A 288,358-nucleotide genomic window follows, 5' to 3' on the forward strand; every position below is an offset into this window, starting at 1 on the left:
TCCGGGCAGAGCTAGAACAATTCGGACGCCCTGGCGATCATGGCGTGGAATGAGCCAATCTCGTCGGGCGGCGAGCCCGTGCAACGGGAGACAGGAGACCCGTTTCGTCGCCGTCGCCCTCAGAACCTGTCGTCGAGCCCAACGCACCATCATCTCCCGACTCGGAGGATGAGGAGGGAACTGTAGGCCTTACGGGGGCGAGCGGAGGAGAGGGTTGGGTCCTCTATCGTTTGTCCTGAGGACTTCCCGACGGGCCAGGTTGCGGGTCCTCCGGCCTGGGCCGTGGGAATCTTGTCCTTATCTCGGAGCATAAGGACTGGATCGCAGACAAATGGCTGCCGAGCCATCCTGAGGCCTAGGATCCGGCTGCGCCGGAATGGAAGGCCGCTCTTCCTTACCATCGTCGTCTTCCTCGGTTATCTCCCGAGGATCTTCCTGACGGGATCAAACCTTCTCGAATTGGACTTCGAGGTTCCTCACGGCCTCGGTCAGTTCCTCCTCCGAGGCTGACTCCGAGCTCGAGGAGGGCACCGTGCCCCCCCCTCGCTTCTTCCATCATGGCGGCCACGACGATGGGCTGAAAAGAGGATTCCCTCCTTGGCAGCAGGGAAACTCTAGTCCCGGAGGCAGTCTCCGCTGGCGGTCTCTCTGCCGGCTTGGCAAGAGTCGCCGCGATAGCCTCGATAGAGGCCTTCGCCTGCTGGGTAGAGGCCTTCACCACCTTAGGTGCGTCCCGGGCCTTCTCCTTCGGGGGAGGGGCGACGCCTCGCTCCCCCTCTTCCGAGATCGGACGGGGCTTCTCCCGAAGCTTACCCGGGGTCTCGGACTTTCTCTTCCCCGAACCGGAGCGTTGGCTCGTGGTTGACGGTGCCAGGGAAGGTGCGCCCTACCTGGCGACCCAAGAGCCCGACCTTTCGGCGCTCCCGGAGCCAGCAGACTCGCGGCGCTTGGCCTGGTGTTGGGCCCCCGTCGCCGGGGCGCCCGCACAGGACTTAGAAGCCCGCTCAGACCCTTTCTTCTTCTCACCCGTCGAGCACTTCTCCAACCAGCTTGCGAGACGGGATCGACGGTCCCTCATGGTCCGCTCCGACAAGTTCTTGCAGAACTGGCAGTCCTTCTCTACATGAGCGTTGTCCCCATGAAGACAGAGGCATCGCGAATGTTCGTCTTCCTTAAACACATTCTGCAGCCCGCATCCAGGGCAGCTGCGAAACAGCTTGGGTCCGGGCGACGAACTCGCATCCTGGGCTATCTCGAAGTAGGCCGCGAATCTTCTGGAATCCTCCAAGAAGTTGATTCGACGAAATCTTCACCCTTGAGGGGTGTAGGAAAATCCTGCAACGGGTAGCCGTTAACGGGAGTAGAAACGGTGGAGCTTGAGGCTCGATTAACCGAAAAAATGTGAAAATTCACCTGAAAAAGCATGAAACACGCAGTAAAAGCTCAAGAGCTAAGCACGAGGACTCCCAAAACTTGAACGTGCGGTAAAAATCTGAAGATGGCTGCCAGAGGCGGGGCTTAGGTAGAGGGCAGTCATTGGCTGTGGTCAGTATGACGCAGAGATCAGTGATTGGTTACTACTACGAAAGACAGATCAGAAACGAAACTGATACTGGTTTTTCTTTACCGAGGATTCCGAGCCTGACGGGGCATATTCATGAGCATGTGAATCCATGCCAGACCCCATGCTGGAGAACTGAAGTGTTGCCCTCCCAGGGAGAACCGCAGATATATCCAATGCGGCCTCCATATCAGGATGTGCATGCAAGCATCCTGAAGGTCCACAACACTAAGCCAGTCGCCCTTTCGAAGAGAGGACTTTATTTGGGAAGCTGTGATCATCTTCAGTTTCTCTTGGGGAAGAGAAAGAATGACCTGGGAAAGATTGAGGATCGTGCGCAGGTCAGCCTGGTTGGGCTTGGGCACTGAACAGACCTGAGTAGAAGCCCTCCCCTTGCCTCTGGAGGGGAACAGGCTCCACCGCTCTGAGGTCTAGAAGTTTATGTACCTCAGCTCTGAAGGAGGGTGACCCGATATGTTGAAAGTGAGGGTTGAAGGGTGGGGCAGGGGCAAGCGAAAGCCCGCCCGAGCGATGGACAAAACCCACAGTCTTCGGTGATGGTCTGCCACGCCTCCAGATGAGACGACATTGGTCGTCCCACCAGAGTCTCGTGCTACCGACAAAAAATATAATTTGGATGATTTGTTAGCAGGGAGACTACCTGTTCCTGCAGAAGAGGCTGACGGCCGAGAGAAAAACCGACCACCTTGCCGCTGTCGCTTTCAGTGGGTCCCGCCAAGCAGCGCTTCAGTGCGGCATGCACAGCGATCCTGAAACCCCCTGAACTCAGGACTGAGTCTGGGACCGTGACCTCTGTGTATAGGGGGGCCTTAGCTGGAGCTTGCAACAGGACCGATAAAAGATTTGGTGGTTTGGGAACTCGCCGTCGTGAGTTCCTCGTCTGTAGAAGAATGAAACAATTCCTTGCCATCAAAAGGAAGGTCCAGTACTTGGTCTTGCATTTCCTTTGAGAACTGTCGCGTGGAGCCACACCTGGCGGCAGGAGTCAACCCCAACCGTAAGGCCTCGAGCGGAGGCATCTACATGGTATGCCGCAGCTTCCAGTAGATCCTCAGCCAACACTCTGGCATCCGACAAACCGGCTTTAAAGTCATCTAGCCTATCCGCAGGAATACACTCCTGGAAGTCGGCTAACCATTTCCACAGCCTCAGATTGGCTGCTGCCAGGATGAGCTTGGTGTTCGCTTGATGAAGTTGGAGTGCCAAATTGGCAAAGACTTTGTCAAGGCGTCCAGAAGTATATCCTCCTTGGATAGGTTGTGGGCCGCTGCCGTTGAAGATGTAGAGGCCGGCTTGGACTGAATGGCGGCTGCTGCCACCACAGTTGAGGAAGGGAGCAGACAAGCTGACAAGGCTATCTCCTCAGAGGCATGAGGCTTGTATCAAACGTCAATCCTGAGGTGTAGCCCAGTGTGGCGTTAATCCCAGACCTTACGGGCCTCAGCCAAGACATCCTTCTGGAGGACCAGGCCGGTGCGCTCCTGAGGTGACAGGGCAAAGGCTCCAGAAAGCACCCCCTCCTGAGGAGTGGGAGGCCTCAGGTACTGGAATATCAAGGAGGGCCATCATATCCAGGACCCGGTCATGGAATGCTCTCATCGAGCGGGGCTGCTCAGCACCATCCTGATCCGCTAGAGGCTCATCCAACGAGGCAGTAACAGAAGACTGTTCCACCACGCATCTCGCATCTAAAGTGTTGTCCCGGTCTGCCGGTGTCTTCTCTATACGATACAACATGCGCAGAGGAGGGAGAGATGAGGAGGTCCAGAAGGAAGCAGTGGAGGGAGCGGCACCACTGGAACCTGCATTGGAACGGCTGGGGCAGGAGGAGGGCCAGGAGGTTCAGGGTACATTTCCGTGAAAAGACGTTTGGGAAGTTTCAGATGCTCATGCACTCTGACCCTAAAGCGTATTTCAAAGAACTACTCCTCAGCCGCAGGTTTTGGAGTTGGTACAGGAAGAGGCCGCTCATGAGAGGCAAGCCCCCCCCCCCCCCGCCCAACGAGGAGGATGCAAGGAGCATAGTTGCCAGGAGGGCCCACCACCGGCCAGATCCACATAGATCAGTAGAGCGGAAGCAAGACTGTATGAGGCAGCAGTATCGGAGCAGGCCAGTCAAATGAAGGGCGCAATGGATTTTTGTTGTCCACATAGCATGGAAAATGCTGCTCAGCCCCAAAAGGAATGGTCCCAGGACCAGACAGTGTGAATTTTGGTGTAAGGGAGGTATCCAAAATGGCCGCAGTGGATCACAGGGGGTTGGGCCATCATTTTGTCAGCACCAGAGGAGAACTGCAGCACATGTGGAGATGAGGCAATGGTCTCCAGGAGAATCAGGGGATTAAGTAAAACCTTAGCATGGACTCAAGAATTCTCAGCAGAGCCAGTACCTGGGGGGGAAGATATGGTCTCGGATGCTTACTGGACATCTTAGCAACTGCTCCGAAACTTGCCTCCAGTGGAGGAACCTCGGCAGAGCCAGTAGTGGAGGGAATATGGACCTAGACCACCCTCTTTGCCCCCTCAACAGAACTGGTACCACGAGTGTGAGACGGTTGAAAGATGAACCTCACCGACAAGACCTTCAAATAGGGTCTCGGTTCTGTCGGTGCCGACTTTAGCCCCAAGAAAGGGAAATAACATATATGCTTATGACTTGCCAAGGAACATGGCGCTGGAATGCGATGGCTGTTGCCTTGGCCCTGACTGTGTGGGCCGGAAGCGGCTTGTGCTGGCCCTTGTACGCTTCTTTGATGGCCGCGCCCATCCAGCGGGATATGGACGCCTTGGAGGCCTGATATCCTGGCCTTGAGCCTCCAAAAGTGACAAACAGCGTCCGATTTGCAGAAACCCATGGTCCTGTCCAAGTAAAATTTCAGGGCACGCCTAACAGTGCAGCACTCTGTGCTTGGTCGTTTGGATCGTCAGAAAACGTAGGAAGGACCATTTCTTTGTTCAAGTGGAAAGCAGACGCTACCCTGGGCAGAAATGCTGGGTGTATCCACAGGACTACTTTGTCCTTGTGAAAGTTAGTATATGGTTCTGAGGCGACCAGTGCTACGAGGCAAGGTGGACTAGTAAGGCCATCTTGATGGTGACATGCCCGATGTCGCCCCCCCCCCTGGTAGCCTTGCTCCTAGCGTCCCTGTATGACTTCCAGATTAGCCTGTGAGAGGCTGAGGTGCCGCAGCGTTACCTGCTCAGGTACCACACTGAGGGCTAGTTTCTGTGGCGCGGTATGAATGACTGCCCTCCTGCTGTGCGAGATGATGTGCTGGGCCCGTGGGGAGGTGCATCAGGGGCATCGCCGAAAAGCTAAGCAGCTCCGAAAACCATGGCCTGGCAGGCCACCATGGAGCTATTAGAATGATGTTGAGTTGGCAAGACTCTGATCTTGCAAACTACTCTGTGAATCAGCGGAGTGGGCGGGAAGGCATAAACGTTCATGCTGTTCCACTGAAGCCGAAATGCGTCGCCCAGGGAGACTGGGCCCTGTCCCTGCCAGGAGACAAACTGAGGACACTTCTTGTTGTGCCAGGTGGCAAAGAAATCCACCTGGGGATGGCCCCACCTGTTTAAGATCTGAATAACAAGGTTGTTTAGCTGCCACTCATAATTGTCCTGGCTGAGCCTGTCCTCCAGGTTGGATTCCCCGGGAGGTGGACTGCATTGGAGGTAGGCGTTTTCCAGGGCCCACGCCCACATGCTGATCGCCAGTCTGCACAGAGGATGGCATCTGGTGCCTCCCTGCTTGTTGACATAGTACATGCTGCTCGAAGTGTCTGTCTGGATGAGGACAACCTTGCCCCCAAGAAGTGGTAGGAAGGCCCCGAGCGCTAGCCAGATGGTGTTCAGCTCTAATCAATTGATGTGGTATTCCTGCTCCTGTCAAATCCAGGCGCCATGGACCGAGAGATCGTCCAGAGTGGCTCCACAGCCCTCGAGCGAGGAATCCGGGGTGACTGTGGCCTGCAGAGCAGGCAGCCAAAAGGGCTTGCCCATTCGTAGTTTGCAGTCCCAGGACCACCATGTTAGGTCCAGGTGGAGAGATGGTGGAAAATTGATCATCTCAGATTGAGAGCCCCATTCCTGATTCCATGAGGCTGTGAAATGCAGCTGAATCCTCCTCAATCTAGTGTGCAGAATGGATAATAGGATCGCCGCCAATAGACCCAGGCGATGTTGGTACCACCATGCTGAGGTCATCTCTCTGCTAAGGAAGTGGGCGAGGCCCTCTTGATGGCCGAGATCTTGTCCTCCGACGGAAATACCTTCTCGGAGCACATGTCCCAGATGAGGCCCAAGAATGTCAGAGGCTGCGGTTGCAACTTCTTGAGATTGAGTGAGAAGCCCATATTGTGTAGTGTGTTCATAAGGGCATGGGAAAGTGGTGAACCACTTCCGGAGATGAAGCACTGACGAGGCAGTCTAGGTATGGGTAGATGTGGAGGCCCTGCGCTCTGAGGAAGGCTGCCACTGTATTCATGAGCCTGGCAAAGACCCTAGGGGCTGAGTTGAGGCCAAACAGAAGGAACTTGTATTGAAAAATGGTAGCCCATGATCCTGAACCATACGAAAGGGGGCTGCCAAATCGGGACCTGTAGATCCTTCCGATCCAGTCTCCCTTGCACAATGTCTCAGCTATAAAAGCTGGAGTAACCATCTTAAATTTTTGCAGGGGTAAGGAGAGGTTGAGGGTGGAAAGGTCCAGCACAACTCTCAGGCCCGACCTCGTTCTTCTGGATGGAGAAAATCCTGGAGCAAAAACCCAAGCCTAGCTGGGAGGCTGGGACTTCCTCCACTGCCTGGCTCTCTACGAGTGACCGGATCTCCGCCAGAAGAGTTGCTGTCCCAACCAGTGGTAGTGGAGGATAGGAGGGAGGAGAGGCTGGGATAGGGAGGTGGTACCCCGTGGATACTACGGAGAGGATCCAGGGGTTTGTGAAATTCTGGGGCCAGAAATGCACGTGGAGAGCAAGCCGGCCCCCCCCCTGCCCTCCCACTGGAGACAAGTGGACCCGAAAGGGCACGTCATGCCTCCTTGCCCCTGGAGGCTGTCGGAAGAGGGGGACTGGAAAAAGCCCTTATTCTTCCCCCCACCCCTTTTTGTTGTTTGCGCCGGTTTTGAAATGGCGAACGGTCCAGCTGCCTAGATCTCAGTTCCTGGCTGCTGTAGAACCCTCCATACATACGCCGCCTGTCAGAGCGCTGCTGTGACTGGGTGTATGACTTCGGTGTGGTTTTTGTCAAGATGAATAAAGATTTGGCATTTTTTTTTGCTGTTTTTCTTCTTGTCCAGCTCCTAGTCTGTGGTGGAGTGGAAGAGGTCAACCACCCCCCCTGCTTACACCCCCCCCCCCCAAACTCCTCTTGAACAGTAGATCTAATATGCGTTCCTGGACGTCCAGGTTGAATTTCGTTGCCCAGAGCCAGGCAGTCCTTCTCATGTCCATGGCGATACAGACGGCACAGCCAGAGGTGTGGCCCACAGTGGCTTCTAGGAGGTCCTGCGCCACCAGCTTGGCCTCAGCGAGCCCAGCCTTAAAACACGATTGGCTCTGCATAGGGAGTTCCACGAGGAAGTCTGCGATTTCACGCCATAACCTTTGGTTAGAGGCCGCCAGCATGGCGTCTGCATTGGCCTGACCAAGATGCAAGGACGCGTTAGAATAGTTTCTTGCCCTACACCACCAAGATCTTCTCCTCCTTGCCTAGCAGCGCTGCAGAGGCGGCTGAGGACGACTGAGGCTTGGAGTATAGTGATGCCGCAGTGATCACCGAGGAGTGTGGCTGAGGATGAGCCGAGAGCAAGAGTGCATCCCCTCCATCTGCCTGTACTTTGCGTCCAGGTGTCGATTGATAGGCTGGGCCGAGGGGGGGCTTCAGCCAACCCTCCTTGGCCAGGGAGACATTGGTTTGTAGTGGCAGAGAGGCGTCCCATGAGGACTTCAGTCAGAACCCCCTCTGCCGTAGGCCCAGATACTCGGCCAGTCCTGCAAGACGTTTGTGGAAGGACCTGGCTGAGGATGGCGTATCGGGATCCTCATCGGTATCCTGGAGGATCCTGCGGAGGTGGAGGAGTAGTTGGCGCTGGAGGCTGGGGTACAGGGACCACGGCCGGAGGCTGAGGAGACGGCTGAGGCTGGTACAGAGCTGCCTGAGGAATCGGCTGGAGAGCTGGAGGCAGCGACTGCACTGTGGGCACCAACGGAGGCGCTTGTGGTGCCGCTAGCATAGTCAGGAGGACTTCCCTGATAGCGTCCTGGAGGATGACCCCCCCCCATACGAGGTTACTTCATGAGGCCGAGGAAACTCTCAAAGAACCCCTCTTCACCGGCCGTAGAGGTGGCAGGGGGTACTGACGGGGTAGACGAGAGCTGCTGAGCCACTGCATACCCTGCCCATATGGACGCAGTGAGAAGCTGCCTTGCGCATAAGAGGGAATAGGATGTAGGCAACGTACCTGGTTGAGGCCAGTCCCACCTTGACACTCAGTCTTCGCTGAATTCCTGGAATGGCGTTGGACGGGTGCCTCTGTCTGGCACGGCGGCCATCTTGTTGAGCTTCCTGCCACGTGCCTGTTGGAGGCGGGGGGGGCTGAGGGGGCAGGGGTCGGTAGAGCTGCGTTTAGGCACCCCCCCGGACCTATTGCCAGTACAAGGGCAGAGCCCCTCAGATGACAACCGTACAAGAACCTTCCGGTCCCTAAACACTACCACCGGGAGGATCCCTCTGCCCAAAGGATGGTAGCTGCAGCAGCCTCAGTGCCAGTGCTGGTATGAGGACCTGACCAGTCCCGCCCTGCGCGGTAGAATCATTGGGAAGGAGTCTCCCTTGCGGGATGCGATGTAGACTAGCGGCCCTACCTTGAGCTTGGCTCGAGTTCTTGAGATCCACTGGAGGAGACTTCTGGAAGAGCTCCCTCCTTCTGGCTAGCCTGTTCTTCAGCGGTTTAGAGGGCAGCGAGCCACACGCTGTACAAGTCTGACAACCGTGGTCTGGGCCAAGGCAACATAGGCAGAGGGCGTGGGGGTCTGAAGTTGGGAAGAGCCTGTTGCAGGATGGGCACCTGTGGAAGTCGACATGCACCAAGAAGGAGCGCGACGCTTGAGGACCTATTACCTGAATGATATAAGGACAAAAAGCCAAAGTAGTATCATCTGCGCGTGGAATTAGATGGCGTGGAATTAGATGGCCGAACCCAAACCCAGGAGTGCTGGTGAATTCGGCACGCTCCCGTCGACACAGAAAAGGGGACTGGGGCGTGGCACCGGAGGGCGGAGTCAGGGCAGCGCATGCTCCCTGGGCTGCACCCCGCGCGCATCTAAATTTAAAGGTGAAGGTTTTTTTCCTGGTGAAAAAGGTTCTGTCCCCAGTCCCATGGAAGGGACGCCCCTGCAGTATGGAGGAAAGGGGGACGGGACGTAAGATTACCTAGGGTTTTAACCTGGGACATATAGCTCCCTCAAGAGGGGCCTCGAGCCGTGACTCGTTATGAAAAGCTCCAGAAACGAGACCTCAGTGCGTACCCCGGTATCCAGAGCCACAAACGAACCTTAGCACCTAATTAGTGAATTTTAAAACGGCATCCGGTTTAAGTAGGTCCGCTGCAGGAACCCTCCGAGAACACTGCACCTATTAGGCCCTTCAGGCACCTCAGGGGATTCCCCTGGTGACAGCTACACAAGCTCTTCCTGGAAGACCCTGGGAAGGAGTCCCCTGGCCGGGGCAACCAAAAAAGTAAACTTTCTGGCCGTTTCCTCTTTGTCAATGAAAAGCTGGAAATGAGGAGGAACGCGCTGAAACACTTCCTCCCATCGAAGAAGATGGTGTCCAGACGGAGAGGGAGTCGCAGTAGAAACACGAATCCCAGCGATGTTACGAGCCTAGACACTCCAAGCAAAGTGGGGGGGGGGGAAATCTACCATCGCGAAGCGATGTTCGCATGAAGAACAGGCCACAAATCCCAGACGCTCCAGCATAGATGGAGGACTAGATGACCGAGAAACCGGAGCAGGAAGGATAAAAGGGAATACAAATAAAATTCCCAGTGATTCTAGTGCACCCAGCCCCAACGGCGCTGAAAAAAGGACTGAGGGGTGATGCGGGAGGCAGAGTTCACGAGGGCGGAATTATGGCCACATGTGGTACCCCGAATAAAAATAAAAAGGACAAAAATGTGAAGCTTTTTACAAAAGTGCTCCGGTCCCGTCCCGAAGGACGGAATGTTCCACAAGTATGGAGGAAAGGGGACGTGACGTAGGAGTATAGCTATGCCACTACACATACCTAGACACAACTGAGGCGAACCACTTGCTGGAAGATGGCCAAGAAACAATGCTGGGCATTGTATCCTGGGGATGGAGTGATCAAGTAGCGTGCTGGGCGTTATATAACCAGTATTGTAAAACAGTGTAGAGAGTCCTGAAGATCAGTACTGCCAAAGTTATGCTTTTGAATCTTAAGTTAACCCATCGTGAACCTCTGATATAGTATTCATTATTAATTGCAGAGTGAGCGCCTTAAAACCTATAGGAGTTTCCCCTACCAAAGTCAATAAAGGCTTTGTGGTGTTCAATTAACGATTTCAGATGTATGCATTGTGTTGGTCGGTCATTAATTGAGCCTACTCTGTTGAAAAACACATTGTGCTCTTCCAGGATTGAAATATGGAAATAAGCATCCTTGACACCCAGTAGAGATATCCAGCTGCCCAGCTGCACTGCAACCTAATGCTAAGCAAAAGATAACATGTGGAGTGTCCCAAAGGTAGAACTCGACAGAGCTTAAAATTCCAGCATAGATCAGAGTCCCGATGTTTGCTTCTGAAGATACCAATAGAAATTAACCCAAGAGTAAGGTTTAGCACAAATAATGCGTTACTTGAAGCTAGACGTACAAAGCATGTGGCAAAGTGTGCCAGCACGTAGCAAATCGCATTTTCACCCAGGTTGGGAAAGCGTGAAAGCAGGACGAAAGAAAAAGTATACCCATTTGAAACGGCTTTCTTCTTGCCCACAAGGAATTCATTGTTTCAAGGATTCATGGGCATGGGCCGCTCTGTACACTAAGGAAATACTCATTTTTATGAGATTGAGACCACAGAAGTGACATGCAGAAAAGCGGTTAAAAAAAACATGAAAGTGGTCAATAGAAAATGTCATAAGTGACTGACAAGGCTAAACTGGCTGGGTGAGTGTTCAGAGAACACCATAGAAAAAGAGTGCAGCACTTAATGCTGAACATTCGGCAAGTTTATGATTTTATGATCTAAGCAAAGGGTGGGGGCCTGAAAGGGTAAATGCACTGATGTGTAATACAAAATAAACCCAAATTATAATTATCGTATGCAGAGCAACCACAGAAACTAGTGCAACTAAAGAGAACAGGCACACTAACACTCATTGCAATTATCAAAAGCCAATGAGAAGAAAAAAAAAATACATATTAAAATAATCGACTACAAAACTGGCAGACCTTTCAGCTAAGAGCATCACGACAACATACCAGACATTTGATCCAACAGGCAATCAATTAGAACAGGCCCAACCACAGTCGAATGCATTTGCAAATTAAGTGAGCAAGTTCACTTCCTCAAACAGGCGTAAAGTTGTAAAATGAAGAGTCAATTTATTTAAAATATTTTATTTCAGAATCACTACCATTTGCAACTTGTAAAAAAACATTCAAACACAGAACACATGACCGCAGCAGACCGCATACTTGTAGGTTTCTTACAGACATTTTAACCTCCATCATATAACACACCAGTCCCGTCGTACATCCTAGTGCTTGCTCCCAAAGCACGAGCTATAGTTTGCCTAGCCACGCCTGCCGGCCATGAACAGAAATTTCACCCCATACAGCATTCACAGCAGTAGACATTAAATGAGAAAAATACAAATTAATTCCAAAACACATACAACTACATAGAATAACAAAGCATGGAAATCCATGCAAGTAGTCCAACGGATCTGAGGTCCTCCGAGTTCAGGAAACATTCGTACATTACTTGCTCCACCTGCTCTGTACACTTTCTCACTAAAGCCACAGGATCAAGAGACAATCTTGCCATGTTTAAAAATAAAATTCAAGAACGTGAAACCCGATCTCTTCATGCGCTCTTCAGTTTTTCCCCCTCGCTCATATACCCAGTCCTCTCATTCCTCGGCACTACCATCAATTCCACAAAGTTCAAACAGTCGTCTGGTCCATCTCTCAGCCTTGCGTTTCAAGCGTTGGTATAAATCCATGAAAAAGTGGATAAAACTCAACACCCACCGTTTTAAGACGAAGCATGTGCAGGGAGGATGTCGGATTGCATAGCAAGTTGCTAAAAGTACTAATCAAGGACAGAATATTTATAGTTGTGCTCGTGTGGGGAGAGCATTTTCCAGAACCATGGCAGCAGGACACACTTTCAGGTGATGCTTTCACTGGGTGCTTGCACATGATGGTGAAACTCGTAGAGAAAAATATTAACCACATTTTAAAGTCAATCACGGTCCAAGACCAAATTAAATGGGGTCAAATGCAAGTCCTGTCTAACAGATTCGTCTTTAAATGTAAAGTAACTGACCGCAGAAACGTTAAGCAGTAATCTCGCACGTGTTTGTTCATACTCATTTCAAACACTAACCCTGCTACAATTCAAATTACTCGAACAAAAAGGCATTCAAGGAAAAGCCTTAAACTTATTTACAAAAAATTTAAAATATGCTAAAATGCTTTGTTGTACATGTATTAGACATACTTACCAAAAAAAAAAAAGACCATGGAACCCCTTCCTTCATCTACATGCCCCACCCTGAAGAACCAAAGCCTCCCCTATTAAAGCCACTATTACGCCCCCGGTTGGATGACGAACCCCAACCAACTGGACCAGCATTGGATCCATAGTTACGTGGCATGTTGCCTTGAGACTGGTTATTTCCTGGTGGTCCATCAGCCTGACACTGTTGGCTTGCAAGCATCCCCATCATGCCCCAGCTACTTTGCAAAGCGGCTTGTGCAGCTGCCATCATTACAGGGTTGATACTAAATGCTCCAAAATTCATACCCCCTCTTCCTCCTCCACCACCCCCACTTCCACCGCCTCTCATGTTACCTCCTGGTGGGCCACCATAATTGCCTCCACCACCACCCTGGTTGGGACCAAATCCAACTGGGTTTCCGAAGCCTCCAAAATTATTAACAAATTGGCCACCACCTCCGTCTAACTGCCTATTGTTATTCTGTTTAGGCTCTGCATTAGACACATGTACGCTGACGCCTTTTATGATCAAATCTTCTCCACAAAGAAACTGGGCAACCTACAAAAGTAGAAAGAATTGTAATTAAAATTTATACAATGCGTTACATGTATTAACCAGGTTAGTCCTCAAAATCTGAACTTTACCTCCTCATCAGCAAAGGTAACAAAAGCAAAAGCCCTAAAAGGCTTCGGAATGAAGACATCTAGGACTTCCCCATACTCTGAAAAGAACTGTCTGAGCTCTTCCGCAGATATGTCTTCAGTACAACGACCAACAAACACCTTTCGACTGCGCGTAGAGTCATCTCCACCCTGTTAAAGAATAAACAATCATTAATACATGGGCAACTGGCATGCAGCACAGTATTATTTCTGCCAATCTACTAAAGATGTACAGGATTTAAGATACTGATACAAATTAAAATATCTGCATGAGCCAAGCTATTACATTGAAGTCCCAACTCTCTCCAAATACCAAATGACATACCCCAGGAACTTGGTGGCAAGAATTAAAAGCTGGTGAAAACGAACACTGTGCAACTCAGTACTACACATGGTCATAGTAAACTGGCATGTGGCCGCAGGTACGGCTGAAAAAAGACCACATGAATGTTTGAACTTTGTGGAACTGATGGTAGTACCACATAATGAGTACTTTGAGGGAGAGAATAACTGAAGAGAGAGAAGGGGCTGGGTCTCGCATTCTTGAATCCGAGTTTAAACGTGTCTAGATTGCCTCGCTTCTTATGAAAGGTTGAGATCCCTCTAGCGTTGGCCGTTGGCTGCGCCAATTGAACATGCTTTTGCTTACATCCGAGAGCCTTTTCCTGCTTTTTTGTAGCTAAGTATTTTTACCATTGCAAGAGGTCTTGTGCCATTTTTCATTCACAGAAACTGGCTCCTGAAGTAACTACCTCGTCTTCCAGTGTTAGAATCATATACTTGAGCCCTGCTTGTTGTGGCTCCGAGATGCCCAGTACATTTTAGTCTAAAAACATGCATTTAACCAACTACAGTTCTCCAAGGTTCTCTCCCAGAAATTCACATGGTCAGACTATTGCCCATTTTAAGAACAGAATTTGTCAGCCCCATTTTTCCAACAATACTTGGAAAACAAAAATATGCAACCCCCAGACCAGAGTTTTTTTTTTTAAATGTGCTTTGTTCGATCTATGTAATATAGCATATATATAGCATACTTTACTTTGAAGCTGTGGAGGCCTCCCTCAACTGGCTAAAATGCTTTCAAAGAAAATTCAACAAAATCGATTGATAAAATTAAGATTTGGACTAGGGAGTTTCGAGACCTATCGAATCTGAGAAACGCATCAGTAGATAAATGCTAAATGCACCTTGATGGAAGAGTGTGCTAGCCTAGTTTCTGCCAATGTCAGGAAGTATGAAGACTTGTGCCACAAACATATTACGGATTCAGTTGCTGCGTTCCACACCATATGTTAGTAGCAGGACAACTTTCATGTTGCTTTTGCCCTGGCTAAGATTCTCTTCCATCCTGGGGGTAGCAGAAGGTTTCCAGGCGTCAGGCCATCAAGTTGAGGGATGCTGGGTCGTGGTGACGAACGGGCCCACCATCACCGAAGAGTAGGTCTCGGGGCCAATCTGATGAATGGAGCCAGCGACTGGTGAAGCTGGTCAGGGTACCACATTTGCTGGGGCCACCAAGATCATGATACAGTGGCTCAGTTTGAGTGTACTGAACTCGCGGCAGTAGAGGGAAAGCATAAAGGAAAGGTCCTTTGAATTAGAACGCGTCCCCCATGATCCCCAGTTGGTGAAACAGACTGGGAAACGGATTGCATTTCTTGTTGGTCGCTGTAGCTGAACAGGTTGATTTCCGGCTGACTTGACACAGGTGGAGTTCCCATACGTGGCCAGACCAGAGTTCGCTGCCGAGAGATAATCTGCAATGGTATCGTGGATCCCCAGCAGATGGAAAGGAATATGCGTCATTGCCAATTTTCACAGGGCCTGCGCTTCAGTCAACATATCAGGTCCCACCATGCTTGCGGATATAAAACATGGTGGTGTGCGTGAAGATAGGAACTACCTTCTGTAGCTGCAGCTTGAAGGATTTTAGGGCCCAGAACACTGCCTTTAACTCGAGGACGTTGATGTGTAGGACTTTCTGGGAGCCATAGACCTCGGACGTGGAACTCTCCTGTGTGGGATCCCTGACCAAGGGAGGCATCCGTGGTCACACTGGCTTGATGTCCTGGAAGAAGAAAGGGGGCTCCGCGAGTGATACTGTTCCAGAGACACGTCTTCCCCGGGCCCAGATTGTTGTTGCCAACGGGCCCTAGAACTCATGCAGTGGCCTCATCTGGAGCCTCCAGTGCAGAATTAATGTGATGCAAGAGGACAATCACCCACAGAAGGGACTTAAGGGAGCACACTGATGCGATAGGTAGTCTGGATGGTTGTTGGACCTTGTGCAGCATGGTCTTCACCATCTCCTCTGAAGGCATGATGACACATGCAAGGGTGTTGAGTCGTGAGCGCAAGAAGCGTCTCAAGCAGTAAGCAAGCATGATTGTTGCAAAGTTCACCAAGAACCCTGGTGATGTCAGACACTATATGGTATATGTGATGATTCTGTTAAAGTCATCACTCGTTTCTCAGGGATAGCCTCTCATGGGGCCAGGGACCGGCGGCAGCTACCCAATCCTGACCCCAGGCAGTGACCACACTGAGGGCTGGGAGCAATGCTACCCTCAAGGGTTGGAGAGAAATGATGAGGAGACATCCCTTTTTCTTTTGGCATTTGAGACAACCCCATCGTTGCCCAGGCCTCCCTCCTATGTCCCATCCCCTTTCCTCCATACTGTATGAGCATCCCTCGCTAGAGGGGGAGGGGGAGGGGGGACGGAACATTTTTTCACCAGAAAAATAATCTTCCCCTTAAAATTTAGATGCGTGCAGGGGTGCAGCCCTGGGAGCATGCGCTCCCCCCCCCCCCCCCCCCCCCGACTCCAATCACCATCCCAGTCCTCTTTTCCACATCCACAGGTGGTGGGTGGGGTTTCAGGACCGCATTCACCAGCCTCTGGCCTAGTAATTCCATGTGCTCTTCCACGGAGAAGTATTCTGGTCTTTTTTCCTTTTCAATTAACAGTTACTGCTTTGTCCACAGTGCCATTCTCCTCCCTGGCGCATGTCGACCATGGTGGCGACAGCGTCAGCAGGTGTCCAGCCTGCGAGTGTCCCTTCCAAACATCCAAACCCTCTGCCCAGACCACTGCTGGGATGGCTGTACCGCGTGAGACGTCTTGACAAGTGCACTCAAGAACCGACTAGCCAGGTGGCGAGAGCTCTTCAGAAGATCGCCTCCAGAGGACCTCGAAACATTTGTGAAGCAGAAGACCAGGCCCAAGGTAGGTGCCCTGTTCTCCTCGCACCCCGCAAGGGTGACTCGTTCCCAAGGAAGCACCCAAGCGAGAGGGACCCAACAGGTCCTAAGACCAGCAACAAGACCGAGGAGGGGTCGCCACAGCTGCCTGCACCCAGCACTCCTCCGGCTCCTGGCTGAGTACCTAGGAATCCCACAGCCACAGGTGGAACAATCAGAGGCGGGGGTACTGGTTGAGGTTCTCACGCTACGACCTACTGCTAGAACAGGAATCCCACTTCAGAAGATCGTAGTAGCACTTGCCAAAAAAGGGTGGTTCAAGCCACACTCTACCCATCCTACCAATAGGCGTTTCAATGCTAAATATAGGCAGACACAAGGGGACCCCCCCTGCCCACTGATTGTCGGCACCCCCCCAACCACATTCCTCAATGATCGCAGCTGCCTCACTGTACTCCAAACCACAATCTTCTGCGACTTTGGCCTCGGCACTCCTGGGCAAGGAGGAAATGATATTGAGGCATTCAGCAATAAAATGGATTCTAACGCCACTCTCCACCTGCACCATGCCAACGCAGATGCCATGTTGGCAGCTGCCAACCAGAAGCTATAGCGGGAGATCGCCGATTTACTCCCCGAGCTCCCTACCCACAGTCAAGCCCGCTTCAAGGCTGGGCTGGCTGAGGCAAAAATCGTGGCACAAGATACAACGGTGGCCCACATGGACACTTCGGGCCGGGCCATTTGCATCGCCACCAACATGAGAAGGATGGCTTGGCCAAGGGTGACAAAATCCAACCCAGATGTGCAGGAACGCATACTAGACCTGCCTTTTGGGAAGGGGGTGGGGCCTGTTCCATTCGACAACCGACAAGGAACTCGATAAGAAAGAATAGCTTGCAGGCACCAAAATCTTTATCTATCTTCACCAAGTCTACTCCCAAGACCTACAGCCAAACGCACCAGCGCTCGAACAAGGGTCGGTCCTTCAGAGGCTTTCAAGAAAGATGGTCCAGGCAACCGGACAGATCCCCTAGCCAGCACAGGCGCAAACAGCACAAGTCGGCTAACAAAGGGTCCCGGTCCCCAGCGGGAAAGAAAGGATGACAGGCCGATCTGGATACACGAGTCTCCGGTGGGGGCAGGCATGTCCTTCACACTCACCGCTGGCAGACAAGGTTCACCAACAAGGATACTCTCAGTAGGATCCATGGGCTTCCGGCTCCCCTTTCCTCCTTCCTCCCCTCTGCTCATGCAGATAGATACAGCAACTGTTGGCGGAAATACGCTTGCAGTCCAGCATCAGCCATGGTGGATACACTACCTGGGATTTTCTATCAATCTCAAAAAGTCAGTTGGTGCCCACGCAGAGCCTAACCTTCCTGGGGCTTATCTGGGACACAAGCTCAGAGAGGATCTTCCCCTCGGAGGACAAGATCACAGCCATCAAGAGGGCCACTGGGCATTTTCTCAGCAGAGCAGTGACCTTGGCGTGGTGGTACCAACACCTGTCGGGAGTTATGGCCGCATGTCTTCTTGCAGTGCCACATACGAGGCGCAAAATGAGGTGGCTGAAGCTACATTTCTCTGCCTCCTGGAACCAGGAGAACAGTTTGCAGGCAGAGCAGGTCAGCATACCACAACAGCTCCACCAGGATCTGATCTGGTGAGGTACAGACAACCTGCAGATGGCAGGCCTTTCCGGCAACCATCACCTCAGGTCACCATTACCACAGACTCCTCCCTAGAGGGATGGGGAGCTAGCTACCCTGGACAGCCACAGAGTCCATGGAGTACGGTCCCGGCAGCAGCTGGCGCACATCAACTGGCTCGAGATGATGGCTATCAGACTTACTCTCAAAGCTTTTCTACCCATTATCACTGGCAAGGCGAATCTCAGACAGCACCACCTGCATGTATTACATCAACAAGCAGGTTGGCATCCGGTCCTCTCCCCTCTGCAGACTGGCGGTCGACATTTGGGGGTGGGCTCTGGTGAACAACATACCTGTCAGCAGTCCAACCTAGAAGCGGACAGGCTGAGCAGGCTGGTCATGGACAACTATGAATGCAGGTCCTTCAACAGGTGGGGTAATCTGCAAGTGGATCTCTTTACCACCAGTACCAACAGGAGGTGCCCCACTTGCTTCCTTGCAGGGGCAAGGTAGGGGTTCGCTGGGCGACGCAATGCAGATCCTGTGTAACATGACCGCTTATGCCTTTCCTCCCACTCCCCTGATGCACATGGTCATCTTCGGATTATCCAGAGAGCCCCATGGTGGCCAGCGAGACACAGGTTCTCGGAGCTGCTCAGCCTGTCAGAACAGGCCCCTGTACACCTTCCGCTGGGCCTAGCACACGTACTCTCAGCAAGGGGGCACAGTCATCCACCCCTCCCCGCAAAAGTAAGCCCTTGCAGCGTGGTTCCTGAACAGGTCTCCCTCAAGCATCTGCACCGGTCACAGGCTAACCTGCCCAGTATATAGCGGGCTAGGAGCAACGCCACCAGGAGCCAGTACAAAAGCAAGTGGACCAGGTTTGGTCATTGGGCAGAAGTAAAGGAAATTGATCCTTTGACTTGCAAGTTGGACAACATGCTCTCCTTCTCTGCACACCTCACACACTCTGGCATGCAAGTAGACACATGTTGCACTTATCTGGCAGCTATTGGAGGTTACAAGAACTCTCAGAAGGAGGTATTCTCAAATCCAGTGGTTATGGGGCACTTAGCGGGCCCGACTAGGCTATATCCACCCATCAAGAAGGTGCACTCGGTGTGGGACCTCAATGTGGTCCTGGGCACCCTGGCGCATAAGCCATTCAAGCTGATGGCGTTCACGGACATCAGGCTAGTAAACAATAAGACGGCCCTCTTAGTGGACCTTACCTCAGCACACCGAATCCTTGAGATCCAGGCGCTAGTGACTTCAGCGACACATACTACATTTCATAAGTACATGGTGGTACTCAGAACACATCCTGCATTCTTATTCAAGGTCATCTCTTTTCACCAGATGACGGTTTACAAAAATGACAATGGTTTACAAGATATAAATAGGTGCCTTCCATACGCCCATGTCTTACCCCTCTCACACTTGTATTCCTCACCAGATGTTCTTACCCTTTCTTCTAGTCCCTCCCTGCTCTTCCTCCCCCATTCCTGTCGCCTAAAGTCATCCTCTTCCACGTCCTTGTGGACCTAGTCTGAGGACGAGACCACCATGGCTTGTGCGAAGGCCTGGGAGGGCTGTTTCAGAGCCTCCTTTGCCACACCCCTTATCCCGACCCCCCACACCCCCTCGCTCCCCACCCCACTGTGGGGCTTGACCCATGGCCTGAGTCAGTTGCCCCCCTTACGGAGTGCCAGCAGACTTTGCCAAAGTCACTGCAGCGGTGTCGTGCCTAGGAGTCAAGGATACTTTCTGTGCTGCAGGGGCTACTTCACAGGGTTAGCTCCCTTAGTCGTTAGAGCAACCAACTCCATCATCGACAAAGTCTTAGCATACACCGATTGGGCCTGCTTGGGCAGTTTGGCTTTCTTGTGGCCTCTCAGATTTTTTCCTGCAGATTAGCCGGGGTAGACGATTTCCTTTTTGAGGACCTTGGGGCAGAGGCCTTAGCGTTAAGCCACGTCTCCAGTCTACTGTGCCTGTCCGTCTTCTTGGAGAACCCCAGGCATATCTCACACTCCACCTCTTATGGTACAGGTGCAGGCAGCAGAGGCATTGTAGGTGCTTGGTCTTCCACAAACCCGTTCCGTAGACCGCACTTGGTGCAGGGCTTGAAGAGGGACCTTCGCCGCCCCTCCTCCGTCATGGTTTGAGGGCCCAAAGTAGGCCCGATGGCCTTCTGGAAAATTAGACGATCTTTGGAGAAAAGAGCACAGGTCTTTTGTAACAAAAAAAACCCTTGTTCCATCGAAAACACGAGAAAATAAAAATTTTGCTAGCAGAGCAAATTCGAGGACTGCCAACACTGAATCGTGCTTTAAAATCTGAAGATGGCTTCCAGAGGAGGGGCTTAGGGAGAGGGCGGTCATTGGATGGGGCATTATGACTCAGAGGACAGTGATTGTTTTAAAGGCAAAAAACAAACAGTTGTATGTGAAACAGTTTTCTTTTACCAAGGGGAATATTCATAAGCATTTGGATCCATGCCAGACCCCATGCTGGAGAAAAGACAAAACAGATGGTGTCACAAGAAAATTGGTAAATTCCTCTATACACCAGCTGTAAAATGAGTTCCATTGGCAGCGGTATAGAGATTTAGTTGCTGGCCCTCTGGCCGAAAGCAACACCTCCATGACATCTTCCGGAAGGTCCCAATCTTTATACCTCAACCTCTCAGAAACCATGCTTGAAGGTTGAGGGTCCTGATCTCTGGATGAAGAATGCGACTTGCCTCTTGCGGGAGGAGATCCTCCCTTTGTGAAGACGAATTGGAGGGCAGATGGTAATTTCCAGAAGTTTCTGCAACAACCTCCGGGTCCAGTTTGAGGCAATCGGGATCATGGCTTTCCGAAACGTCCCCAGTCTCTTGAGAACATGAGGCATGACAAACGCGTACAGAACACCTCTGAGGAAATTCCCTTGAGCAGAACAGGTTGCACATCTTGTTGACACTGGCCACAAAGGGATCTACTCAAGTGGTTCCCCAAAGGGCGAAGATCTCTTAAAGGACTTCCCAAGTCAGCTGCCACTTCATCAATGCATCCTTCTCCACCAACTCAGTGCCAACTTCCTTGAAGGAAGCATGGGTCCTACCACTCCTCAAGAAACCCTCCCTCAACCCCTCCATTCGACAAACTACTGCTCCATTACTACGGTATGCTAAGATCTTGGATAGAGTTGCTTATATCCAGGTTCAACAGTATCTTGAAGAAAACATCTTGGGCACTCGCCAATCAGGATTCCGCCCCAGGCACGGAACTGAAACTGTCCTACTGGATTTGAAAATGCCAGCAAAGACAATGGCAAACCTGCCCTCCTGATGCTAGACCTCTCCACAGTATTTGTTTTGGTAGACCAACAAATCCTCTGCTCTCAACAGCAAACTTCTCTTCCTCAGCCACCAATGGGGTTAGGTCCATCCTAGCCGGCAGGTCTTCATCGAAGACTTTTCCGCTGAACCTACACCTGTCGAGTCCCAAGGTGCCCGCCTCCTCCTCCCCCCACCCTCTACAACATTTATACAAACACCCCCCCGCCCACACCCCTGTTCATGTATGATATGCCTAGTAGGTCAAGGTGGTCGAACTACACTGCCGAGATGCAGCTCCTTATCCCACTCTCCAGATCATACACCCAGAACACAGCCACCATAAACTATGCATACAAGGTCATACAAATTGGATGGCTTCCCCCACCTACTCTGCCTCAACGACAAAACCGAAATCCTTATTGTCAGCTCCAACTCCACACTTTGCAACATTGACCCAGCTTATAATTCACTGCATCGCCACCACTGCCAAAACTTAACGTCTACATGGATGCCAACCTCAACCTCTCACTTCAAGTGAGCCATCGCCTCAATGGCGGCCTACACAGCCAAACTGCTTCATGCCAGCAGGCCTTTCCTCTCCACTCCCAATTGCAAGAGCTAATACAGGAGCCAAGCTCGACTACTGCAATGCCCGATTTACTGGCACGTCTGGGCGCAACCTGAACAAACTCCAGATGATTCAGAGCAATGCTCTCCAAACAGCCATTGGTCTCTCCAAATCTGAGCATATCTCCGAAGCCATGAGAGCTGCACACTGGCTGCCCATCCGGGAAAGGTTTAAGTTCAAAACATTGTACCTGGCCCACCAATGTCTCTCCAACACTGCCCCAACCTACCCGTCACGCTGCATGGAGAAACACGCCCCTGCCCGACCTCTTAGATCGTCAAGCTCACTTCCTGAATAGACCCCCCCCTCCAACTTCAACCACCTCTCAAAGGGCAAGAGCTTCCCGGTCGTGGCTGCCAAATGCTGGAATCTTCCACAGGCACTCAGAAAAGAACAGGCTTACTGGACCTTCTGCAGAAACTTGGCTGTTCAACTAATTTAATCCTCGGACTCTTCCATCCCACTACTGCATCTCCCCCCTCCCTGGTCGTTTAACCTTAATGTAACTATCGCCTAGATACCCGAGGGTTTTGTGCGCTGCAACAAATGCAAGAATAAATGTGAAACCCACCCCTCCATAGATGCTGCCACCACCGCCATCAGCTTGGTGAATATCCTTGGGCGAAGGTCAGCCCGAATGGCAGTACTCGAAACAGATAGTGAGAACTGCCAACTGGGACTCTCAGGTATTTTCCGAGCTTCAGATTAATTGGCACATGAAAATAAGCATCATGAAGATCCAAATACACCATCCAAACCTGGAGCTGAAGGGCCTGCTGTGAATGTGACCATCTTGAACTTGTCCTGTCCTTGTTTATTTATAATGCGCATCAGACCCTCAGGTAACCAGGCGCAGCAGAAAAAGAATATGCAAAACTTACAATGTTACAAGAATCTGGGCATTACAATGTTACAAATTTACAATAGTGCAGAGATATCCAATTTACATATTTACACTGATACGGTATAGTCAAGAGCTTAATAGCAATTAATATACAGGTTGCAGAGGTTATATAAAGATCGAACTCTAATTACAAAATATATACAGTTGGTCTAAGGTGCAGAGGGATCCAAGGAGGACTACAAATTTTTAGTGTTGATGTGTTTGATCAAATTCTTCCTAAATTGTGAGAATGGTTGGTCTGCTCTCAGGTTATGCGGTAAGGCATTCCACAGTTTGGCGGCTGTCACAGGGAAACTGATGCCGCCAATTTTGGCAAGTTTAAATCTTGGTACTGCCAGACAGTTGGAATTGACAGTTCAGTTCTTCGGTCTGCTAGATATTTTTCTCTTCATTTTATCCATCAAATAGCTAAGAGCCACGTTATTGAGAGCTTTGTGTGTCAGGGAGATCATTTTTAGATGGATTTTGTCAACAGTAGAAAGCCATTTATGTTGGCGTCTGAATGATATGCTCCCTTTTATTTATGCCACGTGCAGCTCTAAGGGCATTGTTTTGTAGAGTTTGAGGCCTTTGGGTAATTGCTTTGTTGGCACCACAGTAGAGGGCATTAAAGTAGTCGAGTCGGGAAAGTATTAAGGCTCTCGCTAAGATCATACAGCTATCATTAATCATTAGATAGGAAGGGTTTACCTGCTCTTATTAGTTTACAGGTATAGGCTGTGGTTGATGCTAAGGAGTTAACCTGTAGAATCAAGGTAAAAACCAAGCATTTTTACTTCCCTCGAGACCCTAATAACATTGCCATCTATACTAAACTCTACCAGGGCCAAATTTGATGATATTGGCCTGTGTGGCCAGAATGATCAGCTCTGTCTTAACATTCAGACATAGACCGTGAGATGCCATCCACACCTGAATGATGATACACTATATTCACCAACTCCCTGTCCTTACCATGATCCCCAGAAAGCGGGAGGAGAATCTGTGTTTCATCTGCATAGTTAATGTAGGTGATACCTAGATGGTCCAAATCATCGAAAAGGGATTTGGTGAATATATTGTATAGGGTTGGGGAGACACGAGCCCTGGGGGACTCCGCATGTGATCGGTATAGAGTCTGCTGCAGCCGAAGGGGAGAAAACTTGCATAGTTCTCTCACTCAAAAAGGATTCTATCCATCTGATGGCCTGGGTAGAGAAATGAGCAGCAGAGTCCAAATGTCTACAGAGGACCTTGTGGTTCACAAGACCGAACACAGCTGAGAGATCAAGTAAGAGTAGGAGTTCTGTCTTTCCTTGATCTCTCAGTTCATCTATTAAGTCAATGAGGGCTCTGTTTCAGTTCCATGTAATGGACGGAAGCCAGATTGTCTAGCTCCCAGAAGCTTTTGTAGTTCAAGGTGTTTTTGAATTTGTGTGTAGACCACTTTGTCCAGTATCTTCAGTAGAAATGTTACTGTGGTAATAGGCCAGTAATTGGTAGGGATAAGAGGGTCCAGTGTCTGCTTTGTGAGAAGCAGGAGCACCCAGGATTGTTTTAAGCTGGCGGGGATATTACCTGTAGAGAAGGAGGCATTAATGAGTTTGGAAATGAAAGGTGATAATCTCTGGCAGCGTCTTTTATTATCTGTGCTGGGCAGATATCACCTTTACAGTTAGAGGGTTTAAGGGATAGTATGATTTTCTCTATTGTGGTGTTTTTGGTGAAGGAGAATTTGTTAGTTTGTTCGTTGAGGGTAGCATTAGGCAGTGACTGAGTCTGATTGGGAAGGTTTAGAAAGTCTTTTTTTTTTTTAGTAGGATTTTATTTTGGAGGGTGTTTATTTTATTTACTAATGCATGTTGGATATCTGCACACTAGGTCTGATCCTTGGTACAGGTGTCTGGTATGGCAATAGGGGATTCCAGTTCTTTCAGTATGGAAAAAAAAAAAAAAAAAAAAAGAGTTCCTTCATGCTCGAATTAGAATTGGCAATGCGATCATTGTAAGAATTTCGCTTAGCCAGGCAGACTTCTTTTTTTTATAGTGACGAGAAAGAGGTTAATTTAACCTTATTCTCATCAGTTGGGCATAGTTTCCAGGTCGATTCACTTTCTTTTTGTAAGGCGTGAAGCCTGGAGTTCGGGCGTGAACCATTTATTTAAATGGGCCTTAGGTTTGCTTGTTCGCATTTTAAGCGGGGCAATTTTGTCCATAGTATCAATCATGATTTTACTGTATGCCTAAACTAGGGTCTAGGTTGTCTGGTAGTGCATTTACAGTTGGGAGGATAGCAAGAATGATGTGGTCTGCTGTCACATTTTTTTTTTCTGGTAGGGCAGGATGGTACCGTAGGTGAGGCCGAGGTAGATGGTCGGGAGGTTAAGAGGTCAAAGGACACCAGTGAATGGTCAGTCCAGGGTAACAGAGTTGGAAGAAATGGCAGCTGTACAGTTGGAGTCGGCGACCCACTCTAATATTCTGCCCTTCAAATGGCTAGGAGTGTTGACTTTTTGGGATAGTCCTAGTGTGTTGAGTATTAGCAATGGTCGAGGCGTGCATGCCTGCTTGGTCATTAGATCCTAGGTTAAAGTCCCCTAGTACCAGCAGTTGTGAAGTAGGTTTGGCGTTATTGGATAATAAGCTGTGCAGATCCTCCTCAAAGGTCCCAAGCGGGCCCGGTGGTCTGTAAACCAGGTGAATGGCTAGTGATACAACCCTCTGTCCTTTTTCAGGATCAGAAAATAAGGAAAGAACCATCCTTGATTTCTTTCCGCTACAGGTACCCATTCAATTTCTCCAACAGTGTCTGAACTACCTGAAGGAGAAGTGGATCTGGTACTTTCAATGATATGGCTCTTGGGGGACAGTTTGGTGGTCTCCTCAGAAAGGGGAGACACTAGCCATGGGCAACAGTTTGCAGAGCACAAGCATCTGTTGAAATGCTTCGCTATTCCTTCAGATGCTGGGATAATCAGCCTCCCACTGCAGACAAATGCTTCAAGTCAAAGCAGTTTTGTGGTACTGTCCAGAGTGGGAGGCAAGGAGGCAGTAGTACCTCCTCTACCTGACCGTCCACGGCCACCCCGTGGCTGTCTTCTCTGTCCACTTTGTGTAAATTGACCTCTTGCTCTCCCAACAGGTGAGTAGTATCAAAATGATTTCTCCATCACACATTAGAAGACAGAGTTGGTCGACTGTTGGGGCCAACAACTAGAGTCAGATTTTGCAGCTGCCTTAAGAATGCAATTTTTTATTTATTGTTGCATTTAGTTTCAGAAACTTTTACAACAGTTGGCACATCATATCCTAAATACAAATTCAACATATTTATACACGTCACCATCACTTGACACAGATCATGACTCCAATTACATAAAAACAATATCCATTTAAAACATTAAGGTGCTAATGTGTCTAGATATATTAAGTAAAACACACATTACAATTCTTTAAAACAAAATTATATTCACCGCACAATCCTCTTGCTTCTAGTGCAATAAGTGAGAGAAGACGACAAGACCTTATCACAATAAAAATATGCGACTCATTCGTGCAGGCTTTTAAAACCCCATCAAAAAACAACAATCTATTAGCAGGCTGCTTCATATACTAAGAATTGATGAGTTAAATCGGATGTTCGGTTTCAGTGTAGGCCGCAACTTCTTGTTGCTAGTTACCAGAAAGCACTTCTTTTCAATGTCATAATAAAACCCATTGCGAAGTCTGTCCATTTAATCTACCTTACTTCAGAAGTCAGGGACATGAAGGGGAACCCTTTCACATTGTACACGGGTGGCATTTAGTTTAAAAAAAAACCTTTACAACAGATTGTGCATCCTTTCCTAAAAACAAATTCTTCAAATACAAAATGTATGTATACACATTTTTATAGTTTGAAATCATACTCTGGAATACAATGTATTACGATGAAATCAGAGTAAGATTCTAACCCACATTGCACACCAGATTTCAGACTAGACCTTACTACTTTCCAAGAGTTCACTTTGTCTACAAATGCTTCATAATAGTTGGAAAGCAAGTTAATGCAAGGATGAGCGTCGTGTTAATTCCCCACATGCATCTGGCCCATATTGATCATTTGAATACTGCATCCAGCCGACCATGAATTGATCATTGAATATTGCATTTAGCCCACTGTGCCCTGATCACCAGATGATTGTATTAGCACAATGTGTCCTTGTATTCAGCTCGCTGCTTCCTAGCCCACTGTGCCAGATTATTGAATGCTATATCTTTAGCTTACCGCAGCCTGATCACTGAAAACTGCATTTAGCCCACTGTGTCCCTGAATACTGCCCCCCCGCCCCACAATCACTGTGCCCAAATATCACAGTTCACCCACTCACGACTGCACACATCCCTCGGACCAATGCCTCTGACTTTGCCTCACTGGACACTCACGTCTTCATGTCAAGACACTCCTTGCTCAGCTCCATCACCACTTCCACTCAATAGCACTCTCACTAGTCACACTCCTACCACAACGACTACATCCCACAACGACTACGTCCCACATACACCTCTCCCCACACAAGCTCACTAGGCCAGCCAACCCCCACCACCATGAGCAACTTCACCACCCACCTAGGCATCACAGCTTACGATAAAGATAGGCATGCGAGGCTCAGTGCACGCACTGAGCCCTGCCGCACCTCAGCCTCCCTAACTCGACGCAGAGAGAAACCTCAAGCTAGGCTCTCGCACCAAAGCCATTTACACACCCCGCCATTACTCCATGGACAAACACTCATTGCAAGCTAGCACTGGCATGCCAGACCACTCCTCAGCGCCTCCACACACTACCCTCCAACACACCTAGACCCCTCCCCACTAGCTGTACTCGCACCCCCCTCCCCCCAAACACCAAGCACCCACACGCCCTCAAATGTGCCCTTCACGCTGGATCCATCCCAGCCCACGCAATAAACTACCTCATCACCACTCTTGACCTAGACACACTTGCCGTTACGGAAACCTGGCTCAACAAAGCCTCCAGTCCAGCCATCACGCTCGCTCTCGCACAGGGCTATACTCCATCCTCCGTCAGGACAGAAAGCTCTCCAAAGGTGGAGGTGTTGCTCTCATATCCAGGGATAGGTTCCACGTCAGACGAGGCAACCACACTTGGGAAGGCAACACCGACCTCTCTGCCAAACTTGCTCTATCCACAAACTGCACCATAAATATCCAGGTTCTATACAGGTCGCCCGGCACAGCTCCCGACTTCCAAGGGCAACTCCTCCACATCCTTAGCAATTTTTTTTTATTTTTATTTTTTTTAAAAAAGCTACAAACTGTCCAGAATAACACGCTCAGAGCAGCACTTAACATCCCCAAAAAGCGAGCACATCACTCAAGCCAGACGAGATGCACACTGGCTCCCGGTAAAGGAAAGAATCACTTTCAAGACTCTCACAACTGCCTTAGCCTCTCTGCCCCCTCCACCTATCCAAAACCATCAGCAGACATCTGCAATGCCCAGAAGAACGCACCACGCCAACCGACTGCACATCCCTCCAATCAAGAGGGCTAAAGCAGGGAGGGGGGGGGGGGAATAGGCTTCCCACACCTAGCTCCCAAACTATGGAACGCTCTGTCCAATGCCCTTTGAGCTGAAACCTCCCCTACTACTTTCCGTAAGTGTCTCAAAACCACACTATTCAACTGACACTCCCATCACTACCCGCTGATCCTGCACCTGCGGTATTGACTAAGTATGTATAAGCAATCAGACTGTCTTGTAAGTAAGCTCGCTTATTGCCCATTTCTGTAAACTGTTATGCTCCCTGTAACCAGATTTGCTCACTGTAAGAGCGCCCCGATGCCCCAGGGCTGCTGTGCGCTATACAAAATGTTAATAAAATAAGAGTTCCCTTGAAAACAGGGTGTCCAAGATTCGCTTTACTCACCTTCTCACTTCTAACAAGATTAAAATGTTCACCAAATATCACATGTTTTAGGGTTTCTACTTGGGTGGAAGAGGCACAAAATCTACAAGTTTCCACCGAAGTGCCAGATGTTTTGGGGTACCAGTGTTTAGTTATAAGTCCAAAACTGGTTAAGTTTGAATCTCATGTATATTTTACGTGCCTTCTCAGAGGGGGGAAACGCACAGATACAGTTTACGAGGTACTCCAAGTTATAAAAAGCTGCATTTTCTTTAGAACATGCATATTTACTAAGTGTTTCCACAGTGCGACACAAATCCACTTAATGTTTTCTTTTTTGTTTTTACAAATACAGGCCTTAATAACAGATTGTCAAGATTCGAATCTGTTTCTTTTAATGTAGTGTCAATTTTTTAGCCATAGAGACAGGATGTCCTGTTTTAGCATAGTAAAAAGATCCTCTTAAGAGTTCACATTCATTTTTTTCTGTAATTATTCAGCAACCTCCACTTAAATCTAGCGGAAAGCGACACCAGCCCAAGTTCATTGCGTAGAACTGCATTAGGGAGCGATCTTGCCACCCTTAAAGACTGCTTCCAAAATCGACCTTGGAGCTGGTCGAGAAAGGGATCTATATTGACAAGACACATATCAAGACTGTACAAGATGATCACTTCGACTTTTAGTGTGTAGAATTCAAAGAGTGGACTCATCGAAAATGTGCAAAATTTTCTATAAATTTTAGATTTGAGGGCTTCACTTTAACATTTAAGCCATCTCTCCACATGGCTATAGATCTTATGTCGCAGAGATTATAGCCCCGGCAGTGGACCGAATGTGCAAATTGAATCGGAAGTTCATCAATTGACCAGTTAAATGAAGTCACTTTTTTCAAATTATTAAAGATCACAATTCTCGATTGGTTAGCGTTGGAGAGAAGATTTAGGTCGTGTGCATATTGTGAAAAGAGATTTAATTTAACCTGCAACCCAAAAGGGGTTCAGTCAAACAATAATATATCAGCAAAGGCTAACCAATGAAGGTTAAGCTTGCCCAGTCTGTCTGGGAAGCTGACTGACTTTCGGATCCCACAGCTCATTCAAATCACAATAGGTAGATTTTAAACAGGGTATCTGCTAAATTGCACCCCTGCTTAACCCCCACACTAGTTGGAATAGAACCAGTCATGGCACCCTGTTCATTCACTCATGTAACTCATGTTGGTGAGTAATTTCGAGATTAGATAGATTACCTGTGGAGAAAAGCCAAATCTCATGTTAGCCCATTAGATGTTGCGAATGATGCAGTCAAACGCTACAGAGAGATCAAATGATGCCATATAAACTGGGCCAGTGTGTCATTTTTGATCTATGTAAAAAAAAATGGGCAAGCACAGTAGCATTTAACATTGTACCCATTTGCTTGCGGAAAGCAACCTGGTAACGTGATAGCACTTTGTTGTTCTTTATGCACATCTCTAATTGGCTTAATATTAAAATTGAAAAACACCTTTGCTGAAGCATCCAAAAGTGAAATTGGTTGAAAATTGGCCGGATCAGTCGGGTCTCCCTTTTTATAGATAGGGCCAATAATGAGGGGAGGTTGTTTCAGCGATATATATTATCAAATTTAATCTTCAAGATCTCAGCCTACAGACCAGGCTTGGAAATTGCCCATTCAACCTCTGTAAGGGACCACAAACACCTTTTGATGTAACCGAGCGATGTTACTAAAACCAACTTGGCTAAATTTAGAGGGCATCTTAAATTGGTTTGTAATATACAAGGTCCATACATCAACTAGAATAGACATTTCTAAAGACGGCTGCATGGGCGAGGCTACTTTCCTCAGTTCTGCCCAGACAGATCTTTTGTTATTTGCGCATAAGTAGGCTATGATCTTTTCATTATCGCAATTGTGTACGTGGTGTCCGATAGCCAATTATTATAGAAATAAATCCAAAGCCATCTTGTTTCTTTCTGAGGATGTAGGCCTCACTCAGTAGGTCGGCAAGTTTCAGGTCTCTCATCTGCTTGTTTTTTTTTCACGTTTCAAAGCAGCAATTTCTCGATTGTGACCGTGTGAGTGGCGTAGTTTCGTGCTCGTATATTTGTAAAGAAGTTGGTGAAGCGTGGAGTTAATAAGCCGAGTGATACCATCGTCTAAGAATTGCAAGTTATTAACGGTCTCAGTCCTCTTAAAATGACAATTGACTTCCTTCTGGATCATAAAGTTCAGCTTGTTACATAAAGGTAGGATTCCATCTTATCGAAACAGCACGGTGTTCCATTTCTACACCCGCTGCATTAAATGCAGTATGGAGGAGGCAACCATGTGCATTGATTAAAAGGGAAGTGATGAGATAAGACCCGGAGCAATATTAAGTAAAGGTTAACAAAACCTAGTAAGATTTGTGGATAGAGCAAAGAACTCAATATGAGATTTTTTTGGTGCCACGTATATGGGAAATTAGAGTTCTCAAATAAAAAGTACACCCCACTGAGCAAAGAACTCGGACCACTTTTTGCCTCTACATTTAGATAGAGGCTCACTATCAGAGTCATAGGTGTGTACTAAATCCATCAAAGCGGTGCTACAGCGTGACTTAAATTCACCGCCCACAACGATCCTATAGTTGGAATGATGAAGAAATGCCTCTTCCAGAATGGAGTCCAGTGTTGCAAACATTTGCTTCACTTTGCGTCTAACAGGATTCCAATACAACAAAATTACTAAGGTGGCCATATATCCTCTTCAGATAGAGATAATTCGACGAAGATGTCATCAAATGCCTCCACCAATCTGGTCAAACCCTTGAGATGATTATTGATTAGTATGGCAAGACCCCTCCCTCCCCCCCACATATATGGCCTGCCATGAGTTCCCATGTTGGCTGGCACAGAGTAAGAAGTAGTGTAGCCACCAACATGGAATTTATGTATATCCATGGTTTCTTGGCAAAAGAAAATTGAGAAGTCAGTAGTGGCAGTCCTAGATTTGAACCACAATGGCAAATACCTGCAGGAATTCCAAGATATAATTTGTACGTGGAGAATGGCTACGGTACGATTGATTCAGTTTTGCCGGCTAGGCTTTTTACTAAGGGTTCTAGCAAATGCCCAGTCTTTGATGACTTGAGAGCGCTGCAAACTGCACCAAAGTGGATTCATTAAGCATATCAGGATTTGAGTTAGTTTTCAGCAAGGCCAGAGGTGTATCACGGTCTTTCTCCTGATGAGATAAATTCAGAAGCTTCAACAGGTGATAAACAGGTGGGGTGTTAAGCCTAGTTGAATGAAATCCGTGCAATATTCCCAAATCAATTGAGGAATGAAATTGAGAAATCATTCGATAGTTATTTATGGTATTAAGTGTGATCCAATCAATGTCCTCTGAATTCAAAATTCAGAAAGGGATATAATTGAATGCACGCAGAATGAAACGAACGATTAATTCTGCGATTACCATTAACGGCATGATCGCTCACCCATCCGATAATATTCGTAGTTTCAGGAGTACAGTATTTTCTGACATTCTCCACTGAATAAGCTTCATTACCTGTGCTTCCACAAACATTTTGTGGTATTGTGTCAGTGGGAAAGCCATCATTGGTAGCTGGACAATCGGTGTCATGGACATGACGCAATGGAAGCTGTAGGATTATTGATCGCACCACACCTACTTCACTCGCAGGGGGTGGTAATAAGGGCCCAAGATTAGAGTTAGGGGACGCAATCGGTCCACGATTACAGCACACTCTTAGTCATCATGGTCAGAATGAATGGCAATTGCGTTTGCTTAGTGGGAAGAGTAAATTCCAGCCCCGGTGGAGAGCAAAGCTGAGAAGGAGACTTCAGAGAGTTGGAACCCACTCCACAGATATGACGTTCCCGTGCACTTTTTTCAAGTGAAGCACTTTTTTTTCTGGTTTACTTTTAGATCCTCCTCTCACAAGTCAGGAATGCTGGGTGTGGTTTCTTTTAATTGGAGGGCTAGCCTACTTTCCCCATTTAACTGATTTAAGTCCAGGACAGCCTCTTCATTTGACAGATTGCAAACATTTTTAATGTGGGAGTTGAGTGATTTTTAATTTTTTGAAAGCATTTCTTACCTACACTGGGACAGTGGGTCTGTGTTTGAACATGATAGTGAGGGTACAGCAATAGTACACGCTTCACACTTAAGTGATTTGAGAAGTAGGCTCTCAGCCACGTCAAAAGCTGATTGCATGTGCTAATGGAATGTATGGAGTAACAGTTCAGAACTAGTCCTGCGACAACCGCAATCAATGTTGTGTGTATGTGGAAAAAAAAGGTTGTGTTGGTCATAACACCCTCTCCCTTACCAAACACCAGCCAACAACAAAGCAGGAGCGCCTATCCGGAGTGGCAGCGACCACAGAGCATATCAGCACACGCAGTGTATTAATGCAGCACGATCAGCCAGCAAGAGATCACCTTAGCGATCGGCTTCACGATCGGCTCGTGGCATAAACAAATTCGTATCCCGTGGGATTACCTTACCCGCTCACAGGTATATGGATTAATTACGCCCCATTTTCCCGGACAGTTTGAGCATCCAGGGGGGAGAGAGGGCAGCCAGGGTAGAGATGACACATTCACACCGGGCCCCGACTTCGCAAATCGTGGCTTCACAATCGTGACCATTTTTTTGTGCGGCAAGACGCAGCACACCCAAGAATCGAGGGCGTGTCAGGAGGCAACCCAGAAGCTGGAGCAAACGCAGAGGAGACTCGGGAGTTTCAATAACCAGGTAGCAAAGTGGGATACGGAGAGTCCCTCGCGGGGGGAGGAGACACGTGTACAAGTGGTAGTACTCTTGCTACCTAACAAGCGTGGGACTGGGCTATTAGAGTGAATCGCGCTATAGGGTAAGCTTACCCGGGACCAGCCTATCTACATGGAGAAGTGTAGCTGTCGCGAGCCGCCGAGCCAACGAACAGCACACTTTGAGCGCACTTCAGAATGCGCATGCGTGCTGGATGCGCTTGGGAGCCTGCATTTATGGTGCCACCCACTTGTGGACGTGGCTTGAATTCTAAACACGCAAACCCAGTCCAAGAGGTATCCAGACACTGATAAGCTGTCTCCAAGCTTCGAGAAAGATTAGAACTTCAAACAAAAAGCTATAGTAGCAAGATGTGTAGAATCACCATATCATAGCTCTCTTTTTCGTGACAGGAATTTCTCAAGGCCTTCTTCTGCTTTTGGTATAAAAAAAATAAGACCCTTCAAATGGCATATCAGACAGTCTGGAGTGCACGTCAGACAAAAACCTGATTTTCTTAACCAGGCAAAACATCCAAGCACTGTACCAGCAGCCACAGAACAGCCGATACGGACTGCAGTGTCCAGACATGATTGCAAGGCTGACACATAGCATCTGTCCTGAATAATGCTCATTAAACCATCCTTTCTTCACCCTCTGGGATGTTCTCCAATGCCATGGTAATTCCCTCCTACAAAGTGAAGGTAAACTTTGGCAGTGGACAAGTGGCATGGCATTGCCCATCCAGTGCCATATTCCCTTTATCCTCTGTCTGGAGGAATCATGGGGTAGGCTGCTCCCTTCGAAGCAACAGGGCTGCTTGAACAACAAGGCTTCGCGGACTTGGATGTAACTCCGGATCCACTGAGGGCCTGTATTTCTTAATGAAGTCCTTGTGGACAGCAGGAATGGTATCCAGACTTTTCCAGTTCTCAAAGACCCTATTCCTGACTGCAGAATGAAAGGGAATACTGGGTCCTTATGTGGCCCCTTATCCAATACATCAGTCAAATCATCTTTTTCAAACTCAAAGGACCTACCCTAGCCCAGGTATTCTATAACCTTTGCCATTACTGCTCTATAAGAAGCATCAGCATGTCCTGAGCCTTCAGGGGTGCCAAAAAAGCAACTTCTGGGAAAGTATCCGGACCACTGGCATCCTTCAGGATGTCCACAAGGTCCCTCACTCTTGATTCCTGGGATATCAGTTCCTCTGGAACACCAGGAATGCCGTGTTTCTGTCCAAAACCATATATAGGGCTTTGCTCTCCCTCCTCACAAGTAGAGGCCCTTTTGTCTTGTGGTTTGTAAACTTTCAACGGATCCGCAAAGGACAGCAAGGGCCTCGACTCTGATGATGTGCTAAACTTTAAAGCCTTCAACAGTGTTGAGTGGGTCAAAGGAGGGGGTAGCCCTTCGAGACAGAGTTCATGAGAGGTGCAAGAGATGCCTGAAGGATCCTTCAACAACCTACTGTCCGGGCTCTTGGGCGCAGTCAGCAGTCATCACCACCCTGTCGGCCTTCCGCCTAATGGCGCTTTCCCAAACACTTCCAACATCTGCAGGCAGAATCTTTCCAGCTTTGCTTTACTAGACTGCTTCGAAAAGCTTACCAGATTCCCTTCAGGCAAAGAACCCGTAGAGGATGCAGCCTTTTCTTAGATCTCCTCAAAGACGAGCGATAGCGATTTCTCAAACGCTTGGTGCGCTTACTGTACCGCTTGGCCCGGTGTAGAGATCTCTTGAGCTCTTATCTTTGGATGATTTGTGGGGGTTACCGAAGACGACTTTGGGGGGTAGTTTGTCCAAAGCAATCTCCTTTAAAGCTTTTCCAGTCAGACTGGCACGAGGCACAATTGTCGATGTGGCTGGACCCCAGGCCCCAGAGACATACCCGATGAGGGTCAGATATAGACATCTTAGCCGAACACGAGGCACATCTCTTGAATCCAGGTTTCGGGGAAGGAGTCGACATTTTTAGTAACCACACAGTTATCGAACACGACAAGGTGAAGAACCGTCTCAAGCAGCTGTGTGGAACAACATGACAGAGGCACCGGGGCCGGTGTGTGCCTTTTATACCAGCGGCACCATCATACTCAAGGACGACAGAGGCACTCAAAAGGCGCACATGCCCTATGCCAAAAAATGTTTGAGCTACAAGCAGTATACAATACATGGGAGGACACAATTCATTTTGAAACATTGTTTCCCTTAGTCTTTTGACTTATCACTTTTGGTAACTTTATCATTGTGCAATGCATTTGAAAACACAGTGCAATGGGATGCACTTTGTTTTGCCCTAGACTAAGAGTTTCTGGTTACTTTAAGGGACAAGCTGGTGGCAGTTACTTTGTGCTATTTCTTTTATATTCTTTAGCTTTAACACGTTTACAGCGTTTGGCTACCTACCGGTGGCTAATGTCCAAATATGACCGTTTCACAAGGTTTTTTGTTTGTTCAATGCCCATCTTGTAATTAACCCTTCTTCCTGAACTGTGAGGACAGGAAAATCCTTATATGGCCATGCAGTGGAAGGACAGCGGAGGCTTTTCGAAGGCTATTGCAGGACCATGTGGGTTTACTGCCAGGAAGTGGGCTGGGACTGTGGTACCAATCCACAAACTGTCAGAGTGGTATGCATGAGCTGTGCCACCAGTGGACCAGATTGGACCTCTGCTGGGCTATGTGTTTGTGTGGGCCAGATCTTGGATTGGCTAGTTTGAGGTTCGACTTACCTGCCTTGTGGATGAGAGGACCCCCTCCATCCCTTCTAGAGAGCTCCTGAAAGAAACCCGTAGGAACAAAGTATCCTGTCCAGCTGCCAGATGTGTGAGGAGACTGGAGACATATCGGAAGAAGGCCCGGCGACCAACTTCTGCTGCTGTCCCTGAAGAAGCCTGTCTGGCTAGTGCTCACCAGAAGTCCAGCAAAGAAGCTTCGCTCCTTAGGGTGGTGGGAACAATCACCCTCAACGTCAGGTTGGAGTCCAGCGAAGAAGACCCAGTGGAAGTGCCCCTCGATCACCCAGTGGCTGCCAAGTTTGGGCTACCACGTTGCAAACCTCACCGTTCAGCGTTTAGGCCCATACCTTTGGGGATCCACAGCTTGCATCACTGGAGCTGTCCCTGCCAATTTATGCAGTTCGTGTCGAGGGGACCCGAGATAGAAGGCAAGCAAAGTCAACCCGCAACAGTTGTGTGTCCCCCTGCGTCGCAGTGCATCAGTGGCCGTCGTCCAAAAGCTTTCCTGGATCCAGTCCTGTGCCAAGAGGGGCCCTGCATAGAGTGCTTCTGCATTCTCCATCCTGAAGACCTTGCACCAGCATTTGTCACCAACCGGAGAAGAGTTTGAACCTGAAACCCCTGGCCATCAAGGACCAAAGCAGACATTTGGAAAAGCGATCTTGGACCCTCTTTTGAAGCCCTGCCAAGTCCTAAGAAGAATCAGAGGTGAACTGTAACAGTACTTACATGAACCCCATATCTCCCTTTCGAAAGTTTGGTAACTTTCATACTAGTTTGGCTTTGCTATAGCTTGTTCATACAAGCATTCCGAAAGTGGGGGACACTTATTTTGTCCTCTACCCATTGGAACCATTCATTGGCCCCGAGAAGCCCTCCACTAACTTCATCCAGTCTCACAAAACGGTGTGGAACTTGCTGAACATTTGGGCACAAGGCCCCATACATCTTAGGGATGGGCATGTTGCATCTTGGTTGACCTGTAGTGCTGCATACGAATCACTTCCTTTAAAAGGATTTGGTATGTATTTTTCCCTACTCCAGTGATTTAGTTTGTGTGATGATATTACTTGCTAGCAGTCATTTTTCATAGTGTTGTATGGCCATTAATAATTAGAACTGTTAGTCCATGTGCGTTCCTTGACAAATGTGTGTGCTCATCAAGGGCCCCTTGCAGGCTCACCCTTCCCGAGACCTAGCCTCGACCACTAGCCTAGCTGCCATGATTTGGCTACAGCTCCCAGAGTTTCCCCCGTCACTAAAGTAGGTTGGTTTCCTATACATCTGTCCACCAGGCCAGGAGTATAGAAATCCAGTCCTAACAACCCGTATGCCACCTCTACCCACCCCACCTAGCACAGATGAGGACACAACCTATCTCCCCTCCCCACCCAAGACCACCCCCCCCTCGTGCAGCACCCATTTGATCATCCACCCTCTCCCACCTACGTTACCTTTTCTGGTCTTGCCAATCCACCAAAGCCGCCCGACTTTGGACTGCTCCTTGCCCACCAACACAGCTCAGACCCATGCTTTGCATCTCCAGTCTACGTGCAATCCTTGCCACTAACCCCCCCCCACCCCTTTGAGCCGCCCCTCCAACACTTAAACACCCCAGCACCACTAAACATGTAAAGAACAGTCGCAGCCTCCTGCGCATAACCTAGATCTACACCCTCACCTTCTCCACTCCACCCAACCCAGTAAAATCACTCCTCAACCAGCTAAACAGCCCCCCTCCATTCCAGCAACCACTCCTCACACAGTTCTAGAAGACTGTCACTAGAAACCCCCACACGCCTCCTGCAACTGGAAACTAGTCCTTCAGACCCTCTCCACCCCCTATACACCACAGAATCCCCCTCCACTATCCTACCTCACACAAATGACTTTCTCCCCCCCATACACTCACATCCCAGGGAACCACCTCACCCACCTTCATCCAGAGGTCTACCACCTACAGGTCTCCATCTCCCATTGCTCCTCTGGAAACCCTCGACCTTTCAGACCTGCCCCCCTCCCTCAAGACACCTCATCTTCCAACACTTAACAGACAGACAGACCCAGCACCAACTCCCTCCTACCCACACTACAAGCACAATTCATCCACCTGACCTCCCCTAGCAGCTCACCCACCCCTTCATTGCAGCTTTCACTGCATCAGATCAACCACTTCCTTCAGGAGTTTCTGCCTACAGTCCCTCTAAAATCTATAACCACACCCCCGACAGCAAACAGACAACTAAATTGCAGTCTCAAGTGCATTCTGATAAACGCCAGTTCCGTCGCTAAAGAACATCACAATTTACGACCAACTCATCTGAAGGCATCGATATTCTCTATCACCAAAACCCGGTTCTCCCAAGACCTCCGGCCTATGGCACATTAAGCCTTCCCTCCAGGTTACAAACGTATTGTGTGTAACAGGACCAGCCCAGCAGGTGGCATTGCCATCATTTACAAATCCAGCTCACATTTGGAGGAACAAGTCTGCAATACAAACAGTGAATCTCTACTGGTAAAATTCCTGCTCATCCCTTCGCACACTCACAGCTTTCTGCTAATATATAGACCTCTGGGCTACATTAGAAGCTTGGCAGAATCCTAGCAGCCATCATGGTCTCCCACCCCCTTCGCACAATATTAGGGTACTTCAACATCTGAGCAACCTGGAAACCCTACATCTAACAGCTAGTCTCAAGCTCAACCCACTCTGCAGGTCACACCCTAGACGTAAACTTCAGCACCCCAGACTTCATCACCATTCTGCCACCTCTCCCACTCGCCTGGACTGACCACTCAGCAATCCTCTTCACGCTTTCCACTGTGGACCCTCCAGCAGCACGGGGCTTACTTAAACACTCAAGCCTTTGGAAGAAAGGCATAGTAACCCCAGACCTGGCAGGTTCTGTACTCTCCTCCCTGACCTTCACAGCCCTCAGTTCGGGTCAGATGTCTATCTCACAATGTGCCACCTCACCCCCTCCCCACACCCCCCACACCCCCCACCCACCCGATCCTTATAGTAGACAAGGCCGCTCTCCCAGATTGTTCACCTCAGCCCCCTCAAGAAATTCTTAAATACCAGAACCACAAACCTCGTCATCGAACAAATTAGACTGCACCTCCCAGCTCAAATCCTATCATCCAGAAATACTCAAAGCCAAATAAATCCCATTACAGGAATAGAATCACCAACATTCCAAACCCCTTTATTGTCCTCTACAAGCTTATCTGCAAATTCAATGCCCCGGCCCCATGCTGCACCTCCTCCATTCCCATCCACACTCAAACCCTCCGACTCCCCTCTCAGACCACTTCCACAACGTAGCCTAGAAAGAAATACCATCATCCTTTCTACATAGCATCACCATCCTTTCTAAAATAGCATCATTCGCTCCTCCCTCACCCACCCACCCACGACCCTGACCGGTTGTAGTTAAAATCTGGGACACAGTTCTTTCAAGTCCCATGTAGGCGAACAATGTAGCCCATGCAGCGAGGTCCTCAATGGATGGATGTCTTAGTCCGAGAGGTGAGTCACACCCAGTGAGGTCCCACTTACCCAGACCCCTAGGCAGGGTCTTGCAGAGCAGGATTACCTCCCGAGTCTCACAGGGAGTGGCTCCCCTCTGGGGAGAATTGTCCAGATTTGTCACAGTGATAATGATGGCAGTTCACTGAATAATGTATTACGCAGTGGGGTTAGGGGATACTGTGTGGTCATAAGGGAGTAGTTTCTTACCTGTAAGTGTTTCTTCAGCATTGGTATCTTTCATGGATTCACATGCTGTGAACATTATCAGGCTGGGAAACGATTTAGTAACTTTCCTAGGGAAAAAAACGTTGACACCTCGAGTGTCCCATTGACATCGTGGGTGCTTTTTGGCAGCACCAAAGGGACGTCTAGTGTATAGCTCTGCACCAGCAGCTTCCCCAGAGATTGTAACCACTCCAGCTGGAGGATGTCCTTTAAAAAAAAAAAAAAAGAAAAAAAAGAAAGAAAAAGGAGGTTTGCCTGAGGTGGGGGCGCATGTGAATCCACGAAAGATACCAACGCTGGAGAAATCGAGTTACAGGTAAGAAAATACTCCCTTGGTATTCTCCATTGCGCTGGGAGGATTGGTAATTGCACTTGTAGCTCTGAGAATAATATCCTGGTCTACTGTAGCCCTGGCTGTCCCTGGAGCCGGAGTATTTTACGTTACCTGAAACTCCCCAAAAGGACCTCCAGTTTTGCCGGGTAGCGAGCGATCTAGCCGTGTCAGACTTAGCCTTCAAGGGCTTCTTCGATTGTCACTGAATAGATTTTCCCCTTCCCATGGCATATCGATAACTTTGTGCTGTAGTTCTTGGCGAAAGTCTGTGCAGCAAAGCCATGCCTGGCGTCTCAGGACTATCCCATTGCCAGTCTGTTTAAAGACCGTTTCGGCCAGGTCTACAGCTATGATGATGCTGTGATTCGAGGCTTCTTCTCGCACCAACAGCATAGCCTCATTTCTCTGCTGTTCCGGCAGATGTTCCAACAAAAAAAAGGTCCAAACTCTGCCACATCTCTCGATCATATCAAGCGACTATAGCCAGGGTATTGGCTGCTTTTACAGTGGTGAGAACCTCCTTTCTGAAGGCACACATTTTTCTATCGTCGTGTGGAGGAGTGGCACACTATGCTGTGTTCTAGTCTTGCGGCTCCCTGCAGCTGAGACCACCGACTCTGGAGCCGGTGGTGCAGTGAGGCATTTGGGAGTGGAATCTGGAGATCTAAACTTCTTTCCCAATCTTCCCTTCACCACAGACTCCATAAAGGGACGTTTCATGGTACAGAGGCCCTCCTCCCACACAGGATCCAGAATGGGTTTGGAAAAGACTGCTTTCCTTCTTTTACCCATATGATCGAAGAGGAAAATCCTTTTTCTCTTCATCCAGAATTCGGCCAAACTCCTGGCATGCTTTCGACATCATGGAGTGAGAAGCTCAGATATCATCTGGGCATGAAGGCGGAGCCAGGCTAGCTGGGGCATCTTGGTCTGGATCTGTGTCCCATGTGTTGCTCTCCTTGGAGAGTAGGAGCTAGAAGTCGTATCCCTCAGATCAGTGTCCTGGTCCGTATTAACCAATTCACCCTCTTCTTGGTTCCCTTCTTCGTGGGTTAAATGTACATGAGATGGGAGGTCTAGGAGGAGTTTGCATCCTAGATTGTGTGCCCTAGTTTTGAGAGGGTTAAGTTGCATCCCGTAGTTCTCCATAAGGGTCGATAGCTGGAGTTTGAGGAAGAAGTCTGGCAACAAGTTGACCTAATAGAGACTGCAGTTTGAGAGGACCTGCATGGAAAGCAGGGATTGAGGGTTTAAAAAGGGGGTATTGCGTCGGTATACCTCCTATACCTGTCGATGTTGAAGGTAGAGCAGGTGTCCGAGATCTTAAAGGATTCTCCATCACTGTCGTCGGTCCCTGAATGGAGCATCAGATATTCCTTCTTTAGGATCAGATTTAAACTCCCCATGACATTCATATGGTGGATGCTCGAAATCCGATATGATCTCGTGCTGCAAAAAGTCTTCTGGCATGACAAGTGGGTATTCCATTGGGGACATTCCCAGGGAAGCCTGGTTGTGCTGCATCGTGGTCCCAGATGGGGTTTTTAAATATACCCTTAGGGGCAACACTGCCCTCCAATTCTGAAACCTCCAACCTGGTGGTCAACGGATGCATCAGCTTTCCAGCAGGCGTTTTTTTCGTGGTCGTAGAGGTGGTGGTTGACGAGGTAGTCGTTAACTGGAGACGACCCGTAGTCCCTGAAGAAATTCCTGTCGTTTTCGTCATGGTCGGTGCCGTCGTCGATGGTGTTGGAGGCTTTGATGACGATTTGGAAGTTGACTGTTTTGATGACACATGGCCAGAGGAAGATCTCTGCGATTCTGACAAGTGGTGTTTTTTTGCTGCTTGTCGAGGTAGCTTTTTTCAACAACAAGGTTGAGGAGGATGTCGTAGCCGGTTTGCTTTTGTGTTTGGCCCTCGGAGGAGATTTCCGGGATGAGTCCATGTATTGAGGATGGGTACGAGCCCTCGACTTCGATGAAGTGCTCTTGAAGTGGGTTAGACTCTGTATGGGACTTCAGCACTGGCCAGTGGGCTCTGTGCTGGCAAAGAATGGTTGGCCTTATCCTGGCCCAAAGATTATTTTGCCTCACCAGTCTTATGCTTTTTAGCCAATAGCTCCTCAGACCTGGACCTCTGTCAGGACGGAGAACTCTTGTCAGAGGGAGTGCTTACTCTCCCACTCGCAACAATCCAACCTCAGACGCCAGATAGGCCCCTTCATTGAGTCTGCAGATCAGACTTACCTCCTGTCCCCAAGGGTCTTCCGAGAGAACCCTTGGCAGATGTCGCATCCGTCAGCCAAATGGTTCAGGTACAGACAGTAAAGGCACTCAGTGCGCCTGTCCACCTCAAACACTCTAGGCCGCAGGTCTCGCGTGGCATAAATAAGGACTTCGGTCCTGAAGTTTCCATGATGGACCTTTATTAAAAAAAAAAAAAAAAAAAGTATTGCAACGTTAGAAGAACCGAAAAACGAAATTTGAAGAAAAAGATTTTCTTTGAATTTTCTCTCAGAAGAGATGCGAGAAATCCCAACAGCTCGGAAGACGCTTGAAATCTGTGGGGAAGCTGCTGGGGCAGAGCTGTACACGCAACATCTCATTGGTGCTGCCAAAAGCACCCACAACGACGTTGATGGGACACTAAAAGGTGTCAACGTTTTTCCATGGGAAAATTACTAATATCAAAGTTACTGGTGTTTCCCAGCCTGACAACGGGGAATAGTCATAGCATGTGAATCCATTAAAGATCCAATGCAGGACAATGGGGTGTGCATGCTGTGTGTGAAATGAAAACTAACTAGGCATATAGACCCACTTGCCACTTCCCAGAAGCACACACAAATATTGGTGGGTGGAGGGAGAAGAGCTGCTGCGTGCCCACAGGCCAGTGGCTATGCCTCATACCACTGTAGTATATGAAGCCAGAACGTGATCACCCATGTGATACTTACACAAAAATCCCTGCAAATATCAATAGGCTCTTAATGTACAGGCTAAGCTTGGGCCAGTTATTAAAAGGCAAATGTCATTAGTGATTTAATTTCGAGTTTTTATTGCCGACAGGCGTTTCAACCTTGGAAGGTCTTTTTCAAGGCAGGGATTCTTGCATCATGGGTCAGACACAATCTTATGCTGTAACAGGATGCTGCATCCGGCGTGTAGATGGTCCGCATTAGTGGACAGATTTTGTCTGACCAATGAGTCAGCAGAACGCCAGCAGCATTGAGCATCCAACATATTTTGGAAGTTACTTCAAGAACGGCTGCACTTCGCTACTCGGAAAACGACTACAAATTTCCCCAAATAATTACCATATTTACACAGGGATCTTGGAAAATACCAGCCCTGAAAAAGTCCTTCCAAGGTTGTAACACGTGTCAGCAAGAACAGCTCAAGATTAAAATGAATTAAATCACTAATGACATTTGCATTTAATAACTGTCCCAAGCTTCGCTTGTACATGAGGAGGATATTGATATTTACAGGGACTTGGCACAAGCATCAGGCGGCTGATCCCTTTCCGGCTTCATATGTTGTGTGTGGTCTTAATCAGGTGAGTATGTTATGGGGCGAGTGTGTGTAGCCATGATAATTCAATCAACACTATGCAGCCAGCATTATGCATTTCTTTGCACAAGTACGTTTCTAAGGTGTACGCAGTGGGGTGAGCGTGTAGGTTGTGTGTGGTCATAAGGCTGTGGAGATTATGTTGTGTGGGCTCATGATAATGGAGTGAATGTAGTCATAATGGGGGGCAAGTGTGTTATTTGTAGTCATAAGGGGATGAGTATTTTACGGGCTGAATGTTTATGGTCATTATAAAGATGACTGCATACCGTTGCTTGAATTAGGTAGGTCCTTGCACGAGTAGGTTTGTAATGCGTACGCGGCGGAGGTAAGTGTGTGCTAGGTGTGGTTGTAGCTACTGTGCAGATGGGTGGCGTGGTTGTTGCTGAATTATGCATGACCTTGCTTCACTGTATGTTGGAACATCCCCCTCTTCCCACGTTCCAGACATAAAACCGCATTAGAGTGTGGAAAGAGATTAAGATTTTATGCTGTTGCTTAAAGGACATGTTCACAACTTCTATAGTCCCCAGTGAGCCCCACTCAGCTGCATCTGCTCGCCTAGAAGGGCGAGAGGGCTGGAGCCCTCCCCTGCCCCACACGAGCTCACCAGAAGCATCCAGCCGCATATACCACTCGTGCTGCCTGACCTACATGAAGCAGCATCTACGGAATCCACAGCATTGGTGATGTGATATCTTGGCTAACTAGCCTCCTTCACCTTTATTGGGCCTGCCCTCCGAGCCCTGTTGCCAACCAGAGACCCACCTGTGTACCTGCACACATCCTCTGCGACGATCCGCCATTTTGTTTTAATCTTGCGGCCTGACCTCAAAATGGCGGGCGCTGCGCGGCCCGAAAACGAGGCTGCCTTCGGTTGCTAAGCAAAAAGACTTCTCTTCAGCCAATCCCCTACACCGGTAGGCGGAAGCCGGCATCGGGAGAAGGCCCAAGGGAAAAGGCCCTGTTCCTCCCCTGTTCGCCCAGGGTCGCAGCGGTTAGGTGTCGCCACTATACCCGACCTCTGCGCACTCACGTACCAACATTCACACAACTGGCATCATCCCACCCTAGCCATCTTGCAACTCCCTGCGGCACACCTCAGCTTGCCTACCTGGAGCCTCGACGACTCTGCAGGCGCAGTATCCCGTCACGTAGCGAAGCAGGAACTTCCGAACATTTCAAGGTAGGGCCCCCCCCCTGGGTTTGTTAGTTTATTCCTCTAGCTCGCGTATTCCCGCTGGAATTACGCACCAACTCTGCCTTTATTCCTGACCATAACTTCGACAATCCGACTGAAAGTGCCATTTCACTGCAGCATCCAACCGTACACCCTTGCGGCCCCTTAATGTCCAATGTCCATTCTCTCCTAGATGGCCGCCCGCCATGGGCAAATCCCACTTCGAATGATCTGGGTCCTCACAGGCTACTAGCAGCGCGCTCCATCGCCGCTCTGATCTAGTAAGCAGCCACTCCTAACACTCAGCTGTCCATGCCATTGTTGCCTGCTCTATAACTACCCGTCCAGTTAGTCCAATGGCCACGACCTAAACTTGCACATGTCTAAGCTGCTATTAGATCTCAACTTAATAGTGCTTACAATTACCTAGTGTTGTGCCTCATGGTCGAATGTACAAATGTCGCTTTCAGACCACATTTAAAGTGTGTTGCGCCTCATGGTTGCTTTCAGACCACATTTAAATTGTGTTGTACCCTATGGTCGCTTTCAGACCACATTTAAAATGTGTTGTGCCCTATGGTCGCTTTCAGACCACAATTAAAGTGTATTGTGCCCTAAGGTTGCTCCCAGACCACATTGAATTGTGTTGTGACTTAGAGTCACCCAGCTGCGATCCGGCCGGTGCCTCTTGCTGAGCCTAGCCACTCTGATACCTCCGAGTACCTAGGATGCGTTTCAGCCCACTCTGAACCTATCCACTCCTGCCTACCCCAGGCCAGGTTCACCCAATCCGACTCTGTCCTCCTCCACACTCAGCCCCGCCAAGCATACAATCATGCCCATAGCAACCTGCAAGCTCACCGTTGCCACCACCACGTTGCTCACTCTCTTCGCAACACTATCTGCTCTCAAACCCTATACTCCTATCCTTCTCCTCATACCCACACCACTAACTTACCACAAGCATCTCGCTACCACACCAACCATGCCACTTCGCACACCGTGTTGTAACTATGCATAGACTAGAAAGACTTAGAGCCCGCACACAGACCACAGAGCTCAGCACACTACCCCTTGCCACAGAATACAGAAGCTATAGACGGAGTTCCTGCACCACTTCCAAACGCTGCCCCCGCACAGGATACCTTCTCTCCCACAGTCCACCTCCCACTAACCTCGCCACGGCCACACCCCACAATACCACCTCACATAACATATCAGATATGACCACCACTCACTTCCACAAACAAACCACACACCTCACATCAAATGTGCCCTCCTCAACGTCCGATCACTCCCAGCCCATGCATCTGATATTTACAACCTCATAACTAACAATAACATTGACCTATTAGCCACCACTGAAACATGGTTACATGAAGCATCAGGCCCTGCCGTTGCACTTGCACTACCACCTGGCTTCACCATACTCAGACAAGATAGGCCAGATCGAATAGGAGGCGGAGTAGCCCTCATCTACAAAGAAAACCTCCAGCTCCGACCTGTCAGCCATCCCTCGACCAACAACTCTGACCTCTTATCGGCCAAACTCACACTGTCACCCAACAGCACCATCAACATTCACCTACTATACCGCCCCCCAGGCAACACCCCAGACTCCCAGGACAACATCATTCATTTCCTTAGCAAGAATATCAAAAGCTCCACCAAAACCCTTCTACTAGGAGACCTCAATCTCGGATTCAACGATTCTAAGGACAAAACTGCATCCACCCTCACCAAGGAACTCAATGACCTGGGCTTCACCCAAAAAGTAGAAAGCCCTACTCACATCAAAGGCTGCATTCTTGACTGGATTGCAGACCATAACTGCCTCTCCACTATCACCTCTATCGCCTCACTGCCCTGGACTGACCACAACTGCATCGAGTTCTCTATTCCCATCAACAAAAACCACAAAACTCCGACCCCTGCTTACGCTGCACAAGTCAGAAGCTCAAAAAAACTCACGAAGGAGAACCTGCGCCCATACCTCAATACCCCCGAGTTAGCTCCCCCATTCACTAATGACCCCAATGTCCTAGCAGACCTCTATAAAGATGTCATTTCCAAAGCTATCAATGAAATAGCACCACTCGAATGGAAAAAAGAAAAAATCCCTACACATCAACTCTTGGTTTACTGAAGAACTGTACTCAATGCGATCCCACAAAAGAGCAGCACTAAAAAACTGGCAATCTGACCCCTGCACCAATACCAAAAACAAATTCAATTTAATCTCCCACCAATACAAGATAGCTATCACCAATGCCAAAGCCAATGCCTTCAACACACGAATCTCCAATGCCAAATCGCACTCCAAAGAGATCTTCGCAATTTTTAATGAGCTCATCTCTTCCCTAATCAAAGATGAAGCTTGGTGTACCAGCATTCAAGCTGCCATGCTACACACAATTGACCTTCTCCAAAAGAAAATCAAAGACCACTGCAAAGCACTTCCTCATCAGACAGGAACTAAACCTACTAACACCCCACCCACCTCATCCAAGCCCACCATACCTGACATCTCCTTCAGAGATGTCACTGAATCAGAAGTTATTAACCTACAAAAAAATCTCAAACCCTCCCCCTGTAAAGGCGATATTTGCCCACCTAAACTCAAAGACTGCGCAGACTGGCTTGCGCCGCTCTTCACCGCATTCATCAATGCGTCCTTTAAAACAGGCATCATCCCAGCTAACCTCAAAGAGGCCTGGGTCCGGCCCCTCCTAAAAAACCTACTCTCGACCCATCACAACCAAACAACTACAGACCAATAACCACGGTGCCTTTCCTGCTGTAATTACTGGACAAAGCCGCACACTGCCAAATCCAACACTTTCTCGAACCCCACTCCATCCTCGGGACTAGGCAATCAGGCTTCCGGACAGGACATGGCACAGAAACAGCCCTGGTAGATCTGAAGAGTCAGATCACCCAAATCATGGACAAAGGCAAGCCTGCTCTTCTGCCCTTTTTAGATCTCTCAGCCGCTTTCGATCTGGTTGATCACAAGACTCTCACTTCACCAACACTGCCAACTTCTCCAAAGAAGCAGCCCTCTGGATCACTTCCTTCCTAGAGGGAAGAGCCATGAAAGTCTTCTCGGACATCGCCAACGCCACTCCCACGACAATCCACTGCGGGGTCCCTCAAAGATCCTGCACTGCACCCCACACTCTATAACTTGTTCACCAAGCCCCTCTTTGACAAACTTGACTCATACGGCATCACATACACGAACTACGCGGATGACACACAAGTACTTCTACCCCTTTCAGGATCCTACAACGAAGACGCCAAGGCACTCCACAAAATATACTCCATCATTAAGGCATGGATGGCAGTTAATGGCCTCTGCCTCAATGGTGACAAGACTGAAATCATGATATTAGGTCAACAGAACCCCCTAGACAAACTTGACAAACTTTACGCTAACTTCTCCATTGACCACTCCATCATCCCCGTATCCACAGCCGTAAAGACACTGGGAGTATACCTGGACTGTTCACTTTCGATGACCAGACAAGTCAGCGCAATCACTTCCGCATCCGCACACACCACCAAACTCAAACGCCATCAAGCCCTACCTCTCTGAACCCAACTGCCTCTCTATAGCGAGGGCAACCATTGGAGCCAAACTGGACTACTGCAATGCACTCCTAGCAGGCACTTCAGCCAAAAACAAACAGATTACAAGTCACGCAAAACAATGCTCTCCGGGCCACTTTTAGTATCCCAGGAAGAGAGCATATCACTCAGGCCAGGCACTCAGCCCAATGGCTCCCAGTCAAAGACCGGATCACTCAAAATCCTGACCCTCACCCACAAATGCCTCTCTCTCTCCGCCCCGTCCTATCTATCAGAAACCATCCTCAAACCTTCCTCCTCCCATCCCACCAGGACGCAATACTCCAACCCTATCTGCATCCCACGCATCAAAAAAGCCAAAACCGGAGGTCTGAGCTTCCCCTACATTGCAGCCAAAACCTGGAACGCGCTCCCTGCAGATATTAGAGCGAAAAACTCACTCCACATTTTTCGCAGGAAACTAAAAACCTCATTCCTTACAAAATAATTAGGAAACTCTCAGGAATCCATGTAAATATTCTGCATTGCTAATGTATTCATGTCTACTGTAAATTCTGTATTATATGTAATTACTGTATCCTATGTAACGAAGATTTTGTCTGTAACAAGCGCCTCGATGCCCCCGGGCTGAAGTGCGCTCTATAAATCTGAATAAATAAATAATAATAAATAATTCTAATTCGCTACTTTCAACTATTGGCCAATGGCTTCTGGACCCCCTTAATCAAATTTAAAAAAAACCCAAATCGCAGTACTAGTCACATAAAGATGTTATGACAACCTTAGACTGCTCTAGGCCACAAGTAGAAGCATTATCCACAACTGGAGCAAGCACCACAAGCTGAAAGATAAACTAGCCAAAAAAAAAAAAAAAAAAAAAAGTAGATCATGCCTCAATCTGGAAACTAAAAGCCATCTCCTACTCTAGCAGACTCTTTAATGCTGCTACTCCACATAAATCTCTTCAGAATTATTGAATAGTTCATGAAACCTTCTGCCCCTTCATCCTTCATCCCTCCCTCCTAGGAACTTTATAATAGCATTTGCTAATCGTTCTTCTGGAAAAAACGTACACTGGAATAGAGAATCAAGTCAAAATGTACTTCTTTCCACCTCCCCACCCCCCCAAAACCTACCACTGACCACTATAAATGGATACACTCATTCTCAGCTCAATCCCAGGAGCAATTCCAGTCACCAATTACACAGCTTTCTTGCAGACTCCCGCTCTAATCTGCCCTCCAGCCTTCTTCAAACTCTGTCAATGCTCATTCCAATCTGGAGAGGTCCCCCAAAATTCAATGAGGACTGTTGCAAACCTTTACTTTCAAATCCTAATAATTTCCAGGCCGTCACCAACTATAAACGTGTTGCCAAATTAGATGACAAAGTGGCGTACACCCAGTTTAAAAAAAATATATATAAAGCTTTCAGGCCCTGTGCAAAGCTGGCTTCAGACCAGGTAATTGCACATATGTGCTCCCATCAATATGGAATGATTTCAAATCCTCTTGGGGACAAGATAATACAGGTGCCTTGATCCTTCTTGAACATCTGCAGTGTTCGACCTTGACCAGACAGTCTCAACATTTTATTTTTTTCCAACCTTGGAAAAAGAAACCTCATTAATCCCAATGAATATTACATGAATCATTCCTATCAACCTTCAAACGGTGTCTATTCACTGGTCCCTAAAACCTATGCTGTTTAACCTATACTTCTCACCCCTTTGTGCTTTCATGAGAGCCCAAAAGTTTCATTTCACAAGCATGACTTTAAAAAAACTCACAACAAAAGGACGTCTCCCGTTGGCATAGCTCATTGCATTCTAAAAAAAAATGTATGGCTCACAACCACCTGCTGTTACATCCTCTGAAATGTGGAATCAAAAACATTGGGCAAACCTTTGTTCCTAACTTCTCAGCAGACGATTCAAATTGAGACCTTGCACTCTCCTTTTCGCTGCAAATCAAGAATGTAGGCATCCAGATGGATGCAGGCCTTACTCCAGGCCCACAAATCACAGCAGTTTCTCACTCTGACCAAGAACACAGCGAGGACCCGTACAATCTAACATTTGAGGGTTATGAGCAGGCACAGCACAGTGGATCAGCAGAGGGATACCACCAAACCCAATGAGGGCTTGTGCCCATGAACTTGACTTCCCAGGGAAGAACACGGATATTGAAAAATAAGATGAAAATATGCAGTTTAGTGTAGCAAGTCCAGTAGAGCAGGCGTCAAGGAATCCCAAACATAGCGCAGGTAATATTGTCCCCTGGAGATTGCATAGGTATTCAAGTGACCACACACCAGAAGGCTTGTGCTCTGCTCACTGAGGAACTCATGGTGGCAACAGTAAAGACAGACAAGCAATCACAGTTCAACAGTGTTTAATGAACTTATAATGGGCGAGATAAATGCCTAATACAAGCCTAAATTGAAGATGGGAGCAAGCTACGACCATCAAATAGTAATAAGGCAGTCCTGGTGTCAAATAAAAAGGGCTTATACTAAAAATGAAAAGACTGCCAATCCTTACCTCCAAGTTACAAAATAGTGTGGGATAATTTTCACAAGAAAAGAAGTGTTCACCAAATGGTAAGTCAGGATGGTAGGGCTGGGGTCTCTTCTCTGCGTTTTTTAGCACAGGACAAGGCGGGAGTCTTGAGCACAGCACAACCCTGGGCCTCGTCAGCACGAGGTTACAGTTAATTTTCAAAATAACAGGGTTGCCTTTGTCCAAGTCTCTTTCCCACAAAGTCTCTTGCCATAGCAAGTTCCTTCGACAAATTTTCACAGGGCGATTACTCTTCGCCTTCGGATCCCACTGCCAGACTCCGATCATTTGTGCTACGTAGGCTTCCCCCCACCCCCCACCCACCCCCCCCCCCCACATCGGGTTCACTACTGCCTTTCATTCAAAACAACCATTCACTGAGGACAACCCTCAGCCGGGTTCACTCTTGTCAAATACACAGTTCACTTTGCTTCATCACAACACAGGACCAAATCTCGTTAGCTTTCCCCTTGCCATCCCTCTAACAGTTCATGATTCTATCATCAGAATCAGGGTTCCCTTCCCCAAGCTTTCCTCGGCAACGGGTCAGCCTTTCAATTTGTACAAGTGATTTGACGTGCCCCATGTAGGACCACTCCGACACCTCACGCCAGCCTCTTTTAGGGCCTTCTGGTACTTGTAGTTGCAACAAAGGGGCCAGCCAGAGTCCTTCAAATTGGTGCTCCCTCAGCACCTGACCACTCTGCAGCTGGCCCTTCACTGGGCTTTCCCAATAGTTCAAACACACAAGTTCTCTGTTCACAAGTTCCTTGATTTCATAGAATGTTACAATTGCAACCTTCAGCTCAACACAGCCTGGCTTGCTATCAGTTTTCTCTCACTCACCAGCTGAGCTGAACTCTTTAGCGGTTCTTCCCTCTTGAGTCAAGGACAATACCCCGGTAGCAAACAAGTCTCCCTGCCTTGGCTATCAGCCCAGAAGGATCCCGTGGCCTGTTGCCCAACATTTCAGCTGCATCTCCTGGTCTTTGTATTCCTTTCACAGAGGTTTTGTGGGTCTGGTCTAGAAAGGGCAAGGTCAGTTCCCGCCTTGTCGTCCTTTCCAGTCTCACTGCTTCAATTGCCGTCTTGGATTAGCTGCTTCCTCGTGTGGTTGGCCTTGTTCAAAGCGTGCTCTGCCTTTTATCCAGTGGGGAAAAGGGCCATCAGGGGTGTATAGTTGTTAATTGCCTGACTTTGCCCAACTCTTGTATTGGGCCACGTCAGGTAAACAGCTCTGGTGTCAGTCTGTTGTCTTTCAGTGTGTAAAAAAGTGTGTCAGAAAGAGTGATTGGGGGGGGGGGGGGAATTCTAAATATCTTAGGGGTACGATGGGGGCACAAGTGTCATAAGGCAGGGGATACCTTGTCTCATCCTTTGGTGTCCCACTTAGACTACCCGAACACCCACCCCATCCAGGTGATCCACCCCCAGGAACTGGATCCAATAGTGATGGCTGTGTCCTGGCCACCTGGATGACAAATCTCTGGGGACTAGCGGGTGAGACACCTTTAGGTTTCTCACATCACCCCAAGAAGGCACAGATCAGTAAAAGGATCTCCGGCAGTGCCAGCAGCAGCCCTGCTTGCATCCACCATGGACTGCATAATCAAAATGGCAACTGGCCTTCAGGAAGCCTTGTCTGTCTAGAAAGTCCACAGAGGCCAGGTGAAAGAGCTACAAGAAAGACAAACCTTTTCAAACCTACCAAGGTGGTTTCTGAACTAGTAGCCATACACTGCTGGAGGCGTTAAGGCAAAGGCAGTCACCAAGGGGTGGCAACCACTATTTATTTACTTTTTAAATTTAACATGTAAAAATTTAGTTTACATGTAAACTTTTATCACACTTTCTATTCAGTTTCATGAGCATCTTAAAATTCTTTGACCACCATGGTTATTTTTTTTTTCTTTCTCTCCAGTCTTTTTACGTGTTTGCCATAACTGATTTGTTATCCTTCTCTTTCAGGATTTTTTCCAAGAAGTTTATTCCCACGCACGAGAATCTGGGGTTGTCTCCTTGAATAAAGTAGCCCCATTGTTCCTCATCATTTCTTTGTGTCATGTTTGACATGTGCCTTGTTTGCATTTGCTTTCTCACTTTTGATAACGCTTCACAGTTCGTAAGGAGAAGTGCCGGTGTCTCCCGTTGGTCGATGTCCAAACAGAATCTACAGCGTCCTTCATTCGTACCTCTGCCTCCAGTTAAATATATGTATATATGTAGTCGTTGGTCGGGTAAACTCCTAACCAAATTTTCATTAGTAGGGCTCTGTGTGTTTGACGGAAATTTTACCAGGTACTCAGGAAGCGCATTTCTTTTCCTATGTTCCACAGCCATGTTCTTGAACTTCATTTTGGCCTCTTGTTGCTATCCAATCTTGTCTCAGGAGTTTTTCTTCGACTTTGTTAGGGTTTGTCACCAGTTCTTCTGATGATTCCAAGTCCGATAGAATTTGACTCCATTCCCTTTTCCAGTGGTTTAGGTAGGTTGAACTGTTGCCTAGCCCTTTCGTAGCCCTCAGCAGGATTGTTTTCACTAATTTTCCTCAACAGGCCTAATGATTTCCATTTCATGGTGGCTTCAAGCAACTCTAACCCAAGTTGTGCTCTTATGGCTACTATCAGTGTCTTCCTTGGAAGCTTCAAAATAGGTTTTCAGAACCCACTTTCCAACTTGGGTCAGAATTTATGGGAAAGGTTCACTCCAGCTTCACTCCCATAAATTAATGGCGGAAGTACTTTTTGTACGTAGAATATTCTTACTGGCGCCAGGGAGAATTTTCTGTATTTCCCGTTTACGACTCTTCCTTGGGCACTTAAGTTCTTGACTTTTGCGATCAAAATATCTTCCCAGTTCTTTTCCACTATTGAGATGTGGAGTCCAACTCCCAAGTATCTCATCTCCAACGCCCGCTCTAGTGTTTCTCCTATCTCTGAGGTGAATCTTTTCATCGTGGCGTTGTTCTTGACGCTTATAATTATCTTCGAGTTTTCCACGTTCATTGTCAAGTCGTTTATTTGCATATATTTCTGCAAGTTCGCTGTAGTCAGATTCTGGTTTCGTCCAATAAAACGGTCATCAGCATAGAATATTAGTGCCACTTCATGATCATTTATTTTCGGGCTGAAGTGTCTTCTGTTTGATGTCATTTCGGGTAGGTCAGCTTAATACAATGTAAATAGCGTGGCCGCAAGCGGACAGCCTTGTTTCACGCCCTTGTTGATTTTGGGCGTCAGATCACCTTCGTTCAGCCTGATTTGCGTAGTCGTATTTTGATGCAACGCCCTGATAGGGTTCAGCAGCTCTGCTGGACAGGACAACATTTTTAGCTTTTCCCATAGCTTTCTTCCGTTTATGGTGTCAAACGCTTGACTTAGATCGATAAATGCCAAATGCAATTCTCTTTGAATTCTATTGCATTTGTTTTTAGCATTGACAGGATGAAGAAGTTTAAGTCTGTGCCGGTACGCTTCGTAAACCCTGTTTGTCGAGGATCTATGATGTTATTTGTATCTGCCCACCTTGTCAAGTTCTTCTTTAGGTCGGCTGCAAAAATCTTTCCTGTAGTAGCTAGTAGTGAGATCGGCCGATAATTTGTCGGCATATCACATTGACTTTTTTGTAAATTGGCATGGTTATACTGTGTCCAAATTTTAGGGATCTTTCTTTGTGTCACAATTATTTTGAACAATTTGTTTATTATCACTGCCCATGATCTTGGTTCTTTTTTTCAGGTGGATATTAGTTACCCCGTCTGGCCTGGCAGCAGAGGAGTCCTTTAGTTTCCGTATTGCAATGTCGATTTCCACCTCATCCATCATTGCCATCCAGGCATGCTTTGTGATCACATCGGGTAAGTCCACATCTTCTGTTCTAGCAGAAAACACTGTTGTAATGCTTTATCCCCTCCTGCTCAGAAACTCCACCCATTAGCCTGCTTTGTTGACTCAGGGTACAGTTGTTATAGGTCCCATGTTTCTCTGGTGTTGGACTTCTGTAGAGTCTTTAGCATTACTTCCCCTTGTTGTCTTCTGTTTCTAAACTCAGTTACCCAGTTTCTGAATTGGTTTCGACTTGATGTGCCTTTGTCTTTCTGTAACTGAGTCGTTTTTTCTTTTCTTAAATTATCTTATTTCCTTTCTTAGTTGTTTCCTTCTTTCCACTAATTGACAGCTATATTTGTGCTTGTGTATTAGGGCGTCATTTTTAAGCCCAGAGTTCTTAATTGTATAGGCTTCCAGCAGTGTTTCATAGTTGAGATGTCCCGTCAAGTTGTTGTCCGATTCGTTGATAGCCTCTTTCAGCATTAGAATATCTTTGTCAGCCTTATTCGGTTGACCGACGGGTTCAACTCTACTTTGAGGCTTTTCTCTTTGGTCTTCGAGTTTTTAACTCTCCTCCAAGATGCTTTCAAGATGTTATGATCGCTGTCTTTGTTGTATGATTTCAAAACTTTTTATTTTCTGTAATACGGATGTTACCCACATGTAGTCTACTGTCGATGATACTTGACCATTAGACCATGTGTGGGCTCCAGGAATGTCCCCGGATGTTTGACCATTTAGCATGTGCAGGTTGAACCCTTTTGCCATTTGTGTCCATCTGGAGGCATTTGAAGTTCCCATCCTTAATACTTCCAACCGAGAAGTCCTGTTTGTTGCTAGGTATGTCCGACCACTATACGAGTGAGGAGAGGCTTGAGTGAGTGGGTGTTTGGAGAAAGCTAAGAGCATGATGATGTTGGGAGCCCAAAGATAAAACCAAGCCAGAGGAGAAGGGAACAGAGGAAGTAATTACAAAGGGGGAGAAAAAGAGCAAAGACAGCCTCAAAGATCAAAAGCTGGATAAACAAACTACTGGAGAAACAAAATGCACAAGTGAGAGATCGAGAAGAAACAAGCAAACGCACAAAAAAAAAAACCTAAAGTGCGAGTGGAGAAGGGGGCGACTATGAGCATGTGTCGGGCCAGTAAGAAGGTGGATAGTAGAGAGGAAAGGGGAAGAGTTTTGCACAAACAGGAGAAACTCCCTTGGGTACAAGTCTGAGGAGGTAAACCATGACAGTGTAATAACTGTTGCATAAATTGGACTTTTCAGGAATAATACTCTCCCTCTAAACATGCACCGACTGACCTGTTCCAGTAGATGTGTGTGTTGAATGTGAGTGGCCACCTGGAGAACCTCTTCCTCTCCCTAGATAAATGAATCAGGAGGGAATGAGCTCTCCAGGGAAACCCTCTGGGGGGGGGAAAAACCCTGATCGCCTCAGTAGATGTAATCTTCTATGTTGCACTGGAGATGGGGTGAGTTTCCGTTGCGATTCCAGGTGACTGAATGCAAATACAACAAGGAAATAAGAAAGGTAAAGATTATAGAACAATAGGTTCAGGAATAGAAATAGGAGTGAAATGATCTGGATATAGGATAAGGAAATCTTTACCCTATGGAGATAGGAAATGGCAATGAAGTATTCAGAACAGCAAGAATACGGATTCCTTCTGAATGATGGAAATATAGAAGAAAGAAGGTTGAAGATATTGAGTCTCCTAAGTGTCGTAGTATGTTAAATCGGTTGGAAAGGAATCTAAAATACCTGCAAAACAGAATATAATCGTAAAGAAATTACGGGTGATCCTAGTTGTGAGAGTTCTGGAATCGGCTGAGAGCCGGAAGAGATAAGAAGAGATGTGATGAGAAGAAGGCAGTGCTAACTAAGGCGTCAGAGCTAAACTAAGCGTGCAAACAATACCTGGTAAGCAAGTTCCCCTTGTGGGATAAGTCGGAAATGGGTTCGGAGTGAATAGCCGGGTAATGTCCGGAGAGACTGGAGCGATAACGCCGGCTCAATGTGTCCCGACTTGAACGAAGGTAAGTGATCCCGGATGGCTAGCAAAGAATGAGGTCTGAGTCGACAGCTGGCTCGAAGAGAACGGGTGTTAAGTGGCGAAGCCTCAATTCCGGAGGAGCGGGTGGGAAGCTTTGAAAACAGACACAAAATGATAAGAATCGAACAATGAGAGCTATAACAAGTAGTAACGCCTAGGGGCGAACTTACGGAGCGCTGATTGTAAGGCGTAGCAACGCACTCGAGCGTTGTGCCTGTCGGCAGATAACCGGAACTTTGCTGAGGGGGCGGAGCCTCCGTTGCAGGCATCCACTGCAAAGCTGGAATGTCGCAACCTGCCGGAGCCGCCATCTTGGGAGAAACAATGGCTGCCATACGTGCCTGTGACCATCGGTGCCACAAAGACCATCTCCTTCTGTGAGATATGACAGTATGCCCCCTCCAAAGGGCAGACGTACCTGGTTTGCCGGGATGAGAGCGATACAATCGGCGAACCAACTGGGGAGCATGAACTGCAGAAGCCGGTTCCCAAGATCTTGCCGCAGGCGAATAGCCACACCAATCCACCAAGTATTGGAGACGGCCCCGATGAGAACGGGAATCACAAATGCCAGCCACCTCAAACTATGGAACAGGAGGAGGACGAACAGTCAATTGGCGAGAAAAGCGATCCACCACATCTTTGAGTTGTGAAACATGAAACACCGGATGAATCCGAGACCAAGAGGGAGGAAGTTGCAGGCGATAGGCAGCCTCGCCCAATCTTTTAAGCACAGGGAATGGCCCAAAGTACCTTGGAGAGAGTTTTGAAGGTATCAGATGTCTAGGGAGAAATCGGGAAGCCAACCATACCCTGTCACCCGGGTCAAAAACAGGAGCCGGAGTACGGTGCAAATCAGCAAAACGTTTAACCCGTCCCGGAGCGTCTTGAAGAGAAGCCAGTGCCTTCCGATGTCCCAGTTGAATATCCTGTAATAGCCCTGCAACATCCAGAAACGAAGACGCAGATGATATCCCTACAGGAAAGCAGGTAGGATGGAACCCATAAGAGCAGAAAAAAGGACTGGATCTCAGCGAGGCGTGACGGGTATTGTTATACGCGAACTCTGCCAAGGACAACAACACAGTCCAATTGTCTTGAGACGCCGAAATATAGCACCTAAGATAGCCTTCAAGAGTTTGGTTCAAACGCTCAGTTTGGCCATTTGTTTGAGGATGAACCCCCGAACTTAGAGCCCGGGAAATGCCAAGAATCTTGCATAGCTGTTGCCAATACCTGGATGTATACGGAGGACCCCTATCCGAAACAATAGTCTCAGGTAAGCCATGAACAGAAAAAATGTGAGTAATAAAGATCCTTGCCATCTGAGCCGAGGTAGGTACCTTAAGCAGGGCCACAAAGTGAGCCATCTTCGTGAAGTAGTCAATGGTAACCATAATCGTAGTGCATCCGGCAGAATTAGGGAGATCCACCACAAAATCCGTGGAAATAAACTGCCAGGGACGCACCGGAACAGGCATCTTCGTGAGCAGGCCCAAGGGAGGACATCAAGGCGTCTTAGACTGCAAACAGATAGCACAGGCAGCCACATATTCTCGCACATCCTCCACTAGATTAGGCCACCAAAAGTGACGTCGTACCAGTTCCACAGTGTTGCAGACCCCCCCCCGATGGCCGGCCACCATCGAATCGTGACACATTTGAAGAACCATTTTCTGGAGTCCAGCAGTAGGAACAAAGTCTCCGATTCAGATAACCACACCCTTGATTGATCGTGAGACCCAGGGCATGAAAGGCGGTACAATCTGTATTCTGCAATACCAAAGTGGCATCGGCAACGGACTGGAGAAAGTTGGAAAACACATGTACAAAACGAGCCTTAGGAAATAAAGGTTCAGTACGGAATCAAGCCCACTGAGTAGATTCCTTCCTAGATAGGGCGTCAGCCTTTAAGTTACTTCTGCCGGGAATGAAGGTGAACACAATCTCATACAGAAAAAAATGAGCCCAACGGGCTTGTCTGCTATTCCGGGTTTGAGCATACTGAAGGGCCCGAAGGTTGTGATGGTCCGTTCGAACTTCAACAGCATATTGCGCTCCCAACAGTAAATGTCGCCACTCTTCAAACGCTCGTTTGATGGCAAGCAACTCATTTTCAAGGACAGTATAATTTAGCTCCGATGGAGAAAGGGTTTTAGACATAAGCGACTGGACACTCCACTCCCTGTTCATCTTCCTGGAGAAGGATAGCTCCAAGAGCGAAATGGGAGGCATCTGACTCCACAATAAACTTCCTTCCTTGATCCGGAGAACGAAGAATAGATCCTGTCATGAAGCAGTTCTTTAAAGGAGATGAAAGCTTCATCAGCTGCACCGGACCAACTAAAGGGAACTCCTTTTTTGAGAAGAGAAGTCAATGGTAGAGTAATCTCAGAGAACCTGGGAATAAAACGCCGATAAAAATTGGCAAACCCCAGGAAACGCTGGATATCCTTAACACAATTTGGCGGAGACCAATCCGGGATAGCAGAGATCTTCCTGGGGGTCCATAGAGACACCCTGAGCTGAAAGGATATACCCCAAATAGGCTACTCTGTCCTGATGAAATTCACATTTGTCCAGCTTACAGAACAAGTGATTATCACGGAGGCGCTGTAATACCTCAGTAACATGACCAACATGTGCGGTCGGTGTAGAAGAAAAAACCAAGATATCATCTAGATAGACAATTACTGAATGAAGGAGAATGTCAGAAAAAAGATGGTCCATAAAACGCTGGAAGACAGCAGGAGCGTTGGACAACCCAAAGGGCATAACGCGATACTCAGAATGCCCAAAGGGCATCCGAAATGCTGTCTTCCACTCATCTCCTGACTTAATACGGATGAGATGGTAGGCTCCACGTAGGTCCAGTTGGGTGAAAGTCCTTGCACCTTTAATAGCCTCAAGTATGTCAGTGATTAAAGGCATAGGATAGCGGTCAGGGACGGTAATCTTATTCAAACCGCAAAAGTCAATGCAGGGTCGGAGTTCCGCAGTGTCCTTTTTAGGAATAAAAAACAAGGACACCCCAGCAAGGGAAGTGGACTCTGCAATAAGGCTGTTGTGCAAATTCTTACGAAGGTATTCCCTTAGAACCTCCTTCTCCCTTGCGGAGAGCACATGCATGCAACCAAAAGGAACCTCCTTCTCCCTTGCGGAGAGCACATGCATGCGACCAAAAGGAATAGGCTGATCCGGAAGCAACTTGATGGCACAGTCTCGACGATGAGGCGGTAGTTCAGCATGTTCAGCATCAGAGAACACCTCATGAAAGGCTTGATAAGGCTCAGGAATTCCCCGGACCTGATTAAGCACAGCCGTTCCCGACCGTTCACAAGGGTGAGTGGAGGCAGAATGGAAACCAAGATTACCCTGAGTAAAACAATGGGTTTGACAATGAACAGAACCTAGAAAAAATGTCCCCGCCGACCAATTAATATACGGGTTGTGTACCCGGAGCCAAGGTAATCCCAATATGACGGGATAATGTGCAGTGCGGATAATGTCCAAGATGATGACTTCCTTGTGAGAAGCAATGGTCATCTGGAGGGGAGCCGTTTTCAACGGACTTCCATCCACGGATTCTACAGGAATGGAGCTAGCCTTAGCAGTACGAGGAATCCCAGATTTAGCAGCCCAAATTTCATCAACGAAATTCCCCGCAGCCCCGCTATCAACCAGTGCCGGAACTTCAATCATACCCAATGAAGCACAAGAAAGAGAGACTTTAAGAACCAGCATGGGTGCATCAGGGACGTCCGTGATGTGGGGTGAAATGTATGAAGGAGGGGAACCGCTCATTGATTCCCTAACCGTGGTTCCCCCGACGGTCGGGTACGAGCGTTTCCCTGCTTCCGAGAGAGAATGATGGGACAATTTTGAATAGAATGCTCTTTGGAACCGCAGTACATACACAATCCTAAAGTGCAACGTCGGATCCGTTCCTCAGAAGACAAAGGACCCCGAGCCGCACCTATCTGCATGGGTTCGTCAGGGGCAGCGCCCTTGGGGGAGGTAGTAGAATAATCCGGCAGAGTCCTGAAACCTTTGTCGCTTCTTTTCCTGACGCCGCTCCAAAATTCGATAATCCATCTGCATGACCATCGAAATCAACTCCGCCAAATTAGGAGGGCGCGGAACTCTAGAAACTTCGTCCTTCAAGCCTTCATTTAAGCCTTGTCTAAAAAGTGTAATCAAAGCGTCATCTGCCCACGAAGTACCTGCTGCCAATTGCTTGAAGCGAGTAATATAGGTCATGAGAAGAAGGGACCCTTGACGGAAGTCCAACAATTTTTCCTGGGTCGACACCATGATTTCCTGCCTCCCGAACATGGTCTTAAGACTATTAACAAAGGCTGGATAGGAATCAAGAATTGGATTGTTTGACGTGACCAACGGGGTGGCCCAGGCTAGAGCTGGACCCATAAGCTGAGTTATCATGTGACCCACCTTATCCCCATCATTATGAAAAAAGGCAGACTTGAACGTAAATTGTACCGTGCAAGACTCCAGAAACTCCTTTAACTTATGAGGATCTCCATCAAAACGTCCCCCAGGCAGAGGCCCCGGAGGAAGTTCCGAGCAGCTAGGAGCCCTCCCCATGAATTGCCGTAAAACGGCATTCTCCGGTTTGAGTGCCTGAACTTCAGCCGTCAATGACTGTACTGCCACTAACAACTGTTGCTGCTGAGCCGGATCCATGTCAACAGGAGCAAAAAAGAAAGGGGGAGAATACGATTCCAAAAAGAAAAAATACTTTACTGTAAGCCAGTAAACCTTTTGGTTATCTTTGGGCGTTGCTAACTGTAGCATAAATTGGACTTTTCAGGAATAATACTCTCCCTCTAAACATGCACCCACTGACCTGTTCCAGTATATGTGTGTGTTGAATGTGAGTGGCCACCTGGAGAACCTCTTCCTCTCCCTAGATAAATGAATCAGGAGGGAATGAGCTCTCCAGGGAAACCCTCTGGGGGGAAAGAAACCCTGATCGCCTCAGTAGATGTAATCTTCTATGTTGCACTGGATGGGGTGAGTTTCCGTTGAGATTCCAGGTGACTGAATGCAAATACAACAAGGAAATAAGAAAGGTAAAGATTATAGAACAATAGGTTCAGGAATAGAAATAGGAGTGAAATGATCTGGATATAGGATAAGGAAATATTTACCCTATGGAGATAGGAAATGGCAATGAAGTATTCAGAACAGCAATAATACGGATTCCTTCTGAATGATGGAAATATAGAAGTAAGAAGGTTGAAGATATTGAGTCTCCTAAGTGTCGTAGTATGTTAAATCGGTTGGAAAGGAATCTAAAATACCTGCGAAACAGAATATAATCGTAAAGAAATTACGGGTGATCCTAGTTGTGAGAGTTCTGGAATCGGCAGTGAGCCAGAAGAGATGAGAAGAGATGTGATGAGAAGGCAGTTCTAACTAAAGCGTCAGAGCTAAAATAAGCGTGCAAACAATACCTGGTAAGCAAGTTCCCCTTGTGGGATAAGTCGGAAATGGGTTTGGAGTGAATAGCCGGGTAATGTCCGGAGAGACTGGAGCGATAATGCCGACTCAATGTGTCCCGACTTGAACGAAGGTAAGTGATCCCGGATGGCTAGCAAAGAATCAGGTCTGAGTCGACAGCTGGCTCGAAGAGAACGGGTGTTAAGTGGCGAAGCCTCAATTCCGGAGGAGCGGGTGGGAAGCTTTGAAAACACAGAAAATGTTAAGAATCGAACAATGAGAGCTATAGCAAGTAGTAAAGCCTAGGGGCGAACTTACGGAGCGCTGATTGTAAGGAGTAGCAACGCACTTGAGCGTTGTGCCTGTCGGCAGATAACCGGAACTTTGCTGAGGGGGCGGAGCCTCCGTTGCAGGTATCCACTGCAAAGCTGGAATGTCGCAACCTGCCAGAGCTGCTATCTTGGGAGAAACAATGGCTGCCATACGTGCCTGTGACATTTCCTTCTGTGAGATATGACAGAGCGGGTGCTAGGTAGCAGAGAGGGGTCCGCCAAATAGGGCAGAATATGCAAGTCCCCTTGGCAGCCCAGACCTGGCATATGGACATGCAAGTCACCTTGGCAGTATTGGGACCGCCCTGATGCCCAGGTCTGGCATATGGCCGGTGCCGGGCTAAGAGACTCATTAGCAAGTCTCTCCTGACAACCAGACGAGAAAAGACAAGACAGACTGTCACGGAACAAAAGTCAAGTACAGGGACAAAACCCCAATTGACTGCGGCATTTCCGGAACAGGATCCTCAAATCGAGACACTGTTGTATCACATTGGACTCAGAGGATGTCTATTTTGGAATTCTAAGGGGAAGACATCTCTTATTTCTAATTTCTATTGTTTCTTTAAGGCACTAACTCTGAAATCGCACACGTGGGACACAGAAGCACATCTATATTCTATGCTCGTCAAATATTGTTGCTGTGTACAGGAGCAGTCTGAATTGCCATTACAAGTGACAAACTATTTCTCTGGTGCTCGAACATTATACCAAGAATTACACCCATTCTCGTTAGTTAAGAATTTGTGCAGTCAAACTGGTGTGGGACCGCACAAGACTCATCTCTTGATATTAAGGTAACCCACATCTTAATATAGGCCTGTACTACACAAGTATCTTAAGAGGGGTAATATGAGCTGTACAATTAAATCAGTAAATATAAGTATCCAATTAAACACCTACACAGGTAAAGTTATATAATACATTATTTAGACAGGGATATTTAAAGCACTTAAATGCAGCAATTAGCTGTAACATTAATCCCAAATTAGGATTCAATTAAAAAAGTGAATAAAGCAGGTGAGTATAGAGGGCGCTATAGGGCCACTCAAGATAGCTGCCACGACTTGAGCTCCCGCTCTGCCCGGGATTAATCCGTACGAATCCTACTGTTCCCGGCTTGGCTCTACATAACCAAGTGTGGTTCCCGGTTCCTAAGCCTCACGACTCCCCTCGAATCTGGAGGAAAAATCGGCCTTTCTACACCCCAGAAAGAACCCCCTCTTCCCCCCCCCCCCCCCCCCCAAACCCTCCCCCGCCATTTCACGCGCGGCGGCCGTCTTGGTGCACGAGCAGCCCCAGGAGAACATTTTGGGCACGGCACCGTGCCCGCCCCACTTCCCTCCCCCGAACGCCGAGGCTGTTCTACCATCCGCAGCTCAAGCAGAGACGTCTGCGGCTCAAAGTGCAGGGGAAACCAGAAAGTCCCCCCCCCCCCCCCTCCCAGGCACCCACCATGACAGAAACCGGCCGGTGAATCGTCGCCGTGGGGGGGGTGCAGGCCATCGGCACCACACCAGCAAGTCTGCTACTTCGGACCCGGAGACGGGTGGCGTAAGCCGAGCACGGAACGAGCTCCGAGGGAGTCAACACATCGAAGCTCCGACACAGCGGGTACGGGTACGGGTGCGGCCTGGGGGATGGGATTTGACGGTGGAAGCTGTGACAGACCCACGTCGGGACCGCAGACAGAGGTACAGGCGGCAGGGCGCGCGAGTTTGGAAGGGGGAGAGATCGCAAGCATAAGCGCCCACACCAAGCCCTCCCCTTCCCTGGGACGTGCCCCAGCTACCCCCAGCCATAAACCGCGCTGCTTTATGGGGTCCTTGGCAACAGGACTCCACACCTCCGAGTGAGCGGTGCACCACAATCCACCGCTGCAACTAATAAAACCCCCACGGCCTCTGCTCCAGCGAGGCGCTTAAACTACAATTGAAACCCGCTACATAAAGCATCACCCACCGCATGTAACCCTTTAATGTGAAGGGCCTTAGTCGACCTACTCCACGTGAGAATCGAACGATCATCACTCCTAGGTCTCCGGAACGGCCGCAGTGCAAGTTCTCGAATTCCCCAGGGCCGCGGCTGGGTCCTGCCTACGTACGGGAAGCACTCCACCAGAAAGCAGTCACAACAATCCAAACCCTCTCCTTTCGCCAGCATTTGCCAACCCCAGCCCCTGCAAAGGACACTGCAAGTCCCCCGTTCGGTGGTAAACCTACACTAGAAACCTCATACATTCAGCAAAGCAAGATGGGGAAAACAGATAAACTGCAGAGGAAGCGGACTTTTGAAAATGGTACGACTCCGAAAGCCCCCACCTACAAGACGAGAGTGAACCCACGCCTGGCGGCTCACTTCAGGCAGCATCAGGGACCAATCCGTCTGAAATAAAAGAACTCCTCTTAGAGCTAAAAGTGGGCATCGGCAGTAAACAGTAAAATGGACAGCCTGTCCTCTAAAGTAGACCTAATGCAACACCGCATCGATACCCACACGGAGCGACTAACTGAGGTTGAACAGTAGGTCTCCGACCTGGACGACGGCCTTATCGAGCAAGGTAGCCAGACTTGAAAGCCAATTGACCACAGCCATGGCCAAATGCGAGGACCTAGAAGGCCGCTCTAGGCGGAACAATATCCAAATCATTGGAGTAAGAGAACATGAACCCCAGTCGAAGATGGAAGATTATGTTGAATCACTTTGCATCTCTCTTTGGCCGAGAAGCATTCTCAACTCTTTATGATAGAGAGAGCGCACAGGACTCCGTCCACCAGACCAGCCCCTGGTGCCCCGCCCCATCATTGCGAGATTACTAAGTTACAGAGACCGGGACGCCATTCTCCGCCTGGCCAGAGAGAAGGGAGAACTGCTCCACGACAGGGACAAAATCCACCTCTACCCCGACTTCTCGGCCGCTGTCCAAGCACAGAGAAGAGCTTTCACCAATGTCAAGCAAAGACTTCGAGACAACCAGCTGGTCTACTCAATGCTGTTCCCGGCACGGCTCAGAGTACAACACAACAGGAGAGTCCACTTCTTCCAGTCCCCGGAAGAAGCCCACGTTCCTAGACCAGAACGGTTGCCCGGATCACCATCCTCGTCAGCTCCGTCCCCAGAGAGAAAGAAACCCCCAAGAATCCTCCTCAAGGAAACTGCACCCAACAATCACCCCAGTTAGTCACAAGGAGCCAACCGGAACAAGCGCAATATAGTAAACACGGCAGGGCAGAGACGTCGGGGAAGCCCCAAGCACCCCTGGCACAGCATTTGTTCCCACGTTTAAATTGGGGGGGGGGGGGATCCCGACGGACAAGTAGGGGGTTGTCCGCGCTATAGGAAAAGTTTTAAAGTTAGTTTGGACAGGCGCCATTTGTTCATGCCCGATCCCGACCCACGCCCCTCTGCCCTGACAAGCCCACTACCTCTACAGAGCCTTCCCCAGCGAAGCCGCCGCATCATTCAGCAACAGACCCAGTGCACAACAAGTAAAAGCACGAGACCCGGGCTGGACTCATTGCTGCCGGCTAAAACGAACATAACGAGACGTAATCCACTTTTTGACCCGCTTCATTCAAGGTTTTAACATGGAACATAAGAGGGGGTAACATCCCGATCAAAACCAGAAAAATCCTGCAATACTTGAAGGCACAAGATCGATGTAGCCATGCTTCAAGAAACATCTACCCTCTGGGAAGGAGCACCTCTGGGCCAGAAGCTGGGGTTGCCACAGGTACTTCTCATATTCGTCGTACTCCAGAGTCGCCGCTATCCTTATCCATAGGAGAACAAACTTCCGGCTAATCCACTCCGTAAAGGACAACGAAGGCAGAGCCATTCTAGCGAGTGGCACAGTAGCTGGCCAAAGTATAACCCTTGTCAACTCCTACGCTCCGAACACAGACGGCCCCGACAATTTTGGTTAGGTACTAACACAGATCTCCGCCCAGGCTCAGTCAACCATAATTTGGGGAGGCGATATGAACACAGTGCTCAACCCGGCGAAAGACAGATTGAGAACTATGCCACAGCCCATGTTCAAAGCCTGTTTTCAAATAAAATAAATGTACAGGGCATTTGATCTGAAGGACGCATGGAGAGCAGCTAATGGGAAGCAGCAAGAGTACACCTTTCACTCGGCAGTACATAACACGAGCTCCAGGATCGACTACTTTTTCATCTCTGCATGGGGTCCGCTGGTGAGCGATTCTTGCTGTATCCTCCCAAGAACGCTATCCGATCACTCCCCGATAAGCCTCAATCTCAATACAGCCAACTCTAAATCCCTATTACAGCGCTGGCGTTTCAAAAACAGATCCATGCGAGAGGAGGTATTTGCAGCCGAGCTGAGAGAAGAAATCGCCACGTTTAGTTAACACAGGGTCGGTCTCCTCCCCCGGCGTCGTCTGGGAAACGCTGAAATGTTTCACTAGGGGAATTTGCCTCGCTAAGGAGAATGGTATTCTTAAGCTTATTAGGCGTGAGCTGGCAACCAGCGAAAAGCGCCTTAAGGACCTGGAACGACAAATCACAAGCACAGGCGACCCCAAAATAAAAGCGGGCCTGAAAGAGGAACTTCTGATCTTTAATACCACAGCGGAACGAGAATTAAAATTTCTAGCCCGCAACACCCAAATCAGACAGTATGGTGAAGGCCAAAAACCTGGTGCCCTTCTGGCAAACCTGATAAGGGCAGATAACAAGTTACCGCCTATAGAAGGCATACGCTCCAAACAAGGTAAGATGATCCACACAGACGAAGGAATGGCAGAAGAATTCAGGCTTTTCTACCAAGACCTTTACAGCACAAAGCATAACAGTGACTCAAATTCTCTACTGGAGTATCTTGAAGACACAGAACTGTACTGGGTCGAGAGTCATCTGCGGGAACCGCTCAATGAAATGATCACGCCAGAGGAGATCATAGAATCCATAAAGACCCTTCCGAACTCCAAAGCACCTGGACTGGATGGCCTAACGGGGGAATTTTACAAAGCACTCGATAATACCCTTGCCCCCCTCCTAGCAGCAGTATACGAGGAGGCACTAGAAAAGAAGACCCTTCCCCCAATCCCTCTGTGCCGCTAACATTATCCTTTTACACAAACCCGGCAAGCCTCCAGAGGACTGCGCATCCTACCGTCCCATCTCCTTGCTTAACCTTGACAATAACATTTTAGCAAAGATACTTGCAAACAGATTGATGCCACTAATGCCCGCCTTGGTCCTGGCAGATCAGGCAGGGTTCATTCCAGGCAGCAACACGTCCTTTGGAATCAGAAGAATGTTCGGCGTTATCGCAGCACTGGATCCCCCTCAGCAGGCAGTCGCGGTTCTTCTAGATGCCGAGAAGGCATTTGATTCAGTGGAGTGGCCCTTCCTGTTCTCAGTGCTCACCAGGATGGGACTAGGTGCCCGATTCATCAAAATAGCGTCCCTGCTCTACACCAATCCACAGGCTAACATAATTGTGGGAACAGCGAACTCGGCCCCCGTGGAATTAAAACGTGGAACTAAACAGGGTTGCCCACTTTCGGCGCTAATTTTTGCCCTAATAATGGAGCCCTTGGCGTCCAACCTTAGGGAATTGAGGCAACAAAGAGGACTTAACATAGGACCACACAAGCTCATCACTCACATCCCTATACGCAGATGACGTAGCGCTGTTCGTGCACAACCCCGAAGAAAATCTGAATCCAGTAATGAGAGAAGTCTTTAAATTCGGAGCAGCCTCAGGCTTAAAAATCAGTCAAAATCCATCATATTCCCATTGACCCCATCGACCAGGACGTTTGCAGACGACTTTCAGTTCACATGGAAAAGATCCAAGGTCCGGTACCTAGGGATTCAGTTGGCACTGACTCATCAAGAGGTGTTCCGAGACAATTACAAAGAAGTCACCAAATCCTTGCAAGAAAAAGTGGTACGATGGAAGTCCCTGCCATTGACTCTCTGGGGAAGAGCCTCCCTAGTCAAGATGGTGATACTACCGAAACTACTGTACTTATTCACTAACATTCCCATACTACTGCCACAATCTTACCTAAAAAGATTGAAAAGCTTGGTTCTTGAATTAATATGGGCGGGCAAAATAGCCAGAGTGGTGCACTCAACGCTATGTCTTCCGGTGACTAGCGGGGTACCAGCCCTTCCAGATCTGGAGAAATAATTCTGGGCGGCACAAGCACAGTTCCTCAGTCATTGGTACGCCACACAACCAGTCAGACCCCATGTGCAAGTGGAACGGGCCCTGGTGACACCCAACCTGTTGAGTGCCGTTATACTCGGCCATACCCCAGTCCCCAATAACACCATGAATGCGATGCTCTCGACGTACAAGATTTGGAAAACACTCGCCCAAAAATATGGAGTGCAAACGCGGTACTCTCCCCTTCTTCCTGCGAAATTCATACCAGGGGTGCCGCTGACATCCGAGAAAGTTTTCCAATGGATTGAAAAGCTCCACATAAACTCCCTGGGAGATTTCTTCATTGAGGACAGTTTCATAACCCCACAGCAAGCCAGACAGAGGGGCAGCAATACCACACTTGACATTTTCATCTACTTTAGAACTCGATACACTCTGCAAGCAATCTTACCTGGCTTTCCAAAGCAACCACAAACCTGGCAGTTACTCCATAACACAATATAAGCACAGGGAGAAGGCAGACTGGTATCGCAGATCTACAAATCAATTATCACTGACACCAGCAACTCCCGTGCAAAAACCAGATGGGAAAAGTCCCTACGTACATTCATCCCTGAGGAAGGCTTGACCTTCATTCTGAGACAAACGCAGAAGATAGCTCTCAACTCTCGCTTTAAGCTAATCCACTTCAATTTCCTTCACCAAACCTACTACACGCCAGCGAAAGCAAACAATCACTCTGAGGCATCTGCAAAATGTGAAAGATGTGGTTCACCCTCGGGGGACTTGCACACCTCGCATGGGACTGCCCCAAAGTGTCCCTATTCTGGAGCCAAGTTATGGAGACAACAGCCACGATCGTGGGAGAAACCGTGCAGCCCGCCCAGACAGCAGCCCTGCTCGGTATGACGAGGCTCCTGTCAGCACCAATAAGAAAATTGGCTGGCCTGCTGTTGACTCTTGCTCGGAGGCGGATTGCCATGGCCTGGGGTCGCGGTCCTCCCCCACCCTCCACAATCGCCGCTTGGCGCAGGGACATTCTGTATTGCCAAGATGTCGAAACAGAGTTCATTAAACTGTTGCCCCTTCATGCCCGTCCGCCGGTCATCTGGGGCTCCCTGGTAACCTTTCTGATGAACGAAGAGGAGGGCGCCCCGTCCTCCCCAGAAATCGTCAGTTAGAAGAGAAGGCCACGTTCAGCAGTGCATCTGGCTTAGTACCTCCACCTCACTGAGACATTGAACTGGGGCGATGCAATACGCAGCATAATGTGCACTGAACTTCGGAGTGGGACGTCGGGGGGGGGGGGTTGGCGGGACGAGTGGGATTTGGCGCAAGTTAAGTTCACCCTAATGTGGGTTTGTAGTTGTACTATGTTGACATAAAAGTGAAAAAATAAAGGTTTTAAAAACAAACAAAAAAAGCATGCAAGTAATTCATTCATATTTTCCACCCGGAGGCAACTTGAGGACAGTAAAATTGATATTTGTAGCACCCTTGCAGTAGTTATTTAAGGAAGGAAAGGTTTGAGTTAGATCAGAACAGACAGTTACATTCTCCCAAAGGGATGCAGGCAGTCCATTTTCCGAGCATTAAAGTGTCCCAACATTTAAAACCTGTAAAGAACAAGCACTGCCAAAGCCAATAGGTTTAGAAGAACAAGTTACTTACCCTTGGTAACATTCTTTCGATTGAATGCTCCTCCCACGTATTCCTAATCTTATGATAATGATCTCTGCAGCTTCACACTTGCAATTTTTCCAACAGGGGGCACTTTGTACCATTTCGTCGAGTCGATGTCCCTCTGAGTCAGCGTCATCAGTAGCGCTCGCAGCACCCCCTGGCTTCAGTTCTGTTTTTTCCCCCACCCTGAAGAGGAATTATCCGGCTTACCATAGACTCCAAGAAAGCGTAAAGTGTAATAACACAAATTCTACGGCAGAGTAGGCTTGGAGGAACATCCAATCGAAAGAACGTTATCAGGGGTAAGTAACTTGTTCTTCGATTGGTTTGTGTCCTCCCACAGTTTCCTCATCTTACGAGCTCCCAAAAGCAGTAATAATTTGGAAGTACGAATTACATTTTTTTTCTAATCATGGCCCGAGTGAAGGGCTACTTTTGCAAATTGACCTCCCTTACTGGACGGTGAATCCTGGCAGTAATGTCTCCCAAAAGTGTGACCAGATGACCAAGTGGCCGCTGAACAAATGTCATTGATTGGGACACCTCTGAAGAGCAGCAGAGCATGCCATGCCCCTTGTGGAATGTGCCCATCGGCCTTCCGGCAGGTCCTTACCCGCTAATCTGTAACCTTCACCAATAGCCAGGATGATCCATCTGGATATAGTCTGTTTTGTAACAGCTAGACCCAACTTGGGGCCTATATAGCCAATGAACAAATGGGTCATTTTGGCAAAATGTTGCCATTGTAGATGTAAAAACTGCGATCCTTTTTGGGTAGAGTTTATGTAATCTTCCTTCCTCCTTTCACAGATTGGGAGGTGGATAGAAAGTTGGTTAAGTTATTTTCTGCAACAAGTGGAAGTCGGAGACTACCTTAAGTAAAAAAAGAAAGTCTCACCATGAGACCAATCTGGTCTTTATGGAAAATTGTATGTGGAGCTTTACAGGAAAGAGCCTGCAACTTGCTTACCCTGCGGGCCGACGTTATTGCAATAAACAGTTTTGAATGTTAAAAGGCTTAATGGGCATGAGTGTAAAGGCTCAAAATGAATGCATGTAAACCTTGAGATCCCATACAAAGACATTGACTAACTGGTGGAAAAACATTAGTAAGGCCATTTAGGAATTGAACAATTAGAGGGATCTTAAAATATGAATCCTCCTCTGAAGAGCGCTTGAAAATAGATAGCCCCCCCATAACCTTTAACTGTTCTAATCTGGAGCCCCAGATTTGCCAAATGTAACAAAAGGAAAGCACCATAGGTGTGTCACATAAAAAGGGATCCACATTCGTATTCCCTGCACCAGCTGCTGAAACTGGCACAAAGATTTTGTTACTGGCCTTCTGGCCGAAAAAGATCTCCATTACATCATCCGGAAGGTCCCAATCCTTGTACCTCAACCTCTCAGAAACCAAGCGTGAAGGCAGAGTGTCTTGACTTCTGGATAAGAACCACAACCCTCCTCTCGTGAGAAGACCCTTTGTGGAAGACGTATTGGAGGGCAGATGGACAGGTCTAGAAATTCCAGGTACCATGTCCTGCTGGCCCAATCCGGGCAATTAGGATCATGGTTTCCCAAACTTTCTCAACCTCCTCATCACATGAGGAATGATGGGGACTTGAAGTGCATACAGCAGTGTAAACTCCCAGTCCACTACGAACACGTCTCCTAGAGCGCCTCTTGGGGGTGGGGGGGAATTCCCTGGAGCAGAACAGTTTGCACTGGTTGCAAACAGATCCACTTGAGGGGTTGACCAAAGGGGGGGGGGGGGGGACGATCTCTTGAAGGTCTTCCTGAGCTAGATCCCACTCGAGAGACTGTTCTGTCTGCTCAGAGGGTCCGCTGCCGTGTTCTGCTCTCTGGCTAGGTGAACTGCCGAGAGAGAGGGATTCCTTCTTGAATTCCCCAGAACCAGAGCTGCTGCATTGCTTCTCTGCACAGTGGTAGTGACCCTACACCTCTCTTGTTCAGGTAGTACATTGCCACTGTGTTGTCCGTTATCACAACATTCTTTCCCCGTACAGAGGGGAAAAAGGCAGCGCTAGTCTGATTGCCCTAAGCTCCAAAAGGTTGATGTGTAGTTAATAGAGACAACAACCGCTGATTGTCAGATTGTTGGCGTGGGCTCCCCACCCAGTGAGTGAGGCATCCGTCACTACTGTTATCTCCGGCCCGGCCATGGATGCCAAAAAGATTCTCCTTGAGAATGTTGTCCTTGCAAGCCCACCACAGAAGATCCTGTGACACACTGCTCGGGAAATTCTGCCTGAAAACTGGGACCAGCGAGTCCTGAGAACCCATTGAAGGGATCTCATTCTCAGGCAAGCCTCTGGCACCAAGAAAATGCAGGACGCCAAGAGACAGAGCAACCTCAAAATATGAAATTTGGTGAATGCTGGGCACTCTGGAATTTGGTGACGATCTGCAGAATGTGTTAAGCTCTCACCTCGGGTGGCAATGCTTTCCCCGAGGAAACATACAGGACCATTCCAATAAATTGTGAGTCTTTGAGATGGTATCATGAGGGACTTCTTGTAATTGAGGGGGAAGCCCAGTCCATGGAGTGGCAGGTTTACGCTGAGATGTTCCCAGGCTTGTTCGGGTGAACGAGCCCTGATCAGCCAATCATATAGGTAGGGGTAGATGTGAATCCCACTCTGAGCCTTGCTGCAACCACCGCCATCAGCTTGCTGAAAACCCTGAGGGCGAGGTCAGCCCGCATGGCAGAACTTGAACCCCAGGTAATCTGTGCTTGAGATGGATAGGCACATGAAAGTAAGCATCCTGAAGATCCAATGATACCATTCAGTCTTGGAGTTGGAGAGCGTGAAGGATTTGGGAAAGGGTAACCATCTTGAACGTGTCCTTCAAGAGGAACTTGTTCAAGTTTCTTAAGTCCAAGATGAGTCGCAAGCCTCAGTCCTTTTTGGGAATCGAAGTATGGGTAATAGCAACCCCCTTGTTCCTTTCCACTACAGGTACATGTTCTATTGTACCTTTATCTAGCAGGGTCAACATTTCCTGCACAATGAGCAGATGCAGAATTTTTGAAAGTTATTCCCCGGTGGATGATCCCGATGCCTTTCTTGGAACCTTGGACTACAGTTTCCAGTGCCCAAGCATCAAGTAATGCCTCACCATTCGTTCATATGCCGAGTAAGTCTGCCTCCCACCGGGGTCTTGTGAGTCAAGCACTCAAGAGTGGTTTTGAGACCGCGGATGGTAAAATTGCTGCTGCTTGGCACCTCTTCCACCATGAGGAAGTCCTCTGACCTCATTGACCGGTTTGTTCTCTTCCAATTGAAGAGTAGAATCGAAAGGACTTAGCCCTCCAGGAAGATGAGCCATAGTAGGGGTGTTGAGGCTAATGCCTATACACAAGTGTTGTCAAGGCACGACGAGGAAAGGAAGAGGGAACAGAGGGAGGACAGAGACAACGATCCTACTAGGCCAAGTGACATTGAGATTGCGCAAAAAGTGCCAGGGGAAAAGGGGAGGACAGTGCTGTACATGGGATCAAACCAATAACAATAAGTGCGGCCAGCAGGTGGCAGGTGCAAGAGTAAGTGCAGACAGCAGGTGTCCAAAAGTCCAGGCAGGGGGGCTGTAGTGTTACAGACCCAAGTGCAAGGGATGCCAGGAGGCAGTGCGGGTGTGCAACTGGGCAGGCAGGGACCTGGGCCCGGAATCAGAGGGTAGCCAGGTGATCAGTGCAGTATCAGACAGGAAATCAGCAGGGGAGAGGAAGAGAGAAGGCAGAAGCAAAGAGGAAGTTCTTGAGGTGCATCCGGAACCGGAGATGGTTCTCCTTAAGTTTAAGAGAGGCAGGGAGTCTGTTCCAAGAAAGAACCAGCACAAACTAGTTGCTTGGAGAAGAGTTGGAGGTATTGGAGGTCTCAGGCGGCCTTGTGAACAATGCAGAGGGTCTTCGATTGAGGCCAAGGAAAAGTCTCACAGTCCTGTTCTGGATGAGCTGCAGAGGGCGGAGAGTAGAGGCAGGCAGATTTAGAAAGAGGCTGTTGCAGTCGTCCAGCCTAGAGAGAACCAGAGCTCTAGAGACCGCGATCTTCTGGGGGAAGGAGAGGAAAGGAAGAATACCTCTAGTGGCGGTGCAGTTGGTAGTTTGACTTCTTAGAGACGTCAGAGATGTGACGAGAAAAGGAGGAGAGCGTGGAGTCGAAGATTACCCCAAGGTTCTAAGCCTCACAGGTGGGAGCAGGAAGACTGCCAAGGGAGGCCGACCAGAGTGTGACAGGAAAAGAGGGTGCAGGTTGGAGGTATTGAGGGATTTACCTGTCGCCTTTGAGGTCTGCCGCTTTTCCAAACTCTCATCCGCCTTGCTGCCAAACAGCCTCGAGCAGTCGAAGGGCATGTTGAGTAGTGCAAACGCAGACTTACTCAACCACGCAAACCTACGTAACATTGTTAGTTGCCATGGATCTGCTGACACCGTCTGCAACATCCACGACTGGAGCCATTCACCCATTGCCTCCTTACCATCCTTGATTGCCAGGAAGCAGTCGCTTTCCTCTCCTTCTGGGATGTGGTCAGTCGCCATAGCTGTAAGGACTGGAGGGGGCATCTGTACTCTATATGGCAGCATATAAGCACAGAGCACCCCAGCCAAGATTCTCTATATGGTAGAATCTTGAGCAACCAAGGCTTAAGCTCTCAGGAGGTGATGCAGGCTGGCCCTTAAGGACAGTGTAGTCCCCAAGCCCTCCACAAAGGAATGTCCACACACTAGGTTATGTGCTAACAGTTCATCTATTAATAAGGTCCAAGTTATACATTAATTAACACTGTCTGGCAAAATTTAATATGGCAAATATATACAATGTATGTGTTAATTATCAAAAAAACTAGTTGAAAGAGGAAGAAAACATGCTGGGAAATTAACTTTGGCATTTAACTGTTTTTTATTAATCATGATGAAATGTAAAATGAGAACAAAATTGCTACTTGATGTTATGTAAGTATCTTAATATGACTGAAATGTAAAATGTGAACATAAAACTAAACTGATTTATATGCAAGTGTGATAAAGATGCAAGTCATCCAATAACACTATAAATGAAAAAAAAAGAAATATGTATGTGGGACCACATCATTCCAACGTGTGTATTAGCATCGATCATGGGAAGGAAGACAAGTTGGGTTAAACAATGGCAGAATGGTACTTTAGCTGCTAAGACACAGTTCAGTGTGAGAATTTCTCCCCCACACCCCTCAACCTGGGCAACCAGTAATAAGGAACAAGTTACTTACCTGTAACTGTTGTTCTCCAGCATGGGTCTGGCATGGATTCACATGCTCATGAATATTCCCCGTCGTCAGGCCGGGAATCCTCGGTAAAGAAAAAGACCAGTATCAGTTTCGTTTCTGATCTGTCTTTCGTAGTAATAGCCAATCACTGGTCTCTGCGTCATACTGACCACAGCCAATGACTGCCCTCTACCTAAGCACCGCCTCTGGCAGCCATCTTCAGATTTGGAAGCACGTGAAGTGGCAGTATGACCAAGTGAAGAGCCGCAGAGGGGTAGGCGGAAGGGTTCGCATGTGAATCCATGCCAGACCCATGCTGGAGAACAACAGTTACAGGTAAGTAACTTGTTCCTTCTCCAGCATGGGGTCTGGCATGGATTCACATGCTCATGAATAAAGAATACATAGCAGTACACACATGCACAACCACGGGAGGTGGCAAAGGCTCAACATTAAGCATTACATCAAACTCAACATTAAGCATCTTACCTCCTCACCAGGCTCACCTCAGGCGAACAGGTTGCGCAGCACTGCTTGGCCGACCCTGGACTCCTCCCTGGAATCCCGATCGACGCAGTAGAATTTCGTGAAGGTGTGCGTCGACCTCCACGTAGCAGCCCTACATATGTCCAGCAGGGGCACACCAGAAAGGAACGCCGCGGTAGCTGCGATCGCTCTGGTGGAATGGGCCCTCGGACGGCCAGGCAGTGGTCGGTTTGCCAACCGATGAAGGTACATGATACAGCCGGAGAGCCATCTGGAAATGGAAGCCTTCGAGAGAGCCTTCCCCCGATTGACAGGTCCAAAGTTCACAAAGAGTTGTGACGTCTTCCGAAAACACTTCGTGCGGTCCACGTAGAACTTCAGCGCTCTAGCCACATCCAGCGAGTGCAAAGTCCTCTCAGCCGGCGATGAAGGCGACGGGAAGAACACAGGCAACACCAAGGGTTCGTTGAGATGGAAGTCCGACGGTACCTTGGGCATGAAGGAGGGGTGCGTCCTGAGCACTACCCTCGTGTCGTGAAAAGTCAAGTACGGGGCCTTGCAGGAAAGGGCCTGGATTTCTCCCACCCGTCGTGCGGAGGTGATGGCCACAAGAAACGCTGTTTTCCACGACAGAAACTTCAACGGGGCCGAGTGCAGAGGCTCGAACGGAGGTCCCATGAGCTTGGTCAGCACCACGTTGAGCTTCCACGCCGGGGCCGGAGCCTTCACCGGCGGGAACGATCTGAACAGTCCCTTCATGAACTCCTTCACCAGACGATGAGACCACAAGGACGTCCGCCCCGTGGTTCTGGTGTATCGGGAGATCGCAGCAAGATAAATCTTGATGGACGCGTGTGCCAGACCAGCTTTGGCCAGCGTCAGCAGGTACGGCAGTACCTGGGGAGCCGTAATCCGTAGGGGGTTAATCTTCTGTGCGTGGCACCAGACAGAGAACCTCTTCCATTTGTGTCCGTAGCATTTAAGAGTCGAGGACGCCTTTGCAAGAACCTCTCTGCAGTCGGCCGGTATGTCGTATCCTCCAAACGCTAGCGCTGCAGGAGCCAGGCCTTCAAGTTCAGCGATTTCGGGTCGTGGTGGAGGATGGCGCCTCCTTCCCTGGAGAGTAGATCCGCGTCCACCGGCAGCTTGATTGGCGGGGACGCTGACAAGTCCAGAAGGTCCGGCAACCATATCTGCCTCGGCCACGCAGGTGCGACGAGGATCATCCTGCACCGTGACCTCTTGAGCTGGTTGACGAGCCGGATTAGCACTCCCAGGGGAACGAGAAAGCATCGCCCATGCTCCTCGCCTGGGGAAATCTGCTGGCGAACCTCCGGCACTTGGAGTACGTCGCCGTCGCGAACAGGTCGATCTGGGGTGTGCCCCACCGTCGGAAGAGGAGATCCACTAGATCCTGCCGTAGTTCCCACTCGTGGCACGAGCGCAGCTCCCTGCTGAGTGAGTCGGCGATGGTGTTTTTTATCCCTGCCAGATGAAACAGCACCAGAAACATCCTTTGGGCGACGGCCCAATGCCACAGGTCCTGCGCCTCCTTGGACAGTGCTGGGGACCTGGTTCCGCCCGGTTTCCTGATGTAAAACATGGTGGTGGTGTTGTCGGTGAAGATCCTCACCACCTTGCCCTTGAGGGACGGAAGGAAGGACCTGAGGGCCCAGAACACTGCACGGAGCTCCAGGACGTTGATATGGAGGGACTTCTCCGTCGGGAGCCAAAGGCCTCTCGCGTGCAGATTTTCGGTGTGCACTCCCCACCCTTCCAGGGAGGCAGCCGTGGTCACTGTCTCCTGGTGGTCTGGGGTCTGGAAGTCCATGCCTCCCGTCAGATGCGCGCGGGTGCCCCACCACCGGACCGCTCGGCGGAAACTCTCGTCGAGTGTGATCCTCTCCTCGAAGCCGCCCGTCTTTGGATCCAGCGCGCGTCCAGGAACTCCTGCAACGGGCGCATCCGGAGCCTGCACATGGGAATGAGGTAGATGCAAGAAGACATCATTCCGAGGAGGGACTTGATGGACCTCACCTTGGCCGCGTCGGAAACCAACATCCGCTGTACCTTGCCCAGGATGGACCTGGTCCTTTCCTCCGATGGGGAGGCCAGAAGGGACACTGTCAAGCTTCGCTCCCAGAAACAGTGCGTTTTGCGCGGGTACCAGGTGGGACTTGGCGTAGTTCACGGAGAATCCCAGGTCCGTGAGAAGTTGGACGGTCCTTGCCGTGTGCTCCACGGCGAGCTCCCTCGTCTTGGCTCGGATGAGCCAGTCGTCCAGGTAGGGGTAGACGTGGATCCCCTCGCGGCGCAGCTGCGCCGCCACCGGTGCAAGGCACTTGGTGAATACCCTGGGTGCCGACCGTAGTCCGAAGGGGAGGGCTTTGAACTGGTAGTGACGCCCTTGGACCACAAACCTGAGGAATTTTCGGTGCCCCTTTAGGATGGGAATATGGAAGTAGGCATCCACCAAATCCAACGACGACAGGAAGTCTCCTTCCTCCAGCTGACCCAGGACGTGCTGGAGGGTGACCATCCGAAACTTCTGCGCCTTGATGAACTTGTTCAGACGTCGCAGGTCTAGGATGGGGCGCCATCCTCCCGTCTTCTTCTTCACAAGGAAGTATCTCGAGTAAACTCCGGAGCCCCGAAGCCTCTTTGGGACGAGTTCGATGGCGCCCTTCCTGAGCATCGCCCTTACCTCCAGGAGAAGCTGAGGGACGTGAAGCTCTTTCCTGGCCACGGGGGGGACGCGCGGGCACCTTCTTTGAAACTCGAGCACGTGGCCCCGGGCTAAGGCGTCCAGCACCCAACGGTCGGTGGAGATGGACTCCCACACGCTGACTAAGCTCGCCAGCCGGCCTCCCACCGGGGTGCTTCGGTGGGGGCCCGACCCCACGGCCGGTTCAATCCTGTTTCGACGAGGCTTTGCCGCCTTTACCTCCTTGGCGACGACGGCGGGGTCCGCCAGACTTGCCTCGTCCTCTGTAGGCCTCCTGAGACGACGAGCAGGCCGCTTGATGGTAGGTGGAGAAACCGCCGCCGGAACCTTTGGAGGTGCCCTTGCCTCCGCTGCTCCGAAAGGGCGTCCGTCGTTGTTGCAGAACCCCAAGGGCCCGGGCCGTCTCAGTGTCCGCTTTAATGGCCTGAAGGGAATCGTCCACTGTTTTCCCAAACAGGTTGTTCCCATCGAACGGCATGTCCAGGACTCTGGTCTGTACGTCTTGACGGAAGTCCGTAGCCTTGAGCCATCCACGCCGCCTAAGGCACATGCCGTTGCCCAAATGGCGAAACCCAGTGTCGGCGATGTCTGTCGCAATAGTGATGGCGTGGTCCGACGCCACCTCACCTTCCTGTAGGATCTCCAGGGCATCCACCCTCTTGTCGTCCGGTAGGAAGTCCAGCAGGGGAGCCAGTTTGTACCATAGCTCCCTGTCGTAGCGGGCCACGATAGCCAAGGCGTTGGCCGCTTTAATCGTCGTCGCTGCAGACGAGATGACCCTGCGTCCCATAGCGTCCAATTTCTTTCCCTCGCCGTCCGGTGGGGAAGTCGATGTGGAGGCCACCCCCCCCCCCCTGCTTTCTTCCTGGCCGCCGCGGAGACGACGGAGTCCGGGGTAGGCTGCGCCCGGAGGCACAGGGGGGCCGCGTCTGGGACCCGGTACTTCTTCTCGTACCGGTCTCTTCTAGCTGGCGTCGTGGAAGGGTTCTTGAGGAGGGAGAGGCCCTCATCACAAATGTCATCCAGTAGAGGCACCGCAAGGACCGTCTTCCTCTTGGCCTCGCGCCGTTGATAAAGGAATCCTTCCTTTTTCTTCTCCTCAGGGCAGAGTTGGAAAAGCTCGGATGCCCTGGCGATCATGGAGTGGAATGATCCAATCTCGTCGGGCGGAGAAGCCCTGGTGGGAGGTGACGACGGTAGATCCTCGTCGTATACCTCGTCGTCCGCGGGCGTCGTTGGGCGGGGGAACACCAGAAGGTCCCGGTTCAGGATCCCCCGACGGGAGAGGTTCCTCCGTCGGCAACGGTAGTCTCGTCCTCATCTCTGAGCATAAGGACTGTATAGCCAACAAAATGGCCGACGAGTTGTCTTGCGGCGCTGGCAGAGGGGAATCCGACGGGCGATCAGGGGCCCCGTCGGCACCCTCGACGATGTCGTCGTCACCTGCGTCGGGATCCATCCCGACGGGCCGGTCTTCTTCCACGCCAAGGCCCTGGCTCAAGACCTCGATCAGCTCTTCCTCCGAGGTTGAAGCCGAATCTACGACGACGCCCTGCCCCCCCTTTTTCTTCCCCGCCGGGGATTTCACGGGGGTCCTATCGATGGGCACAAAAGAGGACTCCCTCCGAGGTGGCAGGGAGACTGAGCCCCGAGGTCGCCACCACTGGTGTAGCCTCCACAGGCTGAGCCAGGGCCGCCGTGACAGTTTCGATAGAGGGCTTGGCCGGATGGATTAAGGCCTTCACCACCTTCAGTGCGCTCACCGCCTTATCCTTGGGGGCGGGGGAACACTGCCTCGCTCCCCCACCGATGGGGCCTTCGAGCTCGACCGGGGCCTCTCCAGGAGCTTCGCCGGGTGCTCGCCCTTCCTCTTACCCGACCCAGAGCGTTGGCTCGTGGCTGAAGGTGCCGGGGAGGGTGCGCCCTGCCTGGCGCCCGTAGAGCCCGACAGTTCGGCGCTCCCGGTGCCAGCAGACTCGCGGTGCCTGGCCTTGTGTTGGACCCCCGTCGCCGGGGCGTCCTCAAAGGTCTTAGAAGACCGCTCGGATTTCTTCCTCTTCTCGCCTGACGGGCTCTTCCCTTCCAGCCAGTTGGCGAGACGTTGATGGCGGTCCTTCATGGTCCGCTCCGACATATTGCCGCAAAACGCACAGTCCTTCTCCACGTGCGTCTTGTCCTCATGTAAGCAGTAGAGACAAAAGGAGTGTTCGTCCTCCTTAAAGACGTTCTGCAGCTGGCATCCAGGGCAGACCCTGAACAGCTTTCCGGGCGTCGAGCTTCCCTTCTCCTGGGCCATGTCCGGGCCTGAGAAGCTTCTGGAGTCCTCCAAAAGCGTAGCTCGACGAAATCTTCACCCTTGAGGGGCGCAGACGAATCCGACACGGGTCCCCGTTGATCGGATGGAGAGTCGGTGGAGCTTGAGGCTCTTTTGACCGAAAAAAAACGAAGTTTTTGAGAAAAAACGTGAAAAAAAAATAGCACTAACGCTCGAGAGCAATAGCACGAGGATCCCAACAAATGAACGTGCGGTAAAAATCTGAAGATGGCTGCCAGAGGCGGTGCTTAGGTAGAGGGCAGTCATTGGCTGTGGTCAGTATGACGCAGAGACCAGTGATTGGCTATTACTACGAAAGACAGATCAGAAACGAAACTGATACTGGTTTTTTTCTTTACCGAGGATTCCCGGCCTGACGGGGAATATTCATGAGCATGTGAATCCATGCCAGACCCCATGCTGGAGAACGAGTATTAACAAGCCCAGTCCATTAATGTTTAATAGTCTTGTTTCCTGGTTAAAATGTTCCACTACCCCCAATGTACCCAAGTTAGAAGAGTTTCTGCGACTGTTCGTTGACAGATACCTCGAGAGTGAACTCCCTTTAAAGCAGGAGCCACAGGGTGTCGCTATTCCTCGAAGAAATGTGAACACTGGCGTCAAGACTGCACCTTCGATCTTCGCAGTGCTCGTCGATGATCGTTCGAGGACGTCCTGTGAAAATTAAGCGTGCAGTGCACCTCGATGCAAAGTTGTCGGTGCCGCAAAGAAGACTCTGAAGAACAGTCCTGGCAGCGGGCGTCAGCGTTGGCTATCGGGACTCTACCACGGCTGGAGTTTGGACCTTCACTTGTCAGCATCTTTGTGGACTTTGGGTGGCAGGAAACCCACCAGCAGATTCTCCTCGGTCGACTACCACCTTCTCCGGCGGGACAAAGCAGTCGACTGGGATGGTAACTGAGCCCTTTGTTCAAAATGTTCTAAAGGTGGAGCGTTGTGCAACACGGCGGCAAGCTGTCCCTGCTTCTGGGTGACACGACCCAACAGGCTTCCAGCGCTCAAGGAAATCCTCCGAACCCCGGTCGACGGCAATGGACTTAGATGGCCTCGATATCCGGGTGCTTTACTCAGATTCTCGGTAAACCCTTTCGCCGATCAACAGCCTTCAGGACTGGCTTAGAGGGTACCTCGATGATCAGCTTCTGTATGATGTTCCCTCGTAGCTTGGGGAGAGGTCTCCTAGCCAGGTCCCATCAGTCCTCGACAGCTTTTAGATTGGGTCGAAGGAAAGCCGCAGCAATTCTTCCAGCTGGGCTTGAAGGATAAGCAGCTTCGAGATTCAACTTCAGCTTCTTAAATTGGGATGGGAGAGGTCCCCAGATATACACATCTGTCACTCACTCACACTGCTCAGCCAAGCGGCATTCATGCAGGCAGGCAATCAGGCTCAAAGTGCATTTTACACCCAAGACACCCATAACAAGGGATGTGGATTGGGGCAAGCACCCAGCACTTCAGCACACCACACTGCAATCATGTCAGTTTCAGGCAGGGCTGGCTCATTCTTTGTGTCACCCACACAGATACCAGACACCCCCAACATAGAGTGCATATTGGTCAAACTATTCACACAGGTCCCACCACAAGGGTGTACCCACAACATATAGTCACTGGGCAGGCTCCAGCCAGTCTGGCCTGGACTTCCCCACTATACCATATACAGTTCTTCCACCAAACAGCCAGTCAGGGGAAGGGACAGAGTCAGGGCTTCCCAGGACTTGGGGAAACAAGGTAACAGGTAATAGAAACTAAGAGGCCACAGGTGCCATCTTGTATCCCAAAATGGAGGATACTCCGAGCACCTGTCAAATTCAGCATAGAGCTGCCACCAGCCCATTCCCTGCTCTGTAGACGCCACACACAGACACATGCCCAAAAACATACACTAGGTGGTACAGGGTTATACCCCCCCCCACCCATGGGTGACATAAGGGTATCCCAAGGTCTTTGCTCACCACAGTCCCACATAGACTCCTGTGCAGAAAACACACTGACAACAGTAAATTTCTTTCTCGCCCGTGCATCCACTCATCCCCATCAGGAGGGAGGAGGGGTATGCCGACTGCTTGGTAGATGTAGCAGCCTGAACCAAACTTTCAGGTGTTGGAGGTTTAGCCAGATACTCTGGGTCGCTGCTGGAAGTTCTGTTTTTAATAAACTTTTTTTATTCACTGCAGCCGCAGTTTCTGGTGTCTCCCAATTTGCCAAGACCCTTTTTGTAGTGTAGTGGGCAATGGCCAAATTGGATCTTTCTGGGGACCCTGATCGAAGAGGTCATCGTGCTCAAAAGGAGTGGGCCTACTCCAGCCTAAAAACTCTATAACCTTACTCATTAGGCTCCTATATGACGAGTCAGCATGTTCACTAGGATCTGGTTTACCGAATTGTAATTCGGCAAGTATCTAACCCATTGGCTGACTGAAGGTTGTCATATCAGTCTTTTAATCTAGACTTGTCAGAAATCAGTTCATCTGGCACATTAGGGGTGCCAACCTATAACCCAAATGGTGGTGGTGTGTTATCTGTTATCATCCGAAGGTTAATTGTCTTCACAGATGTCTGATAAAGACTCTTTTGGGTAAAGGTTTAAAAACCTTTATTCGGGACTACCACAGGCTTCGACAATTTCGAAGTAATCGTCGACAATGACTTTGAAGTCGGGATCGCCTTTGTCAGCGTCGACTTCAATACTGGTGTCAATGGCTCAAGACAGTGTCAGCGAAGGTGTCGACTTAGGTTTCTTCAAAGGAACCCTCGATGGGCTGGATTCCTGACTGAAAGCCATCAACGATTTCTCATCAGTGCAAGATTGTTCTCGATGCAGAACGGCTTAAGGCTTGGTTTCGAAGACTGTCTTCGACTTCCCTTTGTAGTCTTTTCGCAGATTGGCATGGGCTTACTGCTGGTCCGAGGAGGGGCGGGTCTGTTGGGGGGGGGGGGGGGGGGCGGGGGGGGGCTTTTGGGGAGGACTGGGGCTGAAATCAAGGGTGCATTCTGAAAGAGTTTGAGCATTTCACTACGAAACACATCCCATTATGCTGGGGAGTCAGATTTTGTTGGACACCATTTCCTTAGCTGAGGAATCAAATGGAGGTCGAAGATGACCTACGATGCCATTTCTTGGCCTTCTTCAAAAAAATGGCATGATCGACATTGATCGAGACCATTTAGATTTTTTATGTCGAGAAGAATCCCTCGACTCATCGGTCTCGTTCAACTCTTCGAAGGCAACCTCCCCACCACCAACTTAACGCTCCCCAAAAGCCTTTCCGCTCATCGCCAGGAGCCACAGTCAGGTACGATGTGGTACTAAGACAGCACAGACATATGCAGTGATCAACATCTTCGATACACTCTTAGCACTTATTGAAGCTAGTCTTAGGCGAGCAGACGGGTGGGGGCCGACGACATTTTCTAAACGAAAATCCGTAATTCATTGAAGCTCTAGCTTGTAAAAACGGGACTGAAGCCAAAGGGTGCTGTGTGCGCTACTTATACTGATGACGCCAGTCAAACGGAGGCCCTCGAGGGACAGCAACTCAACGAGACAGCACACAGCGCCTCCCAATGAAAGGAAAATGTAAAGCAGCTGGAGAGATAATTACCATAAGATAAGGACTACGTGGGAGGACACAAGCCATTCTAAAGCAGCCTTTAGGGAGCCAGGACAGCCAAGTCAGTTCTGATGCTCTTCTTAGAAAAAGGTTCTGAAATAGTCAGGGTTCAAAAGAGAAAAATCACAGCAACTCAAGAGGAGTCACCTTTAGCAAGCACAAGCTGTAAGACCAGTGCAGTAAGTTGCTGTCAACTTAGTGTAAGGTTAAATCGCACTCCCAAAGATAGGAAGCACCCCAAATGGCAAAAGGATAAAATACCCCAAGCCCCACAGCACCTTTGCAATGAAGGTTGTTCCAGCTGGATGCAATGCAGCAGACCCGTGTTGCTGGTGCTTGGTCGTGGTGACGAAATGGAGGACTTCTGGTGGGCTCCTGCGGCAGCACTTGAGAGAGGGACTCAGCAGCAATGGAGTTCCGTCGATTGAGCGCCTCTTTGTGGTTTTTGCACCTTTTTCTGAGTGCCAAAGAAGAAATAATAGCTCTGGTTAGAAGTTCCTTGATCCCTCAGTCCTGGGCTCTCGTGAGGGGACTCTGGCTTCTTGCTTCTGTAGGGTCCTCTGGATGCTCATGAAGATTTGGCCAGATTTGCACTTCAGACAATGCACTCACAGGTGGTCTAGGTACCCTGGGTATTGGAAATCTGCAGCCCTGGAAAGTCACAGCAAGTCCGGGGTTGCGCCAAAAGTGAGATGGTCTTGAGGCAAGTTGGTCCCACCAGCCTAAGGGAGGAAGTAGTCTTTTACAAGTCTTCCCTGTCAATTCGAAAACGGGGTCAGCACATCTGCCGGGATTCACCTGGCACTTTGTGGTCCAGGAGTGTGATGCTGGCGTCTTCTGCTTCAGATGTTGCCCTCCAGTGGTCGACTGCTCCTAGTCTCAAAATCCTCACTTTTTATGCAAGGTTGCATTCATTCACAGCCCTAGGCTGTCACATTCACACACACAGCAGGGTGGCTGTCCTCCATGACAGTCAGCCGCCAATTGGAACTGGTTTCACTCAGGCACACCTAGAGACAAAGGACAGGGAAGAGTCGGGACCCTCGCTCACTTCCTGCCTTTCCAGAATCACCAGAGCCTTGGCGGGCTTCATGGTTGAAGCCCGCCAAAGGCAAAAACACACAAAGGACTCAAACCTGATGCAGACAGTAAAAGCCCATAAAAGCCCAGAAGAAACTAACAAGAAATGGCAACAAAAAACAGCAGGGGCCATTTTGTGAAAAATTGTCACCCTTGGGTGCAGCACTGCAGCTGAGGTATCACTAGGTAGTAGAAAGAAACCACTGCCACCAGCCATTCAAGAGTTAGTGTGACAAAATGAGTAATGGGTTGAAGGAGTTACTATGTAACCCTGTCGTGATAAACTGCTAGGCGCTTGCAGTAACATGCATTTGCACTAACCCACTGAGCTATCTTGTGTGTATTAGAGCCTATTCGAAGCGTGGAGGAAAATGCTGACATCAACCAGGACTCTCGAACTGGGTGAGCCTGCATGCTTGCAAGGGGTTAATTGCGAAGGCCTTTTCTGAAGACAAAACATCTAGCATTTGCAAGAGGCTCTATGCAGCCCTTGGGAGCCAGGCACAGCTTTGCTCGTCTTCGCTCTGCGAGTCAGGTGCACTGATAAGGCAAGAATGTCTGATCTTCTCAAAACAGTGCCCGAAGCCTGGGAGCCAAGACTGGCTGTTTCCAGTCTTGTAACTTTCCAAGCAAAAACATGTTTACTGCCGGGAAGAGTGAGCCTAGAAGCTTCTCGAAGAGCTGACACGTCATGATGATTGACGTGCAGCTCCTAATAAGAGAACTATACTTGGACCAGGGAAGAGAGGACTCATCCTGGGCTGTTGGAAAACGCGCGTATCAAGAAGAACAGTGCCTGGACGACCAGCTGTGTACTATCTGGGCCGAGACTCCTAGCATCACATCCCGCTCTGGTGTAGGACTGTGGGGGCTTGGCCAGTCCTCCCCTCCTCTTCTGAGGAGTGCCGGGCACCTGTAGCGGCGAGGGTCCTGGGTGTGATCAGATCGTACCTTCATCTACATTTCATTAGGAGCGCAAGACCAAATAATTGCATATTCATCTGTGATTGATAATTGGCATTATATAGCTTGCACTTTCTATTTCCACATTATTGTAAATTGCTGCTTAGTTCTCATTAGACACTGTAGATAATAAATGCAAGCATCATATATTCTGTGTGATTGGCTTTTTTCCAGACTGAGTTCATCGTGCGTCTTAAACCTTATTTGTGTGGGAAGGTAATTAGGAGTGATTTACTTTGCACAAAGGGCTGGCTCCCAGGGTGCGGGTACTGTTTATCACTACAAACCACCACCCCACTCTCAGCACAGCACATAGAGTGGTGTGTGCTGGACCCATAAAGTAAAAGGTAAGTAAGAGGGGGGTCATCTTACTATTCTTTGGAACAGTAGATTACCCAAGAAAATTTAGTTAAACATTAAGAGAATTACAAGGGACCCCTCAGTGGCACTGCTCAAAATGTACTGTGTGTCACAATGCAAAAGCAAATGCCTATGAGTTTCAGACATAAAACAGTGAGGAACATAAAAAAATCCAGTTAGGAAAACACAAGAGTGAGTAAAAGGTCCCACTCACTCGGGAGCCAAAATTAAAAAAGCCCAGAGTCCAGCAACGGAGCTGGGGTTCTCCAAGGTTAAAAGGGAATTGGCACAGAGATGACAATTCTCCCCAACATTCCCTTTAATAAAATCAAAGCAGTGAGCTCCTTTTACCTTTGAGTTCGGGAACTTGCAGTGACACAACCGTCCATCAATCAAATGCCTCTGAGAAAGTACTTTCATCTGAGTTCCATAATCAGAAAAACGCAGGAACCCAAATCCTCTTGATTTGCCAGTTTTTACATCTTTCTTCACCTAAAACGAAGACAGAAGCTATGCTATAATAAGCTCAAGGAGCATACAGGAGAAAATAATTGATAAATTAAACTAGGATTGTAATTTTATTAAACATGACATCCCCAAATATGCATTTCCTTAAATATTTGTTTGCACTTGTTTCTGAATGATGGAATTCAACTGCTAATATATATGAACAGTGCGCGAGCCACTTTCAGACCCTTAAAACAATCCTCCCATCTCTCCGAAATCATTCCCAGGCCAATGAATGAAGTCATAACATACAATCAGTATCACTGACCTGTGCCATCACAACGTCTCCAAAGGTGCTGAAGTAATTCTTGAGTTCCTCATCTGTGGTTTTCCAAGGAAGCCCCAAAACAATTAGATCCGATGTTTTTAAAGCACGTTTCACTTGCACAGCAGAAGACACATCCATTTCATCAATTTTCCTTTTGTTGTCTGAAAAACAGAATCATATGCTCAGACGACTACGGCCAGCCACTTGACAGGTTGTCCTAAAAGAAAAACACTAGTTAAACTAAAATATGCTCAATTTATATTTTTGAGCTCATGAAAGTGTCAAAAGAAAAATGTACCTTTCGGATAATTGACGATAAACACCAAGTGACCCCAACCACCTTCTGGGGCATGCAGTATTCCGTCGACCAGCCGGACGCCTCGAATGCACTGATTGTCTGGGTTTCTGTAACGCAAGCCACAGGCTCCCGGGAACTGGGCAGTGACTGTTGACAACAGAACTGTGCCATCATCCTCAGAAGGTATCTCTATTGGCTCATCATTGTCATCTTCCATGATACGGATATATTCCATCTCCATGGTAGTCTAGATGGAAAATGTGAAGGAATAAAGTATACACTAATATATTCAAGAACTCAGGTACGTTTAACACAAAACATTCCTCCGCTAGAGTAACCAAATGTACACACAAGACACATGAAAAACTAACTAGCACATACAACCCTTTATCACCCAATTGATCGAAAGGGCAAGGACACCATAGAAAACCGACATCCTAGCTTCAGAACATGCAAGAACAAATACGACTCATTTTCTATAGAGAACTTCTATGGACGCTTAAAAAATAAACACATAGGAGACATCATCAAGACCATCTGTGCCTTTGACAACTATGCCATGGCATCTTCCTGGGAGGCTGTTTTTGGAATTCTGGCTACACCATTGCATATTTCGATCATGCTTCCAAAACTCCAATTGTTCCATCACATTACAGATCTCGTTTAAATTTGAATTGTTCTGGTGCTCTTAGTATACAACTAAACGACATTTGTAGACAGGATCCAAGAGCTGGAGCATACACGCAAAATACATGGAGTGTAACATTGTAATTTACGACACATCCCAAAGAAAAAACTGAAGCCAAGTCGTAATGTCGAACCATTTTGAGAAAATGAATTCTGTTCTGCAGGAGTACAAGCGCGAGTAATGGCTGAAGCGCCTACTTAGCCCTCAAACTGCTACAAAAACAGTGATCCAAAGAAAAGGTAAAACAGGCACAATTAAGAGATATACCTCCACCCTTTTGTGGTAACGTGGGCCAAGGGAAGGCTATACTCAGGGGTGTGAATGTGATTCAGCAGCACCCCAAATAGCAAAGCACAACAGTCCAAATTAAAGGGGACGTCCAATCAAGGTTCAATAAAAAAAGCCATCTGCAAAAATAACTAAATACTACACAATCCCCCACCCCGAGGAAAGCACACAGATTGTACCCCGGAGAAGGTTGCGGCACTCCTCCATTGGATTTCTGGGCTATATGAGCTAGTATTGCTCGCAAAAGCATTAGCCAGGAAGCTAGCCAAAGGAGGCAGCCTCGCCATTCTCTCCGGGGGGCGGTACGCTGGCAGCACGGCCCGCCATTCAGAGCGCTCATCATTTGATCACCACGCTGACAGCAATGCCGCTAGTGCTACTCTCCTCGTCTGGGCGCTTACGATGCAGTACGGGCACAAATCACCCGCCCATGCTTACCTTATTAGGGGGGGGGGGGTCATTGTCACCCGAATCATTACCCAATATTTGTAAAAAGGATATGTTCTGGTGCAAAAAGGAAGTGACCAAACCACCATCTAGTGCCCAAAACTGGTCCATGGGGTCAGTTATGAGTCAATGATACCTTCCTGCGGTTCCAGCATCTTGGGCGTTTTGATGGAGTTGAACCAGGCTTCGTGGCGATGTGCGAGCAGAGCGAGCCCAGTTCAGGTGTTGTGGAGCGTGTAACCCCAAGCAGGAATCAAGTGGCTCGAAAACGGTACCTCAGTAGTTCAAATGCGACATTCAAGAAATCCAGCTTGGATGGCTCATCAGGGGGCGGTTTGAAGGTCAGGTCTAGGTCAAGTCCTAGTAACTGCTGGTTGGGGGGAGCAAAGGGGGGTTGTCACTGTGTGACACTCCAGCAGTTCGAGACAAAGTCCAGTGATAGTTCGAATCGGAGTTGCAGACTTTTGGACCATTAGGTTCACAATGACGAGCCGGTTCGAGACGTTTGGTAATCACTGGATTGGGACGATACTTCATATGACGCTTCAAGAGGAGGTCTGACAAATGACCAGTTGGTTAGAGTTAGACAGGTGACAAGACTCTGCTTAGGACACAACAGGGTTGAACTGAGGCCAAGTACAATAGTAATGAATGCCCAACGTAGTGCCAATCAGGATGACCACTAGGGTAATTTCAACAGTTCATGACTGCAAAGATGCTGGTAACTGAAGTCGAAGTTCTGAGTCGGGAGATTTGATGTGGGGTTCGAAGGTCGTAGATCCGGTGTATCCTGCAGGGGGAGGTCAACTGTTGAAGATAAACAACAGAGATGCAGACTATTCAAACAGTGGTTACAACAATAGCTTCTTGTTCGAGCCAAGGCAACAACGCACTCCTAGAACACAGTGCAACAGCAAACTGGTTCAAAAGATGCAACACAGCAGTTCGTGAATCAGGCAAATGCCAGAAGGTAGCACCAGAGGAACCTGTTGGTTTGATGCGGTCAAATGAGCTCCAATCACGGTTCGACTGCGAAAACACAGGGATCCTGGTGGTCCTGGTTCTTCGGTGCATGTTCGAGTCGGTTCTCAGGGACAGGACGGGTCCTTGTTCACAGGCTGACAAACACAGGACGGCCTGGACACAACTGCAGGCGTTCAACGCGGTGAAGTCCTGGGTGCCGTTGTGGCTGGCACTGATGTAGGTCTTGTTACAGTAGCAGTCACGCTCAATGTGCTCTGGGGATGGTTATGGGCAGTGCTTGCTTCTGCCTTGGACTCTTTACTCTCCCCTCCCCGCACCCCCTCTGCCGACGGGCTTTCCCTAACAGAGCCAAATAATATTTCCTAAAAGAGTCTAAAAAAGGTGATTGGACAAAAGGCAAGCCTTCTTTAAGGATACAGGATTGGACATTACTAATGTGGGAGATCCTCAAAAGCAGGGGGGGCGTGGGAACAGGGAACTGAACAGCAGAGATCATGTTATTTTTCAGGCTGTGGGTGGTTTCAAAAATGGACTAGCCAGGTTTTCCAGATGCTCCACCAATCTCCGCAATAGCACAGTTCATTACAGCTCTGACGAGCAGTAGTAGGCTTGTATCAGATTATTAAAATCACAGAAAGTGGAGGGGCGGGTGGCTTCAAGGCTGGGCGGGAGGTCACATTAGGAAGGGTGCGGTCGGAGGCACAATGGAAGTTGGTATGCATGCAATCTCAACCTATCAAACAATCGCTTTCCGATCAACCATTTCAAGTTGCTTCACCAAGCATACTACTCAGACAGGTGTGCCCATGATCCAGCAGATTTCATTCATGTGGCCTGGGAGTGTCCCTGTATTCGTTCACTGTGGGATAAAAATACAAGAGGCCATGGACCAGATGGTGTGCAAATGCATACCGTATTCTGCAGAACTGTGGTTGTCGTCGCTGGTTATTGGGGGCTTGATTGAGAAGAGACTAGTGATGGCATTGATAGTGGCTCGACCCTTGATTGCTAAGACATGGGGAAAATGCTGGGCACCATGCTTTAAGGCATGGCCGAACGTACTGTATTTATGCGAGAGGAGAGAGATGCAATATGCAGGGACCTTACCAGAGAGGTGCAGACCGTTGGACTACTGGGGTCCCCTCAGATCCTATATGAATCGGGATACTGGGAGTTCAGAGGTAGCCTTTTCACCTGCTTCGGTTGCTAATTGGCTATGCCCTAATGGCAGGGATGAGGACAAGTTTGTAATCGCCGAGGGTGTGGAGGCAGGGCAGTGGGGATAGGGACATGGGTTTATATTTGTGTGGGGGGCAGGCAGATATGCAAATTGTAGGATGAATGTGTATTCAGATTGGTTACCGATGAGAATGTACTGCCCTGTTGGGGAGGGCTGTTCGGCAAGGGGAGGGGTTACTGTTCATATTTAACAGTATAATGCAGAAAATAAAGTTTTAAAAACTAAATAATAAAAAAAAAGGCATACATTCTTTGCCAATCAAGATCATTTCAATTCATAAACTCTGCTAAACCTTTTATAAAACTAAACTTCTTTGATTAGCAATTTCGTAGTAATATTTTTAAAGTAACTAGAAAGTATACAAAGACAATGTCTTGCGAATAGCCAATGGATCATTGCTAAGTGCGTCATTGAGAACAGCCAATGTACTGATTCTAGGTGCATCATTGAGCCAACATATTGAATCTCTGTGCATCTTTGAATGTAGACAATGTATTGAATCTAGGTGCATTATGGAGAACAACCAATGTACTGCTGCTAGGTGCATCACTGAACATAGCCAATGTATTGAATCTGGATGCATTACCAAGCGCAGCCTATGCACGGATTCTAGGCGCAGAATCGTGGATAGCCAAGGTATAGAATCTAGGTCTATTTTGAGCATTTTGGCTGAATTATGGTCCGGTTCTCCGCAAATCTTGCTGTGCTGAAAGCGAGCTGCACACCGAAGTTTGCCACTGTCTTATTCCTCTCCAGTATTCCCCCCCCCCTCCCCAAGTACCACACATGCCCAAAAGGGCCAGCCACCGCACACACTAAACCAATACGCACAAAACCCCATACCTTCCCAAGTACCACACATGCCCAAAAGAACCACCAAGACTCTGGGCCTTACCCCTTCGGTCACAGGAGGCCACTGCACACAATCAAAAGCCACTCAAAAAGTTGACATGTACAGATGCAATTTTCTCCTGGTTCTGCAAACAGTAATAGAATTTATTTGATTTATTTATTTATTGTTTGCTCGTTAGGCGCTTATACAATTAGATCATAATGTTTCAAAAGCGCCCACAGGAGAGAGGAAAATAAATTAAGCATTACAATATAATAGCTAAGACCAGAGGGGGGTGTGAAATGGAGGGGCGGGGTAGGGGATAAACCTACTATGCCTCGATTATTTCAGAACGTGCCGTGCAGAAAGGAAGAGGGACGAGGGAATAGGGGGGTAAGTGCTGGGGGATCTGAGCCCTTGGGTGGACAGTGGACAATGGACAAAGTGCTAGAAGGCCTGGGCCAAGGGAAGTGCGAGTCTCCAGAGTGGAGGTTATGCAGATGCAAAGTGCTATGGAAAGACAAGAGCTTGGAGGAATTGGTGTGGGAGGTCAAGGCCCCGGCGATGCATTAGGGCCAGGTACACCTATTCAGCAACTGAGATTAGAAGAGGGGAGGAGGAAAAGTGGAAAGTCTTGGAGCTTCCGGAATTTTAGAAGATCCTGCGCAGGGGGAGCGGGAGGCTGTTCCACAACCTCCATCCTACCACTGTTCTCTCACTAAACTACCCCCACCCCTAACTTTACAGAGCCACGTGAGGCCCTGGAGATCATGCTAATGACAATGTGCGGTATATGTCAACTTAACATAAAATGAGCAACAATACAGCATTGTGTACAATTGAAGCAAGATATTAGTGAACAGATTATGAAATATAAAGTTTAGCTGTGTAATAGGACACAGCCATAGCAGGTAGAGAACTGAGCAAACCAGGTGGAAAATTGTAGTTCGCTGACATTTGTCACCTTCAGGTATCTTGATTAAAGCAACAAATTGATGAGATACTAGTTACAAGGCTTAAAATAAGCAATGTTGCATAGCAATTTTCTATGCAATTCTGAGGGTTTGCTAATTGATACTAGTGTAGCAAAGCTAGCCAGTGCTCCAGATCAGATTTTGAGATGGGAGCATTTCACTCTTATTTTTAAACTTTGAGAGTAAATGTGATTACAAGAGAAAAATAACCAGGTTACTCACTGTAGTGACCACCTTACTCCTAGTCCTCCCCACTTATGGGACATTCCTCCTTCCTGTGGGACGGGACCGGAGCACTTTGTAAAAGCATCAAAATTTTGCAAACATATGTCCTTCCTCGCTTTTATGTGGGGTACTGCACGTGGCCGTAACCCAGCCCATCTTAGCTCCGCCCTGCGCACCGCCCATCGGTCCTTTTCTATCGCCAGGTCAGAGACCTTTAAATAATACAGGAACCTTATTAGAGGGGACAGCGTGCAGGTGTATGGAGGAAAGGGGACTATGGACTAGGAGTAGGGTGGTCACTATGGTGAGTAACCTGGTTATACTCCTACGTCCCGTCCCCTTTCCTCCATACTTAAGGGAGATTCCCAAGCACTCCTCACATGAACTACGGGTGGATGGAAAACCCCTTATTGAAAAAGGTTCTTCAGCACAGCCTGGCCAAACTGAGCATCAGATCTGGAGCTCAGGTCTAGACAATTTTTACAAAAAAAGTCGATGGGGCGGCCCATGTAGCCACTTTCGCGATGGACTCCCAGGGGACATTTCTGAAAGGCAACTGTGTCTGCCTTGCCCCGCACCAGATGTGCATGAATTCCTTTAGGAGGCTGCAGTCCTTGGACAGTGTAAGACTCCGTAATACAGGCAGCAATCCATCTGGAGATGGTCGCCTTAGAGGCCTGTCTACCTTGTGGATGACCAAAGGTCACCAACAGTTGAGAAGAGCTCCTAAATGCAAATGTTCTGGCCAGATAGAACTTCCTTCTAACATCCAAATAATGTAGAACCCTTTCCGCTTCTGAAGCTGGGTTTGGAAAGAACACCGGCAGGGAGATTGACTGATTCAGATGGAAATGAGAGACCACCTTTGGCAGGAAAGAAGGATTGGTCCGTAGGACCACCTTATCCTTGTGAAAAACCAAAAAGGAGTACGCGACCGACAGAGCTTGGAGCTCACTTACACGCCTTGCTGAAGTAATGGCAACCAAAAAAAAAGACACCTTCCACGAAAGGTGCTTAAGGTCCACCGTGGCCATTGGTTGAAAACGGTTTATGGCACACTGCCGTAAGGACCACATTCAGATCCCACGTCAGGTGCGGCTTGATCTGTGCACACACCGACAGGTGTTGAAGTTCTGAGAACCAGAACCTGGCCGGCCACCACGGGGCTATGAGCAGTTCACCGTGTTCCTCAGCTTGCAAATCGCCCGATGAATCAAGAGGCAGAGGCGGGAAAGCATAGGCCCTCATGTTTTGCCAAGGAATCTCGAGAGCATCCCCCAGATATGAGGCTCACAGACCATTTCTGGGAATCATACAGAGGAAGTTTGCCGATGTTGTGAAGAGGTCCACTTCCGGAGTGTCCCAGCGCAGGAATATCCACGAGAGGATATCCGTCTTCAGTTCCCACTCGTAGCTGACCATTGTCAGCCGACTGAGGGCATCTGCCGTGATGTTCAGCTGGCCCGGGATGTGTACTGCTACCAGCCAGACACCATGACGAACCGCCCACTCCCAAATCTGGATGGTCAGATCCACAAGAGGAGACTTGGTGCCCCCCCGCTGGTTGATGTAATACATTGACCACGTTGTCCATACGGATACAGACCACTTTGTCGGCAATGAGCATTTGACTTTTTCTAAGATTTTACCAATTGTTGGTAAGTGCCTTCACTTGGGCCATTCTCTTTTTTACAATTTGTCTAAGCATTACTAACTGTATAAACTTGACTTAGAATTTTATTTACTGTTCTTTTCAGGTATTTACCCTGCTTCACTACTTTCTAATCATTTAGAGCAATTGCTCATTTTACTACTCGATTCACGGTATGTTTCACCATCCCACGTGCACACTCATGTACCTTGATTTTTCTGACCCCTCTTTATGGCCAACCAATTGGGTTTTCCTACTAATTTGAATTCTGTATTTTCCCTTGCTTATGGACTACTACTGGTTCCCTGTAACGCTCACCTGATTCCCGTAGAGGCGCCGGTCTTGACTGGGCGTATACCGTATCTTCAAAGGTGATGTGTAACACACGGCTGGCTCTTTGGGCTGGACCTCTGTGCACTGTATGTTTGACTCGAAGGGTAAGATGTCTGCAGATAGAAAATATGGGATTAAGGAACTGGGTTATTGAATGTCTCTCTCTTCTTCCCTTTCTCTTCTCCTGTAGAACCCCAAAAGGTTAACGCTCTCACCTTAGGTAAGTGAACGCTGTGCTCTCCATCTGCCTCGGGGCAGGGTGCTGTAACCAGTTTCTTCACTGGATAAGGGGAGCAGGCCTCTTGACTTCAGAGGACTGCTGTCTGTCATTTACTGCACGAACGGTAAGTTTCGATTAATTCTAATGTCTTTAAAGTCTTTAGTAATGATGTTTCTTGTTTTGCAGGGTTCCGGCGATGGCGGATGACGGGCTGAAGTGAGTTGAAGATGGAGCCCGTGTGATGAACAACAGCGCCTGGAAGCACGTAAGTAAGCGCTAGTTGCCTGCTTCACGATGCGCTCTAACTGTCTTTTTATTTTGCAGGTACAAGTTCGGAGCGGCTGCAGGGTGCCGGAATACCCACTGGGTTAGATGTGGAAAGGAGTAATGGCACGTGAGTATTAAAGTTCCCCAATGTCTTTAAACGCACCTTGTTTTGTCTTTCAGATGTGGGATGCAGCGCCGAAGACCTCCGGAGCGCACGAAGAGTAGGTAAGCCTTTGCCTTTCAGATGCCGGAATGCAGCGCGAGGCGTTGGTGACAGCCGATGGACCAGGTAAGTGAAGAGCCGTCACTGAAGACCGTAATGCTAACCTGTTCTTTCTCGTCTTTATAGGTGTTGCTGAAGACTGGATTCAGGATGGTAAGCCTTTTTCCTTAGGCCCAGGATCAGATGCAGAAGACACGATGAGCGTTCTGCTGCAGAGGATGCAGAATAACGCAAAGCAAGATTCATCCATCGGGTGTGGTTTAAATAGCCTCCTGTAGTGCTTAGGTGTCTCCTTCCACAGCCACGCCTAGGTAAGAAAAGAGTTCCTGCTTTCCAGAAGAGTTCCAGTGTTCTGAATCTAGGGAGTGGCTCCTGCCCCACCCAACAGGAAAAGTAGTTCCAAACAGAAGAGGATCAGAGGCTCAACTGGCAGGCAAGTAAGCAGCATGGTCTGCTGCAGGTAAGTCCACCCAAGCATTATGAGCCCGGCGCTTCCAGCGCTGGGACTGGGCATATTTATGAGCCTGGTGCCACTGGCGCCAGGACTGGGTCCAAAAGGTCCCAATTGGGACTGGTTGGCACTCGGAACCTGGGTTATGATCTGCTTCCAAGGGAGTTGGGAAAACCCTGACCTTTTGGAAGCAGAGATCATGACAGTACCCCCCCGCCCTCAAGGCCCCTCCCAAACCGGGCTTCTCTGGGGGTTTTGGCTTGTCAGGAAATGTTCGGTGAAATCTTTTGATTAGGCGAGGAGCGTGGACATATTCTGCAGGTTCCCAGGATCTCTCTTGGGGCCGTAGCCTTTCCAGTCAATTAGGTAAAATAGTTTAGATTTGGAGATCTTGGAGTCCAGAATGCTTTTGACTTCAAACTCGAGTTCTCCATCAACTAGGATAGGTTTTGGAGATTTAGTTAGTCGGGTTTGAGGTTGCACGGGTTTTAATAGAGAGACGTGGAAGACCGGATGTATCTTCATGTGCGGGGGCAAGTCCAACTTGAGCGCTACTGGGTTTACTATGGTAGTGATGGAATAGGGACCAAGGTATCTTGGGTTGAATGTGCGTGGCCCTTTTAGAGGTAGATATTTGGTGGATAACCAGACTTGATCCCCTACTTGATATTGAGGGGCTTCCTTCCGATGTTGATCTGCTCCTTTCTTGTATTGTTCTTTAGCCCTTTGAAGGTGAGAAACAGCTTCCTTAAAGGCTTGGGTGATTGTAGAATGCAGGTAGTCTACTGCTGGTGTTTCAAGATCTTGGAGGGGATCCAACTCCGAGGTTCGAGGGTGACTGCCGTACAAAAGAAAAAACGGGGTTTTCCCAGTTCCCGAATGGACAGAGTTATTGTAGGCATATTCGGCTATCCAAAGGATGTCTTTCCAAGTTTTTTCAGTTTGTTGCAGCATGCAGCGTAAATACTGTTCCAGAGTTTGATTGGTCCTCTCGGTTTGTCCGTCGGTCTGAGGGTGGTGACTGGTCGATAGTCTCACATCAATTTGAGCCGACCGACAGCAACTTCGCCAAAAATGAGAAATAAATTGACTACCTCGATCCGAAATTAGAACCGAAGGAAAACCGTGCAGTCGGACGATGTTTGAGAAATTCTCGGGCCAGAGTTGCTGCTGTTGGCAAGCCTTTGAGCGGAATGAAATGCGCCATCTTGGCGAATAAGTCCACGATTACTAGAATCGTATTGTATCCGGAGCATGGAGGTAGATCGGTGATGAAGTCCATAGAAAGTGTATGCCAAGGGCGAGGTGGGATGTCAATAGGGCGTAAGAGGCCTGCTGGCCTTTCCTTTTGACTCTTGTTTTGGGCGCATACTCCACAGGACATTATAAAGTCTCTGATATCTTTTTTCCAAGACGGCCACCAGAAGTAGCGCTTGATCTTTTCTGAGGTCTTGGCCATACCGGGATGTCCTTCCATTTAAGAATCGTGATAACAAGAGATTACTTTTTTCTGTAAATCTGTGCTGGGTAGGTATAATCGTTCTTGGAAATACAATAAGTTGTCCTTTACTGCAAAGTCCTTTCCCTGCAGATGCCAATTCTGGATGTCTGCTGGAGTTACAAGTTGCCTGGCTTTATCCTTAACTTCCTCTATGGATTCTGTGGCGATTACACCCAGAATTCTTTGTTCGGGAATGATTGGTACAGGTTTAGGGTTGATCAAGTGTTCTTCCACTCCCATCCGAGAAAGGGCATCAGCTTTACCGTTCTTTGTACCAGGTCGATAGGTAATTATGAAGTCAAACTCGGCAAAGAATAATGCCCAACGGAGTGGTCTAGAGGATTGGGCTTTTGCGGTTTTCAAATATTGCAGGTTTCGGTGATCCGTAATCACAGTAACAGTGTGTCGGGCCCCCAGCAGATAATGCCGCCAAGCCTTAAAGGCAGACTTGATAGCCAGAAGTTCCTTGTCAGTAATCGTGTAATTGATTTCAGGAGGCGAGAATTTGCGGGACCAAAATGCCACGGGATGCAACTGATTGGTTACCGGGTCCTTTTGTGATAGAACTGCCCCCATGGCAAGGCTTGAAGCATCAGTTTCCACAATGTAGGGGAGTTCGGGGCGAGGGTGTTTTAAGATTGGTGCAGAGATAAATTTAGTCTTCAAATCCTGGAAAGCTTGTTCCGCCTCGGTAGACCATTCAAAACGTTTGTTTTTCTTTAACAAGGCAGTGATGGGCTGGACTATTCGAGAGAATTCGGGGATAAACCTGCGGTAAAAGTTAGCGAAGCCTAACATGCTTTGCACAACTTTTACGGAGGATGGTGATGGCCATTTGAGAACTGCATCGACCTTCTTTGAATCCATACGCACTCCACCAGGTGATAATATGAATCCCAAGAATTCAACTTCAGTCACGTTGAAAACACATTTTTCCAACTTAGCGAAAAGTTTGTGTTGACGCAATCTTTCGAGGACCATTTTCACGTGTTTCCGATGTTCAGATTCCGATGAAGAATAAACGAGGATGTCGTCAATGTAAACAACACCACACATCTATGAGCTCTCTGAGGACATCGTTCATAAAATATTGAAAGGCGGCCGGGGCATTGCAAAGTCCGAATGGCATGACCTGATATTCAAATAGCCCATACTTGGTGCGGAAGGCCGTCTTCCATTCATCGCCCTCTTTTACTTGTACCAAGTGGTAAGCTCCTCTAAGATCCAGCTTTGTATATATGCATGCTTTTCTGACTGCGTCCAGGAGTTCAGGGATCAAAGGTAACGGATATCTATTCTTAACGGTGATCTGGTTCAGGGAGCGATAATCTATACAAGTTCTAAGGTCTCCTTCCTTTTTTGGAACGAAGAACAAAGCTGAAGAAGCAGGGGACTTGGAAGGACGAATAAACCCATTTGCCAGGTATTGTCGAAGGTGAAGGTTCTCAGGCTCGGTGAGGGCATAAATTCTACTACAAGGAGGAGTAGATCCAGGTATCAGGTCTATCTGGCAGTCATAAGACCTATGACGAGGTAGAGAGTTAGCCTGATCCTTCCGGAAAACATCTTGGTATTCGGGAGGTAACTGGGGAGTCTCTGAAGAAATTGCTGCCAGTGCAACACCAGGTGGAGGGTGACAAGTAGAGACACATTCTGGAAACTGGACCGTTCTTGCTCGCCAATCGATCAGAGGATTGTGTTTCTCTAACCAAGGTATTCCTAGAATAATCTGAAACTGAGGGGCCTTGATCACATCGAACACGATCTTCTCATGGTGTCCATCTCGACTTACTAGCGTCACCTCTTGAGTGGTATGCGTTACTGGCCCGGCGGCTATCTCCGTACCATCCACCGTAGTAATGACGTCCTTTACAGCCTTGGGACAAAGAGTTAGATTCATCCTAAAAACCATTTCATGATCCACATAATTGCCGATGGCACCGCTGTCGACGTAAGCTTCAATTGCATGTAATTGATCCGGATTATCAGGGCTAATGAGGACCATATGTATCACGAAATGCGAGGTCACGGAACTGGTTTTCACGATCGGCAAGAGGACCTCTATTCTTGTCGGGCGAGGTCGTTTCCCTGCTCAGAGTTTGTAACTTTGGTAACTGCAGCTCCTACTGCCTTCTTGGCAGGTTTCACTGGACAGTCTCGAAGAAAGTGCCCTGAGTTTCCGCAATAGAGGCATAATTGCAACTGTTTTCTCCTTTCCCGCTCCTTTTGTGTTAGAGGACCTTTCAGACCCCCTATTTGCATGGGTTCCCCGGAGTCTACTCCTTTGGAAGGAGTTGGCGGTTTGGAAAATACTCGAGCATCAAACTTGGAACGATCGGCCTTCCTGTTCTGCAGTCTGTGATCTATTTGAACGACTAAGTCTATATAGTCCGAACAATCTTGTAGGGGATTCACTACTTGGGCTAACACATCTTTGAGCTCTCCACGTAGACCTCTATAAAACAGCGTAATCCTTTTGTCCTCAGGCCATTGAGTTTCCACTATCAGTCTGTTGAAAGACGCAATATAAGCCAAAAGGTCTTGATTACCTTGTCGCAACGAAAGAAGCTCATTGTCCAAGGCCTGCCCCTGTGAATGTCTTGCGAACAGTTTTTCCATACTGAGCTGAAAAGCTTGAAAATCATGGAGGACCGGATCATCTTGATTTACTAGAGGGATCGACCAGTCTGCCGCATTGCCACTAAGGTACGAAAGCACGAAAGCTACTTTAGCTTGATCAGTTGGAAAGGCTGCTGGCCGGCATAAGAAATGCAACCGGCACTGATTGATAAATACTGCAAACCTCTTTGGGTCACCAGAAAATCGTTCGGGCGGAGCCAGAGGTAATTCCCAGGTAGGTTGATCTGCACTGGATTCATAGAGGATGTAGAAGGAAGATTTCCCCCAGATGCGGGTAACGGGGTCTGTCCGGCTTGTGACTGTAGCAATTGTCTAGCGAGATCATCTGTTCGTTCCTTGGAAATAATCAGTTCCCTTCTTAGAGCGTTTGTTTCCTGACGGGCTGCATGCACTTCTGCCCTTAGTTCCCCAAGTAACTGGGCTAGCTGGTCGGTATCCGAGGTTTCCATAGCGCCTGGACGGGAGTTTTGTGGTAGGCTTTGCGTTCTGTAACGCTCACCTGATTCCCGTAGAGGCGCCGGTCTTGACTGGGCGTATACCGTATCTTCAAAGGTGATGTGTAACACACGGCTGGCTCTTTGGGCTGGACCTCTGTGCACTGTATGTTTGACTCGAAGGGTAAGATGTCTGCAGATAGAAAATATGGGATTAAGGAACTGGGTTATTGAATGTCTCTCTCTTCTTCCCTTTCTCTTCTCCTGTAGAACCCCAAAGGTTAACGCTCTCACCTTAGGTAAGTGAACGCCGTGCTCTCCATCTGCCTCGGGGCAGGGTGCTGTAACCAGTTTCTTCACTGGATAAGGGGAGCAGGCCTCTTGACTTCAGAGGACTGCTGTCCGTCGTTTACTGCATGAACGGTAAGTTTCGAGTAATTCTAATGTCTTTAAAGTCTTTAGTAATGATGTTTGTTTTGCAGGGTTCCGGCGATGGCGGATGACGGGCTGAAGTGAGTTGAAGATGGAGCCAGTGTGATGAATAACAGCGCCTGGAAGCACGTAAGTAAGCGCTAGTTGCCTGCTTCACGATGCGCTCCAACTGTCTTTATTTTGCAGGTACAAGTTCGGAGCGGCTGCAGGGTGCCGGAATACCCACTGGGTTAGATGTGGAAAGGAGTAATGGCACGTGAGTATTAAAGTTCCCCAATGTCTTTAAACGCACCTTGTTTTGTTTTTCAGATGTGGGATGCAGCGCCGAAGGCCTCCGAGCGTGCGAAGAGTTGGTAAGCTTTTGTCTTTCAGATGCCGGAATGCAGTGTGAAGACCTCCGGAGCACACGAAGAGTAGGTAAGCCTTTGTCTTTCAGATGCCGGAATGCAGCGCGAGGCGTTGGTGACAGCCGATGGACCAGGTAAGTGAAGAGCTGTCACTGAAGACCGTAATGCTAACCTGTTCTTTCTTGTCTTTATAGGTGTTGCTGAAGACTGGATTCAGGATGGTAAGCCTTTTTCCTTAGGCCCAGGATCAGATGCAGAAGACACGATGAGCGTTCTGCTGCAAAATAACGCAAAGCAAGATTCATCCATCGGGTGTGGTTTAAATAGCCTCCTGTAGTGCTTAGGTGTCTCCTTCCACAGCCACGCCTAGGTAAGAAAAGAGTTCCTGCTTTCCAGAAGAGTTCCAGTGTTCTGAATCTAGGGAGTGGCTCCTGCCCCACCCAACAGGAAAAGTAGTTCCAAACAGAAGAGGATCAGAGGCTCAACTGGCAGGCAAGTAAGCAGCATGGTCTGCTGCAGGTAAGTCCACCCAAGCATTATGAGCCCGGCGCTTCCAGCGCTGGGACTGGGCATATTTATGAGCCTGGTGCCACTGGCGCCAGGACTGGGTCCAAAAGGTCCCAATTAGGACTGGTTGGCACTCGGAACCTGGGTTATGGATCTGCTTCCAAGGGAGTTGGGAAAACCCTGACCTTTTGGAAGCAGAGATCATGACATTCCCCACATGCAACAAACAACTCTTGCATTCTGGTAGGTTCTTGTTCTTTTTCCTTTTCTTTGTACATGATGTCACTGTTGCAACACTTGTGAATGTACAATCTTTTTTGAACCAATGGCATCAACCTTTTTTTGCATGTGTTGATTTCAAAGATTACAGCCTTGATAACGACCAGATTGGTCGAAACACGCGTCGGCCGTTTGACCAATAAACCCTGCATACAGGCAGATGACCCTTGGTTCCATATTCTGATGGGATTGCGTATTTTCTGGAACTGCGCATTCGATATACCTTTTATCTCATTGTTTCTGTATTAGGTTTCCTTGTGCTTCCTAGGGGACGCCAGCAAAAGGTTTCCAACGCAGCTGGTCCACACATTAATAGTGGCATTCACTAGCGCACTGCTACCTTACGACCCCCCCAGGTTTTTCTGCCGATTTATGTGAAGGAGCTTGTCTTGAGGCGAACAAAGGTCAGAGACCTGAAGATCCAACGTCACACCCCACCCCAGAAGGGAGGAGTCCGGTGTGACCATCACCATCGGGGCTGGGTCTTGAAACCCCGCACCCACCGACAGGGTGCCGAGAGACGACCAATATCATCTTGGAGTCCTGATCCACAGCCTGACGCCAAGAACTCCGAAGAGCCATTTGAGTCTGCCTCATCTTGAGTCGAGTAAGAGGTAAAGCCAACACGCATGAGGCCCAGAAGCCTCTGGAACCACCAGGCTGACATGCTCTCCGACTGCGCAAACATCTGACACGTGGCCAACAGATCCGACATTCTGTCCCCGGTCAGGTAAACGCTGCAGTCGATTGTGTTCCCAGGAAAATCAAGTCCTGAGAGACCGTCATGGAAGATTTCGGCCAGTTCACTGACAGCCCGAGGTGGAACAGGAGCAGGAGGAGAGACTGAAGATTGCACGCAGCTTTCCGTGAGCAAGGGCTGCGTAACAGCCAATCGTCCAAATATGGATACCCTGCAGACGAAGATAAGATGCAATCACCGACATCTTCGTAAAGACACGCGGTACAGAGCTGAAGCCAAAAGGAAGCACTCAGAACTGGAAATGCTCCTCTCCCACAGAGAAACGCAGGTATCTCCGGTGTGGATTCCAGATCAGAATATGCATATATACGCATCCTGAAGGTCCACCACGCTGAGCCAATCAACCATCTGTAAAGAGGACTTTATCTGACCAGGCGTGATCATCTTGAATTTCTCTTGGGGGAAGGAAAAGATTGAACTGGGAAAGGTCTAGAATGGTGCACAGGCCAGCCTGGTTTGTTTTGGGCACCGTAAACAGTCTGAGTAGAAGCCCTCCCCTCGTTCCCCTAGGGGAACGTGTTCCACTGCACCGAGATCCAGTAACTTCTGAATCTCGGCCCTGAGGGAGGGCAAACCCGACTGCTGGAAAGGAGGATTGATGGGTGGGGAGAGGGGTGAGGGGGGTGGAAGGGGTAAGCGGAAGCCCGCCCGAGCGACTGACAAGACCCACCGGTCCTCAGTGAGTCTGCCACGCCTCCCAATGAGAAGCAATGCGTCCTCCCACCAGGGACTCATGAGAGCGCAGAGAACCCTCATTTGGCAGATTTTTCGGTGGCAGCACCACCTGAACCTGAGGAGGAGGCTGAGGAGCAGGAGAAAAACCGACTCTGTTACTGCCTCTGGCAGAAAGTTCCCGAAGGGGTATCGACTGCGGGATTTTCGATTTAGAAAACCCCTGAAACCAGAGGAGGGCCGGGGTTGTAACAACGGTCACTGTGTCCTAAAAGGTGGTTTTACCAGGACAGAAAGACTTGGCGGTCTGGGTGCTAGCCTTCGTTTTGGTCAGCTCCACATCCATTGAGGAATGAAAAAGCTCCTTGCCGTCAAACAGCAGGTCCAAAACCTTGTCCTGCACCTCCTTAGAGAATTTAGGGGCATGCAGCCAAGCCTGCCGAGAGGTATCCACTCCCAGCATAAGGCCCCGGGCCGAAGTGTCAACATGATGAGCCGCAGCCTCCAGCAGATCTTGAGCCAGGACCCTGGCATCCGACAATCCCGCCTTGAAGTCCTCAAGCTTTTCAGCGGGGATTAACTCCGACAGACCTTTCCACATTTTACATTTTCATATTCGCCCCCGCCAACACCAGTTCTGCATTGGCTTGACGCAATTGCAGGGCCGAGTTAGCACAAATCTTCCTCCCAAGGGAGTCAAGAAGCTCATCCTCTTTGCCCAGGACCTGAGTAGCCGTCGTAGAAGAGGATGCCACAGGTCTGGACTGCAAAGTGGCTGCAGCCACCACCATGGAGGAGGGGGGGGGGGGGGGACAAGACACTAAGGCCACCTCTTCCGAAGAATGAAGCCTGTAGCGTGCGTCAATTTTCTTATTGACGAAACAGTCCAGAGTGGGTCTCTCCCAGACTCTACGGACCTCAGCCAAAACGTCCTTCTGCAAGAACAAGCTGGTACACTCCGAAGGAGACACGGTGAACGTCCCCAAAAGCACATCCTCCTGCGGAGTGGGTGCCTCAGGAACTGGAACATCCAACAGACATGTCCAGCACCCGGTCGTGAAAGGCTCCTATAGAGCGGGGCTGGTCTTCGCTGTCCTGATCGCCCTGCATGTCATCCGACAGGTCCGGATCAGACTGAACTACATCGGGCACCACAACAGCCTTCTCAACTGGGGACAACGGAGGCAAGGGTGGAAGAGTAGGGGGGGGGGGGGGGGAGGCCCAACAGCGCAGGCAGGCATGGCTCCCTAAACAAGCCTCTAAAGTACTCCTTCATGGAGTCGGAACGCATACGTTTTTGAAACTTTCCGAAAAAGGCGTCCTCCGCCAACAACTGGAGCGGCCGGAGGGGGCCTCTCATGAGGAGGGTAATTCCAGGGATGCAGGGGAGAGGGTTACCAAGAAGGCCCATCCCCAGAGGTGTCCACATAAATCAAGGGTGCCGATGCCTTGTGCGGAAGAGGCATCTGGGCGTTCCAGTCAAACGGGACGAAACGGATGTGTACAAGGAAACCGATGTTGACCTACAGAACCAACCCCTGCACCCAAGGCTGGTGGCGTAGTTGGAAGGGATGCGTCCAAAATGGCTGCTGTGGTCTTGGCAGTAACGGCCGCCATTCTGTCATAACCTGACGTGAAATGCGACACGTGTGGAAGTGAGGCAGGGGTCTTCATTTTAGCCTTAACACAAGGAACCTCGGCCGAGCCGGTACCGTGTGACCTAGGATGTTTTTGTGACATGCTAATAGTCAAACTAGCCTTTGCAGGAAGACCTCGGGACTAAAGGAGGAATTACGGTTCAAAACCTCACTCCTTGCCCCCTCAACAGTTCTGGGGTCACAGCAAGAGCGGGAACGATGAGGAACACCTTTCACCGACAAGGCCTTAACAGGCCTCTCAGAACGGTTGGTCACATTAGCCTCTAAATAGGGGAACTCGGACCAGAGTCCGGTAGAAGCCTCTTCTGCCGGGCCTCAAACACCCGTTTGGTATCAACAAGCCTGGTACTTTTGAGGGAAGCTCCAACCAAGGAGGCCTCGGAGCGAGCTCCGGTACCCCACAACTCAGTAGAACTAGGTCTACAAACAGCCCCCACAGGAGGGGCCCTCAGATTGTAATCCGGTGTCAACAGGCCCCTTACTGAGACCCTCAGAAAACTCAGGTACACTTTAGGCCCAGACGGCACCTCAGGGCAAGCCCCGGTAACAGAGCCCTTGACGCTCCTCCCAGACCAGGAAGGAGTCCCCCAGCCGGGGTGCCCTAAAAAGTAAGGAACTTACCGGGCGTTTCTTCTTCTCATCGATGAAGGATTGAAAATGCATAGGAGGAGTGCGCTGAAACACCTCCTCCCACCGTTCTAACCGATGTTGAAGCACCCGGACCAAAAAGGGAATTGGAATAAAAACACAGGACCCAAACACATCAAAGAGGATGGGGATCCGCCCTAGCGAAGGGTCGCTGACACGAAGAACAATTCAGGAAGTTTAGCTGAAACGGCATAGATGGACTATCATGCGATCGCAAGCGAGAGCCAGAGGAGGAAGAAATTGGAAGAAAAAAACCTTCCGCAGATTCAAGTGCGTCCAGTCTCGAACGAGCAGAGAAAAGTACTGATGGCCGATGCAGAGCCAAGATGGGCGGGGTTACGGTTGTGTGCAGTACCCCACGTAAAAGAGGAAGGACTACAATTTTAGCAACATGTTGATGCTTTTAGAAAGTGCTCCGGTCCCACAGGACGGAGGAATGTCCATAGGTATGGAGGAAAGAGGAAAGGGGACAGGACGTAGGAGTATTACTTTTCTCCTTTGCAAGAGTATAATGTATGTGACATCCAGCCGACGTGTGCAAAAACTGCATGGAATCCTGGATATAATTAAATGGTGAAAACCCAAAAACCTAGCCAATTACATAGTAAAGAAAACTAATGTGTGTTTTGACGTTTAATGAAAGTCCTAATTTTCTGGCGCTATTACTACCCAATTGTATGCCAATGTTTTGATACAACTGTGTTAAAGGTGCTAATTCACCGCCAGATTGGGGAGGGGGGGGCGTATCTACCACCTATGGGACAAAAAGATGCAGTGGGGGTGGCCACATGGGGAACAATACTCAGCCATAGACACACTGTATAAAAAGGACTTCACCGGAAATGGTAGGGGTAAACATACATTGGATGTAAACTTGGTCCAACACATTGCTCTATGATTAGCTAAAAGGAGGGGGGACAGACAAAAATAGCACAATCACAAATACATGTAGTGGGAAATCCCTTGAAGCGGGCTGGATCTGGGAACTTAGTGACCACAACGATAGGGATGTGCAAAGGGGGTGGAGGCTCAATTTACTCGTCATAGCGGAAGACAACGGAACTGGGTGAGGTAACTGCAGGGTGGTCAGCCAAACAAGCCGCCCTGCACAGTAGCGGGGAGGGTGGCTCTGAACCAGTGTGCCGGTCACATGCCCGCCGATAACCATTGGCAGGCGGAAGTGGTGTTCCTGGGAGGACCAGTCAGACAGTATGTTCCTAAGCTCTGACGATGGGGCCAGACCTCAAAGTATCTAGAGTCTGCAAAGGTATTGTGTGACCGCCACCTTTCCCACCAGCTGCAGGCTGTCTTGTGTCCCTTTCTCAATGGTGCTGACAAAGAGTTCAGACGGTCAGCAAAACCGTTGCTTCATTAACAAGATGCTTCATTAACAAGATGTTCCGGAGTGGGTTGTGAATAAAAGGTGGTACCACATGGGGGAGGGGGTGATGAGAAACTATTGAACACTTTAACACTTTCACTAATTAACTATAGAGGGGGAGATTGGTTTGCAATCAAATCCCTTGGAAGCACAGAAAACAAATTAAAACAAAAAAAAAAAAAAAAAATAGATAAATAAATTTAAAAAATCCTCCAACTTGCAAGTGTTGCCCTGACTTATTTCTGGTTATGAAACTGCTGTTCAGTCCATTTAGGAGTCAGCCTCTCGACCAGATCTAATCCACTGTTCTTGATTTGTGCTCACCCAGCTGTAAGAAACAGCTTTGCGCTACATTTTTTTTGAGTATGTGGTCATTATCCACATACGGGCGCGGGTCTGGCGACCGCAGACATGTTCACAGCACATCACTGAGGAGGCCCGGCAGACAGTTTGCGAGATGGGTCAGTTCCCAAGAGCTGTCCCGTGTTTCAGTGCAAGGGCAAGCCTGTGGTGGAGGCTCAGTGCAGAGGAGGCTCGAGAGTATCCATGATGCGGATATAACCATGCAAGAAGACACTGCAAAATAGGTGTATGCTAGCACGAAGGGGGGTGTGGGGAGGGATAGATTGTGTATAGGACGCCTTCTCGAGAGAAGGGAGGATGACCAGCCACAGGAGTGTAGCTATTAGAGAGTGTACCATCCGATAGGGAGTGGGCGCTGGTGTGGGCACCCCTGCGGTAGAGCAACAGGGGTGCGTGGCCAACTCTGAGACAGGAGTGTATAGTTGCATTACTGGGGTAAGAGTAGTGCTGGTTTTTTTCCTCGTAGAGAGGGACATGCATGTGGTAGTTACCGTCATCGAACGGTGAGGGTTTGTGGTGAACGAATCGGCACCCAGCGGCATCTCGGGTAAAACACGATTTTCGCATTATTAACAGCAGGAGTGTGCTGGTGTGGTGCGTGAGTAGACACAGGACACTCTTGCACTAACTTAAGGAATGGTGAGACCGTGGAGAGGGCAGTCAAATACTAACTTCGAGTGAGTGGCCAGGCCTTTGAAGAGGGCCAGTGTAAACGAGGGGCATGGCTAGTTGGGCCTGTGGAGCAGGCCAGAGTAAACCTAGAAGGGTGTGCTTGGGAATCAGGGAGGGGAGGAGAGAACAGAAAGAGGGGAAACACAAAGGAAAAAAAAAAAATGGACAGCCCCTTAAATTGCTCCAGTATCACAATAAAATATTAAAATACAACTTCCAGTGGGCAGAGGAGACTGCAGGGCAGCGTCTCCATGCCTGGCCAGAAGAGGGAACTTTTGACAGTAAAATAGAGAATACATTCTCAGACCTGTTAACAGAACATAAAGGCTCCAAGCTAACAATCAGGCAGAATATATTGGGTCTCTGGAGACTAAAGGACAAATTAAGTGACAGTGGGAGGGGACAGGGGACGAACCGAGCTCACCGCCTCCTCCCTATGGTCGTATTCCACTTTACAACCAGCCACAGGATACACAAACCTGCAGCTGGAAACATTTAAGGGAGATCAGGGGTAAAGCAGAGGGGGAGAAAGGGACAAAGGAGATGGATATGCGGTGCGAAAGAAAATAACTAGCATACATCGAAAAGAACATGTGCCATGTGGATGGGTTCTGCAGTGAAGCATAGCGGGTAATCAAAGAGGGGATGAGGCAGAAGAAAGGGTGACAAGAGGGAATGGGTATCAGAAAGGATAAAATTCAAATTAGATGGGGGAAGAGGAAAAATGAGAGGGGGAGAGGGAGAGGGAGGTCGAGGAAGACCTAGCGTCAGACGAAGGGTTAATGGACACATTTAGTGACAGGGACAGCGACGAATGGCCACCCGACAAACTAAGGAGATGAGGGTGCGGGGGCGGAAGGAGCAGAGACGAGGACAGACAGTTGCGGTAGGGATTGATCCACCTCCCTACGTAGTAGGGTGGGGAAGGTAACAGGGATAGCACAAGCTGTCAGGGAAGGTAGGCCAGGACCAAAAATACAGGTACTGCCATTATTACAGAAAGGACCAGAGGGAGGCCATTATGTGCCCTGGCAAACAATGGACCGGGATAACTAAATATGTAGTTTACCTCTCTCATGGCCGGGCAAAGTGGATAGAGGCACTAGAGAAAAGACAACAGGGGCGACGCTGGTCATAGGGGATATGAAAAGTGCGTTTGCCGCAATCAGGAGAACATGCAGACATTTGGAACAGGCGGGCTACAAAGGAGTGAAATGGAGTTCCATTTAACAATTGTTGAGCACATGTCTGGGAAGTTCTAAGAAGAGTATCCAGACAGCAATATGAACAGGGATAGGGATGACTCCTAAAATGAAAGGAGAAGACTACCGGGCAGAAGTTCAGGATTTATGGACCCAAAGGTCCTAGGACGAATGTATACCATTGTTTTATCACATACTAGTAAAAGGATAGCCAACAGAAGTGCATGCATCCTTAGACAAGATAGTGAGCACAGAAACTAAAGGCTGGCCCGCAATAATACATTACTATTAAAAGGCAGCAGGCAATAGGAAAGCGATAGGCAGGCAGTGGAGAATGCCGCAAGGGCAGAAAATGAGAACAAAATAAGCAGTCTAAATACACTATGGAAGAAGCACAGTTCTTGCCAGACGCTGCTGCTGTGGCACCAGCAGCACAGGTTTCCTGTAGAACAAGCACTGCAACAAAGAGGGTACATGCAGCCACAGTACATGCCACAAAGGGGAATACTATCACAGGGGACCTAAATGCATGGGGGATGCTTCCCCATGGGAAAACGGGTTCTCACCGAGAAAGGGGGGGGGGGGGGGAGGGGTTGCGGTCTCGCTACATATGACAGAACATGGGATACGTAGCACGCATTTGTCCATTTCTGCAGCAAGCACAGGCAAACCAAATCACACAACAGAAAACAATCCAATGGCAGCAGATACAGAGTCCTCCAGTGCAGATACAAGCACAGCAAAGGGGGGGGGGCGAGGAGACTACAGCCGGCTAATGGTCCCAGCGGCGATTGAGCGACTCAGAGTATGTCAGTGGTGCTATGGCAAAATGTGGTAGGAGGGAATCCCTTTCCCTTCCTGCTGAACACACAGCAATAGGGGGGCCCACAGAAAGTCAGAGCGTGTCCAGTCCTATCAGTAACAGACGACGCTGAAGAGGAACCCAAGTTGACAGTGAAAGCAGGACCCAGAGGGTTGATTTCTCAGATACAGGAGCAACCAAACCCATTAGTGAGGGGGATTCCCACTATCTAAAGTCATGGATACGTGGGCGTTACTATACGGAGGGATGCAACATCTCATAGCTCCCTTACTATAATCTAAAACTACACCCATAAACCTATTGGGGAAAGATTTGCTCAGTAAATTGAATGCAACTATATCATTCACAGAGAAAGGGATGTTGTGCTCCATGCCCGGCATTTACTATGCCCGGGTAGCAGCTCTTCTCTTAGCAGACCACGCACAAGACACCTTGCGGGCATAGCTAGTAGATCACAGCAGGTTCCTGCAAGTAGTTGAAGTTCTGCTAGATGGGTCCTGGGCATACAGCAGAAGGTGTTAAGACTGGCTTCAGGATTCCTATTGCGACCATAGGGCCAGAAACCAATGGTGTTACAGTTGGAAGAAGCATTAATAAGCAAGAACATGGCGATTCTGATTCTGTGTGGCACAAATGAGAACATGGCGTGGCAAATAGTACTGTGCATTGCCCCCCACTTTAATTACAGGAGTGTCAGATGAACAACTGTTTGCCAATGACAAGGAGGAAGGAGAGAGAGTGTTGCAGATACCATACCCAGTTCAATTAGTAGACGATATGCCCATTCAACACAGTGAAGAAAAACAAAGACACACAGAAGGGAATCTCAGAGGTGCCAGATTATGGACACCGGGACCTCCCGGTGTAGGGGTACAGAAAGGGATTGGGGCAGTAAAAGCAAAACAAGGGGCCCTGCTGCCCCATGCAAAACAATACCCACTGACTACAGCATAAGATAGAGGGGATGTATTCCACTCTGCACGCATTATGGCAGCAAGGCATAATTCAGACATCAACCTCCACCTGCAACACAGAAATCTCCCCAATAAAGAAATCAAAAGGAGGGTCCCAGTGTTTAATTCAGGATTTGCATCCCCTAAATGAAGTGGTAGAAGCAGAATTTCCTGTGGTCCAAACCCATATACCAGCAAAGGCAAAATACTTCAGTCATTGACTCAAAATACGCCTTTCTCTATACCCTTGCACCCAAATTCAAGATACCTGACCATCTTCATGTATCGCAGAATAAGATTTCAACATACTCGTTTGCCGCAGGGGTATTTTTCGCCCAGTATCTACATTAGAAGAATACAAATGGATCTATGCAAAGGGCAAACCAAGCACGGCAATTCAATATGTAGATGACCTGCTAATGTGCAGTGAGACAGAAGAAGAGTAGAACAGTCAATACACATTTTGTCACTACTCCCAGAAAAAGGCTACAAAGTGTAAATTACAGTATTGTTGCGAAGAGATAGAGTACTTAAGACAAATAAATCTATTGAAGGGTGAATAATGCCCGAAAGAACACAGGCCATTCTTTCAAGCGCTTTCTAGGTTTATGCAATTACCGCAGAGCTTGGGTATTTGATTATGCCGCTTCATAGTCATTGCAGCGACAGCCAAACCATCGAATGCCACACTATAGAAATAAAATGCATTTATTCTTTAATGGGGGTTCCCTCTAACCCCCATTTTTTATTAAACTAAACTCTTTACCGCATTTGATGCTGTTTTTTCGATGCTTTTTTTACCCAATGGTATGGCATTCGACGGTTTGGTTGTCGATGCAATGGCCAGATACCGATTATGCCACATTCACTAAGCTCCGACGGCAGGGCCTTGAAGCGCAGAAAGAAAAAAAAGAAAAAAAGAAAAAAAAAAAAGACAGTAAGTGGACTTCTGACATGAATGAGATTTTTCCAGAACAAAGAGGCACTAGCGCATGCACCACTGTTAGCAACACCAAGTTAGTGGAAGCTTAGATCGAATAACGCAAGGACACTTTACGTGGACAATCGCTTGCAGCTGCAGCGTTCGCAATTAAGATGGCATCATTGATTACCATGGCGTTTCCCGTAGTATTGTACGTGGAACACTCATTTGCTCTTCTTTAGGGAAGCAAAAAGCACATTGACCACCCAAAGGCCATCGAGATAGGAGGTCATACAGACAATCTCAGCAATAGAGCAGTGGGAAACTAAATGGCTGACAGGCAAAAGCAGCAGCATATTTACCAGAGGAAGAAGAAGTGTTGATGTACCCAGAGGAAGAGGAAAGGTTGCTACTGATCACGGAGGAAAGAAGAGCGGGAAGGAAAGTTTCAACATGATCCCCATGGTACACATAATAGAATTACAAAGAGGTGCCAAAAGAGGAAAAAGAATTATGGCTACACAGAGTGCGTTCACCGTCACCAACAGAACGGATTTGGCGGCAGAATAGCACAGGGAAGCATGCAATCGATGTAGCTTCAGAACAGTTGCATTTCCCCACTCATGCGTCCAAAGAGCATAGCAGCAGAGCCGAGCGAGGGATAGTACGTTCCAAACATGCATAAGCAAGTAAATTAGTTTGTGGGAAACTGTATGGTTTGCAAACAGCGAACCATACCACGGCGGGAAGGGCCCTTGCGGTACTTGCATGTCAAATATGTCAACATGCTAGAGAGATGTGCCACCTACAGTTACCGAATAGTAGTTGTCTTGTTTCATGTTGACTTGGGGCGGAACCATGTGCAAAGGATGATGCCATATCTGTAGTGAAGTTTCTAGTGAGGGAAGTATTCCCAAGATGGGGCGTATGAAGAAAAGATCAGATAATGGTCAGTATTCCGCCAATGATCTATTTGAGGAGATTATAGGACTCCTAGGAATTGAACACAAACTTTGCACAGTTTACTGGCCACAGGGATTGTGGAAAGGATAAATGGCTTGCTAAAAGAGCGCTTGGCTAAGTTAACAAATACTGTGTCAAATTTGCCCTTTTTGCCTTCCCCTTGCAATCTTTGCCCTCCGTAACACACAATTTCATGCAGTGTCAAGTGGTGATCCGCAGACGGTAACAGGAAGGAGCATGCATGCGCCTGTCCCTCCTTCACGTCAATTTCAGATGCTAACCCTAGCTAAGAAATCCATGGAAAGGAAATGCTAAACTATCTGACTGAGATGACAAATGTGCTTAGTTGCATTTCCTGCAAGGTCCAGCAATCCACAACCGCACCAACACTGAAGAGTGCGCACAAGCATTTCCACAAACACGTCCACTCTATATGGGGGACAAGGACCACATTCGAAACCGTGAGAAAGTGTTAACTCGGTTTTGTGGTCAGTTTGAAGTAATCTCAACACCCACGGCAGTGAAGATAAAACAGTGTGCATGGATTCATCAAACCGATGTCCAATGTGATACCAGCAGCACATTGGAAAGAGGAGGAGTGACAGGAACTATAACCCAAATTTACATTAACATTTTGTAATATAATAGAAGGCGTTACAGGAAACCCACAATGAAGATGGATCATGGACAAAGTAAAAAGGGGCTGCAATTTATGATAAGTGGGGCAAAAGTTAAAAGTATTATACTGTTCTTCATCTTTGTTTCCGGTCTTCTGCTCTTCTGGTTTTTAGCACATAAGAATAAAGCCCAGCAACTGGTGGTAAGAGGGGAAACACGCACTAAAAGAAGTGCAAGCACACTCAAATGATTAAACACCGCCTGGGAAGGAGTAGATCTGGCCTCGGAAAACATAGGGAAATGGAAAACCTAGGGAAATGGAGAGTGAGGGGGAATTGGGGGGCACCAATGATACTTTCTACATGCGCTCACTGATTCCACACCTCACAGTAAAGCCAAAGCATTTTTTTGCCACAAGAGGCGACAGCAGAAGAGGGAGGGAGGGCGTCTGGCATATCTGGTCTTGTGCCGAACCAGGGGTATGTTCCAGGGACATACGGTAGAAGTATTAGATTGATGAGGGGGAAGAGGTGTACGAGGAGAACTTTATACAACTGGAAAGCATGGCCGAGGAGGAGAAAAATAAGCACATGGATCTGGAATATAACAGAAGGGGAAACCAAGTGGCCGCTGTCCAATAGAATATATTGTAAAACCTCCACAGGTAATGACGTGCCATGGTGCCACACAAGGCCCTTGATGCAAATCCAGGGTTCATGTTACACAACGGGAAAGAGGGATGGCACAGAAAATGCTGGATGTAAGAACATTTGGAACAGTTATATACATGCTTTAACTCGGATAAACAAAAACACACATCCAGAAAACAAAGCCACTGACAATATTCTCTAGGTTTTAGAGCCAACGGAACAATAACTCTGGGAAGGGCTACTGAGTGCAGGAGGATGATAGAGATCGCAGAGTTGCAGAAGGGGGCCGCTGCTGTGATGGTCACTTGATGGGCGTGCAGAACAAAAGCATAAACCCAACTACCAGCAGATTGGAAGGGAATTTGCAAGGCATAAATTCGTTTTCAAAAATTGATTAGCAGATTTTGCTAATTAAAATATTTTTGATTAGCAAATGAACTAATTTGATTAGCAATTTTGTACCAATATTGAATGACACCAGAATTAGTTGTACCCCAAGATATAGAATTAGCAAGAATGCAGAAATGATTTCTATGTACCTCTGAAGTATATCATCAGTGCAATGTCTGTAAAATGTAAAGGTTCGCTGCAAGATATTTTTAGAAATGTTGGGCTAGGCTTACCTCTCAGGGCCGTTCTTATCAAGTGGGAAGGTCCTCTCTGCCTAATCTTCCTCTACACTGCAGACCAATTCCTACAAAATAGGCAAAAAGCAACTCATTTACCAGCTACCCACAACAATGCACACTCACTCTTGGGGGGGGATGGGGGCCCCCCTCGAGAATCGCCAGCCGAACAAATGGCAGCACAGCTACTTGCCAACACCCAGCCCAACAATCGGGGACAGCATTGGGGCCTTTAACCTTTACAAACAAGTGAGGCCTTGAGCCTCTTGGGTGGGGGGGGGGGGGTGGAAATCTAGCAACTGCCTCCATGGTTTCAGTCCGCAAACTGGCCAGTGTAAAAGCTTCCTACCGGCTCTGGCTGCTTGCCTCGTGATAAATAAGGCAGCAAACCTCATGCACCACTGCAGGCTGCTCGGACTGGCCTATATAGGGCAATAGGCCCATGACTCAACCAAGAATGCAAAATGCTTGTGGGCCCATATTTATTGGGTCAAAGTGAGCCACATTTTTGGCCAATGTGGGCCAGTTTGATGAGTTACTGGAGTCCAGTAACTCAAACTGGCCGAATAGTTTTGGCCAGTGTTGCTGAATTAAAATTTACAATTTGCCTCACCTCCACCTTGGGTTATTCAAACAATGTCACAAAAGGAATTAATTCACTATGGAGCACTTTTTCGGTTGGTGCCCGAGACAATTGTATGCCCAGTCCGACTGTGCCCCACTGTTTCCATCAGCAGTGGGGAGGCCAGTGGGCACACATCAGAGTCCCCTCCACGGTTCTATATCTGGTCCTTCACCCTGGCGTCTATTATGTGCTCTTATTTAATGACCTTCACTGTATGACCAGTGGCGTAGCTAGGAGGGGGGCAGTGTCCCTTGTGCCCCCCTACCTAACCCGATGAAAAACAACCAAGGTAAAATGTCCAATTTTGGTACTGCAAAATTCAGGGAAAACTTTGTATTGGTTTTTGGAGTTTACATGTGAATGCCTTTTGTCCAATGCTATTTGGGTGGTTGTGAAAAGGCAATTTAATGAAATATGCATATTTCAATTTGAACCGCAAATTTCTGGTGTCACACCACAACAGAGTTTACCTTTTTGACATGCGGGCAGAGCGCGGTTGTGTGACTCACTGTGGGCAGGGCATAAATCTCAGGAATTTTGATTTTCAAAACGTAGGCAGGTATGGGTGCTGGGTGTTAGAGAGCAGGCGCTCTCTAACACCCAGCATCCGCCGCAATAACGCAGCCTTGTGCTCGTAGAAGAGGCCTTCTACGAGCACAAGGCTGCGTTATTACGGCGGATGCTGGGTGCCGGTGGCTGAGAATATTTTCAGCCACTTACACCCAGCACCCAACAGATACATTCATAAAAAGGGCCCGGCTCCCCCACCCAAACCTCGTTACCGTGGAAGCCAGAGTCGAGTGAGACAGGGGGGCGGAGATCCTCCTCTCACGTGACGCTGTACCCGGGCTAGGCTCACTTCGATACAATGTTTTGAGCCCAGCCCGGGTGATTCTGCCTGCCTCGTCTGCAGTGCACGCTGTGCACAGAGGCAGGCATTTTAAAAGGAACTTTTTTGGTGAAAATCATAGCGCAGTAACGGCGACATGATTATGAGCATAAACATCAAAAGGCCTCAATTATATCGCAATTTGTGATGCCGCTTATATTATACCTTGATTTGTGTCCTGGTGTCTCTTCCTAACGCGACTATTAGTGGTGACCCGTGCAGCAGAATAGATACCCCTCAATGAGCTGTCCACGGCTAAGGAGAAAACTGTTAGGGAGAATTCTCTGTTTAGGCTGAATTTCCTAACCTAGTGAGTCCCCCAGCAGCTTTGCTGGATTTTTGGGGTTTATTTTTTTCTCCTGCCAAGAGTGAGACTTTTACCCTCACTCTTGGACATGATTTGAGTGTGTCTTTGATTCTAGATGTGTTTAATGGGCTATGGGGTCTATTACTCCATAGGGCTTCATGTGTTTTTGTGATGTGTGTTACACAGCACCCTCAGTGCAGTAACACAGGGGTGTCATAGTGACCCCCCAGTATAGACTCTATACCCTGGGACGGACTACTGTCTCCCAAGGCATGTAAATTCACCATTGACTTTACTAGTCTCAAATTCTGAACAGAACCAGTACAAACCATCATATTGTGGACGTACTGGCCGGGGCAATTCGATTGCCCCGGGGTCTGTTAGTCGAGGGGGCACCGTCCCCCCCTGATCGAGTTTTGGCTGGTGGCAGTGGATACTACTTTTTATATTCGACCGCAAATATATCCCTATGGATTTCCCATTGTTCGAGGCTACCAACTTTAATTATTTAATTCCTATAGCCTCGACATACCACCGGTTTATTTATTTAATATTAATTCTCTGGTTGGTATTTCTTGCCAGAACTCGGTTCTAAAATGGCGTTTGTGTTCGCTTCTGTGACTCCAACTCAAGTTGAGCCCTTTGTTCCACTATTTTGGCGGGCTTCTCCACAGAAGCCCTCCAAAGTGGTGCCACTCTGTCTGGGGTACTTAGGAGGGGTGGAGGGGGATTTAGGCACCCTGGACTGAGTTTCCTAGGCAACTCAAGTCGCACTCCGTCCTGATTGGCCCAAGTGGTGTGTTTGAGCGACAGCTAGGCTGAGCGAATGGAGGTTTTCTGCATAAAAGCAGGGCTTTGGGGACTGGAACTTCAGAAGTCGCCATAGGACCTAAGAATCCGACGAGGGAGAAGCTGAGCCGACCTGCTACGACGACACCACCGGTGGAGCCCTGCTGAACCGTCTCACCACTTTTCCCAACGACAGAGGAGATCTCCAGCCCGGAGAGTCTTCTTCCTTCGATTGGTGGGGATAACCAGTCTGCCGCAATCAAAGGGTAGTACCTTTAACCGGAAAACTCCGCGGCTGGTTTCTTCCCTGGCAGTGCAACGACCTTCATCTTTCCTCCACCTCGAGATCTTCTCTTCCTCTGGACAATGCCGCGACTTGCACCCGCTGCCAGGAACAACTGCCCCCGCTGGAGGATCCTTTCCACATAAGGTACCGTGTTCCGCCTGGCTTTCCTTGCAACCGACTGTACGGGGTAGATTTAGCCCCCGGCTTTCGACCTTGGGTTAGCCTGGGACACCCTGGCTAAACTTTTCTGAGCCTAACTAACTCCCTGCAAGACTTAAGCCTGTTGTCATTGTGTGATCTTGGGTGCATTTGTGCCCTGCTCTCTCCAAGAGTGGGCCCGGCCTATGGACTTTGGCTCACAAGTAACTTTTGACTTTCCTGCCTTGCTTCAGAGTTCCTAAGTATTAGTGTGGTGTATTTTCCTACATTCTGCCTTTTTCCCTCCCTTGTTCGTTAACTTATTAGAGTGCCATCTATAGTTAAGCGCTCACCTCTGTCTGGAAATAAGTGGTGTTAACTAAGACTTGTCTGATAAGGAATAAGGAGTGTATATATAATAATAGTAACTGTTTAGAGTGAATTACAATAATAGTGCTGGAGCGTTTCAATAAGTGTTTTTAAATAAAAAATTATATACCTTGATACCAAAGCTCTGGTCAGTGTTTACTTGTGCTATTGTATCGGAGTGCCTATTGTGTAAACCTTGCATACTGCCTAACTCTTCTTGAGGGAAGTCTGACTGCTTAGCCACAGCTACCAGGTAAATCTGGGTGGTACAGACTGCTACCAAGTGGGTTTACCGCCAACACCTGTAGTCCTAAATCTTTTGCAGTGGTCCCCACGGGAACTGCACAGGTTTCTGCCTAACAAAAACGACAGCAGAAAAGCAAACCAATACAAGGTAACAAGGAAGAAAAGGTCCAGTAGTAACTATATCTCAGCGGATACACTAAGAGCTTAGAGAACATTCCATCTCATTTCAAACTGTACAGTTCAGCATCAGTTTTCTGGTACCTGGTGTGCAGGCTGAAGCCAATGCAACTGCTCCAACTGGCAAATGCAACTGAACAGGGACTACGTGCGTGAAGAACTACGGGCTCTCCTGTTGGGGACCCTCCAAAATCATTTCATTCTTCATCTTATGACGGCAATAAGGGGAGGGGTGTGTCATAAGATGGGCAGCTCATGCTGTCCAACAATTGCCGCCAATGATGCTATGAATGGAACAATCACAGAGGCGTTAGAGGAAAGAGGAATACATGAGCGAATGATGAAAGGAGCAAGGCATTTTCCTCAGCATCTAGATTCATTGTTCACCTGGGCACCCAACTGGCTTGTGGCTATGTTTAAGAGAACGGTCCCTCTGCTCGTCGTGATCCTCCGTCACCTGAATCGGTCGTCTGATCATCCAGTGGTGTAAATGCCACAGCACAAGAAAGGGTATGCAATGGCAATGCAAAAAATCCAGGTCTAGGAGGTTATTAGGTGAGCAACACCCCAATGTTAATATGAGCGAGAGAGGGAAGAGAATATGTTCAGCACCACCCCCAGACTGTTGGGGGACAAAAATAATGATTTTTAGGGAATACTTGGACGGGTACGAGGAGCACATGGCCAGATTAACAAGGGCGTGGGTATGTAAAGAAAACAAAAAGGAGATGAAAGGGACAGAAATTCAAAGAGGGGGGAATGCTTTATAATTCTGCAGATAGCGGGACGCACCTACTAATTACAGGAGCAAAGATGATGCATGGTGAGGTGGCCACATGGGGAACAGATGCTCCGAGCCAATGACACTTCATAAAGTACTTCAACAAGAAAGGTGGGGGGGTAACGATACATAGGATGTAGACTTGATCTAACACATTGCTATGATTAGCCAAAGGAGGGGAGGGACAAAAATAGCACAATCCTACGCGTAATAGGAAATCCAGATGAGCTGGTGTGACCGATTTTCCTGCCTAGTCCCCGTTTCCCTGAATACATGGGTGTAATGCTAGCTATGAGGTCATGAATGGAAGAGTATGATGGCGATTCCATCCAGGGGAGTTGGAAGATGTAGCCTGGGTGGTGGGAGCCAGTGGGTTCCCCTCTGTACTTCCCCCCCCCCCCCCCTACCATCCCCTTGATGTACCTGATGTGGCCTGATTGCCATTGTAAGTGATTAAACTAACTTGAAGAATACCTGCGGCCCATCAGAGTATCATTTTACTTGTGATCACAACTGGCAACAAGTTGATACTTGCTGAGGACCCAGGAAAAGACAGGTACCTGTGTGTATGTGCCAGAACTGCAGAAATGAGAAAGAAGACTGCTGCGGGGGGGGGGGGGGGGGGGGCATGGGAAGTAATAGCCGGAAAATGAAAAGAGGGGCCCACTGCCCCCAAAGATGGGTCCCCCACCACCCAGGGCAAGTAAGAGCTTCATAGACTTTCTAGTGAGGCACCAAGAGGAAGTGATAAGAGTATCTACAGAGATTTGTGTGCCCAGCTAAAGTGCAGTTCCAAGTGCTTAAGACTTTTGAGGGCATTTGAAGACTGTACTTCGTAACAGATGATCCAAATGAAGCTTCAGACGCTGCACAAGATGCTTTCAGAGTGTGTGGCTAATGAGGGATACTTGGTAATCTGCTCGCCCAGCATCTGGTTGGGCGCTAGACGTCCCGTGGTGTTCTGAGAGAGGAGGTGCTGCCCGACACTGTAAATGTGAACTGGAGAGCAAGGGAATGAATGGGGACTCCTGAATTATCATCCACTGCTCACGGTTTCATGAATGTGCCTGCCATGACAGTTGGGTTCCAGGAGCTCCACTGTCAGGGTGGCAATAGTGACATCAGCAGGTCTACTGGCGGAGTTGGTGGACATGGAACACTTCATGTATCACGCGCTGAAACGAGGGATACAGAATCGCAAGGTGAAGGAGATGGGCTTGGGGGTTTGAGTAAAGCCAAACAGTTAATCTTTATGGTGGACTCCGGGTCAAAAATTCATGCATCTGCAAAGGTGACTTCCTGTTATCAGGACACTCTCGATACGCAAGGATTCTCTGGGGCTGTGGTCATGGTTCCTTATACATTTAAATGTCACTCTGTGGTGGGGGGGAGGGGGGTTAGTGTGAGCACCTCTCCTTTATTACAAAAGTTCCCCTGTCAGCTTACTAGGACGAGACCTGCACAGCAAATGGAATACAACCATATTATTCACTGAAAGAGGGATGTTTGTTCCACCCCTGGCATGTGCTCTCAGAGCAATGCTGGTAATCCATGCAGTGGCAAATAAAATAATGGTAAGAGGGATACCAGTGAACCCAGATATGTTGGTCTATGGAATTCGAGCGTTAGCAAGAGCAGTACCTGAATTTACCAGGAAGGAATGGAGAGTGCCCACAGATTTTGTCTTTCGCCCCGTAGCAACCCCCGAAATGGTGGCTGGTACCATTCCGTACCTAGATCTAGAAGGGGTCCAAGTGTCTGCCAAGAGAATTGCTGTAATAGGTACTGACATCCGTGGGTGCAAGTGGCGCACAGTGCTGTGCATTGATCTCAATATACCATTGCATGAATTAACTGATGAGGAGCTGTCTGCTGATGACAAAAATGACGGGGAGAGTGCGTTAGAAATCTGCATTCCTTGTGATATTATTGTGCAGTACAGGAAAGTGCCAAGTCCCCTCATGGCTGTAGTGAGCAGACCGCTGTCCTTTTATGAAAAAGACATGCAGCAGGTCCCGCCGCAACTATGGAACACTAACCAACATGTGGGCATGTTGTGAACCCTAAAACTTTAGCCAGGAGCTATACTACCAAGAGTGAAGCAATACCTGTCTAGGGAAGCAGAAGAGGGTATACAGGAGACACTGCGAGCCCTCTTTCTGCAAATAGGCTCCTTTACTTCCCCCGTGTAACACTGAGGTCTATCCAATTAAGAAAGCAACAAGGGGGAGAGTTGGAGAATGATCGATGACCTTTGCCCCTTAACCACATTGTACAAGAAGTTTCCCCCTGTACCAAATCCTGCCGCCATCCTGTGTAGCATCACAAAAGAAGCCACCGACTTCATTGGTGGAATTGAAGCAGGCCTTCCCCGCAGTATCTCTCGACCCAGAATCACAGTTCCTCACAGCATTTACCCTCGGAGGGGGAGGGTGCGGGAGCTATGCACACTGTCGCTTACCCCAGGGGTACTGTGAAAGCCCCAGTATATTCAATAGGATATTGCACGAAGATCTTGGCAACATTCAGGTCCCCAGCACGATCATTCAGCTCATTTCCAAAGATGGTAAAAGGATAATTCTAGACACCGCGGTGACCATACGTGCCACTTCCAAGCCAGGCACAGTAAAAGATGCAGAAGTTCCTGGGGCTGTGTAACTACACCAGGGCCTGGATCTTAAGACTACGCAGCTTACACTAGGCCGTTCCTACAAGGGCTGAAGGCAGCAGAGAGAAAACAGGTAACATGTGGACAGCAGAAATAAACAGCTTTCAATGACTTTGATCTCAACAGCCCCAGTACTAGCAACCCCCGATTATGATCAGGAATTATTTATTTTCACACGCAAATGGCACCCTCATGACCGCAATACTGACACAAAAAAGCTCAATGGGACACAACCCGCTCACCTATTATAGTGGCACACTTGATTCAGTAATGCAGGGTCAGTTCGCTTGCAAACAGGCTCTTGCAGCCGTCGCCTCTGCTATTGAAAAAAAACCACCATCGTCATGGGGTGTTTCCCTCACTCTGTACGTTGAACACTCGCAGTTTAACAATCCAAATCCACCCAGAATACACAGAGCATCAGCCCCAATATCCATGTGGTAAGGTGTAGAACAGCAAATCCTGCCACGTTCCTTACAGGACCGTGCACGGTACAAGACATGCAACAGACAGAACGACTGGGCAACATACGAGGGAGAATAGGATGACATACCAAAGGTGAAGGAGTACGTCCTAGAGGAGGGAGAAGTGTTCTTCGTTGATGAGTCAGCGTCCATTGAACCAGAAACAGGGGAAAAAAAAAAACATGTAGGGGCTGCCGTAGTGAGATTGGAAGATGAGAAGTATGAAACATCAATTATGAAACTATTGCCAATGCACTTCCGCATAGGCAGCAGAACTTGTAGTGCTCATTGAAGCCCTTCACACAGCCAAAGGATGTTATGCAACAATTTATTCTGATTCAGCATACGTCACCACAAAAGGTACACGCTGGACTATCATGATGGAGAAGGGGTTTAGTAGAGCTGACGGGTCCCCAGTGCAACATGCAGAATTACTAAACCAATTGATTCTGGCTCTCGCAGAACTTTCTGTGGTGGCCGTGGTCCAATACCTCGCATAGACGGAATATCTTTGGAGAACACAGATAGCCAGCCAAACAAGCAGAATATCTCCCGATACCCACGAGTACAGAATGCATTCTGACAAGTAAAGAGGAAACTCACAGATGTGTACACAACACTGCACATTGCACAGATAATAGAGCTGCAGAGTACAGAGCAAGAATTCTGGCTTAAACGTGGCTGTACCCAGTCACCCACTGATTTGTTATTGAGACAGACAACCAGAAAGGTTTTTATGCCAGTTGAGTTACTATATACAGCATTTGAACAACTAAATTTCCCAGCACACAGTTCAAAACAGCATATAGCTGCCGATCTCCAGGAAGAATGGTTAATTCCAAATTTACATGAATACCTGGCCAAGATCGTGGGCCAGTGTACCACGTGCCAAGTGTTTAGTACAGGGATGATTAAGAACATACGTGGCACTCTGCCCCGCCCTGTTGGCCCCTTCAGTGAGCTGCACATGGATTACGCAGACATGGGAGAAAGATGTAATGGGGCCAGCTACTTAATTGTGGTGTTGTGTCCTCTTTCTGTGGGTGGAGGGAGGGCCCTGTGCCCACCCAGACTCAAAGTGTGAGGCGAATGTTCCTAATGGGGGGGGGGGGGCGTTCCCCAGATGCAAGGTCATACGGTCAGATAAAGGAACACACTTCAATGAATTATTCAAAAAGATCACATCCCAACTAGGGCAAGTGAATGGGGTGGTGGAGACTACCCAAACTATGCAACTCTTTAAGGAAAGACTGGGTTTACTGTCTGCCCCTGGCACTGTTTGAGCTATGCACGCACCCTAGCAAGGACCACCATCTGTCTCCCCCATGAAATAGTAACTGACGTATGCAAACACCACGGTCACCAGTAAGGAGGGCCTCTGAAGCACACAAAAAGTTCAGTCCTAGGAGATGAATTCATAGAGTACCTCACACAGCTCACCCGTGCAATACGATGTATATCAAAACAAATCGCATGCCCATTCACAGCCGAGAGTAAAACTACCACTGGGACACCAGCAGAAATCTCCATGTAACCCTTAATGCCAGGAGAATGGGTCTGTGTGTAGCTTTGTGCGGAACTCACCAAGGTTCTATGGACCGTACAAGGTAGTGTACTGCAGCCCGCTCGCTGTAAAGTGAAAGAGTTGCTGTACTAAATCCACCTTTCAGATGTTAGAAAAGCACAGGGTAAGGTACACCTCCCCCCCCCCACCCAAGCACTCAAGACTGAGAACGAGACAACCACCACCACGCCTTAATGAGCAGCTCAGAATGAATTTTCATGGAAACATGCATTGATGTTAGAGCAGGAGTCTCCTCCTCGTATACATTTCTATTAATGCCCACCACGTTCTATCCTGCTCCACAGGTGCAATAATGGCATAGACTCCGCTCAACGCGAATGTAAATGGAGATAACAGTAGAGCTAGGATTCATTCAACTAGGGTCTACAGCTATAGCTATGGCCTGCACTTCAGCGCAATACTATTCACATTATTGATGTTTATTTTGGAATTGTTTGGGGAGCATCTTTTACCTGGGGGGTCCCACATAAAAGAAGGGTGCTAGGTGTTCCTCTATTACATGACAATGTGACTAAAGCCTACTAGATGTGCCAAAGGTTACTCTTGCACTCCCTGAAAGCCTACTAGATGTGCCAAAGGTTATTCTCACATCCCCCCCCGAATGTTTACAATGCAACAATCTACCTCAGCATTTAACATGTTGCCTACCTCCGTACCTCTTACCCCACAAATGAATGTACCTCTTACAAATGAATGTACATGAGGATAGTGGACAACCTGTAATGCTTACCACCACAAATACGTGTAGCGACTGCCAATACACACTGTGCAAAAGCTTAATGGTCCAGCTATTATCACCACATACAGAGAGGTTGTTACGCAACAATAGACTATGTAAAACCCCGTTAGAGATGACAATTTCCATTGCGCAGTGATCGAAGAAAATGGCAAACGCGCCAGTTTAAATATACTGCATATCATGGTTTAGGGTTGGATAAAGTGGAGGACCTTCGCCATCCTGGGCACTCAAATTGCTGGTACTCTGACATGAGTGCTATGGGAAAGCAAACGACTTAGCAGGAGTTGCTACGCGTATTCCTTAATACAGCACGCTTCTAGGGTGCCCACGTTTTTAGCAGCTGTCTCATCCACCTTGCACTATGTAGGTTGAAGGGCACCTTTCAGGCACGCAGCGTGAAACTAAAACTCTTGATCCAGACAGCCGCAAATGCAAGGTGGGATCAAAAGACCCAAAATGCTTCAAGGAACCCTTCCTAGCCATAGATGGGACAAGTTCCATGGAGAACAAGTGGGGAGAGAACTTTCATGTGCAGGGGGACTCTGGTCATTCCAAAGAGAGATTGGCATTTGCAGAGAAAATATGCACAAATATGGACAGATCATTTCACAAAGTTAACATGGGGCACTGCCATCGAAAAACCAGTGAAAGTATAGCAAAAGGGCAGTTATGAACTTTGTTTCTATGGTGAAGGGGATGTCTCTTGTCTCTAGGGTCCAATCAGCACTAACAGAACTGTGATCATTCCAGATATCAAAAAAGGAACTCCTGCGCTGATGGACTGCTGGTTTGTGGCAAAAAAGGGTCCTTGCACCTCCTGCCATCATGGAGATGCCATGGCTCGATTGCAACGCTAACCCAGTTGGTAGAACCGGAGAAGCAACTAAAAAGGGGGAGAGGGGGCACCAGTGTCTGACGATTGACATGCACCTCCTACATCACCCCAAAGCTTTCGCATCCCCCCAGAGAGCACCATGACCGTCTATTCAGGAAAAAAAAAAACATCCTCCAACTATCTGTCCCAAGATTCCTCTGACCTGCACTCACAAATGCCAGATAAACAAATTCTTCAGCTCCACGGAGACATTTTTTGCATCTGTGGTTTGTGCCCAGCAGCCAAGCAAGGGCAAATGCCAAGTGGCTTCAGATCGTCAGGTGGGAGATGATCCAGCTGGCAAATTACACTGAAGAAGGGTTCAATGTCAACAAAGTGGAAATAAGACTGATCACAATGGAAACAAGGTATTTCCTAGTCCACCTCACAACCATGGAGGGCAGGGTTTGCAAAAACATTGAGTTCATGTTGCACATTCATACCTTCTACAGATGCTGAAAATGGGACACTATCACACGTAATAGCAGCAATACATGAACTCGGAGTGAAAATGAAAAAGGAAGCATGAATATGAGACTGGGTAAACATGGCATTCCGCAGGGTGCTGTCATGGCTCAGAACTATGAAGATGCCAATTCCTAGCATGGTGTTCCTTTTGGTGATTTTTTGCGTGTGCCAGCTGGGTCTCCGTTGCTGTGCAAAGGTGGTACCTAATAGTGCACAGATGATGTGACTGGGAATATCAATAGCAAAAAGGTACCTCGTGATACTCAGGAAGTGCAAATACAGACTGGAGAAAACTATGGTCCCAAATAACAAATGGTTGCTATATACCATGGGGATGAGTTGGACACTTTACATCATATAACTATTGCACCCCCACCAGATCCCGAGAATTATAAGGGAGGTGTGGGTAGATTTGGCAGGGGATGCATATACTGTACCCCAGAACAACATGCACAGTGCGGGGAAAGCCTGAGGAGCATGTGTAGAGCCCATAAAAAGTAGCGCAGCATAGGGTGAGGTGGGGGGAGAGGGGAGCAGAAAGGAGGACAAACTAATGAAAAAATGGAGGGGTGGGAAAATTAGCTACTGTAGAAGTAACGAAAGGGGGGAAATGTTGGGAGGGAAATTACCCTATCCCCACCCCCCTAAGGGCTTCCGAATTAGGTAAACTCCACACGAAGATAAGGGAGAGTAGAACCCACCTCAAGGGTGCGCATAAAGGGCCGATAGCGCAGGTTAATAGCACTAGCCATGACCCTGCCACGTGACTCATTTTGCATTAGGCCCAGAACGACATACTGAAAACTGTGGCAACTGGCATCTCGAGTTCAAAGGTGCAAAGCCATCCACACACCAGGCCAGCTCCGCACAAGGTTCCCACGAAGTAATTTTCCTGCTCTCCCCCTCTAGTTTCAAATTCAGGAATGTGCCCAGCACAGAGCGTGAGACAGTACCAGGCCCTACAATGCATCCATCTCCCCTAAATTGCCATTGGGACTCTGATCACACACCGACGCCACCTGGCCTGGCCGGAGCCAGCCAGCCAGCCTCCACTGACCAGACTACCAACCCCTAACCTTTTCAAGGTGCCCACCACAGATCTACAAACACACACAACTGTATATCTAACGCACATCTCCTGTAGCATGAGGTACCAGGGAGAATACATTGTTGATCAATCCCCCGGGGGGGAGGGCAGGGGCTTTGGGTGCGGGAACTGCACTATTAATGAAGGCCTGAATGTGGGAGGTGAGGGGTCAACATAATTGTATTTCATCCCCCTTCCTCTTAGGTATGATGTTCAGGTGCCTGCCATGATATATGTATAACTGGTTCCTGTTTAGCTTAGATAGAGTTTATAATGTCTGCCCGGACATTCACCGCGAGGATGAGCACAGCCGACCCATGCGCCTCAAGAAGTAATAGCCAATTAGCGCCTGGCATCCCCCATGAAGCAGGCTTTGATATATGTCTGCACCAACCAGCTGTGTGATTATCTACTGTATATGATTGTCACTGATGCGTTCAGCCTTTTTAATGTGCTGCCCGTGTAATTTTTTGGCTGAGCGCTCTCGGGCAGCAGAGTTCTTTGCTGTCATTTATATTATATAAACTTTGCCATCCCTGCAAAACTCTGCATTATTCCCTAGCAGGGTTGTATTTATTTTGGAGGGTCTACACCTTCAATAGGCATCCATGGTTATTTGTAAGTGCCCCACCTAAGTTTAGTTTCATTCAATTTCTGCTTTTTTGGTTCACTGGAATCATCCTGGATTAACTGATTCTGGAGGGCTGGGCAACTTTGTTCAGCTAGTCCAGTTGTGGGCAGCCTCAGCTGGAGCGTGGCGTTGGAAGCTCAGGGTGTCTGGCCAACACTCGGGGTTTTGGCTTGATTGGAAGTTTGTTGACCAAGTTCATTTCACCAGACAGGTCAGTTGCCGGTGTGTGATGAGCATGTGTCAGGTGAGAATGTTGCCATGGGTGTTGTGGTTAAGTATGCATCCAGCTCATGAGTCATCTGGTTGTTATGTCTGTTATAATGATTAGTCTTGTTTCTTGTAGTGGTGTAGTGGGCCACAGGCCAGCCCATATATGGACAGTTAGTGCTTTGGGGTGGCAGCCATGAGGTTCGGCAGTGGACAGGAGGGGGTCAGTTTTCTCCATGATGGTTCGGATTGTACATTTGGAAACCCAATGTGGGGGCAAGCAGTGCTCCAGTGGGGCAGGCTGGTGACCAGGCAGTGGTGGCTGGAAGGGGTTTGTTGCGATTGGCTGTAATGTTGGTATGGTACTGCTAAGTTAGTTACACCTGGTTGGTCAGTCATTTCCCTGTCGGTTAAGTGATCTGCTTGGGTCAGACGTGCAGGTGCATGGTGTGTGTGTGTGTGTGTGTGTGCAGTGTCTTCTGGTTGCCAAGTGTGCTGGTGTGTGGTGTAAAAAAGGAGGTATATTGTGAATGCTAGGTATGATGTCATGCTAGGAGGGTGACTGGAATGTTGAGTGTGATGGCGCTTTCACCTGGGGCAGTTGGAAGATGTAGCCTGGGTGGTGAGAGCCAGCGAGTTCCCCTCTGTACTCCCCCCCACCCCACCTCAAAATTCACAACCCCACTTTTTAAACCAGCCAATATTCGTTTCTAATGGTTGTCCCCTTCTCCCAATCTATTAAACTCTAGCATTATCAGGCAATGGGAGATTGACTGGAACTTTCAACCTACCTCAGATTTGTGGGCCCAAATTTGGAAAACGTGTTATTCTACGTCTATAGCTGCCAATCTTACCCCAAACCCATTTATTCATTCTATACCGTGCTTACATCCCTACAAATTGCCAAAGTAGCTGCTGGTCTGGTCATGAACCAAACGTAGAATTTCTTCATTTGAAATTTTACTGTAAATATGTTTATGCTTTTTGGACAAAGATCTGGCCGCGTCTGCAAATGATCTTTCATTTGTTGCTCTCGAATCTTGTTATAATCGGGTTGTTAAACCTATTATACAACAAATGTAATCTCCTGCATTATTTAACTTAATCAGTATAGCTTTTCCTAACATTACTTATAATTGGATGAATACATCTAATCTGTCTGGTAGAATTCTATTTGCTCCACTCATCAGATTGAAAAATGCATGCTCTTTTGACTGTTCACACAAATGTAACATACAATCGTTACCTTAACAATCCTGATTAAGCATAATCAACTCTGTTCACTGATGTCTTCACCCTTTCCTATTTATTTTTCAATTTTTTTTATTTGTGTTTTGATTTCCAACTACAAAAAGAAAGAAATCTTTCACAATTTGCATACACAATTCATACCGTCCAAAAAGGTGCTAACAAGTCAAAAAAAGATACGAAAAAGCAATTTTAAAATGGAAAAATTCAACACAATCAGTTGAGTAAAAATCAGGAAATGGAAAGGAGGCGAGGGAAAAAAGGCATGGTCCAGAAAACCGGAAGAGGATATATGCACCAAACAAAACGACAGAAGGACGAATCGTAATCCACTTTGCGCCTCATTACTTATTCCTCTGAAGTGCCTCATACCCCAGTCCTCAGAAACCCTGCAGACAATTGAAGGAGCCGCCAAGGCGGCCAGTTAACCAGCCTCCTCACTTGGCAGGCTTGTCGTCCATTCCACTCCAACCAATTTTTCCAAAATGTAAAACCTGGTCACAAAGCAAGAATACGGCTCTGTGCTCCTCCCCCCCCCCCCCCCAAACCAGGGTAGCCCAGCAGGCCTCTAATCCATTCATAAGCATCTCAAACGTTCTTCCTCGAGGGACGTGCAGCCCAGTAGCAGGTGTCTGGTTTCTTTTAGTGCCGCATCTCCACACAATCTACAGCTGGAATCTGTCTTCAGGCCGTACCAAATTCCCTCCCTCTCAAGTGTTGCTAGCTGGTTCAGTCTGAATCGTAGGTATAATATTCTTCTCCTGTAACATGGGAAAATGGGTATACATCTGTGGATTTGTTCCCTCCTATATACAAGCCTAGCGTATTCCCTGTACAGGCCTGAGTTTAGTAGGTTTTCTCTTGTTTTACCCCAGTCATACAGTTTTTTCTTTACCTTGGGCAGATTTGCAGTGAGACTTTCCACGGTAGACCCTATTTCCCTGAGCAAATTATTCATTTCTATTTTCAGTCTGTTAATGGAGTCTGCCGAAGAGCGTGTCTGAACCGTCGCTATATTTCGTACAGGGAGTGAGCTGGGGGCTGGGGAGAGGGGGGGCGGGGGGAAGTCCACTAACTTTGCGTAGGACAGCAATTGATAAAAGTGGGAGCAAAGAGAAACTGCAGTTGTGCGTAAACCTGCCTCATCTTCGTAAGCAATGGGCCATACCTAAGGTTCAGATAGGTTATGCCTCCTGCTTAGTAAAGAGTTAGAAAGCGTTACTGCACTAACCTACCTGGGTTACGAGATTTCAAACAGCTCATCGCCCCACCTTCAATTCATCTTTGTTGTTTTTGTTGAAAAGATAAGTACCCTAGATTTTGCCCCATTTACCTTTAGGTTGTTTTCTAGTGCGCAACTATGGAAGAGTGCCAATTTACGCTGTAGTCCCAGAGCAGTGAGGTCAAACAAAACTACATCATCCGCAAAAGCGATCCAGTCCAGTGTTGCCGACCCCAACTTTACTGCATTTGTTGTTCCCCCCCCTCCCAGATTGTCGTTATCAGCAGTGTACAGATTGTAGAGGGTTGGGGCCACAGCCGTCCCGTCTTAACCCCACATGGGTCTCTACGAGAGGCGTCATTGCTCCTTCTCTGTTCAATTTAACACCAATAATTGTTGTTCCTGTGTGGAGCAGCCTTAGCATTTTCACTGAGTTAACAGAATCCCATACCTCACCAACTTGTACCACAGTCGAGCACGACAGACTGTGTCAAAGGCGCTAGCCATATCAATTGAGGCCATGTACACGGTCGCAATGTCTGTTTTTCACTGTTTTTTCTCATATGGGCTAGGGTGAATGTGTTTATACGAGTCCCCATACCTGTATGGGGACCAATCTGTGACAAAAGAATACCCCGTGCCTTCATTTCTTTTTTGGAGGTCTCTTAGTAGCAGGGTCCCAAAAATGTTATTACTGGAATCAAGGAGAGCTATCGGTCTAAAGTTTTCTGGATTTAGTTGGTCCCCTTTTTTTATAAATTGGCAATATGTGGGATTGTTTCCACATGCCTGGAATTCTTAGAGTGTGTATATAAATAAAGTTCCCAAAGAGACGTTGCCCATGTCACGTTTTCCTTGATAAAGGAAGGAGGGATACTGACAGGGCCTGGGGCTCTAGAGGCTTTTGCTCTTCCAATTGCACACACCAAATCTACTCGGTACCAAGGGCACTTCACTTCGTCCTGGGACCCCGCTTTCAAACTAATTAAAGGTTCATTGTCGGGGTGGAAAATCGTACATTTCTTCCTGAGAAACGGAACCCAATCCTTAGATTGAATTTGGCACTCTTCTTTATTATATCCGCTATCATTGACCAAATCTTTCCTGCCTCCTTTACCAGTGAAGTCACCATCTCTCAATTTCTTTGAATTTTTCCCTTCTAATCCTTTTAAGAACCAGTCTATAGTATGACATGATCCTCTTATTCTCTAGGTACAAGTTACAGGAAACTTAATTTAGCATACACACGTTGATCTTTCTTTTTTTAGATCCCTAATTTTTCATCAAAGTTATTCGAATGCGCCTGCTCCCCTCCACCTCCCGCCCCCCACAACAACTGACCCTTCTTAGTAATCGAAGTCGAGCATACTTGCAGCATCTCATAGTTCCACACTGTTAATTGCGAACCTTTTCCCACCATAATTCTTGTTTGTTTTTCCCATGCCACCGTGAATTTCCCTAACTGCCTTGTTGTTTTACCTCATCGCTGCCCCTCCCCTAATAACCTCATAGGAGGTTTTATTTTGTGCATACTCAGGGATAAGTTTAAATTGTAGAATAGTGCCAAGTGGTCACCATCACTAGCATCCCCTGGGTTATCGCATTATTTCTTCTAAACAAATCTGCCGGAAAAAAAAAAGTGGTCGAAACAAATAGGTGGCCAATCATCATGACACGTGCCCTCACCTCCTCCAGGTGAAAAAGTTTGTAGTATCCCCAGCTGGCTTGCAAGGCCAAAATTATCCCACTGCTCAAGAAAGTTTCTCCATAATGCTCCCAGTAGTCTTTCTTCGGTACTGCCGTTTCTCCTATTCTGTTCGATTTAGTCTCTACACAGCACGCGTTGAAATCTCCTGCTATTATATTAGTATTTCTTTCGCCAACCATTCTTCAAGTAGTGTTCCTAGCTCATTTTGCAACTCCAGCATATATTTTTGAGATGTGTTTCCATTGATATACACGGTTAGGAGATTTGTTTCCTGGCAGTCATATTAATGGCTATAGCCATGAGATCAGGTGAAGCTACCTCCAGCTCATGATGTATCGCATCCCAGCTTTGATAAACAGCTATGATCAACCCTCTTTTTGGTTGCCCCAGATTTCCCTGGACTGCTGGTTTGCAATATGTTCTGTACCCCCGAGTTCCAGTTGTTCTCTCGCCAAAGTCTTTTGGAGGATAATCACGTTTGCCAGCTCAAAGGCTTTGTAGGCGGTTTCCTTTAATTTCTGGAATCCACAGATGTTCCAAGTGGTAACCTTAAATTCACTCCTGTTAAAGTTGCCGTTGGGGCTTTTTGACCTTCTGGAGCATCTCCAGGGCCCCCCTCCAACCAAGCCCAGTCATACCCGTTCACCCTTAGGCCTGACAAAGCAACTTCGCCTGTGATTGTACAATGCAAGGTACTAGGTGTTAACAGATTTAGGTATTCTTGCGTTTTCATTTCTATTGTTTTTGTCTCTCCCCAGTTTGTCTTATTATCAATTCAGTCAAATGATAGTATAAATGTATTCTATTAAAACATCACTTTATGGTTAGAATGCTCCATGAGAGCAAACATGTTAAAATACGTATATCATTTATCCTTCATTACCTGTTTATGAATTCACTTAATAAAAATTACTGAAAATTATTATTTTTTTTAATTTCAGACCAATGATTTGATACTGGATCCGTTTACTGATGTAGTGGAAAGGGAACTGCATTTTCGCAGGTGCGTTAGCCTGCTCAGCTAACCATATCCCATATTAGGTCCATTAGAGGGCTGCATTAACAGCTAAGACTAATATCACCGGATCTGAATTCAAGGCACAATCATAAGGTACTGTCTGATTACGCGCCTTATCATTACTTCCCAATACAACCACTCTCAGTGACATTATCTTCCCGGCTACTATCCTTGTTTATATACCGCTGACACAAGCATATGGACTACCACTAATGGACGCCGCCACATATCACTATTGCTAGCTTGTATACTGCACCCCTGCTCTGACTACTCACTCAATGAGCGTCCTGCACAAATATTTGTTCTACGCTTAATTGCTCCCACCTGCTTTATGCCTGCCCACTAAGACGCTGCACCCCAGCAGCAACCCAGGTGCCCATGGCCGCAAATGTTGGATGTGCTCAGCAAAATGCACAGGCCTAACCCCTCGTTTGATTGCTGAACAGTATACTATGGTGTCTCCTGAGAGAGAAGAGAACCTGACCTATGCCTAGGCGAGCCTGCTAATCGAAATTGCTACCTGTATCTAGCCTTCACAGTGACATCTATAATTGCTCATAGCCAGATAGCTGCACCCAGTCTTGCTACACTCTGTCAGATGTTACTGCATTCAGTCCGCTAATAGCATAATTATAGCCTATCTGCACTCTGACATCCGTAATTGCACCTAGCCCACTAACTGAACCTAACATATCTATGACCTGCCATCCGAAACTGCACCCAGCCTGATAGTCGCATTTAGCCTGCCTGTACTTAGCCACTTTAAACTGCATTCTAACTACTGAAGTTGCATCTAGCCTGTTAGTTGCATCTAGCCTGCCTCTACTCGGCCACTCAGCATGTACACCCTAGGTCTTGGTAAACGCACTACAGCCGTTTACAGGTCACCATGGCTACCACTGCATATCACCCTCGCCATCGTACTAGCAGTACAAACACTTAGCTTGACCACCAAAGCCAACACTTTGAGCCTCGGCGCAACGCCTTCTCTAACCCATCTCGCCTACCCCAGCTTGCTCGACACACAACAACCTAATACAGGTTTTAAAATGAACCAATATCAAGATAATACCACCACACAAAGGCCATGTAATATTGTTGACAGAAATCTCAGACTACGCGCCCGCCTATCCAAACTGCATGAGCCTCCAGCTAAGAAAATTGAAATACTTAATCTCCAAAAAAAAAAACAGTTTCCCTTGAAAGTTACTGCAGATCTCACCAGGAAATACTCCAATCCCAACAGACCTATACTAAATGGCACCATACAGACCGCTTAAGTTAGTTATAATACTACCTGCCCAAACTTAGAAAGCCACAAACCTTATCTCAAAGGAGCGCTTATAAACGCTAGGTCTCTAGTCGCACACGCAACAGAGATATCAGATATCATTCTCAGACAATTTAGACTTCCTGGCCATCACAGAATCCTGGCTACATGACGCGGCAGGCCCTGCACCATCATTAGCAGTCCCGGACAACTACACAATTCTTCGAGCTGAGAGACACCTCCCGAGGTGGAGGCCTAGCAATCATAGCTAAGATCAGCTTAGACATGAGAATTATCACAACCACCTCCTTGAAATCCTGTGAATGCCTCACGGTCAAACTAGGCATCGCTAATTCACAAACCCTAAACATCATCCTTATCTACAGATCACCAGGCCCTATTGGAACCTTCGCCGAGGACATCTCTACATCCCAGTCCAATAACCTAAAAAATACATCCCAAACAATAGTGCTAGGTGACTTTAATCTACGCTATAATGATATTAAGGATATAATGATATTAAGGATATCCAATCTACAGCGATTGCCCTGACCCTGAAAGAGCTAGGATTCTCCCAGAAAGTTAATTTACCCACCCACAATAAAGGTCGTATCCTTGACTGGATAGCAGAACATAACTGTGAAGTAAGTATCACGGACTCTGTACCTCAGATCTGGACTGACCACCACTTGCTATTATTCACTGTGACTACTAACCCGGTTACTGCCCAGTCCTCACTTGCCCCACCCTTGCCCACGAGGAACAAAAAAAACTCATGACAGCGGAAAATCTGATGCCCATCATAATACCTAAACTGAACTCACTCCCAGACATCATGGACCCTAATGTGTTAGTTGAACAGTATAATGAAGCCATGAACTCAGCCCTCGACCACATAGCTTCGCTCAAACTAAGAAACAGCAAACCGAAAAAACACCTCAACTCATGGTTCACGCCTCATCTAAAAAATCTCAGGCTAACTAAAAGAAAACTAGAAACCATTTGAAGACTCTCCCCATCAGTCGAAAATAAACTTAAACTTTCCAAAGCCTCCTCCCAATACAAGAAAGAAATACTATTAGCCAAACAAGAAACTTATAATACTAGAATATCTAGATCTAAATCTAGTGTCAGAGAATTGTTCAGTATTCTGAAAGAATTGGAAACCCCCATTGTACCTCAAGAAAACTGCACCAAGGATAAAAAATGGTGCTCTAGCATACAACTTGCCCTAACAAACAAAGTAGCTAATTTACAAACTAAAATTGCTCTCAAGAAGGCATCTCTAACGCCTCACACCCCCCGGAACTCAGCGCCACCATCACAGCCCAATCAAAAAGCCCGATTCTGCTTCTCCAAGGTATCGACCATCGAGGTAGAAAAGGTCATTCTGTGACTTAAACCGTCCAACTGCAAAGGCGATCAATGCCCAGCACAACTTATCAAGGATGCTGCACGAGAACTATCGCCATTTATAACCAAACTTATCAACTCCTCCTTTACCACAGGCATAATACCGAATAACAAAAGAGTCATGGGTTCTGCCACTGTTGAAGAAAAACCCTCGACCCTGCCATTCCCACAAACTTTAGGCCCATCACGACTGTGCCCTTTCTTCTAAAAATCCTAGATAAAGTGGCCTACATGCAAATACAAAACTTCCTAGAATCCAACCACCTACTCGGAACCCGCCAATCAGGATTCCGCCCGCAGCATGGGACTGAGACAGCTCTAATAGAGCTTAAAGCCCAAATAGACGAATGCAGAGACAACGGCCAAGCAGCCCTACTCCTCCTTCTGGACCTATCTGCGGCTTTCGACTTAGTGGACCATACAGTCCTATGTAGCCACCTTGACTCTGCAGCCCATTTCTCTAATGAGGCTATAACATGGATCAAGTCATTTCCGAGTAACCGGACTATGAGAGTCTTCGCCCCATCAGCCTCAGCAGACCCGATCCCTATAACCTGTGGTGTACCACAAGTATCTTGTGTGTCACCCACCCTCTACAATGTCTTCACGAAGCCCCTCTTCGACAAAATGGATCATCTGGGTATCGCCTACACTAAGTACGCAGACGATACCCAGATCCTCCTCCCGCTCTCAAGAATTTACACCAAGGATTTGGCTCTAGTGAACAGAATCTATAGCATCGTTCAGGCATGGATGGCCACCCACGGCCTATGCCTGAACGATGATAAAACCGAGATTATCATCCTAGGCACCCCAACATATATATCCAAACTTAGCCCTGACTATGCCAACTTCCATTATTGATGGGAACAACATAAAAGTAGCTAACGAAGTGAAAACCCTAGGATTCCACCTAGACGCCACCATGAACTTTAGCAAACAAGTCAACTCTCTAGCCTCCGCTACGGCATACACATGCAAACTTATCAGAGCTAGTAAACAATTCCTCTCCACAGACAGCTGCATTACACTTGCCAGAGCCCTTATACTATCCAAACTGGATTATTGTAATGGACTCTACATTGGGGCAAATAAACAGACCATTCATAAAATTCAAGTCCTCCAGAACAATGCCTTGAGAGCAGCACTCAAGATTAACAGAAAGGAGCATATATCCTCTATAAGAAGAGAACACAAATGGCTCTCCACATCTGATAAAAGTCAACAAGATCGCCTCCCTCACCCACCCACAAATGCCTCAATAATAACCTGTCCATAAGGTATGGTGGTGCTTTATGTAAAAGAACCTCATCCAGACCTACAAGAACAGCTAACGCAAACTGCCTCCAAGTCCCGCGCTTCAAACTCTCCACTATAGGAGGTAATAGCTTCCCAGTCAAGGCTGCACAGTTATGGAACTCCCTCCCCCAAGACATCAGAGAACCTCAACCCTTCGCCAACTTCAGACAGAACCTAACCAGGTGGCTGAGAGCCAATGACATCTAACTACTTTACTCTAACCTGCGCTACCCTTTAATTGCTCCGCCTCTGACCCCTACTCTCTGCTCCTGGAGCTCACTTACTATGCGATCGAAGTTCCATGTGCAGCACATCACTCTGACATTGGTGTCCCGATATGTCACATTGTACATAACTGTACATTCCTGCCCCATAACTATGCAGGAAACAGGCACCTGTTTCCCTTTGTTCCTGACCTCTCCTTGTATTTACTTGCCTACTGTAACATAGTTGATGTCTGCATTTCCTTGTACATACCTACCTATTGTAATACTGTTGATGTCTGTATTTTTTTTCTTTTTCCTACTTATCATGTACATGTAACTAAGTTGAGCATATCCTTGTCTGTTTGCGCCCGGATGCCTCAGGGTATGGCGCGCTATATAAATAAACTAATAGCTTCTTCAAAATGTGCTAAATGCGGAAACAGATCTTAGCGCCTACATAAGGAGCTACACTGAAGGTGCAGGCCTTAAAGGAAAGGAAGGTTGCATTGTGCATAGAAGGCAGAGCAGAGGCCCAATTTTAGATAATAGAAACCTTATTTGAGTGCTTAAAGCATTATAGCGCTTGGATAGCCAGGCTTTGTAGTCAAGGCCCTATGACACTAGCTAGTGAAGCACGGGGCGGTAAAGCTTGCTCATTAGGTGTTAATGGCGATGCATATTATTTCAGCTCCTCTTTTCACTGTAATGGCTCTGCCATGTTTGGTAAACAAATCCTCTTTCGCATGAGGAGGAATGGTACAGCCTCATACGCACTGATAAGCTTTAACAGTTTATCTCCAAGGGAGATAAGACAGGAGCGTCTTGGAGAGTTAGCAAGTTGGGATTTTCCATCAGTGGACATGTTTTTGCACTGAGAAAGTGCTGGAATAGTGTGTCACGTTGAATGACAGCACAAGATTACAAAATGCACATGCACCCATGACTCAGGGGGGAGATTCATGCGGACTCGCTTCGAGCCAGAGCAGGATACCTTAGACGGCTCCTAGTGGTACTGTCATCTACAGAGCTGGCTGAGCAAGCAGTTCATTGTAGACGGCCTGGGTCTCCAGCGCCAATGATAACATCCAAGGGACACAAGACTGTTTCTCTAATGAGCTCTGTGATTTTCTCTAATCATTCATTTCCCAAACTGCTGCTATATTTACTTTGTTATATTATGCTATATGTCTAATAAATGCAAAATTTCTGCTGAATGTGTGATCTCTCTAACATTGGTTCATGGCCGTCGCATCGAGAACCTGTATGGGGGTGTTAAGACTAGTCCTGGGGGTGCAAAATGGTGCAAATTCCCTTTTCACTGCAACTGAGTTCCACCAACTGTGGGCGTTACATTTTCTCAGTAAAATAAATGAGGCAATAAGTGTTGGGCATCCCTTTGTAATAATATTCCCTTTCCCACTAGCTGCATGGTATCTCGTTTCCCGTTCAAGGATACTGACCAACAGCAGTATATTAAAGTACTGCCGGTCAGCAAAAATGTTGCTTCATTAACAAGATGTTCCGGAATGGGTTGTGAATAAGATGTGGTACCAAAAGGCGAGGGGGATGAGAAACTGACACTACACTAATTAAAGCAACTGTAAAGGAGGAAGGAGATTTCAAACTGTTGTGATGATGCTTATGTAAATAGTTATGAAAGCTTGTGTAAATATGCAGCCCACATGATGTAGTTTATGTTACCTGTGGAATGTTTTATTGTCACTATGATGTAGTGACCGAACGTTTATACATGTCACGTAGAATGTTTAGGCTTGAATTCGATTGTTATACAGTTGTTGGTGGCCCAGCTTGAAGGAAGTGCTGGGGGTCTGTATGTATTCAGCTTGAATTAAATCTTCAGTTCAACCCTTCACTGGAATGGAGAGTGCGTTCTTTCATTGGAGACGAGGAAGTCAGACTCCCGGCACACCAGAAGGGCAAATTGCTGCTCCGCCTCATTTGTGCATAGCAGCGGCCAACATACAGTAAAATTAAGCCGCTCTGCCACCGAGGCTTGGACAAGTGGGACAAAGAAGCCACGCTTGCCAAAAATCGGCGTATGGAGCGCAGCGGCCAACGTGAGGCTACAAAGTGGAGCAGAGTTTACAGCTGACAAGTGCTTCATCATTGTGAAGCAATCTACTCTTCAAAAGCGTTTCCCCCGTGCGAGTGGCTCGCATTCGTAATTAAGGATTGAAAATAAACAAAAATTTATCCCAGCGGCAGGGCGTCCTAAACACGCACAGCACAAAAACCTCAGGCAGAGCAAGCGAGGCTGCGCCAAGCGATCGGGGGACCGAAGACACAGCGCCACTGAGCATGCGCGTATACCTGAAACGTGATTGCGCACGCGGGGGAATGAGAAGTACCATTTAATTGGGAAATTCAACGCTAAACCCAGCGGGGGAGGCGATGGGGCCACATCAGTAACCAAACTAAAATATTACAAAGCATGATCAAGCCTTGCATTTGAAAGCACCCCAAAGCAAAGGGACACATGAGTGAGGCAAAGGGATACAGGAGTCAGACAACTGCACCCAGTGCAGCACCCAACCATATAGGATATTTTTGGGCAGGATCATGGCAGTTTGCCTGGCCCATCTTTATTTATGGCATTTCCAGGCCCTCCGAAGGTGAAAGGGTCAAAGTGGGAAAAAACGTTTCTCCACTACATAAGGACAGCTTGTGGCAATTCCTACTCAATGGCCAGAAACGTCGCTGCTCATGCATTTTTTTGGCCTACGAAGGCCAGCGAGTTTATGATATACTTCCAGAAGAGGGAGAAGGAGATAATATGTCAGACTTAATTGCTCTGAAGAGACTAGATGTGCATTTCAACCCTAGAAAGATACAATTTTGGCATTAGGGCCCAAGAACAAGGGGAAAATGGAGGAATTTGTCACGGCTTTGAGACTTTTAGCACTCTTGCAAGTTTAAGGAATCCTTCGCTGAGCAGATCAGGGACCAATTTATGATACACTGCAGCAGTAACAACATTAGGGAGGAACTACGGTTGAGGGATGAGCCATCAGTGGAGGAAGTTTTGAACATTGCTAAAAGAGTGGAGCATTCCATGGCCCGAGTAGCAAAGACAGCTGAAAAAAACAGCAGTGAAGGAAAAAATAAAAATAAAAACACTGAAGTATTGAATGTGGTGGATGCAAAACAAAAAGAAGGGGAAGGAAAAGCCCTATGTGAAAGAAAGAACAGATACCAAAGCCAACAAACGGAGAGTGGAAAAGAGATGGAGCATTTGTGTTTCAGGTGTGCAAGTAACACCCATTTTGCTGCTACCATGTCATGTCTGGGAAGGAGGGCGGTGTGCGCCAAATGTAAAAGGCGTGGTCATTTCGCCAACTGCTGTAAAAAACTACCAGACCAACCAAAGGAGAGTCATGGTAGTGAATGATGAGGGTGGCAATGTTTGTTCAGACTACGATGAGAATTTTAATGTTGAGAACATTACAGTAAAGGTTTTACAAGATTCGGGTGACAATGATTGTGATCATCCATACACCAATGTAAGATTGAATGGTGGGACGTGACAGCAGATTCAGGGTCTAAAATATCCTTTAATGACAAGAAAAAAAAAATATTTAAACAAATATATATATATATAAAATTGTATTAAGAAATGCGAGGCGATATCCAAAAACATATTGAATTGGATATAAATCCGGGTGGGTAACATCAGGATAAAATAGAGTTGCTAGGATATTTTGAAGCCAATATTGAATAAAAAGGGAGGTGTGACAAAGGAAAAGTCTACATCACAAAGAAGGGATTGCCACTACTAAAGTGGCGGGACCAGAAAAACCTATTGGCGACACTAGACCCTAACAAGGAGGATCAAGTGATGCAGGTGAACACATCAAAGGGAGATGCATACAAAAGCGTGTTCAGGAAAGGTGTGGGGAAAGTAAAGGGATGCAAAAATCAGATTGTCCTTCAAAAAGGGGGGGTATGCCCTTTAGTGGAAAATGAGGCCTGTACCTGGCATGAAGAGAGGATGTGAGGAGAGAATCGCAGAAGTTATTGAGCATGGGAATTATTGTAAGGGCTGGAGGTGTGAAATAGACATTTCCATTGGTGATTGTGAAGAACTTCTAATTGATTTGCGCCTATGTGTGGTCATGCGGGAATTGAACAGGTGTGGGCTCTGTAGTATAATTTATCATGTTTTGGAGTGCATCGCCACTGCATGGGATCACAGTATTGCTGTAATGTGGTACAGCAAGCCATGTGTTGCCAGGGTAACATATGGACAGGTATTTGAAGACAGGATATTTATGTTCATTTTACTCAATAATTAAAGCACATCATCTTTTTCTCACCTGAAATGCCTCAATTACAGGAGAACCATTATATAGTATTTGTTAATCAAGTTAATTAAAATCATGTTAACTCCTTAACATTATGTGTTCTCCATATGCAAAATGAGGCAGGCAGGCTGAGATTAATTTTAAACGTGTGTTCAGATTATTTTTTTTTCTCTTTGATCTGTTCATGGTCTTTGCAGGAAGCAAAAATTCAAATAGCAGGAAATCAGTTAGATACAGTTGCTTACTGTAAAAGTGAGCCATTGTTGAGGAAGGAGGGTAGACTATTGTGTATTTTGATTGGCGACACGTCACCTTAGGGGCTGTAACAGATGTTTCTTGAAGCAGCTCGGGGAGAAGGAGAGAGAGAGAGAAGACATTTTTCGGAGTTGCAGTGAGGTCGCCTTCGTTCTGCTGCTGAGGAGCTGGACCACTGACCTTCAGAGACTGGGGTTTCCCAGTCACTTCACTTGGCACCGGCTTGAGAACTGCATGTTCTCGCTGGGTGCTTTAAAGAAAGGGAAGAGAAAAAAAAAAAAAAAAAAAGGGCCCTGGGTCACTGCTCAAAGACGACAAGCCAAGAGACGTTGCGTGCTGAAAAGCTACACATAGCTGGTAAATATACAAATGGAGTGAGATTGCTGTGACTGTCTGACGAATGATCTAATATTAGACAAGCAGTGTAGCGATAGGGAATTCTCCTGTGTTTAAATGCCACTTTAATATTGCCATCTAAATGACTGTTCTTTTTAATGTTGCAAAAGATAATGAAATGCCTTGTATTTTTGCACTTGTTTCGCCTCTGTTTATTCTAGAAAAGACTGCCTCGCAAAGATGGTAATGTATTATTTTGAAATGAAACGGTTATAAATCAGCCTGTGTAAAGGTTTTTTTTTTGTTTCTGTCTTTCTGGTGCATTTAGCACATATCACATAATGAAAGGGGAGGTTATTAGGTAATATATGTGCCAAACTTCCTATGCAGATGAAGTAATGTTATGAGCAATTATAAATAGCTGGGTGAGTGGTTCCACTCAGGGTATGTATATGTGTGGCTTCTGAGTGGAATATAATGCAATAGTCTGCTGAGCGTATATGAATCAGCAGAGAGAGGCCTATGGAAACAGTCTCACTAATGTAAATAAATTACAGCCATAGGCGGCACTCTATGTGAAAATTGTGGTATCCATAAAATGTAGGCCCAAGGTCTCTCTAGTGATCACACGAACAGACCAAGCAAGAAGGGGGTTTTGTATATTGGGGACCACAAGTAGAACAGAAAATCATGCTCATCGCTATACCACAACAAAATGTATACCAACCAAACGTATCTGTGTACTGAAATAATGCATATCCACTATACCATTATAATACCAAACTCAATCTAAATGCAAGGAGTGATTATTGCTAAATTATTTTTGGTTTTGGCGGTAAGAAAATACTGCTGGGCCCTAAATCTACACAAAATACCCTACATATTTATGGTGCGTTGCAGGCCGGGAAAGTGATCATAGAGCACCTACTGGGCGTGGCAAGTGTGTCTCACACTGCCATCTGTACATTAAAGGGAACCCATTTCATAATAGCAGTGCGTCACTAAAAACGAATTTCAGAATGTCTAAGGGAAGCTACATTCTCAGACCTAGTGCAATATTTGGAGGCAAAATTATTTGCACATGGGACCTGGTCATCGAATAGTACCTCAGAATGGCATGACCGCATTCATGGTGAGGTGCAGAAAGAAAAACTAGACAATATTTTTGCAGAAGGCAGCATAATTCAGGTCTGCCTTCTAAGGTTATTAAATGCAGCCGATAGAAATGCAGAGAAAGATTGTTTGATACGGCTATGCACCAAGATCTGGTTTATTTTGAATAGGTCCCTGTGAATGCAGGAAAATGATACCCAGCTAATTAACAGGTTAAAGACTGACTTAGATGGGGCAAGTAAGAAAGAGGAAATGTTAAGAGCAGAATTAGGATGTCAGAAAGATATGCAGTTAAAGTGCAGAGATTTTGATATTCAATTGTCCAAAAGCAAGAAACAGTTTGAAGACAGTGAACAAGAATTGGTACACTTTAAAAGCATTGGTGGACCACATTAGACAAGATAAAGATGAGATGGTTTCAGAAATGCAAGTTTTACAAAAAGAACATTTTGAAAAAGAAAGTGATCTCCAAAATGCAGAACAAGAAATGGTTAAAATGCTTCAAAAAAGGGACAAGAGAAATAAAGAATTTAATGAATGCCAAATGCAAATATGCGAGATGCAGGAGGTAATTAATAAAATGAGTGATGAAAACAACGATTTGCAAAACAAAGCAGACAGGCTCCTTAAAAAGCGTAAGGACTTGGAACAGCAAATGTGCATTCCCAGGTCCCAGGAGAGGCGGCAGGGCACCACATTCAACGGAGTTGAGGTGAATTCTATTTCTACCCAAAGAGCTAGTGCCCCAGTGACTGGGCCGGTGACTGAACTTGGTTGCAGCGCCCTTGGGGGATTTGATACTCCCATTGGGGGCTGCCACCAATCCCATACACCTGGAACCAGGGTTGAGTCACCAAGTAGTGCAATTCCATGCATTGCAACCAGTAGCCCCATAAAGATAATGAAATCCATTAAAGCCCTGATCAAACCATTTAAAAAGGGAGGGGATTGCTGCATAGAGGATCACTTGGAAGCGGATCATGACATTTTTAAAGCCCTCCAGATACTTTAGATGCTCAGACGACCAGCATCATAAGAGGATTGAATGAACAGCAGAATATGACATGGGCAGAGTTTGAAAAAGAGATTAGGCGTCATTTTTCTTCTTTCCAGTCACTGCAGGAGGCAAAGAAAGTCACTTACACAATCACTGCTGGGCCCAATACATCCCCTCGGCAGTTTTTACAAGACTTAAAAAGAGCATTTTCTCACTTTGATGTATCTTTTGACCCCAATTCCAATGAGTTTAAAACTGCCTACTTCTATGGGCTACAGAAAGACATATCCCAATTGGTCCGTGAATTTGATCGTGACAAGTCCCTTGAATGGATTGTGCACCAAAGCACAAAACTATATGAAGTACTCTATTGTCAGGGTAGAGAAAGAAAAATGAAAGACACTAGACCAAAATCTAAAGAACCCTCAGCAACAGTGATGGAAATTAGGTCAGCCAAAATGTCCCTTGAGTCTGCTCAAAGTCCAAGTAAAAATAATTTGCCAACTGAACAAAGGGGTAATCAACAAAAGTCATCACACCCTGCACCAATGTTTCAATCACATGATCCTAGTAATAGGGAGAGCTACATCAGCCCCAGGTACTTAGGAGATATGCCCCGGGCAGGCTATCGACCTGATTTGTCAGGTATGAACAATAACCAGAGACAAAATCAGGATCAAAGAAATGATGGTCCTTATCAGACATTGGGGACACAAAGCAGATTTGACCCAATACCATGATATATGGTAATCAGGATAGACCCCGATATGTGGATCGATTTTTGCTGATAGTGGGAATCAACATAGGGGCCAGTAGGCACAACATGAGAGACAGGACATGAGGCAGAACAAACTACACTCCACGTCAGTACAATGATTCCCCACCAGGGGATTACAACCAAAGGGTGGGTGCACCCCGCTCCCCTCCACAAATGAATCAAGAGTTCAGGAACCATCCCAATAGAAACCATTCCCTTGAGAGGTATTGGAGGTATCAGAATAGATCCAATCAGGGAGAAAACGACCATTATCGATCTAGGCCTCAGAGAGAGGATTCTAGAGAAATGGAAAGATTCCAGTGTCTTGAAGCCCAAGTGAAAATGTTAGCTGAGCAAATAGGAAAGCTCTATACAGCACAAAAACAGTCAAGGAGGGGGCAGAAGGCCATAGCAGTGACCGGGGGACTTCTGAAAAGTGACTAAGTACTTATGACACCTGCAGTGCCAAAAAAACAGATTGCTCTGATGTAATTTTGCATAATGACTCTGAGATGCCTAATAATTTAAAAGTGAAAATACCAGTAAATGAACATGTAACAGAAAATGGTGATGCTATAACTCCTTCCCCGGGCCATCAAAACAATGACCAAACACAGGCAGAAAAAAGAAATGCTCAAAAGGAGGGTACAGGTCAATCACCTGAAGAATTATTTGAGCCACATATTTTTGAAGAGGTTAGTACTACACTAAATGATCACAAATGCACAGAATTAGATAATGCCAAATTGCCAAGTGATGTTGTTACACATGTTCAGTTGGAGGGTTGTAGTGTGGCCTCTGATGATACCTGGATGGATGGGCGAACAGTGCCCACACTCCAAAAAACCTCTGAAGATGGGGAAATGAATAGTCTCTCACACAGAAATGGGTAAAAAGGAGGGGAAAATGTCGTTCCATTTACCAATGTGCTTAGCCAAAAGTGAAAAAGGCCTGAGAAAGGTGAGCCCTGAAATCAGTAAGAATTTGCATTTCTTATGCGTGTTAGAGGAAGTTGAAGACAGGTATTATGCTCCCATCACTGTAGAAGAAAAATGCAATACATTTGCAATGATTGACACTGGCGCACAGGCCACAATTATGTCTAAAGAATTGGTAAAGAGTATCAATGAAGGGAGATCCCCCACAGAATCAGATTACAGTGAAGGAAAGTCAAGGTCCAGTGCATAATTTTAATGGGGAGGAGGTGCCTATCATAGGCGTCACTGAGGTTGACAAAGATAGGTAAACACAGAATGAAACGGGAGGTATTGGTCACATCCATTTGTGAAATTCCATTTCTGATGGGAACGGATTGCCTGAAAAGTTTGTCTCCTCTCATAGATGGGGTGAATTGGGTATTGTGGTCCTTAACAAAAAAAAAAAAATTAAAAAAAAATAAAAAAAACATCGAGACCTAAAAATAAAATCACAAAACAGCAATATAAATGAATGTCACACCGTTGCCAAAACAAATGATGCAGTGGAGGTATATCTCCAGAATGGTTGCATACCTAGCGTCACTGTTATATTAATGCGTCAAGATAAAATGCAGAGCGAAGATGAGACAATCTGTACAGATATACTTGGACCCAAGGAAAAGATGGCAAACTGCCATAGATGAGCACAATTAGGCTTTTATTTAAAAGGGAAAACATGCAAACAGAATATTGCTCCTAAAGCAGATTCAGAAAAACACATCACCACTCTTGATGAAATACACATGGAAGATGAGCAACCATGGGTTCACATTGGTATAAATGACCATTCTAAAACGATAAAAGCCACTTTAGCACTTGAACAGGAAAGGAGTTTCATTAATGAGAAATTGTTGAAAAAATAATGGAGAGGGAGGAGATCCCAAATTTAGAATTAAAAACCAATAGGTCTCTGGTTTGGACAGTCCAGATTTTGAAACTGAATTGCAGGAAGATGCATGCTAAAAATTAGCATTGGGCAGAAAACATTTTACCATAATGTATGGATAGTGAGTGGAACACAATGATTTTTACATGGGCAATGATATGCACAGAATATGTATGGTGTTAGATTTCCTTAATCAAAAGATATGGTCACACCTAGGTGGGCCAGCCCCTGAATTCGAAGACAAAAGAAGGGCTTATCATTGCGCACAGCTGGTCCCATATCCAATTGAATTACAACTGAGGAAGGATACTATTATCCCTGCATTCACCAAACAGGTTGCAATAACACTGAAATGCAAGAATGGACAGCAGATGAAAGATTCCAATGCATTTGTGTGCCTGAATGAATCCATAAAACAGCAAGGCCTGGATTATGAATACATTCCATTGGTAGATATTGGTGCAGGGTCTATAAAACTCATGGTGAATAATAAAGGTTGTCAAAATATTAATTTAGAGGAAAACTCCCCATTAGGAATGGCCATACAACAATCACATTATACTGCATATCTGAATAACATGGTGATTGGAAATATACCTGAAAAGTATGTAGATGCCAAGGGTGAGTTGCCAGAACACCTGAATTCTCAGCCCAAAGGAATATTTAAAATTCATTGTGTACCCTTATGATTCAAATGAGAGTGTGCTGTCATCAAGAGGATTGCAAAACATTTAACTTAAATGAAATAGAAAATCAGGCCATTGAAGTGGAAGCAGCTGATATACCAAAACATTTAAAAGTGGCAGCTTTACAGAGAGACACAGCCACACAGTTAGAGGAAAGCGCCGAGATTACCCTACCAGAACATTTTCCAGAATTCTCCAAAATGGTAGAGGAGCAGATTTTATCAGCGGATGCATGTGACAACGATGAGGATAGAAATTAACTGAGGAAGATATTTATGGAGTTTAAAGATTTATTTGCAAAAGATGCTTATGATTGCGGTCTAACTGATTTACATGTGGCCACGCTACCGGAAGGGTATAGCAGAAGCCCAGTATTTGTGTGCCAAAATAGATTACCATTGGCATGTTTAGAGTCATTGGCAGAGATTATTAAAAGTTTGGAGTTGCGGGGAATCATCAGGCCCATTCATAGCACATCCAACACACCTATTTTAGGTGTGTTAAAGCCAAATGGTCAATGGCGGCCATGTGCAGATTTGAGGGAGTTAAATAAAAGTGCCAGTATACAGATGGCCACTGCCATTCATTGATCAGGGCCTAGCTCAGGTACATGGTTCAAAAATGTTACCACGATCTCACCTCTGGATATTGGTGGGTGCCATTGGCAGAGGAGATACAGAATTTATTTTCATTTGATAAGACTCAATACGCATGGGTTAGAGTTCCATTTGGGTATGTCAATAGTGGGAGTGAATTTGGAATTTTTTGAGAAAGGCCATGCCTGATGCAGCGGAAAGAGGTACCATCGTTTATGTGGATGATGTACTGATAAAAAAAAACATTTTGATGAAATAAGACATGTTCTTGGCCAATTGCAGAAAGCAGGCGCCAAAGTATCTTAACAAAAGGCACAATGGTGCAAGAAAAAGGTGAATTTTCTAAGCCATGAAGTGACCGAACATGGATTAAACCCACAAAAGAAGAAAGTGGAGGCTATACAAAGACCCTAAAAATGTGAAAGGGGTAAAAAGTTTATTAGGAATTACGGGCTATAACAGGAAGTTCATTGAAAATTATGCTGAAATTACTCAACCATTAACTAAGCTGTTAAAACTGAATACACCCTGGAAATGGGAAACAGAGCAGTCTGAGGAAGTGGCTAAATTAAAGGAATGTCTTATAAAGGCACCATGTTTGGCATACCACATAAAGGATAGGGATTTCTTTATAGAAATAGGCTTCTCTGAACAGTGTATGCCAGCAGTGCCATCACAAAAACATGATTTGAATCACAAAACCATTGCCTATGCAAGTAAGGCGTTTTCCCAAGTTGAAATTAAATTCAGTGAATGTGAAAAGGCCCTTTTGACCGACAGAATCACTTCATGGACGCTAGCATTACAAGGTTTTCCTATAGAAGTGGGAAATGGCCAAAAAAAAAAAAAAAAAAAAAAAAAAAAACACAGTTGCTCGGGGTTTACCAGATCTACATGACTGTGCAGCTGAATATGTATCAAACTAAGTAGAAGTGGAATCTAGTTTACAGGATTTTGGGCAATCACCAGACAAAGCTTTTGATGAAGACATGTAAGGATTTGCCAACTGTATATGTTGATGGTTGTGATTTTCACATTGAAAATGACAGTAATAAACAATTAGTGTCAGGAATAGGAAATGTCTGATTGAAATGTGAAGGCGTCCCCAGTATAGGGATGAGAATTGGAGCTAGGAGCAGTTAAGTAGCGGAATTGGCAGCCATTTATAAAGCAATTGCTACTGCAGTTGATAATAAATTCAGTGAAATTGTCCTTGTGACGGATTCGGACTATGCACGAAATAGCTTTGTGGAATATTTACCTGGCTGGAAAGCGAGAGGCATGATTACATACAACAAAAAGCCACTTAAACATGGAAAAATGATACAAGCCGTAGACAAAGTGGTGTCAGAGAATGACTTAATATATTGGAGGAAAATTCGTGGGCATTTAAAAACTCCAGGAGAGGATAAGGAGGTGAATGATAAGGCAGATCACCTGACTAAAATTGGGGCTGTGATGGGATAATTGCTACCTATTGAACATTTGCTTGGTGAAATACAAATTGATGCAGTAACACGTTCTAAAGCATCAAAGGAGGTAGATCAACCAGTAGTACAATGGAGTTATGATACACCAGATCCAGATCTGATTGAGGCACAAAAGGATGATCAAATCCTGGGAATCTATTATAATCATTTGATAGATCCTGAACAAAACCCTTTAACAGAAAATTATGTATGGGAAAAGAAGAGTTGAGGGTGCTATTAAAGAATAGCAAACAAATTAGACTACAGGATGGACTCATGATTAGAGAGTCAATAACAGGACAGAAACAGTGGGTGCTACCCCTTTCATTCAGAGGGTTAATGCTACACCATGCACATGATGCAATAACTGCAGGCCACAGAGGTTCACAAAAAACATTGCAAATACTAAAAGATTATGCTTACTGGCCACATATGTCCCAAGATGTGGAATTATATACTAGAGAATGTCTAGTATGCACCCAATTTAAACCTGCTTCACCAATGCATAGAGCTCCATTAATGAAAAGAGGCAGGACTCTTCCATGGTCAGATTTGCAAATAGACTATGTAGGGCCTGTAAAGAGGTCGAGCAGGGGGAACCGTTATATTTTGAGTGTGGTGTGTTTGATGTCGAAATGGATGGAGTGTATTCCTGCACCAGATTGTAGTGCGCAAGCAGCAGCTACATTACTGGTGAATCATGCGTTTTCAAGGTTTGGATTACCACAAAGAATCGAATCAGACAGAGGAAGTCATTTTACAAGTGCCCTAATGAGTAAGGTATGGCACATACTGGGTGTGAAAAGAAAATTACATATTGCATATCGGCGGCTTCTTCAGGGGGAGTTGAACGCTGCAATAGGTCTGTTGTGGACATATTAAAGAAATTTGTAGCAGAAGCAGGTTCCAGCTGGGATTTACGTTTACCTTTGGTTTTAATGGCAATCAGATCAACTCCTGCCAAAGCAACAGGTGTTGGCCTCCATGAGGTTTTGACAGGTAGGAAAATGGTGTTACCACAACACCTGCTATACACAACACATGAGCAGACACTTGTGAGCGCATCACATGAATACATTGATGAACTGAGGAGGCATTTACAACATGCATTTGCTTTTGTACAGCGAAATCTAGAAAGAGCTGCTGACAGTGCAAAGTCGTATCATGATAAAAAGACATCAGTGAAAGATTATTGTGTGGGCGATCAGGTGTATAAATTTCATTTTGGAAAAGGTAAACAGAAAAATTCCAAGTTTCTAGCAGCCTGGCAGGGGCCATTTCGAATAATAGATAAGGTCTCTCCTGTGGTTTATAAAATTTTGAAAACTGAAGAAGGTGAAACAGTAACAGAACAGTTTGTTCATGTAAACCAAATTAATCCCTGGCACCCCAGACACGAAATTAAAAGGACTTGAAAGTGTAGAAACAGATAAAGCCCCTTAAACACATCAAAAGAGATACATGGGTCTATTCATAGAACAATGACAGAAAGGTAAAAGTAGAAGTGATTATGATAATAGAATGTGTGTGTGTATATATATATATATATATATATAAGGAAAAAAAAACTATGTGGTGATCATTGAAAGAGGGATGAGGCTGATTTTATTCTACACATATTGGAAATGATCAATGCTATTTTATGTATGTTTGTTTTCTCTAACGTGTGCTTAATTTCAGAAAGCGAGAGGAAAAGGGCGAATGTTTTGCAAAGCATGTTTTATTTTTGGCAAAACGGTGAAGTTAGTATTATGCTATGTACTTAATACCTGCCTGCCTCCGGGTGGAGGTGAAGACAGAGTAACCGGGATGCCAAGAGAGACGACTCCTATGAAAAAGCATCCAACAGTGCCAGGATGAGAGTACCCGAATGAACCAAATGATGGGACATCGCTGGTTGGGACATATCAGAGGCAGACAAATGTCCTGGAGTATGGAGTTCCACGTATTTATTATTTTAATTAATTATTTTAATCTGTTATGTTCTTTATTCTAACTATTTGTTTTATTTTATTGTTTTGTGATTGACTTCAAGTATAAAGGTGAGACACTGGACCATGGACACTTCCATTGGGAAGAAATATGTAAAATATTTTGTAAGAACTGATGGACTCAGATGAATTTTGATATGATATGATAGAACAATGATTTTTCAATTTTCTTTTTCCACACCTGAATATTTTTTTTTTTTGCAACATCAGTCTAATATGTCTCAGCATAACACTGTGACATCAGACTTTTATTACAAACGTTTTTTTTTCGCGTGTTCCTCCAAAAAGGCTACCATTAGATCAAACCGAGGGAGAAAATACATTAAAAAAAATAAAAATAAGTGCAAGAAGAACACACAGGAGCAACCGAAGCCACCGTGCAAGTGCCATCTAGCTTCGTGATTAAGGCGGCACAGACTGAGTAAATTGACCCACAGCCTTCAAGTTGAGAGAGGCGAACTATCGCGCAGCACAGTTTCACCGATTTGCCTGCCATTGCATGAGTCCACCAATCTCGAGAATCTGGGCTCGCAGGACAAAAGTTCAAGATGTAGAATACGTTTTGCCTTAATTGACGTGCATTTAGTTATAAAGTGCTCAAGGGTTTCGGACTCCTTCAAGCAAAATCGGCATGTGTCATCAGTTACTTCTTTGGAATGCCGAAGCCACGACATGGCTCTTGTGTCAATGGCGTTCAACCGTATTCGCAGGAACTGCTCACGATGGTGTCTCGACGGGCAGTTCGTCAGATAGTTACATGGAGCTCCATGCTTAAGTTCACCTATTCCAGCATCTAGTGTTGAGGCCATCTTTCTCCTTTGTTCGTTATTCTGAATCCACTTCACAGTCTGAAACTTTTTTTTCGCAGATTGTGGTCTCATTATTAGTTCGTCGATATTTAAAAATCGGCACCAGTTAGTAACTGTGTCGAACGATGTTTCCATTCTTCAAGTAAGTTGGAGTGACCAGGTCCAGCACTCTTGGAAAAAATCTGATAAGCAGGAGAAATGGGCGATGCAATCATTTTCCGGAATGCCATTAAAGATTTCCACAAGACCGTGGTATGTAGCGAGTTTAAAGAAAGCTCATGTCTTAGCTGAGTCATTGAAATGTATGTTGGCACCCTCAGGACTCGCCGCCAAAAAGTGCCCTCAAGTTTCTGCCAAAAAGCTACGTCTAAGCACCATCCTGCTTCCGAGCCAAAAGTAATGGCCGGAACTACTTTTTGAGAATAAAATGTCAGTATGGGTGTAAGAGTGAATTTCCCATAAAATTTGTTCAAGAGCTGTGCTTGTATGCTGAATTGAGTCATTCGAGCTATTAGGTCGGTTTTCCAGTGATGTTCACAAAGGGAATTATTAAAAGAGATTCCTAGGTATCTTATTGAGTCCACTACATCAAGCGGGTACTTGTCAATGTACCAAGTGAAGGCCTTTTGTCTTTTAAGGTTTGGTCTACCAATGACAACGATCTTGGTCTTGTCAGTGTTTATCTCCAGATCGTTTTTGAAGAAGTATTCGTGTAGGTTTGTCAATTGCCGTTGTAGGCCTATTTGGGTCTTGTCTAAGAGGACCACGTCGTCCACGTAAAATGAGACATCCAATTTCGGTGTTATTTAGAATTGGTGGAAATCTCACATTTGTACGATGAGCTGGAATGTCGGCAATGAAGAGTTTGAACAGCTCAGCAGCTAGTGGGCAGCCTTGTTTCACGCCCATGTTCGTAGGTATTTGATCAGATAAGGCGCCTCGATTGTTTAAGCGTATACTGATGGCTGTGTCAGAATGAAGCGCTTTTATTGGTTCAATCAAGTTACTTGGACAGTTCCAGTTTTCCAATTTTTGCCATAGCTTAGAGCGATTAATACTATCAAAGGCGCCACGTAGATCGATAAAGGCGACATACAGATGTGTTTTAGCCCTTATACTTTCAGGTTTTAAGATGGTCATTAGCAGCAAGTTCACTTCAACGCCGACTCCTTTTGTGAATCCTGTTTGTCGCATGTCTGGGATTTGTTCCACGACTGACCATTGAAAAAGCTGCCGACGTAGAAAAGAGGCAAACATTTTTCCAATGGTGTCCGAGAGGGCAATCGGGCGATAGTTGGAAGGATCTGCCCGATTGCCCTTCTTATGGATGGGAACTATTATAGCATCCCGCCAAGAAACAGGTATTTTTTTCATTGAAGATATTCTAGCAAATAGGAATTCTATGAAGATAGCCCATTCCGCCTCATTGTTTTTTAGCATTACATTCGTTATGAGGTCCGGACCAGCAGCGTTAGAGTTCTTCAAAGAACGAATTGCGAGTTTTATGTCTTCGGCTGAAATACGCAAGTCCCATGCCGAAGAATTTTGCTTAGAGCTACTTGCAACTTCATGTTGCGGATTACTGAAGATGTTTGCGTAGTGACGCATCCATTGCGCTGAATCAATTTCATTTGACGCCGTGGGCTGATGTTTGGTATTCCCAGAATTGAGTATTGCCCATATTTCCCGTGAGTTTTTCTGGACTAGTTGTTTCATTAGTAACTCAGCTTTGTCCTGCTCTATTATTATTTTCTGAGATTTTAACCAGTTACAATATACTTTACGTCGTCTATGGATTGCAGAGATAATGGAGCTCGTATCGTTGGTAATCTTGAGCAACTTCTTCAGCTTCCTCACGTCATGTCGCATCGTTTTTTTGGCTTGCGTCAGAATTGACGATGATATATGTTTGTGTTTATGCCCCATGGTAGAATTTGCCACTCGAACAGTTACAAAATCGGAGAGCAAGGGGAGATAATCGACCGCTGTTGCTTCTTCATTGCTGAAGTTTTGGCTGATCTTTTGAATTTTTGCTTTGTCGATCCTTAGACGGTTGCCACCTGCATTCACTAAAATAGGAATGTCGTAGCGTCGATTTTTTGTTGGCCATTCCACCGGACAGGTGAGCCGCATAAGATTGTGATCACTATTGGTCATGGGTATAATTGTTAATGACAGTTCTTTTTCAAACAGGTTTTGTGATACCCAGAAATAATCAATGATTGAATGAGCCTTATTGTTTGACCACGTTTGCTGTGGAGGGCCGTCGCCTGTCACATGCCCGTTGACCATTTGGCAATTCCTCATGTGGAGTGCTTGACTCCATTGACGACCCTGAGACGCTATTTCTTTAGCAGGAGCTGGCTTGTAACTCTGGGTTCCTTCGTCGTACTTGAACCAATTGTAGTTCAAGTCTCCTGCACAAATTATTGAGAGATTCTTATACTTCAATATAACGTCATCAAGGATGTCAATTATAGACTCAATAAAAGATTTCGTAGTGATTTTCCCCGGGTTCCAGTACCCATTTAAAATGAGCAAATGCTTCCTCGCGCCCATGTTTGGATGATTTGAATATAGTAAGGCACTTTGTACAAACGGATTGGGAATGTATACATCCTTGAGCTGCCACCATGTATTAATCCTAATCATCATTAGAAGGCCAGATGAAGGACGCCCTGTTTTGTTTTTGATTGCAGGATTTAATAAGATTATAAACCCGTCTCTGGTTGGAGGCACACTTAGCCAGGTCTCTTGCAAACATATGACAAAAGCTTTTCCCACATCCACATCAAAATGATTAAATAAATGGGAGAACCCTCTGGTGTTCCAAGAGATGAAATCACGCGGACAGTCGTTTCCGGGAATTAATGGCTAATACCTGTCTGATTTGCCATTTCTCGTATTGCTTTTACTAGTCTGATCAGTATGCGATCTTTGGCAGTCGGTAATGTGGTCAGTCTGCCGTGGGTCCGATCGTCTTTGGTCCTTTTGATTGAGATTGGCCTGTTCTGGACTAGACTTTAGATTGGCATGACTGGTGCTTGTTGGTTCGAGAGAAATATCGAATCCATAGCTCAGTAAGGCGTCTGCAGCGTTCATGATGGTGTTGCGGACTAAGGCAGACGAGATATTCAAAAGAACTTGATCGCAGCTACGTTCAGTTGCATACTCCACGATTTTTATGTCGTCAGATGTAATTGTTCGTAGTGATGGAATACAGATGAATAATTTCATCACATTACGCCGATTTAAGTTCAAGTCATCCTCCTCTTGAAGAAAATATTGCAATCGTAATTTGCAAATTGGAAAATTGGTTCGAGAACTCAATGATGTGGAAGCCTTTGAGATGTAGCGCGCAGACTTATTTCCTTGAGAGCTGGTATATTTTGGATTCAGGCAAGATGACTTTTGTACCTTGTTTTGCTCAGACGTCTTTGACTTGTTATCAAATTTCACGTTGCTGCTTGATGCTGACACTCTATTCAAGTAACGCACCACTTGTGGAACTTCCAAAGCCACGCCAAGATTGGCGGTGTGTTGAACATCCGACGTGTCAGAAGATGTGGATAGATCGCAAATATCGATCATGGATTTAGAGATATTCCCTGCAGAGCTTTCAGGATCGGAGTCCATTCTTTGACGTTTACTGGAGTGGACTTCCGATGGCCCTACAGCGTGTGTTGATCTAACTTGATCTTTTGCGGTGTTAGCCACAGCCTGTTTAGTTGTAACAGCATGCTTAAAAAGGCCTGGGTTCGTATCTATAGGTAGATTGCGAATCAGGTTTCGTGTATTTAGAGACGGTACACCTTTCCGGGTTGCCTGCCTCGATTTTCTTGGTCGTGTTTGTATCGATGGCCCCTTTAAAAAGCTTTCAGTAGTTATTGGTTGGGCTTCTTGTTGTTTTGACGGTCCTTGAAAGATACCAAATGACACTGTTGGCATCGTGTCAATATGTGTCACTGGTGAATCAAGCTTTGATTGGCACATAAGTTGAACGGTCGCTGCAGCATAGCCAGTTAAATCAGACTTGTGCTTTCTTGGAACTGATTCTTGATTCATTTGAGACACTATTGCGGGGATAGCCTTGGGTATTAAGTTGGCTGTAGAGCTGGGAGATGGCCGATCTTATTTGTTAGAGCCTTGGCTCGATGACTCTGATGAAGAAATTGAACTTGCATTAGCTGTGCTTACTGATGATAGTCCAGTTGTTTGGATGTCCACTCTGGATATTAACTCAGCAGTAGAGTGCCACATCCACTTCACTGCCTCAAGTAGACCTTCTGCAAGAGTCTCGTTTTGGCAATGATGGCGTGCGGCGAGGTCGCTTAAGCGCTCTTGCCAGCGCAAGGTTCGCTCAGCTTAATGGGTGAGCTGGCTTTGTAGAAAGTTTGTAACTGAGTTGAAGCTATCCATCTTTTCTTTTAAAGAAAAGATGAGTGAAGACTGGTCTTTATGGGCCTCGTGGAGTGATTCGTACATCTTCAAGAAGGGCAGAAGTGCGGCTGACGAGGCGGCCAAGACGTTATTGTAAATCTGCATGGCAGCTGCCGACGAGAGGCTAGGCTTAGACTCAGCACTAGTTTTATCGGCCGTATTTGAATGGGAACTATTTACTGAATCAGACTGGGGATCAGATGTTAGAGATGAATCTCCATTTACATTCATAACAGCACCCTTTGGGTCATGCAGTGTATTTAAAAGCGTTCTCCTGTGTCTCGAAGAAAGCACTGGCGACATCCTGTGCTGCTGGATGCAAGAATTGTGTGACCGAAGACTTAGAGCATGGATTTCTCTATCATCAAAGCTACTGCGGCTGTGTACTAAGTTTCCACAGTGTGGGGCGAACCCCGACGAAGAGTCAATTTGTGCATCACAAGAAGGTTTTAATAGCACGTTACCTAACTTGTGGGCCTCGTCGTTGAAAGTCTCCTGGACTCGTTGGATTTGGCCAGCGGACGGGAAACTACACGTTCGCAACGTGGCATCGTCTGTCTCAAGAAGTTGAGCCCGCGAGTGAACGAATGAAGCACAAGGGAGTGTTTTTTTGAGAGATTTTACTTCAGTTTCTCGACTGGAGGTGGCTCTTTGTCCTGTATTTTTAGGGTCAATGTGATCCTTATTATTCGAATTGATTGCTGTGGTGCCGCCGGCCAGAATGATGTCGTCATGATCGTTGACGCGAGTAGCAGGTTCTTTCAAAAGTTTTGAAGATGGTGCGTCCAAATCGGTTTGTGATAAGGTGCCCTCCTCGTCTTGCGAAGCTTCCATGAGTTCGGCGTCAGTCAAATCGAAAGCCGTAAAAAACTCATCTCCTTTATCGGAGTGAATTTGAGTGACAACGGCTGGTGACACAACATTTCGTTGAAGGAAGGGCAGATCAAGTAAGGATAGTAAAGGTCTTTGTGGGAGGAAAGCGTCTTCTTTGTTTACATCCATGATTGCAATTGGGTTTTCGACCTCGTTTACTTGGTCAAGCTCGGTCACGCCTGTGGCCACAAAATCTGTTACCGAGCTCGATGGTCTCATTTCAGTGAGGCACTCATCGACAACAGTTACAGTTTCGTTTAGGTCAACGTGTCCAGATGATAGTAGGCAAGTTGTACTATCGGAGTTGTCGAGAGAGATGGTCACGCTCAAATGGGCCTGCAATTTCTGCCCCGTTCTCAACAATAGAGGTGTCTGTACTGGCAGGAAATAGGTCAGTTGATAAGCATTCAAAAAGCTTATTCTTAGATACAGGTGAAGGACTATCGCGGTGACAGGATACCGTTTGTGCTGAACGTAAGTCCAAGCAGTTCTCAGGCACTCGTTTCCGTGGCATTGTGCTTACCTTCGAGGACTCGAGCGACGAGTCGGCTTTCAGGGTGGTCCATGGATTTTGCATCCGACGTTGTTAGATTGTCTTTCGTCGGGTGAGGGGGCCAGTGCCTGGAACCGCCAGGCCTGATTGCGCCGTCATTGCGATCGGTAGGGGCCTCACAGCCTTGACCAGCCGTAGACTAACTCCGCGCTTGGGGTAAGTTTAAATAGAATAAGCCCACCGGCCCACTGGCACCAGCAGGTTTAAAAGCACAGCGCGGGAGGACTCCAACAATGTCCAATGTCCAACAATATTGCTGCAGCTCCTCAAAAAAAAAAAAAAAGGATAGTCCACTAACTCTACGCTTGACTCCGCATATGTGAATTACCACGGGAGCCCTCGCCCGCACCTCACACCTTGCCTCTCGCCTCTCACAGGCGTAGCGTAGCAGTGTGAGGCTCCGGCTCCGGCAGGCGTTGTTTAGAGCTGCTGCTGGTAAGGGGGCACAGGAGCAACAACTCCGGCACACGCCACAAAGCCCAGCCGCCCTGCAGCTTCAGCTCTATCGGCTCCTCCTGCAGCTCCGCAGCTCGCCGCCCTGCCTCCGCCTCACCTCCGCTCAGTACGGTGCTCGGTGCGATGCTGACTTCCTGATTAGAGGAAAGGACCTTAGAGGACTGTCAAGCCGCACCAGTGAGCCTCTCTGCTCTCTCTCTCTGGCCGCTTCCGACAATCACACTCGACCTGAATATTCATTTTGTTGGATTAATACATTTTAAAAGAAGAAAGGGAGCAAGTTGGGTTTCTTCCAATTGTGGCTTGGACCATGGCCAAATTCGCAGAAAAAAGGGGGGTATATAGTATAATTTAGCGTGTTTTGGAGTGCAGCGCCACTGCATGGGATCACAGTATTGCTGTAATGTGGTACAGCAAGCCATGTGTTTCCAGGGTAACATATGGACAGGTATATGAAGACAGGATATTTATGTTAAAGCGCACCATTTTTCTCAATAATTAGTTTAAAAGCACACCATCTTTTTCTCACCTGAAATGCCTCAATTACAGGAGAAACAATAGATAATTAACTTGATTAACAAATACTAACACGATTTTAACTCCTTAACATTATAATGTGTTCTCCATATGCAAAATGAGGCAGGCTGAGATTCATTTTAAACGTGTTCAGATTTTTTATTTTATTTTTTTCTCTCTTTGCTCCGTTCACAGTCTTTGCCGGAAGCAAAAATTTGAATAGCAGGAAATCAGTTAGATACAGTTGCTTACTGTAAAAGTGAGCCATTGTTGGTAGACTATTGTGTATTTTGATGGCGACACGTCATCTTCGGGACTGTAACAGATGTTTCTTGAAGCAGCTCAGGGAGAAGGAGAGAGAAGACATTTTTTCGGAGTTGCAGTGAGGTCGCCTTCGTTCTGCTGCTGTGAGGAGCTGGACCACTGAGCTTCAGAGACTGGGGTTTCCTAGTCACTTGGCACCGGCTTGAGAACTGCATGTTCTCGCTGGGTGCTTTAAAAGATAGAAAAATGAGCCCTGGGTCACTGCTCAAAGACGACAAGCCAGGAGACTTCGCGTGCTGAAAAGCTACACATAGCTGGTAAATATACAAATGGAGTGAGATTGCTGCGACTGCCGGACGAATTATCCAATATTAGACAGGCAGTGAAGCGATAGGGAATTCCCCTGTGTTTAAATGCCACTTTATAATATTGGCATCTAAATGACTTATTTTTATTGTTGCAAAAGATAAAGAAATGCCTTGTATTTTTGCACTTGTTTCGCTACCGTTTATTCTAGAAAAGACTGCCGCGCAAAGATGGTAATGTATTATTTTGAAATGAAACGGTTATAAATTACAGCCTGTGTAAAGGTTTTTTTTTTGCTTCCGTCTTTCTCTGGTGCATTTGGCACATATCGCATAATGAAAGGGGAGGTTATTAGGTAATATATGTGCCAAACTTCCTATGCAGATGAAGTAATGTTATGAGCAATTATAAATAGCTGGGCGAGTGGTTCCACTCAGGGTATGTATGTGTGTGTGGCTTCTGAGTGGAATATAATGCAATAGTCTGCTGAGTGTATATGAATCAGCAGAGAGGCCTATGGAAACATGGGCGCAAGGTCTCTCTAGTGATCACAAAAACAGACCAAGCAAGAAGGGGGGGGGGGGGTTTGTATATTGGGGACAACAAGTAGAACAGAAAATCATGCTCATAACTATACCACAACGAAGTGTATCCCAACCAAATATATCTGTGTACTGAAATAATGCATAGCCACTATACCATTATAATAACAAACCCAATCTAAATGCAAGGAGTGATTATTGCTAAATTATTTTTGTTATTGGCGGTAAGAAAATACCGCTGGGCCCTAAATCTACACAAAATAAAGGAGGATAGACAGCCATTTCCCCAATATGGGCAGGTGCCAGCTATGGTGGGTCAAGGAAAAGTTTTCGAAGCTTGATATCATCAGGTGGAGCTAAAGGAGAACTGTAGAAAATGAACGGCCTTCACCACACATGAAGGAATTTTACAATTTCAAAGAATGCCTTTTGGCCTCGTGTCTGCCTCCTCGGTCTTTGAGCAATTAATGGATAACTGATCCATGAAATCAAAGGTGCATTCTGTTTTCAGGATGACATTTTGGTGTCTGAGACGATGTACGAACGCATGATGAGACTTCACAAGGTGCTGGCAATTCTAGGAGCAAGAGGCATAACATTAAGAGAGGAGAAGTGTCTTTCGGGTCGATAAGGTGGAATATTTAGGCCATGAAATTTCAGCCCAAGGGATTAGACCCAAAAGTGCCATATTGAATGAGATTAAAGCCGTGATCGAACCAAAGTCAAAAGGAGATTAGCGTTTTCTTTAAAAAAAAAAAAAAAATGTTATGCATGAATGCTGGAGTTTACCAGAAATTTAAAGAGTTTCAAAAGGAGTTGTGGAAATTAGGAACATTGCTTAGAAAAGGTGAAGAGTTTATCTGGAATAAAGTGTAGTCAAGAATTTAAGGAAGAAATTGATTTAGCTGCACCATTAAAGAAATTTGACACGAGAACAAGCAGCATCATCACTAGATCACTGGAAGCCGTTTTGTCGTATGTGAATTCTTCAAAAGGAGGAGGAAATCAGTGTGCCTGCATCCAGGGCACTGAGGCGCAGAATTGAGATATTCAGTATTAGAAAATTCAGGCTTTGGGTTGTTTCTAGGCAGTTGAAAAGTTTAAGAATTTAGTGTGGGGAACTGACTTTGTAATGAAAACAGATCACACAAACCCTTAAAGTCAATTTTTTAATGTAAAGGTTTCCAGGAGAGTTGCAGGATGGGTCACACGCTTACAGTGCCATAGTTTTAAAATGTGTGTGGTGGCTGGAAAAGAATGTGTTAGCGGATCGTTTGTCTAGATTAGCCAGAAGAGAGGAGGAAAGCCAACAGAATGATGCCACGGAATTAGTTTTTGCAATATGTGTCGGTATCATAGATAAGGAGATGAACGTGATCTGCTATATTCTGATCCTGTACGAGTAGGGGGGGGTGATGAAGGGTGCCATCAGAGTGAGTGGAGGACAGGTGCGGAATAAAAATAGGATTGCTATTGGGCGGAGAAGCTGTGTGTGAGAAGCAAGGGAGGTGTGTTGCGATGATGCTTATGTAAATAGTTATGAACGAGCTCTTGTAAATAGTTATCCATGCAGCCTACTTATGATGTAGTTTATGTTCTCTGTGGAATGTTGTACTGTCATTATAACGTAGTGAAAGAATGTATATCCATGTCATGTTGAATTTTTAGGCTTGAATTTGATTGTTATAGAGTGGTTGGTGGCCCAGCTTGGAGGAAGGAAGTGTTGGGGGTTTGTATGTATTCAGCTTGAATTAAATGTTCAGTTCAACCCTTCACTGGAGTGTGCGTTCTTTCACAAACCATCCAATCAAATCCCTGGCAAGCACAGAAAAAAAACAAGAAAAAAAAACACAACTATCCTCAACTTGCAAGTGTTGCTCCTGACTTCCAACTATTGTATTTCTGGTCATAAAACTGCTGTTGATAGTCCATTCAGGTGTCAGCCTCTCGATCAGAGCTAATCTTCTGTTCGGTTTGATTTACTGAAACTCACCCAGCTGTAATCAACAGCCTTGCTTCTCGCTAGGTTTGTGCTTCATTCTTTTAGTACATGGTTATTATGCACTAATTAGCAGACCCCATCACAACAGTGTACAGAGGCAAGGACTACATGCTAAATTCTATACAAAATCACATGGTCAAATTTATTTATATAGCGCTTTTGGCAAAGCGATTTACTTGGAACATATTTATTACAATCATCACCAAATCGAAGTTGGTACTCCTTTATTGACCTACAAAGGATGAAAGGCAGAGTTGGCATTGCCGGGATTCAAACCTTCAACATACAGGTCACGCACAGATTATTGGCCAACATACTACAGAGGTCAGTAAACTGAGTATCAACTGAGGTATAATCACAGTGCCTAGATGTTGGACGAACCACGTATAAAGCCCTACATAAAGTTAAATACCTAATCGCAGGGACAGGTTTTGCTGGGTTTCCATTTCAATTACAAACGTAAATTTTGTTTGTTTTTGAATAGTGCTTGCACTCCGAGAGTCAGGTTTTTCATATTTATTATTTTCTTTAATTGTAGTGTTGACGGTGAGAGCCTATAACACCTATGATTGGTGTAATGACAATCACTCACTCTGCTGCCACTGACCATTTATAGTTATGTACCGCAAAAGGTTTAATGGATGTGAACAATCATGCATACTCAATTTTACACACTGTTTTTAAAAGAGTGTAAATAATCGTAAAAATGATATGCACGATTATGCACACACCATAGAAGTCCTGCAATACTGGTTTGCTTTCACTGGAGGAAAAAGTTCAATTGCAATTATACAATCCTTAAAAGCTAGGAAAATAAACATGCACAGCGCTTGCATTTGCTCCATGAGCATCTACACACAACAGAAGCTGAATGGAAAGAAACAATTCATTTTATCACAGTGTGCAGGTTTTTTGTATTATTTTTATTTCTTTTTTTAAAGGCTTCAGAGGCTTTTCTCCATGGCTTGCAATTACATCCATGCAAATAAATAAGCGTTCTGGTTTCTGTCAAGTAACCTGACCGTTGCACTGTCCTCTGCTCTAAATTGGTGCGTAAATGTACACTGAAAAATAATAAAGCAATAGTATTTCCAAGATTTTCATGCATAAAAAGGCCCCTTATGACCTTTATCTGGAGGCCTGAAGATAGCCATTTAAGTTAACCGGTTTAATGAAAACCATGCCCTGCATCCCTCTTCTTTGTGTACTGGGGGGGGGGGGGGGGGGGGGGGGGGAAGAGAAAGAAGTTCCTTTCTGGGTAACCGCATGTCCTGTGTGGTCCTGGACCAAGCATCATCTCTGCAGTCCAGTATCATGTGTGGTGTACCTCAGGGCGCAAGCCTGCCTGCCCTGTGCAATGTCTATATCCACCCATTATGCAAATTTGGAAAATTCTGGGATTGCCATTTACGAATTACGCGGACGACACGGCTTCTTGGAGAAGAGACAGGAGACTCCATAGACTCAGACAAGGTTCAGACGGAATATAATGCGGTAAAGAATCGGATGACCACTAACTGGCTATGCTTCAATAGTTCAAAGACAGAGCTATTGATCTTTGGCTCTTTTGAAGCTCAGTTAAGCTAGAACCCTGGTTCTCGAATTTCAGCATTGAGAAACATGACATCTGGGTGCAAGAAAAGGTGAAAACAGTTGGGTGTGTTTTTCGAAGCATCCTTGGGAGTCAATACCCAGGCGGATAGTATTAAGAAATCCGGATATTACCTGCGGTTACTGAAGTTTGTGCACGCTGGTGTCCCAAAAAATTAAATAGCGGTATGGAATGTTCCAAAAAGATAACATGCCTCGATTTAAAGGAGTGATTTCCATTGGCTCCCAATTTGAGCTACAATTACGTTCAAACAGAACATCTTGGTACACAAAGCTGCGTTTGGTCCAGCTCCCCTCTGTTTTAAATCAACAAGCCTCCCGTCCACTGATTTGCCCCAAGCCATTAAAGCATGGAACCTGCTTCCAATCAACCTTCGTACAGATTTCATAAAAGATTAAAGCCTTGCATTTCTTGGTCGTGTCTGGTCGTTTGCTTGCGTCTTTGTTTGTGCTTTGATGCCTGTGGGCTTAGGCACATTATACATGTCAAAGTAAAGTAATCCTTTCCTGCACTCTAAGTGTCTAAAGCCTGTGTGGGAGTGCTAGGCAAGTTTCTCTTTTCAAATAATTGCAAACCAGAAGTAATCGGGGCAATACTTTTTCGTCAACTAAATCTGTCAGTTAAATACCAGTATGTGTTAACTCTATTTAGTATTCTTATTATTTAATATGAATGTCATCCAATTCATTCATAAAAATCTAAGTGGTTACATAATGCATAAATACAGTATTGCTACTGTAAAACCGTGCATTCACTCCATGCTCTTCAGTTAAGAGTATCTGAATCTCATAGGGTCAACTATATTTCATGTTGTTCGCGGAGATGCATCATATTGAGGTTCAAACAATTTTGAAAATGTATACTATCACACAACCAAAAGGTTTTAATGGCAAACCTAATTCAATGAGTTGCTGGTTACATACATCTATGCAACTATTGCTCAACCTGGGAGCTAATCCCATACTCCTTGGCGCTCTTTCTTCTCACCCAGTCGCTTAACCAGCTACCCTGAAAGAGAGATGGCCATAAACTACAACATTCCACCTAGTTCGTGCCGCTACTCCATTCCCTCTGCTTAGTCCCACTTTCTTTCCTCTTACATAATGAATACAGAAAACTATATGTTTACAGAAAGTAGTGATCAAAAGTTCCATCCAGTCGGTACATTTACAGATCAACTACAATATCATGCATATCATACACTGCAATTAGCCTCCAGAGCTTGCTCTGCTCCACAATTATGGTTGAATTATATATTTGCACCAGAGGGAGAGAGATGGCCAAACTGTTGAGCCATTATAATTTTTATTTTTGTCAATTCATGTGGCTAATCTTTCATGTTGTTCACTGATCCAGGGCTTGCCACTCGCACAGTAGTGTAGATTTTATGTAGGGCGATTACCATTTGCAGGGGATGTTTTGTTTGAAACTTTTATTGAACATTTACTTTGTTTGCATTAGATTTCAAATAAAAGTTTCACTTTGCAGGACTGGCCTATGGGTGGCAGCAACGCGGATTTGTGGCAACATGCAATTTTACAGAAGGTGCATTTTTTATTTTTTTAATCCGTTGCCATGGGTGGAGTGCATTTCTCTCAGGCTGAATAGGTAAAATAAGTTACCCGGCTTGCATGTCTAGCAGAATTTTAAAGGATTTCAAGGGCTGACTCATCTCACTAATGTCTTACTTCTGTGATGAACAGAAATGCTGCAGTGTTGCTTATTTTATGTTTTCAGTACCAATACCTTTTGGTGACATTAAAGCTATTAGAACAATATCAAATGTGTTTGTTTGCTAACCAAGAAAAATTTCGCAAACTCTAAATCAATTTTTTTTAAACAAATGTATGCCTTTGGTTAGCTCACGCTGCACAGATTATTTGACTCTTGGTTACTAAGAAGTGGAGTGCTGTTTGTATAGAATTGAGATGGCAAGTGACTTATGGCAGGCTAGCAGTTTGCAACGTGAATATTTTTGCATTCACAAAAAGTATCTTTGTAACCCTTTACAACTATCAGATATTCAGTAATGCTCAGTACTTATGCCAATTTGTACGGCATTGTTCCAATGCCAATATGCCCCTATACAGGCCCAGAGTCCGAGGGTTCCCTTCCCTTACTCACCGTCTGTTATCACTCCTCCTGGCCTCTCGATTTGGCTTCTCCACTTCGTTCAGATATGCCCTTTCCTCGCAGGAGCTTCTGCGAGCAGCACTCGCCGTCCTTGGCTGTAGCTGCGCTTAGTTCCATTCTTCTGTAGCAGAGGCTACCTGTGGCAGTTGAGAGAATTCGGTGTCCCACAGCTCCTACTGTGCACAATAAAAGGTGACGGCAAGCTTCTTTTCCCTTGTACGGCCTGCGCTGGGCCCTGGCGTCCTTTATGCACTTCTGCTCAACCCGGCTTCACTCCAGCCATTTCCTCTTCCGCTTGCTCTGCACGACACATCCTCTACTGGATGGCTCACGCAAGGATGGTTCTCTCAAGCGGATTGGCAGTCACTCATTTTATACACCTCGGACCGTCAGGTAAAAGTCCTTCATTCTAGTTGCCCGACACATAATTAAGCCAATTAGCTGGACATGACTTTTACAACAGCACTCCTTCACAGCCCTCTTCCTGGTCTCACTACCAAAGTGATCTGAATGGGAGTGTGCATTACTCCCAGTTGCTTCTTCCTTGTGTTGGTACTGCTACGATATCGCTTTATTTTACCAAGGGGCACCTGGTGTACATTTGTCCAGCGCACCCGAGAAGTTGACTTTCTACTGGATATGTACCTCATTCTAGCAAGTTAGGAAAGCAAGAAGAGAAGGATTGGCAGTAGCCTACGAAGGCAGGTGGGACCGAAGGTTCATTGTGAAAAGGAAACAGCGGATATCATGCCTCACCGTTCAGGTGATCCTGATGTGCGAGAGCGCGAGAGAGATCCCTCATGCTTGTCAATACGATATAGCGTCCTATGAGATTTAGATACACCACCTAAACTGAAATTCACTGAAAATCACAGAAGGCAATGGAGTGATTTATTGTAGAACTACTGGACTTATGCTTTATGTAACTACTGCCATTTTTAGAAATGTAATTGATGGACTGTCAGAAAAAAAATAAAAGTTGCCACGTACTGACCCTTGCAAAGCGGCTGGTCAATTGTTTGAAAATTACCTGTGAAGGCTGCTGGTCAAATGACCAGATCCTGCCCACTCAGTTGCTCCGCCCACCACCTATTTCACTAGTCATCCTTGGATGACTTCCAAGGACTGATAAAAACAAGGATTGCAATGGTTTTTGCCCGTTGGTCAAATAGTGCCATACACACTATACTGCATTTAAACTACAAATCAGGCGCAACTACTACTCCCCAAAAGACTTCATCATGTGTCTCTTCCCCCCCACAGCCTATCCCCACCTTTTTACTTTATTATATTTATATAGCGCAGCCATGGTCCCTTCGGCATTAGGGCACGTAACAAGACGGACAACAAGAGGGAATGCGGGGGTGGGGGGTAAGAAGTAGGTGAGGTCAGAGTACAGAACTAGTCAGATAGGAGGGAGGCAGGGGACGTGTCCAATCAAGTTACAAAAACAGCCACGTTTTCAGCTTTTTTCTGAAAAGATTCAGGGAGGCAAGACGACTTAGCTCAGAAGGGAGCATGTTCCAAGCATTCGGGGATGCAGCGAAGGCGGTTTCAACCTTGTTCGTTTTACATCTAGGAGTGACCAGCCGATCGATTATTCTACCGAAGGGATCTATTAACCATTTTAAGGATGAGGTTTTGCAAGTACAGGGGCAGAGGGCCGGATCTGCATTTAAATGTAGTGACCCAGGCGGAAGCGAATTTGAGCTTCCACCGGGAGCCAATGCAGTGCCCGCCTCGACGCCAAGACATGGTCATGGCGGGAGAGACCAACTACGACTGCTCCATTCTGGACGACCTGGAGAATGTTAATGTCGCCTTACGTAGGCCCACCAGAGTACTACTACAATAATCTATATTAGAACAAATAGCTCTTGCTATGGTTGCAGCGTTATCCTGGGAAATAAAAAAGGTCTCAGGTGCGCCAGCAGCTTCACATAATAAACAGCTGCCAAGACAAGGCAAGCCACGTGAGACCTCGTATTCAATAGTTGATCAAGAGTAACCCTTAGGATTTTTACTTTTGCCTGTGGATAAAGTTTCACTTCACCAAACATAAAGCAGCAATAGTCCGGGTGCAACACTGGTAGCATTGATGTGGTGCCTACAGTCATCAACTCTGTTTTCCTTCTGTTGAGGGACAGATTATTGCCGTCCATCCAATTCTCAGAGAGTACTCTATTAAGTTCACCTTCATCTGTGGCATGAAAGCCAGTCAGTGGGATGATACACGAGTGTCATCCGCATAGTTAGATAACATGACTCCCTTCTGCTCCAAAAGGGCAAAGGGAGCCATGAAGATGTTATAAAATCACAGGGAGATGCAGGCCCCTGTGCCCCTCCCGCCCCCGAAGTTCACTGGCACCGGAGCAGCCTCTACCTCATCCACAGAAACCCTACTTTCTCTATTGGCTAAAAAAAGACCCTATCCATTGAGTTGCCAGAGGTGAAAGAGTTACCACCTCCACCATTCTGGAAACAAGAACGGAGTGGTTAACCAAGTCAAATGCAGCTGACAAATCCAATGATATTAAGAAAGACCAAGATCCTTTATCCAATCGCTCCAAATGTCTTGATTTCAATTCCAGCAACAACGTCAGTTCCAAAACCCCTTCTGAAACCTGATAAGGGTTCAAGATGGGGAATTCGTCGAGGCGTTTTGAAATGTCATATGCAATGCAGTCAAGGATTCAATAAGAACGGCATATTAGATATGGGCCTATAGTTAAGGGGAACCTCCGGATCAAGGCCAGGTTTTTTTCCAGTATGGGGGCGACCCAGGCTTTTTTTTTTTTTTATATACACTGTAATGGACCCTTCTGTTAAGAAGAGTTTGCAGATAGCATCCAGAAGGAGGGGCGGGGGAAGGTAAGGGGACAGGATTTAATCATCATTGAAGAGCACGGGTCTCCTTTGCACCTGGTAGATGTTACTAGGTGTATAAAGTCTGCCATGCCTCTTTTATGGCTGTGACTAATAGTCAACCCTAGATATCCATCCCTAGATATCTTAAGGCACTACTTCCACAAACGAGGGTAACCAGTAAGGGAATAACTCCTACAGACTACTTCAACTAAATCTCAAGCCTCGCTTGTATAACCAATTAAACTATCAACAAGCATTGGGAAATCTTAAAGTGTGATAGCAGGACATTTCCCACATCACCAGTATCTTCATACAAAATGAGCAATAATATTGAGAAGCATGTTAATGTGCACTGATGATAGAAGACAGACAAAGATGAAAACAAAAAGGACAGCAACATAGCCACGTTTACACTGTATGCATTGCAACAACAACTGAGTTATTTAACCCTACCACAGGTGACCAAATAAAGTTGTGATACCAATAACGTTGTATATCCGATTTGGTGCCTATGAGGGACAAGCCATTAGAAAAGCATAAACCCAACATTAGAACACAACCTTAACCCATCAGTAGCAAGGCATTTCATGGAAATAGACATCAGATCACACAACAGATTTCAGATGCATGAGGTAATTAATGCTAAATCATGCGACACATTAATATAATGCTTGAGCAAAGAGAAGCATATTGGAATATATTTAATAGTTTTTCCAGAAGGTATGAAAGAAGAACATCTAAATTGATTTAATATCTATGCTGTACATCTTACTTGCTTATGGTTCTTACAGAGAAAACTAGATTTCCTGGGTAAGAGGAGCAGCATATGTTTATCATTAGACATTATGGGACATACTCCATCCGATAATTTCTGTATCAGACAGTCATAACTTTATGATTATAATCTTACTGGGTATATACTGAATACACCCAGGTATGTTGTGCATGCATTACTCCTTTAGGGACATGTGTTTGTAATGTCATTAGTCCAGGGTGAAGTATATACTATTATTTATAGATTGTAACAGGACCCAAAAAAAAAAAATAAAAAAAAAAAAAGACACCATTCGTACCAATGCACGAAAAATGACAGATGTGGTGGCTAACCGATTCATATCCAGTTTTTTTTAAAATGGTTTCTATATGTGGACAATCGGTTTCGCTGTACTCTATATTTAGAGCAATGATGTGGTCCATGATAACGTCATCACGTACACAGCGATTATAAAGAATAAGTTACTTAGCTGTAACTCGGGTTCTCCAGCATTGGTACCCTTCATAGATTCACATGCTGTGAATATTCCCAGTCAGGCTGGGAATCAGTTTAAACAAACTTTCAGTCACTTATATGCTCCAGTCATTTTGGGTCATACTTCTCACAGCCAATAGGAACACCCCCCTTAACTCCTCCCCTGTCTGCCATTTTCAGACTTGGCAGCACACGCTGGTGTTCCTAAGAGCAAAAAGACGCCATGCGTGGTAGGTCGCATGTGAATCTATGAAAGATACCAATACTGGAGAACCAGAGTTACAGGTAAGTAACTTATTCCTTCTCTGGCATTGGATCTTTCATAGATTCACACGTTGTGAATAGATTACAAAGCAATATTACAACAATACCCATGGGCTGAGGCAAGCTCCTACCACTGGAGACTTACACACCATATGCAAAAAGGTTCTGCAGAACCTACTGGCCGACTCTAGACTATTCTGCGAAATCTCTAGTCAACACAGTAGAACCTGGTGAATGTATGCTCCGATCTTCAGGTGGCTGCATGGCAGATATCAGGCAGCAGAAGTCCGGAGGTGAAAGCAGTGGTTGCCGCCACTGCTCCGGTAGAGTGAGCTTGGGGCCTGCCGGGAAGAGGCCTGTCGGCTTGCTGATGGCAGAATGAGACGCAGGTAGCAATCCAAAATTATTCGTAGAAATCTTAGAGGCAATTTTTTTTTAGGGCTCCCAACACTAACGTGTGGAAAAGAAAATCTGAAGCTAGCCGACAGGGGAGTAGTTCCTATTATCTGTGAGCAGTATGACCCAAAATGACTATGATAGAGCATGAACGTGACAAAGTTTCATTTTAAACTGTTCCATGTTACCGAGGATTCCCAGCCCAACGACGGGCAATAGTCACAGCATGTGAATCTATGAAAGTTCCAATGATGGAGAATTGAATTAATGTGTGGTGGGCAAGCCAATCTGAGTCACGTCCAGGCCTACAGATAACGGGTGTATCGGACACTTACACCCTAAAAATAGGGAGTAAAAAGACAAAAATAAAACAGAATACAATAAAATAAAAAAATGGGAAATTGACAAACGCTTATGCTCCTGCTTACATCCAGACTGCTCCATGGGTGAGTTAGGGTCGATAGCACCATTATAATTACACAAGAGGTGACATTTATTTTTTAATGTGCATGAATAAATTATTTCTCACAAAAATATTTGTTTTATAGTTGAATATATGTGTACTCGTTATTCCCATTGGGAATGGGGCTTTTGTTTTTACTCCGGAAAGTACCCCCAATTTTCATAATCTCGGGATTAAAATGCTTCCACTTGAAAATCTTATCTGGAGCACCGGCACATCCATTTGTTGTCCTGATGCGTATTTGTATTGATGTCCAGGTGCTGCAACCCAGGAAGCGCACAATTTTTTTAAAAGTATCAATATTTTATTGACCTTTGTGCCAGCACGATTTGGTCAACCAATATAGGTATTTTTCCAAATCATGTTACCACAATGAACATACAAAATTATGTCGGCACTTGTTTTTTTTGTCACAACAGACAATTTGTTCCTAACCGTTTTCTTTTCTTCAAGACAGGTATGTTTGTTATATTTGACACACACCGTTGTAAACTGCAATCTAATGAGTAGCAGTGTTTTAGAAATTCATGTTACTTTCGGATAGCTCAATGGGTTCAGTGCTCGTTGCTGTAATCTGCATTTGGTCTGCAGCTTCAAATCCTGGCACGTTCGACTCACCCTTTCTTCCTTCCGAGGTTGTTAAAGCGAGTACCAATTTCAATTGGGTTATGATCATGTATGTAATATGTTCTATGTAAAGCGCTTTGGATAAAATAACATGTGTGCCCTGGTGAAAGACTAGCATAGTCGAGATGCATTAGCCAACACAGTCTGCTTCATAGAACTGAAGAAAATTGAGTTGCAATAAAATCTTTAGGAAAAATTAATATTTTGATTATACAGTGGATTTAACTTAGCTATCATTCAATGACCCTAGAACTACCTGCCCAACTGAAACCCGTCCATGCCACACGAGAATTCAAGAGTGACCTATAAAAGCACCCACTTCCCCTCTGTAAACACCCAAGTCCCACATTCCGCACTCCACTACCCATCAGTGCATACTGTGAATCATAATATCTGTATATGCCCACTTTAATCATAGTAACAAAGTCAGTCTTGTCCCCGCTTTATGTCCCAGGCCTTCCTGTTCCACCTAATTATCGGCCACTGCACCTTGCGTTCACATAAACTCTCGTCAGTGTTTCTCGTTCTTCAAATAACTACAACTAGTGTATCAGACTGCACACGTGCTACAACTCTGCCACCGTCTGGATTGGGCATGATAGCATAGCAACCACAATGCTGGCACAGCACCCCATGGGGCTCAAAGAGAGGGGAAAACGGGGTTAGAATTAAGATACCTAGTGGTAGAACACGAGCGTGTAACCTATGGGGGTTTAAAGATATGACTCACAGATTAAATGCCCATATGAGTATCAGTTGCATGAACCCATCGAGATAGCAACTGGCCAAATACCTCAGTGAGTGGAGGATCCGTGGTTAAATGCTTGAATCCAGCCAACCATCATCTTTCCGCGGAACTATTAAACTATGAAAGTGGCACTAGTCTTATACAGAGAACTTCTAAACGTCAAACGTTGCAGTATCACGCTTTATTTAAGTATACAATTCTCGTAGTTTAGTTCTCGCCATGCGATTAAAATGTGCCAACCACGTGTATCAGAACTATTTTGTAGGCTTATACGTGAGAAATGTTTCATTACTTTTGTGAAAAGTACTTTATTATTAGATGGCCCATAAAGAGCAGCAACGGAGGGTGTTAGTGTTACAGTTTAGAACGTTGCGCAACCCTTTAATATCCTTGTGTGGTTCTGGTTTGTTTCGACCTTCTTTCGAAGACAAGTTGTGCATAGGCTGCCAGCCAGGTTACTTCAACACCAGTTGCCCAAAATCAGAGCGTCGAACATTAACCAACGCCTGCCTCATTGTCGCTTACAGGTAACTGAAGCAGCCCCGGTTTCGATTTCCATTATTCGAATTGTAGCCCTGAATTAACAGGGGCAAAAAGGAAAACTACCAGTGCGCAAAATGCACAACGATGAAACGGCGCTAGATCGCCTACTCACAAATGATACGCATCAACTTGAGAAACTGGCAGCAATAGCAATGAAAACAAGTTACTCGTGAGCCAGAATTCTTCCCTTCTAGTGCACGTGCGACACGTCACGGGGGACATTACTCACCGACTGTTAGCACTAGAGGACGGAAGCCGCTACGAATACGTATCTACGGCGCAGTAGAGTTAATCACGATTGTCTCGGTCTTCAATCCGACTCGCTAAGGAAGAAAATGGCCTCATAGTCATACCAGCTCTCTAGTCTCTACGGCACGCGCGCGCGCGAGAACAACGGTTGCAATTGGCCGCACCCACTTTTTGTTGCTAAGGGGTAGTGACGACATCCCGTTGCCAGACGTTTTTGTGCTGCGTCGTGTTGGGTTCATTTCTTACGCACTTCACATCATTAGCATTAGTCACGACTCGAACTAGCTCATATGTTTCAGTGCGTTTATTCATATGGAGAGTTCCCCTGCAGCCATCACAGCTCCGATGTCGTTATCTCCCTGTATCTCGCATCACGAGCCACACAGACAACGTCATCTGGAACCAGAGCTGGCGAGGGTTCTAACATAGTGATGCAATCACCAAGTTACTATATAACATCTCCCCCCCTTCTAATTAACACAGGTAACCATCACATTCTTAAATAACAAAAGAACTATTAAAAAGAAATTCAAAACGTCAGGCTACTCCACCCAAAGTAAAAGGATACACATCGTCTCTGCCTCCCAGGAGTAGCCGGTGGGCCTCTTGTGAAAAGTTATTAATAATACATGAAGTCTTTTTTAAAATGTGGTACTCTACTTCTAGTTTTCGCCATATATGTATAGTCCTTCCTCACATCTGTAACATTGGCGTGTTTGTTTGTTGACTCTTCTTTACTTTTGTTAACATCTCACCACACCACTCTTAGCATTGTCAAGAGTTCGCTTTACCTTCCCGTCTGTTTTGATCACATCATCACACAGGGGCGTTGCTAGGGGGGGGCTAAGGGGGCTATAGCCCCTGATCTTTTGGTTGTAGCCCCGGATCGAATCTCAGGAGCTACAGCCAAAAGACTAGCTAGCCCCTAGTCCCAACAGTTCCGACATCAGCGTAGCCCCGGGTCTTTTCCAGGGCTAGCAACTCCCCTGTCATCACATGACCACCGATTTCCATCTTCTAATATTACAGATTTCCCGGAACAACTCACTACCATCTGCGGGTCACGATATTTAGATTCTCCCTTCACAACTTTTCTGGGCTCTTTCACTCTCACCCAATCACCTTCCTTTATGGTATTTTCTTTCACATTCTTCTGTCTGTCATAATATTTCTTATACTTTGCTTGTTTGTCTTTTACTCTCTCCACCACAGCTTCCATGTTCACAACTCTGTTGTTTCTTCCTGTTAACCAAGCTGGTCTCAATCTGTTGGTAGCCACTCTTCCCCTCATCATTGTGAACGGCTCTACTTCTGTTGTGGAATGTGGCGTGACTTTATATGTGAGCAATGCTTCTTTAAGAGTCTCTCTCCAAGGAATGTTGTTTGCAACTGCTAATTGAATAGTGTCTTTGATAAATCTATTAATTCTCTCAACCAATCCATTAGCCATGGGGTGGTATAAAGCAGTGGTTCTATGTCTAATTGCTCGTTCCTTGAGAAAATCTTGTACATCATTTGCCATGAATTGTGCCCCATTATCTGATACCAACTCCTGAGGCTCTCCTTCCCTGTCAAATATTTCTTCCAGAAATCTCTTGACTTTTATTGCCGACATAGACTCCTCTACAATGCCACATTCAACCCACTTAGAGGTATAGTCAACCAACACTATGATGTAGATCTTATGTGGTTCCAATATTTCAAATGGTCCTGAAATATCAATGGCTAACTTTGTCCACACTGATACTGGTATTTCTATGGGCTGCAAAGGTGTGGCTCTGACAACCTTTCCCTTGTCACTCACCGCACATGCAGAGCACCCCTTCACCATGTTTTCCAACTCATTCCACATCCCGGGCCACCAATACACCTCTCTTACTCTTCTGTTTGTGAGATTTCTCCCTATATGTCCTTCATGCGCTATTTGCATGATCTTCTCTCTCAAACTCGTGGGTGGCACAATACGATCACCCCGATATATGCAGGCCTCATTGCACGACATTTCCTCCTTCTTGCCTTCCCATGGCACTATCCGTTCAGGAACCTCTTTCCAGTCACTCGTTATCGCTAACCTTAATTGTTCCTGTTCCTCATCTGCCTTGACAGCTTCCATCCAATCCTCCTTAGTGAAACCAGGATGTATTTGTGCAATGACGCTGTCCACTTCATCTTTATCATTTACTTCATCACTTGAGGAGCATGGTAAACGGGACAAGCAATCTGCAACCACATTACTCCTACCTGGAGTATATTTGATAGAAAAATTGTACTGCATTATGACGAGAATCCACCTCATTATACGAGGAGATGTTAAATGTGGGTTTCTTGGATTTAGGATATGAATCAATGGCTTGTGATCAGTTCTAACTTCAATGGGAATACCCCATATCAATCCCTTAAAATGTTCTAAAATCCAGATAACAGCCAAAGCCTCTTTTTCTATGGTAGAATAATTTTTCTCAGCATCTTTAAGTGTTCTAGAAGCACAACCATTTCCTCATTTTGAACCTGTTCAAGTACACCTCCCAGGCCTGAATTGCTCGCATCTACGGATATAACAGTTTTGGCACTAAAATCAAACATTTTCAGAACAGTAGCTCTGTTAATTAGTTCTTTGATTGTTTCTAGTTCTTTCTTACATTCCATAGACCACCCAAACTTCACGTTCTTCTTCATCAAGTTCCTCATGTGTACCGTTTTGACTGTATAATGATCAATGAACTTCGCATAATACTCTGTTAAGCCCAACAAGCTTCTCAATTGATCTTTATTAGACGGCTCAGGAAGTCTCAGTATAGTATCCACTAAAGCCACTTTAGCTTTAATCCCATCGGCATCAATACAATGGCCCAAATAAGTCACTTCACTTTTTTTTACTTTGCATTTTTCAATCTTCAACGTAAGACCTCTCTGTTGTAATATTTGAAGAACTCCCAGGAGCTTGGCATCATGATCTTCTTCAGTCATGGCTGATATTAAAATGTCATCTTGGAAATAGTACACTCCAGGTAAACCTTCAAATAGATGTTGCATTAATCTCTGAAAAACAGCAGCTGCCGACGCTAGGCCAAACGGCATCCTTTTAAAGCGAAACGCCCCTAATGGTGTTATAAATGACGTCAGATGTCTGGAGTTCTCTTCTAGTTCAACCTGATGATATGCTGATGATAAATCAAGTGTGGAAAAGTATTTGGCCGGCTCCATAGTGGTGAGCATTTCTCCTATATTTGGCAGGGGATGGCGATCTATCCATATGTTGTTGTTCAAATCTCTTAAATCGACACACATCCTAATGTCCCCTCCTTGCTTCCTTACAATAACAATGGGAGACAACCACTCCGAACTTTCTATCGGTTCAATGATATCTTGAGAACACAATTTTTCTAATTCTCTCTTCAAAGGATCCCGTGTTCCAACTGGTATGTTCCTCAACTTATGCACTACAGGTCTTGCTCCTCTCTTCAAAACAATGCGATGTTTAAAGCCTCTGAGGATCCCAATCTTCTCATTGAATACCTCTGGAAATCCCTGAACCAAAGCATCGGGGGAATCACAACATTTATCTAAGACGCTCAAAATGGGCTTGATTTCTCCCGGGTGAATCCTAATCTTTAGTGCTGCTTGTTCCCACCAACCAACTATTGCAAAACCTTTCAGTGCCACAAACAACTTGCAGTAAGTTTGTCTCCCTTCAAAGGACAACTGTACCCAAACATAGCCAACAATATCAATAGGGGATTTGCCATACCCTGTCGCTTTGACTCTTGTCATATGTAGATCCTCCATCTTCTTATTCAAAGTTCCTTCAAACGTGTTTTTGTCAACTATAGTATACGGAGATCCTGTATCGACCATAGTTTGTATGGTCACTCCATCTACTTTCATAGGTACCCACGGACCCACAGCTTTTCCACTGGACGAAAGAGCCAAAATTTGTATTGCTTCTTCAAATTCATCAGAAATTGCAACTACTCCATCTGGCTGCTGATTCTCCTCCACAGTTCTCACTCCTGATGTAGATTTCCTACTGTTAAATCTATGACCTCTGTAATTACTCCCACGCATGAAATATCTTCCCCTTCCTCTGATGCTTCTGCACATTTTTCCATAGTGTCCCACTTGACCACACTTAAAACATTCTGCACTAACAGCTGGACAGTCTTTGTCTGGATTCGCATGTTTAAACCATCCACACTTGTCACAATTGGCTTGATATCTGGAAAGGTTATCTCTGTTTTGCCATGAGCCCGTACCCCTATCCAGTCTCACTATCTTCTTTACCATAGCAATCAATGACTCTTCATCTTTATCTGGGCTCTCAGACTGCACAGCTTGAACTGTACACTTATCAAATACCTCCTGTTTATTTTGCACTTCACGCATGCATTTATCTCCTAGTTCAATGGATCTTGCTATCTCCAATGTTTGCTCCAAAGTTGGATTTTTCGCTTGCCAAAGTCTCTGTTGTATCTTTGGATCAGCCACATGTAGAACTATCTGATCCCTTAGATACTCATTAGCTATACCAGAAAAATCACATGTTGCGATGAGACCTCAATGCTGCCACATACACATCAATCGACTCATTTTTGAGCTGTTTCCTGGTAAAGAATCTATATCTTTCTAGAACAACATTAGTCTTATTTCCAAAGTGTTTGCTTAATTTAGTTAATGCCACCTCATACTTCCTGGAACTGGTCGCGGCATCACTTGAACTACTACTAGAGTCAGTATCCCCAGGTAATGTCCTGAAAATCCTCAATGCTTCTGTACCTATGCAGCTCAACAATGTAGCTTCTTTCAAGTCATCACTGAACTTTGCACTGCCTATAGCTCTCATGTAGACTTGAAAATTGTCCAACCATTGTTCCCACGACAACACAGGATTTCCTGGGTGAGCTAAAAACTTTTCTGGAGCTCGTATACTCTGCATTGTCTTTTTTTTTTTTTTTTTTTTTTTACAAATTTATTATTCTTGATTCCTTGTGTAAAGTTATCTGTACTGTGCTCTCCCTTTATTCTTTATTGCATCTGTTATAGTGGATTTTTCACTCTGGTGACACTGTGTTATTCTTACAGTTCAGCTGTTTTTAGTACACATCCACTTGAATTGTTATAGTACCATAGATAGGCTGGTTTCAGTTCTGGGCTTATAAACCTCTTTTGTAGTGCACACTGTAGTTGCTTCTGCTTGGTAAAACTTTGCTACTTGTGCAACAGTATTGCCAGTTTCACTGTGGTGAATACTTCCACAGCGCTCCTTTCATAACATTCGTGTCCGTAATACGAAACAACCGTTCCGTACCAATTGTTGTTTTTTTTTAAAAACAAGATGGTGGCATGCAAAGCACGTTTTGTTTGGGTGCTTTACTCGAAGAGCGTGACACAAGTCATCACGTTGCTCTTCGTGGCTGCTTCACTGTCTCCTGCAGTACCGCGCGCACAATTCAAACCACGCAGTAAGTCGTCCATCCGCCGTTCGTTTCCATAAAGTCTATATTCAGCGCTGTTAGCTGTACGGCAAATATACATCCAGCTCCCGTACCTCACTTTAATTCCTCGATCAGTGCTTCGATCTGTCGTTCCAGTGTCTCCCTCTTACGGGAACTCTCCACAACACGGAACAACAGCGCCATCCTCGTCGCCACTTGTTGGGTTCATTTCTTACGCACTTCACAGCATTAGTCACGACTCGAACTAGCTCATATATTTCAGTGCGTTTATTCATATGGAGAGTTCCCCTGCAGCCATCACAGCTCCGATGTCGTTATCTCCCTGTAGCTCGCATCACGAGCCACACAGACAATGTCATCTGGAACCCGAGCTGGCGAGGGTTCTAACATAGTGATGCAATCACCAAGTTACTATATAACACGTCGTGACAGAACGTCCCATCTTATCTCACGCATGTTTCTAGAATGGGGTGGTTTACGAACTATTCGGCGTGTTTGTTATGTTGCTAGATTTTTGTACGTTAAAGGTATTTGTACCGCACTGTCACCAAAGTAATTCTTCCCCAGACTCTCAGGCGGATCTGCAAACGAGAAGGTGGGTGGGTTAGTAAGGTGAAGAGGGAGTAGGATAGTAGTAAGAGAAGTGGTGTCATGGCTCTCAACCATTTATGTTGCAAAGGCGGGTGAAAACACCCGTTTTATTTTTGGCGGGTGAGAAGCCCACTGACACGAATGGGCGTGCAGGAGGCTTGGCGGGTTAGTCAGCTGTTTACAAGGTGGGTGACACCTGCCAAAAGCGTGTGAGTTGGGAGCTATGTGGTTTCCTGTTGGCACCTTCAGTTTGGATTACACATTGCAATGAGCTTTGGTGCGAGTATCAGTCCTCATGTGCTGTTGGTGCAGCTTATGTTTTGTTTTTGCAGTGTGGTGAAGTGCATGTGGCTTGCTGTGCGAGAGGTGGTTGTGTGAGTTGAGTATACAGACATTTTGAGCTTTTTGGTTAGTGGGCTATATGTCTCGCAGCTAAGCTTCACAGTATGGCTAAATGCCTAGATTTGAGAATCCTGTATGGTGGGATAGAGGCCCAGGTCTCACAAAACAGTACATTCCATCATACAATAGACAAAGATGTAGGCAACACCTAGATTTGAGTGTCCTGCAAGTGGTGGAGAGTCCTAGGTTTCATAATACATTACGTTTCTCCATATAGTAGACAAAGATGGAGGATATACCTATAATTGAGAGTATAGTGGGACAAAGGCTTAGGTTCCACAATCAGTGGGTTTCAAGATGTAATAGATGGAGGCTTTACCTAGATTTGAGAGTCCCGTAAAGTGGGAGAGAGGCCCAGGTGTCATAAAGCATTACATTTCACCATACAATAGAAAAAGATGTAGGCCACACCTAGATTTGAGTGTCCTGCAAGTTATGGAGAGGCCTAGGTTTCATAATACATTATGTTTCACCATATAGTAGGCAGAGATGGAGGCTACACCCAGATTTGAGAGTCCTGTAGAGCCGGTGCGACGCAGGCTAATGTTCACAATTCTAACTAAATGTGGCACTTGCTATCATTCACAATTCTATCTGGATACGACGCAGGCTAATGTTTACAATTCTAAGTGTGGCACTCGCTAACATTCACAATTCTGTCTGAGTGTGGCACTTGCTAACGTTCACAATTCGGTCTAAGTGTGGCACTTGCTAACATTCACAGTTCTATCTGGGGCTGGCACAGGCTAGTGTTCACAAATGAATCTAAGTTCTGGCCATTGTTATCATTCACAGCTCTATCTGGGTCCGACGCAGGCTGATGTTCACAGTTGTATCTAAGTGGCACTTGCTAACATTCACAATTCTATCTAAGTGGGCACTTGCTAACATTCACATTTCTGTCGAAGTGGGCACTTGCTAACATTCACAATTCTATCTAAGTGTGGCACTTGCCAACATTCAGAGTTCTGTCTGGGTGTGACACAGGCAGATGGTTAATCATATATTAACCATATATAAAGATGGAGGCTACGCCTAGGTTTGAGAGTCCTGTATAGTGGGCGAGAGGCCTAGGTTTCACAATGCGGCAGGTTTCAGGATATAGTACAGTAGGTTTAGTTTAATAGCAGACACAGATGGGTTGATATACCTATACCTGAGAGTAAGTTTGTAACTGGCGATTGCTAGTGAGTATTCCCTGAGAGAGAGAAGAAGGTAATATTAGCCTGGCAAGCTATGTTCTTAGGTAAGGTAACATAGAGTGGCAGGGCTTTCTGGAGTAAAATGATTTCTCTACTCCCCACCCATGTCACACTTACTTTGGTAGTTGCTGCTGGTTGATGGCTGGCCACTGGCTTCCCCTGTTGACACCTGCAGACACACCTTGGAGCCGCCAATGTAGGGGCCACCCTTAGCTGCAGGGCTGCACGGGCAGAGGGCTGCCCTGACAAGGCCAGTCAAGACCAAGTATCCCGCCAATCTGACCGGGGGGGTCTGGGAGGCAGGAGTCAAGGAATCAAGGCAGTGGGATTGGGGAAGGGGTCCAGGTCCGATGGGGGCGCAAAACAGTGTTTGGGGAAGTAAAAAAATGCAAAATGTGTTTAGTCAGGGCACAGAAGGGTCTCCTACCTTTTTCTTTCTCCTGCTTCGCCTGATGTATAATTGGCAAGCAGTGGGTTGTGCCGTGTTAGGGCACACACACAAAACAGGTAAATTCTTGCCAATCAGGGCCGGGGGGAGGGGTGGGATTCAGGAGTCAAGGAATCGTGGGATTGTGGCAGGGGTCCAGGACGATGGGCGCGCGAAACAGTGTTTGGGGGAGTAAAAAAACACAAAATGCGTTCAATCAACTAACTGGAAGTGTAAATGAGCAGGGCTCGTTGGGTTACTTCTGTGGGAAACCCGACTTCTATAGCCTATGAGAGAGCAACTGCCTCTTGAGACCTGTTACACGGTTCAGAAGAGAAAAACATTTTCAAAGCAGGTAAATAGATGAGATGCAATAAATGATGGAGCCAGATGACAAGTCATTAACCCAGGCTTGTCCAACCTTTTTGAATGTGGGGCCGAAGCATTCACTTTTTGTCACCCGGAGGGCCTGTGAGCCAAAAGTGAACACCCTGACCCAAAGCAGTATATTCAAAAGCGATGGTGTGTGACCTTTCACACAATAGCATCAAAGGCATAGCCATGCAGTCCCAAAGATAGCTTTTGGTGTCGGGGGCAGTGATGTACATAGCAGTGCATGTACATAGCCCATTATAGCCTATGAGCCACTTCATTATGTAGTCCCTCCACCTCACTTTGGTCCTTTATGGCCCCAGCCAATGAGGTGGCAGGGCTTAAGCTCCGCCCACGGCAGCCATCTTCAGATTTTGAACCGTAGAGATTACAGTATGATGGATGCCGAGCATAGGAGCAGCCTCTCAGGGGAGGCGGGCGGGCGCATGTGAATCTATGAAAGATACCAATGCTGGAGAAATACAGTTACAGGTAAGTAACTAAGACTTCTCCAGCATTGGATCTTTCATAGATTCAGATGCTTGAATAGAATACCAAGCAGTAAAACATGCCACCATTATAAACAGATATGCATAATTACAGAAAAACATATTTCTGATCAAACCTTTACCATGCAGCAACACAACGGTTACATACTTCGGGAAAGGTGGGAAAGGAGGCTGGTCCTACCTTATACAAAGAGATGGCGGAGCACTGCCTGTCCAACTGCAGTTTCTTTGTTGGTATCTTCAGTCAGGCAGTAGTGTTTCGCGAAAGTATGCAGAGTGCTCCACGTGGCAGCTCTGCATATGTCTTTCAAGGCCACCCCTGCGTGGAATGCTGTTGACGCCGCCCTTCCTCTGGTGGAGTGCGCAGACGGCGGTCTAGTTAAAGGGTCGCCTTTCAACTGATGACAGTGGGTGATGCAGGACGATACCCAGCGTGCCAGGCTTTGTTTGGATATATGTTGGCCCTTGGTACGGCCAGAGAAGGAAATGAATAGCCGGTTTGAGGAGCGGAACTCCTTGGTTCTTTGCAAGTAAAACTTCAACACCCTAGAAACGTCTAGAGAGTGTAATGTCCTTTCCGCTTCCGAAGCGTGATTCTGGAAGAAGGTTGGTAAAACAATGCGCTCAGTGAACGACATCTCCGAAAGTACCTTGGGGAGGAACTTCGGGTGAGGCCTTAAGATGACGCGGTCCTTCTGGAACAAGGTAAACGGAGGTTCCGAAGACAAAGCTTGCAACTCACTGATCCTTCTGGCCGATGTGATGGCTAACAGGAAGGATGTCTTCCAGGACAAGAATTTCATATCGCATCTATGTATGGGCTCGAAGGGAGGTTGCATGAGGGCTGTTAAGACGGTGTTGAGGCTCCAGTCCGGAACTGGTGTAGGTGTAGGCGGATAAGTACGCATCAGTCCTTTCAGGAAGATCTTGATCGCTGGTAAGGAGAGTAAGGCTTGCGTCTCCGCGGTTACTGTGTAGGCCGCTATGGCTGACAGATGGACCTTGATAGAGGACAGTGAGAGCCCTGATTTAGCCAGGTGCAACAAGTAAGGCAGAATTTGATCAACCGAGGCCTTGAGGGGATCGATCGCAGAGGTCTCGCACCATTTGGAAAACCTGGTCCATTTTCTGGTGTAGGTGAGTTGCGTGGACGGGGCTCTAGCGGCCCTGATGATATCCCAGCATTCTGATGGTAACTTTAGGTGCATCAGTTTACGCTGTTCAGGAACCATGCTTTGAGGGACAGGCTCCTCGGGTCGTGGTGGAGGACCTTGCGGTTCTGTTGTGTCAGTAGATATTGATGTGATTTGAGACAAATTGGGGTTTTGCAGGATAGATGTCTCAGCGTCGGGTACCAGACTTGCCGTGCCCAATCGGGTGCAATAAGAATCGAGGAACAATCCTGTTCTTTCACCCTGCGAAGTACCCTCGACATGAGGGGAATGGGTGGGAAGGCGTAGAGGAGCTTCCCCGACCAATCCACTGAGAACGCGTCTCCCAGCGATTGGTGCTCGGGGTATCTTGACGCAAATATCTTGCATTTTTTGTTGTTCCTGGTGGCAAAAAGGTCGATCTGCGGATGGCCCCATAAGGCAAATATCCGTCGGGTTTCTCTGTCGTCCAACTCCCACTCGTGTGACGCTGTGTATTCTCTGCTTAATCTGTCCGCTAGGACATTGTCCACTCCTGGAAGGTGCTCTGCCCTGATCTGTATCCCGTAGCGCAAGGCCCATGCCCATAGCTGTTGGGCTTCTTGCGACAGAATCTGAGACCTCGTGCCTCCCTGCTTGTTTGTATAGTGCATGGAGGTCGTGTTGTCTGTCTGGACTGTAAGAACTTGACCAGCTATAACCGGTAGGAAGGCTTTCAGTGCCAACCTTACGGCCCTGAGCTCCAACACGTTGATGTGGAGCTGGGACTCTTGTGCCGACCAAGATCCCTTAGTTTGGAGGTCCGCAAGATGAGCGCCCCAGCCTGATAAGGAAGCGTCCATCCGCAGCAGGAGGGTCGATGTCAGTGCTTGAAACGGCATTCCCTGTAGAAGATTCCTCGGAGCGTTCCACCATCGAAGGGCCTTGTGCAACGTCGATGGAATCCGGACAATGTCTTCCCAGCATCCGAAAGCTTGTTTCCATTGGTGGTCCAGAGCTTCCTGAACCGGCCTCATGCGAAGCCTGCAGTTCGGTATGAGGAATATGCATGATGACATCATGCCCAATAGGGATTTGTAAGAGCGTACAGATGTTGTCTCTTTCTGTAGGAAGTTCTAAGTTAAGCGTAGAATCGCTGCTATTCTCTCTGTGGATGGTCTCACTCTGGGAATGCTGGAGTCGAGCTCAGCTCCCAGGAAGAGAGCTACCTTGCTGGGAACGAGGCAGGACTTCGTCTGGTTGATGGAGAAACCTAACTCTTTTAGGAGGTTGACCGTCCTCGACACTGCCGAACGAGCCTTTGCAGCTGAACTTGCCTTTATCAGCCAATCGTCCAGGTATCGAAAAACGTCCGTTCCTGCTCTCCTGAGACTTGCCGCTACCGGTGCCAGGCATTTCGTGAAAACTCTTGGCGCCGATTTTAGACCGAACGGAAGCACTTGAAACTGAAAGTGGAGCCCTCCCACTGTGAACCTGAGGAACTGCCTGTGTGCTGGATGGATCGGAATGTGGAAGTATGCATCCTCCAAGTCTAAAGTGGCCAAGAAGTCGTGCTTGTTTAACCAAGGTAGCACCCCTTGTAGAGCTACCATCTTGAAAGTTATGCGCTTGATGAACTTGTTGAGAGCCCTCAGGTCCAAGATGGGCCTCCATTGACCGTTTTTCTTTCTGACGAGGAAGAATCGGGAGTAGAAACCTTTTCCCCTCTGAGAATAGGGTACTGGTTCTACTGCTGCCTTCTGGAGCAGTTTTTTCACTTCGGACATGACCTGTCTTAGCATATGCACTCTGCGGGGAGTTGGAGGCAGGGAAGGAGGTTGGTCCAGAAATTCCAAGGTGTGACCCTTTCGGATCACCTGTAACACCCATTTGTCCGATGTAATTGACCGCCAGCGCTGGAAAAACTGTCTCTCCCCTCCCCCCACCGGGGCGTGACGAAGGGGGGGGGGGATTGGTCGTCAGTTCTGCTTGCCTTGCGACTTCCCTTGGGCGGAGCCACGTCTGCCTCTATGGGCGTATCTGTTGGATGACTGATATTTATTGTCTTGGTACGTGCCACCTTGCGCTTTTTGACCATAGGAGGAACGACTGTATCCCCTGAACTTGGAAGATGAACCTCTAAAGGGACGAAAAGACCGATGGTCCTTACTTTTGTCCTTTAAAGAACTGATGGCTCTGGCTGTGTCAGTGTCTGTCTTGATTGCCTTCAAATGGTCGTCTATCTTTTTCCCAAAGAGATCTTGGCCGTCAAATGGCATGTCTAGTACCTGCGCCTGAACTTCGGGTCTAAAGTTAGTAGCCTTCATCCAGGCCTGCCTTCTGAGCACTGTGCCATGCGCCATCTGCCTGAAGCCTGATTCGGCCACATCAACTGCTGCGTCGATCATGTGATCCGATGTTGCTTCACCATCCGCGATTATGGATTTTGCCTCCTCCTGGAGCTCCGGTGGTAATTGTTTCGCCAAGTTAGACATGCAGAGCCAAAGCTCGCGATCGAATCTTGCGGTCATGGCCAGTGCATTACCCGCTCTGATTGTAAGTGATGCAGAAGATGATACTTTCCTGCCCATGGCTTCCAATTTACGTCCGTCCTTATCCGGTGGTGCCGACAACGGTGAGGAGGGGTTGGCGAGTTTCTTTCTGGCCGCCACTGTAATAACTGAGTCCGGTTTCGTATGACCCCTTAAACAAAGCGGTGCCGAATCCGGAGCTTTATATTTCTTTTCTGGCCTGGACACCAACGCCGGAGTCGATAAGGGCGTAGATAGGATCTTGGATCCGGAATCCCAGATGGTATCGAGGAGGGGAATTGTGGTCACTGTCCTCCTTCGTTTGTCCCTGTGATCATAGAGCACTGATTGCCTTTCCTCCGAAGAAACCTGAATTTTAAACAGTTCTGCGGCTTTACCTATTATGGTGTGGAAAGAGACGAGATCATCCGGTGGTGAGGCCTTGCCCGGCGAGTCTCTCCTCCTGGGTTTCTCGACGACGTAGTCATCCCAATCACTGGGTGCGTCTGGCTCCTGAGTTATTTCTCCTTCTTCTGGTTCCGAAAATTCACCAAAAGGATCCTCCTGCCAGTCTGATACCGAGATGGTGGACGGTACCATGGTGGGATCTACGTCCGGAGATCGCGGTCTGTGCGATGACTGTGGTGACGGGACTCTTGTAGGTGAAGCACTGTGGGTGCTGCTCCTCGGTCTTCGAGCAGGTGATCTCATCCGTTTTTGCGGTCTACTCCTGTAAGGAGAGCAACCCGATGTGCCTGGAATCGGGGATGACTCTCTAGGAATGGGATTAATCGGAATTTGCTTCTCCCTTTGCCGTTTGTAAAATTCTTCTACAATCCTCTGCACGGATAACATGAGCACCGGGTCATGAGGATATTCGGATTCTCCGTGGACGGGTGCCAAGGAGGGCTGTATTGTTTCGGTAAGGGACCGATGAACTCTTCCACCACTTCCGCATCAGAGAATTCTTCCTGAAGAATTATATCCGGAAGTTCTGCCATGTGCCCCAAAGGTGAAAATTGCTGCACCAGAGGTTCAGTTACAGTATTCTTCTCAATGATATTGCTTGTAATGACAGGAGCTTCAAGAGTGAGAGGCAGTAATTCCTCTGTAACTGCCGAAATTTGCGGTGCCTCTGAAGGCGTTATGGATGATGTTATCCTCGTCGACGACTGAGATTGTCCCGTCGACGAAGGCTTCGCTGTCGACTGAGATTTTCCCGTCGACGACTGAGATTTTCCAGTCGACGAGGGATTCGTCGTCGACGACTGACATTTTCCCGTCGACGAGGGCTTCGTTGACGAATGTGGAGTGTGTTCCGTGGACGACTGCGTCATGGATGAATGCTTCGTGGACGAGTGGTGTTTCTTGCTCGTCGACGATTGCTTCGCGGTCGACATGTCCGATGACGATGATCTAACTGTCGACGATGTCTTAAGCGTCGTCATCGTCGATGCTGGTTTCGTCGACGGTATGGCTGATGACGGGCCTTTACCTTTCCCTTCATTCGTGGGTGGTTTACCCGCCGACGACTGCCCCCCCCCTGTTTTTTGCAAACTCCTCCTTACCTCTGGAGGCAGATTTTGCTGACTTTTTCTGGCTTGATAGGTCAACTGGAGGCAGAAAGGGTATCAATTCCAGCTTCCTCTTTTTGGATTTGGGAGAGGAACTCCTTTCCACTGAAGAGGCCCTTCTCTTTGAAGTTTGCCTCTGAGATGGAGTGCTGGATTGGACAGGAGCTGTTCTGACAGACTCTTCGTCCGAAGATTGATCCCTGGATTCCAGGTATGAAAGGAGTCTTCTATGCCTGTCATGAAGGGTCTTGGTGGAAAAAGTTTTACAAATCTCGCATTTTTTAATGTCATGTGGGTACAGACAATAAATGCAATGCTCGTGGGGGTCCTTGTAGTAAACCAATTTCTTCTTGCACCTCGTGCAGTCCCTGAACAGGGAAGGCTTCCTGACAGCCTGAGGTGCCTCCATTTCTGAAGAGAAGTTCAGTCGACTATTTTGAGAGGAAAACAACAAGTTCTGCCACCAAGGTTAATTGGAAAGAAAGCCCCTAAGAAGGGGAACAAGATGGAATATATTTTACAAATATATTCCACACAAAAGTAGAAAGAATTTGAAAAAGCTCAGAGAGCTTGAGGATTCCCTGTGTCTGATAGACTGCGGTGAAAAATCTGAAGATGGCTGCCGGGGGCGGAGCTTAAGCCCTGCCACCTCATTGGCTGGGGCCATAAAGGACCAAAGTGAGGTGGAGGGACTACATAATGAAGTGGCTCATAGGCTATAATGGGCTATGTACATGCACTGCTAGGTGGCAGTGTATATATATATATATATATATATATATATATATATATATATATATATATATATATATATATATATATATATTAAAAAAAAAATTATTATTATTATTTAATTTATCACCGAGGATTCCCAGTCTGACGACAGGGAATATTCAAGCATCTGAATCTATGAAAGATCCAATGCTGGAGAAAGGTTAGTTTCTTGTGATTTCTTCCAGTGTGTATGTGTTGATATTACTCGGAAATAGTGGGGGCGACCGAGCGTAGCGAGGGAGCTATAACAATATAGGGAGGGTTTGGGGGGTCTCCCCCCCCCAAGATTTTTTTTCCAAATATGGGGCTGAAATTGTGCATTTTACAGCAGGAAAAGTGACCAAAAAGCCATACGTTTACAATCAGTTCTAAAGGGGAACATGTACATTCCATGTCACTAACAGCAGACAAGAACATTGTAGAACACAACACATTTTAATGATCAATGTGTCCACAGTGTAAGACAGCACTGTCACTGATGTAACACATTGACATGCTGGTTGTGCCCAAAATATGCCTCTGTAGCAACATGTCTGTGCTGGCTGTTACCAATTTAGGCCAGCATTGTCCTCTACAAAGCATGATTGATGCTGCCTGAGCATGTGCAGTGTGCCCAATACATATGCCAGCTTATCTCTGTAATACACTTTCATTACTTCTGTGGTAATGAAAGAAGCATTATCCAATTCCAGGGGGCACCTGAGGCAGTAAAAGTCCTCTGCCACGGCCCGGTTTATTGGTCGGACCCAACATTGCAGAAATCAATTAATTAATCGTGTCCACGGACCCGACAAACATTGAATAAATAAATCGGGCAGGGGAGCCGACTTATGAATTTCCTGGGTGGTGCCCAAATATAGGAAGTGACATAACCAGCACTTATATGACCGCATTTGCACATAGTCGCCAACTTGGTGCGAGGGGGACGGGGGGGTGCAGAACAGTGGAAACATTGGCTAGCATGTATTGCATATACTAAAGGCAAGTAAGAAGGAGGTTTAAGCCTTTCAGTTGCATCCCAGTAGGCCAATACTGCCCCTACTCCACCCCTCTATAATCATCCAGGTTGTAGTAGCCCTCAAAAGGCAGAGCAACACAACTAGGATAGGAGAACGAAATGCCATCCCATCCTGTGAGTGTGTCAAACCTCAGAGCAAAGACTGTGCGTGTGCCTTGGAGCACAATCTCACTAATTTGGTGCAATTCGCGCAAGTGGGTGCATGGGAATGCAATGCGTGTGTGCGGGCTGCAGACCCCGGATCACTTGCTCACTTCTTCACTGTGAAACTCTGTCCAAGGCAGTACTGTCCCAATGGTGAGAAGTGTCATATTTTCACATTAACTATGCTTAAGCACTTTGGGTTATTGAATAGTGCTGCTACATTCAGAGTAATTCCATCCCTTTAAATATATTAGCTCTTGTATAACCACAACAGTGTTGATTTATTCTGATGATGATGAAGATGATGTTAGACTTGCTCAATAGTTCTGGTTCTGTATCATTAAATGTACTTCAGATCTTCGGAGTCTCGGGAGGGTAGCTCAGGAGCACCACAGGTTTGATCCCGCTCGGTACATTATACCTCTACATCCGTGCACCCCTCTTGCCAAGCGGGGTGCACAGATGTACAACTACACCCAACCCAAAACGATTTTTTAGAAATTGGGGGACAGACTTGCTTTGCATCTGTGCTTCCATTTCTAAAAATCGTTTTGGGTTGGGTTACTTCTACATCTGTGCACCACACTTGCCAAGCGGGTTGCACAGATGTACAAATACATCCAACCCAAAACGATTTTTAGAAATTGAGGGACAGACTTGCTTTGCATCTGTGCCTCCATTTCTAAAAATCGTTTTGGGTTGGGTGTACATCTACATCCGTGCACACAGATGTAGAAGTATACCCGAACCAAAACGATTTTTATAAATTGAGGGACAGATGCAAAACAAGAGCATCTTGCTTTGCATCCGTCCCACAATTTTTAAACATTGTTTTTTACCCGACTTTTACCCGGGCCGCCAGAGAGAGACACAGTATGGATGGAACAAAGGACCATCCATACTGCGTCTCTTCTCTCCGGCCTGGGGGGCCGGAGCACCTGCATACTCTGCGCCCCTGAAACTGGGCCGTGGCCTGTAACTGCCTCTGGTGCTGAGGGCACCAGAGGCAGTTACAGACCACAGCCCGGTTTATTTATTTATTTGTTCAATGTTTGTCGGGCCCGTGGACCCGATTAATTTGGGTCCACGGACCCGACAAACATTGAACAAATAAATAAACCGGGCCGTGGCAGAGGCAGTAACAGTCCTTCGCCACGGCCTGGTTTATTTATTTGTTCAATGTTTGTCGGGTCCTTGGACCCAATTAATTTATTTATTTGCAGAAATAAATAAATCGGGTCCACAGACCCGACAAACATTGAACAAATAAATAAATAAACCGGGCCGTGGCCTGTTACTGCCTCTGGTGCCCCTCCGCCCCCTTTAGGGGGCACCAGAGGCAGTAACAGTCCTCCACCACGGCCCGGTGTATTTCTTTATTTGTTCAATGTTGTCTGTACAGCCTCGCGGGCCACATGAAATGGCTTGGAGGGCCGCATTGTGGCCCGCGGGCCGTATGTTGGACAACCTTGCATTAACCTAACACTTAAACAGTCCAAACCCTAAAAAGAATGGGGGCTTGGGGCCAGAAGTCACAGGAGCCACAATGGTTCTCACCAGAATAGGGCCTCTGCAGGCTAAAACAATTTTTACTAAAGTTATGGAAAGGTTTTCTTGTATTTCAGGATGCTCTACCCAGGTTTGAAAACCAAAAGGTGAGTGGAATGGAATCTAGGAGACAAGGGGACTTGTTGCCACTGTTATATTATGGGCACATGTGGGGACCGATAGACTGCGTTTACTTACCTCCCCCGACTGATTTTTCCCAGTGCTGTTGTGGATAATCTTGGGATCACTGAGAGGTGCCCAGGAGTTGCAGGTTCAATGGTTCTTGCGGTTGGGTGCAGCTGCAGGATATTCCGATGCAGATTTTTTCAGGACACTTCACAGGTTCGTGGAAGGAGAGTTCCAGCGATGGTCTCCACACACAGGTGACAACAGGCTTCCTTCCAGTGAAGGTCACAGAAGCCGCTCCAGGACAGAATCCCTTGAGGCTGGGATGATGAAATTCAGGCAGAAGGCGACTTGTGGCACAGGCTGGCGACCACTGAAGTTTTGAGCTTGAACGTAGCCCATGAGAGACCTGGTCAGTCTGTCGGACAGTCCAGGGACACTTCGAAGGCTCAGAAGGGCAGGATCCTCAAAGATGTCGAGACTAGTTCATCCCACTATTCCAAGGGCTGAAGCACCGCTCAGGGTCTACGGAGGTCAGGTAGTCAAACAGGGCTTCATCGGATACAGGAAGGGATGCTGAGCCACTTCAGGAGTAGTCTTCGGATCTTCAGGAGGCTTTTCTTCAAGGCATTCTTGGCTTCAATGATGATCTAAAGAAATTGCTGCAGACGTCCTCCTTTTATCCAAAATCTGAGCTGGCAGCAAGTCCAAGCCCACGGAAGTGGAGTGGTACTCAATAGTCCCATCTCCTTCCATGGCCCCACACAAAAAGGCATAACTAGCCTGCGAAAGCAGCAGCTTTCCCTTGTAAGTGCATAATCGTATAATGGATTTCCTGATTTGGCAAGCAGGAAGGTGGTCAAACAACAATATGGCCCAAGAAGCAAACGAAAAACTCTTGCCACAGCCACAATGCTCATGGACACTGTTTCCTTTCCAGTGTGAAGGACTGATCAGTTTCCCCATGAGCAAAAGGCAAAGGAAAAGTCAGAACAGGTTTAAAAATCAAGCAAAGATATGGAGTCCATAGAAGACATTGTCTGGAAAAACTCAGCCGAGGTCTACAGGGTCACTGGGAACTCTTCCCACCCCCAAGCCACCCTTGATAATGGTAGTCTCCTACATTTACATTGTGACACTACTTTTTGATTAATATCGCATCCATATAAGACTATGTACTTGTATATTGTTCACGCAGAAAAATATATCAGGGAGCCTGGTTCCCTTGTGGAACGCTGCTTTAAGCAAGTGATGATCCTCCTGGTAAAGTGCCCATCCAGCACCCTAAGGCTTCATTGTTGGCAAGGCCTTTGATAGCTGTGGCCATCCCATGCCCTCCCCTTTCATCCCCCTGCCCACCCCACCATCCATCGGATTGGCCCTCTACTGGTTCAAATGGCAGGGAGAGTTTAACCACTGAGAGTTTTCCCCGTGTGCAGCGGAGCCCGATATCCTTTTGGAACACCACCATGAACAGTAGCTGACCCTCCTGGTAAGTGCCCTACCACAACCCTAGGGCTCCATTGTGGCCGATACCCTTGATTGCTGTGGCCATCCCAGGCACCCCCCTTCTTTCCCCCTGCCCGCCTCCCATCCTACCGATTAGCCTACGATTAGGTCTAATGGCAGGAAGAAGTTTCCTTCAGAGGAGCCTTTCCAGTGAAGTTTTGCCCGGGCAGTCGGCTAAGGGCCAGAGGCAAAGGGCAGCTGCCTTCTCTGTAGCTCCCATTCCCTGTTTACCCCTGTCTGCACATGGATGCCAGATGGAGCATCCTACAGTGACAACTCTGGTAACGGGTACGGGTGGGGAGCACAGCCATTACTCTTCTCTGGTAAAACCCTGCCACTCTTACGTTACTACCACCTGTTGTTGACAGTGTGATGTGCACTGGTAGCTAGCCGATATGTCAAAACCTTCCTGCGCTTTGTAGATAGTCACAGTGCAGGTAATGATTAGCACTTAGATGGATTTTGAGGGTAGACAATGTGTTGCACTTTTATGTATTTACAAGGATAGCCAGTATACACACTTGCAAAGGGTCTTGGGGGTGGGCAGTGTATTGCACAAGGAGGAATGGAGAAAGTAGCCAATGTACCAAGCTTAGCCAAACGTGATGCAACTGTAAACCAACCCACTAACAATGCTCCAACATCCTGCTCTCTCTATAACACAGAACAAAACACACCATACCTATACCGCATCAAAGCACAAACTGCACACACCTTGCAACACCAAACAAGAAACTATGCCAGTCACACAGACACCCACTCATACACCAACACCGTAAAGTGACTACCAACTAAAAACAAACCAGCACAGAGTGACCGTTTTTTCAGAGCTAAAGCTACCAACAGCACATCAAATCTACCTTGTACTTTTCTCTCTCTATCCCACTAAAAAAACCTCCCAGCCCCCCTTCCTTTTCAGACCCACCAGGGCATGTGGAGACCACAAAGCGTGTGTGATGAATCCCATGGATCCCTCACTAAACCCCTACCTAAAGTCTCCTCCCAGGTGGCCAGGGAAAGGCAGACGCTTCCTGATCCTGACCTTGGGGCTGGTGTACTGCAGGAGGATCACCTGGGAAGAGACGAGGCCCAGAGCGGTGAGAAGTTCCTGTGGGATGAGACACAGTATTTAGCTCTAAAAGGGAAGACGCTTTTTAAGGTGCAGAGACAGGTAATGGCTTATTGTTGTTGTGATGTATCTGAACCACACGTTGAGCCTGTTGATCTGGGTAAAGCTGATGTGACACCTTTTAATACCCCAAGGAAGGAAATACCATATGAGACTTTTAAGGTTAAAATTCCCCCTTTCACACAGAGGTACAATGACAGGAAACCTATAAAGAATGGCTTGAATGAACGTCCAAATCCTTTTCAAGTAAACTCTTGTGATTTTCCCTGGAATACATCTACATTTAAAAATAGAAAGCTGACGAAAATATCCAATTTTGTTAGGTACTACAAGTCCCATAGTTCCTCAAGTACTGCGACAAGGAAGAGGGCTCCAGAGAAATATTGCAGGAGTAGTCTGCTTGTTAAGCCTAACGACCCACACCGGAGGAAAGCAGAGAGGTTTAAAAGACCCCCTCCGGTGCAGGCCATTGAATAGATTTGTGTCTGGAGAAGTCGCAGCAGTGGTAGCAGCTGAGCAAGAGCATGTTGTTGGCAATCCAGGCAGAATTTGGTGAAAAGAAGGGATGATAGGACTTTGACTAAGCAGATTTCAGCTGCCTGTCCTGAGAGGGTCCTGTTCCGCCTAAATCTGAAGTGCAGAGGTTGCACAGCAGAAAGCATGAAGGAAGACTGCTTTTCCCCATGTGAACCTGATTGCAGAGATTGTGCAGCAGGAAGCGTGCCATAGACTGTGGCTGACAGAGGTTGTATAGCCGAGGGTCCTACGAGTGAGACAAGCTCCATAACGGCATGGTGGGAACTAAGAGACCTTCACAGAGGAAGGGTGTGTGTCCATACAAAGCCAGAAGAAACCGAAGCCCCGCAGCACGCGAAGGGAGCAAGACAGAAACCCATGCATGTTGACAAGCGTTCTGATCCCGTGCGCGAACAAAGGCGGGCTACTGTATTCAAGCAGAGTCACTTACGTACGAGTGAAAGCAGTATTAAATAGACCGTTGATTGTCGGACAATGGGAAGTTACAAAAGTAGCACTTGCGTATGAGTGAACTTGTTTAAATGCAGCCACTTAAGAGTAATACACTCTGGACCATGTTCATTGAATACTAAAACTTCTGTAAACATAGCAAAGACTGGTTATGTGTGCTTAAAAGTGATTCTGAGGTAAAGCTTAACCAAATAATCAATTCTGAAGCAGTTGAAAAGAATGTAACACTGAAGTTAAGTGTCTGAACATTGATACTTATGACTCCTAGACAACACGCGTTGCCTAAGCCAAGTGTGAAACACGCATTGCCAAAGCCAAGAGTGAAACGAGCATTTTCTAAAGCCAAAAGAGATTGACAACAAGGCCTACAATTAAACTACTCTGGTTGGCAGGAAGTAGAGAGGCGAATGCAAGGCTGTAACAAGGGGAAGCTTGCTGTTTGTAAATGTTCTCTGTACATTGACATAGCTCACATTGCCAAAGCCAAGAAGAGGAAAGGTAGAATTACATCCTTAATAGTATTTTGGTTGATGAGGTAGCAGAAAGACAAGAGTTGCAATAGGCTGCCCTTCTTGGAAGTGAATGCTCAGAAGAAGAGTTCCTTGCTTACTTGAGGGTGTTTAAGAGGCACTAAAGTGAATCTTGGCCTTTCTGAAAAGTTGTTCAAAGTCACAGAGTACAAACTGCTGAAGTTTAAGTGGATATTGATGTTGCAGAAAGACAAATGGCAAAGAGGCTGCCCTTCTGAAAGGTGATGTTCAGAGAAAGAGTGCCTTTCCTAAATGAAGGTGTTGAGGGACACTGTTGTGAATATTGTCTTTTCTGGAAAGTTGCTAAAAATCACAAAACCTCAAACTGCTGAAGCTGTGGTAAAACCTTTGGTTGTCAGTAGATTTAAAACTTCTGAAGCACCGTTGAATATGGAACACCATGGGGCAGGCGAGTAGACCCACATGCTGAATCCTTGCAGAAGTTAACCTGATGTAAGAGTTGTCTAGGTGGAAGCAGTGGTGCTGTGAAGTCATCCCGACAAAGATATAAACTGCGATGCACAATGCTGTTAAGAGAGACTTGGGAGTGCTAACAAGAAGATGTATTGCTTTTGCCTTGCCAGAAGTCTTAGGGCCTCATTACACGTTGTGCGCTAAAAACCGCAAATTACCGGCATGGCGCCCTTAACGTGTCCGCCCTCGCAGGAGTGCGCTAATAGCGTACCATTACGCGGACACGAGCATTGCGCCTTGCCGGTAATGCCCCTACTGCCATGCCGCTAAACTCCCCCAAAAGTCTCTTACCGGCTTCGTCGACAGTGCAGATAGCAACTCCGCCTTGACGCAGCATGCAAATAGCGGTCACCGCTAATAGCGGTGACCGTTAAATACCGGAACCGGAAAAAGCGTCATCGCACAGGAACGGGAAAGAGCACGGCGGCCATCTTTAAAAACACAATCCATTGCCATCCTCTGCCCCCTGGACCTGTTTGTGTTACCTTGCTGTCTGAGATCTATTGGAACACCATTACCATGCCAAAGGCACTTAAAAAAACCACTGACCGCCAGCAGAAAGAAAAGTTTTCTACTGAGGAGTTACTCATGCTGACTCAGACCTTATCGGACAATGCTGTAGTGGTCTTCGCAAATGACATGCGGCGAGAGACCCTCCTTAAGAAAAAGGCTATCTGGGCCGAAGTGGCAATGAAAGTAAGTGCTGTGGGCAGCAGCACGCGCACTGTACGTGAGTGCAAGAAAAAATGGGATGACCTGAGACTCCGGGTCAGAATTATCCTGGCAGAGAATCATAACACTGCCACCGCCGGCGGATCTGGGTCGCCAATCAAGCTAAAGGAATGGGAGGAGACATGCGCCAACCTCATCGGAGTCAAATGTATTGAGGGAGTCGGGAGGATGGAGCATGGCATGGCAGACACTGCGTATGGAGGCAAGTGTACTGATGAAAGCATGCAATGTGAATCTACAGGGCCCCACAAATGTCAGCCCAGGATCACCTCGTGGATGGCCAAACATCCACACATGCATCCCACCCTGCCCATGTCAGTGCCAGACCCAAACACACACACATGCACACATCAACAGAGCCAAGTGCCACACACAACACTGCATGGATGAGCCACTGAAATGACCCATCACCTGCATCCTTCACGATGAAGTCCAAATGGCCACAACTGCATTCATGATGTATCCTGCATTGAGTACATTGAACCACAACCAATGCCATCCCCCTTCTTGTCCCCGACAGGGTCACATACAGACAGCGAGGAAGTATCCCAGGCACCCCCTGCGCAGAAGAAAAAAGGCCACAGCCCAGCGAGGACGCCCCCAGGACATCAAGGGGAAAAGGCACAAGGCTCAATTTGCAGAGTTCAAAACATCGTTCAAGCGCCCCTGCCAGGGCCACACCAAACCCAACTGCCCCACCTCCGGAGGTTCACCCCCCCCACCAATCACAGCCACTGAGGGACCGCCCTCAGCTGCAGCCAGTTCGGCAGGAGAGGCGGCAGCCACTGCCCCATTATCTGATGTGGAGGAGCCAACAGAATTCGACTGGACATGCACACCCCAAGCCCCGCTCGAACCCCAGAGCCATCACCCCAACACACACCTGTCTCCAACGTCACTGGTGACAAGACCATGGGAGCCTTCAGTAGCCCCCCGGTGCCTACATCTGTACACCGGCCAGCATCACAATGCACAGCAGCCACACCACCACAGCCCGACACTGCCCTTGACCTGGCCAGCATCAGCCAGCGGCAACAGGGTCTCACTGTGCTGGTTGATCAGCATGTCGAGGAGGCTGCCCGTCTCAGGGCGGAGCTCGGGGAGACATTGCACATTTTCCTGTTTAAGTTCATAAATACACTGGTGTTTGAGCAAAACACATGCCTGGACTTCTTCATTGTGTATGTGTAATTTATTGACGGCAGGGTCCATTGTGAGCTAACAAACGGACACCAGTGCATAACCAGCCATATACAGGTGACAGTACGAGTACATGTTACTCAGAAGATTTGGCTGATCAGATGCTGTCTCACAGCACGTCCCTCCTGGCCATCCCCTCTTGCATGACCTGCATCCCCTTCACCTCCGTCCTCATCACCATCATCATCCTCATCAGGTGCTTCCATTTCAACGTCAGGGGGCCGTGGCACATTCCGTCTGATACACATATTGTGCAGCATGACATATGCCATGGTGATCTTTGCCACCTTCTCATGGCCATACAGGAGAGCGCCACCAGACCTGCTAATGCACCTAAACCGTGACTTCAAAAGTCCAAAAGTCTGCTCGATCACGATGCCGGTACGGGTATCTGCACGATTGTATTCCTCTTCGTGCCTGTTCTGTGGGTTCCGTACAGGTGTCAGGAGCCACCTCTTCAGGGGATAGCCGGCATCACCTATATGGGGGAAGGAATTGGGTCTTGTTACTTTTCACCACAAGTGTGGCCTGTTCATATCACAAACTTTGACTTTGCATTGAGATTCATGTACACAATCAACAGCATACATGAAAATGGTCTGTGTAACTGCAATGTGCAAAGGTGAGCTCAACCCTGCAAGTAGACATGCCCCATTGATGCCTCCAACAGTAATTGACATGTTCTGGGTGAAGCCAGGTCATAGGTGTCCCTGTGCCCAGGCACATTTGGTACCACACTGGTGGTGTACTGACCTTCCAACATTGATGTTGCCATGCTGAGAGGCATCACTTCAGTGGTGCTATGGGTTTGTGGTGCATTGCTATGGCTAGGGGGTATCCCTTAGCATGCATTGAAGGGCACAATGCATTGTTGATGTCGTGCTGGAGGAATTCTGCATGACTATGTTGACGCCATGGATGACATTTGTGTATTTTGTGGCGCGGAATGTTGTGCAATGTAGATGAGGATTGATGTTTGATGTTACTAGAATTGGATTGCCAGCTGTGTTGTGTAGCATATACTTGCATGTCCGTTCATCTCAAGTACGTTGCGGCCCTCCCAGATAGACATTTGCGTACATCTGTATGTGCATTTGGACGACGAACTTCAGGCTACAACCAATTGGAGTATCTATCTCTCCCCCCCCATCGACACACCCAGTTGGAGTATCTATCTCCCCCCCCCCCCAATCGCACTGCCATGTGCTTGGCCTGCTACTCACCAAGTAGCCACGAACGTTGTCCATTTGTCACTCAATGTAGCGGGGGATAGTTGAGTTCCGCAAGACCATGGAATCATGGGTAGATCCGGGAAATCGGGCACAGCAATGTGTGATTATCTTGTTGGCGTCACATACCATTTGGACATTGATGGAGTGGAATTGCTTCCTGTTTCGGTACACTACTTCATTGTGATGTGGGACGACCAATTCCACATGTGTACAGTCGATGGCCCCGATGCAACTTGGGATGCCTGCCAGTGAATAGAAGCCAACTTTGGTGTTTGCAATCTCCTGGGCAGTCCGTGGCATGGATATGTGCTTGGGTGCATGCTTCAGGAGGGCATCGAGTACCTGGTTCAGTGTGCGTGAGAATACTGGTTGTGAGATGCCATGCATCTGCCCCACTGTATGCTGGTAGGTTCCTGTGGCCAGGAAGTGGAGCACAGTCACCACCTTCAGTAGAGGGGGGATGGCAGTTCTGATGTCTATGAGGCTCACAATGTCGTCATGTATCATGTCCACGATGCTGGTGATGGTATCCCGGTCCAGACGGTACAGGGTGTGTATCTGCTCAGGTGTCAGGTTAAATGGACTGGCTCTGATCCTGGGAATTGGTGGGTGCCTCTGTGGTATGATTAGGTGGTGTGGTGGCGCTTGCTGTGCCTGTCTTGCCCTCCTCCTCCTGCCTCTCCTCTGTGCTGCCTGTTGTTGTAGCAGCTGCGCTGCAATCAGGTCCTCCAGGCCATGTAATGCTGCCAGTATTCGCAAGGAACCCAGCATTGCCGGGAAGGAATTTTAACCCTGCCAAATCTTATCAATATCGGCAAGGTAAAGATTGAATAGGACCGCAGCCAAATTGCAGCCCTGTTTGACACCTATGTACTTAGGTATGTTGTCAGTCAATAACCCTTCCGCATTGATAAGGACCCGGTAAGATGTATTCCGGTGTAGTGCTGCAATTAACGCCACTAGTGTAGATGGTATACCATACGCCAGCATCTTTTGCCAGAGCCGAGTGCGAAGTACATTATCAAATGCAGCTGAAAGATCCAGTGCTGCCATGTACATGGTTCCATTTGACTTGGAGTGTGCATTCCGAAGAAGATGGGCTAAAATTGAAGCATTTAGTTGAGTGCCCATTGCTCTCCGAAAACCGACCTGGGCTTTTGAGAGAATGTTTAGGTCATGTATATGGACTTCTAGTTCTGACAAGATCAGTCGTGCAAAGATTTTCCCAGCTGTATCTATAAGGGCAATAGGCCTAAAGTTTAGAGGATTGCTTAGAGCACCCTTTTTGTGTATTGGAATGATTATGGCGGTAAGCCATGATTTTGGAATATTACCAGTTTTGTAGATCAGCTGGTAGCAAGGAAGGAGATATCTGGCCCAGAAATAGGGATCGTCTTTTAGGACGCAGGGGGGCAGCCCATCTGGCCCAGCTGCTTTAGAAGAATTCAATTGGGAGATTGCCCATATAATATCCTTTATATCCCAGGGACAAACCCGCGGAAAGGACAATTGCATACAGCTACTTTCTGTTTTGGAGTGCATAGTTGGCAAAGCATATTTTTGGGAAAAAAACTTCTCCCATTCCAGTCCCGAGATGGTCGCCACAGAACGAGTATCTGCCTTACCTGACGGATTTCTTAAAATGGCCCATATCTCTCGAGTTTTTTTTTTGCAGAGCAGACTAATCATACGTTGGTTAACGAAGGTGCAGGCAGCCTGGTGTAGGGGCTTTATTTGATGCTTAAAGCACTGAATGATATAGTTTTTTTCACGATGATAGATAAGAGGACTGAGTAACTTTTTTCTTATGTTAGCCAGTTCGCGATTTTTTTGCTTTTTTAATATTGCTATCTGATTCAAGTTTGGATGGGCATCCAAAGGGGTACCTTTACACAAAGCATCCTTCGCTAAGGATACGAGGTGTGTCTGAATCATATTGATATTTCTTTCGTTAATTTTTTCAATATTCCCCAACGATATGGAGTCGTCATGGCAAACTATAAGGTCTCTATTCACCAGAAACACCAGTTTCCTGCACACGACAGGATTCCAATTGACAGAGATGGTACTTCTGTGGGGAGCCGCCAAACGGGCAGGAGGTGACGACATATAGGCATCACACCCCATGTGAAGTTTCGAGCACAACATGTGGTGATCGCTCAGGCCCAGGACTAAAATTGAGATTGGATCAAGCAACCCAGAACACACTTTGGATGCAAGGACATAGTCGATAAGGGAAGAAGCATTGCCCTGAGACCATGAAGTCTGTAGAGAAAGAGGTGCCAAGCGAATTGGGTAAATGCCCCATTTTTCAAAGAAACTTGTCAATTGTTGCCCTCTGAGAAAAGCTTGTTGAGCATAGGAGGAGCACGAAGTAGGAGAGCATGTTATGTTAGAAGACTGTAGGTATGAGTTTAAATCGCCTCCGATCACAATTTCGTGATTGGGGCACGAGACAGAAGCATGGCCCAAAATCCTGTCCAGGTCCTCTAAAAGACAAGTAAGAGAAACTGACTTAGGATTCCAATACAGCGACATTAGAAGCAAGGGCGAGACCTTGGTGGTTTCAAACGACAACTCCACCAAGATGCATGATATCGAGGTATCCAATATAGAGGCTATAGCTTTTAGACCATTTTTAATAAGAACAGCGATACCCCCGGAAGGACGGCCTGCAAGTATGCGGCTGGCTGGAATAGAAAAACTGGAATAACCATTGAGAGTAATCTCATTTAGGCTCATCGTTTCCTGGAGAAATAAGATGTCTGGTTTCCTCTCAGGGACAACCCGCTTATGCCATCCTACCAGGTTGCCCAGGCCACAACAATTCCAAGATGAGATAGTCAGACTGGCCATTTATGAGCCCGGAGTGGGCCCTTTAATGGCTGCAGCTGTTTTTATCAAAGGTTCCAGCCAAGCCAGCCCACTCAGTACTTGGGTTAGCGATGCTAGTTGGAGTGATAATTGAGTAACCTGGGAATCGGACGAATCTATGCCTGGACCCACTGGACATACTGGCAAAGTAGGAGGCACCCAGTCAAGAAAGGCCCATGCACTATCCATATCCGGAAATAGGCATGGTGTGAGACCAATGGAATGAAAGTCTTCAGCAAACTCCATCAGCATCTTAGTTATAATCTGCGATTGGACTCTGCAGAGGGCTCTATGGTTGTTATGAGTTGCCAATTTGACCCAGTCAAGGTCCTTGGAAGAGAGATTCCTAAGCGCTGGAATGTGGAAAAACGAATTCATCAAAAAAGACCTATTTATACGGGCAGGGCCATTTGACTCTGGATTACTAGTCCAACCAAGGATTAGTTTCATGTCCTTTGGTGTATGTGTGAAAGACAGGGCGTCAGGAATGGATTTCCCTGCCACTGTATGTGGGGAGTGCACAACCTCCACACTAGGAGGCCGTACCGGGGACGCCAGAATCACGGACGCTTCTGGAAGGGGGGGAGGACAAGCGCGATCTTCAACTACCACAAGGAGAGGTGCAGAAGGAGTGGCAGCTACTGCCATACCATCCGACGCTCTTTCCAACTGTAAGGGGGCGCTAGTTGGGCTCACAGCAGGTGTCACGGTGCCCTCGGCTGGAATCATAGTGCTCGCCTTTCTAGGTTGGATAATGGGAAAGAAGGAATGAAGCTGAGATTGCAGCTTGACCGTGGGAGTTCCTTGTGGGCCATATGGGGCGATCTGAATATTGCCATTTTTCAACGCTGCAATCTGTAAGTGTTTCCTGCTTTCCTCATTAAGATCACATAGGACTAGACCAAGATCATCGTGGCTAGTCCCAGTACCCAAGTTTACTTTAGATTCAGAGGGCAGCTGGGCACAGCCGGGAGTTGGTGTTTTGGAGATAGCTTTCTTCTGACTAGCCTTGGTAAGGTTTAGGCGTTTTTGAGCTCTTAGGAAGGACTTCCTTGCTTTTCGCGAAAGAAAATGTCTTCCTTCATGCACCACAGGTCCTTCCTCCAAATCCGGGAATACATCCGCCGCCATCGATACAGGACTAGGCAGGGCCTCAATAATGTCAATCAGGGGGGAGGGGCTGTCAGGAGGAGCAGCAAAACCGGGAGAAACTTTGGATGCCTCTTTTGGGGGATCAACGGGATCCAAATGATGCTCGGTTACGGCCATCTTATAAAGAAGTTGTTCTATCTGTATTAGACGTTCGTGCTGGAGTTTAAGAACCTCCACCAAGTCTATGGCCTCCGATTTTGCATGCTCCAACATAACCGGCTTATCCCCTTTCACAACCTGAAAACAAGAAGTCTGTGAGGAAACTATAGAGCAAATACCCGGGTCGGTTTGGGAACCTTGGGTGTGAGTCAAAATAGTAGAAGGGAGCTGAGTTGCTCTATCTGGGACATTCTCCAGCATTTTTTGAAATTGGGCCAGATAGAAGGATCTGGAGTGTTCTTCTGCTATAATAAAACCTTCCAATCTGGCCATCTTGTCTTTCATAAGAGATAATGAAGACTGCATCTCCCTTATGGAGCAATGTGTAAGCTCGTGACCCTTATCCAGCAAGTTGAGAATACGTGAAATTACAGGAAAGCTGGAAGGTTCGTTGAGCTGAGTGTGTAAGCAAAAGTCCTCTGGGGTAGATGCCGATCTCACTTCACCCCTTCGGGCTGCAAGGTCTGCCTCATCTTTCACCAAGGAAAAGGGGTCCACACCTCCTAAAGGAAAGGGCCCTACAGGCAACTCTTCACCAGACTGAATATTATCATAGAACGAGGCGGCTCTCCCTTCCAAACCCCTATTCTGGGAGGTCGACGGGAGAGTCCCGTTGCCGCCATCTTTTTCACTGTTGGTTTCTGAGGGGAGATGAAAGTGAACTTGTTCACGAAAGGGAAAAGCAGTCGACGCAGGAGACGAGGGTCCCAACGAGAGCCGCACTCTTTTGCTTAGTTCACTAACAATGGTGGGGGCCAACATAGAAGTGTCGGCGAAACAAGGAAGGCCTTGAAGGCCTTGGATAGGCGAACAATCCAATTCGTGACCATGATTAGTCATGTCACCCTCTTCCCCGACATACTCATTGGCTTCTTGGACTGAGAAGGTTGACGCTGCCGAAGACGGGGGCAAACCATGTAGGGATAGGGGGAAGACCAATGGTGGTACAACCGTTGAGACAATCTCATTACACCCCTCATGGCCCAGCCCAGCCCCCCTCTCTATTAGTAAGGCAGCCATAGATGGTGAAAGATCAGATGCTGCCAGAAATTGAGGGAGAAGGGTGGGTTGGGTGTTAATAACAGACTCTTGGGCGGGTTCCTGCGGATGGGAGCCAGTTTTACAGCCACTTCTTAAAATTGGGCTCATGCTCAACACCTGTACACACCCCAAAACCAAACAATGAAAACCACCCCTTTTTATCCAGGGACAAGGGTGGTGCCAAACAACAAAGGGTCAGGTGATGCAATAGCACAGGCCTACACTTCTTGAAATATCCTCCGTAAATTCACTAAGAAGTTTACCAAGGTGTAAACATAGACTCTAAACACATAAGGAAAACATTTTGGAATTATGCCAGAGCAGGTACACAGCAGGTACACATCTATCTAGCCTTGGACACAAAGAAGAGAGCACCCCACTCAAGGACACTCACCAGAAGCTGACCCCGCTGTGTACGAACTGGTGGGCCACAATGCCGGAATTTACAACAAATATATCGAGTGGATTGCGCAATAACAGTATCAAAGGGAATACCTGAGCACACTATACCATGCGGAACGCTACTGGAAGCCTAGAAGCCGCCTCCGCGCTCCACGCGAACCGCGAACAGCCAACAGTACTTAGATGGTACTTGGCAGGTGCGCGGCGCGGGTGCGCGAGGAGGCTGGTTTTCAAAGAGGCTTCCTGGGTGTCACACGGCACAGGGGGGTGGGGCCTCCTCTGAAAGAGAAACCTAGGGGGGAGGAACACAAAGGAAAGAACGTTAACCACACCCCAGGGCAACGCTGGTAAGGCGGTAAAGCAACAAAAAATAGTGTAACAAGAAAGGTTCCCTTCCCGGGGAACAAGGCAAGTGAGGGACAACAAGGCAAGTGGGCAAGAACAAGTCAGTGTGTTGAAAGCAGTCACCTCCTTTCCTCGTTCGAGGGCCAGGCAAACTGTGTGTCACACAGTGAGACGTCCTCCTGGCGTCCTGGCTTACAGAAAGTCCGAGCCGTACACACGGCAACAGGAAAGGCAGGCACAGTGCGGCGCAGAGCAGAGGCGGCGCTGCAAGAGCAGTCCAAAGAGACAGGGCAGTCCAGTCCAATCCACAGCCAACAGTACTTCGATGGTACTTGGCAGGTGCGCGGCGCGGGTGCGCGAGGAGGCTGGTTTTCAAAGAGGCTTCCTGGGCGTCATATGGCACAGGGGGGCGGGGCCTCCTCTGAAAGAGAAACCTCCTTTCCTCGTTCGAGGGCCAGGCAAACTGTGTGTCACACAGTGAGACGTCCTCCTGGCGTCCTGGCTTACAGAAAGTCCGAGCCGTACACACGGCAACAGGAAAGGCAGGCGCAGTGCGGCGCAGAGCAGAGGCGGCGCTGCAAGAGCAGTCCAAAGAGACAGGGCAGTCCAGTCCAATCCACAGCCAACAGTACTTAGATGGTACTTGGCAGGTGCTGCCAGTATTGGAACCATCTTCATGTGGGAAAGGGTGTGGTGTGCTTCTTTTGAACAGCCACAGTCTCCATTGCCTCCACCTGTGCTGATTTTGGCCACCTGTGGCAGGTGTTCACACTGCACAGTTATTTTAACGAGTGGTTCGCGATGGCGGTATTAGCGCCATGCCGGTAAGGGGTTTCGGGGGATTTACCATGCCGCTATTGCCATGTACACTTGGCTTGTGATGCTGTGCTATTAGCGGCATGTCGTTATTTACGGGATGGCGGGTCGCGCACACGCAGACTAACCGCTATTAGTGGCACCGTACTTAGCGGTGCCGCTAATGGCGGTGAGCCGGGTCGTTATCCGCATGGGCATTTAACGTTACCGGTATTCCATTACCGGTAACGTTAAATCCCTACCGCCATCCGTGTAATGAGGCCCTTAGTTACTTACCTGTAGCTGTATTTCTCCAGCATTGGTATCTTCATAGACTCACATGCTTGAATATTCCCTGTCGTCAGACTGGGAATCCTCTGTAAATTAAATAATACAAATTAATATATCAAAACTTTCCCTTGGAAAAGAAATGGAAAGAAAGCTACACCCACAGGGCCCTAAAGGGCTTGTGTAGCCTTTCACCTGTGGAGTCCCTCCACCTCCTTTTGGTCCTTTTAGGCCCTAACCAATGAGCTGGCAGGGCTTAGGCTCCACCGCAGTCAGCCATCTTCAGATTTTGAACCGTGAAGGCTAGTAACAGATGATTGACTGGTGGAGGAGCAGCCTCTCCCCAGGGGAGGAGGGCGGGCGCATGTGAATCTATGAAAGATACCAATGCTGGAGAAATACAGCTACAGGTAAGTAACTGAGACTTCTCCAGCATTGGATATTTCATAGATTCACATGCTTGAATAGAATACCTAGCAGTCACAGACCTCATAACATGCTTGATAGCCGTAGTGTACATGTGCTATATCTATCTATCTATATATATATATTTTATTTTATTTTATTACATTTGTTATACGCCCAGACCCGGGGGTATCACGGCGTAGTTACAGACAATGGGAGAATGCAATATTAGAATGAACACAGAGGTACACAGGAATAGCAGTCAATAATATACAACAATATACAAAATAGTCAGATATTATACAACAATATACAAAGCAGTCAGATATGTACAGTTAATTGGAGCGGATTAGTGCTCTGGTTCAGTTAGTACTTATTGAAGAGCCAAGTCTTCAAGAAACTTTTGAATTTAGGGAAGGAAGTTTTGTTCTTAATGTGGGTGGGTAGAGCGTTCCAATGTCTGGGGGCCAGTGTTTTGAAGCTGCTACCCCCTGCTTTCTCTCTTTTGTATCTAGGGGTTTCAAGGTATGCGTTTTTATTGGACCTGAGGAGTCTGGTCTGGGGCTTCATCATGACTGTGTTGTTGAGGTATTTGGGTAATTTGTTAGCCCTGCATTTGCGAGTGAAGCTCAGGGTTTTAAATATATATATATATATATATATATATATATATATATATATATATTAAGGGATGGTGGGAACAGTCAATCAATAGTCAAGCAAAGAAACCAGAGGCTGCTCCTAGTGGGGGCCATCTACGTGTTGGCCAAACAGGGACAAGGCTATATTTGAGCAAATGGGAGGAATCGACAGGGCAGGCAGTACAAGAGCCAGAGTGGCTCAGACTCTGGAGATACATCCCCAAGCTGACAGATGCCTACAAATCCAGGAAATGTGTGCGTTACACCCAGATTTCGGCTTCCTACTCTCTGGCATCGTTGGCGGTTACAGCCACGGATGCGATTTCATACCACCAACAGGGAGCCCCCAGCCCAGAGGAGCGGTCTAGTGGTTCGTGAGAAGGACGAGAGCGAGACTCCTCCTTCTTCTCCGGAAGTACGATATGAACGAGAGTTGCCAGGGGTACTATGCTTTGCTACGATTCATCACAGCTCCGCTCCGTGAGTTACCGAAACTGCGATACACGCTTCTCATTGAGTTAGATTTGGGGAAGCCTTTCTTCACTTTACTTTGCTTACATTTCCTACAGGACTTTCCTCTATATACCCCTATTCAGTCCGACCCAGCCGCTCCACCCGGCTCAGTCTTACGGACGAAATACTCAGTGGTCCTCTTACTCTTTGGTCGATCCCGTCTCGACACTACCCCCGAACTCCCAAGATTCAACACACGATCTCTGCATCCTGGCCTACCCAACAGGTAGGGATCTAAACATTCAGGCTTTGTCCCCCTTCACTTCTCTTCTCACAAATTCTTATGCAAACACTTCCCTTCTGTTTTTTCTTTAACCAATAGTAGACCGGACCGCATCATCAGCCATCAGAGACTCTCCATAACATTCATAGAGATTCTCCCACAGGTACATCTCACTCATGCAACCTTGAGTACCATAAGGCGAAGGGTGTTATAACTATCTAATTCTATCTATCCTATTCCCACAGTCCCACAGAACAGTCTCACCTTAGCCAATTCATCGCGACTCCATCTGGTTAAGCTTTCTACTCCAACCGTGAGGGAACTACGCGAACCACCTACAGGACTACACCCACACTGGGTTTTTGTCCCTCTAAGAGGGTTTCCCGGAGAACCCCTTTTTTGATACCTGTGTTGGAAGGTTCAGGAAGGGGTCTCCGGTAAACTTTCACTCCTTCAGGATAGACCGAAGACAAGGTAGGACTTTTCCATTGTTGCTTGCAAAGTGCTTCTGATTTGTATCGGCAGTTATTACAGTGTGTAAAACTGATGGTCCAGTGGCATATGACTCCAGAGAGGATGCATAGGTGCTATGATTCGGTATCGAATAGGTGCTGGGATTCGGTATCGACTAGGTGCTGGAGGGAGTGTGGGGGTGGGGGGTATGGGCCCATATCTGGTGGGAGTGTCCACTGATCGAGAAGTATTGGGACACAATCTATGAAGCACTTGGGGCTCTGGGGATAAAAATCAGAGGGAATAAAGGCCTGGCGTTGCTGGAGATGGGGGACTACCTAAATGGCCTACCCACAAAAGCTGATCGGAAACTTTACATGATAATGTTGATGGCCGGAGCACTCGCCCTGGCCCAGAAGTGGAAATCGATAGATCTCCCAAGTAGCATGAATGGGTGGGTAAATTGTGGAATTTGCGGCGCTGGAGTGGGTGTCTTTTTCGCTACAAGGAGACCACCAAGGCTTCCTCGCAGACTGGTCAAGGGTGTTGGGTTACCTTCAACAGGGTGCAAGAGGGGCCTGGTGACCGTGGATAATGAGACTATTGAACCTGGTTTAGGGGGCAGCACGAACTTAACAGGTGATACACAGACTGAGAGCACTCCCGGAAATAGGTGAAACTGGACACGTCATCAGAAAGGTGGCAGTAGTAGACCGGCGCCTGGCCGAACCCGGCGGGGGAAGGGTTGGGGAGGGGAGGGGAATGGGGTTCAGGGTTGTTCACTGTTTGGCTTTGTTGAAAATCAATACAAATGTAAGTTTAAAAGAGGCTGCTCCTACCATAAGCAAATAAATGCTGCAACACTGCTTGTCCCAACGCAGATTCATTCTTGCTGTCTTCTTCCAAGCAATAGTGCCGTACAAAAGTGTAGAGTGTGCTCCATGTGGCTGCCCTACAGATATCCTTTAAGGACACTCCTGCTTGAAAAACTGTTGAAGTCGCACTCGCCCTGGTTGAGTGTGCTGTGGGCGTGGCTGGCAATGGGTTGTTTCTGAGTTCATGACAGTGCGCGATGCAGCTGGATACCCAACGTGCCATGCTCTGTTTGGATATGCATTTGCCCTTGGTTCATCCCACAAATGCGATGAAGAGTCTTTTTGAGGTTTTGACCTCCAAGGAATGTAGCGCATGTTAGGCAGTGGTCTTGTGTTGCCGAATAATGTAAGTAGAAGGACCCTTTCCACCAGAATGGCCTCAGACACGACCTTAGGAATACATTTAGGGTGAGACCGTAAAATTACCTTATCCCTGTGAAAATTGATGAAAGGATGTTCGGCAGATAAAGCCTGCAACTCCCTGATGCGTCTGGCTGATGTGATGGCTACAAGGAAAGCCGTCTTGCATGATAGGAATGTTAAATCACGCCTGTGTATGGGCTCATATGGTGCTCTCATTAACGCAGCTAGTACCGTGTTAAGGCTCCATGGAGAGGCAACTTTCCTTTGTTTGGGAAAGGAGCGTGTGAGTCCCTTGAGAAAAGACTTAACCGCTGGATGAGACACTAGGGAACGCTGGTGAGGTTTGGTTATGTAAGCAGCCACAGCCGAAAGAAGGACTTTAATGGAAGATATTGCTAGACCCTCTTTAGCTAAGTGTAAGAGGTAAGGTAGTATTTGCTCTGCAGATTCCAAGAGGGGATCTGTGTTGGTCTGTAGACAGCATGTTCTGAACCGTTTCCACCTCTTGGAATATGTTTGTCTTGTCGACGGGGCTCTTGCAGTCCATAGTATATCCCAGCACTCGGGGTCTAGCGTGAAGTTGTGAAACTTTGGCTTCTGAGGAGCAAGCCCCTGAGGGATAGACTGGCTGGGTCGTGGTGAAGTAGCTCGCCCTTCTGCTGAGATAAGAGGTGCGAGTGGGGTCGCAAATAGGCAGGCTTCCTGATTGCTAGTTGAACGAGCGTCGGGTACCATATCTGGCCGTTCCCACATCGGGACTATTAGTATCATGGTGCAGTGCTGCTCGATCATTCAGCACAGCATCCGCGGAATCAAGGGTGTCGGATGAAACCCGTAAAGAAATGTTCCCTTTAATAGTTTACCCATACACAATATGCCATGCGTCTTGCTTAATACTTGTTCTGTGTTAATACACGCTGTCGAGATAGCAGCACATATTGAAGATTTAGATATAGATATTTGTGCTTTCAACGAAACCTGGGCACATAGTGCCGCGGGGCCCTCTCTCAACCTGGCGATCGCAGAAGGCTACTCTATGCTGAGAGCGGACAGGTCCAAGGGTAGAGGGGGCAGTGTGGCGTTGAATTTTAAATCACACCTTCCACCTATCTGGGGAAAAACTGTAAATATTCTGGAAGGCATTGAATCCACCCAGATTAAGGTTGGCATCAATTTGCTGAACCTCCTATTGATATATAGGACGCCATCTCATTCGACAGATTTCGTCTCAGCCTTATCTAATCACATGGTGGCATGCCTCAAACCTGGTTCCAGCTTTATCATAATGGGCCTTTTTAATTTCTGGCTAGAGCACCAGGACGACCCCAGAGGATTAGATCTGGAGTCTGCCCTGGCTACCCTGGGACTGTCCCAATTTAATCGCCACCCTACTCATCATCTAGGACACACCCTTCATTGGGTGGCAGCAACTAATGTGTCCATAAAAGACCTTGCGGTCACCCCCAGCCCGTGGTCGGATCATCATTTTGTTAATTTTGTCATCTGCTCAGCTTTTTCCGGTAAAGTATAGAAACAAAATATTGCCAGCCATCAAGGGTAGAAATCCTAAATTACTTACTTTAGAAAAAATGAATCCCTTGGTCAATCATACTAACAACCCCATGCCCACGGACTCAGTACAGAGCATGTTCAAAGCTCTCATGGACACCTTCATGGACATCACAAACCGATTAGCTCCTGAGAAATTGAGGAAGCATAAATCCGCACCCATAAATAAACCATGGTTTACCCCTGCCTTACGTTAGCTTAAATCTTTTCCGCTCAAGAAATATTATTGCTGGAAAGTGAATCCCTCCCCAAATTCGCTCATTGCCTATCAACAGGCAGCTAGAAAATACAAAGCTCCACTAGTGGAGGCAAAGAAGAACTCATTTAACAACAGGATTACCACAGCTAACTCAGAGACCAAGGAACTCTTAAAAATCCTTAAAGAGCAAGAGCCCATACCTGCCCCAGATGCGGACGATGTGGTTAAAGAAATGGCTTGGTGTCAGTCAATACAGGATGCTATGGGCTAAACGTCAGGGCATTCAGTCTAACATCCTTATTAAAAAAGCTATTGCCTCTACTGAGGCCATCGTCATAAATTGCAATGAACCTCTCCAGATGCCCGACTATTCCTGAATTTTCTTTTTCCGATATTACCCTGGCAGAGTTGACGGATGTTATGATGAACCTTAAGACGACAATTTGTAAGGGGGACACCATCTCCTCCATTATTATTAAAGCCTGTCCCCCAAATCTGTTGGATGCTATTCTTCAGTTTGTTAAAGCATCCTTCAGAGAAGGTATTGTGCCTGACAACCTGAAACGCTTATGGGTGACCCCATTGTTAAAAAAGCAGGCCTCCCTAAAGAGGATCCCTTGAACTATAGGCCCATTACTAATTCGGCATTCCTGATGAAGATACTGGACAGGGTCGCTTATAAGCAGATAGCTTATCATCTTGAAAGCTTCCCCATACTTAATTGCTGCCAATTGGGCTTCAGAGCACAGTACCGAAACGGCTCTCCTAGAACTCAAATCTAGGCTCTTGTCCAACATCGACAAAGGAGAGGCTTCTATGCTAATGCTGTTGGACCTTTCCGCTGCTTTCGGCCTGGTTGACCACACGCTGTTGGTCACCAGGCCCGAAAAAGTGGCTGCATTCTCTTCAGAGGCTTCCCGCTGGGTAGCCTCCTTCCTTCAGAATAGGGAAAGTTGTGTCTGCTCAGAAATTGCTGAAGCAGCAATGGTGCCGATTGAATATGGAGTTCCGCAAGGAGCAAGTCTTTCCCTGTGTTTTTAGAACATCTTCACAGCTCCCTTCTTTGCTATGCTTGAGCAAGAAGGCATCTGTTTCACCAATTTTGCGGATCATACTCAATGTATCATTGCTTTGACCGGTCCCCATGCACAAAATGAAGCCCGGATCAATAAAGCATACACATGCATCGAAAACTGGATGGTCATGAACGATTGGCCCCGAACAGGTCCAAGACGGAACTCATGATTGTGGGGTCTCCCAGCACGATTTCCAGGCTGGATTCTCTGTACAGAATTGTCCAACTTGGCGATGTGGAGATCAACACCCTCAAGAAATTAAAGTCCTTCAGGGTTATCCTAGACCAGCATCTCTCCATGAAGGCCCAAGGGGGGAGTGTGGTCTCTGGAGCAGCTTACTACCTGACTTTTTGCGCATCTGCGGCCCCTAATTTTTCAGACTAATGCGGAAACGTTAGCAAGAGCCATAGTAGGCGCACAAATTGATTATTGCTGCAGCCTATTGATAAGCATTAGCAAAACTGAGATAAATCGGCTCCAGGTGATCCAAAACGGGGCCGTGGGGGCAGTAATGGGTCTAGCAAGACATGACCATATCACGCCAGCCAGAAGAACTCTGCATTGGCTCCACGTGGAGGCAAGAATCCGTTATCACCTTCTCTTGATCACCTTCAAGAGTCTATTGGGAATTATGCCCCATTACTTTAACTTATCACGATCAAGACCACCTCTAGATCACGGAGATCGAATTAAACAAAAATGCTGGTTACTCCTAGAAGCAAATCAAAAAAGGCGGAAAAGCAGGCTTTTGCTACAGCAGCAGCAGCTGCCTGGAATGGCTTGCCGTTGGACCTAAGGCTGGAATCGAAATTGGAGCCTTTCAAGAAAAAGCTAATAACTTGGCTGTTTGACTAATGCTGCTGTTTTTGCTTTTTTCTACCCTCTGGCTCGACCTCTGCATATGTTCTTCTTGTCTGTTTTATGTTTGGCCGCACCATCATGTCTCCGGGTCCAGTGGTACGCATTATACGTTTATAAAAAAGTAAAGTAAAAATAGTACATAGAATTCGTCTCCCACTGAGTGTCTTTCCAGATACCTGGAAGCAAACTGACCATATTTGGTGTTTTGGTGAGTTGTAAACAGATCTATGCTGGGCTTCCCCCACATGCGGAAAATTCTGTCGAGATCTTTGTTGTTGATCTCCCACTCGTGTGATTGTAGGAAGTGCCGGCTGAGCTTGTCTGACAAGATGTTGTCCTTGCCAGGAAGGTGCTCCGCTCTCATATGAAATTTGTGATGAAGTGCCCATTTCCAGAGCAGTTGTGCTTCTTGCGAGAGAATGTTGGACTTGGTGCCCCCTTGTTTTTTCGTGAAGCGCAACATCTGCACTGTCACCATCTGGCCCGTCAGAACTGGAAGGAAGGACTTTAGAGCCCACCGAATGACCCTGAGTTCCAACACATTTATGTGTAGGCGAGATTCTGTTGGTGTCCATATAACGATGGCCTGGAGGTTGTCTAGATGAGCTCACCATCCCGAGAGTGATGCGTCCGTCCTCAGTAGTAGGGTGGACATGGGGGATCTAAAAGGGAGACCCTGTAGAAGATTGGGGTGGCTTAACCACCATTTCAGTGCCTTTTGAAAGCTTGGAGTGAGATGAACAATGTCTTTGCATGACCCGCTGTGTTGTGCCCATTGGTTGTCCAGTTCCTCCTGAGGTGGTCACATCTTTAGCCTGCCGTTTGGCATGAGGAAGGTACAGGATGATATCATGCCCAAAAGGGACCTGTATTGCCTGACAGTAAAGTTTGTCCTGTCTCCGAACCATGCAATCCCATTTTGCATTGCCGTCACTCTGTCTGACAAGGGGCGTACTCTGGGGACTCGAATGTCGAGGTCTGGGCATAGAAAAATCGCTGTTTGCGCAGGTAAAGGTGAGGAATTATCCTCGTTGATTGAGAACCCTAGGTCCTGCAGAAGTGATGTTGTTGCCACTGCTGCGGACGCTGTGTTTAGGGAGTATCCCTTCACTAACCAATCGTCCAGTTAAGGGAAGACCTGGATTCCTGAGCAGCTGAGATGGGCTGCTATCGGGGCTAAGCATTTCATGAACACTCTTAGTGCCGATTTTAATCCGAAGGGCAGCACCTTTAACTGGAAGTGTTGGTTGTTGACTGTGAACCATAGGTATTTTCTGTGTGTTGGCTGGATGAAAATGTGAAAATACACGTCCTCCAAGTCTAGCGTGGCGAGGAAATCATCTTTTTGGAGCCAAGGGAGCACCAATTGTAGGGAAGTAATTTTGAACTTTGCACTAGGAAGAAATGGGAGTAAAAAGCTTTACCCTTTTGAGGAGGGGGTACTCTCTCTATTGCAGCTTTTCGTAGTAGTTTGGGGGCTTCTATTTTTAACTGTTGCAGCCACATCACTTTTTTTCTTTGGTGGAGGGTGAGGTGGTGGTTTCTGTATGATTTCTATGGTGTGCCCCCTTTTATCACTTGAAGCACCCATTTGTTCGACGTGATGTTGTTCCACTGGTCAAGGTGACTTGAAATGCGTCCTCCTACCGGGGTTGGATGTGGGAGGAATGTTGGGTAAGGGTCAATTCTTTTTGGCCTGGCTCCTGCCTTGTCCCGAGCCACTCTTGCCATGCTTATTTTGGTACCTGTTGTAGCCCTGTTGGAACCTGCCCCCAACTGGTAGGGGTTTGAGGAAGGCGTCTGACCCTGGTAGGATTTTCCATAAGACTTGTATTTGGCGCTGTTGCCTCGAAAAGAATGGTGGCACTTGTCTTTGTCCTTTAAAGAGCTAATTGCCCTCGCTGTTTCCGTATCGGCCTTGATTCCCTTTAAGTGATCATCAGTCTTTTTGCCAAATAGGTCTTGACCATCAAAGGTCATGTCCAAGATTTGGGCTTGTACCTCTGGTCTAAAACTGGTGACCTTCATCCAGGCTTGGCACCTAAGTACTGTTGTGTGTGCCATCTGCCTGAAACCACAGTGAGCGGTGTTCACCGATGTGTCTATCATGTGGTCCGAGACTGCCTCGCTGTCTGCAATGATGGACCTGGCCTCCTGCTGGAATTCTTCCGGGAGATGCTTTGCCAGTTTAGACATACGGAGGCCATAGCTCCCTGTCAAACCTAGCCATCATGGTCATGGCGTTGCTTGCCCCAACTGTAAGTGATGCCGCTGTTGAGTTCTTGCGGCCAATGGCCTCTAGCTTACATCCCTCTTTATCTGGTGGCGCAGTGAGGGGAAAAGCTGGGGTTTGCAGCTTTTGTCTTGCTGCTATGGTGATGAGAGTCCGGTTTTGGATGGGCTCTGATATGATATGATAGTTTATTTATATCGCGCCCATACACAAGTGTTTCAGGGCACGACGAGGTAAGGGACGGGCACGGGGGAGGAAAAACAACGGTCTTACTAGGCCCAGTGACATTGAGAACGCGCAAGTGCAAGGGAGAGGGAAGGCGGAAAGTGCAAGGAGAGGAGGAGGAGTGGAAAGTGCTGAACACATGATGAAATAACAACAGGTAGTGCTGTCAGCAGGTGGCAAGAGCAATAATTAAACGCAGACAGCGAGTGTCTAATAAGTGCAGGTAAGGGGACTGTAGGGTTGCAGATACAGACCCAAGTGCAATGGATGCCGGGAGGCAGTGTGGGTGTGCAGGTGGGTGGGCTGGTAGCTGGGCTTGAGTACAGAGAGTAGCTAGGAGCCCAGTGCAGAAACAGACATAGATCAGCACAGGAGAGGAAGAGAGAAGGCAGAAGCAGAGAGGAAGGTCTTGAGGTGCTTCCGGATCCGAAGATGGTTCTGCTCGAGCTTCAGAGGGGCATGGAGGCTGTTCCAGAGGGAGGCCCCAGCCGAAGACAGATCTACCACCAACTTGTTGCTTGGAGAAGCGACTGACCCTGAGGGAGTTGGAGGTAGAGGAGCGAAGAGCTCGGATAGGAAGGTATTTTCGGACAGAGAGTTCAATGTATTGAGGACCCAGGCCCCAGAAGGACTTGTGGACAATGCAGAGGGTCTTGAATTAAATCCCTGCAGCCACCGGGTGCCAATGTAGAGATTTCAGGGCTAGAGAGATACGATCCCTGGGCTTGAGGTCAAAGACAAGTCTCGCAGTCCTGTTCTGGATAAGTTGCAGGGGGCGGAGAGTAGAGGCAGGCAGATTTAGAAAGATGCTGCTGCAGTAGTCCAGCCTAGCGAGAACCAAAGCTTTAGAGACAGTGAGCCTCTGGGGGAAGGGGAGGAAAGGAAGAATACCCCTGAGGAGGTGAAGTTGGTAGCATGACTTCTTAGAGACGTCAGCGATGTCAGGAGAACAGGAAAGTGTGGAGTCGAAGATGATCCAGAGGTTCTTATCCTCACAGGTGGGAGCAGGGAGAGGGCAAAGGGAGGCCGTCCAGAGAGTGACAGGAAAGGAAGGTGCAGGAGTCCTGATGAAAAGGATCTCTGTCTTACTGGCATTGAGGCAGAGGTCGTTGTCGGCACACCACTCCTGGATTGCAGACAGGCAGTCACAAAGGGAGAGGAGGTGGCAGAGGGGAGCCTGAAAATGAGCTGGGTGTCATTTGCATAGCACTGAACGTTGGCACAGAGAACAGCAATGCGGTGGACGAGGGGAGCCAGTTATTGATTGAAGCGCCAGGGAGAGAGGTTAGACCCCCGGGGAACACCACAGGTGGAGAGTGAGATAGATGAAAAGAAGGGCCCAAGTTGGACCTGGGACATCGGTCAGAGAGGAAAGAGGTCAGCCAGGCAAGGGCCTGATCAGTGATACCCAGGTTATCACAGAGGCGGTTGAGCAGGATGGTACGGTTGACCGTGTCAAAGGCAGAAGAAAGATCGAGTAGGATGAGGACAGAGGGGAGATTAGAATCCAGGTTGGAGAGCAGGTTTTCACAGATGTTCAGGAGAGCAGTCGCTGTGCTTCTGGCTGCTCTGAAGCCAGACTGATGGTTGTGGAGATGTCATGATTCATGCCCTTGGTCACCATGGCCAAACCAGCCTTTCGGCTGGGGCCAGGTTACAGGCTTCCATTGTGGCCTCAAGGGGCACAAAACACCATCAGGGACTCTGTTGGGTCCAGTCCAGGCTCATACTGTTATGTGAAGGACATTTGGATTGGGACTTCAGTTAACATGGAGGCACTCACATAGCTCAGTTCCAAGGAACTGAGCTATGCGGTCTAGTGTTTCGGGTGTGGCCGGGCCTGGGACTACTTTACCTGGGCTATATAAGCCACACCCAAACAGCAGCACATGCTTCGCGTTATTCTGCAGTTAGCAGCGTAGCGCTCACTGTGTCTGTTCTGATCTCCAGTGTTTCTTGCATCCTGCCACATGCTGAATCCTGTATCTGGAAGAAGAAGAACACCATTATTCAGCGCTTACCTGTAAGTAGCAGCCTGGCTTTAGTCTTGAATCTTCCATCTTCAAACTACCACCAGCTGCTTACCTGAATACACGCGATCCAGGGATTCTTCCTCACGACGCTGCATCCATCTTCAGAACGCTGCAGCAACCTGAAAAAGACAGAGATAGACATTATTAATGAGCGCGCTCACGGATCACGCAAGGACACTGAAAACCGCTTACCAGGTGCAGTCTCTCCTTGATCTCGGAACATCACAGCAGCCCGGAACATCATAACGACCTGCAAAGGAAGCGGCGCCGTGGGAATCCAAGATGGCCACCGCAGTGGAAGTCGCGTTTAAACCGCGCTCCCGCCGGGTTGACGATAATAAAGCGCCTCAAATGCGCTAATCCGAGTGTTCCAACACCGGACCCTCCTCCGCACCTTCCTAGCAGCAGTGGGCATGGTAACAACTCGAGGCCGCCCCAGCAACACCCCCTTTGGGGATAGGATTACCCGTGAGGAGCGCCCGCCCCTCCCCCACTGAAGGAGACCTCGCAGGCCCAGCGGAGCTGTTTGCGCCGTGCCGCAGCAGAGCCTGGGATGGAGGCTGCAGATACCCGGGTGGCAAGCTGCGCCAGGCAGATATCGGAGAGGGACTGAAGCAGAGCCGGGCCAGGGGAGAACACGCGTCATCCAGGAGGCCCGGCGCTGGGAAGCCCGCGGAACACTGCGCTCCGCCCGCGGGGTGCGGGTGGCCCTCTCTCCGCGGCACTGCGGGCGGATCCACAGCGGAGAAACACGGAGCGGGGCGAGGTGCCAGGCAGGCCGCGCGGGTCCCCGGCGGGGCTTGTGGCGGTGGGGCGCCGCCCCGATAGGGAAGTCTGGTGGATGAGGCCGTAGTGCAGTGGGCAGCAGCAAGGAGCTTGAGGCCCGACACATCGGGAGAGATACTCGTGGAGAGGACGCCCCACCCGCAGACTCTGCGCGGCGACCGCCGCCAAAGGAGAAAGGGAGGTCGGGACTTGAGGTGAGAGCGCCGGCAGGGGGCCTCCTCCCCCCCCCGTCTCTCCCCAGCACGCAGGGCCCCGGCGGGCTCACATACTCAACAAAGCAGGGCGCAGCTCAAGAAACTGGGGAGACCCCCTAGCCCCCCCCACATCTAGATACCATCACAAACAATACAGGCAGAGGGGGGCTGAGCCCACACGGGGGAGAGAGTAAGACTCCATAACAAATTGGGCGCCCACCTTACCCGAGGTGGACTTTGCAGAATCTTTAAAGCCCTCCCTAAGAATTACACGGACCAGCACGGCCGGGCCAGAGACAAGGTGCCCACGGTGGCAGTTGCACTGCAAAAAGGGGTAGCTCCTTAGGTGCATCGAGGACTAAACCAAGCTGTCCCATCATAGGCCATAGACACCCCGAGAGTCACACCGGAAACACCGGACCCTAATAAATAAGGAGGATGTCACGGGCAAAGTGGAAAAGGGGTGCCCCGCAGCCAGCGCAACAGTCCCAAAGGCAGGACACGAACCTGCTGCAAATGTGGTCCACGGATGCACCCGGGGCTTCAAAAGATAGGGGAGGTGAAGATCCAACAATGGATAATAACTCATCAAACCAGAACACTCTACCACCAACAAGGGACGATATGCGTGCTTGGTTTACGGAGCTCCAGGACAAGTTCATGTCCACAGTGCAGGACCAATTTGCCTCAATGAGGAACGAGATGAAGCAGGTGGTTTAAGAGCTGAAAATAGATGTGGCCAAGCTGGAGGAAAGGACAGACACTGTAGAGAGAATTGTACAAAATATGGAAGACGAAGCGAACCAGTACAGTGAAACACAAGAGCACTTGGTCCAGTTAACCCACAATCTAGAAATTCAATTTGAAGACCTGGAGAACCGCTCCCGCAGATCTAATATCCGCATCAAATACATGCCTGAATCGTGATGGACAAAGACCTCAAGAGTGCGGTACAAGAAGTATTCAGAGATATAATTGAGGCACAAGACACTGTCATGATCTCTGCTTCCAAAAGATCAAAACTTGCCCGACTCCCTTGGAAGCAGACCCATAACCCCGGTTCCGAGTGCCAGCCAGTCCCAATTGGGACCTTTTGGACCCTGTCCTGGCGCCAGTGGCACCAGGCTCATCAAGATGCCCAGTCCCAGCGCTGGAAGCGCCGGGCTCATAATGCTTGGGTGGACTTACCTGCAGCAGACCATGCTGCTTACTTACCTGGCAGTTGAACCCCTGATCCTCTTCTGTTTGGGACTACTTTTCCTGTTGGGTGGGGCAGGAGCCACTCCCTAGGTTCAGAACACTGGAACTCTTCTGGAAAGCAGGAACTCTTTTCTTACCTAGGCGTGGCTGTGGAAGGAGACATCTAAGCACTACAGGAGGCTATTTAAACCACACCCGATGGATGAATCTTGCTTTGCGTTATTCTGCATTCTTTGCAGCAGAACGCTCATCGTGTCTTCTGCTTCTGATCCTGGGCCTAAGGGAACAAAGGCTTACCATCCTGGAATCCAGTCTTCAGCAGCACTTGTCAAGACAAAGAAAGAACAGGTTAGCACTACGGTCTTCAGTGGCAGCACATCTCTTACCTGGTCCATCGGCTGTCACCAACGCCTCGCGCTGCATTCCGGCATCTGAAAGACAAAGGCTTACCTACTCTTCGCATGCTCCGGAGGTCTTCACACTGCATTCCGGCATCTGAAAGACAAAAGCTTACCAGCTCTTCGCACGCTCCGGAGGCCTTCGGCGCTGCATCCCGCATCTGAAAGACAAAAGAAGGTGCGTTTAAAGACATTGGGCAACTTTATTACTCACGTGCCATTACTCCTTCCCACGCCGAATCCAGTGGGTATTCCAGCACCCTTCAGCTTCTCTAAAGCTCCGAACTTGTACGTGCAAGATAAAAGGGACAGTTAGTGCGCATCGTGAAGCAGGCTACAAGCGCTTACTTACGTGCTTCCAGGCGCTTCTATTCCTCACGCGGGTTCGATCCTCAACTCTCATCACCCCGCCATCCGCCATCGCCGGAACCCTGCAAAACAAGAGATAGCATTACAAAAGACTTTTAAGACATTTGAAGTGCCCAGAACTTACCGTTCGTGCAGTTAACGACGGACAGCAGTCCTCTGAGGTCAAGAGGCCTGCACCCTTATCCAGTGAAGAAACTGGTTACGGCACCCTGCCCCGAGGCAGATGGAGAGCTCGGCGTTCACTTACCTAAGGTGAGGGCGTTAACCTTTGGGGTTCTACAGGAGAAGAGAAAGGGAAGAGGAGAGAGGCACCCAATAACCCCAGTTCATTAATCCCATATTTTCTATCTGCAGACATCTTACTCTTCGAGTCAGACATACAGTGCACAGAGGTCCAGCCCAAAGAGCCAACCGTGTGTTACACATCACCTTTGAAGATACGGCATTCACCCAGTCAAGACCGGCGCCTCTGCGGGAATCAGGTGAGCGTTACAGAACGCAAAGCCTACCGCAAAACTCCCACCCAGGCTCTATGGAAACCTCGGATACCGACCAGCTAGCCCAGTTACTTGGGGAACTAAGAGCAGAAGTGCATGCAGCCCGTCAGGAAACGAATGCTCTAAGAAGGGAACTGATTATTTCCAAGGAGCGAACAGACGATCTCGCTAGACAATTGCTACAGTCACAAGCCGGACAAACTCTGTTACCCGCATCAGGGGCAAATCTTCCTTCAACATCCTCTACGAACCCAGTGCAGATCAACCTACCTGGGAATGTACCTCTGGCTCCGCCCGAACGATTTTCTGGTGACCCAAAGAGGTTTGCAGTATTTATTAATCAGTGCCGGTTGCACTTCTTATGCCGGCCAGCAGCCTTTCCAACTGATCAAGCTAAGGTAGCTTTCGTGCTTTCGTACCTTAGTGGCAATGCGGCAGACTGGTCGATCCCTCTAGTTAATCAAGATGATCCGGTTCTCCATGATTTTCAAGCTTTTCAGCTCAGTATGGAAAAACTGTTTGCAAGACATTCACAGGGGCAGGCCTTGGACAATGAGCTCCTTTCATTGCGACAGGGTAATCAAGACCTTTTGGCTTATATTGCGTCTTTCAACAGACTGATAGTGGAAACTCGATGGCCTGAGGACAAAAGGATTACGCTGTTTTATAGAGGTCTACGTGGAGAGCTCAAAGATGTGTTAGCCCAAGTAGTGAATCCCCCGCAAGACTGTTCGGACTATATTGACTTAGTCGTTCAAATTGACCACAGACTGCAGAACAGGAAGGCCGATCGTTCCAAGTTTGATGCTCGAGTATTTTCCAAACCACCAACTCCTACCAAAGGAGTAGACTCCGGGGAACCCATGCAAATAGGGGGCCTGAAAGGACCACTAACACAAAAGGAGCGGGAAAGGAGAAAACAGCTGCAATTATGCCTCTATTGCGGAAACTCGGGGCACTTTCTTCGAGATTGTCCGGTGAAACCAGCCAAGAAGGCAGTAGGAGCTGCAGTTACCAGGGTCACAAACTCTGAGCAGGGAAACGACCTCGCCCGACAAGAATAGAGGTCCTCTTGCCGAGCGTTAAAACCAGTTCCGTGACCTCGCATTTCGTGATTATGGTCCTCATTAGCCCTGAACATCCGGATCGATTACATGCGATTGAAGCTTACGTCGACAGCGGTGCCATCGGCAATTATGTGGATCATGAAATGGTTTTGAGGATGAATCTGACTCTTTGTCCAAAGGCTGTAAAGGACGTCATTACTACGGTGGATGGTACGGAGATAGCCTCCGGACCAGTAACGCATACCACCCAAGAAGTGACGCTAGTAAGTCAAGATGGACACCATGAGAAGATCGTGTTCGATGTGATCAAGGCCCCTCAGTTCCAGATTATTCTAGGAATTCCTTGGTTAGAGAAGCACAATCCTCAGATCGATTGGCGAGCAAGAACGGTTCAGTTTCCAGAATGTGTCTCTACTTGTCACCCTCGACCTGGTGTTGCACTGGCAGCAATTTCCTCGGAGGCTCCCCAGTTACCTCCTGAATACCTAGAATTCCAAGATGTTTTCCGGAAGGATCAGGCTAACTCTCTACCTCCTCATAGGTCTTATGACTGCCAGATAGACCTGATACCTGGATCTACTCCTCCTTGTAGTAGAATGTATGCCCTCATCGAGCCTGAGAATCTTCACCTCTGACAATACCTGGATCAATACCTAGCGAATGGGTTTATTCGTCCTTCCAAGTCCCCTGCTTCCTCAGCTTTGTTCTTCATTCCAAAAAAAGAAGGGGACCTTAGAACTTGTATAGATTATCGCGCCCTGAACCAGATCACCGTTAAGAATAGATATCCGTTACCTTTGATCCCTGAACTCCTGGACCAAGTCAGAAAAGCATGCATATATACAAAGCTGGATCTTAGAGGAGCCTACCACTTGGTACGAGTGAAAGAGGGCGATGAATGGAAGACGGCCTTCCGCACCAAGTATGGGCTATTTGAATATCAGGTCATGCCCTTCGGACTTTGCAATGCCCCGGCCGCCTTTCAATATTTTATGAACGATGTCCTCAGAGAGCTCATAGATGTGTGTGTTGTTGTTTACATTGACGACATCCTCGTTTATTCTTCATCGGAAATTGAACATCGGAAACACGTGAAAATGGTCCTCGAGAGATTGCGTCAACACAAACTTTTCGCTAAGTTGGAAAAATGTGTTTTCAACGTGACTGAAGTTGAATTCTTGGGATTCATATTATCACCTGGCGGAGTGCATATGGATTCAAAAAAGGTCGATGCAATTCTCAAATGGCCATCGCCATCCTCCGTAAAAGTTGTGCAAAGCATGTTAGGCTTCGCTAACTTTTACCGCAGGTTTATCCCCGAATTCTCTCGAATAGTCCAGCCCATCACCGCCTTGTTAAAGAAAAACAAACGTTTTGAATGGTCTACCGAGGCGGAACAAGCTTTCTAGAATTTGAAGACTAGATTTATCTCTGCACCGATCTTAAAACATCCTCGCCCAGAACTCCCCTACATCGTTGAAACTGATGCTTCAAGCCTTGCCATGGGGGCAGTTCTATCACAAAAGGACCCAGTAACCAATCAGTTGCATCCCGTGGCATTTTGGTCCCGCAAATTCTCGCCTCCTGAAATCAATTACACTATTACTGATAAGGAACTTCTAGCTATCAAGTCCGCCTTTAAGGCTTGGAGGCATTATCTTCTGGGGGCCCGACACACCGTTACTGTGATTACAGATCACCGAAACCTGCAATATTTGAAAACCGCAAAAGCTCAATTCTCTAGGCAACTCCGTTGGGCACTATTCTTTGCCGAGTTTGACTTCATAATTACCTATCGACCTGGTACAAAAAACGGTAAAGCTGATGCCCTTTCCCGGATGGGAGTGGAAGAACATTTGATCAATCCTAAACCTGTACCTATCATTCCCGAACAAAGAATTCTAGGTGTAATCGCCACACAATCCATAGAGGAAGTTAAGGATAAAGCCAGGCTACTGGTAACTCCAGCAGACATACAGAATTGGCATCTGCAGGGAAAGGACTTTACGGTGAAGGACAACCTATTATATTTCCAAGAACGGTTATACCTGCCCAGCACAGATTTACAGAAAAAGGTAATCTCTTGTTATCACGATTCTTTAATGGAAGGACATCCCGGTATGACCAAGACCTCGGAAAAGATCAAGCGTTACTTCTGGTGGCCGTCTTGGAAAAAAGATATCAGAGACTTTATAATGTCCTGTGGAGTATGCGCCCAAAACAAGAGTCAAAAGGAAAAACCAGCCGGCCTCTTACGCCCTATTGACATCCCGCCTCGCCCTTGGCATACGCTTTCTATGGACTTCATCACCGATCTACCTCCATGCTCCGGATACAATACGATCCTATTAATCGTGGACCTATTCTCCAAGATGGCGCATTTCATTCCACTCAAAGGCTTACCAACAGCAGCAACTCTGGCCCGAGAATTTCTCGAAAACATCGTCCGACTGCACGGTTTTCCTTCAGTTCTAATTTCGGATCGAGGTAGTCAATTTATTTCTCATTTTTGGCGAAGTTGCTGTCGGTCGGCTCAAATTGATGTGAGACTTTCGACCAGCCACCACCCTCAAACTGACGGACAAACCGAGAGGACCAATCAAACTCTGGAACAGTATTTGCGCTGCATGCTACAACAAACTGAAAAAACTTGGAAAGATATCCTTTGGATAGCCGAATATGCCTACAATAACTCTGTCCACTCGGGAACTGGGAAGACCCCGTTTTTTCTTTTATACGGTAGTCACCCTCGAACCTCGGAGTTGGATCCACTCCAAGATCTTGGAACACCAGCAGTAGACCACCTGCATTCTACAATCACCCAAGCCTTTAAGGAAGCCGTTTCTCACCTTCAAAGGGCTAAAGAACAATACAAGAAAGGAGCAGACCAACATCGGAAGGAAGCCCCCCAATATCAAGTAGGAGATCAAGTCTGGTTATCCACCAAATATCTACCTCTAAAAGGACCACGCACATTTAACCCAAGATACCTTGGTCCCTATTCCATCACTACCATAGTAAATCCAGTAGCGGTCAAGTTGGACTTGCCCCCTCACATGAAGATACATCCGGTCTTCCACGTCTCTCTATTAAAACCCGTGCAACCTCAAACCCGACTAACTACATCTCCAAAACCTATTCTAGTTGATGGAGAGCTCGAGTTTGAAGTCAAAAGCATCCTGGATTCCAAGATCTCCAAATCTAAACTATTTTACCTGATTGACTGGAAAGGCTACGGTCCCCAAGAAAGATCATGGGAACCTGCAGAATATGTCCACGCGCCTCGTCTAATCAAAAGATTTCATCGAACATTTCCTAACAAGCCCAAACCCCCGGAGAAGCCCGGTTTGGGAGGGGTCTTGAGGGGGGGTGCTGTCATGATCTCTGCTTCCAAAAGATCAGGACTTGCCCGACTCCCTTGGAAGCAGACCCATAACCCCGGTTCCGAGTGCCAGCCAGTCCCAATTGGGACCTTTTGGACCCTGTCCTGGCGCCAGTGGCACCAGGCTCATCAAGATGCCCAGTCCCAGCGCTGGAAGCGCCGGGCTCATAATGCTTGGGTGGACTTACCTGCAGCAGACCATGCTGCTTACTTACCTGCCAGTTGAACCCCTGATCCTCTTCTATTTGGGACTACTTTTCCTGTTGGGTGGGGCAGGAGCCACTCCCTAGGTTCAGAACACTGGAACTCTTCTGGAAAGCAGGAACTCTTTTCTTACCTAGGCGTGGCTGTGGAAGGAGACATCTAAGCACTAGAGGAGGCTATTTAAACCACACCCGATGGATGAATCTTGCTTTGCGTTATTCTGCATTCTCTGCAGCAGAACGCTCATCGTGTCTTCTGCTTCTGATCCTGGGCCTAAGGGAACAAAGGCTTACCATCCTGGAATCCAGTCTTCAGCAGCACTTGTAAAGACAAAGAAAGAACAGGTTATCACTACGGTCTTCAGTGGCAGCACATCTCTTACCTGGTCCATCGGCTGTCACCAACGCCTCGCGCTGCATTCCGGCATCTGAAAGACAAAGGCTTACCTACTCTTCGCATGCTCCGGAGGTCTTCACACTGCATTCCGGCATCTGAAAGACAAAAGCTTACCAGCTCTTCGCACGCTCCGGAGGCCTTCGGCGCTGCATCCTGCATCTGAAAGACAAAAGAAGGTGCGTTTAAAGACATTGGGCAACTTTATTACTCACGTGCCATTACTCCTTCCCACGCCGAATCCAGTGGGTATTCCAGCACCCTTCAGCTTCTCTAAAGCTCCGAACTTGTACCTGCAAGATAAAAGGGACAGTTAGTGCGCATCGTGAAGCAGGCTACAAGTGCTTACTTACGTGCTTCCAGGCGCTTCTATTCCTCACGCGGGTTCGATCCTCAACTCTCATCAGCCCGCCATCCGCCATCGCCGGAACCCTGCAAAACGAGATAGCATTACAAAAGACTTTTAAGACATTTGAAGTGCCCAGAACTTACCGTTCGTGCAGTTAACGACGGACAGCAGTCCTCTGAGGTCAAGAGGCCTGCACCCTTATCCAGTGAAGAAACTGGTTACGGCACCCTGCCCCGAGGTAGATGGAGAGCTCGGCGTTCACTTACCTAAGGTGAGGGCGTTAACCTTTGGGGTTCTACAGGAGAAGAGAAAGGGAAGAGGAGAGAGGCACCCAATAACCCCAGTTCATTAATCCCATATTTTCTATCTGCAGACATCTTACTCTTCGAGTCAGACATACAGTGCACAGAGGTCCAGCCCAAAGAGCCAACCGTGTGTTACACATCACCTTTGAAGATACGGCATTCACCCAGTCAAGACCGGCGCCTCTGCGGGAATCAGGTGAGCGTTACAGACACAGAGGACATAGGGATTGACCGAGTCCATAGGGTGGGTCCAAAAAGAACTGGCACACCAGGGGAAAGACCAAGGGACGTATTAGCGGCGCTCTCGTCCTACCCACAAAAGGAACTGATCCTACGGAAAGCGAGGCAGCTTGACCACATAAGGATGAACGAGGGGGAAATACAGTTGTACCAAGACTTGGCATCGGCGACCCTCCTAAAAAGGAGGGAGATGGCCCCATTGGTGAAGGAATTGGTTGGGAAAGAAATCTGATACAAGAGTGACCTCCAGCGAGCAAGGACTCCACATAATGGGCATACAAACAGAAGAGACAGGCGCGAGAGATCCCAGGATGAAAGGGGATCTTAATAAGAGGCCGAGAGGATGGGAAGTAGTACGACAAAAAAAGAAAACCAATGGTTGGGGGAATGCAGGAAGCCCGTAGGAGACAACTAAAGATACACAACCAGATCAGACAGGTCATCTTCTTGATCATAGAGGGTGGAGGAAGGGAAACTAGATGAACCTCGGAATCTTACGTTGCATGTAGCCCGGCAGGGGATCCCGAAGGGACACCGTCCAGGCCTAAGGATGAAGCGGGGTTTAGGACTCCCTGTGCAGTTAATCCCGTGTTATTAGAGGGCAGGGAGCGATAGGCGCAACGCCCTAGCAACCATAGGTGCCTGTGCCCTCCACAGGATCAAAGTTGAAAGTTTTGTTCATAGTTGGGGGGCAACTGAGGGTGGTTGGGGGGGGAACAGAGGGGTGAAGATACCGGAAGAAGGATGGGATCAGTACAAACGGGTTCGGTGGCTAAAGTGTCTGACTAGACGGGATGGGGAAGCTTAGAATCTTTTCACTAAATGTAAGGGGGCTGAATTCACCAGTGAAAAGGAAGAAAATGGAGGCTCTGGTAAGAAGGGAGAAGGCGGACATATTGCTCCTCCAGGAGACACATTTTAAGACGCATGAAAAAAAGTACACCCACACGATATGGGCACAGGCGAATGCAGGGGATAAAAGGGCAGGAGTGATGATCGCAGTAAGGGGGGGATTGGTAGCAAACCTCTTAGATACCCGAGTAGATAGAGAAGGGAGGTTCGCTTTTGCTAATATCTCAATAGAGGGCTATAGGCTGATCCTAGCGACCATATACTCTCCGAACACGGGGCAGGACGGATTCCTCCGAGATACCTTGGGGAAATTAGAGGAATTTGCAAAGGGTGAGGTAATTCTGAGAGGCGACCTGAACTTGGCATGGCAATCCCGACTGGATAGAAGTGCGGGGTGGGGGGGGGACGTATTCGCATGGGACCCCATCCAAACAACTGAGGCAAAGCATGGAGCATTTGACATTACGTGATGCCTGGAGGGAAATAAGGGGACAAGATGGCAGTTTCACGTACTACTCGCAAGTGCATAACACAATGTCGAGGATTGACTATTTCTGGGTATCGGTGGGACTGGTGGGAAGGATCAAGGGTATAGAAAAGGGAGCAATAGCACTATCAGATCATGCCCCGCTCTGGCTTGATATTCAGACTCCCGGAAGGGGAAGATGCCTCTGGAGATGGAGATTACCACCTGACATCTTAGCGGACCAAGTGATGGGGGAGGCAGTAGGGGACAAAATTAAAGAATTCTTTGAAATAAATGACAATGGCGAGGTTTCGCTAGGGTCTGTCTGGGAAGCCTTTAAGGCGGTAATCCGGGGACACATAATAGCACTAAAAGCCTCCAAAGATAAGCAGCGCTATGAATGGGAAAGGACGCTAGAGAAGAAACTTACGGATATTCATGGGGAGCTAGCAATAAATCCCACAAGAAGCCTCCAGAAAGCAATGAAACATGTGCAAGGACAACTAGAACTGCTCCGCAACAAAAAAGCTGAGAAATCCCTCCTCTACCTAAAACAACGTTATTACATTAAGGCCAACAAGGCTGACAAGTACCTCGCGAGACAACTCCAAGAAAAACAGAGTTCAATGACGATTCTGAAAGTCAAGGATGCTCAGGGAATGTCGCACACAAATACAAAGGACATAGGCGAGGCCTTCAAGGCTTTCTACCACGATCTCTATGCGACGGAACACCCGGATGCGGAGAAACAAGATGGGTTCCTACAATCTATCCGCATACCGACAATATCAGAGGAGGATAAATTGATCTTGGAATCACAAATTTCAGAAGAGGAGGTCCACAAGGCAATAGCGGGCCTCCCCATATCAAAGGCACCAGGCCCAGATGGATTTACGGCCCAGTTTTACAAGAAATATGCGGAAACATTAGTTCCAGTCCTGACACGGCTACTAAACACATTCAAAGACAGTGGAAATGTGACTCCATCCATGAACGAGGCGAAAGTCCTGGTATTCCACAAAAAATGCAAAGACCCCACTCTTCCGGGTTCATATCGCCCAATAGCTCTAATAAATTTGGACGCTAAGATCTATACCAACGTATTGGCCGCCAGGTTATCACCCCTCCTACAGACACTAATAAACACAGACCAATCAGGCTTTATCCCCGGCAGACAAACTCGCGACAACCTAAGAAGAGTAACCCATCTGATAGAAATAATAGGCATTACCCACACACCAGCGATATTACTCTTGCTAGACGCTGAAAAGGCTTTTGACCGTGTAGAATGGTCCATCCTATTCAAAATATTGAAGCACATGGGATTTGGAGAACAATTTATAAACATGGTCAAAGCCAATTACAACTCCCCTTCTATAAGAATAGCAGTAAACGGGGAAGTCACAGATAGGGTGGAGATCTCTAGAGGCACGAAGCAGGGTTGTCCCCTCTTCTCTATGCCATATTCTTGGAGCCCCTTCTAATTAAGTTAAGGGAATCGGAGGGTGTAAGGGGGATTGAGATGGCGGGCAGGCAACATAAAGTAGTCGCCTACGCTGACTATATGCTCTTGGCTCTGGAGGACTTGGGGAACTCATTACCATTAGCCATTGAAAAACTGGAGGAATTCGGGGTGATCTCTGGCTTAAAGATCAATAAGAAAAAAATCAGAGATCATGCTTCTGGCGGGGGACAAGGATTCACTAGAGGCTGTGGCAGACTCGCTAAACCTAAAAATAGTAGAGGACGGCCTCACATACCTTGGGGTGATACTTACCAGTAAGGTGGACAAGATCTACAAGAGTAATTACACACACCTCCTGGCTAGAGTGAAGAAGGATCTTGAAAGATGGTGCCAGCTCAGGATTTCATGGTGGGGCAGAATCCAATCATTAAAAATGACTATACTCCCCAGGGTGCTATATTATTTCCACGCCCTCCCTGTAACAGTCCCTAACTCATTTTTTAAAGCACTGTCCAAAGCAATATCGCAATTCGTGTGGAACAGGAAACCACCAAGGGTTGCTAGAGCCATCCTCGTGGCACCAACCAAGGCAGTTGGAATGTCCCTCCCACACTTTAGGAAATATTATCAGGAAGCACAGCTCTGGGTCCTGAAGGAATGGTTGGGGGATGACCAACATACCACCTGGGTAACACAAGACAGAGCGGTCGCCAGGACCCCCGTGGAGGACCTCTTGTGGAAACACAAACAACATAGACACCTGAATCTACGTGTTAGTGAGGTCATGAGAACTACTCTCAGCGCCTGGGATGACCAGACCAGGAGGGGACTAATGACCACCCCACTGGCCCCCTTCACACCTATCTGTCGGAATCCACAGTTCCCCCCAGGTCTGGAATCAGGGGGTTTGAAAAATGGGAAGCAGTGGGTTGCAGGAAAATAGGAGAAATGATTCAGGACAAAGAAATAAGAACCTTTGTGGAATGCAAAAACGTGTGGAATCTAACAGAGGCGGACAGATATAAATATGAGCAAATAAAGCATTGGATAAGTACACCGGAGGTCTTCCGTGCGGCCTCAAGGGACCTCACACCTTTTGAAACGTATCTAATAACCAACCCAGGTGACAAGAAACTGGTGTCAACGCTATATTCATTAACACACAAGAAGAAGAAAAATGGACTTATATGAGGAGATGGGAAAGTACGCTGGGGGAGGAATTAACTAGGCAGCAATGGGAGGAACTGTGGGCAGACATCCCTAAACTCACCAGGGCAGTCCAAACCAGGGAAATGTGGCTGAAAATAATCACTCAGTGGCACTATACCCCTGAAAGGCTCAAATCAATGTTTCCGGGTACATCGGATCGCTGCTGGAGGGGATGCCCGGACTCAGGTACTTGGAGGCATGTCTGGTGGGACTGTAAGGGAATGAAGGGCTTCTGGAGAGAAGTGCAAACGGAAATGACAAAAATATTCCCTGAAGCAGACCAAATGGGCGTGAGGGTGTGGCTGTGCGGATTTAAAGACCCACGGGCCAAAAGACTCCACAGAGCTGAATGGAGGAGCTTTATGGGCCTGGTCATCGCGGCATGGGCAACGATAGCTCAAAACTGGAAAAAACGAGACCCACTGCTGGCATTCACCTGGTTGCAAAAGGTGTGGTCCATGATGACCATGGAAAAGATCACGCACCAGCTCCAAGACCAACAAAATTCTTTCATGAAGGAATGGGGTATGGTGCTGGACTACCTGAATTCGGACTACATGGAACAATGGTGCCCGCATAACATTAAAACTTCAGACTTGTACAGCACGTAAACGATCCCGAAGTGGAAAACAGAAGAAGACCCAATTTCTTCCAGGGAGGGGGGGGGTTGGGATGAACTCTCGGTGTTGATGTTTTTGTTCACTGTGTAAGAAAACAATAAAAATATGTTTTTAAAAAAAAAAGGAAGCAGCGCCGGCGCAGTTCAGCAAAAAGAAAAGGCAAGAAAGCACAGCGCACCACGCATTCACTTACCTTGCTGGGATTCTCATCCTATACAGCACAGCAATGCCAAAACTCTCCAACTCATCTGTGGGAAAGAAACTAGAGACAATAATAGCAACAAAAAGGCAAGAGGAAAGGGCAAGATAAAAGACTGTAAAACAGTAGTACCTACCTCATCCAGCAAATCGGAGTCACAGCAGGCCTGGACCCGAACACGGGGCAACGTACCAGTGAAGCAACTAGGTTGCAGAATGCCCACACCTCCAACACGCCCCTGCACAGAGACACAGGACGGAGAGCACACCATATCTAATATTAAGGTGAGGAGAGAGACTAGACGTAAGGGAGGAATTTGAGGCTGAGGGAGGTGGGAATCAAGAGAGACATTTAAGCCTTATATCCAGTTCTCCTGTACTGCAGGTGCTATCCACGTCCAACACACTATCAAGGCAGATGGTTCGAGAGTGCTAATCTTCCAGCCAGGGCTGAGTGGCGTCCCCGTGGATATCAGGTCAGCGTAACAGAACGCAAAGCCTCATATAACTATCCCCCTGGACGTCATGGACACATCAGAAACCGACCAATTAGCCCAGTTATTGGGGCAGCTACGTGCCGAAGTACATTCAGCGAGGCAAGAAACCAACACCCTTAGGAGAGAAATGATAGTTACTAAAGATCGCACTGAGTAGACAATTACTCCAATCACAGGCAGGACAGGCCCCCTTACCTGGAAGCGTTCCGCCAGTAACAACACCAGCCAGTCTGGTACAAATAACTCTTTCTGGGACAATTCCTTTAGCTCAACCAGAACGGTTTGCAGGGGATCCAAAGAAGTACGCAACTTTCATGAACCAATGTATTCTTCATTTCCTTTGGAGACCCGGGGCTTTTCCTAACAACCAGTCACAGGCTGCCTTTGTTTTATCATATCTGAGTGGCAGTGCTGCAGATTGGTCTGTACCATTAGTAAGTCGGGATGATCCACTGCTACGTGACTTTAGAGGTTTTCAGCAGGAAATGGAGAAACTGTTTGCTCGACATACCCAAGGACAAGCATTAGATAATGAATTTTTGTCCCTCCGTCAAGGAAACCAAGACTTGCTATCATATATAGCGACCTTTAATAGGTTAGTTGTTGGAACGGGATGTCCTGAAGATAAAAGGACCACATTATTCCACCGGGGTCTAGGGGGAGAATTAAAGGATGTCCTAGCAGAAGTGGTTAATCCACCAAGAGATTGTGCAGAGTTCATCAATCTTGTTGTTCAGTTAGATCATAGGCTACAGGACCAAAAAGCCGATCGGATGAGATTGGACACTCGTGCCATGTATGTCCAATCAAAGGACAATGCCTCACGTTCAGCGGATAACACTGTAGAACCCATGCAAATCGGAGCGGTATGGGCTCCCTTAACTAAGGCTGAAAGAGACAAAAGAAGGCAACAGCTATTATGTCTATACTGCGGAAAGTCAGGCCATTTCTTGAAAGAATGTCCAATAAATCCTCTGAGGAGAACTGTTGGAACTACAGAAGAGGAAGACAACAACAAGGAGACAGGAAACTACCAAGCCCGGCAAGTGTAGAGATCCGTTTGTCGAGCGAGGAGAATGAGCCACAGACCTCACACTTTGCATTACCTGTGATTCTGATCCATCACCAATAACCATCACGGAACTATGCCGTAGAAGCATACATAGACAGCGGGGCAGTTGGAAACTACATAGACCAAGATCTGGCAGCAGAGATAGGGCCTCCCCTATGCAAAAAGCCGACTACTGAAAAGGTCACCACTGTTGATGGTACTGAAATATCTTCTGGTCCAGTAACCCAATGTACAGCAGTATTAACCCTCCTGTGCCAGGATGGACACCGAGAATCTATTGCTTTCGACTTCATCAAGGCTCCTCAGTACCGGTTGATTTTAGGGATGCCATGTTTAGTATCTCACAATCTTCAAATAGACAGGCATGCAAAGAAGTTGGCCTTTTCCGACGACTGTGCTCTCACTTGCTACCACAGAGAAAAGCAGAAAACGGATTCACAGACATCTGTTCGGGGAACAGCAACAGTAGTACTGGGGGTTACAGCTACTCTACCAAGCGAATACCAAGATTTTCAAGACGTTTTTCAGAAAGCACAAGCCTATACCCTACCGTCACATAGGCCTTATGATTGTCCTATCAGTCTCATACCCGGTTAACAAGTTCCTTGTGGTCGAATCTATGCACTCACAGAACCCGAAAACCTCCATTTGAAATCTTATCTAGATCAGTACCTGGCTAATGGGTTTATCCACCCGTCTAAATCACCGGCAGGCAGTCCCGTATTCTTCGTACCAAAGAAGGAAGGGGACTTGAGAACTTGCATCAACTATCGTGCACCGAACCAAATCACTGTAAAAAATCGCTATCCACTGCCTCTAATTCCGGAACTGCTAGATCAAGTTAAGGATGCCCAGATATACACTAAATTGAACCTTAGGGGAGCACACCATCTCGTTCGTGTTAAGGAAGGAGACGAATGGAAAACTGCCTTTCGTACCAAGTATGGCCTGTATGAATATCAGGTAATGCCCTTTGAACTTTGCATTGCTCCCGCTGCATTCCAGTAGTTTATGAATGATGTCTTACAGGAACTAATCAACGTTTGCGCTTTGGTTTATATTGATGACATCTTAGTATACTCCTCTTCAAAACAAGACATGTCAAACATGTTCTTTCAGTTCTGGCAAAACTCTTGTCAACATCAACTGTATGCTAAACTTGAAAAATGTTCATTTCATGTTACCGAAGTTGAATTCCTTGGTTTTATCCTCACTCCTAAAGGGATCAGGATGGATATGCAAAAAGTAGATGCCATTCTTAATTGGCCGTCGCCAACTTCGTTCACGGGAATCCAGAGCATGTTGGGCTTTGCAAACCTTTATCGCCAATTCATCCCAGGCTTTTCTCATATAGTGCACCCGATCACGTCATTGTTTATGAAAAAACAATAAGAAATTCCAATGGACAGAAGAAGCAGAAAGGTCTTTTCTAAAACTCAAGAAAATATTTACTTCCGCCCCATTTCTTCAACACCCTCGGCCAGATCTCCCTTATGTGGTGGAAACGGATGCCTCTAGCATGGCAATGGGAGCAGGTATTTCACAAAGGGATCCCGATACCTGTCAGCTGCATCCTGTGGCCTTCTGGTCACACAAATTCACGCCTCCAGAACTCAATTATGCCATCACAGACAAAGAATTTCTAGCTATCAAATCAGCTTTCAAGGCTTGGCGACATTATCTCCTAGGTGCCAGACATACCATCACTGTGATTACTGATCATCAAAATCTTCAATACCTAAAAACTGCAAAAGCTCAATCTTTACGTCAGCTGCGATGGGCACTTTCCTTTGCAGATTATGACTACGTGATCACATATCGACCGGGAGTCCGAAACGGAAAAGCTGATGCTTTATCCCGCATGGGTATTGATGAAAAAGTATACACAACCCCAGATCCAGTAGCTATCATTCCGAATGTCAAATTATGAGGCCTGACAACAACACTAACCCAAAGTGAACTCCATAACAAGATCCAACTCTTAATGAATCCCGAGACCTTACAGAAATGGAGTACTCAAAACGAACATCACATAATTAAGGATCAACTACCATATTTCAAAGATCGTTTAAATCTGGCAAGTAAAGAATTACAAGAGCAAGTCATCTCCGGTTATCATGACTCTGATTGTCACGCCGTTACGGTGCTGGTCTCTTTGGCAGCGCCGCCGATTGTGCAGAGTAATATGCTCCAACCTGTCCAAGATGGCCGTGGATGTCCGCACCGTAACTGCAGACAACGGGATAGACTATGCACGCTCCCCAGAGACGCAGATGGCTGTTCACGTGATCCCATTTAGGGAAGGAAGTACGGCTACCCGCCGCGTCGCTACTGCTGATTCCGGCGCTCCGTAAGTTTCGCTACTAGGTTGCCCTTCACTGACTTATGTGAATTCTTATTTCTATAAAACCTCTGCTTATTTACTCTCCTTTCTATCCAGACTCTCCTCTTCTCTCTCATCTCGGTTTCGCTCAGAGTCCCGTATTTCCTCGGCAAGTCTCCCGTTCCCAACATCCACTTTGACTGGCCTCACTCTCGACATTCCCATCCAAAATAAGTTAGCATTCTTTCCAATACCCGCTCTCTGCACCACTTTCCCTATAGTACTCTGGCAGAAAATATCTCTCTTTTCCCTAAGGGTGGGCTGGTACCTTCTGGACCTAAATACTGGAAACCGGTGTTCCCGATCAAACCTCCTCCAGTAAGTGTCAGGCTACAGTTCCTTCTGCAATATTTCAGTCTAATCCTCACTGTTGAATTCTTACCTGTCTTGTGTCTATCTCCCAGACTTCATCTTCAATACGAGTGCCAGTTACTCTGAAGACCTCATCCCGATTACCCGTGAGCAACATCGTCCAGGGTTTTCTTCCCCAGAGGGTTTCCCTGGGGGGTTTTGCTCCTTCCCGCTCTGGCATATTATCATTTCCATAGAGGGGAGAGTAGAGCTATCCAGGGGGAACTTTCATTTCAGCATTTGCATCCTTCATGGGAAGTCGCTGTCAGATCAGGTTAGTGACATTTGTGAGATTCAATGTTGTTACTAAGTTAACCAGCTTATAACACTAATGGAAGGTCATCCAGGAATTGCCAAAACCTTAACCAAAGTAAAAAGAAACTATTGGTGGCCAACATGGCGCAAAGACATTATTCACTTTATCCTTTCCTGTGGTGTGTGCCCACAAAATAAATCTCAAAAGCAAAAACCAGCTGGTCTCCTACAACCCTTGGAAATTCCACCCGCACCTTGGCATACACTTTCTCTCAATTTCATCACGGACTTACCTCCCAGTCACGGATTCAATACCATCCTAGTGGTTGTAGATTTATTTTATAAGATGGCACACTTCATTCCATTTAAAGGTCTTCCAAATGCATCCAGTCTGGCGAAGGTGTTTCTGGAACATATAGTACGAATACACGGTTTTCCTTCTGTCCTGATTTCAGATCGAGGTAGTCAATTTGTATCTAGCTTCTGTAAGAAGTGCTGTTCAATGGCCCAAATCGATATTCAATTATCCACCAGCCATCATCCCCAAACGGATGGCCAAGCGGAAAGGACAAACCAGACACTCGAACAATACCTACCTTGTATGTTACACCAAGTTGAAGAAAGTTGGAAGAATTTACTATGGATAGCAGAATATGCCTATAATAATTCCCTGCATACAAGCACGGGACTAACTCCTTTCTATACCTTATATGGTAGGCATCCACACACCTCTGAATTAGAACATCTCAGGCCTCTGGAGATGCCAGCGGTGAAAACCTTACATACAACCATTACTCAAGCCTTCAAAGAGGCAACTGGACATTTACTTCAAGCTAAAGAAAGACAAAAGAAATTCTCTGATCAACATCGCAGAAAGGCTCCTGATTACCGAGTTGGAGACGAAGTGTGGTTACCGTCAAAAAATATGCCAATAAAAGGAACCCAGACATTTCGTCCACGATATCTAGGACCTTTCACCATTGAGTCCATAATAATCCCAGTAGCTGTACTAACCCTGCCACCAAACATGAAGATCCATCCTGTATTCCATGTATCACTCCTAAAACCTGTGCAACCTGGAACTCGAGTTACAACACCACAAAAACCAGTACTGATAGACGGAGAACCAGAGTTTGAAGTTAAAAACATCCTGGATTCAGGATACACTAGATCTAAACTATATTATTTAGTAGATTGGAAAGGATATGGTCCTCAGGACAGAACATGGGAACCAAGTGAGAACATCCATGCACCACGCTTGGTAAAACGTTTCCATCAAAATCATCCAACTAAATCAGGGCCAGGCAGAAGATCTACCGTGAAAGGGGCCTTGGGGGGGAGTGCTGTCATGGTTCAAGTCCCTGCCTCAACGGCCACAAAACACCGTCAGGGACTCACTTGGAGCCAGTCCTGGCGCCTATGGTGCCAGGCTCATACTGTTATGTGAAGGACAACAGTTGGATTGGGACTTCAGTTAACATGGAGGCACTCACAAAGCTCAGTCCTATGCAGTCTAGTGTTTCGGGTGTGGCCGGGCCTGGGACTACTTTACCTGGAACAACTTTACCTGCGCTATATAAGCCACACCCAAAACAGCAGCACATGCTTTGCATTATTCTGCAGTTAGCAGCGTAACACTCACCGTGTCCGTTCTGATCTCCAGTGTTTCTTGCATCCTGCCACATGCTGAATCCTGTATCTGGAAGAAGAAGAACACCATTATTCAGCACTTACCTGTAAGTAGCAGCCTGTCTTTGGTCTTGAATCTTCCATCTTCAAACTACCACCAGCTGCTCACCTGAATACACACGATCCAGGGATTCTTCATCACGACACCGCATCCATCTTCAGAACGCTGCAGCAACCTGAAAAAGACAAAGAGAGACATTATTAATGAGCGCTCGCTCACAGCCACGCAAGGACACCGAAAACCACTTACCAGGTGCAGTCTCTCCTTGATCTCAGAACATCACAGCGGCCCGGAACATCATAACAACCTGCAAAGGAAGCAGCACAGGCACAGCTTAGCAAAAAGAAAAGGCAAGAAAGCGCTGCGCACCGCACATTCACTTACCTTGCGGGGATTCTCATTTTATACAGCACGGCAACGCCAAAACTCTCCAACTCATCTGAGGGAAAGAAACTAGAGACATTAATAACAACAAAAAGGCAAAAGAGGAAAGGGCCAAGATAAAAGACTGTAAAACAGTAGTACCTACCTCATCAAGCAAATCCGAGTCACAGCAGGCCTGGACCCGAACATGGGGCAATGCACCAGTGAAGCAACTAGGTCGCAGAACGCCCACACCTCCAACGCGCCCCTGCACAGAAACGCAGGTCGGAGAGCACACCATATCTAATATTAAGGTGAGGAGAGAGACTAGACTTAAGGGTGGAATTCCAGGCTGAGAGAGGTGGGAATCAAGAGAGACATTTAAGCCTTATGTCCAGTTCTCCTGTATTGCTGGCGCTATCCACATCCAACACACTATCAAAGGAGAGGGTTCGAGAGTGCTAATCTTCCAGCCAGGGCTGAGTGGCGCGCCCATGGATATCAGGTGAGCGTAACAGGAGACAACCAACAGAATCTGTGTGGACGTTAAGCTTGGAGATGGACAGCTTTTCCAAGAGTTTACCCAGTAAAGGGGTGATAGAGATTGGGCGCTAGTTAGCCCGGAAGGGGGGGGGGTCGGCTGTGGGTTTCTTGAGAAGAGGGTGCACAAGAGAGTGCTTCGGAGGGGAGGGTAAGGCTCCAGAGGCGAAGGAGTGGTTGCAGAAGTCGGCCAGGGCATGAGCGAGGGTGTCAATATGGTCCTTCATGGTTTTGGATGAACAGGGAAGAACCTGTTTTAACAAGATTTTCATAGATCGGACTTGTCTGGAAATCAAATAAGAGAGAACATAGGAAAGGAAGAGAAAGACGGAGGAGAGGTGGCTGAATGGGGGACAGAGGTAGCAGAGAGAGAGGCAGGAGGAGGAGGAGTAGGAGGAGGAGAGGACGAGAGGGTGGACAGGATGTCCTGGGTTATAGAGATGAAATGAGAAGCCAGGGCCCACTAGAGGGACTGGGAGGGGACAGAAGAAGTAGAGACTGCAGCAGGATTGGCCAGCCCCTTGCAGATTTTAAAGAGTTTGGACGATTTGTTAGAGGCTGGAGAGACGCAAGCTATGATGTGGGCTCTCTTCTTAGTGCAGACCGAGAGCCGATATTGCCTTTGGAGCAGGCGATAGGCCAGTTTGTCAGAGGATGCACAAAAAGCCTGCCAACTCCTCTAAGCCACCCTACACTTGCATTTAATGGTGACGAGGTCAGAGTCATACCAAGAGTTGCACTTGGCTTTGGGCTTCAAACGGATCCTCATGACAGGGGCAAGGACATAGAGAGTGTCAGAGAAAGCAGAATGGAGCTTGGAAAGGGCAGTGTCGAGATGAGAGTCAGCCAGCAGTGGAGAAGGGGGAGAGAAAGTGGCACCGAAGGCCTCAACTGACACACGCTTCATGGGCCGGATGACTGAGAAGGTAGGTGGCAGTGCTGGTGCTGACTTGGCTTGCGGGGTAGAGGGGGAGAGATGGGAGGAGAGGAGAATGTGATCGGCCCAGGAGATGGGAGCAGTGAGAGGGTTAGAGAGGGGGAGGTCAGAGGAGAAGATAACGTCCAGTGTTGTGCCCTGCAGAGCGAGTCGGGCCAGAGGGAAGAAGAGAAAGAGAGAGAGAGTCGCAGAGGTCACGAAAGAGTCCAGAGGAGGGACAGGAAGCATCCAGGTGGATGTTGAGATCTCCAAGGAGGAGGAGTTGAGTGGTCAAGGCCAGGAGTCAGCAGGAGAGGTCAGCCCACTCGGAGAGGAAAGTGTTAGTCTGACCACGTGGCAGATAGATAGTAGCAATGGTGAGAGAGTGGCCAGGAGAAAGAGAAAGCCTACAGACAGGGCATTCGAAGGAGGAGTAGGCCTGCAAAGGAATGATAGAGGCAGGGATCCACTCCGGGAAGATCAAGGCTACACCCCCACCCAGACATTTGGATCTGGGCTCAGAGAGAATCTTGTAGCCATCAGGGAAGAGAATGTGAAAGCTTGTGACAGAGCTGCCCGTGAATCCTGTATTTTTATTTATTTTTATTTTTTTGGATTTGTAGAGCACACTACAGCCAACAGGCATTGAGGCACTATAATGGAGCGTGAGAAGGCTTAATTCAGGGTTAAAGGAATGCAGCCCAACTACAACTTGGTCTTGGTATAGGTTACTCAGTGGCATATACAGAGATACATACAGAAGTACAAGTGCAGTGTCATACAAAGAGCCTGGTTTTGATGGCTTTCCGGAATGCTGCATGAGAGTAAATTAACTGAATGTGAGACGGGAAAGCGTTCCAAAAAATGGCAGCCATGGTTGGGAAGCTGATCCAATCCGCTCAGACTCTGCGGGTTTTAGGTACGGTGATCCTGTTGGAGTATGCTGCTCTGGTTGGCCTGGAAGGACTGGGTTTGGAAATCCTTTGGACCAAGTAGGGGGGTGCCAAGTCATGGACACACTTATGCGTCAGGGCGAGGGTTTGGAACACAATCCTTTCCTTGACTGGGAGCCAGTGGACCTGCCTCATGACCTCCGAGATGTGGTCCCTTTGAGAGATAACTGTAGCAGCCCTAAGGGCGTTATTTTGTACTAGTTGAAGTTTGGAAAGGTTCTTACGAGAGGTCCCAACAAAGAGCTCATTACAGTAGTCCAGTCTTAAACCAATTATTGCCCTAGCAATGGTGAGGCAGTTTTGTTGGGATAAGAAGGGTCTAGCTGCATTAAGCAGTTTAGAATGGTAGGTTGGGGAGGATGCAATGGCATTAACCTGTCTATTCTTTGCCAGGATCGGATCCAAATATACGCCCAGAGTCTTAACGGCTTGGGAGACGGCGATGGGGATGTTGTCAACAGTGAAGGAGCTATATTGCTCGTCCAATTTACCCACGGTGGCCGGGGATGCAATTAACAGAAGTTCGGTCTTCTCGCTGTTGAGGCATAGCCAGTTTTCTGCCATCCAGGATTGGATCATTGAGTAGATGGAGTTGAGGGTGTTCAGGTCGGACAGATAATGACCCGAGAGGGGGATAAGCACGCGTGTGTCATCTGCATAGTTCGTGCATAAGATGCCCAGGGCATCCAGAATTTTTAACAGGGGCCTCGTGAAAAGATTATAGAGGGTAGGAGCTACGCATGAACCCTGTGGGACCCCACAGTTAATGAGACTAGGGTTGGCACATGATGATTTGGAAAAGACCTTCATCGCTCTTTCCTGTAGGAACAAGGTTATCCAGGCACAGGCCCTCGAGGAGAAGTTAGCTGCAGTGGAGAGGTGATGTCACAGGGTCTTATGATCCACCAGATCAAAGACAGCGGATAAATCAAGGAGAAGAAGGAGCGCAGGTTTGCCTGCGTCTCTGAGGTCATCCATTTGGTTTTTGAGGTCAAGCAGGGCCGTTTTGGTGCCATGACGTGGCTGGAATCCGTACTGCACAGACCAAGAAAATGGTTATCTTGAAGGAATTTTTGGACTTGCAGGTAGGCTGGTTTTAACAAAAAGGGGACAGTGGTGAAAGGCCTATAGTTCCCTGCAACCAATGGGTCGAAGGAGGGTTTTTTAAGGAGCGGCCGAACCCATGCTTCCTTGAGTCCAGTAGGGACATGTCCAGACTGGAAGGAGTAGTAATGAAGGCAGTAATAAATGGGGCAAGGGAGGGGGCCCTGTCTTTAATGAGCTGGGCCGGGCAGGCGTCCCCTTTTCAATTGGAACGTTTGATGGATTTGAGGAGGGCAGGGACCTCAAGTGCACTCATATCCTTAAATTCAAACCTAGGGGATTGGCTAGAGTGGGTTTCTGGGGACGGGTTATTGTTACTGTCAGCTACCAGGTTAGAAAGGACCTGTTGGTGGGCTAAGACTTTGGTGTGCAAAGTGTCCAGTTTGTCAAGCATGGCGGATTGAATTTTGTTACACCAAGCTTCGTCCTTCAGGAGAGTGGGAGGCTGTTTCCAACTCTCTAAAGATGGAAAAGATTTCTTTCGCCCCAGATTTTGCATTTTCAATCCTGGTGTTGAAGGATGCAGCTTTAGCCTTGATGATAGCACTTTTACAGTCTTTGGAGATGACCTTGAAGGCTGCTTTAGAGGCATTATTGGGGTTATTTTTCCAAGTGGCAAGCGCTGCCCTTTTTTTGGAACAAAACCTCAGGAGCTCCAGGGTGAACCAGGCACTGGAGTGCTTAGCTTTCTTAGCTTTCTTGAGGGTAAGTGGAGCGACGTTATTGACAGCTTGTTAGGGAGAATTCTCTGTTAAGGCTAATTTCCCAAACCTAGTGAGTCCCCCAAAAGCTTTGCTGGATTTTTGGGGTTTATTTTTTTCTCCTGCTAAGAGTGAGACTCTTTTTCTCCCACTCTTAGACATGATTTGAGGTGTTCCTTTGACTTTGTATGTGTTGTATGGGCTATGGGGTCCTTTACCCCATAGGGCTTCATGTGTTTTTGGTATGTGGGTTACACAGCACCCTCCGTGCAGTAACCCAGGGGTGTCGTCGCAACCCCCAAACATAGACTCCATACCCTGGGACTGACTACTGTCTCCCAGTGCATGTAAAGTCACCATTGGCTTTACTAGTCTTAAATTGTGAACAGAACCAGTACAAACCATCATATTGTGGACGTACTGGTCGGGGCTATTCGATTGCCCTGGGGTCTGTTGTTCGAGGGGGCACTGTCTAGTCTCCCCCGACCGAGTTTTGGCTGGTGGCAGTGGATACTACTTTTTATATTCGACCGCGAATATATTCCTATGGGATTTTCCCATTGTTCGAGGCTACCACTTTTTAATATAGCCTCGAACATACCGCCGGTTTATTAAATTAATATCAATTCACCGGTTGGTATTTTTTGCGAACCTCGGTTCCAAAATGGCATTAGTGTTCGCTTCTGTGACTCCAACCCAAGTCGAGCCCTTAGTCCCACTTTTTGGCAGGCTTCTCCACAGAAGCCTCCAAAAGTGGTGCCACTCTGTCTGGGTACCACAGGGGATGTGGGAGGGGGTTTAGGCACCCTGGACTGAGTTGCCTCGACAACTCAAGTCGCACTGTGGTGTGATTGGCCCATTGGTGAGCCGCCCTGGCTCACCACTTAGCATGTTTGAGTGACAGCTAGGACTGATGAATGGGGGTTTTCTGCATAAAAGCAGGGCTTTGGGGACTGGAACTTCAGAAGTCGACACAGGACCTAAAGAATCTGAGGAGGGAGAAGCCGAGCTGACCTGCAACGATGACACCACCGGTGGAGCCCGGCTGAACCGTCTCACCACTTTTCCCGACGACAGAGGAGATCTCCAGCCCGGAGAGTCTTCTTCCTTTGACTGGTGGGGATAACCAGTTTGCCCGTCTTTTCGCCTTCCTGGATCATCTCGTGGCCACCTTGTCTGTGCCAAGCACCCCGGCAACCGGAATACCACGGGTTACCACTAACGCGAAGAAAAGGGTCTGTTGTTCGAGGGGGCACTGTCTAGTCTCCCCCGACCGAGTTTTGGCTGATGGCAGTGGATACTACTTTTTATGTTCGACCGCAAATATATTCCTATGGGATTTTCCCATTGTTCGAGGCTACCACTTTTTAATATAGCCTCGAACATACCGCTGGTTTATTAAATTAATATCAATTCACTGGTTGGTATTTTTTGCGAACCTTGGTTCCAAAATGGCGTTTGTGTTTGCTTCTGTGACTCCAACCCAAGTCGAGCCCTTAGTCCCACTTTTTGGCGGGCTTCTCCACAGAAGCCTCCAAAAGTGGTGCCACTCTGTCTGGGTACCACAGGGGATGTGGGAAGGGATTTAGGCACCCTGGACTGAGTTGCCTCGGCAATTCAAGTCGCACTCTGGTGTGATTGGCCCAGTGGTGAGCCGCCCCGGCTCACCACTTAGCATGTTTGAGTGAGAGCTAGGACTGATGAATGGGGGTTTTCTGCATAAAAGCAGGGCTTTGGGGACTGGAACTTCAGAAGTCGACACAGGACCTAAAGAATCCGAGGAGGGAGAAGCCGAACTGACCTGCAACGACGTCGCCACCGGTGGAGCCCGGCTGAACCGTCTCACCACTTTTCCCGACGACAGAGGAGATCTCCAGCCCGGAGAGTCTTCTTCCTTTGACTGGTAGGGATAACCAGTTTGCCCGTCTTTTCGCCTTCCTGGATCATCTCGTGGCCACCTTGCCTGTGCCAAGCACCCCGGCAACCGGAATACCACGGTTTACCACTAACGCGAAGAAAAGGGTAGTACCTTGTAACCGGGGAACTCGGCGGCTGGTTTCTTCCCTGGCAGTGCAACGACCTTCATCTTTCCTCCTCGTCGAGACCTCCTCTTCCTCTGGACTAAACACTGACTTGCACCCGCTGCCAGGAACAACTGCCCCTGCTGGAGCGTTTTTCCCATTTCAGATACTGTGTCCCGCCTGGCTTCCCTTGCAACAGATCGTTCGGGGTAACAGTAAATCCTCGACTTTCTAACCTGGGTTAGCCTGGTGCCTGTTAACTAACTTTTCCTGACTTGATCTCAATCTTTTGTGAACTATCTACAAAGACTCTTTGGGCATAACCCCACTGTGTGATCCTGGACACATTTTGCTTGCTCTCTCTAAGAGTGGGCCTGGCATTTGAACTTCCTTGCTCTCCAGTAGACTTTGCCTAACCTGCCTCACTGTGGTTCTTTTAAAAGTATTGAAATTGTGTCCTTTCATAACTCTGCCTTTTCCCTCCCTTTTTTATAACTTATTAGAGTGCCATCTTAGGTTAAGCGCTCGCCTCTGTGTGAAAATAAGTGGTGTTTCTCACTAAGACTTGTCTAATAAGTAGTCAGGGTTGTATATATATAATAGTGACTGTGTGTTGAATTTGCTTACCTCTTTTTGTGCTAGTGTAATTTACAAGTGTGTCTTTAAATAAATAATGATATACTTTTACACCAAAGCTCTGGTCAGTGTTTGCTTGTGCTACTGTATCTCTGTACCTATTGTGTATATTCTATATACTGCCTAACCATCTTGAGAGAAGTCTGACTGCTCAGCCACAGCTACCAGGTAAATCTGGGTGGTACAGACCGCTACCAATTGGGTTTACTGCCAACCACCTGTAGTCCTAAATCTTTTGCAGTGGTCCCTAAGGGAACTGCACAGGTTTCTGCCTAACACAGCTTGAGTAATGGCCCTTTTGAAAGCGTTTGCCAATAACTCCGGATACTTGGAGAAAGGGGGCAGGAGGGCGGGAACCGTTAGAAAGGGGGTGATATTCTCCTTAGTGAGCTTCTGCAAGCTTCTTGAGAGTGAAGCAGGGAGGGGGATGGTAGGCATAGGAGGCCCTTTAGCAGTGTTGAGGTCAAATGTGAGTAATCTCAATGTCCAGAAGGGAACAGTTATGGTGGGACACTCAGTCAAGCGCGCAACCTTTAATGTGGGTGGGCTTAGTAATAGCAAAAGGTGAAACACAATGCAGCCACAGGGCACAGCTGGATTTGAATTAGCAAAGGTTAAGCACAACACAGCCACAGTGCACGGCTAGATTCAAATTAGCAAAGGTGAAACAATGCAGCCACAGGGCACCGCAAGATTAGAATTAGCAAAAGGCAAAAGCCCCCCCCAGCCCCCCAGCCCAGCAGAGGATCCAGATCAGGACCCAGGCACGGAGCGTGCTAACAGAGCAGGGCCTGCCTGACCCTGTCCATACGAGGTGCCTGACTCGCCCATGCCGGGCGCATCGCGGCACGATATCGAGGCTGAACCTCGATTTGAAACGAAAGAACCGCCGGCATGCGGAATCGCCGGCCAGTCCTAAGGCCATACAAAGGCCTGTTCTGCGCCTGTTACGCGCATGGGAGCGCGGAGTGGCCATCACCTCTGCTCAACTTGCAACCTACCCACTACCAGAACCCTCTCGCATAAGGAGAACGCATTGTAAGTACTTGCAAGTACCGGGACATTACTGTATGCATGGACTCTTAGCCACTCCCACTTAGATGGGTCTAGGGTCTCTAGTACTGGTCACATACCCTATGATCGTATTTAGACCATACTACTGTGTTGTGCCCTATGGTCGTATTTAGACCACGCTACTGTGATGTGCCCTATGGTCGTATTTAGACCACACTACTGTGTTGTGCCTTATGGTCGTACTTAGACCACGCTACTGTGATGTGCCCTTATGGTCGCATAGTGACCACGCTATTGTGTTGTGCCTTATGGTCGCATAGTGACCACGCTATTATGTTGTGCCTTATGGTCGTATTTAGACCACACTACTGTGTTGTGCCCTATGGTCGTATTTAGACCACACTACTGTGTTGTGCCTTATGGTCGTACTTAGACCACGCTACTGTGATGTGCCCTTATGGTCACATAGTGACCACGCTATTGTGTTGTGCCTTATGGTCGTACTTAGACCATACTACTGTGTTGTGCCCTATGGTCGTATTTAGACCACACTACTGTGTTGTGCCCTATGGTCGTATTTAGACCACGCTACTGTGATGTGCCCTATGGTCGTATTTAGACCACACTACTGTGTTGTGCCTTATGGTCGTACTTAGACCACGCTACTGTGATGTGCCCTTATGGTCGCATAGTGACCACGCTATTGTGTTGTGCCTTATGGTCGCATAGTGACCACGCTATTATGTTGTGCCTTATGGTCGTATTTAGACCACACTACTGTGTTGTGCCCTATGGTCGTATTTAGACCACACTACTGTGTTGTGCCTTATGGTCGTACTTAGACCACGCTACTGTGATGTGCCCTTATGGTCACATAGTGACCACGCTATTGTGTTGTGCCTTATGGTCGTACTTAGACCATACTACTGTGTTGTGCCCTATGGTCGTATTTAGACCACACTACTGTGTTGTGCCCTATGGTCGTATTTAGACCACGCTACTGTGTTGTGCCCTATGGTCGTATTTAGACCACGCTACTGTGTTGGGCCTTATGGTCGCATAGTGACCACGCTACTGTGTTGTGCCTTATGGTCGCATAGTGACCACGCTATTATGTTGTGCCTTATGGTCGTATTTAGACCACACTACTGTGTTGTGCCCTATGGTCGTATTTAGACCACACTACTGTGTTGTGCCTTATGGTCGTACTTAGACCATGCTACTGTGATGTGCCCTTATGGTCGCATAGTGACCACGCTATTGTGTTGTGCCTTATGGTCGTACTTAGACCATACTACTGTGTTGTGCCCTATGGTCGTATTTAGACCACACTACTGTGTTGTGCCCTATGGTCGTATTTAGACCACGCTACTGTGTTGTGCCCTATGGTCGTATTTAGACCACGCTACTGTGTTGTGCCTTATGGTCGCATAGTGACCACGCTACTGTGTTGTGCCTTATGGTCGCATAGTGACCACGCTATTATGTTGTGCCTTATGGTCGTATTTAGACCACACTACTGTGTTGTGCCCTATGGTCGTATTTAGACCACACTATTGTGTTGTGCCTTATGGCCGCACCGATGTCCTTCATCCGCCAATCCTCTGCACAGCGCATCGCCCCTAGCACACACATTATGCTACTTTGCCTTACCGTGATCATGTTCCCCTTCTGTGTCATGCAAAGCAATATACTCTCAAAGGTAACAGTTACATAACCCATAAAAATGGACTAGCTAGACCCGCCTGCCCAAGACATTACCCTATCGTCTGCCCCACACCATTCCTGCCCACTACTCCAGCCTTCCTCCCCGTCTCACAATCTGCCCATCCTACCCATGACCACGCACAACATTACGATGTCCTAGACAATAAGAGTGCAGATAGATCCAAGCAGAACCCTACCGACACTAGAGCACCCTGCCCCACCCATCATCACAGCCCCTCCACAATGACTGACCTTACTGTCTCTCAAACAACCACCCTAATCCCTACCGATCGCAACAATAGACTTGGTGCCAGAATCCACCACAAAACTAGCAAACGCCCAGCTAAACTACCCAACAAAACTAACAAGTACACTATAACCCCCATCAACTTTACCCTCCATACACTAAAAGGAGCTCTTCTAAATGTTAGATCACTTGTCGCCCATTCCACAGAAGTCGCCGACATCATTCTGACTAACAACCTAGACTTCCTTGCTATGACAGAAACTTGGCTACATGAGGCTGCGGGACCATCCCTTACCCTAGCCATCCCTGACAACTATACTATCCTCAGAGTAGACAGACCTAACGCTCGAGGAGGTGGTGTAGCCCTCATCTTTAAGTCCTCACTTCATATCAGACTAGGCTCCTCTCCTCTACTCAAATCATGTGAACACCTCACAGTTAAACTACAAACCTCCCCGAAGAGTAATATCACTATGCACCTAATCTACAGACCCCCGGGTCCACCTGGCTCTTTTGAGGAAGATATCACCTCCCTAGTTGCCGAAAGCTCCAAACCTTCAGCACAAATGATTATACTGGGAGACTTCAATCTCGGGTTTAATGACCCTCTTGACACCCCTGCCATTGCCCTGGCCACGGCATTAGAGGAGCATGGCCTCCTTCAACTCTGCTCCAAACCCACCCTCTCGAAAGGCAGAATCTTTGACTGGGTTACCGCCCTCAATTGCAACATTACCCTAAAGGACCCTGTACAGCTCATCTGGACGGATCACCACTTCCTCCCCCTTGACATTAATATCAACAACCTAGTGCACAAAAAGCCTATTATTGCTCCGGCCTGCCAAACTAGGAAAAAGAGCAACATCACAGCTGAAGCCTTAATGCCTCTGGTGACCCCCATTCTGAACGCCCTACCAACCACAATTGACTTAAACTCGATGGTCAACGCCTATAATGACTCCATGGCTAAAGCTATCGACACCATTGCCCCACTAAAAATGCGTAAAGGGAAACCTAAAGCGCACCTGAATACATGGTACACCCCAGAGCTCAAACTTCTCCGACTACAAAAAAGCAAACTTGAATCACTATGGAAATCGGTGCCTCCAGCAGACAATAGAACTAACCTCACCAACTTCTCCACCCACTACAAAAATGAGATCACACATGCTAAGAAAGAATCTCTTAATTCCAGGATTTCACAGGCAGGCTCCAGCACAAAAGAGCTCTTTAACATCTTAAAGGAACTAGAAAACCCCACTCCTCCCGAAGATACCTGCACAAAGGATAAACCTTGGTGCACAGGGATCCAGAACGCCCTTGCCAACAAAATCTCAGGGCTCCAAACTAAAATTGAAAACAAACGGCAACAGCTCACTCATGACCCCTCCTCCAGACCCACCCATCCTCCACTCACCGCCACTAGCTCAGGCTTCACCTTCAAAAAGGTTACCACACTTGAAGTACAAAAAATTATAGCATCCTTGAAACCCTCGAACTGCAAGGGGGACAGTTGCCCCGCACAGATTATCAAGGATGCTGCCAGGGATCTCTCCCCCTTCATCACCAAATTAATAAACTTGTCTTTTTCTAACAACATGGTCCCAAGTAATCTGAAACAATCCTGGGTCCTACCCTTGCTAAAAAAACAGACCCTCGACCCAGACATACCCACAAATTATAGACCCATTACCACTGTCCCATTTTTACTAAAGATTCTTGACAGAGTGGCCTATTTACAAATTCAGGATTACCTTGAAACTAACCTATTACTAGGTACTCGCCAATCTGGCTTTCGTCCCCAACATGGGACGGAAACGGCCCTTGTTGATCTCAAGAGCCAGATAGACGAAATCAAAGATAAAGGGAGGGCTGCCATCCTGCTTCTCCTCGACCTCTCCGCTGCCTTTGACCTGGTTGACCGCAAAATCTTGTGCAACCACTTATCATCGGCAGCACACTTCTCCCACTCGGCGGTCACATGGATCCAATCCTTCCTGGACAATAGGACCATGCGAGTCTTCTCACCCATAGCAGCAGCCGACCCTATTCCCATTACCTGCGGTGTCCCACAAGGATCGTGTGTTTCACCCACTTTGTATAATATATTTACAAAGCCCCTATTCGATAAACTGGACCATCTGGGTGTCACCTACACCAACTAAGCAGATGACACCCAGATACTCCTCACTTTATCAGGCAACTACAACGCGGACGCCAACAGGATCGGTGAAGTCTTCTCCATCGTTCAGGCATGGATGGCCACACATGGCCTCTGCCTGAACGATGACAAGACTGAACTGCTCCTTGTCGGCTCACCTAACACTATCCGGAATCTCAGCCCGAGCTACTCTAGCTTCATCATTGACGGCAACACCATTCCCACTGCCAAAAGTGTAAAAACTCTTGGTTTCTATCTCGACACTAACACCAACCTCGCCAAACAAATTAATATGACCGCCTCAGCCACTGCTTACACTGGGAAACTAATCAGAGCCTGCAGACCTTTGATATCCCCCAACAATTGCCTTACTCTAGCCAGAGCACTAATACAATCCAAACTGGATTATTGCAACAGCCTGTATGTAGGTGCCAATAAAACGGTTGTCAATAAACTGCAAGTTCTACAAAACAATGCACTCCGTGCCGCCCTGAATATTCCCAGAAGAGAACATATCTCAGCCACAAGAATCACATGCAAATGGCTCTCCATCCAACAGAAAATAGACCTAAAAACTATCTGCCTCACCTACAAAGCTCTTAACCACCTGGCCCCACCTTATTTAACCGATAAATTCATCTTAAGACAGAATATTAGAACCACCAGATCCTCTAATACACTACAACTGACAGTGCCCAAATACTCCCTCAAAAGAGCCGGTGGATCCAGTTTCCCAGTTCTAGCCTCTCAATTATGGAACACTATTCCATTGGACATCAAATCTACCCCTACATTTCAACCTTTCAGAACTAAGATCATCACCTGGTTACTTAACAATTAACTAGCACTGTATGTATGTATGTCACTAATTCTACTATAACTGCTTTCATACCTGATTTTGTAACTATACTTATGCTGCACAATTGTACAAATGTTCCCACCTTTGCCTGTAACCTGATGCTTAAGCGCCCATATACCTCTGGGTCAGGAGCGCTATACAAATAAATAAACAAACAAACAAACAAACATAGAACAGCCACACGGCACAGCTAAATTTGAATTAGCAAAGGTGAACAAAATACAGCCACAGGACACAGCTAGATTCGAATTAGCAAAGTTGAAACACAATACAGCCAGAGGGCACAGCTAGATTAGAATTAGCAAAAGGTGAAACACAATACAGCCACAGGGCTCAGCTAAATTAGAAATAGCAAAGGTAAAAAAACAATACAGCCACAGGGCAAAGATAGATTAGAATTAGCAAAAGTTGAAACACAATACAGGACTCAGCTAGATTTGAATTAGCAAAGGTGAAACACAATACAGCCACAGGCCTCAGCTAGATTAGAAATAGCAAAGGGAAAAAAACAATACAGCCACAGGGCGCAGATAGATCAGAATTAGCAAAAGGTGAAACACAATATAGCCACAGGGCACAGGTAGATTCGAATTAGCAAAAGGTGAAACACAATACAGCCACAGGGCAAAGCTGGTTTTCTAATTAGCAAAGGTAAAGCACAATACAGCCACGGGGCACAGCTAGATAAGAATTACCATGGGTGAAACACAATACAGCCACAGGGCACAGCTATATTCGAATTAGCAAAAGCTGAAACACAATACAGCCACAGGGGACAGCTAGATTCGAATTAGCAAAAGGCAAAACACAATAAAGCCACAGGGCACAGCTGGCTTTTGAATTAGCAAAGGTGAAAAACAATACAGGCACAGGGCACAGCTAGATTTGAATTAGCAAAGGTGAACAAAATACAGCCACAGGGCACAGCTAGATTAGAATGAACAAAGGTGAAATACAATACAGCCACAGGGCAAAGCTAAATTAGAATTAGCAAAAGGTGAAACACAATACAGCCAAAGGTCACAGCTAGATTTGAATAACCAAAAGGTGGAACACAATACAGCCACAGGGCAAAGCTGGATTTGAATTAGCAAAGGTGAAGCACAATACAGCCACAGGGCACATTGAGACTAGAATTAGCAAAGGTAACACAACACAGCCACAGGGCACAGCTAGATTCTAATGAGCAAAAGGTGAAACACTATATAGCCACAGGACACAGCTAGATTCAAATAAGCAAAGTTGAAACAGAATACAGCCAGGGGCACATCTAGATTAGAATTAGCAAAAGGTGAAGCACAATACAGCCAGAGGGCTCAGCTAGATTAAAAATAGCAACGGTAAAAAACAATACAGCCACAGGGTGCAGCTAGATCAGAATTAGCAAAAGGTGAAACACAATATAGCCACAGGGCACAGCTAGATTCAAATAAGCAAAAGGTGAAACACAATACAGCCACAGGGCACAGTTGGATTGGAATTAGCAAAGGTTAAGCACAACACAGCCGCAGTGCACAGCTAAATTCAAATTAGCAAAGGGAAAACACAATACAGCCACAGGGCACAGCTAGATTAGAATTTGCAAAGGTGAAACACAATACAGCCACAGGGCACAGCTGGATTCGAATTAGCAAAGGTGAAACTCAACACAGCCACAGGGCACAGCTAGATTTGAATTAGCAAAAGGTGAAACACAATTCAGTCACAGGGTACAGCTGGATTGAAATAAGCAAAATGTGAAACACAATGCCGCCACAGGGCACAGCTGGATTTCAATAGGCAAAGGTTAATCACAACACAGCCACAGTGCACAGCTAGATTCAAATTAGCAAAGGTGAAACACAATACAGCCACAGGGCACCGCTAGATTAGAATTAACAAAAGGTGAAACATAGTACAGACACTGGGCACAGCTAGATTTGAATTAGCAAAGGTGAACAAAATACAGCCATAGGGCACAGCTAGATTAGAATTAACAAAGGTGAAACACAATACAGCCACAGAGCAAAGATAGATTAGAATTAGCAAAAGGTGAAACAAAATACAGCCATAGGACACAGCTAGATTGAAATTAGCAAAGGTGAAACACAATACAGCCATAGGGCACGGCTAGATTAGAATTAGCAAAAAGTGAAACATAGTACAGCCACAGGGCACAGCTAGATTTCAATTAGCAAAAGGTGAAACACAATACAGACACAGGGCTCAGCTAGATTGGAAATTGCAAAGGTAAAAAACAATACAGCCACAGGGTGCAGCTAGATTTGAATTAGCAAAGGTAAAACACAATACAGCCACAGGGCTCAGCTAGATTGGAAATTGCAAAGGTAAAAAACAATACAGCCACAGGGTGCAGCTAGATTCGAATTAGCAAAGGTGAAACACCATACAGCCACAGGGCACAGCTGGATTCGAAGAAGGGAAAGGTGAAACACATTACAGCCACAGGGCACAGCTAGATTTGAATAAGCAAAAGGTGAAACACAATACAGCCACAGGCGCAGCTGGATTCTAATTAGCAAAGGTGAAGCACAATACAGCCACAGGGCACAGCTAGATTCGAATTAGCAAAGATGAAATACAATACAGCCCCAGGGCACAGCTAGATTAGAATTAGCAAAATGTGAAACGTAATACAGCCACAGGGCACAGCTAGATTCAGATTAGCAAAGGTGAAACAGAATACAGCCACAGGGCACAGCTAGATTACAATTAATAAAAGTTGAAATGCAATACAGCCACAGGGCACAGCTGGATTCGAATTAGCAAAGGTGAAACACAATACAGCCACAGGGCACAGCTAGATTCAGATTAGCAAAGGTGAAGCACAATGTAGCCACACGGAACAGCTAGATTCGAATTAGCAAAGGGTGAAACACAATACAGCCACAGGGCACAGCTAGAGTCGAACAAGCAAAAGGTAAAACACAATACAGCCACAGGGCACAGCTGGATTCGAATTAGCAAAGGTGAAGCACAATACAGCCACAGGGCACAGCTAGATTCGAATTAGCAAAGGTGAAACACAATACAGCCACAGGGCACAGCTGGATTCGAATTAGCAAAGGGTGAAACACAATAGAGCCACAGGGCACAGCTAGATTCGAACAAGCAAAAGGTGAAACAAAATGCAGCCTCAGGGCACAGCTGGATTCAAATTAGCAAAGATGAAGCACAATACAGCCACAAGGCACAGCTAGATTAGAATGAGAAAAAGGTGAAACACAATACAGCCATAGGGCACAGCTACATCTGTATTAGCAAAGGTGAAACACAATACAGCCACAGGGCACATCTAGATTAGAATTAGCAAAAGGTGAAACGCAATACAGCCACAGGGCACAGCTGGATTCGAATTAGCAAAGGTGAAGCACAATACAGCCACAGGGCACAGCTAGATTCGAACAAGCAAAAGGTGAAAAAAATACAGCCACAGGGCACAGCTGGATTCAAATTAGCAAAGGTGAAACATAATACAGCCACAGGGCACAGCTAGATTAGAATTAACAAAATGTGAAACGCAATACAGCCACAGGGCACAGCTAGATTCAGATTAGCAAAGGTGAAACACAATACAGCCACATGGCAAAATGTGAAATGCAATGTAGGCACAGGGCACACAGCTAGATTCGAATTAGCAAAGGTGAAACACAATACAGCCACAGGGCACAGCTAGATTAGAATGAGAAAAAGGAGAAACACAATACAGCCATAAGGCACAGCTAGATCTGTATTAGCAAAGGTGAAACACAATACAGCCACAGGGCACAGCTAGATTAGAATTAGCAAAATGTGAAACAGAATACAGCCACAGGGCACAGCTAGACTCAGATTAGCAAAGGTGAAACAGAATAAAGCCACAGGGCACAGCAAGATTAGAATTAGCAAAAGGTGAAACGCAATACAGCCACAGGGCACAACTGCATTCAAATTAGCAAAGGTGAAGCACAGTACAGCCACAGGGCACAGCTAGATTAGAATTAGCAAAATGTGATACGCAATACAGCCACAGGGCAAAACTAGATTAAAATTAGCAAAGGTGACACACAATACAGCCACAGGGCACAGCTAGACTCAAATTAGCAAAGGTGAAACAGAATACAGGCACAGGGCACAGCTAGATTAGAATTAGCAAAAGGTGAAATGCAATACAGCCACAGGGCACAACTCGATTCGAATTAGCAAAGGTGAAGCAGAGCTAGATTACAATTAGCAAAGGTGAAACACAATACAGCCACAGGGCACAGCTAGACTCAGATTAGCAAAGGTGAAACAGAATACAGCCACAGGGCACAGCTAGATTTGAATAAGTAAAAGTGAAACACAATACAGCCACAGGGCACTGCTGGATTCGAATCAGCAAAGGTGAAGCACAGCTAGATTACAATTAGCAAAGGTGAAACACAATACAGCCACAGGGCACAGCTAGATTCGAATTAGCAAAAGGTGAAACACAATATAGCCACAGGGCACAGCTAGATTTGAAGAAGCAAAAGGTGAAACACAACACAGCCACAGTGCACAGCTAGATTCAAATTAGCAAAGGTGAAACACAATACAGCCACAGGGCACCGCTAGATTAGAATTAACAAAAGGTGAAACATAGTACAGACACTGGGCACAGCTAGATTTGAATTAGCAAAGGTGAACAAAATACAGCCATAGAGCACAGCTAGATTAGAATTAACAAAGGTGAAACACAATACAGCCACAGAGCAAAGATAGATTAGAATTAGCAAAAGGTGAAACACAATACAGCCATAGGACACAGCTAGATTGAAATTAGCAAAGGTGAAACACAATACAGCCATAGGGCACGGCTAGATTAGAATTAGCAAAAAGTGAAACATAGTACAGCCACAGGGCACAGCTAGATTTCAATTAGCAAAAGGTGAAACACAATACAGACACAGGGCTCAGCTAGATTGGAAATTGCAAAGGTAAAAAACAATACAGCCACAGGGTGCAGCTAGATTTGAATTAGCAAAGGTAAAACACAATACAGCCACAGGGCTCAGCTAGATTGGAAATTGCAAAGGTAAAAAACAATACAGCCACAGGGTGCAGCTAGATTCGAATTAGCAAAGGTGAAACACCATACAGCCACAGGGCACAGCTGGATTCGAAGAAGGGAAAGGTGAAACACATTACAGCCACAGGGCACAGCTAGATTTGAATAAGCAAAAGGTGAAACACAATACAGCCACAGGCTCAGCTGGATTCTAATTAGCAAAGGTGAAGCACAATACAGCCACAGGGCACAGCTAGATTCGAATTAGCAAAGATGAAATACAATACAGCCCCAGGGCACAGCTAGATTAGAATTAGCAAAATGTGAAACGTAATACAGCCACAGGGCACAGCTAGATTCAGATTAGCAAAGGTGAAACAGAATACAGCCACAGGGCACAGCTAGATTACAATTAATAAAAGTTGAAATGCAATACAGCCACAGGGCACAGCTGGATTCGAATTAGCAAAGGTGAAACACAATACAGCCACAGGGCACAGCTAGATTCAGATTAGCAAAGGTGAAGCACAATGTAGCCACACGGAACAGCTAGATTCGAATTAGCAAAGGGTGAAACACAATACAGCCACAGGGCACAGCTAGAGTCGAAAAAGCAAAAGGTAAAACACAATACAGCCACAGGGCACAGCTGGATTCGAATTAGCAAAGGTGAAGCACTATACAGCCACAGGGCACAGCTAGATTCGAATTAGCAAAGGTGAAACACAATACAGCCACAGGGCACAGCTGGATTCGAATTAGCAAAGGGTGAAACACAATAGAGCCACAGGGCACAGCTAGATTCGAACAAGCAAAAGGTGAAACAAAATGCAGCCTCAGGGCACAGCTGGATTCAAATTAGCAAAGATGAAGCACAATACAGCCACAAGGCACAGCTAGATTAGAATGAGAAAAAGGTGAAACACAATACAGCCATAGGGCACAGCTACATCTGTATTAGCAAAGGTGAAACACAATACAGCCACAGGGCACATCTAGATTAGAATTAGCAAAAGGTGAAACGCAATACAGCCACAGGGCACAGCTGGATTCGAATTAGCAAAGGTGAAGCACAATACAGCCACAGGGCACAGCTAGATTCGAACAAGCAAAAGGTGAAAAAAATACAGCCACAGGGCACAGCTGGATTCAAATTAGCAAAGGTGAAACATAATACAGCCACAGGGCACAGCTAGATTAGAGTGAGAAAAGGGAGAAACACAATACAGCCATAGGGCACATCTAGATCTGTATTAGCAAAGGTGAAACACAATACAGCCACAGGGCACAGCTAGATTAGAATTAACAAAATGTGAAACGCAATACAGCCACAGGGCACAGCTAGATTCAGATTAGCAAAGGTGAAACACAATACAGCCACATGGCAAAATGTGAAATGCAATGTAGGCACAGGGCACACAGCTAGATTCGAATTAGCAAAGGTGAAACACAATACAGCCACAGGGCACAGCTAGATTAGAATGAGAAAAAGGAGAAACACAATACAGCCATAGGGCACAGCTAGATCTGTATTAGCAAAGGTGAAACACAATACAGCCACAGGGCACAGCTAGATTAGAATTAGCAAAATGTGAAACAGAATGCAGCCACAGGGCACAGCTAGACTCAGATTAGCAAAGGTGAAACAGAATAAAGCCACAGGGCACAGCAAGATTAGAATTAGCAAAAGGTGAAACGCAATACAGCCACAGGGCAACTCTGCATTCAAATTAGCAAAGGTGAAGCACAGTACAGCCACAGGGCACAGCTAGATTAGAATTAGCAAAATGTGATACGCAATACAGCCACAGGGCAAAACTAGATTAAAATAAGCAAAGGTGACACACAATACAGCCACAGGGCACAGCTAGACTCAGATTAGCAAAGGTGAAACAGAATACAGGCACAGGGCACAGCTAGATTAGAATTAGCAAAAGGTGAAATGCAATACAGCCACAGGGCACAACTCGATTCGAATTAGCAAAGGTGAAGCAGAGCTAGATTACAATTAGCAAAGGTGAAACACAATACAGCCACAGGGCACAGCTAGACTCAGATTAGCAAAGGTGAAACAGAATACAGCCACAGGGCACAGCTAGATTTGAATAAGTAAAAGTGAAACACAATACAGCCACAGGGCACTGCTGGATTCGAATCAGCAAAGGTGAAGCACAGCTAGATTACAATTAGCAAAGGTGAAACACAATACAGCCACAGGGCACAGCTAGATTCGAATTAGCAAAAGGTGAAACACAATATAGCCACAGGGCACAGCTAGATTTGAAGAAGCAAAAGGTGAAACACAATACAGCCACAGGGCACAGCTGGATTCGAATCAGCAAAGGTGAAGCACAGCTAGATTACAATTAGCAAAGGTGAAACACAATACAGCCTCAGGGCACAGCTAGATTCGAATTAGCAAAAGGTGAAACACAATACAGCCACAGGGCTCAGCTAGATTAGAAATAGCAAAGGTAATAAACAATACAGCCACAGGGTGCAGCTAGATCAGAATTAGCAAAAGGTGAAACACAATATAGCCACAGGGCACAGCTAGATTCAAATAAGTAAAAGGTGAAACACAATACAGTCACAGAGCATAGCTGGATTCGAATGAGCAAAATGTGAAACGCAATACAGCCACAGGGCACAGCTAGATTAGAATGAGAAAAAGGAGAAACACAATACAGCCATAGGGCACAGCTAGATATGTATTAGCAAAGGTGAAACACAATACAGCCACAGGGCACAGCTAGATTAGAATTATCAAAATGTGAAACACAATAGAGCCACAGGGCACAGCTAGACTCAGATTAGCAAAAGTGAAACAGAATACAGCCACAGGGCACAGCTAGATTAGAATTAGCAAAATGTGATACGCAATACAGCCACAGGGCAAAACTAGATTCAAATTAGCAAAGGTGACACACAATACAGCCACAGGGCACAGCTAAATTCGATTTAGCAAAAGGTGAAACACAATACAGCCACAGGGCACAGCTAGATTCGAATAAGCAAACAGTGAAACACAATATAGCCACAGGGCACAGCTGGATTAGTGTCATGATGGCTGCTCCCGGGGAGCCAGGCCAGGCCCAGCGTCCCCGGAAGCAGACCTATCACCCACATCACCGGATCCAGCAGACCGCTACTGGGGCCCTTTGGACCACGTCCTGGCGCCTTTGGCGCCAGGCTCATAAAAGGCTTCAGTCCTGGCGCCATAGGCGCCGGGCTCATTTGGTCAAAACATGTTATAATGCTTGGGTGGATTTACCTGAGGCAGACCATGCTGCTTACTCACCCAGAGCAATCCAGTCTGGCTGAGGTCTCCAGCCATTTAGGCTGGGAGGAACTATTTTTCCTCTTCAGGAACTCTTTTTCTTACCTGGGTGGGGCCGGAGGAAGGATACTCACCTGAAGCACTCCTCTGCTATTTAAACCACGCCCGAAGGAATTCACATGCTTCGCGTTATTCTGCATCAGCAGCAGGACGCTCACCGAGTCGGCTCCTGCATCCTGGCTCCTGACACGCCCGCAGCTCCTGGAACACCTGAAAGACAAAAGGAGAGAAAAGACAAGCATCCGAAGCTTTACTCACCGGAATCCTGCACTCGGGAAACCTTCTTCCGACAATCCTGCAAAAGAAAAGCACAAGGTTAGCAGCGCACCACAACGCTCGCCGCAGCGCCGCTTTCTCTTACCTTATCGTGGCCGCGCCACGTGCAGAAACGGCTACAAAGCTTCCAGCACCTCGGCACCTGCAAAAAGGGGAAAGACACGATTAGCAGCGCTCCGCTTCACCTGGTGCCACACCTATTCCACTTACCTTTACGAGGCCTTACCACGAACAACAGCGGTTTCGACTCCGGCAGCTAATCGGCTCCTGCAAAAGGGGAGAAGGTGAGCACCGGGCTTGATACAGGAGGGAATACTCACCTAAGGACTTACCAGATTTTGGTTGAACTCAATCCTCCATTCGGGTCAGAAGGGCCTTTCTGCCTTTTCTAGACCCCGGCCCCGAAGGGGAAATGACATTTAATATAATCTAAAGACTACATACTTACGGCAATCCTGAAGTGGGATCGAACAGCCAGAGGAATCGCGCCCACTAAATACCCCAGTGAAGTAACTGGAATCAACGCGCCCCTGCACCAGAAGCAGGATGGAGGGCTCATCCTTACAGAAAATAAGGTGAGAGCCCACAAAAACCGAACTAGCGACAAGGGGATTTATAAGGGGGAGATAGGGGAGAGCAGATACTCTTTCCAGCAGATATTAACTCCCTCTTTCCCACCTACAGAAAAATTATCCTACGAGCCAGACAGACGAGATTCGGGGGAGGGCCAGTCCAGTCCATCTTCCGGGCCCTGCGCTTTACTGTAGAAGAATTGGTATCAGTCCAGAACGGGTCAGCGCCTCTGTGGGAATCAGGTGAGCGTTACAGAACGCGAAGCCTACCAATAACCTCCTACCCAGGCGCTATGGAAACTTCTGAGACAGACCAACTGGCTCAGCTATTAGGGGAGCTACGGGCCGAAGTTCATGCTGCCCGCCAGGAGACAAACGCCCTCAGGAGGGAATTGATAGTGTCCAAGGAACAAACTGATGATCTTGCCAGACAGCTGTTACAGAGTCAAGCGGGGCAGACACCTTTACCCAATTCAGGGGGGAATTTCACCCCTGTGCCTGCAACTAATCCAGTTCAAATCAACCTACCCGGAAATGTGCCATTGGCACCACCTGAACGTTTTGCAGGAGATCCCAAACGATTCGCAGTATTTATGAATCAATGTCGATTGCACTTTCTCTGCAGGCCTGGGGCCTTCCCGAATGACCAGACCAAGGTAGCTTTTGTACTTTCGTACCTCAGTGGCAGTGCAGCTGGCTGGTCAATTCCATTGGTTACCCAAGACGATCCAATCCTTCGGAATTTTCAAGCCTTCCAGACTAGTATGGAAAGACTGTTTGCAAGACACTCCCAGGGGCAGGCCCTGGACAATGAACTCCTATCCCTACGACAAGGTAATCTGGACCTTTTGGCCTACATTGCAACCTTCAATAGGCTAGTTGTAGAAACAAGATGGCCCGAGGACAAAAGAATCACGCTATTCCATCGAGGTCTTTGTGGTGAACTTAAAGACGTCCTTGCCCAGGTTGTAAATCCACCCCAGGACTGTTCGGAATATATTTACTTGGTGGTCCAATTGGATCACAGGCTTCAAAATAGGAAAGCAGATCGATCCAGGTTTGAAACTCGGGTTTTAGCGAAAATCCAGAGTAACTCCAAAGGCCTCTACGCCACTGAACCTATGCAAATTGGGGTGGTAAAAGGCCCCTTGACCCAAAAGGAGCGTGACAGAAGACAGCAAATGCAACTGTGTCTCTACTGTGGGTCGTCGGGGTATTTTCTTCGAGATTGTCCGGTGAAACCTCCCAAGAAGACAGTAGGCGCCTCTGATAAAAATCCTGTAGAGTCTGAGCCGGGAAACGACCTCGCCCGACAAGCGTAGAGGTCCGCTTGCCGAGCTTGAAAACCAATTCTTTGACCTCGCACTTCATTATGCCAATGGTTCTCGTAAATCCGAAGCAGCCAGAATGATTGCATGCAATTCAGGCGTACATCGACAGTGGGGCTATAGGAAACTACGTGGATCACGAGTTGGCTTCCAGGATGAATCTGCCTCTTTGCCCAAAAACCATCAAGGATGTCATCACCACAGTGGATGAAACCGAGATCGCCTCTGGGCCGGTAACCCACTCAACTACCGAAGTGACATTGTTAGGTCAAGATGGGCATCGGGAGGCAATAGTGTTTGACGTGATCAAGGCCCCGCAATTTCAAGTAATTCTGGGAATTCCTTGGCTGGAAACACACAATCCTCAAATTGATTGGCGAGCAAAGACGATAACTTTTCCAGAGTGTGCACAAACCTGCTACCTACGAGCTTCCGGCACTGGTCTAGCTACAGTAACGGCTGACTGCTTGCAATTACCGCCGGAATACCGAGAATTTCAGGACGTTTTTCAAAAGGAGCAAGCCAATACCCTACCGCCCCACAGGTCATATGATTGTCAGATAGATTTAATACCCGGAGCAACTCCTCCCTGCAGCAGGATTTATGCCCTCACCGAGCCCGAGAATCTTCATTTACGTCAGTATCTCGACCAGTACCTGGCCAATGGTTTTATTCGCCCGTCAAAGTCCCCTGCATCCTCGGCATTATTCTTCGTACCATAAAAAGAAGGTGATCTCAGAACCTGCATAGATTACCGCGCTTTGAATCCCAGGGGGTTTTATCTGCATCCTGGCTCCTGACACGCCCGCAGCTCCTGGAACACCTGAAAGACAAAAGGAGAGAAAAGACAAGCATCCAAAGCTTTACTCACCAGAATCCTGCACTCGGGAAACCTTCTTCCGACAATCCTGCAAAAGAAAAGCACAAGGTTAGCAGCGCACCACAACGCTCGCCGCAGCGCCGCTTTCTCTTGCCTTATCGTGGCCGCGCCACGTGCAGAAACGGCTACAAAGCTTGCAGCACCTCAGCACCTGCAAAATGGGGAAAGACACGATTAGCAGCGCTCCGCTTCACCCGGTGCCACACCTATTCCACTTACCTTTACGAGGCCTTACCACGAACAACAGCGGTTTCGACGCCGGCAGCTAATCGGCTCCTGCAAAAGGGGAGAAGGTGAGCATCGGGCTTGATACAGGAGGGAATACTCACCTAAGGACTTACCAAATTTTGGTTGAACTCAATCCTCCATTCGGGTCAGAAGGGCCTTTCTGCCTTTTCTAGACCCCGGCCCCGAAGGGGAAAAGACATTTAATATAATCTAAAGACTACATACTTACGGCAATCCTGAAGTGGGATCGAACAGCCAGAGGAATCGCGCCCACTAAATACCCCAGTGAAGTAACTGGAATCAACGCGCACCTGCACCAGAAGCAGGATGGAGGGCTCATCCTTACAGAAAATAAGGTGAGAGCCCACAAAAACCGAACTAGCGACAAGGGGATTCAGAAGGGGGAGATAGGGGGGAGCAGACACTCTTTCCAGCAGATATTAACTCCCTCTTTCCCACCTACAGAAAAATTATCCTACGAGCCAGACAGATGAGATTCGGGGGAGGGCCAGTCCAGTCCATCTTCCGGGCCCTGCGCTTTACTGTATAAGAATTGGTAGCAGTCCAGAACGGGTCAGCGCCTCTGTGGGAATCAGGTGAGCGTTACAATTAGAAATAGTAAAAAGTGAAACATAGTACAGCCACAAGGCACAGCTAGATCAGAATTAGCAAAAGGTGACACACAATATAGCCACAGGGCACAGCTACATTCAAATAAGCAAAAGTTGAAACACAATACAGCCACAGAGCATAGCTGGATTTGAATTAGCAAAGAGGAAGAACAGTACAGCCAAAGGGCACAGCTAGATTCGAATTAGCAAAGGTGAAACACCATACAGCCACAGGGCACAGCTGGATTCGAATTAGCAAAGGTGAAGCACAATACAGCCACAGGGCACAGCTAGATTCGAATTAGCAAAGGTGAAACACAATACAGCCATAGGGCACAGCTAGATCTGTATTAGCAAAGGTGAAACACAATATAGCACAGGGCACAGCTAGATTCGAATTAGCAAAATGTGAAACGCAATACAGCCACAGGGCACAGCTAGATTCAGATTAGCAAAGGTGAAACAGAATACAGGCACAGGGCACAACTAGATTAGAATTAGCAAAAGGTGAACCGCAATACAGCCACAGGGCACAGCTGGATTCGAATTAGCAAAGGTGAAGCACAGCTAGATTACAATTAGCAAAGGTGAAGCACAATACAACCACAGGGCACAGCTAGATTCGAATTAGCAAAAGGTGAAACACAATACAGCCACAGGGCTCAGCTAGATTAGAAATAGCAAAGGTAATAAACAATACAGCCACAGGGTGCAGCTAGATCAGAATTAGCAAAAGGTGAAACACAATATAGCCACAGGGCACAGCTAGATTCAAATAAGCAAAAGGTGAAACGCAATACACCACAGGGCAAAACTAGATTCCAATTTGCAAAGGTGACACACAAAACAGCCACAGGGCACAGCTAAATTTGATTTAGCAAAAGGTGAAACACAATACAGCCACAGGGCACAGCTAGATTCGAATAAGCAAACAGTGAAACACAATACAGCCACAGGGCACAGCTGGATTCGAATTAGCAAAGGTGTAGCACAATACAGCCACAGGGCACCGCTAGATTAGAAATAGCAAAAAGTGAAACATAGTACAGCCACAAGGCACAGCTAGATTTGAATTAGCAAAAGGTGACACACAATACAGCCACAGGGCTCAGCTAGATAAGAAATAGCAAAGGTAAAAAACAATACAGCCACAGGGTGCAGCTAGATCAGAATTAGCAAAAGGTGAAACACAATATAGCCACAGGACACAGCTAGATTCAAATAAGCAAAAGTTGAAACACAATACAGCCACAGCATAGCTGGATTTGAATTAGCAAAGGTGAAGAACAGTACAGCCAAAGGGTACAGCTAGATTCGAATTAGCAAAGGTGAATCACCAAACAGCCACAGGGCACAGCTGGATTCGAATTAGCAAAGGTGACACACAATACAGCCACAGGGCACAGCTAGATTCGAATTAGCAAAGGTGAAACACAATACAGCTATAGGGCACAGCTAGATCTGTATTAGCAAAGGTGAAAAACAGTACAGCCACAGGGCAGAGCTAGATTAGAATTAGCAAAATGTGATACGCAATACAGCCACAGGGCACAGCCAGATTCAGATTAGCAAAGATGAAACAGAATACAGCCACAGGACACAGCTAGATTAAAATGAGCAAAAGGCGAAATACAATACAGCCACAGAGCATAGCTGGATTCGAATTAGCAAAATGTGAAACGCAATACAGCCACAGGGCAAAACTAGATTCAAATTAGCAAAGGTGACACACAATACAGCCACAGGGCACAGCTAAATTTGATTTAGCAAAAGGTGAAACACAATACAGCCACAGGGCACAGCTAGATTCGAATAAGCAAACAGTGAAACACAATACAGCCACAGAGCATAGCTGGATTTGAATTAGCAAATGCGAAGAACAATACAGCCAAAGGGCACAGCTAGATTTGAATTAGCAAAGGTTAAGCACAATACAGCCACAGGGCACAGCGAGATTTGAATTAGCAAAGGTGAAACACAATACAGCCAAAGGGAACAGCTAGATTCGAAGAAGGGAAAGGTGAAACAATACAGCCACAGGGCACAGCTGGATTCAAATTAGCAAAGGTGAAGCACATTACAGCCCCAGGGCACAGCTAGATTTGAATAAGTAAAAGTGAAACGCAATATGGCCACAGGGCACTGCTACATTAGAATTAACAAAAGGTGTAACACAATACAGCCACAGGGCACAGCTAGATTTGAAGAAGCAAAAGGTGAAACACAATACAGCCACAGGGCACAGCTGGATTCGAATTAGCAAAGGTCAAACACAATACAGCCACAGGGCACAGCTAGATTTGAAGAAGCAAATGGTGAAACACAATACAGCCACAGGGCACAGCTGGATTCAAATTAGCAAAGGTGAAGCTCGATGCAGCCACAGGGAATAGCTAGATTCGAATTAGCAAAGGTGCACACAATACACCCACAGGGCACAGCCGGATTTGAATTAGCAAAGGTGAAGCACAATACAGCCACAGGGCACAGCTAGATTACAATTAGCAAAATCACAGATGCAATACAGCCACAGGGCACAGCTAGATTCAAATTAGCAAAGGTGAAACACAATACAGCCACAGGGCACAGCTAGATTAGAATGAGAAAAAGGTGAAACACAATACAGCCATAGGGCACAGCTAGATCTGTATTAGCAAAGGTGAAACACAATACAGCCACAGGCCACAGCTAGATTAGAATTAGCAAAATGTGAAACGCAATACAGCCACAGAGCACAGCTAGATTCAGATTAGCAAAGGTGAAAAAAAATACAGCCACAGGGCACGGCTAGATTAGAATTAGCAAAAGGTGAAACGCAATACAGCCACAGAGCACAGCTAGATTCGAACAAGCAAAAGGTGAAACACAATACAGCCACAGGGCACCGCTAGATTCAAATAAGCAAACAGTGAAACACAATACAGCCACAGGGCACAGCTGGATTCGTATTAGCAAAGGTGTAGCACAATACAGCCACAGGGCACCGCTAGATTAGAGTTAGCAAAAAGTGAAACATAGTACAGCCACAGGGCTCAGCTAGATTAGAAATAGCAAAGGTCAAAAACAATACAGCCACAGGGTGCAGCTAGATCAGAATTAGCAAAAGGTGAAACACAATATAGCCGCATGGCACACCTAGATTCAAATAAGCAAAAGGTGAAACACAATACAGCCACAGACCATAGCTGGATTCGAATTAGCAAAGGTGAAACACCATACACCCACAGGGCACAGCTGGATTCAAATTAGCAAAAGGTGTAACACCATACAGCCACAGGGCACAGCTGGATTCGAATTAGCAAAGGTGAAGCACAATACAGCCACAGGGCACAGCTAGATTCGAATTAGCAAAGGTGAAACACAATACAGCCATAGGGCACAGCTAGATCTGTATTAGCAAAGGTGAAACACAATATAGCACAGGGCACAGCTAGATTCGAATTAGCAAAATGTGAAACGCAATACAGCCACAGGGCACAGCTAGATTCAGATTAGCAAAGGTGAAACAGAATACAGGCACAGGGCACAACTAGATTAGAATTAGCAAAAGGTGAACCGCAATACAGCCACAGGGCACAGCTGGATTCGAATTAGCAAAGGTGAAGCACAGCTAGATTACAATTAGCAAAGGTGAAACACAATACATCCACAGGGCACAGCTAGATTCGAATTAGCAAAAGGTGAAACACAATACAGCCACAGGGCCCAGCTAGATTAGAAATAGCAAAGGTAATAAACAATACAGCCACAGGGTGCAGCTAGATCAGAATTAGCAAAAGGCGAAACACAATATAGCCACAGGGCACAGCTAGATTCAAATAAGCAAAAGGTGAAACGCAATACAGCCACAGGGCAAAACTAGATTCCAATTTGCAAAGGTGACACACAAAACAGCCACAGGGCACAGCTAAATTTGATTTAGCAAAAGGTGAAACACAATACAGCCACAGGGCACAGCTAGATTCGAATAAGCAAACAGTGAAACACAATACAGCCACAGGGCACAGCTGGATTCGAATTAGCAAAGGTGTAGCACAATACAGCCACAGGGCACCGCTAGATTAGAAATAGCAAAAAGTGAAACATAGTACAGCCACAAGGCACAGCTAGATTTGAATTAGCAAAAGGTGACACACAATACAGCCACAGGGCTCAGCTAGATAAGAAATAGCAAAGGTAAAAAACAATACAGCCACAGGTTGCAGCTAGATCAGAATTAGCAAAAGGTGAAACACAATATAGCCACAGGACACAGCTAAATTCAAATAAGCAAAAGTTGAAACACAATACAGCCACAGCATAGCTGGATTTGAATTAGCAAAGGTGAAGAACAGTACAGCCAAAGGGTACAGCTAGATTCGAATTAGCAAAGGTGAAACACCAAACAGCCACAGGGCACAGCTGGATTCGAATTAGCAAAGGTGACACACAATACAGCCACAGGGCACCGCTAGATTAGAATTAGCAAAAAGTGAAACATAGTACAGCCACAGGGCTCAGCTAGATTAGAAATAGCAAAGGTCAAAGACAATACAGCCACAGGGTGCAGCTAGATCAGAATTAGCAAAAGGTGAAACACAATATAGTCGCATGGCACACCTAGATTCAAATAAGCAAAAGGTGAAACACAATACAGCCACAGACCATAGCTGGATTCGAATTAGCAAAGGTGAAACACCATACACCCACAGGGCACAGCTGGATTCAAATTAGCAAAAGGTGTAACACCATACAGCCACAGGGCACAGCTGGATTCGAATTAGCAAAGGTGACACACAATACAGCCACAGGGCACAGCTAAATTCGATTTAGCAAAAGGTGAAACACAATACAGCCACAGGGCAAAGCTAGATTCGAATAAGCAAACAGTGAAACACAATACAGCCACAGAGCATAGCTGGATTTGAATTAGCAAATGTGAAGAACAATACAGCCACAGGGCACAGCTAGATTTGAATTAGCAAAGGTTAAGCACAATACAGCCACAGGGCACAGCGAGATTTGAATTAGCAAAGGTGAAACACAATACAGCCAAAGGGAACAGCTAGATTCGAAGAAGGGAAAGGTGAAACAATACAGCCACAGGGCACAGCTGGATTCAAATTAGCAAAGGTGAAGCACATTACAGCCCCAGGGCACAGCTAGATTTGAATAAGTAAAAGTGAAACGCAATATGGCCACAGGGCACTGCTACATTAGAATTAACAAAAGGTGTAACACAATACAGCCACAGGGCACAGCTAGATTTGAAGAAGCAAAAGGTGAAACACAATACAGCCACAGGGCACAGCTGGATTCGAATTAGCAAAGGTGAAGCACAATGCAGCCACAGGGAATAGCTAGATTTGAATTAGCAAAGGTGAAGCACAATACAGCCACCGGGCACAGCAAGATTCGAATTAGCAAAGGTGAAACACAATACAGCCACAGGGCACAGCTAGATTTGAAGAAGCAAATGGTGAAACACAATACAGCCACAGGGCACAGCTGGATTCGAATTAGCAAAGGTGAAGCTCGATGCAGCCACGGAATAGCTAGATTCGAATTAGCAAAGGTGAACACAATACACCCACGGGGCACAGCCGGATTTGAATTAGCAAAGGTGAAGCACAATACAGCCACAGGGCACAGCTAGATTACAATTAGCAAAATCACAGATGCAATACAGCCACAGGGCACAGCTAGATTCAAATTAGCAAAGGTGAAACACAATACAGCCACAGGGCACAGCTAGATTAGAATGAGAAAAAGGTGAAACACAATACAGCCATAGGGCACAGCTAGATCTGTATTAGCAAAGGTGAAACACAATACAGCCACAGGGCACAGCTAGATTAGAATTAGCAAAATGTGAAACGCAATACAGCCACAGAGCACAGCTAGATTCAGATTAGCAAAGGTGAAAAAAAAATACAGCCACAGGGCACGGCTAGATTAGAATTAGCAAAAGGTGAAACGCAATACAGCCACAGAGCACAGCTAGATTCGAACAAGCAAAAGGTGAAACACAATACATCCACAGGGCACCGCTAGATTCAAATAAGCAAACAGTGAAACACAATACAGCCACAGGGCACAGCTGGATTCGTATTAGCAAAGGTGTAGCACAATACAGCCACAGGGCACCGCTAGATTAGAATTAGCAAAAAGTGAAACATAGTACAGACACAGGGCTCAGCTAGATTAGAAATAGCAAAGGTCAAAAACAATACAGCCACAGGGTGCAGCTAGATCAGAATTAGCAAAAGGTGAAACACAATATAGCCGCATGGCACACCTAGATTCAAATAAGCAAAAGGTGAAACACAATACAGCCACAGACCATAGCTGGATTCGAATTAGCAAAGGTGAAACACCATACACCCACAGGGCAAAGCTGGATTCAAATTAGCAAAAGGTGTAACACCATACAGCCACAGGGCACAGCTGGATTCTAATTAGCAAAGGTGAAGCACAATACAGCCACAGGGCACAGCTAGATTCGAATTAGCAAAGGTGAAACACAATACAGCCATAGGGCACAGCTAGATCTGTATTAGCAAAGGTGAAACACAATATAGCACAGGGCACAGCTAGATTCGAATTAGCAAAATGTGAAACGCAATACAGCCACAGGGCACAGCTATATTCAGATTAGCAAAGGTGAAACAGAATACAGGCACAGGGCACAACTAGATTAGAATTAGCAAAAGGTGAACCGCAATACCGCCACAGGGCACAGCTGGATTCGAATTAGCAAAGGTGAAGCACAGCTAGATTACAATTAGCAAAGGTGAAGCACAATACAGCCACAGGGCACAGCTAGATTCGAATTAGCAAAAGGTGAAACACAATACAGCCACAGGGCTCAGCTAGATTAGAAATAGCAAAGGTAATAAACAATACAGGCACAGGGTGCAGCTAGATCAGAATTAGCAAAAGGTGAAACACAATATAGCCACAGGGCACAGCTAGATTCAAATAAGCAAAAGGTGAAACGCAATACAGCCACAGGGCAAAACTAGATTCCGATTTGCAAAGGTGACACACAAAACAGCCACAGGGCACAGCTAAATTTGATTTAGCAAAAGGTGAAACACAATACAGCCACAGGGCACAGCTAGATTCGAATAAGCAAACAGTGAAACACAATACAGCCACAGGGCACAGCTGGATTCGAATTAGCAAAGGTGTAGCACAATACAGCCACAGGGCACCGCTAGATTAGAAATAGCAAAAAGTGAAACATAGTACAGCCACAAGGCACAGCTAGATTTGAATTAGCAAAAGGTGACACACAATACAGCCAAAGGGCTCAGCTAGATAAGAAATAGCAAAGGTAAAAAACAATGCAGCCACAGGGTGCAGCTAGATCAGAATTAGCAAAAGGTGAAACACAATATAGCCACAGGACACAGCTAGATTCAAATAAGCAAAAGTTGAAACACAATACAGCCACAGCATAGCTGGATTTGAATTAGCAAAGGTGAAGAACAGTACAGCCAAAGGGTACAGCTAGATTCGAATTAGCAAAGGTGAAACACCAAACAGCCACAGGGCACAGCTGGATTCGAATTAGCAAAGGTGACACACAATACAGCCACAGGGCACAGCTAGATTCGAATTAGCAAAATGTGATACGCAATACAGCCACAGGGCACAGCTAAATTCGATTTAGTAAAAGGTGAAACACAATACAGCCACAGGGCACAGCTAGATTAGAATGAGAAAAAGGTGAAACACAATACAGCCATAGGGCACAGCTAGATCTGTATTAGCAAAGGTGAAACACAATACAGCCACAGGACACAGCTAGATTAAAATGAGCAAAAGGCGAAATACAATACAGCCATAGAGCATAGCTGGATTCGAATTAGCAAAATGTGAAACGCAATACAGCCACAGGGCAAAACTAGATTCAAATTAGCAAAGGTGACACACAATACAGCCACAGGGCACAGCTAAATTCGATTTAGTAAAAGGTGAAACACAATACAGCCACAGGGCACAGCTAGATTCGAATAAGCAAACAGTGAAACACAATACAGCCACAGAGCATAGCTGGATTTGAATTAGCAAATGTGAAGAACAATACAACCACAGGGCACAGCTACATTTGAATTAGCAAAGGTTAAGCACAATACAGCCACAGGGCACAGCGAGATTTGAATTAGCAAAGGTGAAACACAATACAGCCAAAGGGAACAGCTAGATTCGAAGAAGGGAAAGGTGAAACAATACAGCCACAGGGCAGAGCTGGATTCAAATTAGCAAAGGTGAAGCACATTACAGCCCCAGGGCACAGCTAGATTTGAATAAGTAAAAGTGAAACGCAATATGGCCACAGGGCACTGCTACATTAGAATTAACAAAAGGTGTAACACAATACAGCCACAGGGCACAGCTAGATTTGAAGAAGCAAAAGGTGAAACACAATACAGCCACAGGGCACAGCTGGATTCGAATTAGCAAAGGTGAAGCACAATGCAGCCACAGGGAATAGCTAGATTCGAATTAGCAAAGGTGAAGCACAATACAGCCACCGGGCACAGCAAGATTCGAATTAGCAAAGGTCAAACACAATACAGCCACAGGGCACAGCTAGATTTGAATAAGCAAACAGTGAAACACAATAAAGCCACAGGGCACAGCTGGATTCGAATTAGCAAAGATGAAGCATAATCCAGCAACAGGGCACAGCTAGATTCGGATTAGCAAAGGTGAAACAGAATACAGCCACAGGGCACAGCTAGATTAGAATTAGCAAAAGGTGAAGCACAGTACAGCCACAGGTCACACCTAGATTAGAATTAGCAAAGGTGAAACGCAATACAGCCACAGGGCACAGCTAGATTCAAATTGGCAAAGGTGACACACAATACAGCCAAAGGATACAGCTTAATTTGATTTAGCAAAAGGTGAAACACATACAGCCACAGGGCACAGCTAGATTCGAATAAGCAAACAGTGAAACACAATAAAGCCACAGGGCACAGCTGGATTCGAATTAGCAAAGATGAAGCATAATCCAGCCACAGGGAATAGCTAGATTCGAATTAGCAAAGGTGAACACAATACACCCACAGGGCACAGCCGGATTTGAATTAGCAAAGGTGAAGCACAATACAGCCACAGGGCACAGCTAGATTACAATTAGCAAAATCACAGATGCAATACAGCCACAGGGCACAGCTAGATTCAAATTAGCGAAGGTGAAACACAATACAGCCACAGGGCACAGCTAGATTAGAATGAGCAAAAGGTGAAACACAATACAGCCACAGGGCACAGCTAAATTAGAATTAGCAAAATGTGAAACGCAATACAGCCACAGAGCACAGCTAGATTCAGATTAGCAAAGGTGAAAAAAAATACAGCCACAGGGCACAGCTAGATTAGAATTAGCAAAAGGTGAAACGCAATACAGCCACAGAGCACAGCTAGATTCGAACAAGCAAAAGGTGAAACAAAATACAGCCACAGGGCACCGCTAGATTCAAATAAGCAAACAGTGAAACACAATACATCCACAGGGCACAGCTGGATTCGTATTAGCAAAGGTGTAGCACAATACAGCCACAGGGCACCGCTAGATTAGAAGTAGCAAAAAGTGAAACATAGTACAGCCACAGGGCTCAGCTAGATTAGAAATAGCAAAGGTCAAAGACAATACAGCCACAGGGTGCAGCTAGATCAGAATTAGCAAAAGGTGAAACACAATATAGCCGCATGGCACACCTAGATTCAAATAAGCAAAAGGTGAAACACAATACAGCCACAGACCATAGCTGGATTCGAATTAGCAAAGGTGAAACACCATACACCCACAGGGCACAGCTGGATTCAAATTAGCAAAAGGTGTAACACAATACAGCCACAGGGCACAGCTAGATTTGAATAAGCAAAAGATGAAACACAATACAGCCACAGGGCACAGCTGGATTCGAATTAGCAAAGGTGAAGCACAATACAGCCCCAGGGCACAGCTAGATTCGAATTAGCAAAGGTGAAACACAATACAGCCACAGGGCATTGCTAGATTTGAATTAACAAAAGGTGTAACACAATACAGCCGCAGGGCACAGCTGGATTTGAATTAGCAAAGGTGAAGCACAATGCAGCCACAGGGAATAGCTAGATTTGAAATAGCAAAGGTGAACACAATACACCCACAGGGCACAGCCGGATTCGAATTAGCAAAGGTGAAGCACAATACAGCCATAGGGCACAGCTAGATTAGAATGAGAAAAAGGTGAAACACAATACAGCCAAAGGGCACAGCTAGATTAGAATGAGAAAAAGGTGAAACACAATACAGCCATAAGGCACAGCTAGATCTGTGTTAGCAAAGGTGAAACACAATACAGCCACAGGGCACAGCTAGATTCAAATTAGCAAAGGTGACACACAATACAGCCACAGGGCACAGCTAAATTCGATTTAGCAAAAGGTGAAACACAATACAGCCACAGGGCACAGCTAGATTCGAATAAGCAAACAGTGAAACACAATACAGCCACAGAGCATAGCTGGATTTGAATTAGCAAATGTGAAGAACAATACAGCCACAGGGCACAGCTAGATTTGAATTAGCAAAGGATAAGCATAATACAGCCACAGGGCACAGCGAGATTCGAAGTAGCAAAGGTGAAACACAATACAGCCAAAGGGAACAGCTAGATTCGAAGAAGGGAAAGGTGAAACAATACAGCCACAGGGCACAGCTGGATTCAAATTAGCAAAGGTGAAGCACATTACAGCCCAGGGCACAGCTAGATTTGAATAAGTAAAAGTGAAACGCAATATGGCCACAGGGCACTGCTACATTAGAATTAACAAAAGGTGTAACACAATACAGCCACAGGGCACAGCTAGATTTGAAGAAGCAAAAGGTGAAACACAATACAGCCACAGGGCACAGCTGGATTCGAATTAGCAAAGGTGAAGCACAATGCAGCCACAGGGAATAGCTAGATTCGAATTAGCAAAGGTGAAGCACAATACAGCCACCGGGCACAGCAAGATTCGAATTAGCAAAGGTCAAACACAATACAGCCACAGGGCACAGCTAGATTTGAAGAAGCAAATGGTGAAACACAATACAGCCACAGGGCACAGCTGGATTCAAATTAGCAAAGGTGAAGCTCAATCCAGCCACAGGGAATAGCTAGATTGGAATTAGCAAAGGTGAACACAATACACCCACAGGGCACAGCTACATTACAATTAGCAAAATCACAGATGCAATACAGCCACAGGGCACAGCTAGATTCACATTAACAAAGGTGAAACACAATACAGCCACAGGACACAGCTAGATTAGAATGAGAAAAAGGTGAAACACAATACAGCCATAGGGCACAGCTAGATCTGTATTAGCAACGGTGAAACACAATACAGCCACAGGGCACAGCTAGATTAGAATTAGCAAAATGTGAAACGCAATACAACCACAGAGCACAGCTAGATTCAGATTAGCAAAGGTGAAATAAAATACAACCACAGGGCACAGCTAGATTACAATTAGCAAAAGGTGAAACGCAATACAGCCACAGAGCACAGCTACATTCGAACAAGCAAAAGGTGAATCACAATACAGCCAAAGGGCACCGCTAGATTCGAATAAGCAAACAGTGAAACACAATACAGCCACAGGGCACAGCTGGATTCGTATTAGCAAAGGTGTAGCACAAAACAGCCACAGGGCACCACTAGATTAGAATTGGCAAAAAGTGAAACATAGTACAGCCACAGGGCTCAGCTAGATTAGAAATAGCAAAGGTCAAAAACAATACAGCCACAGGGTGCAGCTAGATCAGAATTAGCAAACGGTGAAACACAATATAGCCGCATGGCACACCTAGATTCAAATAAGCAAAAGGTGAAACACAATACAGCCACAGACCATAGCTGGATTCGAATTAGCAAAGGTGAAACACCATACACCCACAGGGCACAGCTGGATTCAAATTAGCAAAAGGTGTAACACAATACAGCCACAGGGCACAGCTAGATTTGAATAAGCAAAAGATGAAACACAATACAGCCACAGGGCATAGCTGGATTCAAATTAGCAAAGGTGAAGCACAATACAGCCCCAGGGCACAGCTAGATTCGAATTAGCAAAGGTGAAACACAATACAGCCACAAGGCATTGCTAGATTTGAATTAACAAAAGGTGTAACACAATACAGCCACAGGGCACAGCTGGATTTGAATTAGCAAAGGTGAAGCACAGTGCAGCCACAGGGAATAGCTAGATTCGAAATAGCAAAGGTGAACACAATACACCCACAGGGCACAGCCGGATTCGAATTAGCAAAGGTGAAGCACAATACAGCCACAGGGCACAGCTAGATTAGAATGAGAAAAAGGTGAAACACAATACAGCCAAAGGGCACAGCTAGATTAGAATGAGAAAAAGGTGAAACACAATACAGCCATAAGGCACAGCTAGATCTGTGTTAGCAAAGGTGAAACACAATACAGCCACAGGGCACAGCTAGATTCGGACAAGCAAAAGGTGAAACAAAATAAAGCCACAGGGCAGAGCTAGATTCGTATTAGCAAAGGTGTAGCACAATACAGCCACAGGGCACCGCTAGATTAGAATTAGCAAAAAGTGAAACATAGTACAGCCACAGGGCACAGCTAGATTTGAATTAGCAAAAGGTGACACACAATACAGCCACAGGGCTCAGCTAGATTAGAAATAGCAAAGGTCAAAAACAATACAGCCACAGGGTGCAGCTAGATCAGAATTAGCAAAAGGTGAAACACAATATAGCCACAGGGCACAGCTAGATTCAAATAAGCAAAAGGTGAAACACAATACAACCACAGGGCACAGCTGGAGTTGAATTAGCAAAGGTGAAGCACAAGGCAGCCACAGGGGACAGCTAGATCCGAATGAGCAAAGGTGAACACAATACAGCCACAGGGCACAGTCGAATGCGAATTAGCAAAGATGAAGCATAATACAGCAACAACCACAGGGCACAGCTGGATTTGAATTAGCAAAGGTGTAGCACAATGCAGCCACAGGGTACAGCTAGATCCGAATGAGCAAAGGTGAACACAATACAGCCACAGGGCACAGTCGGATGCGAATTAGCAAAGATGAAGCATAATACAGCAACAACCACAGGGCACAGCTGGATTTGAATTAGCAAAGGTGAAACACAATACAGCCACAGGGCACAGCTAGATTAGAATGAGAAAAAGGTGAAACACAATACAGCCACAGGGCACAGTCGGATTCGAATTAGCAAAGATGAAGCATAATACAGCAACAACCACAGGGCACAGTCGGATTCGAATTAGCAAAGATGAAGCATAATCCAGCAACAGGGCACAGCTAGATTGGTTTAGCAAAGGGTGAAACACAATACAGCCACAGGGCACAGCTGGATTCGAATTAGCAAAGGTGAAGCAAAATACAGCCTCAGGGCACAGCTAGAATCAAATTAGGAAAGGTGAAACACAATACAGCACAGGGCACAGCAATATTAGAATGAGAAAAAGGTGAAACACAATACAGCCATATGGCACAGCTAGATCTGTATTCGCAAAGGTGAAACACAATACAGCCACAAGGCACAGCTAGAGTAGAATTAGCAAAATGTGACACGCAATGCAGCCACAGGGCACCGCTAGATTCAGATTAGCAAAGGTGAAACAGAATACAGCCACAGGGCACAGCTAGATTAGAATTAGCAAAAGGTGGAGCACAGTACAGCCACAGGTCACACCTAGATTAGAATTAGCAAAGGTGAAACGCAATACAGCCACAGGGCAAAGCTAGATTCAAATTGGCAAAGGTGACACACAATACAGCCACAGGGTACAGCTAGATCCGAATGAGCAAAGGTGAAACACAATACAGCCACAGGGCACAGCTAGATTAGAATGAGAAAAAGGTGAAACACAATACAGCCACAGGGCACAGTCGGATTCGAATTAGCAAAGATGAAGCATAATACAGCAACAACCACAGGGCACAGTCGGATTCGAATTAGCAAAGATGAAGCATAATCCAGCAACAGGGCACAGCTAGATTGGTTTAGCAAAGGGTGAAACACAATACAGCCACAGGGCACAGCTGGATTCGAATTAGCAAAGGTGAAGCAAAATACAGCCTCAGGGCACAGCTAGAATCAAATTAGGAAAGGTGAAACACAATACAGCACAGGGCACAGCAATATTAGAATGAGAAAAAGGTGAAACACAATACAGCCATATGGCACAGCTAGATCTGTATTCGCAAAGGTGAAACACAATACAGCCACAGGGCACAGCTAGAGTAGAATTAGCAAAATGTGACACGCAATGCAGCCACAGGGCACCGCTAGATTCAGATTAGCAAAGGTGAAACAGAATACAGCCACAGGGCACAGCTAGATTAGAATTAGCAAAAGGTGAAGCACAGTACAGCCACAGGTCACACCTAGATTAGAATTAGCAAAGGTGAAACGCAATACAGCCACAGGGCACAGCTAGATTCAAATTGGCAAAGGTGACACACAATACAGCCAAAGGATACAGCTAAATTTGATTTAGCAAAAGGGGAAACACATACAGCCACAGGCCACAGCTAGATTCGAATAAGCAAACAGTGAAACACAATAAAGCCACAGGGCACAGCTGGATTCGAATTAGCAAAGGTGTAGCACACTAAAGCCACAGGGCACAGCTAGATTCGAGCAAGCAAAAGGTAAAACACAATACAGCCACAGGGCACAGCTGGATTTGAATTAGCAAAGGTGAAGCACAATACAGCCACAGGGCACAGCTGGATTCGATTTAGCAAAGGTGAAACAATACAGCCACAGGGCACAGCTAGATTAGAATTAGCAAAGGTGAAACGCAATACAGCCACAGGGCACAGCTAGATTCAAATTGGCAAAGGTGACACACAATACAGCCAAAGGATACAGCTAAATTTGATTTAGCAAAAGGTGAAACACATACAGCCACAGGGCACAGCTAGATTCAAATAAGCAAACAGTGAAACACAATAAAGCCACAGGGCACAGCTGGATTCCAATTAGCAAAGGTGTAGCACACTAAAGCCACAGGGCACAGCTAGATTCGAGTAAGCAAAAGGTAAAACACAATACAGCCACAGGGCACAGCTGGATTTGAATTAGCAAAGGTGAAGCACAATACAGCCACAGGGCACAGCTGGATTCGATTTAGCAAAGGTGAAGCATAATACAGCCACAGGGCACAGCTAGATTCGAATTAGCAAAGGTGAAACACAATACAGCCACAGGGCACAGCTGGAATTGAATTAGCAAAGGTAAGGCACATTACAGCCACAGGGCACAGCTAGATTCGAATTAGCAAAGGTGAAACAATACAGCCACAGGGCACAGCTAGATTTGAATTAGCAAAGGTGAAACACAATACAGCCACAGGGCATATCTAGATTGCAACTAGCAAAATGACAAATGCAATACAGCCACAGGGCTCAGCTAGATTAGAATTTGCAAAAGGTGAAACGCAATACTGCCACAGAGCACAGCTGGATTCAAATTAGCAAAGTTGAAACACAATACAGCCACAGTGCACAGCTAGATTCGAATTAGCAAAGGTGAAGCACAATACAGCCACAGGGCATTGCTAGATTTGAATTAACAAAAGGTGTAACACAATACAGCCGCAGGGCACAGCTGGATTTGAATTAGCAAAGGTGAAGCACAATGCAGCCACAGGGAATAGCTAGATTCGAAATAGCAAAGGTGAACACAATACACCCACAGGGCACAGCCGGATTCGAATAAGCAAAGGTGACGCACAATACAGCCACAGGGCACAGCTAGATTAGAATGAGAAAAAGGTGAAACACAATACAGCCAAAGGGCACAGCTAGATTAGAATGAGAAAAAGGTGAAACACAATACAGCCATAAGGCACAGCTAGATCTGTGTTAGCAAAGGTGAAACACAATACAGCCACAGGGCACAGCTAGATTCGGACAAGCAAAAGGTGAAACAAAATACAGCCACAGGGCAGAGCTAGATTCGTATTCGCAAAGGTGTAGCACAATACAGCCACAGGGCACCGCTAGATTAGAATTAGCAAAAAGTGAAGCATAGTACAGCCACAGGGCACAGCTAGATTTGAATTAGCAAAAGGTGATACACAATACAGCCACAGGGCTCAGCTAGATTAGAAATAGCAAAGGTCAAAAACAATACAGCCACAGGGTGCAGCTAGATCAGAATTAGCAAAAGGTGAAACACAATATAGCCACAGGGCACAGCTAGATTCAAATAAGCAAAAGGGGAAACACAATACAGCCACAGAGCATAGCTGGATTCGAATTAGCAAAGGTGAAACACCCTACAACCACAGGGCACAGCTGGATTTGAATTAGCAAAGGTGAAGCACAATGCAGCCACAGAGGACAGCTAGATCCGAATGAGCAAAGGTGAACACAATACAGCCACAGGGCACAGTTGGATTCGAATTAGCAAAGATGAAGCATAATACAGCAACAACCACAGGGCACAGCTGGATTTGAATTAGCAAAGGTGAAGCACAATGCAGCCACAGGGTACAGCTAGATCCGAATGAGCAAAGGTGAAACACAATACAGCCACAGGGCACAGCTAGATAAGAATGAGAAAAAGGTGAAACACAATACAGCCACAGGGCACAGTCGGATTCGAATTAGCAAAGATGAAGCATAATACAGCAACAACCACAGGGCACAGTCGGATTCGAATTAGCAAAGATGAAGCATAATACAGCAACAGGGCACAGCTAGATTGGTTTAGCAAAGGGTGAAACACAATACAGCCACAGGGCACAGCTGGATTCGAATTAGCAAAGGTGAAGCAAAATACAGCCACAGGGCACAGCTAGATTCAAATTAGCAAAGGTGAAACACAATACAGCCACAGGGCACAGCTAGATTAGAATGAGAAAAAGGTGAAACACAATACAGCCATATGGCACAGCTAGATCTGTATTCGCAAAGGTGAAACACAATACAGCCACAGGGCACAGCTAGAGTAGAATTAGCAAAATGTGACGCGCAATGCAGCCACAGGGCACCGCTAGATTCAGATTAGCAAAGGTGAAACAGAATACAGCCACAGGGCACAGCTAGATTAGAATTAGCAAAAGGTGAAGCACAGTACAGCCACAGGTCACACCTAGATTAGAATTAGCAAAGGTGAAACGCAATACAGCCACAGGGCACAGCTAGATTCAAATTGGCAAAGGTGACACACAATACAGCTAAAGGACACAGCTAAATTTGATTTAGCAAAAGGTGAATCACAATACAGCCACAGGGCACAGCTAGATTCGAATAAGCAAACAGTGAAACACAATAAAGCCACGGGGCACAGCTCGATTCGAATTAGCAAAGGTGTAGCACAATAAAGCCACAGGGCACAGCTAGATTCGAGTAAGCAAAAGGTAAAACACAATACAGCCACAGGGCACAGCTGGATTCGAATTAGCAAAGGTGAAGCACAATACAGCCACAGGGCACAGCTGGATTCGATTTAGCAAAGGTGAAGCATAATACAGCCACAGGGCACAGCTAGATTCGAATTAGCAAAGGTAAGGCACAATACAGCCACAGGGCACAGCTAGATTCGAATTAGCAAAGGTGAAACAATACAGCCACAGGGCACAGCTAGATTTGAATTAGCAAAGGTGAAACACAATACAGCCACAGGGCATATCTAGATTGCAATTAGCAAAATGACAAATGCAATACAGCCACAGGGCTCAGCTAGATTAGAATTTGCAAAAGGTGAAACGCAATACTGCCACAGAGCACAGCTGGATTCAAATTAGCAAAGGTGAAACACAATACAGCCACAGGGGACAGCTAGATTAGAATTAGCAAAATATGAAACGCAATACAGCCACAGGGCACAGCTAGATTCAGATTAGCAAAGGTGAAACAGAATACAGCCACAGTGCACAACTGGATTCAAATTAGCAAAGGTAAAGCACAGTACAACCACAGGGCACAGCTAGATTAGAATTAGCAAAATGGATACACAATACAGCCACAGGGCAAAACTAGATTCAAATTAGCAAAGGTGACACACAATATAGCCAAAGGACACAGCTAGATTCGAATAAGCAAACAGTGAAACACAATATAGCCACAGGGCACAGCTGGATTAGAAATAGCAAAAAGTGAAACATAGTACAGCCGCAAGGCACAGCTAGATTTGAATTAGCAAAAGGTGACACACAATACAGCCACAGGGCTCAGCTAGATTTGAAATAGCAAAGGTAAAAAAAAATACAGCCACAGGGTGCAGCTAGATCAGAATTAGCAAAAGGTGAAACACAATATCGCCACAGGGCACAGCTATATTCAAATAAGCAAAAGTTGAAACACGATACAGCCACAGAGCATAACTGGATTTGAATTAGCAAAGAGGAAGAACAGCACAGCCAAAGGGCACAGCTAGATTCGAATTAGCAAAGGTGAAACACCATACAGCCACAGGGCACAGCTAGATTCGAATTAGCAAAATGTGAAACGCAATACAGCCACAGGGCACAGCTAGATTCAGATTAGCAAAGGTGAAACAGAATACAGCCACAGGGCATAGCTAGATTAGAATTAGCAAAGATGAAACACAATACAGCCACATGGCACAGCTAGATTACAATGAGCAAAATGACAAATGCAATACAGCCACAGGGCACAGCTAGATTCAAATTAGCAAAGGTGAAACACAATACAGCCACATGGCTCAGCTAGATTAGAATGAGCAAAAGGTGAAACGCAATACAGTCACAGGGCACAGCTACATTAGAATTAGCAAAAGGTGAAACGCAATACAGCCACAGGGCACAGCTGGATTCAAATTACCAAAAGTGAAACACAGTACAGCCACAGGGCACAGCTGGATTAGAATTAGCAAAGTTGAAACACAATACAGCCACAGGGCACAGCTAGATTTGAATTAGCAAAGGTGAGGCACAATACAGCCACAGGGCACAGCTAGATTTGAAGAAGGGAAAGATGAAACAATACAGCCACAGGGCACAGCTGGATTCAAATTAGCAAAGGTGACGCACAATACAGCCCCAGGGCACAGCTAGATTTGAATAAGTAAAAGTGAAACGCAATACATCCACAGGGCACAGCTACATTAGAACTAGCAAAAGGTGAAACGCAATACAGCCACAGGGCACAGCTGGATTCAAATTACCAACGGTGAAGCACAGTACAGCCACAGGGCACAGCTGGATTAGAATTAGCAAAGGTGAAATGCAATACAGCCACAGGGCACAGCTAGATTTCAATTAGCAAAGGTGAGGCACAATACAGCCACAGGGCACAGCTAGATTTGAAGAAGGGAAAGGTGAAACAATACAGCCACAGGGCACAGCTGGATTCCAATTAGCAAAGGTGAAGCACAATACAGCCCCAGGGCACAGCTAGATTTGAATAAGTAAAAGTGAAACACAATACAGCCACAGGGCACAGCTGGATTTGAATTAGCAAAGGTGAAGCACAATGCAGACACAGGGAATAGCTAGATTCGAATAGCAAAGGTGAAGCACAATACAGCCACAAGGCACAGCTAGATTCGAATTAGCAAAGGTGAAACACAATACAGCCACTGGGCACAGCTGGAATTGAATTAGCAAAGGTAAGGCACAATACAGCCACAGGGCACAGCTAGATTCGAATTAGCAAAGGTGAAACAATACAGCCACAGGGCACAGCTAGATTAGAGTTAGCAAAAGGTGAAATGCAATACAGCCATAGGGCACTGCTAGATTTGAATTAGCAAAAGTGAAACACATTACAGCCACAGGGCACAGCTAGATTACAATTAGCAAAATGACAAATGACAAATGCTATGCGGATGACACCCAGATACTCCTCACCATATCTGGCAATTACAATGCTGATGTCACCAGGATCAATGACATTTTCTCTGTCATTCAGGCATGGATGGCCACACATGGCCTCTGCCTGAATGACGAGAAGACCGAACTGCTCATTGTTGGTTCACCTAACAACCTACAAAAGCGGAGCCCTAACTATTCTAAAATCATCATCGATGGCAAAACCATCCCTGTCGCCAAAAACGTGAAAACTCTTGGCTTCTATCTTGATGCCAATATTAATCTCACCAAGCAAGTCAATGCTACCGCTTCCTCCACCGCCTACACAGGAAAACTAATTAGAGCCTGCAGACCTTTTCTCTCGACTAATAGTTGCCTTACTTTAGCGAGAGCCCTCATACAGTCCAAGTTAGACTACTGCAACAGCCTCTACCTAGGTGCCAACCAAGCTATAATTAGTAAACTCCAAGTCATTCAAAATAATGCGCTACGAGCAGCACTAAATATTCCCAGGTGAGAGCATATCTCCAACACTAGAATCACATGCAAATGGCTTACTATCCAACAAAAAATTGACCTCAAAACCCTCTGCCTCACATTCAAAGCTCTCAACCACTTAGCCCCCCCCTATCGTACCAATAAATTCGCCTGGAAGCAGTCTAACAGAATTACTAGATCTTCCAACACCCTATATCTCATGGTGCCCAGATTTATCTCTAAAAGAGCCGGAGGCTCTAGTTTCACAGTCCTCGCCGCCCAACGTTGGAACTCCCTGCCACTAAACATTAAGTCGGCCAGTTCCTTCCAGTCCTTCAGGAAACTTGCCATTGGGTGGCTATTGGCACAAAGTCAATTAGTACGCTAGACACAGCTACTATCTGTATATATTATACATGTACCAGTTATGTCTTAATTTGGCCTTGGCTTGTACTCTCTGTATATAACTTTTGCTAAAAGTATCACTGTTAATTACCATGTATTGTGATTTGTAACATGTACCAGTGCCCATTTACTCCCGGGTCCGGAGCGCTTTATAAATAAAATAAACAAACAAACAAACAAACAAGCAATACAGCCACAGGGCTCATCTAGATTAGAATTAGCAAAAGGTGAAATGCAATACTGCCACAGAGCACAGCTGGATTCAAATTAGCAAAGGTGAAACACAATATAGCCACAGGGCACAGCTGGATTTGAATTAGCAAAGGTGAAACACAAAACAGCCACAGGGCACAGCTAAATTAGAATGAGAAAAAGGTGAAACACAATACAGCCATAGGGCACAGCTAGATCTGTATTAGCAAAGGTGAAACACAATACAGCCACAGGGCACAGCTAGATTAGAATTAGCAAAATGTGAAACGCAATACAGCCACAGAGCACAGCTAGATTCAGATTAGCAAAATGTGAAACGCAATACAGCCACAGGGCACAGCTAGATTAGAATTAGCAAAATGTGAAACACAATACAGCCACAGGGCACAGCTAGATTAGAATTAGAAAAAGGTGAAACACAATACAGCCACAGAGCACAGCTAGATTCAAACAAGCAAAAGCTGAAACAAAATACAGCCACAGGGCACAGCTAGATTCGATTTAGCAAAAGGTGAAACACAATACAGCCACAGGGCACCGCTAGATTTTAAAAGGAAAAAGTGAAACACAATACAGCCACAGGGCACAGCTGGATTCGTATTAGCAAAGGTGTAGCACAATACAGCCACAGGGCACCGCTAGATTAGAATTAGCAAAAAGTGAAACATAGTACAGACACAGGGCTCAGCTAGATTAGAAATAGCAAAGGTCAAAAACAATACAGCCACAGGGTGCAGCTAGATCAGAATTAGCAAAAGGTGAAACACAATATAGCCACATGGCACACCTAGATTCAAATAAGCAAAAGGTGAAACACAATACAGCCACAGACCATAGCTGGATTCGAATTAGCAAAGGTGAAACACCATACAGCCACATGGCACAGCTGGATTCGATTTAGCAAAAGGTGTAACACAATACAGCCACAGGGCACAGCTAGATTTGAATAAGCAAAAGATGAAACACAATACAGCCACAGGGCACAGCTGGATTCGAATTAGCAAAGGTGAAGCACAATACAGCCCCAGGGCACAGCTAGATTAGAATTAGCAAAGGTGAAACACAATACAGCCACAGGGCACTGCTAGATTTGAATTAACAAAAGGTGTAAAACAATGCAGCCACAGGGCACAGCTAGATTTGAAGAAGCAAAAGTTGAAACACAATACAGCCACAGGGCACAGCTGGATTTGAATTAGCAAAGGTGAAGCACAATGCAGCCACACGGAATAGCTAGATTCGAATTAGCAAAGGTGAAGCACAATACAGCCACAGGGCACAGCTAGATTAGAATGAAAAAAAGGTGAAACACAATACAGCCATAAGGCACAGCTAGATCTGTATTAGCAAAGGTGAAACACAATACAGCCGCAGGGCACAGCTAGATTCGGACAAGCAAAAGGGGAAACAAAATACAGCCACAGGGCAGAGCTAGATTCGTATTAGCAAAGGTGTAGCACAATACAGCTACAGGGCACCGCTAGATTAAAATTAGCAAAACATGAAACATAGTACAGCCACAGGGCACAGCTTGATTTGAATTAGCAAAAGGTGACACACAATACAGCCACAGGGCTCAGCTAGATTAGAAATAGCAAAGGTCAAAAACAATACAGCCACAGGATGCAGCTAGATCAGAATTAGCAAAAGGTGAAACACAATATAGCCACAGGGCACAGCTAGATTGAAATAAGCAAAAAGTGAAACGCAATACTGCCACAGAGCACAGCTGGATTCAAATTAGCAAAGGTGAAACACAATACA

The 288,358-nt window shown here is 46.9% G+C and overlaps 1 protein-coding gene across 2 annotated transcripts; it reads right to left on the reverse strand.

The window, feature by feature from the left end:
• Positions 1–11,211: 11,211 nt before the first annotated feature.
• Positions 11,212–175,632, reverse strand: LOC138472027 (TAR DNA-binding protein 43-like). 2 transcript variants are annotated; one of them, XM_069609944.1, is made up of 7 exons: positions 175,424–175,558; positions 116,429–116,499; positions 88,558–88,804; positions 88,260–88,420; positions 87,836–87,976; positions 12,981–13,148; positions 11,212–12,894 (listed from the first exon to the last, which is right to left on the reverse strand). In XM_069609944.1, the coding sequence occupies exons 3-7, from the start codon at positions 88,796–88,798 to the stop codon at positions 12,376–12,378; spliced, it is 1,230 nt and encodes a 409-aa protein (XP_069466045.1). In that variant the 5' UTR covers positions 88,799–88,804; positions 116,429–116,499; positions 175,424–175,558; the 3' UTR covers positions 11,212–12,375. The 2 variants fall into 2 exon arrangements, with proteins under 2 accessions (XP_069466045.1, XP_069466044.1); XM_069609943.1 differs by lacking the exon at positions 116,429–116,499 and having other exon boundaries at positions 175,424–175,632.
• Positions 175,633–288,358: the final 112,726 nt, after the last annotated feature.

The sequence above is a fragment of the Ambystoma mexicanum genome, chromosome 8 (genome assembly GCF_040938575.1).
Source record: "Ambystoma mexicanum isolate Mex_15411 chromosome 8, UKY_AmexF1_1, whole genome shotgun sequence".
Lineage (NCBI taxonomy): Eukaryota > Metazoa > Chordata > Amphibia > Caudata > Ambystomatidae > Ambystoma > Ambystoma mexicanum.

Bases quoted from the DNA above. Each gene is read 5' to 3' on its own strand.
- LOC138472027 (XM_069609943.1), bottom strand. From the start codon at position 88,798: ATGGAGATGGAATATATCCGTATCATGGAAGATGACAATGATGAGCCA. The intron at 13,149-87,835 runs GTAAAAGGAGCT...ATTCTTTAACAG, and splicing joins GCAAGTTCCCGAACTCAAAG to GGTGGAGATGACTCTACGCG. The intron at 12,895-12,980 runs GTAAAGTTCAGA...CTACTTTTGTAG, and splicing joins TTACCTTTGCTGATGAGGAG to GTTGCCCAGTTTCTTTGTGG.